General features: G+C 42.0%; 1 protein-coding gene across 6 annotated transcripts; it reads left to right on the forward strand.

Annotated features, from left to right (window-relative positions):
* The first annotated feature begins 50,958 nt into the window (after positions 1-50,958).
* Positions 50,959-213,914, forward strand: MCTP2 (multiple C2 and transmembrane domain containing 2). 6 transcript variants are annotated; one of them, XM_048867608.2, is made up of 23 exons: positions 50,959-51,103; positions 81,211-81,753; positions 91,870-91,932; positions 93,747-93,855; positions 108,979-109,121; positions 109,913-109,989; positions 110,770-110,881; positions 113,220-113,255; positions 119,928-120,092; positions 121,825-121,955; positions 130,689-130,875; positions 132,095-132,188; positions 138,713-138,815; positions 141,557-141,659; positions 154,847-154,948; positions 156,488-156,562; positions 157,398-157,517; positions 184,374-184,496; positions 187,353-187,394; positions 202,429-202,538; positions 204,624-204,733; positions 209,009-209,106; positions 211,384-213,914. In XM_048867608.2, exons 2-23 carry the CDS (start codon positions 81,283-81,285, stop codon positions 211,450-211,452), a joined length of 2,643 nt encoding a protein of 880 aa, XP_048723565.1. In that variant the 5' UTR covers positions 50,959-51,103; positions 81,211-81,282; the 3' UTR covers positions 211,453-213,914. The 6 variants fall into 6 exon arrangements, 5 of the variants coding, with proteins under 5 accessions (XP_048723565.1, XP_074989296.1, XP_074989295.1 ...); XM_075133193.1 differs by lacking the exon at positions 50,959-51,103 and adding an exon at positions 76,193-76,381; XM_075133195.1 differs by lacking the exon at positions 209,009-209,106.
* Positions 213,915-284,911: the final 70,997 nt, after the last annotated feature.

Here is a 284,911-nt window from a genome sequence, read left to right on the forward strand (position 1 = left end):
CAAAACATGTCTGCTTTCCATGCAAAAGTTTGAGATTTCATTTAAAACCAGAACTCATTAAAAAAAAAAAAAGCCCAAACCCCAAAAGCTGTTGGCCAAAATATTTTTATTTTTGATATTTTGCTGAAAAGTCAACATTTTCCACAGGAAATTTTGATAAAAATGAAGAAAAAAAAAGTCAATTGATCATGGAATAAAATCCTATTTTCTATCCAGTTCTGTTATTTACTCTTCGGGAGGTGTTCAGGTACTACACTGATGGGTGGCACTTTCAGAGCTCTGATGAATGGCTGAACACATGATGCACTCTATGATAGTTAAGGGCTAACTATAGCAAGGACCGTTGCTCTGTTCCCTCCCCCAGCATATGTACACAGATTGCATTTGTGCAGTGGGTGACTGTTGATTCGATGTATGCAGTGTTGTAGCCATGTCAGTCCCAGGATATTAGAGACAAGGTGGGTGAGGTAATATCAGATCAAGTTGGTCCAATGAAATATGTTACCTCACCCACCTTGTCTCTGTATATTGGATGGTATTTTTCAGTAGCCATTTGGCCAGACTTTTCTGCATGTTGCTGTCATCAGTGCAGGAGCTATGTAATGGAGTCCTTTAAGCAAAATTACATTTCTAGAGATAAAATGCCAGATATTGGAAAATATTTTTTCAATACTAAACGTGAGATCAAAAGTTGCGGCCAATAGAACTGGAAGGTTTTATCAAAAACCAAATCACCTGTTTGCAAGGGGAATCCTTTCCAGTGCCGCCCTCTTCATCTGTATACCTTAGGCCAGTGGTTCTCAAACTTTTTCCGTCACTTGTTCAGGGAAAGCCCCTGGCTTTGTTTACCTGCCGCGCCCGCAGGTTCAGCCTATCGCAGCTCCCACTGGCCACGGTTCGCTGCTCCAGGCCAATGGGAGCTGCTGGAAGCGGCGGCCAGTACGTCCCTCTGCCCACGCCACTTTCAGCAGCTCCCATTGGCCTGGAGCAGCGAACCGCGGCCAATGGGAGCAGCAAACCGAGGGTACTGGGAGCCGCGATCAGCCGAACCTGCAGACGCGGCAGGTAAACAAACCAGCCCAGCCCGCCAGGGGTTTTCCCTGCAAAGCAGCAGAACAAGTTTGGGAACCACTGCCGTAGGCAGTAGATGAATAATAGTGTCCAGGATTTGAGCATTAAAAGGAGAATAAAAAATAAATTGACCTATTTTTCTTTTTATATTTACAAACAAATGGAAGGTTTATGATGCTCAAGGGCTCCACTCTGTCTTCTTGTGCAGATCCCAGAGGGTAATTTCTGGTAATTATCCATCTGCTGCAAATGCTCCTTCATGTGAAGGTCATGTAGGTTTCTGTTCTGCCTGTTCACGATTCACAGGTGAGGCTGGTAGGGGTGATTGTGAGATGGTTTGCATTGTGATTCCATCAGCATGTGGCTCACACACATCTGTGTCACATTTTCATTGGGCCTGATCTAAACTTCCTTGAAGGTAGTGGAAAGACTCCTATTGACTTCAGTGGACTTTGGCTCAGAATGCTGCCTCAGTGTCTGGCCAAGACAGGGAACTGGATGAGAGCACGATGGCTGGGGTTCATACCAGACAAGAGAGACGTGGCATAGGTAGATTGAAGGAAGTGTCCTGATGGTATGTTGGGAATGATTTCTGTGCACACTATAGATTGGTGGGATTCGTCCACCATTTTCCAAACTAGTTTACAGCTCTAGGTCCTTTGGGACCTCTGAGTGTGTCTACACTGCAATGTAAGCACAGCGTTCAAACTCAGGCTCAAGCCTAACCCCTTCCATCTACACACAAATCGTGCTAACCCAGGGCTTAGACCAGAATCCAAGGCCTTATGGGGGGGTGGAGGGTCCGAGCCTAAGTCAAGCTGGCACCCAGGGTCCAAGCCCTTGTGCTCTGGGAGTCTGCTGAAAGCTTCCCACAGGCCAACTTTTTTCGTGCTCTGGATAGTCGAGTTTGGTGGACAGTCAAGTTTTCCCACACAGCACCATGAACAAAGGATTAGAGCAGCCACATTTTGGGAGGGCGCTAGGAAGCCTGGGATATGAGTGGTTGGACTTGAGCCTGCATAATGCAGTACAGATGCTGGAGCCCCAGGTTGGGATGCAGAGTTCACCACTTCCTAACGTGGTTAAAAATGAGTGTAGATGCTCAAGCCCTAGGTTAACAAGTCTGCTAATTTGAGTTCTACATACCCTGGGTTTACACTGCAGTGTAGACATACCTTTGACTGCGCCTGAATTTCCAGGTAGAGTTAATGACCAAAAGTACCTTTTGTAACATCTCTAGTAAGGTGACTACAGCTGTTTTTCTCAGATATGGGCCTTGTCACAGTCATGTGGGCCTTTGTTTCCTCCAGATTGGATGCTTGCTGCATGGAGCTACCTAAGCTTCAGCTGTTCCCAATGTATCTGCCCACTTCTTGGCAGTATTAGGGGCAGGCAGCCTATTACACCAGCTCTTTGACAAATGCGCTGGCTTCCTATTAGCAGACATTGAGCTGCTGGGATGGTCAAGATAACAGCCACTGAACGTGAATGTCTGGAGGATCTGGATGTGGAGTGTTCTCATTGGCAGGGCCTTTGGCTGTGGAATAAGTTTGCCTTGTTGATGCTCCCGCAGAGTTAGACAGAGGCAAAGTCTGTTGAAAGTCAGAGCATGGCCCATCTTTCCTCAAAGATTTGTTGCTGTGGCTTGGGGACACAGTTGCCCTTTGGGGGTTGGGGGATGGGGTGGAGGGTGTTGTTTTATTACTGGGAAAGTCTCTTTTTTCTTTTCAACTTCTAAGCACCCCATGCTCATGAGCAACCCTACAAAAACAGACCACATGCGGTCCACCACTCATGAGCAACCTACAGCAACAAACTGGCATGTAAAATATTCTGCAAACCAAAAGCCTGAGAATAACAAACAAGTATGCATTGTCTACTGTTCACGAGCAGCCCCACAATAACCTATCAGTGCATTTGTGCCATGGAGAAAGGAAAGTTTAGTGGGGAAACAATTTCAGTTTCAGGCTTCCTAAAGACTTTCTAACAGGCGAGGAAACTATTGTTATTAGTATTATTATTCAATTCTAAAAAAATACCCAGACAGGATTTCTTTAAGATGAAAACCCCCAAGAGCCTGCTGCAAATGTTGCTTTCTATTTGCCTTACAAAGCACAGTGAACCTTTAAACATCCATGGCTGAGGTAGATTTTTAAAAAAAAACAAACATGTCTAAATTGGATTTGCAAAGCACAATCCTATCCTAAACAAACAGGGCTGCCTGGAATCTTGCTTGCCCGAGAGTTGGCATATCTTGTAGATTAGTTAACATTAACAACAATGCATTTCACAAAGGGAGAATAGACCGAACTTGGCCTTCACCATAGCTCCTTAAACCTGGAATGTTATCCCAGGAACACACTCTGGTCTGTTTAAGCTTCACATGGACTGGCTATTGCTAACACTAATCAAAGTCAAGGCATTTGCAGATGGCAAATTGCTCGACTCCAGCACCACACCCTGCACTGAGGACTAGAGGCAGGCTGCAAACTAAACTCAGCTAATTATTCCACTACAAATTGCAGAAAGTGTTAAAGCTCCAGGGAATTGATTTAATAGCTCCCTTCCATTCCTCCGTTGGTTTCCCAGAGTTTGGCTTGCAGGCAGCTGAGGATGGGGAAGGCCTGGGCTATGCTTCACTTTAAAAATGTTTAATATTTAGTTTGCACTTGTTACTGGGAACATTTTTAATGATTCATACCTATAAACCCCTGTGCTGAGAGAGAGAGAAGCAGGCAATGAATGAATGGCTTTGATTTAGCCTGCCCGGGCTCAAGGAGACGGCAACCTGCATCAAACTGGCCAAGCATGCAGCCTGAACAATAAACAAAGTCTCAGCCATCCAGTGTGGCATTTGGGTGACCACATGCAAACAGCAGAGAGCTCAGCCTTCTGGGGAAAAACTAGGACTTCAAGTTTATATTAGCCTCAAATTTCAAATGGCTGAAAAAGTGAACTAAGTGCCATCTCAGCAAAAAAATACAGGTATTTTCCCCCCCGTCTGCAAACTGATGCAAGGAGTGAAATATGGCTCAGTATGAGACTCTTGTAAGTGCATGCATCTTCATCCCACCCTCCCCCCACCTCAATAAAAAATAAAATTGCTACTTGGTCCTGTGTTTAAAGATTGAAACACCAAAAGGAAATGAGCGGTATCTCTGTACAGAGAAATGTACATAATGAATGAAAGAGGTTGATGTCAGAGTTCCAAACATCACCTAAAGCAGCTTTCTGAAGGCAAGTCAAACACATGCTCAGTCAAGGCTGTGACTAGTAAACGGCAGAGTGTTAATAGCAGTAATAGGCCTGGTTCTCCTCTCACTGCAGGGTGAATCAGGAGTTACTCCAGGGCTGTCAGTGGAGTTATACCAACATAAAACTGGTGTGACATCAGAATTGGGCCTGTTTAAACTCATCTTGCCGAGACTCAGAACGGTGACTCTGGAAGACCCATGGTAGGACCTCACCAGTACAATTAATTCCATGTGGATGGAGCAGGGAAGGGAGAATCTCAAGATGTTCTGGGTTTGGTTTCAGTTTGGATGAGTGAGGATGCTTATCTGAACCTCCTGAGGCTGCCAAACCTGGAGTGGGAATCTCAAGAGGAGGCTTTCTCGTGACAGTATTTCTTGCCTCCTTTTGAAATGCCATGATTTCATATTCCCCACTTCATTCATCACTTAGCTTTGAAGCTAAGTTCTGTCCTTTGTTCTGGGGTGCTGTAGTGGGGCGAGAAGACATAGGGAGTTTCTCTCCTCACCCGCACCCTCTGCATGTCAGAATCCCTCCCTAGCACTCAAGAAAGAGCTAGGGAGAGGGATCGGATGCAATAGTTGGTGAACCGTGGCCCCAAAGGTCTGTGGTCTGCCAGCTACAGAACGCAGCCAGGGCCCCAGCCAGCTAGCTCGCATGCTGCCATCTGTAGCCCACACTAGCTGGGGGGTCATGCCTTGCTGCTCCATTCCAAAGGAAGGAGCAGGGTGTGCCCTACTGTGCTAGCCAGACGGTTCTTGTGATGCTAAAACAGGGTCTTCACTGCTCTCTGTCCCCTCTCCTGCCAAGTTCAGCTCCTAGCAGTGAGGGCAGAATCTCGTCCTTTGTTCTTTTAACCCATTCGTATGCCTACCTCGCCAACATTGGCATATTCAAGGGTGTTTGAATTAGGGGGCTAGTTCAGCCTGTTGTGAAGATAGGGGTACATGCAAATGCGGGGTCTTGAGCCAACAGCTTTCCAATCTGAGAAACTTGTTCAGGACTATCTCTACAACAGCTGATGACTGTGTCCCTTAGTGGGTTAGTACAGCATATGTTTAAGAAAGGGGATTGCTTCCGCATGCCTACTGGCTTTATCTTTATTGTCTGGTAAAAATCAATAAAGGTACCATGCTTTTGTCTTAGGAAGTGAAAAGTCCTTTAATCTGACACTTTAGCCAGTGTTGTAAGCCTGCACATATGGCAACCAAGCAAAATGTGCGTTTAAAGATTCTGATCAATCTTTTATGTGTTTCTTTCTCTTTTAATATTGGAGGGGGACTGCCAGAGAAAGAGCATGGTCTGTGTGAATGCCATCACATTGGACCAGGAAAAGAGAGATTGTCAGACCGCAAGAATACATTGCACTTATATAGTGCCCTCTCTAGGCCATTTCTGGGCAGACAGGGCAACAGTTTGAGCTCAGATTTTCGTTTTCCACTTACAAAAATGCCTGCACCCATGTTTTGTGCATGTAAACAACTGTGTTTGCATACCAATTAGACAGTACTGATTTGCCCACACAGGTTGTGCATGCATGATGCATGCAGGCCTGTTTGCGGGTACATTTAGTCATACATGCAAAAGTGACATGCAGCATCAGAGGCATTCAAAATTCAGTCTATAATGATTAATGGACAAGAGCACAACTAGTGTGTTATGCCTGTTGTAGTTCATGTGTTGTTTGAAAGGTCTGGTATACATTCCAACAGTATCTCTGTACTTTGCTGCAACACAGTCAGCCTAGTAAGTAGAATATTTCTAATGCTAGATTTGGTACCATGCAGAGAGGCGCTGTAGACCATATGGACTAAAGATTTGTTTCCATTTCAAGTGAATAGCAAACCTTGTTTGGCCTCAGCACACGTTCAGACCGCACCTTGCTACCTACGTGCATAAATCATGCAAGGTATAAAGTATTTTTAGTCTCTGTTGTACAGTATTGGTCAGGTATCTGATCCTAGGTGTCACAGTGCCCTCTAAAGGAGTTGCTTTGAATTGAACATAAGCTGAGAAGGGTCAACAGCCGAACTCTGCAAACAAAATTTGCCCTCTGTAGCTTATGTGGTTATTGGACGTAAATAACAGAAAGGTAATTCAGCCAAATGTGGGACACCCTTAAAAACCATTCTGTGCCTGAGATGCAAGCAAAATAAGCCTGACACGATTATACGGTTGCCAACATTGTATTTAAAAAATAAGGGACTCTTTTCTTAGCATCCCTGCCCACCTCTCCTTCCAATATTGTTGCTATCCTTATTATTAATAGTAATAATAATAATACACAGTATTCACCTACATTCACCAGGGGTATTTCTTGCTGCTTCTTGCAATGCTCAGCAGCTCCCGATCTTGTTGTACGGAGGTGAAAAAATAAGGGACGTCCCTTGTAATAAGGGACTGTTGACAACCCTAGATGAACATTCCTGCTAATAAAGTCATTTGCAAGAACATTTTAAGACAGCAAAAACAAAGTGCCCTGAGTCCCATCAAACAAATGGATTTCAAAATGGGAATGAGTTTTCTTGGGAATTTCTTTGCAATATGCTTTCAGCTCCAATTGTGGAGATGATTATTTCTTCTTAAACCAGAAAGCAGGTAAATGGCTGATAACTTCTGGACCCTAGAAACCACCGAAGCATGTAATTCTTTAGTTCCACTTATTAATGATGTAATTCCCAGAGTACTTTCATGAGAGGTGATGGGTAATTTAAAGTGACAGTGTAAATTTGATTTAGTACCAAATGCAAGTGATGTTCAAATAATAATAATAATAAAACAAGGTTTACAAAAATATCCTATGAAAAAAAATGTTCTCCTAAATTAAAAACATATACCCAATGATTTATTTTTTATGGTTTTTTTTTTGTTTTGAGGATCCAAACTCAGCAGCCTGTTATTATGAGTATCAGAAAGAAAAACTGACTATAAATCAGGGATCGGCAACCTTTGGCACGCAGCCCACCGGGGTAAGCCCCCGGTGGGCCGAGCTGGTTTGTTTACCTGCCGTGTCTGCAGGTTCGGCAGATCGCGGCTCCCACTGGCCGTGGTTTGCTGCTCCAGGCCAATAGGGGCAGCCAAAAGCGGTGTGGGCCAAGGGATATGCTGGCCACCGCTTCCCACAGCCCCCATTGACCTGGAGCGGCGAACCACGGGGAGCCAAGATCGGCCGAACCTGCGGATGCAGCAGGTAAACAAACCAGCTCGGCCCACCAGGGGGCTTACCCTGGCGGGCTGGGTGCCAAAGGTTGCCGATCCCTGCTATAAATATAAGACAGGTTTCAGAGTAACAGCCGTGTTAGTCTGTATTTGCAAAAGGAAAAGGAGTACTTGTGGCACCTTAGAGACTAACCAATTTATTTGAGCATAAGCTTTCGTGAGCTACAGCTTATGCTCAGATAAATTCGTTAGTCTCTAAGGTGCCATAAATAAAAGAGAAATTGACCAGTGTAGTTTCACTGTCCACTCTGGGTGAAGCACAAAAACAAACAAAAAAAAGTCCTAAAAATGCAACATAATTTAGATTCAGTCCACTTCTTTCAATTTTAATAATGTGAGGCCCACCTTGATTATCATACACATTGTAAGGAGAGTGATCACTTTAGATAAGCTATTACCAGCTGGAGAGTGGGGTGGGGGGAGAGAAAACCTTTTGAAGTGATAAACACCCATTTTTTCATGGTCTGTGTGTATAAAACATCCTCACTGCATTTTCCACTTTATGCATCCGACGAAGTGAGCTGTAGCTCATGAAAGCTTATGCTCAAATAAATTGATTAGTCTCTAAGGTGCCACAAGTCCTCCTTTTCTGTCAAGGAAAGAAGGTGAAACCTATGATTTTCATCTTCACATTATTCCTTTGAAGCACTGCCAGTTTCTGATGTTCCGGTAAACAAATCTGCAAACTAATGGTTCCTACCCTCCCTAACATGACAGGGTGAGTTTTATGACACTCTGCTAGCCGTAATCCTCACTTTAGTCTGCTATAATAGTGCTAATTATTTCTGTATGTAAATAAACTATTGTTGACAGAACTCTTTTGGCAATTCACATGTGACTCACAGAGAGAGAGGTTTTAAAAATGATTTAGCCATAACCAGAGATTCCATATGTCCTGTACTAGGAGGCACTTCTCTCTTTCTCTCTCTTTTTTTTTTCCTTGTTTTTTTTTTTTTTTTTTTGGAACAGGAAATTTGTTTATGCCTGTGTAGCAAGGCTATAATGTGACAATTTGCCTCAGAGTGAAATCAGGATTTATGGTACTTAGCAGAGACCACAGAGGTAAATTGAACTGCAGGCTGTATTTAGTCATTTGCATTTTCAAATGTCTCCCTTTCGATTGGGTGACTGTGCATTCATTGCTTTTTGGAGACAGACATGGCTGCAGAATCAGTCCCAATGAAGTTATGCGGGAGGATATGCAGACCCATTTAATTCAGTGACAGAACCACAACTTTTTGCCCAATTTGGCAGGAACAGGATGGGGCCCTAAACCTCTAGCCAACCAGCTTCAATGCAAAGCTACCACTATTCATCCATGTTTGAAGAAAAAGCGTTTTTATCAGCTGTTGATCTGTCCAGGGTGCATTTCTGGAAATCACAGCATTCCACATTAATTGCAAATGCATGCCACAAGAAATCCAGGCAGAGGAGGTACAATGATGATCTATTCCCATACTATTCATTCCTCTGTATGCCAGAAGCTGGGAATGGGTGACAGGAGATGGATCACTTGATGATTACCTGTTGTGTTCATTCCCTCTGGGGCAGCTGGCATTGGTTGCTGTGGGAGGAGAGCATACTGGGCCAGATGGACCTTCGGCCTGACCCGGTGTGACCATTCTTATGTCCTCTTTTGGGGGTCTTATTCTGCAACCTTTACTGACATGAGAGTACTCCTAACTTAACTAAGTAGGTTCATTAAAGTAAATGGGATCTCTGAAGTCAATAGGGCTACTCACATGAACAAAGATTACTCATGTAAGTAAGGGGTGTGGGATTTGACCCTTGTTTCAAATAACCTCATCTCTAGACACCTTTTCCTTGGGCAGTTGTTCTCTTGCATAACTGTGGAATCACAAATCAGACCCGCTCAGCCAATCAGACTGCATGGCATTGCATACATAAGAATTAAGGCCCACATCTTTAGGCTTCCATTCAATGGACGTTAGGAGCCTAAATGCCTTTGTGGATCTGAGCCTAACTGTCCTCATGGTATGGTGAGAAGAGGGTTAATGAGAGCCTGTGGATCCAGTTGACCACTGCAGCAGATGTCAAGCATGGAGAGGAGAGTTAAAAGGAGGAGACCTAGCCCAGTTCAGGGCTGACCAGGAAGGAGACCATCCAAGAGACTGAGCTAGCTAGCTGGTCAGGTTACCTTTCTGGTGGAAGGGCTGATTAGACCCTGGGACACCAATCAAAGTCCTGGTTATTTGAAAATAGGCCTTGAACATAAGGGGGGTCCTGCTGAAGCTTGCCAGATGATGCTGTTTTGAGTTGTGGTTTCGTTTGTCCTGTTTGTTGAGACTTTATTGCCACAGAAGGGGTGGGACTCAACTGTTCCTTGGCTGGAAGGCTAAAGCACTGCTATATTGGATCCTGGGAGAAAGAGCAGCCAATGCGTGGAGACTCCATGATTGAGTGAGCTGTTCCCTGGTGGGCCATGAAGGGGTGTTGCAGAAGCAAACCCAGTCACAGCCCTGATAAGTACAGGATCCCTTTGCTTTTAAAAATCCATTTCAGTGTAACAGGTGTCTAATTTCTGAAATACTTGAAAGTTTCTGGCATAAATGAACAAGCACAGTAACTTTCTGTGGTTAGATAGTATGATAAGTTACAGTTTAGAAGACAGAAATAACAAGGTCGTTTACTTTACTGTGGTCACCATAGGGTTATGTAGTGAAGATATAACAAATACATTACATAGCCAGGGCATGGTTATTGGGGTTCTGAGTTCAGGAAAAAAAATCCACCTCATTATTTTGTGGAGATTTCACTTAAATAATATTTTAAAAGTCAGCTAACATGAAGAAATATGGCTCATCTGGCAAGGTTCTGAGATACATCAACAGCTCTTGAATGAAAATATGCCCTGCGGAATCTATGGGGTACAATGTTGGCCTTTCTCCTCTCCTCCCCTTGAGTTAATATTCTCTCTCAAGTCATATACCATCTCATCCTGATCCCCAGGGGAAATATCTAACCCCACATTCCCTTTGTGGAACAAGCTACACCTGAGAGTGGAAGAAGAAGAGGTGTTAGCATCCTCGGGGAGTCACTGAACATGGGGCATACTTCAACCCTAACTTGAAAGGAGGATCCATCACTTCTGTTAAAATCACACATCCCTAAACCCTTTGCCTTTCCACTGCAGAAATATATCTCCAAAGCAAATGCCATGAGTGAGGGCGAGGATGAGTAAGTAGTAGGTAGCGTTTAGTCACTGATAATAAAGTGGAATGTAGAGCCTGGCATGTGCAAAGGGGAATTATTATTTGTATTACCGAGACCCAACTAAGTCATGGCCCCACTGTGCAAGGCACTGTATGTACACATAGCAATACAGTCCCTGCTTTGAAGAGCTTAGTCTAAATAGAAAGGACAGGCAAAGGGTGGAAGAAGCAAATATTATCTCCATTTTACGGATGGGTAGCTGAGGCCCAGAGAGGCTACATGACTTGCCCAAGGTCACACAGGAAGTCTGTGGCAGATTCAAGAGCTGAAACCAGATCTCTGACACCCCAGTCTAATGCCTTAAAGCATAAGACCATCTTTTCTTGGATAAACTGAAAAATTAATCTGGCACTAGGAAAATGCACTTCACATTCACCCAACCCAAAATAGAAAGCAGATGCTGCTGTTTGCCAATTGGATTGCAAGCTGGGAACTAGGGTGACCAGACATCCCGATTTTATAGGGACCGTCTTGATATTTGGGGCTTTGTCTTATATAGGCGCCTATTACCCTCCACTCCATCCTGATTTTTCACACTTGCTATCTGCTCACCCTACTGGCAACTTTCTACATTCTGCCATGTGCTGGAGATGTAGCCATTCAAACACCACAACTATCACGGATCCTTTGGTGTCCTGCCACATGAATGCCCTGCTCTGGACAATGTGTGCGCTCACATCTCAGAAGCCCTAAATTACCCCACTCCCCTGTCTGTTACACGCTGCCTCATTGGTCTTGGTACTGCTAGTTCGAAACCACCTTTCCTTTAAGAATACAGTCTCACCTCCTACCTTACACTACAAATTTGTATGTAGACATTGAGAAGATCCATATTTTCCCCTAGCTCAGATTGGAAATTGGATTTAGCATTTACCCTCATAACAGAAAGAAATTGCCCCCGTAGAAGAGATAGCTTGGACCTTTTCTCACAGGAGATGTTGCAAGATATTGCCACACTATAAAAGGCCCTTTGTTATCACACTTTATTGTAGATTCTCACATCACAAGCTAATAGGTATGTATGCTCTTGAGATACTCACTTTGTATCCCAGCCTGTCTCTCATCTCATTTGCTTCCTCTTCCATGTCTCCATTAACATCTTCCTTGTCCTTATTTCTTATTTTCCTCCCTTTTCAGTTTCTCTCCTACAATCAGACTCTTACTTTCTTTAGCTCCCTCACCCCAAGCAGTGACAAACACCTTTGATCAGACTGAAACTTAAAATATTTCCTGTTTGAAGTGTCCCATTTGTTGTTGTCTGGAGAATTGCCTGTATAGACTCCAGGATCACCAACCCAGATATTCAAATCATGAGTCGGACCCCCCAAAATCATGAGGTTTTTTTAAAATCATTATTTTAAGCAAAAAAAGATGTATTTTTGGGGGGGGGGGGAGGAATTTTTTGCCTTCTTGTGTTTTAAGCAGTTTGAAAGCTAACCTTTGTTTTGTAAATGAAAGCTGAGATTCTCCCATAATCACATGACTCCAGGAGATGGGGCTTTGAGGACAACATCAAATATCATGAGCCCGATGATAAAATAGCAACAACTGTCAGCAGTGACTGATGCTGTCCTATCTGCTCTTTCTCTGCCTTTGTAATTTGTTGTATCGTTATAGGGAAGAAACAAACAAGCAAATAACCTGAAACCACCAAGATTTAAAGAAGAGGAAAAAAAAGGACAGTCATGGCTATACCATTTGGAGCAACTCAATGTAACTGGTGTGTGAGAGGCACAAGATGTAGAAAAGGAGCTGGGGTAAAGTGAGGCCTGAGTTATGCTTTTGTATGTGGATTTAGGGCTGCTGAAAGGAGTTAGATTGATAGCGCAGGAGGGTGAAGTCTTCTGCTTATTCACAAAAAAGGCAAACCATGGGCAGTGGCCGTTCAGGGTTTTCTGCCAGTGGGATTGGAGCCCAACTTCTTCTCCCCTTATATGGAGAGACCATCTACCGGGGCGAGAGAGCAGTTTAGTCTGCATGGCTTGCTATCCCCCCTCCAGGCTGAGGGTGCCAAGAAGGCTGCCAGTTAAATGCCAGCAGTGGTGGTGATTTCTCTGTTATGGACACTTGTCTGCTGGGAATTGGACTGGGCTGAGGTATGTCGGCAGAGCTGTGTGTGGGAAAGAGAGCAATGTGCAGTGTCATATGCTACTGCTCTTCGCATACAGAAATGGTCACATTAATCTGCTACCATCGCTTCTCTCAGAAGACTTTCTATTTGCCTTTGTCCTTCACTTCGGTGGCTGTCCACTTCTGTTTTGCGCTGCATTCTCCAAAGGGTATGTAACAAGCCTATCATGGTTTCCTGAAAACTGAAATCCTGTGGTACTCTCCAAGTGCTCAATCCTAAGAATGAAGTGTTGCCAATCCTGAGATTTTTGGGCTGCACTAAAGCCAAGTTACATATGTTGCTATAGATAAGGGCCTTAAAAGTAGGACAGGGTGCTGGTTTGCAATGTATTTACTCTCATATTATAAGAGAGCACATTGTACACCAATACCTTCCTGACAATGTCCAAAATGTAGGACAAGGGACTAAATTAAGGACATTCAGGCAGAATATTGCAAATATCTTAAAAGGAAGTGGGATTCATTTTGTATTAATTGGAGTTGGGCTCAAACTGGACCCTAACATTAGCAAATGTAGAGGAAAATCTGAATTCAGATCCTGATATGCACTTCACCACTTAGGCCTGTATCTACATGGGCCTAGCTCAGAACCTGGAATTTAAAATCCACCACCTTTGGGTGAAGTTCAGAGTCTGTTTCGAGTCCAGTGCCGGTTTGTGGCCCATTCCCGTCTCCACTATAAATAACATTGCCTGCAGCCTCTGTTTCACATCCGGGCATTGCTGATGTAAACAATATGTGACAATAAAAGTGAAATAATAGCAGATTTGTGTGAAACGTGTGGGTGCAAAAGGAGTGTGTTCTTTATGATGAATAACTAATCTGACAAATTTCCCTTCCTTTCGTTCTCTGAGCACTGGGCAGTTTTCTCGTATTTGTACATGGAAATCACTGGATTGAATTTTTCATGAAGTTTGATGGCTCAGTGGGATGTTTCTCACAACTAGAAACCTGCCATTAAAGCTGGGTTGCTTAGTTGCCGTTGGTTACATAACCCATGTTACTCAGCATACCTCTCGTCTTCTAGTGTCTGTGCCACACCTGGAGATTTATGAGTCTGTTACTGGGTGAGAATGAGCACTCATACAGCAGAGCGAATGGTTGTAGAGTCCGAGGTTCTTGGCTCAACGCCTGCTGCCTCAAAACCGGGCCAGGTTATGATGTGAAAGCTAAGTCATATCGGAGTTTCTGTTCCTTGCCTGACTGGAGGAGTGCCATGGGATGGAAGAGGAACATCTCGCCACCAACTTTCATCCTGGGGGACAGTGATACCTTTAGCCCCCAACTTTAGGGTGGCTGTGAATGGGAGGGAGGGCACAGAGAGGAGTATCTGAGCCTGCTTTGTGCAGCAGCTCTTAATGGATTGCTCCCCAGCACCTTCCTGCTCCAACTGCTAAGTTAATAGGCTCAAGCCAGCCCACGACAGCTGTGATTGCGGCCTTTGGGCAGCCGGGACCACTATGCCCCCCTTGCCGGGCAGACAGGAGGCTGCAGATGTGGCTACCAGCAGCCTGCTCAGCTCTGGCTTGCCTGGTTCCCTCCTCTGCTCGCTTGGGGGGGGTCTTAGGCTGGGGGGGCCTGGCTGGGAGCGCAGCTTCTCCTCCCCTCCACCCCGCATCCCACCTTAGGGAATAGGCACAAGGGTGGGTGAGGATGTACCAATATGGAGGTGGATGGCACAAAGGAGCAGTAGGAATGGGGGTGAGATTGAAGGGCACAGTGTGAGGGGGATAAGCATAAAGAAGAAGCGTGGTGGGGGGCAGGCAGAAAGTGGGGGACATGGGAGCAAGGGAGCAGCTATGGGGGTACAGATGATGGGCATAGGGGGAAGCTATAAGGGGGATTTGGGGAGAGGAAAAAGAAGATGGCAGGAGTTTGGAGAGAGGAAAGAGACTGGGCAAGGGGCCGTTTGGGGAAGGGGTGAGGGGCTTGGGGTAAGCAGGAGAGAATGAGGCAAGTTTGGAAGAGGAGCGACGGAGGGGTTATAGAATCATAGAATCATAGAATATCAGGGTTGGAAGGGACCTCAGGAGGCCATCTAGTCCAACCCCCTGCTCAAAGCAGGACCAATCCCCAACTAAATCATCCCAGCCAGGGCTTTGTCAAGCCTGACCTTAAAAATATCTAAGGAAGGAGATTCCACCACCTCCCTAGGTAATGCATTACCTAACGGTTGGGGCTTAGAGACTGGGATTTGGGGTGACAGGAATCTGCGGTGAGGGAGGTGACCTTGGGGTCGGGGGCTTGGGGAGATGGGAGTATCTGGGAGGGTTTCACCCGGAAAGGAATGCAGAGGCTAGTGGGTTGGAAACGCTGCAGGCTTTGCAGGCTGCTGCAGTTCAGGGAGGAAGCCAGTCCCAAACCTGCGCTGCAGGAAGACCAGCAGCAGGAGGCCAAATTAAGTGTTGGGGTCTTGATTTTTATTTTTATCAGCCAGGAGGAAAGAATTCGTCTGTGGGGGCGTAAGGAAGTGCAATGGCATTGGGTGCTATAGGAGAATGTTTCTCTCCAATGTTTCCCAGCTTTTGGGGCAAAATGACTGCCCTGCACTGTTTATGAAGAGATTTCTTGGGAGCAAACTCATGAAAATCCCCTTCCGCAAAGGCCACTATGTGAGCTTACCATTTGCCTTCCGTGTGGGCAGCTCTACTGCACATGAGTTTGCAGGGCATGAACGAAAAAGGGGCCTGGGCATAACTAAGCCAATTCATTAAGCAAGTCTAATGAATGTTTTCAGAAAGGCTTTGGCGGTGTCTACCCAGCTCTTTGAGGGATGTCTCACAAAAAGTAGGTCATCTGGATAATTAAGTGCCTGATTTGCAGGTGCAACCAGGCACTTAGCTGTCTACATGACACGAATTTGTTTGCAAAAATAATTGTGGCCACTGTTTAATAATCTGACCCAATGGATGCTAAAATAAAGAATAATATTTGCAGTGGTTATGGAGTCCGCTGGCATAGACTAAGAAGTGTGTGCAGAATAAAATCAAATGATATGGTAATGTGAGAATGCACTGTCGATATGTGTAAGTTGCAGAGGGTCACTTATGAACAGTTTACTGAAAGAGGCACCATCTGGAGCCACTTCACTCACTTCCTGCTGTGGCTGCATGTTGCTATATCCAATATAAAGTCAGGAGAGAATATCTTCTCCATGACAACATCCTGCTTTAGGCTTTAAAACGAGAGAGCCCCCTGCTGGAGAAAGAACAGAAGTACTTGTGGCACCTTAGAGTCTAAAAAATGTATTAGAGCATAAGCTTTTGTGGGCTACAGCCCACTTCATCAGACGCATAGAATGGAACATATAGTAAGAAGATATATATATACATACAGAGAAGGTGGAAGTTGCCATACAAACTGTAAGAGGCTAATTAATTAAGAAGAGCTATTATCAGCAGGAGAAAAAAAAACTTTGGTAGTGATAATCAAGATGGCCCATTTAGACAGCTGACAAGAAGGTGTGAGGATACTTAACTTAGGGAAATAGATTCAATATGTGTAATGACCCACCTCTCCCAACATTCAAAGACCCAACACCTGTACTTAAACAACAAGTGCTTGACAACAAGGCTTGACAAAGCCCTGGCTGGGATGATTTAACTGGGAATTGGTCCTGCTTCGAGCAGGGGGTTGGACTAGATGACCTTCAGGGGTCCCTTCCAACCCTGATATTCTATGATTCTATGATTCTATGATTCTAAGGAGTTCGGTGGCACCTTAAAGACTGACAGATTTATTTGGGCATAAGCTTTCGTGGGTAAAAAACACTTCTTCAGATGCCCACGAAAGCTTATGCCCAAATAAATCTGTTAGTCTTTCAGGTGCCACCGGGCTCCTTGTTGTTTTTGTGGATACAGACTAACCCGGCAACCCCCTGATACTTGACGCCTCTAATTAATAATCTTTTAATTTGCATTGTGATAATAACTACAGACCCCAACCTTCTTGTGCTATGCCCTGTACGAACTAATAACAAAGAGATGGTCCCTGCTCCAATGAGCTTATGCTCTATAGACACTGGTGGATACAACAAAAAGGTGTGGGGAGCTTGGGCTAATGATGAGACTGTTCGAATAATGTGATAAACTCTTAGATACAGTGGTGGCAGCGGGGTTATAGAAATACCTAAGGTGACCAGACAGTGTTCGAATGAAGTAGCTGCATGTTGAGATTTCAGTAAGAGATGATCTCCCCACTGAAGAAAGTGGAACTGGGTAGCATGATCACCACTCCCTGGGGAGGGTACAGATTTCTCTAGGACCTGGGAAGAAGCTTTCTGAAATGTATGTGGCAGTTTATTAGTGGCAACAAGACCAGCTTCCTCTAACTATTTCCTTCTCACCCATGTGCAGCACTGAAGGAGGCAATTGCCCGCTCTCTGCTCACCAAGATTCACGACCTGATTCTCCTCCCACTGCAATCGGTGGAGTTACTCTTTATTTAAGAGGAGAATCAGGCCCAAGTCTCCACAAAGCAAAGGCAGGGAGAGAATGAATGGCACTGACAGGTCACGATGAACATTGGAACTCAATGGCAATAAAATATCAAGAAGTTAAGTGCTGATTTGCAGTCATTTTTCACCCTCGTCTGTGCTTTCGGAGTCTAAATAATCACCACTTTTGACAACAGCTACTGCACGTAGAGCTTAAGTGTTTATTAGATTGGGCTGCTGAATGTCCCTTGGGTCCAATAATACTTGAATATCAAAGACAAGATCTAGGATGCTCAGCACAGTCATCCAGCATTATTCCTAGAAGAGACCTTGTAACTAACTCAAGGACTCTTCTCTTTTCATTCTGTTCATCCTTACATGTGATTACTGTCCAGCAGCCAATGCCTTGGAGTCAGCGCATCTCTGACGGATGGGAGTTGGGGTGGGGGCAGAGTAGGGTGGAAAGTTTTCTTTTGTGTCTTGGATGAAACTGTGTGGATGAGGTATCTCTGGGTAGCAACAACAAATGGTATTGCCTTAATGAGAAGGACATCAAGGGAAGATATTGCATTGCTGCTATGAACAGCAATCACAGGCTCAAGGAGGATAAAAGGTAAATGAAGTTCACAGGGATTTACAGCACAGGATAGAATACGGAAACAAATGAACTTCTCATGCTCAGCACTGGAGTGAGTTCATTCAGGAAAATCTGCTGGGCCATCAAAGAACCACCAGGTTGGGGAATGAGCACCGCAGCCTCTGAAGGAAAAGGGAGTTTGGGAAGGAATAGATGCCAAAAAAATTATCTTCAGTTGATACAGGTGTGCACAATCAGGATGGAATGAGCCAGATATGTCCTCAGCAAATTTCTACTACCAGTTTTTTTTTTTTAGGACAGGCAAACCCATTCACATGAAATAGGAACCCTTTGCCCAAAATCTTCGCCCAAAACTGGATCAGAAGTTGAATTCCTTAAGATTTGAAAAAGTTGCCTAGTGGATAAAATACTGGATGGGGATTCCAGAGACCTGAGTTCTATTCCCAGCTCAGCTGTTGGCCTGTTGGGTGATCTTGGACAAGTCATTTTGCATTTCTATGACTTGGTTTCCCCATCTGTAAAATGGGGATAATGATACTAAGAACTCCTTCATAAACCACTTGGAGATCTACTGATGAAAAGTGTTATATAAGACTTAGATATTACTAAATCACTTTCAGAGTTGTCTATGCTTTCAGGTTCCAGACAGGACCAGAATCAGGAGTCTTTCCAATCTCCATTTGCAAATGTAACATACTGGCTAAGCTTGTCTTTGTTTCACTCTAGTGGCTGGATGACATAGGGGAGATATCAGCCTACTACTGCTTCTAGCTAACCGGTTTAGCCCTTTAGTTCAGGAGATAGAGACCACTGCTTTAGACATAGGGGCCTCAGATTAAGTTTCTGCTGACAGTCCAATCAGTGGGCCAATCCATAGGGTAGACAGAATCCAGTCTCAAAGGAGGGAATAATCATCAATTGGATAAATACCTGGCTTTTAATATGTTTATCCAAACCAAACCTCTGAACACTGTGAGATTTTCTTTTCATCCCTGCTACCAAAGTTTACATATTATGTATTCACATGTGAAAGATTATATTCACTATTCTAGCAAAACCTGTCCTGAGGACCACACCACCAACATCCAACCATCATCTTAAAGCAAACAGTTAAAGGAGACCAAAGGTTTTCATTGCAATTCAACTCAAGGCCAAACAAGAGCCCACCTCTTCTGGGGGCCAGATTTCTGCTGATGGTCATTTCGGACGGATTCCCCAGCATTCAAAAAATTTTGAGAATGTGAGGAAGGCTAAATATAGTCTTTTCCTCTAAACAATAAAACTAGTTTTAGAGTGTCATTGACAAAATTCAGCCTTTTCCCCTCCCTAGTATGAAAGATGAGAGAGTTTTGGGGTCAGTTTGCAATGATGCAAATTTTCCAGGGTTTCTTCTTAAACCATCACTGAGTGAGTGCCTGTTTCACTCTCCTTTATTCTACATACATCTGGGAGAAACACACAGCGGCAACAGTGGTAGCTAATATCAGAATGCAAATGAGCTGAGCATGAAGCAATGCACAGATCTCATTTCTTTTGCCACCATCTCAGAATGATCAACAGTGCATTTCACCCTCATTCCGTCCATCCAGTTGGGGGGAGGAGAGTCAAGCGACATGAACAACTGTCATTTCTGTAATGCTAGAGGGCTTTTTTTGTGAGGGATAAGATGAGAGCATGAGGAGAGAATCCCTGCTGACTCCTCTTAATGAAGCTTTTGTTTGTAAAATATCTTTCCAAAGCATCTGCACTGAATTCCCTTGAGAACCTGCCAAATACAGATATGAAGCCGCAGTAGTTACTGTGTGGCCATATTTTCATCCACCTGAATAGCATGCCGAGCTCTTGTGGCTGTGGTAACCCATAACCAATGTTCCTATGGGAGAGTGACCACATTCACTCCAGATGATGTTGTATAATGGCATTGCTATTGCTGGTAATTCAAAGACAATCAGCTTTAAGTGGACCCCGGAGCGATGTATGGGCCTGATCCAAAGTCCATTTGAAGTCAATGGAGAGCTGTGTTCACACCAGCAGTCTTAGCTCTCAGAAGAGCTTATAATAACATATCTCTGTGCAGCATGAGTTACTCCTCAATAACAGAGCTTGTATATGTGTTCATCAGGAAGTTAACTGAGTGTCTGATAAACCAAAGGGAAGTGATTTGAGTTTTAAACCTCCAAAGAGGCGTTAGAAATAAAATCATGTCACAATCTTACTTTTCAGATGGTACCAAATATCTCAACAGATTGTCAGATTTCAACCTATTTCTATCTTTTTTTTTTTTTTAATGCCTAGGGTATTTCTAAAACTAAACATATCCAGATTCAGGCAGGTCAGCTGAAACCATAACAGAACAAAACCATCTAAGTTCCTTCTGCATCTTTGAATTCCCCAAATGGATATTGGGTTGTTGTGTTCTGAACCCCATGATCTGGGTGTCCCTAAGCTTCTGCTGGACTGGATAACAGGGGTGGATCACTTGTCGATTGCCCTGTTCTGCTCATTCCCTTTGAAGCACCTGGCACTGGCCACTGTCTGAAGACAGGACACTGGGCTAGGAGGACCATTGGTCTGACCCAGTATGGCCATTCTTACGTTCTAATATGATCTGAAATTCGCCACCATCAGGCAACCATCAGAAGACCATATTGGATAAACACAGACTTCACTGGGGCCTGGATTTTACTTCTGAGTTCTAAATTCAGCTCTGGTACTGACTTGAGGACTTTGAGCAAATCGCTTACACGTTGTGCATCAGTTTTCCCCATCTGTTTTTAAAATCATGTGTCTAGTCATTTTTCCTTAATCTGCCATTCTGGATATGTGTGAGGCTTACTTAGTTAACATTTGTACAGTCCTTTGAAAAATGTCAAGCATTGTATTCGGTGTTAAAGATACTATACAAAGACTTTAACGTGATTTATAAATGGTAATAATTATTAGGTAGAGTTACCTACTGCCTTCAGAGAACGACGTTGGAAAATAGTGAAGGGTGAACATAAAATCTCAGCTTGGTTTAGATACTTCTCTGAATTTTTCTCCAACTTCTTGAACCCGACTGATTCCTGGGAGAACTCCTCTGAAGTTAATGGAGTTACACTGGAAATTATGACCCCTTAGGTCTATAAACTGAGCCTGAAACTTCAGAAGACTAGGGCTTACTGTGCAATTTCTAGTATGTCCTTCAAATTGGGATCAAAACACTTGGAAATCAGCCTTTCTGTATTTCATTTCTGAACTCAGTCCCAGCTTGAACTCAGAATTGAAGAGGCGGCATGAAAATGGGGAAGAAAAGAAAACCGAACTCTGATTAGCCCTCCAGAAAGGTTAAATGTGGCCTTGTGGATAGCACATGGGAATAGGAGAGCTGGTTTTTATTCCTGGCTCCGCGAATGGCCTGCTGGGTGACCTTGTGCAAGTCACGTTGCCTCTTTCTGGGATAATACTCCTTTGGAAAGCATTTTGAGCTCTACTGACGAATTAGGAATTCCTTGGGCTTAATTTTAGTTGTTGGTGGGGATTGTTCATATTTACTTTGACCCTGTTGTATTGGCACCTCCCATTCAGAAACCTGTGGATTCTGTAACTTTGTGACAACAATATTTGTTTGTCAAATGAAGAGCTGTGAAATCAGCGTGAAACCTGTCAGTCTGTGGAAATATTCAGGGTCACCTTCCCACACCCGATCTCCACAAAGTTGCACTACACCCTTCCCGACGCCCAGACTCTACATTTACACAAGCGACGAGGCTCGTTACCCAGGCAGCTCTGGCAGTTACAAAGGCTACCCTGGCAAATCTTGTCCCTAGGGGCCAAATCCATAAAGCCTGTCTCTATAAAGCTAGCACTCTGGCATGGCTGTTCCCAGTGCAGGATAACGTGGGAAGTCAGGAATGTAAGTGTCAGTGCTGGGTGTGGGTTCTTCCACTTTAGCTTCTCCTTGACAAAGTCATTCTCATTTGATTTCCAGGGGCAAACATTTCCAAAATTGTGAACACAAGAGCTTGCTAAATATTAGCTTTCAAGGCTTTAAGTCACACAGTGTTTACTCTAGTTACCTCTTCTTGAAGTCTATATAAAGGGTCATGTTTGTTCAGGCATACTCTTAAGAGCTCCAAGACGTGGCTCTGTAAAGAGGTATGCAGTAGAGAATGTAAATATTGCTGGCTCTGCTGTCCTTAAAACTGGAAACCTTCCAATGAACCTATAGAAAGAGCTGGTGGTGGAAGTGCAGGGAAAAGAGGTTATAATAAGACATTGAGATAAAACTAAGGAAACTGCCTGGAATGTATAATTTAGTGAAGGACCAAGGATTTTAAATATATTTATTTTCCTTATCCCATGGTTTTCACCAAAGCCCGGCAGGTTGCCACCCCACCCAATTTCCGTGTTCTGTTCCCAAGCATGTGCTATAAACCTCCCGGCTGCCTTTTCACTTGCTGGGTCTGAAGCAGTGGTTTCCGAGCTGTGGTGTTTGGAGCAATTGCTCGTGGTTTGTGGGGAGCTAGCTGGACAAATTGTACTGGCTTTTTTCTTCTTGTTTCCAGCTGTTACTGTGCAGCAAAAACTATACCATCCGCTTTCCTAATGTGACTAGTAAGTGAGTGCTGAAGTTGCCCCAGGAGTGTTATGTGATCGGGGATGTGAAGGGAGGTGGGCTGCAGAGTGGTGATTCAGACCAGAGGCGCTCCATGCAGTCAGGAATGGGAGAGATCTCAAGTAGAGCCGCTGTGCAAAAAAGCTTTAAGTTAGTTGCCAATTCTGGAAAATATTAAAAAAATGGTTTCAGGTCAACCCAAAAACAATTTTAAAAAATGTGGGGAATTAAAAAGTGTTTAAAATATAAAAAAAGTGAGGGTATCAAAGGCACTTCCTTTCGATGTTGAGCATTTTTTGTTTTTTTAATGGCTTTTAAACTCTTTAAAGGAAATGTCAAAATGAAACATCGTTTGAATGGAAAAATCAACATTTTTCATTTTGAAAATGGTGAAATGAAATGTTTTAATGTTTTTTTTTTAACTGGAAAAATTCGACAAAATTATCATGAATTCTTGAAACATTTTGATGTCGTTGAATCGGCATTGTTCACCAGAAAGCTTTGGTCGAGGATTTCACCCTGCTCTGCCCTCAAAATAATCTCTCCAAGTTGGAGCCCAGAATATGAAAAGGTTTGAGTTAAAATCAAAACAAATAACTGATCAATAAATTCTCAAATTTACCCCCCATTGGGATGAACATAGCTTGAGACTGAGGGCTCCTCTGTTGGCTTCCGTTTCCTTAGGATAGAGAAATAAGTATCAGGATTCCTGGTTTCTATTTTTTGTCCTGCACTCTCTCTCTATGTCCTTGGGTAAGTCACTCAGCTGCTTTGTGTCTCGGTTTCCCCATCTATGCAGTGGTTCTGTCAATATTTACCTAGCTCAAAGGGGTGAGTGAAGATGTAATTAACTGATATTATGAATCCTTTAAATCCTTGGATGAAAGGCATCAAGTGCATATTAATAAGCGTGTAATAACTAGGTACCTCGCTTGTGGAATCATCTTTATGATTGCTCTTGTTTCCTAAGCCTGTCTTGTGTGTTTTATGACACTAGATAAAAGAAGAGAGCTAAGGCTACAATTGCTGTTACAACTCCAGTGTTTTCAATTTAAGGAAACTAATGGGAATATCAAGCTTTATAATATGAATGGTGGCATTTGTTGAACCATGTTTAAGAATCAGTTCATGCTTCTGGGGCTTATATCTTAACCTTTGTTTGAAGACTATGCAGGCGTCACTGACGAGACTGGAAGCAAATCTGTCCTCTTCTGGATGTATCCATGACTGGTCTGAAGGATAAACATGTGGAGTAATCGTGCCATCTGCTGGACAGAGTACACAAAAGTTTTCAAATTAAATGAAAGTCATCTGTAATGTCCAGATCTCCCATGGCCCTATTTAGAGGGTTGTATAACTCAGGGGATTTGACCTAGGCTTTCTAACCTTTAACCACTTGGACACTGGTTTGAATGCAGCCCAAGTTGGCACTGATTGAAATCTCTTACCATCCGACTGCTGATCTATGGTCTCTGTAAAATAAGTTGGTGTCTCTGTCCTGTTCCTAACAGATAGATGTCCACAGCACAAAAACAATTGTCACAATTACTCCTCTTTTTGTTCTTCTGTACCTGGCTATATTTTATGTGCCTCTCATTACCATAGTATCTAAGCACCACTCATCCTGGAGGAAAACAAGTGCATGAGTCAAGGAAACATGCATGGGAGTCATGACTTCAGCCTTGTCCATCCTTACTAATTGCCTACTGGGTTTTGACACCTGAGCAGCTCAAGCATTTCAGTATCTACCCTTCTCCAGTCCCAGGATGATGCATACTTTGCTTTACTGTATGTAGTTCAAGACTTCTGAGGAGATAGGGCCCCAGTCAAAATACTGGATCTGAACACCCCTGAATCCAAACAGGTCCATGTCTGGTCTCTCTATAGCAGGCAGAACAGAAATCCCAGCTCCAACCATTCTTGAATTGTCTAAGTTCTTCACCTTCTAGACCTGGCTCTCACTTTTGCAGGCTTATCCATGGAGCTGTAATGGTTCCAAAAATAATGTATCAAGACTGTCGGGTCTGAAAGGATATTATTGCAAGTCCAGAGAGCAGAAGAATTTGATTTTCCTGTATGTAAGTAGATGAAATTACTCTAAACAATATGAAGATAAGGTCACATACACGAAAGGATGTGGAGAGTTTAGTCATAGACTAGGACCCTATTGTGCTACCCACATTGTGCAGTGGTACTGCAGTATAATTGCTGTATGAAATCACACATGAGACCCGGCAATAGGTGGAGATATTCCTTAGGTTTTTTGGGGTAAGCCTCTAGCCATACTGTTTCTGTATCCAACATTTATCTTCTCTCTCTTGTCTCCAACAGAGGTGTTAGCCAGCAGCTGAAGAACACTGTAGAAGAAATGATCTGCAAATATAAATGTTTTTCTGGTTAATTCCTATTAAGTAAGACTCCTTGTGTGCAAATTCTTCTTGTCTCCATGGAGCACAGAGCTGTGTGTGCCAATGTTTTCTGGATGGGTCCAGGGAGAGGAATTGTGTGAAAACAGCAGAAAACAACCAGCAACATAAGCCATATTTTTGCTCAGCGAACAAATTGTAAGAAGGGGATATTTCACCCTAGGGAAAAATTGCATCAAGAAGATGTATTTGTCAGAAGTTTCATTCTGAACCAAGCCTGAGAATTCTTGGGTTCCAACAGAGAATACTCATGATTGTTTCATGTAGCTCAATTAGAAATGAGGCACATTTTGTAACAAAAAGGGCAAAAATAAACAAAGACAATGATAGCTCATTTCCACCTTCTTAGTGTGCCTCAGCAGATGAAAATCAAGAGTGCACCTACAGTTCGGGGCCTCCTGTTCCAAAGATGTCCTCAGAGACCAGCTTTTGTAACATATTGTGATGCAGATTTGATGAACTCCATCTAGGATCTTTCATGGCTTAACCCCATTCCTGCTCCTGGCTCCTCTAGTTCCTGAAAACAAAGTGAGGGGGCTAATCGACTAAGGTCTAGTGTGACAAAGGGGGCTAGTACTGGTACCAAGCTGAATTCAAATGAGCACCTTTGCAGATATGGACCAGGGGCTTCCAACTGCAGGCATTATCAGAATGAGTAGAGACTGGAAATCACCATTCAGCAAACTGTCGGGAAGCACTGTTCACTAGAGTGTCTCTAAATAAGAATTTGGTTGAGGCAATGCAATGGAAAAATAGTCAACTTTCCTCCTAGTCTGTTTTCCATTTATAGTCAGATTCCAACCCTTTACTCTTAATTTGCCCTCATGGCAAATATTTCATATACATAGGTATGGGAAATGCACAGTCTTTGCAGTGTGCTGCATAGGGATGTTCACTCTTCCCTTGTTCCTCTGTAGTATCAGTAGGTAAGATACCATTACTGTAACATACCAGGATATACACTGCACACACACGTTGCCTGCTTTGAATTGTACTAATACAATTTATAGAAAAGGGGTCGTTCTTCACAGTTTGTTACCAGATTCCTTCTTGGTCTGCAACGTACACTATTTGACATTTGAGCTGATTTGAGTGGTTAGCTATGCCACATAGTATTGCTCATTGTTAGAGTCTGGCTGGCCCTTTAAATGGAGTCAGGCCTCCCCTGTGGTGGATGGGCTACTCTCCCAGCTGATCCTGATCAGCTTGATATCAAATGGCCCTGTTCAGTTACTAGACCCAGTTGGGAAGGGGTCATGGGATGCCTTAAAAGGGTGAGAGAGTTTGATTAGTGTTTTGGGGAGGGGGGTTGCAGAAGGGCAGTTGGCTCCTCTAGTAATCCTGGAGAAAGGTAACTCCCAAGCAGATGGCCTTGAGCAGAGTTTGAGGAAGGAGGCTGCCTCTTGTGATTGGCCCTGGATGAAAGGCAACTCCTGGGGGAAAAGCCCTGAAAGTTGGCGCTCTGCAGGAGAGCGGGAAAGAGCTGTGAGCTGAGTGCTGGAGGAGCAGAAGATCCTTTTGGTTTATTGCACTTGTTACTTGTGCCTTGCCAGGTGGTGCTGAGAGAAACTACTGCTGGGCAAGTTTTCCTCGGGGGACTGAGGCAGGCTGAATAGTGCCTAGGCAGGCCAGAAGGGGGCACTGTGGATGCCACCTTTCTTTTGCCTGGAAGGATGAACATGACCTCTTGGATCTGCCAGGTTGTCTTGGTACTCTTGCGGGAGAAATACTTTTGTGAGTTTTCCTGTTTCCTGCCATGGTGGAAATACCATCAAAACATCTTCCATACATCTTTTGTACAGATGATTCTGAAGCAGAAGCACAGCGAAAACTGTATGAGCTATGACTGATTATACCACCTGAGACTCTGCCCCCAAGAGTCTGCTTGACTTTAACCTCTTTGCTCCTGTTGTCCACAGAGGGTACGTCTACACTGAAATGTAAACAGGGGCTCAGACTCAAACTTGGGCCCAACCCCCTCCTCCATCTACACACAAATCTGTCAGATCCAGGACAGTAAGCCCTCAGGACCCAGGTCCTAAAACCAAACAACGTTTTGCGTCCCACTGGGATCGGGTCCAAATTCCATCATTTTGCAGTGTGTCTGTAGCTTGGGGCCAGGTCCCCAGACTCATGTCCTGAAATCTTCCAATGCTATCCCACAATCCTTTGTGTTTCTTGGCCTTTCTATCTCAAGACTAGCCAATCGACTCCTGGGAAATGGAAGTAATCATCCTGGTTCAAGTACAACTACTCGGTGTTTAACTCTTGCTTATTATTCTGGCAGCTAAACGGCAAACAGAGTGAAATGTCTCCTGTGCTAGCTATGGCCACTGTGTGGCAGCAAACAGCTTATGGTTTTTCCTGTTAGCACCTCAGCTGAGTGATAGGGATTAATACAGTCCTAGGTGCACAGAGTCCAAACTGTGGGCTGGCCTACTGATCAGCTGTTGAAATGTACACTTCAAAACCAAATCATGGTCACAGGAGAATAAAGAATCTTCCAGGCAAATATTAGTCTCCAGTGTCTATTTGACATGCCTGCTATAGTAGGGAAATGCTGATATGTCTGGAATAATTAGTTGTATTATTGTCCTTTGTTAAAACCTAAGCTCTAGTTGAGAACATCCGGATTAATTCTATGCACTCCTGTTGATGAGGTCACAAGATAACCAGAGGGACACAACAGGAACTGAAACCATCACCGTCTTGGAGTTTCTAGGTTTCACTATAATGTAGTGAGATCTTGTAATGGGGGGTTAGCTGGGGGAACTCCTGGAGGAGGAAGGAAATAGAATCCAAGGAAAGGCAGACACAACTGCTGAAGTAGAAAAGAGAGAAAATCAGAGGCATAGCAGGAATGCAGTAAAAATAGTCTTTTTAAATAAAGAGAAAGCACAAGCACCTCAAACCATGCAAAGTCCAGAGACTCACCCAGAGGTTTAGAAGCTTCTCAATACTTTTATGGATTTCAAATCAGGCTGGAAATGTTACCAGAATGTTTTTTTGGGTGTGTGTGTGGGGGGCAGGGAGGTGGTAGTATTTCCTGCCCCAATCAGGCATGCCAATATCCAAATGATCTTTTCCAAGTGCAAACCAATTTTATTTTTGAACCTCAAAACATTTTTGGTTTGAGTCTGAGTCCTGAGAGAGATTTAGATTGGTTCTTTTATTTATTTTATGACAACCTGATCATAAAAAGATGCTGGGACAAGTGTTTAAAGGAAATAAGAAATAAGAATTAAAGTTAAAAGCATGACCAAAAATCAAGCTGATCCGTAAAGCCTTTTACCCTCGTCTCCATCAAATCCCTCCTCAATTATTATTATACTTCATTATTTGTATTCCAATAGTGCTTAGAAGCCCAGAGACCAGGGTCCTATGTGCCAGGTACTATACAAACACATAGTAAGAGACAGTCCCTGCCCAGAAGAGCTTACGATTTAAATAGAGAAGATGGACACTGGGTGGGAGAAAGGAAACTTTTAGTCCTATTTCACAGCTGGGGAAATTGAGGCACAGAGAGATTAAGGGTGAAACTTGCAAGAGCACCAAAGTGGAGGAAACAAAAGAGCCTAAATCTGATTGACTTTCAATAGGTCTTTAGGCTCCTAAGTCACTTAGGGTAAAATTTCCAAAAACCTCTTTAGGGATTTTAGGGACCACACACGAAATCTACAGCAGAGTCAGAAACTGAACCCAGAACCTAAATCACAAGACTATCCTTCCTTTCTAAGACCCACTTGTTCCATGATGACTTCAAAGAACTAAAACTGAAGGGCAGCTGAGTAGAGATGATGACCCTGCACCTGAACTGTGCTTGACCCAGGTAATAGGGAAAGGTATTTTTGCCAGTGCCAGCCTATGTTCAACCACAGTGAACTTGGGTGAATGTATTTAGGGGAGGAGCTGTGCTTGTTAAATAATTGTCAAATATGGCGCACAGCCAAAGGGAGCAGCAAAGATAGAGGCTTAAACAAAAAAGCCAGACAGAGTCTAGGAAGGAATGTGGTCATGCAGGTAGGCAGGAGCAGAATTCAGTAGAGGCATGAAGGTTAAGTTGAAGCAGAAGCGTGACTTGTACATGGACTAAGGAGACACTGATAAAAACACAGGGGTATATTCAGATTGTGGCCATTTTCAATCAATGGCATAATTCAAGAATTTAGTCATAGGTTTGTTATTTTCTTACCTTAAATAGGAAATAGCACTTTTTGCTTGTTAAATATCTCAACAAATGAAAAATATCTGCAATTCAGCCCATTGTTTCACCTTAAAAGAGTGTTTATCTGAAACTAAGATAATAAACCCATAAAGTCATGTTATAGGTGTTTGACGAAGCCTGTAGTTTGGTGTTGGTTGGTGGCAGTTCCCCTTTACAGCTGCATGACTCTTTAGTACCTTTGTTCTCTTTGTCTTTTCAAGTTCTTCAGAAATGATGTATTATAGATCAGATTTATTTATCTTAGCGCTATCAAAAACTGGATAGAATAAAGCGGTTGACACCAATGTTAAGCTTTTTTCCCCCCTAATCATTTATTACAAAAAAAAAATAGTGCAAGCCAAAATGGATTTTTTTACCTCCTGCTCTATAAATCTTAGTTGTGTTTCTCTTATTCTCTAGAAGAATAGGCCCCATTTCAAGGAGTCTTCTATCAAGATTAATACTTCTCTCCTTCTGAGGATGAGCACAAGACCCAAATGCTGACAGAACTCTCTGCAAAGTCCCACAAATAACTTTCCTGTTCTGCCAATAGATGAATTTCCAGCCACACCTTGCAAATAACATGTTATAACGTGTTCACACAACTTTTTTAAAGGGTCAACGACTGGTCAATTGTCAGTAACATGAAGAGGATACCTAAGGTTTAGGTATTTTGACAAATCCTTCAGGAAGGCTTTAAAGATCAGATTTTCAAAGACTGGTAAGGATAGTTACACTCACCTGGTTTGTGTGTACACAGTTCTGTGTGAAAATTGGATATTTATAGGCATGTGTAGCCAGTTAGACACAACTACCTGAAGAATAATATGGCAGGCAAAATTTAGGGCATGTGTGCTCCTTATGAAATCTGTCTCTTTTGAAAGCCATCTGGTTGCATCAGAAGAATTTTCTCTCTCTTTCTGAGTTGTTTGGGAGAAACACCAGGATCAGAGCGCTGCCAACTCACTTACTCCTTTCCGGGTCCATGTTGTTGCCACTTCTCTCTTTCCTTTTGCTTGTGCTGTCGCTGTTTCTCTCTGCCTGGTCTTTCTTGCTTATAGTCTCCAAGTCAGTTGGCTTCCAAGTGCTGTTTTTCATTTTCCTCATTAATCTTCAGCTTCTTCAATACCACCTGCTACTGAAACAGTGAACTCTGTCTGGGTGGAGCATTGTAGCTGGTTCTGTCATTCTTTTCCCCGCTGTCCTCTAGTAGGTCATCCCTGAGATCTCACTCTTGCTGGTCCATTCTGGTCTCTGTGTTCCAGATCTGGTATCCCTAGTGTTGATCTAGGTGCTTCTCTTGAGCCCCATCCTGGTTCTGGAACACACTTCTTTTCTGATCCTCAGAGAATAGCAGTTCACCAGCTGGGCCGTTGTCAGCTCTTGAGAGTTTATTTGTCTATCTCCGCATAACCTCATGAGCTGACTTTTCTTGAGTTGCTCATAACTCACGTTACCTGTATATTTCCCCAAAAAGACTAGAGGGCACTTTTTTTTCTCTTTGCTTTTTCCTACTACCATGCTTGCTTTTAGCGCTGTTGGAACTTACTGGAAATTCCCCATTGTCACTACCCCATCATGCTTCCATCATATATGTCATAGTTACTGAGCTAACTACACCACAGATCCTGCCTTGTCTCTTTGAATGCACCCAGCTCGGGCCTCCAGGCCTGGTCTGAGAGTGGGAGAATCTTGTGATTGCACCTCAAGAGGGATGACTGTTTTAGGCCTGAGATATGAAAGGGGATGCACTCAAAGAGACCAGGAGGAGTCAGAGGTGCAGTTATCCTAGTAACTCTACCACATACGATATAATATAACTGTGGATGTTCTCAGTATCCATGTGAATTTCCAGCTGTTCTTGATGCAAAGTAATTTTCCCTGCGAGGTTTCCAGAAGAAACGGGCATGTTCTAGAGGCCACAGAAAAATATGGACAGTTTCTGAGTAGCTCTGCATTGTGTCACAAATATTTTGCATGCTTCTAATAAGGATATCAGTGTGTACTTCCTTATGCTGGTTCAAAGTCCAAGCCTTCAGCCAAACCCTGCACGCCTTACTCATGTTGCAGAAGTGAGTGGGACTGTTAATCTCTTAGTGAAATAATGAATACCACTCTTAATTAAATAAATCCTTGTACAGAGTTAACTAACGTGGTCTGACCAACCTCTTCACAATGATTATTCGGTGGGAGGGACAGATTCTGCTCACGTTCACAGGTGTAAAAACAGATCAATTCTAATCTAGTGTAACTGAGCTCACAACTTGCCCCCCAACCCATCTTGGTAGCCTCAAATGTTTCTATGCAGTGCTATATCCACATCAATCGAAAGCCACATTAGAAGCAATGAAATTACATGACACATCCATCTGCCATTTCTAGTGCATGCACTATAATCTATGGCGCTTCATAACCAGAAGGAATTAATATTCTTCATAACAAGAATATGATTTGGCACTTCTCTGGCAGTGAGAGATGGGGGGTTTAATGCTCATTTCAGATGGAGGTCTAGAGGGTTGAAGGTGAAAGGGGCCCTCCATCAAATCCTGCCATTCTTTGGAAGCTTTGGGGGCAATATTTCATACACTTTCCTCTTTATGTACTTTAATAAATCATATGGGAGCATCAACTCTGAGTAAAGAATAGCAGCAAAGGGGAAAAATTACCCAGATAGTGATCTGTCTTACTCCAAGCACGGAAGGTCCTTGTGTCTGTGAGGCCACAGTATTCTTCCTAAAGCTATTTTCCCTTCTCTTAAGGTTTACCCTTGATGACTCCCCTGAAAAAAACTTATGACTGTTGTTGTAGGAAACAAACATTATTGGAAGTCCAGGATGTTTATCGTACTCTCAATAGTTTAAAAATAACTTTCCCAGTCACAATTAAATTACAAGGGCTCTTCCTAACTGTGATAATTTTAGAGTCACAGAATAAAATTCTGGCACATTTGAAAGGACATTGTCCAACTTATGATGTCGTAAACAAAAAATTACCCCACCTACATCACTAATACCCTCGATTATTTAAAATTAAAGAAATTTGAAAATCCAGTTTACTTGATCCTCTGCATTCTTTATTTGCTCTCAGATTGGACAACAAAAATCAGTGAAGTCAGTTTCATTCTTGCTTGCTGTCAATATCTCATTCGGGTTCTTTTTGCTGGCTGTTTGGGTTTCAGACTTTGCGAGGGGATGGTTATTTGTTTGAAAACAGTTGTCTTTATTAGGATCTTTAAAAATGTGGAAACCTTCCTGTTGGTCTTAGGTCGTTTCCTTTTTAAAATATACATGTGCCAAATTTGTCAGAATCGATCTAAGCCAACTTTCCCAGGAAGACACTCTGCCACAAATCACACTTGCTGTTTATTTGCACAGGCTTCTCAATTCGATTCACAACCAACGTGTATTAGGAGAAGGACTATACTGCATCCAGCTTGTCACATCATTCCCCCCGCCCCAGGCATCTGTGCCGCTTTCAGTGTAGGGTTTAAAATAGAACAGTGTGAAATGTTCATAAACAGTGTGAAACAGGGGTAAAGGTTTCTGTTCTGTTTTCTCATTCACCTGAAATAAAACATATATTATCATCTCAGACTCCTTGCATTCCCAGACTGAGAAAAAACAACAAAGCAAGAACAGGACAAACAAAGAGACAGCCTCTGGAAAGGTAACTTGCCCTAGAATCATAGAATCATAGAATATAAGGGTTGGAAGGGACCCCAGAAGGTCATCTAGTCCAACCCCCTGCTCGAAGCAGGACCAAATCCCAGTTAAATCATCCCAGCCAGGGCTTTGTCAAGCCTGACCTTAAAAACCTCTAAGGAAGGAGATTCTACCACCTCCCTAGGTAACGCATTCCAGTGTTTCACCACCCTCTTAGTGAAAAAGTTTTTCCTAATATCCAATCTAAACCTCCCCCACTGCAACTTGAGACCATTACTCCTTGTTCTGTCATCTGCTACCATTGAGAACAGTCTAGAGCCATCCTCTTTGGAACCCCCTTTCAGGTAGTTGAAAGCAGCTATCAAATCCCCCCTCATTCTTCTCTTCTGCAGGCTAAACAATCCCAGCTCCCTCAGCCTCTCCTCATAACTCATGTGTTCCAGACCCCTAATCATTTTTGTTGCCCTTCGCTGGACTCTCTCCAATTTATCCACATCCTTCTTGAAGCGTGGGGCCCAAAACTGGACACAGTACTCCAGATGAGGCCTCACCAATGTCGAATAGAGGGGAACGGTCACGTCCCTCGATCTGCTCGCTATGCCCCTACTTATACATCCCAAAATGCCATTGGCCTTCTTGGCAACAAGGGCACACTGCTGACTCATATCCAGCTTCTCGTCCACTGTCACCCCTAGGTCCTTTTCCGCAGAACTGCTGCCTAGCCATTCGGCCCCTAGTCTGTAGCGGTGCATTGGGTGCTTCCGTCCTAAGTGCAGGACCCTGTAACATTGTACATCAGAACTGGAGTATGAAATGGAAGCTGTCCCTGAAGCAGGCACGGAGAGTCCTCCTCATCTGAAAGTGTCATACGTCAGTGAGAGAATGACAACATTTCCTCTTTTTCATAACAACATACAATACACATTCAGTTTCTTTGCAAGCCTGTTACCCAAACCCCAGGCCAGTTTGGCCAAAATATTCATTCGAGTTGATAAAACTGGTCCAGATTTCAAGGGATGCAAAATGGGACAGTTTGATTGGCTTCACTCTGAGTTTTGTGGGTTATTCAATGCTGGAAACTCCAAGAGCAACTCATTGGTTGCGAAAAGTGTTTTGGGCTTCGGGTGAAACATTCTGCATGATTTCCTGGGCAACCAAAGCACCAGATTTTACATAGTCCTAGTGAAATTCTGTGCGTTACACATGCAGGTACAGGGCGTTGTGGGGTCGGGGAAAGGTGGCTTTCATCCTTCTGCTTTCTGGGCTGAACAGAGGCCAAACAAGACCCCAAAGAGCTTGAAGTTAGAGACAGCTCCACAGGAGTTGCCCAGAGTGGCCACAGCAGTATGTGCTATGACCTCACCCTCTACTGCCTTACCCTGGAATGCCCCCAACACCAGGCCTTGTAAGGAGGCCAGCCCTGAGCTCCCTCTGGAGGGCCAGTGTGGTATCTGTGCTGGGAGACTTCTTCCCAGCCAGCTAAAAGGCTTTTACAGTCCCTGCACTATTATTTATTCTTATCCATTTGCATTACCCTAGCACCTAGGTGCCCCATCATGTACCAGACCCACATTGTGCTAGGCGCTGTACAAACACAAAACAAAAAGATAGTCCCTGCCCCCAAAAGCTTACAACTGACATATAAGACAAGAGACAACATCTGGATACAGATGCACAGATGGGGGAGTACAAGGAAACATTGAGACAGTGTTGGTCAGGATGATTGGCAGAGGTCTCAATATGCCGGCAGCCTAACTGTTGTCCCTTTTTTTTAAGGCCTCATGTCAAAGGAGGGTTTGAAGGAGGGTTTGGAAGGCGGATAAGGAGTTAGTTTTGCAGATGTTTTCAGGGAGCTTCTTCCCAGGCATGAGGGGCTTGTTTGAAAATTTAGCAAGTGGGTGATGGAGACTGGCATCCTGGTCTGATAGGCAGCAGGAGTTTTGATACCGAATGAGAGATAAGGTAAATGGGAGTCAGTTGTGGAGGGCAGTGACACAGATGGGAAAGACCCTCCCAGTATTCTCAGTACCTTTGCATTCACATCATCAGCTATCATGTTCTTTAGCCCCTGGTTGGCTAATAGGTAAGGGTGCACATGTTGGGAATCCTGGTGACAAACTGCTGACAAGGGTCCAGGAACTTATGCTTTACACTTGGTTTGCTAAGAAATACATCACCTTTCCTCAATTACTTCAAAAACCAAAAGTGCCCCCCAAAACCTGAAATTCCAACCCTCTATCCCCAGTCTACACCCATTTGTGCCCATTACCAAATTTTCACAAGCACATTTCCTGGTTAGCTTTCTTGAGATGAGGCTCAGACCTGGAAGGATTCCCAGAATGTCTCATTTAGACGCAACTGGAGTTATAATTTCACACTCTGCCTTCAGCTGAATTGGGTGCCACATCCCTTGGAAAACATTCCAGTGTGCATAGGAGAGTAAATAAAGCACCTAACAGTTGGTGTCCAATGGGTTATCAGCTGTTCGTTAAAGATCAGGGTGTTGTGACAGTACTGGATTGATAGGCAGTTAGAGACTCTCTGAAAGGCATTACTTAACCCTTCAGAGCACGATACTCAGACACAGATATTTATGCAAAGCAGTTGCACATTCATATGCTCAGCAATCATCTATCCATGGCAAAAGGTGTCTGACCTCCCACATCTCAGCTATTTGATCCAACCTCAATCCCCACAATACTCCTGACCCCTTTCCAGCTCCCCACCCAGAGGTGCCAATCTGGGTCACTCTATCTTCTTGATGGCTCTGTCCCTAAACCCTCCAGATGTGCCCTCTTGGCTGACCTATCCCTATTCTGATGTATTCAAGAGGCGGCTGGGTTAGGAAACCTGGAATGGGAAAGCAGGTCACAAAAGGGGAGCATAGGCCAAAGACTATGGTGTGTTTCCAGGACTTGCTCCAGATAAAACCTAACCTCTTTTGTCTCCCGCCTGCTAGAAACCCCTCTCATATCACTGACCCCTCCCCCACCACGGGGAATTAGTAGTCTAAGGGTTAAAAGGAAAGTACCGGTACGTGTTTTCTTAACTCTAAGCCTCCTTTCGCAATTTCCTTCTTGAGTTGCTTCATCAGATTAGGTGCTTTGCTACATATAAATGTTGGCTGCGCTGAGAACATGAACCTTTACACTCTGAAGTGAGGTAAGCGTATTTCAAAAACGTGCTAGGGAAAGGAAGTTGTGGCTTATCACCAGATATGACAAACCAGTGACACTCCCACTCTCTCCTTCCCTCATGCCTAGAGATTTAGGAGAATTAGTGCCTTCAGAAGCCATCTGCAGTGCTCAGGCTAGACGGGGCTAAACTGGACTATCCATGGGATCAGCAGAGAATTCTTGAGAGCAATAACTCCTGCTTTCCTTAGGGTCCAAAGAAGCTGGCAAGTAAGAGACTTCACTTTTAACCAGCTGGTCACATGTGCAGGAGTAAAATGATGCAATAACATGCCACAGAAACATATTCCAAGAGCATCAGAAGTAAATTTACATAAATACTGTGATTGTTTGCTAACCCATGAGAGAATATTGTCTATAAGGGTGGTGCAATGGCAGGGGGAGGCAGCAATGGAAGACAGGGTAGAAATGCTGACAGCCTGCACTTTAAATCATTTTCCAGGCAGAATAGTGTGTTTCTGGTGGTTGGGCTAAATAGTGCTCTGAGAATCCAGATGCTCAGGGGTCTAGATCCCTGCAGATGCTCAGGGGTCTAGATGGAATGATCATAGGATGGTATCAGTGATGACGTCTTAGAGAGGTTAGATGTGATTGCTGCAGGAATCTGACCAACTGCATCAGAGCTTTCCCCCTCTTTATGTCATCAAGGGAACGAACAAAAGATAGCAGACCCTACCCGACAGTGTACTGTAACTTCTTCTCTTCATGTCCTAAATGGCTGTACAGTGAGTTGGGAATCAATAGCTGCTGTGATCCACCCTGGAGGAGACTGAAGGAAAGAAAATATTCCTGCATATAAGTAGTTGGTAAAGCACTTTGGGCCAGATTTTAAAAGGTATTTGGGTACCTAAAGATTCATTGGGGAGTTAAGTGTCTTGGCACTTTTGAAAACACCACGATGCACCTATCTGCGTATTTAGGTGCCTATTTAAATCTAGCTCTTTGTTGCTCCATCTCAAAGGCACTAACTACATCAAGTACATGAATTAATTATTATTTAGGAATAAGAACAGCAAAAACACTTACATATTATGCTCTCTTGTACCTAATTCCATGGAGCATTTTGTTATACAGTTTATAGGGATGCTATTCATGAAATGGTAGAAAGCCTTTTAAAACACTCATGTTCAACCTTTTTCTTCTCCGCCCCCCAACTTTTTCTTCCCTTTTGTCTCTTTTAAAAATTCACTTCACCTATCCAATATAATATGTTCATGCTCATGAAAACTGTTTTTGTGGCCTCTTCATTACAGCCCTTTCACAGCCGCCCTTCTGCAAAGGAACACATCATTTCACTTCCAGGTTTCATACAGATCTTCTGGGATGACAACTGCATGCACATGGCTCTAATATCAGACAATTGCTGAGGCCAGATATGAAAAACCTCAGCCACCCCAGCCGGTTGTTACCTGGCAACATAATTCTCAACTTTATTGATGTTTATTTTTCTTGTCCTTGGGATAATCCATTTCGATCAAAGGCTTTAATGCCAATCTGTCTGGTTTATCAGAAGGAATGCAAAATATCTTTTATATAATTCTTAAGCCCTTGAGGCAAAGGCTAGGTATTTTTTAAGGTTGTGATTAAAGAAATCTGCAGTCTGGTGTTTTGGTGGCAGTGTAGCTGTGGGGATCCTAGACAGAGAATTTAGGCACCCACAGGATGTATTTTACATTATGTTTCATAAGGCTAAATGTTACCTCTCATCCTTGTATGTGAAACATTCAGCCAATGTTGTATCATTACAAGAAGGCAGGCCTGAGGAATGAAGTTTGGATCCAGAATCGGATCATATTTGAATATTCCCAAAGTTTAGGGAAAGTAGGGGTGGGCATGAATATGTTCAGATTTGATGTCCCCATTGGAACCAGTACAGAAACTTACGCCATCTGGATCGGATTGTCTGGTTCTGCCTCATCTCTCGTCTTTATTGTCTATGCAATAGCATCTAGAATGTTTCAGATGCAGTACTGGCAAAATACTGAACACAGAGGATGCCAAGCATTTCATTCAGCTAAGGTCTATAATGACTTTTTTTTTTAACAGAGCTTTAAGTACCTCCTTTGATTTTTCTTTTAAATGGAATGGGCTCCAACTCATTGCAGCTGAATAGGTAGGAGGGGTGGAGATGTAGATCTAAGCCACCTATCTCCATCTCCATTCTTGGGCTGGCCAGCCGCTGGCTGGCAAACAGCTTCCCAGGCAACTTAGAGCAGCCTCAGGGACTGCTGTAAATCACACTGCCTGCGGATCTGGCAGAGTGCTGCGTACTCCACCTCTTTCTTCTGAGGAGATGGAGAACAGAGAAGGGGTGTTGTAGAGCTGGGTGTGCCGGCATTGCACCATCTGAGGATTCCTATTTGCTGGGGGGATCCTCAGCTGTCCCACTAGGGCAGCCAGGAAAGGGGCTGAGGATGAAGCCCAGTGGTTTTATCAGGAAAACAGAGGCATAAACCAGTTAGGAAATAAATGTTATATGGAGTTACAGTTAAGGGCACAGAGAGCGGGGACGGGGAATGTTGCAAAACACAAGTTAAAATAATTGGCCCTAAATCTTAGGTTTTGAGACGTAAGCTGCAGGAGTAAGTAAGGAGTCATTTCCCTGAATGTACAACATTACACCATCAGCTAGGTATATTAGAATGGGGGTCCACTTTCCTCTGAAGCAGCAGGAATCGGTCACTGCTTGAGGCAGGACGTGAGCCATGATGGCTCAGTGGACTGATCTAGTATGGCAAATCTCTCTCTGTAAAAATAACTGGTTATTCTTACTATTTCCTTATATTGAAACAGAATTTCCTGCCCCCCCGTCTCCCCGCTCAGATTTTTCTGAGGCTTGTGTAGGGGACAGACCTGTTTTGAAGAGTGTTGAACTCTGGCATAAAGCACCCTGTGCGGTGAAATAATTGCATTAAAGAGCAATTAGTGGAGACTGAGTTGGAAGTCTGGGTCCAGCATTAAAAGCCTTTGATCACAGCCAAGGCAGATGTGTTTGACGTAAATTACCAAGTGATGCCTGTTTCTTATCTTGGTTTTTCTGCTTGTGTCACATAAACATTTAGCAAATGCACTGTGTTAATTAGCTTTATTTTATTTCTATGTCAAACAGTCAAAGGGTATCCATTTTATTGCTACTCCTATAGAATTAGATATACAGGGTCAGATTCCCTCCTTTGCCAACAGATACCCAGCTCAGTAGAGTGGGGGTGGGGGACTCATGGGGATGGTATGAGGGGACGACCTAGAATGGCATGTGGCCCATTGGCAACTGCCAGTAGCAAAAATCCCCAACTGCTGGAGACGGGACACTAGATGGGGAAGGCTCTGAGTTACTACAGAGAATTTTTTCCCAGGTATCTGCCTGGTGGGTCTTGCCCACATACTTAGGGTCTAACTGATTGCCATATTTGGGGTCAGGAAGGAATTTTCCCCTGGGTTAGACTGGCAGAGACCCTGGGGATTTTTCACCTTCCTCTGCAGCATGGGTCATGGGTCACTTCACGTTTAAACTAGTGTAAATGGAGGATTCTTTGTAACTTGAGGTCTTTAAACCATGATTTGAGGACTTCAGTACCGTAGCCAGAGGTTAGGGGCCTATTTCAGGAGTTGGTGGGTGAGGTTCTGTGGCCTGCAATGTGCAGGAGTTCAGCACTAGATAGGATGACCAGATGTCCCGATTTTATAGGGACTGTCCCAATATTCGTGTCTTTGTCTTATATAGGCACCTATTACCCCCCACCCTCTGTTCTGATTTTTCACACTTGCTATCTGTTTACTTAAAATCAGATGAGTTGATTATGGCTCCTTGAGTCCATGGACTAATCAGTGCTGACCCCATTAATGCCATGAGTTAGAGCAGCCTTGGGGGCTTCTGTACCACCTCTGCAGGAGCCATGGGGATAGGGGGCATTGGCAAGCTGGAGAATGGAGGAGCCAATGCAGATCTATATACTAGCTATTTAGTGACCTGCGAAGGCCTGTAGGCCATAAGAGTCCTGCACAGGAACTGGCCTGGCTCTGAACAGGGGAGGCATTTAGGTGCCTAGTTCTCTAGGAGTTAGGTGCCTAAGTACCTTGGAGTGTCTGGGCCAACCGCCTTCCCTCTGTCTCTGTTCCAGAGTAAGGCTGACACTCCTATGGAGGTGTACAAAGAATTATCAGTGCCTCGTTTTCTATTTGGCATTCTTCATTTTTATAATCCTTTTCTTCCTCACCTCTCAAACAACCCTTCTGTAGCAGGCCGGTCACAAGAACACTGCATGGAGGAAAGAGACCATATTACATAAATACTGCTGTACAAATAAGTCTCCTTTGAGAGTCCTTTTTAAAGGCGCGCTAACATTAGTTCATAATTTTCAGCTCTTCTTTAGTCATTTCCTAATGTCATATGTTTTTAAAAAAATCCATGAGATTAAAGAGGCAGCAGGGTCCTTGTAGTGCTCAGTGGAGTTTGTAGCCCACTAAGTATACAGAAACTTAGTGGGAACGTTGGTCTCGTATCTGTCATCTCAACCTGCTGAGCTCTGAATGTGCAACCCAGGCTTTTGAGTCATACAGTGAGGAGGCACACAACAAAACACAGATGAGGAGGAAGCTTGTGGATGTATAGCTTTCATTTCTTTGTGAGATCTAAACTCTGGGTTGAAGATGCAGCATTTCCAGAATTTAATTCATAGGAATGGACACAGAGAAGGGTGAAATCTGGATCTAAAACATGTAGGCTTCTTCTTAATCAGTAGGCAAACTTTCCAAATAATGCAGATATGTAGTGCGAAGAAATGCAAATTTTGTAGGGTAATTTGTATGCAGTCAGTGGTCACTCTGTGAACAGACAGATTATCATTACTAATGATCATTATTCCCGTAATAAACATAGATAGTTCTTGGTGACATTTTCTTGGGGTGGGAGGAGGGGCTACAATCATAGATGGGTTTCAGAGTAGCAGCCGTGTTAGTCTGTATTCGCAAAAAGAAAAGGAGTACTTGTGGCACCTTAGAGACTAACCAATTTATTTGAATATGAGCTGTAGCTCACGAAAGCTTATGCTCAAATAAATTGGTTAATCATAGATGATTTTTCCCATATATCTGCATGAAGTAACTTAGACCTAGTAGCTGTTTCTTATGGGACATTTTGCATCAAACAAAGAGAATTTGATATTGCATGTCTGGCAATCACTTAATGCATACGGATCTGCGTAGCTTAGACTGGGGGAGGGGAGAAATAGTGGTACTATTCCAAATTCTGTTTCTAAGCCAAGCTCTGCCCTAAATGAGATGTGTTGCTCAGAGGCCTGTCCTCTTAAATTGTCCAAGGTAACGAATGTCCAACACTGCCTGTTACATAAAATTGTTTATAAAAATCAGCATAAAATGGAGACAAACAGAGTGGTACAAACTGACTTGTGTAGGTTAAAAGAACTGGGTTCAGGGGTTTCAGGGCACCTGGTAGAGTCACAGGTTGGCATGACAATTAGGTGACAGGTTTCTAGAAATGGGAGGAAATGTTTATAGTTGAAATCACCAAAATGTGTTTGGATCAGTAAATGTTAATGGGATGAGGTTGCCACCCCTTATTGGACATTGTTTATTTGGGGGCCACTAAGTAAGAGGGAAGAGTGGACTGGAAAGACTGAGCTTCACCATTTTGACTCTCTCCTTCATCATCTCCTGGGACTCTGGTATCCACCATGACCCCAATAGGCCTCTGTCTTCCTGATCCTGAATGGCATCCTGTCCAGGCCAGGCCACAGAAAGAGGGGACAATTTGACATTGCCACTTCCACCAGCTTTGGCTAAATCCTGAACGGCAGCTGAGATGTGAGATTTGGGTTCCTATTGACACCCACCCTCATATGTCATTTTTCCTCCCTATCTTATTTTCCCTCTTTCCTATTGCTCTCCTTTGTCTTTCTGTCTAACCAGAGTCTGGTTTAGCCAGACAAGACAACTCATCTTTTTCAACACTGTGGTGACCCTGTGAGCAGAAAAGCTGCTAAAAGCAATGTCTTAAACTGCCTGACGTTGATAAAAGTTGCCAGATCTTGCGTGGCACCTGCCGTGCTCCTGTTTCTCCAGCAGCCAGGCTACAAGTGAAAGCCAGCGTCAGAGACAGAAGCTACATTTTTCTCTCTTTGCCATTCTCTCCTCTCCCTTTTGCATAAATTTTTCTTCGTTTGTCTTAAAGAAAACAGGATCTGACTTCATCAACAGCTCCTGACCATCTCAGCTAACTTTTTCTCTTTCCCCATGAAAAGGGCAGTTAATGCAATCTTTAATACCATCTAAAACACTGCCAAACACTAGGGGTTTCTGTCTGAGAGCTCTCTATAGGTAAAGCAAAAGGGAAGAAGGGCTATTGTTAAAATGGAAGCCCTCTTTAATACTTTACATTTTAAATGCTTTAATCATTTTTCCTTTTTCTGTATCTTAAATAAAAGTTTTAAAAGATCATTAATGGTGGCTGTTACAGTGGGAATTGCCACCAACGATTTGACATAAAACCCTGGACGACGCTTAACTGTTTAATGTTGTAACAGTGAACACGGGTTTCATTAACATCTTATCCCTTAAAAAGAAAAGGAGCACTTGTGGCACCTTAGAGACTAACAAATTTATTTGAGCATAAGCTTTCGTGAGCTACAGCTCACTTCATCAGATGCATTCAGTGGAAAATACAGTGGGGAGATTTCTATACATAGAGAACATGAAACAATGGGTGTTACCATACACACTGTAATGAGAGTGATCACTTAAGGTGAGCTTTTACCTTAAGTGATCACTGTCCTTACAGTGTGTATGGTAACACCCATTGTTTCATGTTCTCTATGTATAGAAATCTCCCCACTGTATTGTGATCACTCTCGTTACAGTGTGTATGATAACACCCATTGTTTCATGTTCTCTCTATATATAAATCTCCCCACTGTATTTTCCACTGAACACATCCGATGAAGTGAGCTGTAGCTTATGCTCAAATAAATTGGTTAGTCTCTAAGGTGCCACAAGTCCTCCTTTTCTTTTTGCGAATACAGACTAACACGGCTGCTACTCTGAAATCTTATTCCTTGTTCGGCCAGGACACCCCCTATTGAACACAACAGATGTCACTCAAAATGTGTAGTGTAGGTATTTATAATACATGCTCTTCTGGGCTCCGCTCCTCCTCACCAGGTTTGAATACACTCATGGGGTCTCCTGAGCTTCATGTTGGCAGTTTCCTCTCTGTTGGGCTTCAGATACCCCCCTGGGCTCTGATAGGTTCCTTGGTCTTGCTTTCTTGTTGATTTGGATGGAGGGGGAATGGTAGTATCTCACAAGGCCTGTAACTCACGTCACTGAAAGGTAATGTCACTCCAGCAGGCCAAGCAGACCTGCACAATAATGCCCTCCCTCTCCCTTCTCATATGTTTGATCAGTTATGAAACAGTTAAGAACCTTGACATTTCAACAGGTTTCAGAGTAGCAGCCGTGTTAGTCTGTATCCGCAAAAATGTATCCTTGACATTTAGAGTATCTTGCTTAAGCATCTGGGTTAACACCTTGCTGATATGAATCATAGAATATCAGGGTTGGAAGGGACCTCAGGAGGTCATCTAGTCCACCCCGCTGCTCAAAGCAGGACCAATCCCCAATTTTTACCCCACATCCCTAAATGGCCCCCCTCAAGGATTGAGCACACAACCCTGGGTTTAGCAGGCCAATGCTCAAACCACTGAGCTATCCCTCCCCCTGAAATGGACATGGACAAGGGGCAGTTCACACCTCCCACCATGGCTGTGTTCTCTCCAAACTCAGGCAGACATCTCCGCATCAGTTACACTTGGCTAACATTTTGAAGGTTTTCTTAGCCCCCATAAAAAGGTGAGACTTCACTGAGCCTTGAGGTCAATGGAGTTAAGCAAGTGTATAGCCACTGTAAGTAAGAGGAGATTCAGGCCCTTAGTTTTTCAAAATGAAAGCATAAATTTGGGAGCACAAGATGGCATCTTGGGAGAGATGTCGGCAGGTCAAATAAATACCCCTATAAAGCTCCCAAATCTGGGCATACTACAAACCTATCTTATGGATAGTATAGTTTATCTACCTTACATTTAGCTAACTATGCCCAGAAAGTGAGTTAAAATAGATGATAAATATTGTTTCCAGCAATTTACAATAAAAGCTTCAGTGACTGTAAAAAGAACATGGGTGATTCATTTGAATCTCAGTAAATATCTATTTTCATCACAGGATAAGATCAGGACAAGTTCTCAATATTTCCTGTTTCTTGCTTATTCTTATAAATAAGTGGCCTAGAAACTAGGGTTCAGAAAACCACAAATAGAGCAAATACAGGAAAGGTTCTTTGGAAACTAGATTCTGGTGATAGATGAGTCACTAGAGCCACAGAACTTGTCTGGAACTGAAGAGCAGACATCACTTTCCTCCCCAAATGCCTCTTTGTATTGGGAAAGCTTCAGCAAATGATGCAGGAGGGGACAAAGAACATTGCTGTGGAAGAGAGGCTTTCATTCCAGCTCCATGTCAGCTGGTGTGTGATAATCCTTTATTTGTCATCCAGGTATTCTGTTATCATTTTATCATATTTCCAATGAGGCACATAATGCACCTTCACTACTGTTCTTATAGCAAACATACACACTCCGCATTTGTAGAGGACAAGTAATTAATTATAAAATGGCACACACCTATGAACTGTGCTGACGGTATAATATACAATGGCTAGGGATAACTTTGAGAACTAGTCACACAGAAGCAGCTGCCGCCACTAAAACAAAATAATGCTGTGCAATCTCCAGTAATATTCACTGTCTTTAGAAATTCCACATGTCTTATTCTGGTCATTGTTTATCTCTATTGAAAATACACGACAATGAGTGTTTTAGCCTCAGTCTAGGTCTCCTTGTACATATAGCCCCTGGTTTACCTGCTTGCTCTACTTGTGTCTATAGTAATTTCCAATACCTGTTTCTTTTTGTTCCCATTTTTTACCACAAGGCAAAACCCTCTTTGCTTTAGTGGCCAGTTTGCACAACTGCTTTATTTCTTGTTTTATAACTTTCTCTTGTCACATCTCTGGAATCCTGTTGGGTCCTGTCATGGTAATTTGATAGGTTTCAGAGTAGCAGCCGTGTTAGTCTGTATTCGCAAAAAGAAAAGGAGGACTAGTGGCACCTTAGAGACTAACCAATTTATTTGAGCATAAGCTTTCGTGAGCTACAGCTCACTTCATCGGATGCATGATGATCCGATGAAGTGAGCTGTAGCTCACGAAAGCTTATGCTCAAATAAATTGGTTAGTCTCTACGGTGCCACTAGTCCTCCTTTTCTTTTTGGTAATTTGATAGTTCAACTAGTTTGCTGGTTAACAGAAAGATCACCTCTCCATACTACATTAGCGGCCTTGCAACACATTTTCAGTTTGGCTGTCTTGGCTGTAATGTAATACAATGCAAATGTATACAGAACAATTAGAATTAGACGCGGCAGAACTCAATTGTTTTTTTATAATTCAGATGGATAATGTCGATATTAATTCTTAAGCATTTTTTTATTATTTTTATCAATCTAATTTTTCACAGCTGTGGGAAATTATGGAGGGGTATCAGACAATTATTCAGTGACAGTAGATGTTGAGATTCAAAGTTAAAGCTTTATAAACTATTAAAAACTCAAATTGTTAACATCTTATGTTAAAATGTACAAAATAAATATAAAATCAACAAACCTTACCCATTTTTACTATTCCTTCACTAGTCCATTTGTAACAAGTCTAATCCAAAAGTCTAAAGTGCTGTGATTTTGATTGTAATAAGTTCTCAAACAGCATTTTTCTCACTTTGTCTATCTGTAAATTTTGATATTAATGAAAATACTTTTTCATCAGTTTTTGTGTGGGTACAGTGAAATTGATGTTTCCCACATTTACCAATAAAAATCTAACACTTTGAAGCCTAGATATAATATATTTGGGGCATATTCAGACTCAACAGAACAGGCTTTTCAAGGGCACATGGCTTTTGTTCTAGAAGCTATTTGGATACCTGAAACAAATATGGGGTTTTTGTTTTTGTTTTAATTTTGATAAGCTAGAAAGAGAATGATGAAAAATATCATGCCTATAGTGAAAATGGCAAAAAATTGTTTCTTCATTTTTGGCAGGGATATACAGTTAATTTTTGGTTCTCAGGTAACTTCCACTGGAGCCATTCCCTTCCGCTTGCACAAGCTAAGCAAGGTTGGCCTGGTTAGCATGTGATTGGCAGACTCCTGTGAAGCGGCATGAAACTCTGCCCTTTGAGCCAGTAATGACTTAAATTAATACCACAGCTCAGAGACACAGACCTTGAACTTGCATTCTTCTTAGCATATGTGCAATGCGCCTCATGTGGCATGTAATCAGGATTCACCACCGAATTTGGTCTGCTGGTTGGATCATTAACTTCCCTGGCCTAGGCTGGGTACTGACAGGGAGTGCATCATGAACACTGATCCATGCCTCCCAAACATGCACTGAGGCCCTGATACCTTAGTGGGGCTATGCCTGGTGGGTAGGTCTGCCTAAGCAACTGTACCTTGCACGATCAGGGCCCAAGTTAAGTTTGGCCTTGATCAAACATGCTTAGACATGTGATGAGTAACTGTACTCATGTGAGTAATCTCATTGCCCCTGATCCTGCAGTTGGATTCACATGGATTCACATGGATTCACCAAGGGTCTGCCTGTCCAGATCTGACTGTAAGCTGGGTCACAGAGTTCAGTGGCACGACTCCCATCTCTGTTTACAGGATTGGGGCCTGGGGCACTGTTTTTACAAGAGGGTTTTTTGCACTGATGTAGCTATCTAGCAAAACCACCACAGTAGATTCACTACACAAGCCCTGCTTGGCACTGGTGTAGTGCAGTGGTTCCCAAACTAGGGGCACCACTTGTTCAGGGAAGGCCCCTGGCAGGCCGGGCCGGTTTGTTTACCTGCCGCGTCCGCAGGTTCGGCCGATCGTGGCTCCCACTGGCCGCGGTTCGCCTCTCCAGGCCAATGGGGGCTGCTGGAAGGGCGGCCAGCACATCCCTCAGCCGGCACTGCTTCCCGCAGCCCCCATTGGTTGAGAACAGCGAACCGTGGCCAGTGGGAGCCACGATCGTCCGAACCTGCAGACGCGGCAGGTAAGCAAACCAGCCCAGACAGCCAGGGGCTTTCCCTAAACAAGCGGCGCTCCTAGTTTTGGAACCACTGGTGTAGTGTGTTTACATTAGTCACTTGCACCAAGTTACACCAGTGCAAATTTCCCTACTTTAGACAAGCCCTTAAGTAGCATCTGTATTTCCACTGAGGATACAGTGTCTGATTCCCCCTTGCCCTGCACCTTTCATAGTGACTTACACTAGAGCAAAGCATTTGTTAAATGTTTTCAGATTAGAATGATAGTACATTACACCCATTTTGCCGTGATGAAAATCTACCCAAGGGGTAGGGCAAGCGAGAAAGAGGCCTAGTTTACCTTTAAACATTAGATCGACCTAGCTATATTGCTCAGGAGGACTGTGAAAAATTTTGAAGTCGTAATGTTGACCTAACCCTTGTTGTAGGCATGGCTAGGTCTACTGAAGAATCCTTTAGTCCACCTAGCTCAGAGGTGGGCAAACTAGTGCCCGCGGGCCACATTCCCTCCAGACCCTGAGCTTCTCGCCCAGGAGGCTAGCCCCCAGCCCCTCCCCTGCCGTTCCTCCTCCCCTGCAGCCTCAGCTCACTGCGCTGGGCAGCGGGGCTGTGAGATCCTGGGGCAGCGCAGTTGCAGAGCCCAGCGTGACCCGGTGCTCTGTGCTGCGCGGTGTGTGGCTGGCTCCAGCCGGGTGGTGTGGCTGTAGAGCTGCCAGCCACTGGTGCTCCAGGCAGCGCAGGAAGGGAGCAGAGAGCAGTGGGGGTTGGAGAGAGGACGGGGAGTTCGGGATGGTGGTCAGGGGGTGAGGGTGTGGATACGGGGCGGGGCGGTCAGAGGACGGGGAACAGGGGGGTTGAATGGGGGCAAGGGTCCTGGGGGGCAGTCAGGAAGGAGGTGGGGATTGGATGGGGCAGCAGGGGGGCAGTCAGGGGCAGAGGTTCCGGGGACGGTCAGGGGACAGGGAGAAGGGGTGGTTGGATGGGGCAGGAGTCCTGAGGGGGCAGTCAGGAATGAGAGAGGGGGTTGGATGGGGTGGCGGGGAGCAGTCAGGGGCAGGGGTTCCAGGGATGGTCATGGGGACAGGGAACAGGGTGGTTGGATGGGGCAGGAGTCCCGGGAGGGCCCTCAGGGGGCAAAAAGCTGGGGGGGGAGGTCAGATGGGGGCAGGGGCTGGGCCACACCTGGCTGTTTGGGGAGGCACAGCCTCCCCTAACCGGCCCTGCATACAATTTTGGAAACTGATGTGGCCCTCGGGCCAAAAAGTTTGCCTGCCCCTGACCTAGCTACTGCCTCTCGGAGAAATGGGCTCATTACCTTGATGGAAAAACCCCTTCCATCGACTTAGGAAGTGTCTACACAATGGCACAACAGCAACAGCTATAGTTCTGTAGGGGCCATAGTGTAGATGCACCCTGAGGCCTGAAGAATAGGACAGAAATGCTATGCACGGTTGCACTTGTCTATTTTTACTACAACTATTAGAAACAAGGGTGGCTTTTTTAAAAACCAAAACTTACTAACTTTGATATGTGTTGAGGTCACATTAGTGTTTGTTAATGTTTTTCGTTAGTGATCTTTATGTAAGCAGTGTCAGGATGAGCTCCACCCTGACATCTGGTGGTGAGGTGTGGCAAGTTGTGGAAAAGAACTTCAGGGGCTGATCTCATTTGCATAGGCACACCCACCCCGCCTAGAATGAGGCCATAGCTGCCCAAATGGTCACTTTGGCTGCTGTGGGATCCCCAGTGTCTCTGTTATTGGGGCAGGAAGAATAAATTGTTATTACCCTGATTATGCAAACTGTGCTTAGAACTGTACGTGGCCTTTTGTTATGATGGAGGGATTCACCATCAACTAAGTAGCACTTGCTAGGCAAGGGTCATGGGTTCCAAAACTGTGTGAATGGAGAGAGGCTGGGGACAAGTATTAATAGTTGGTGGCATGGGCCCCTTGGTGAGGGTCTTACATGCTAATTGCACTTCCTCCTCTCTCCACTGTAGAATATCAGAGCTAATTTTGATTTCATTAGAAGTCTGGTTGTAGGCTGCTGAGCTCACTTTGGGCTGACAGTGCACCAGCACTGGGGCTCCCCTACTACAAGCTGAATTCACCTAAGAGCTGAAATCACTGAGTGTTGTGTTAAGTAGTGGGGGAGCCTGAAGATATATTGTGGAGCAGTTTGCAGGACGGCTGGAGTGCCTTGCGGACCGGCTGGTGAAGCAGTTTGACGCGGAGCAGTTTGTGGATGGCAGGAGCTGCTTGTGGGCCGTGGAGCTGAGCGAAGGAGTTCGTGGGGCGGCTGGCGGAGCGGAGCGCCGCTATGGGGCGGTCAGCTTCAGATCATGTAAGGTGCCTCTTACCCCCGTCCCATTTCCACCCAGGTTGGGAGGTAAAGCTCCGCAGATAAACTTTCGAACTCTGGGGCTGCCCTGACCAGGGACAGAGACTTTTGGGGCATTGGACTTTTGGGACTTTGGGTGATTTGGGGTTGCTGGACTCAAGAATCAAAGGGAAAAGGGTATGCCCCAATTTGCTTGGGGTGGGTTTTTTTTGCTCATGGGTTGTGTTATGAATCCTGTTGGTGGTGTTTCCCCAACATAATGCCACATTGTTTCTCTCTGTTATTAAAAGGCTTTTGCTACACTCAGACTATGTGCTTGCGAGAGGGGAAGTATTGCCTCTTGAAGGCGCCCAGCGGGGGTGGTATATATTTGTCCCAGGTCACTGGGTGGGGGCTCGAGCCGGTTTGCATTGTGTTATTGGAATGGATCCCCTAGATATTGAACCCGGCCCTTGTTGCTGCCAGCTCTGATGGGCAGAAGGGTTACATTTATAATGATATTCCTAAATTATTTTATTTTACCAGCATTAGTTGGAAGGAGATTTTTATCAGCAAATATCCATAAAAGTAGATCTCACCCTAGGCACGCAAACCAAAAAAAATAAAAAAGTTATTTCCATCGATGATAACAGAAATGTACAGATTGTCCGGCAAAGGAGGAAAAATGCGGCTTGAGAATTTCTAAGAATTTGATTTAAGGATCTTCACTGTATATTTTGGCACGTGGTGATGACAAGTTGTGCGTTAACAGTTATAAAGCGCCGTCTTCATGAATCGCAAAACCTGTCATTAACTAATTATTGTCTGACCGCCCCCACCCCGCCCCATTTCCTGCAACATTTTAAACGGAAAAAAAAAGGAAAAAAAAGCAGTAAACAATGCTTAAACACAAACATCGATGTGATCTTTTAGAAATGAGATAAAAATAAAGCTTGAATTCTGCCAAGCCGAATTATAACCCTCAGGGGCTGCTTGGCACCAACTCCCCCCCCCCCCCCCCGCGGTCACTGACTGTCCACCACTGGTGGCTTATCATAGAATCATAGAATATCAGGGTTGGAAGGGACCCCAGAAGGTCATCTAGTCCAACCCCCTGCTCGAAGCAGGACCAAATCCCAGTTAAATCATCCCAGCCAGGGCTTTGTCAAGCCTGACCTTAAAAACCTCTAAGGAAGGAGATTCTACCACCTCCCTAGGTAACGCATTCCAGTGTTTCACCACCCTCTTAGTGAAAAAGTTTTTCCTAATATCCAATCTAAACCTCCCCCATCGGGATCGGCTTGATCCCCTTTATTTGGATCACCCTTTCCCGACCCGCCAGACGCCCCCGCCCGCCCCAAAGGTAAACCGGGAAGCGTCGAGCCCGGAGTGGGATTTCCCGGCCGGTGCCTGCCGGCTGCAGTGGGATTTCCCTGCTCGGTGGGACGCTCCGGCGGCGGCGCTTCCCCCTAACTCAGGGCTGAGGCTCCTGGAAGCCGCGGCGCTGGCGGGGCTCCTCCCCTGCGAGTGGCGGCGGCGGGGGCGAGGAAGCTGCAGCCGGAGCCGCCGGGGGAGCGGAGCCCGGGACACCCCGGCAGGTGAGAGCCGCTGCCTCGGGCGCGGGCAGGGACACGCGAGGGGGCCCCTGCCCCTGCCCCGTGAAGTTGAAGGCCAGACCCGGGGGCGGGGAAGAGGGACTCTGGGGTGCACTGACCGACGGGGAAACGAGGCGAGTGGAGGGGGCGGAGGGCTGGGCACCTGGGTGCTGGGGTGGGGCGGACGGTGGGCTCTGGGTGCTGGGGGGGGGTGCTCTGGGTGCTGGGGGGGAGGGTGGGCGCCGGGGGGGCGGTGGGGGGAGGGTAGGCAACTGGGTGCTGGGGGAGGGTGGGCACTGGGCGCTGTGGGGGGCAATGGAGGGAGGGTGGGCGCTGGGTGCTGTGGGGGGCGGTGAGGCGGATGGTGAGCTCTGGGCGCTTTGAGTGAAGGTGGGGGGAGGGTGGGCACTGGGGGCTTTGAGGGGTGGTGGGGGAGGGTGGGCACTGGGTGCTTGGGGGAGGGTGGGGCGGACGGTGGGCACTGGGTTCTGTGGGCGGCGGTTGGGCGGACGGTGAGCTCTGGGCGCTTTGAGGGGGGGTGGGGGCTTTGAGTGAAGGTGGAGGGAGGGTGGGCACTGGGGGCTTTGAGGGAAGGTGGGCTCTGGGTGCTGTGGGGGGAGAGTGGGCACTGGGCGCTTTGAGGGGAGGTGGGGTCAGGGTGGGCTCTGGGTGCATTGGGCAAGGTGGGGGTGGGCACTGGGTTTACGTGGGAGGAAGGTGGGGGAGAGGGCATTGGGGGGGAGATGAGGGAGTGGGCACTGTGTGCATTGGGGAAGGTGGGGGAAGGGGCACTGGAGGAGATGAGGGAGTGAGGAGGAGTGGGCACTGGGTGTACTTGAGAGGAAGGTGGGGAGTAATGGCATGGGATGCACTGGAGGAAGGTGGAGGGATGTGTGTAGGGGTGGGTGTTGTGGGGCCAGGAGGTGGCAGAAGCAAGGTGCATAGTGCTGCTTCTAACTGTAAAGTTTGCCCCCTGCCCCCTTTAGTGACTGCTTCGAGTCTCGAGACAGACAGTGGGAGTTGTAGTGAAGGGGGGAGACCCCGGGTCCTCTTCTGTAAGGGATGGGATTTCCCTCTGCTTGATTTCCCTGGGACTCTCACACGTTCAGCGCACCAGCACAGCTATTCACTTGTACTTGGTTATTAAACCAGGACACTGGCTTCCTCTTGTCCCTCCACGTATCAAAAACCCCATCAGATCCTTTTCAAACAACAGGTTTGGTGATTGATTTGCTTAGGAACACGTAAGCGGAAAACCAATGACTATACTCGGATTACAGGCTTCACTGTGACTGTTGTGAAATCTATATGGCTGGAGCAACATTTGAAAGCCAAGTGATGATGACTGGGTTGAAGTGTAAATGTTAAAGTGACAAATGTAATAATCAGATTGTATTTGTTTAAGCAAACCATGCAGTTGTGGATATTGGACACACAGCTGGCAAACACGGCATCTCCCTTCCCACCCATGAACTAATTGGTAAACAGAACAGGAGTACTTGTGGTATCTTAGAGATTAACACATTTATTTGAGCATAAGCTTTCATGGGTTACAGCCCACTTCATTGGATGCACAGAATGGAACATATAATAAGAATCTATCTATAATCTGCAGGTTGGGGGGCTGTCTGTAAGCGAGGACTGGTCTGTTTCCCAAGATCTGTGAGAGTGAGGGTTCATTTTTCAGGACCGGTTGTAGATCTTTGATGATGTGCTGGAGAGGTTTTAGTTGGGGGCTGAAGGTGACAGCTAGTGGTGTTCTGTTGTTTTCTTTGTTCTGTCCTGTAGTAGGTGACTTCTGGGTACCCTTCTGGCTCTTTCAATCTGTTTCTTCACTTCAGCAGGTGGGTGTTGTAGTTGTAAGAATGCTTGATAGAGATCTGGTAGGTGTTTGTCTCTGTCTAAGGGATTGGAGCAAATGAAATTTCCCTTACTTGAATGCTGCCCAGATAATTACCCAGTCAACTTGCTCAGGCAAGTAATGCTCCTCATGAGAGGTTTCAGAGTAACAGCCGTGTTAGTCTGTATTTGTAAAAAGAAAAGGAGTACTTGTGGCACCTTAGAGACTAACCAATTTATTTGAGCATAAGCTTTCGTGAGCAACAGCTCACTGCATCCGATGAAGTGAGCTGTAGCTCACGAAAGCTTATGCTCAAATAAATTGGTTAGTCTCTAAGGTGCCACAAGTACTCCTTTTCTTTTTGCTCCTCATGAGATTACTGCTTTAGGGTTTGAACACTAAAGTCAATGGGAATGTGTCCTTGTCTTCAGTGTAAATAAGATCAGGCTTTTAATGTCTACTAGGCATAAAGGGTGGTTATGGAGGAAAGCTTGTTGCTACTAAGTATTACATTTTTCCAGCGTTTTTCCAACAGTGCTACTTGTGTATAATGCTGTAGTTTTAGTCTACTCCTAGCTGATTTATTTCCCTCTTCCCCTTAAAAGTAGCTTCTTAGAAGCATCTGAAGTTTTGCACCAGTGGCTATGCAGTAAGTGTTGGCAGGGTGGTACCATCCCTTCAGGCCTTCTGTATGTCATAACAACTTTAGTGCAATCTGTTGAATTATTGGTCTGTTACTAGGATGTCAGGCTTTATCAGTCTCAGCTTCTTATTCTTGTGTGGCAAGGTAAGTTTGGGAGCAGACTCCAGATTCTTGTTCTTCAGTACCATGTGCAGTCACACAGCCACTTTCTTGGCAGCAGCTTTGTCTAATCATCTGCTTTTGTGGATCAGAGGGAGGCATGGTTTACCAGAGGAGGATGAAACATTCTAAAATGCTCTTAATTTCCTCTGTTCCTTTTTTTTGCCTTTGAGTGGAAAATTGCTCCTGTTTTCCTCAGACCTACAGGAAGTATGCTGCCACCTCTCCATGCTCTCATTGTCTCCTATTCTTCACGGCTGCATAATAGTCACAGAGAAACTGTTTTTCTGGGAAATTAACATTTTCTGTGAAAAAAACATTCTGATTTCCTTCTTCAGGAGCTGGGGATTTAAATAACCCCCTGCAGTGTTGAGAACCCAGATCTGTAGAACTTCTCACCTGGGTGAAGCTAGGCATGTGCCTAAGGCCATGTCTATAGCTGTACTGGCAAATTATCCTAGTTAGATGCAGCTTCTACTATCAAAAGTTGCCAAAGCAAAATAAGCTTTTTTGCTGGTATGACTGCTAGGGCTTTTGCTGGTATAGCTGTGCTGGAAAATACTCACGCCTGCAACCGACATAGCTATGCCAGCAAAACTTAAAAGTACACACTAGGCATCAGTCTCTGCAGGATCGGGCCTTAGTACACGAACAGAAAGAGAAACTGATTTAAAATTGTCTATAAACAAAACAAAGACTAAAGAAGTGCTTTACATAAGAACGGCCATACTGGGTCAGACCAAAGGTCCATTTAGCCCAGTATCTTGTCTTCCGACAGTGGCTAATGCCACATGCCCCAGAGGGAATGAGCAGAACAGTTAATCAAATGATCCATCCCCTGTCACCCATTCACAGCTTCTGGCAAACAGAGGCTAGGGAAACCATCCCTGCCCATCCTGGCAAATAGGTCCATCAATGGCTATCTTCCTGAATTTATCTAGTTTTTTTTTTTTTTAACCCTGCCATAGTCTTGACCTTCACGACATCCTCTGGCAGAGAGTTTCACAGGTTGACACTGCATTGTGTAAAGAAATACTTCCTTTTGTTTGTTTTAAACCTGCTGCCTATTAATTTCATTTGGTGACCATAGTCTTTGTGTTATGACAAGGAGTAAATAACCCTTCCTCATTTACTTTCTCCACACCAGTCATGATTTTATAGACCTTTATCATATCTCCCCTTAGTTGTCTCTTTTCCGAACTGAAAAGTCCCAATCTTATTAATCTCTCCTCATATGGCAACCATTCCATATCCCTAATAATTTTTGTTGCCCTTTTCTGAACCTTTTCCAATTCCAAAATATCTTTTTTGAGGTGGGGCGACCACATCTACACACAGTATTCAAGATTTGGACGTACAATGGATTTATATAGAGGTGATATTATATTTTCTGTCTTATTATCTATCCCTTTCTTAATGATTCCCAACATTCTGTTAGCTTTTTTGACTGCTGCTGCACACTGAGTGGATGTTTTCAGAGAACTATCCACAGTGATTCCAAGTTCTCTTTCTTGAGTAGTAACAGCTAATTTAGACATTTTATATGTATAGTAGGGATTCTGTTTGCCAATATGCATTACTTTGCATTTATCAACATTGAATTTCATCTGCCATTTTGTTTTATTATCTAAATTGATGTAATTTAAAATAAAATAACAGAGGTAAAATAAGACATTTGATCCTGCATTCCCTGTACAAACTACATTTTCATTGCCTTCAACGTGGCAGCTGCCTTGCATGAGGACTGCGGCCATCATGCCAAAAGATATGAAAAGTACCTTGGACGTGTACGATACGCACGCATCAAAATTTATTAGGATGGTCACATTATTGTTTTCCTTTTAATGCTAACTACTGCATTTTTGCAGTTAACTAAATCTTAATGAGAAAAATCCTCATTTTAAAAAACAACAAAAACTGAGGCCTTGTCTACCATTGATATGGTGAACAGTGTTGAGCACAGGTGTTACTACGTAGATGGAGTTACACTGGGGCTAACCCTTCACGTATACACACTGCACTGATATAAAGCAAGTCTTTACTATTACTTTGATTATGTCCTGGAATTATTAGTCCTCTCTCAAAAAAGTTTTTATAACCATCGAACAAAGCTATCTTTAAAAAGTTACCAGTTTAAGTCAATTTTTAAAACCCATATATCAAATTCTGGGAATTTTTACTTTTTTTATTTTTAAACTGTGAAAGTGGCACAGCTGAGGAGTAACATATCATGTAAAATGGAAATGACAATGAAGATTTCTGAAACATTCCTGAAATGTTGGAGGAGATTTATGCCTATGTGCTGTGGTGTACCACTGAGATGTCTTAGAGAAGAATATTGCTTTGTATATCTGTCAATGCCAGCTACAGTGGACTGATCACATCAAGATACACAATTACCCTCAAGTGAAGTTTATAGGTTTTGATTTGTCCATAACAAATCTAGGAAGTTGAGGTTACAGTGTTAAATATCCACAGATTTAATTTTTTAAAGCTTATAAGGAATAGCGAAACTTAAAACAATTAAGTGTGTGTGTGTCCTTAAATTGTGAAATAATCCATTGTTTTGTCACTAGTTAAATAACAATTATTAAGTGATCAGGGTGCAAAAATACATAGTGTGATTTTACTTTTTATTTTAATTTTTAAAAAATATCTATAGATATTATAGGCGAGGAAGTATTGTTTTAGGGTCTCACTTGGAACTGGGGTACTACTGAGGTCACCTGACCCGCCAGCCTGGGTTATCTTTACACTGTGTTGCTGTGACAGGCTCTCAAGCCCCCTTCCAGCCCACACACAGGTAGGGACACACCCAGCTGCAAGAATTTTGTTGTTGCAGCCTTTGGAATTAGCTCTCCAGATCTAGATTTGCTAACATTCAGGGAATACTAGTTCCCTCAGCATTTTCTTGGGAGGTAAGGGTGTTGGTTGATAACTGTATTGATGTAGGAAGCACTAATTCTCTTGTATTAACTAACTAATGCACTGCATGTCATTTTTTTTTTAATCGTCCTCTAAGGCCCTGATTCAAAGACTCCCTGTGACTTTCTTGGACTTTGGAACAAGCCCTGTCCTTAGAAATTCAGAAACGGGCAGCCATTTTCTCATGTTTAAATGTCCTAGGGCCTGATATGATCCATGCAACCCTGCACATCTCACAATAACGTTATTTGAAAGTTAATCCATCCTGTGGCACTAATCAGTCCAAATTTGGGAAGGAATAAACGTTTTCTGCTTGGTACAGAGTCTACAGTGACAGACTACTTCCTAATCTGTTTATTAAAGTTATGCTATTCCTATTTCAAGACTGGTCACATTTGAATAAACACTAAGCAAGGAAAGTTGATCTGTATCCAAAATGCTTCAATAAATTAAGAAAAATACATATAAAAACTTGTTGGCTCTTGTCTGTATCTAGAAGTGTAGATATGGACAGCTGGAGTGGGGATAGAGCAAAACAGGAGAGGTTAGAAGATAATTAAATCCATTAAAGGTTTAGGTTTAAACTTCCAATACCCAAGCTTTGACATTGAGAAATAAATAAATATAAGTACAAGGAAGTAGTGCGATTGAATGGTAGATTAATAGACTTTTTCCCCCCCAGTTAAGCTCTGTTTTCACTTTGTAACTACAGGGAGAGGATAGTTTGTAAGACTTATTTGGCTTCTTGGATGCGCTTTGATCACCCTTGGTTATACCTCTGAATGAGGCTATGTCATTCTAACTAGGCAGTTTTGGAGCTCTCCATCTCCCATATTGCCCTGTCTCCATCCCTGCACTCTGCAACACATGCCGGCAGTAGAATATTTGCTCAATTTCTTCCATTTTCACCTTCATTTTTGCCTCTCTGCACCTCCCGTGTCAAGAGTTCTGACATGGCTCCAGGATCCCTCTTGAGTCATCAGGCCTGCCCCTCTTCCAAGCTCCTGTGGCCCTTCTTGCTACACCCTGGACATTTGGCCTGGCCTTCTCTGACTCTTGGAAAGACTCCCCTTTCTCATGTGGGATGTTAGTTATATACAGGGAGTCCTCTGACTTATGACGCCACTTACGATGCTTTTCAATTGACTGCCTGTTTCGCCCCTACGACGCTGGATCCCCTACGACGCTGGATTTGCATAAAGTTAGCTTGAAATCACTTCCTAGTTGCATTATACTGGTATGGAGCTGGAAGTGGTCGCTTCTGATTAGCTTTGAGACAGCAGGGTAGCTTGTTGCCGTGTAGGGTTGCTGCTTGTTTTTGATGGATATCACAGCTTTAAAGTTGGGCTACAAAGTTGAAGTGAGAATTGACTTAAGCATGGATTTATGTTCTGCATTTTGTCCCATAAGCCATGTCTACTGATTTCCAGTCCAGTGGCAAGACCATCCTTCCTGACAAATCACTAGTTAGAGCTGGCCTCCATAATTACTTGTTGTTTTTGGGGTGCTATTCTTATTGTCCAACAGTTGAAATCTAGAAGTAGACATTACTACAACAATGATTTATGATCTGAATAACATGCCTCACAAACAATTCCAAGCACATAATATGCATTTTAGTAAAGCAAAGAAAATGTATACTTTTATTATCAAAAAATGTAGGCTATATTTACAGGATGGAAAACTGTGACTCTCAAAAATATTTGGGGCGAGTGGTGGATGATTAGCTGAACATGAGCTCCCAGAGTGATGCTGTGGCCAAAAAGACTAATGTCATCCTTGGATGCATAAACATAGGAATCTTGAGTAGAAGTAGAGAGGTTTACTTGGTTCTGCCTCAGTGCAGAAGGCTGGACTAAATGACTTCTCAAGGTCCCTTTCAGCCCTACATTTCTATGATTCTGGGTTTTTCTTACCTCTGTATTTGACATAGGTGCGACCACTGCAGGAATACTGTGTTCAATTCTGGTGTCCAGAATTCAAGAAGGATGTTGATAGACTGAAGTGGGGTCAGAGAAGAGCCACAAGAATGATTACAAAGGATTAGAAAACATGCTTTTTAGTTATAGACTCAAAGAGCTCAATTTATTTATTTTAATAAAGAGAAGGTTAAGGGGTGACTTGATTACAGTCTATCAATGTCTACATGGAGAACAAATATTTTAAAATTGGCTCTTCAATCTAGTAGAAAAAGCTGAAGCTAAACAATTTCAGACTGGCAATGAGGTGTAAATTTCTAACAGTGGCAGTAATTAACCATTGGAACAATTTACCAAGGGTCATGGTAGATTCTCCATCACTGGCAATTTTTAATATCAAGATTGGATGTTTTTCTAAAAGAGATGCCCTAGGAATTTTGTTGGGAAAGTTCTATGGCAGGGATTGATAACCTTTGGCACGCAGCCCATCAGGGAAAGCCCCTGGCAGGCTGGGCCGGTTTGTTAACCTGCAGCATCTGCAGGTTTGGCTGAACGCAACTCCCACTGGCTGCAGTTTGCCGCTCCAGGCCAATGCGGGCTGCGAGAAGTGGCGTGGGCCAAGGGATGCGCTGGCCGCCCTTCCTGCAGCCCCCATTGGCCTGGCACGGTGAACCGCGGCCAGTGAGAGCTGTGATGGGCCAAACCTGCAGATGCGGCAGGTGAACAAACCGTCCTGACCCCACAGCAGATTTCCCTGGCAGGCCATGTGCCAAAGGTTGCTGATCCCTGTTCTACAGTATGTGTTATACAGGAGGTCAGACTAGACTACCCTTCTAGCCATGAAATCTCTGAATTTTACAGTGAGAGATTAAAGGAACTCATTTAAACTATTTAGTTTATTAAAAAGAAATTTGAGATGACTTAATTATGATCTACAAGTACCAGTTCAGGAAGAAGAGATCTGATATTAGCGGGCTCTTTAATCTAGTGTAAGGGGACTGTTGCCCCCTTACTAACATTCAGTGGGGGTGTTTTAGTTGCTAGCTCCCAGTACTAAAAAGGGGGAAGGGTCGATGGGAAACCAGGACCCGGGGACTGGCAGTCCCCAGGAACAATGGGAAGAGGCCAATGTTCTAGGTCAGCCTGAATGACAGGGTGGGCAGGCTAATCAGGGAGTCAGGAAACCAGGGAGGTCCCGTCCTCCCTGTGAGCTGGAATTGCCTGGGTCAGACAGAGTGGGGCCGAGCTAAGGAGAAAGCAGGGGCCTGAGCTAAGCTGGGGAGCAGAGCTGGGCCAGATCCAGAAGGACCAGAAAAGCAGCGCAGAGAGAGCAGACCCTGTCCTGGGAGCAGAGCTGCAGCCCCAAAGCCAGAGGCACAGCCCAGAGAGAGCAGACTTGCCCTGGGCGCAGAGCTGCAGCAACCAGAGCCAGAGGGGCCAGAGAAGCAGCCCAGGAAGCAGGTCAGTGCTGGGAGCAGAGTCACAGAAGCAGCCTGCAGAGCAGACCTGCCTGGGAGCAGAGCTGCAGCAACCAGAGCCAGAGGGGCCAGAGCAGCAGCCCAGGGAGCTGGAGGCAGAGCAGCAGCAGTGCAGAGACAGAGTGGTGCAGCTGGGGCTGGAGCAGTCCGGAGCTGGGTGCTGTGAGCAGCTCGGGAGAGCGAGGGGGACCCTGGGCAGCGGGCCCAGCACAGGGAGACGCCTCAGCCAAGGGGCTCTGCAGGCCAGGCTTGGATCATAACCCTGACAGGTCAGGGGCAACACTGGGAAGAAGGATCCTACCGCTTAGAGCCTGAGAGCGTGTGGCCACCACCAGAGCGAGTGTCCAACCCTCAGCAACCCTGCAGCACAGCCAGGGCCGGAGAAGAAGGCCTGGGACTTACAAGGAACAGACTGTGAACTGCCCTGACGTTCCAGAGACATTGTTTGTGATGCTCCCTGCCACAGAGCGGGGTGATGTGTTTCCTTTAACCTTTCCCATTATTCCTTATTCTTTTTAAAATTAATTGTTGATTAAATAACTTGCATTTGCTTTAACTTGTATGTAATGGTCAGTGGGGGTCAGAGAAGTGCCCAGTGCAGAGATAGTACCCCGGAGTGGGGACACCCTAGCCCCTGTCCTATGTGACCACAGCAGGGTTGGGGGTTGAGCCCCCCAGGAATCCTGGGCCCAGCCTTTTTGGGGTTACAAGGACTCTGCCAGACAGGAGAGTGGAAGGGGAGCCTTCAAGGGCAGGGAGGCCACTGGGTAAAGGAAGTGGGAGCGAGGACTCGGATCCTTTCGCTAGCCCACTTCACCAGGGTAGTGCAGAAGCCAGGAAAGTTCCCCACAATAGCGGGACTATTCCCCTGCTTACACTAGCATACAAAGACATAACAAGATCCAATGGATGGAAGTTGAAGCTAGCAAAGTTCAAACTGGAAATACGATACAAAATTTTAACAATGAGGGTAATGAAGCATGAATCACTGGGTAAAATTCTGTGTTTGTCTTATGTTTGGTAGGAGGTCAGACTAGATGATTGGAATGATCCTTTCTGACCTAAAAACCCATGAGTAAGTCCGCACAATAAGTACAGTTTCAGAGTAGCAGCCGTGTTAGTCTGTATTTGCAAAAAGAAAAGGAGGACTTGTGGCACCTTAGAGACTAACCAATTTATTTGAGCATAAGCTTTCGTGAGCTACAGCTCACTTCATCGGATGCAGTGAGTTGTAGCTCACGAAAGCTTATGCTCAAGTAAATTGGTTAGTCTCTAAGGTGTCACAAGTCCTCCTTTTCTTTTTACAATAAGTACAGTGTGGACAGAGGTAGTTCTGAGTTCACTACTCAGTGCTCTACAAATGTCCATCAGAACTTGTCTGGAGAGACCATCCTTAATGGGAGAGAAGATTGTTCAGTTTCCTTGGGATTTAGATGGAATAATGCTGTGTCTTACAATATCCTTCCTATATCCCCCACAAAAACTGTACACAAATTCCTGGTTAATACTCTTGTTAGTAAATTCTTGTTAGTAGGAAATACACTGTTTAGTTCTGAGACGGAAATGAGAACCAGATGCCTAAAAAGATCTGAAAGTGAAATTCAGACTCTGAATCATCAAGTACTGTATTCCAGACACTAATGGAAATAAAAGTGGCAGCAACCTAATTTAAAAAATCAAGTGTCCCTGCCTTTGGGAGTGGTGTGGCTAGATTATTAGTAGCTACAATGTCTTGAAGCTATGGTGAACATAGATCCGTACTGTTGAATTGGGCTTTCGGAGAAACTGCAGTGACAATGCTAAGCAGATAATGTAAAATTAATTTCAGATGTGGATAAGGTGAGCTCCAATATGCATTTTGACATATGTCCCTGGCCAGCACATCCCTCGGCCCCCGCCGCTTCCCGCAGCCCCCATTGGCCGGGGACAACAAACTGCTGCCAGTGGGAGCTGCGATCGGCTGAATCTGCAGACGCTGCCGGTAAACAAACCAGCCTAGCCTGCCAGTGGCTTTCCCTGGCAGGCCATGTGCCAAAGGTTGCCAATCCCTGACTTAGTTCCTTGCTCTTTATAACTCTGTTCCCTAGACCTTGCTGCCTGGATGCTGGGAAATGGAGCACTTTGGGATAAGGAAAACTGGGCTGCAGAACAGTTTGCTTAGTGGAGTTTTTGGACCTGTTCAAGGCAAGGTTAGATTGTAACTGGCAGTTGTATGATGCCATTCCTGCTGTATGATGCTGATCATAGAGGTCCTGTTAATATTTACTGTTGAGAATCTTGCTTAACAAAAACATATTACAGGGTCACACAGTTGACACCTTGGCCATTTTATGGCTAAAACATGTGATGCCTACGTAAGCCCTTTTGACTTTTTTCCTTTTTAGACTTATATTCCCCGTTTCATCTCCCTACCTTCTATTTTGAACATATTTCCATCTTTCTTGTACCATTTGTGCATCCTCTAATAATAATTTTAAGAGATGTTTTTATAGATTTCTCTTGCTAGAGTGCATAGCTGCCAAGTTTCAAGGAGTTCCATGTGACATCGTATGCAAGTTATTTAATGATTTAATTTGTATAGTACAAAACAGTTTGCACTTAGGCGCAAACTTCTTCTTTTTTAAGCTTTGCGCAGTGAGGGCTGATGAAAGGCAACAACTCATTTGACCTCCAGTGGAAACAAATCACTGATTTCCCTCACAGGGTTGGATCCCCTGGGCAGTTGTGAGAAGGCAGGTCCTTATTCCTGGCACTTCTCAGAATTAAAGGGAGGGGTTGGCATCATGGCAGGTAAATTAAGGTCTAAAGGAGGTGCAGTTGCCGTGCAGGAAGGAGCTGGAGGTAGTTATTGGTGTGAACCTGGAGGAGTTAGCCCTATTAGCCCCTTCCATGCATCAGTTCCAGTTCCCACCCTGTCTTTCTATTGGTTCCTAAGCCTCATTCAACCCATTCAAATCCCCCGTCATTCCCACTCACATTCTGTTTCCCTATTAACTCTTGACCTCTCCATAGCTCCCTCCAGTAGCTCCTGTCCTACTCACTCTTAGCTTGGCCAATAGCCCCTGAGTCCTCCGAGCAGCTCCTCCTTCCCCTTGGTAACTCGCATTAGTCTGTTCTCTCCCCTCTGTGGTGCAGCCTTACCAGACATGTCCTCTGCTGAGTTCCACGCAAATATGAACTGGGAGGCAAGAGCAGGCAAAGGAGGAGGCACCGAGGCTGCCTACTCTTTCTCGGCAGTGCCCCAGCGACCTTGGTGGCTCTCTCTGTGTGGTATTTGTGTAGTGAGGGTACTGTCTGAATGTGCAGTTTGCTGTGAGCCCTGATGTTAGAAAAACATCATGAAATAAATAAGACTTTCTGCCTCCCGCTGGTACAGCTATGAGGCATGCTGTCCTGGGTCTTGCTTTGTGTGGCAGAAAGGGTGGAAAGTATTGGTGAGAAATTTTGTATATAGCACTTCTTCTGTTTTAGAAGATAATGTAAGAAGTGAAAGTAATAGCTCCACAAGTTGGAGGCAGGTGCATATTTTTTTTTTCTCCACTAACTTTCACTACCAGGTACTATTTTAAGATGTCTGTAACATTTGATTCTTCAGTTACTGCCCAGAGTTAGTCTGCTTTTATGTGAAAAGAAAAACAAATTCTTCAGATTGTGTAGGGAGTCTCCAAGTAGCTAGGGCTGCTTCCTTCCTCTCCCCAATCAGGACTGCAGACAAATGAGTATGCAGATCATGTACTCATTATTGTAACTCATTGTATATGTGACCGGTTATTTAAAAAAAAAAAAAAAAAAGACAAGAGCCCAGGGCTTAAAATACCCAGGGATCTCTGTGTACAAGAAAAAATAAAATAAAAACAAATCTCACAACAAGCTTTGTAAAATAAATGTTGTTAAGTTCAGTGTTTGCCTCTAGAGTTTTTATATTATGACGTTCATCTGCAGAGACCTAGATTTCCTTCAGATAACATGAATAAAAGGAAGTCTGTTTCTGTTGATCTGTTTTTATTCAAGCATTGCAGCATGCAAGAGTTGTCTTTAGTGAAGCAGTTAGCATTTAACGTACTGCCTAATATAGTGTAAAGTGATGGTAAGAGAGGAATGGACCAAACCAAAAGACTATAATGTGCACGATTCCAGTATGTCACCGTTTCCCACCTTTTCTAGCTGAAGGATCCCAAAGTGCTTTTCAAAGAATTATGTAATAATAGAGAGAGATTACTTTCAATTGAAACTGCTGGAAAAATTTAGGAAGAAAAAAAAATGTAATTGCCAGAGTTGGAATTTGGCAAAAACACATAAACCCCTGCTGTTGCAAAAAGTCCTATGAAATCTTGAATGACCATATGTGATTAGGACTTTATCTACACATTTGCACCTGCAGTAGCCAGTAACACCAGCCTGGGACACTTGTTTGTATTGACACAGAGGGAAGAATAGTCTGCATCATATCCAGGACCAGCTCTAGGCACCAGCAAAGCAAGCACGTGTTTGGGGTGGCACATTTCTCAGGGCGGCATTCCGGCCATCCCATCCCCCCCCCACCAGCTGAGCCCACCGGCTGCTCCCTCCACCCCGCGCATGGGTGGAGCTGGGGGCGCTGCTCCCCACCCCGCGCCGGGGCAGGCTCCCACCTTGCAGGCGAGATTGTAGCCCTGCCTGAGCGGCGGGGACTGCTTGTGGACCTCTGCGGTGCCAGTCCAGCCAGAACAGAACCCGGTCCCCAGACCCAATTTATGAGAAACTGGGTGCATCGGAAGACACTAACGTTTTTCATTACAGTGTATAGTTGAACCCAAATTGTTTGTAATTGTGATTTTGTTAAAATTAAATGAGTACACTTGTAGGAAATTGTTTTATTTCACTAACTACAAATTCTCTATTTTCATTTTTTTAAAATTTGTAAACAGCCAAAAAACAAAACAAAAACATTGCAAACATGTGTAAACGCCAAAAAGAAGGAGGGGGCAATTTTTTTTTGCTTGGGGTGGCAAAAAACCTAGAGCTGGCCCTGATCATATCTGTATCATTGAGGTATTCCTTGTAGGTCTCCTATCCACATTTTGGCCCTGTTTAGCTTATGAGATAAGAAATCACAGCGCTGGGAGGTATGGCTGCAAGCCCATCCAAATCAATGCTTCATATTGGCATCACCTGTTCTACAAGAAAAGTTAAATGATTTAAGCAGCCAACATTGCAAGGATAAAATCGTGACCCTATTGAAGTGAATGGGGCTCAGATTTCCCTTGAAACGTTTAAAATAAAGTCATCACATGGGGAACTGAATTTGAAAGCTCAAGGATAAACTGATAAACTTGAATGCAAACAAAGGACTACCAGTACTTTGCAAAAGTATTTTCATAATCCTTTTGATTAGGATTGCTTATCCGAGGCAGGCTATGTTTCCAGATAAGTAACTAAAAGCAAGCCATTAAAATGTAAGTATGCAAAGCTTTCTGTCTCTCAAATTATTTGCTTATAATGGTAACGATTTATACTTGAGTGAGGTTCTGTAAGAAGTGATAGGAAAGGTCTGATATATCTAACGTGACCTGTTTCATATCTAACACACTTTAACATACCCTAAGTCAAGTCTGTCTATCAATTAGCTGCAAAAATTAAAGAGAATAACGGGTATGTCTACACTACGAAATTAGGTTAAATTTATAGAAGTCGTTTTTTTAGAAATCGTTTTTATATAGTCTATTGTGTGTGTCCCCACACAAAATGCTCTAAGTGCATTAAGTGCATTAACTTGGCGGAGTGCTTCCACAGTACCGAGGCTAGAGTCGACTGCCGGAGTGTTCCCGCAGTCTCCGCCGCCCATTGGAATACTGGGTTGAGATCCCAATGCCTAATGGGCAAAAACATTGTCGCAGGTGGTTCTGGGTACATGTCGTCAGGCCCTCCCTCCCTCCGTGAAAGCAAGGGCAGACAATCATTTTGTGCCTTTTTTCCTGAGTTACCTGTGCAGAAGCCATACCATGGCAAGCATGGAGCCCGCTCAGCTCACTATCACCCTAAGTCTCCTGGGTACTGGCAGACGCGACACTGCATTGCTACACAGCAGAACCCATTGCCTTGTGGCAGCAGATGGTGCAATAGGTCTGATAACCATCGTCGTCATGTCCAAGGTGCTCCTGGCTGCCTCGGTAAGGTTGGTCAGGAGCACCTGGGCAGACATGGGCGCAGGGACTAAATTAGGAGTGGCTCGACCAGGTCATTCTCTTTAGTCCTGCCGGCAGTTCTATTGTACCATCTTCTGCCGAGCAGGCAGGAGATGAGGATGGCTAGTAGTCCTACTGCACCATCTGCTGCCAGCCAAAGATGTAAAAGATGGATGGAGTGGATCAAAACAAGAAATACACCAGATTTGTTTTGTATTCATTTGCTCCCCCCTCCGTCCGTGAAATCAATGGCTGACAATCGTTTCGGTGAGGTCTGTCAGGGGCACCTTGAAAAGTTTAATGGAGATTCAGTCCTGCCTGAAATACCGGGGGGAGGGATAGCTCAGTAGGTTGAACATTGGCCTGCTAAACCCAGGGTTTTGAGTTCAATCCTTGAGGGGGCCATTCTGTGTGACAGTTGTTTTTGTTTCTCCTTGAAGTAAAGCCACCCCCTTTGTTTTTAATTCCCTGTAAGCCATGTCGTCAGTCACCCCTCCCTCCGTCAGAGCAACATCAGACAATCGTTCTGTGCCTTTTTTCTGTGCAGACGCCGTACCACGGCAAGCATGGAGCCCGCTCAGATCACTTTGGCAATTAGGAGCACATTAAACACCACACACATTATCCAGCAGTATATGCAGCACCAGAACCTGGCGAAGCGAAACTGGACGAGTAGGCGACGTCAGCGCGGTGACGTGAATGATGAGGACATGGACACAGACTTCTCTCAGAGCACGGGCACTGGCAATGTGGCATCATGGTGCTAATGGGGCAGGTTCACGCGGTGGAACGCTGATTCTGGGCCTGGGAAACAAGCACAGACTGGTGGGACCGCATAGTGTTGCCGGTCTGGGACGATTCCCAGTGGCTGCGAAACTTTCGCATGCGTAAGGGCACTTTCATGGAACTTTGTGACTTGTTTTCCCCTGCCCTGAAGCGCAAGAATACCAAGATGAGAGCAGCCCTCACAGTTGAGAAGCGAGTGGCAATAGCCCTGTAGAAGCTTGCAACGCCAGACAGCTACCAGTCAGTCGGGAATCAATTTGGAGTGGGCAAATCTACTGTGGGGGCTGCTGTGATGCAAGTAGCCAACACAATCAAAGATCTGCTGATATCAAGGGTAGTGACCCTGGGAAATGTGCAGGTCCTAGTGGATGGCTTTGCTGCAATGGGATTCCCTAACTGTGGTGAGGCCATAGACGGAACCCATTTCCCTATCTTGGCACCGGAGCACCAAGCCTGCGAGTACATAAACAGCAAGGGGTACTTTTCAATAGTGCTGCAAGCTCTGGTGGATCACAAGGGACGTTTCACCAACATCAACGTGGGATGGCCGGGAAAGGTATATGACACTTGCATCTTCAGGAACTCTGGTCTGTTTCAAAAGCTGCAGGAAGGGACTTTATTCCCAGACCAGAAAATAACTGTTTGGGATGTTGAAATGCCTATATGTATCCTTGGGGACCCAGCCTACCCCTTAATGCCATGGCTCATGAAGCCATACACAGGCAGCCTGGACAGTAGTCAGGAGCTGTTCAACTACAGGCTGAGAGAGTGCAGAATGGTGGTAGAATGTGCATTTGGACGTTTAAAAGCGTGCTGGCGCAGTTTACTGACTCGGTTAGACCTCAGCGAAACCAATATTTCCACTGTTATTACTGCTTGCTGTGTGTGCCACAATATCTGTGAGAGTAAGGGGGAGATGTTTATGGTGGGGTGGGAGGTTGAGGCAAATCGTCTGGCCACTGGTTACGCGCAGCCGGACACCAGGGCGGTTAGAAGTTGTCAGGAGGGCGCGGTGCACATCAGAGAAGCTTTGAAAACCAGTTTCATGATTGGCCAGGCTACGGTGTGAAAGTTCTGTTTGTTTCTCCTTGATGGAACCCCCCACCACCCTTGGTTCGCTCTACTTCCCTGTAAGCTAACCACCCTCCCCTCCTCCCTTCGATCACCGCTTGCAGAGGCAATAAAGTCATTGTTGCTTCACATTCATGTATTCTTTATTAATTCATCACACAAATAGGGGGATAACTGCCAAGGTAGCCCAAGAGGAGTGGTGGAGGTGGGTAGCACCAGGAGGGGTGGTGGAGGAGGGAAGGACAAGGCCACACAGTATTTTAAAATTATAAAACTTATTGAATGCCTTCTGTTGCTTGGGCAGTCCTCTGGGGTGGAGTGGCTGGAGGCCCCACCACTGCGTTCTTGGGCATTTGGGTGAGGAAGCTATGGAACTTGGGGAGGAGGGCGGTTGGTCACACAGGGGCTGTAGCGGTGGTCTGTGCTCCTGCTGCCTTTCCTGCAGCTCAGCCATATGCTGGAGCATATTAGTTTGATCCTCCAGGAGCCTTGGCATTGAATCCTGCCTCCTCTCATCACGCTGCCGCCACCTTTCAGCTTCAGCCCTCTTTTCAGCCCGCCACTTACTCTCTTCAGGCCACCACTTCTCCTCCTGGTCATTTTGAGCTTTCCTGAACTCTGACATTATCTGCCTCCACGCATTCGTTTGTGCTCTGTCAGTGTGGGAGGACAGCATGAGCTCAGAGAACATTTCATCACGAGTGCGTTTTTTCCACCTTCTAATCTTCGCTAGCCTCTGGGACGGAGAAGATCCTGTGATCCTTGAAACACATGCAGCTGGTGGAGGAAAAAAAAGGGACAGTGGTATTTAAAACACATTTTATAGAACAATGGGTACGCTCTTTCACGGTAAACCTTGCTATTAACATTACATACCTAGCACGTGGTTCCTAGCTGCTGTTTGTACAAGCGTAACTTACCTTTGCTTGGAACCAGTTTAGGTGAACTTAAAGCACTGTCCCCTCTGTCTCCTAGGGCTTTACACTGGTACAGCTATGCCAATGCCTGCCACCAATGGCAGAAATCGTGGGGAAATTCTTTATATAGACAGGGGCTAAACTATTTCAGCTTTCACGTTGAGGGAGCTGGAATGTGTAAAGTTGCACTAGGTTAGGCTTCAGTAGAGTTGCCTTTGAACTGAAACCAGTATTAAGACATGTGAATAAAGAACATCTTCCTAATAGCCTCTGTTTGTCACTTGTTGGTCTTTTCAGCTACTTATTATAAGAATTGTTCTAAATGTTGAGGAGTGGTTAGTCATAGCTGAAAGCATCCTAACTTAAGCATATGTTCACAAAGCTTGGTGGCAAGCAAACCGACCCTTTATTTTCACTTTCATTGTATAAGCAAATTGAATACAACAATTAGAATATTTATGAAAGGTATAACAGCAGCGTTCATGTGCTCAATTGCATATACTTGATTTTTACTGCTTTTGAGGGTACTTCTTAAAAAGTTTGCTGGGTAATGTTTCAGTGTAAGCCTACAGGTTCAGTTTATCGTGTTGTTCCATGGGGACTGGTGGCAGTAGTGGGGTGAGTAGTCAGAATGAATATGGCAACACATTCCACAATGATGGTGCATCATATTGTAATTTAGCATGACTCTCTGCACCTATTTACTAACAATTTGCACTTGTAGAAGGTCTTCCATCTGAAGGTCTCAAAGGACTATATGCTAGTGAATTTAGCTTCACGACACCCCAGCAAAATAGTGAATAAAGATGAATTAGTTTACATAATTTATCTAAACTCTCAAATGAGCCTTTTGACAAAACCCCTCACGAGCATTTTAAGGAAACTTAATAACCAAAGTAATGTTCAGTTCCAATAATCAGAAACAGGTAAAGAGAGAGAAAATAAAGTGGGAAAACGTGATCAATATTTGTCTTGGCCCAAGGTTAACTATGGAGTGCCCCACATTTTCCTACTAGGACCAGTGTTGTTCAATATAATTATTTATGGTGTGGGAATGGAAATAAACAGAAGTGGCAATATTTTTACATGACATAATTATTTAGGTCAGTGAACACTGTGAGGAAGCTCAGAGGGACCTAACCAAATGATCACATATGAAATGCAATGGTGACAAAATCAAAATAATGTAAAGTAGAGGGAATAATATCAACTACTTGTACATATTCTAAATATACTGTAACTATCCAGGAAAAAGTGGAGAGGTCAAAGAAAACTAATTAATGTGTTGAGATGGCCAAAAATCAAACATAGTGCTAGCATACCTAAAGAACAGGAGAGAAAACGCTAAAAATGTTTCGTTATATCAGTTAATGGCGTGCTCTGACCTTAAGTACTATGGTGAGTTCTGATCACATTGTCTCAAAACAAAACAGAAAAGCAGAAATAGAGAGGGTTCAAAGCTAGGTGACAGAAATGATTAGAGACATGGAAAGCCTTCTGTATGAGGGGAGAGAGAAAACGTTGGGACTATTCAGCGAGGCTCTGAGTGGGTATAAACATAAATAGTATAGAGATGGGAAATAGGACACTCCTATTTATTCTTTCTCCTAATACAGGAAAAAACCCAAGAGGACATTCAATGAAATTGAAAGGCAAAAAAATTAAAATTGATCACAAGAAATATTTTTTATGCATAATAAGCCTATGAAACTCCTTGCTACAATATATCATGAATGCCAGAGAAGAACGAAGGAGGAGGTATTGGGGCTGAGGCTCTGGCCCTGGACAGTTTTTTCTCTGCATATGTGTGATTGCTTGGACAAGATTTTGTGATGATGTTGGCACCAAGCATTTGAAATTTACAGCAGGAAAGAAAACTTCTGATCTACAATGGAAGTAGAATATATGGAGAATGCTGAAAGTATTGAAAATAAGACTAAACTTATTATGAGCAAGTGAGAACCTGCTGCTGTCTGTTAAATTATAGTTACTGTCCTGCTGCTAAAGATGGTGAGTAAAAGCAGGAAAAGAAAACACTGGAGAAAGTAAGAGCAGGCTGTTTTTTTGGCATTTGCTGTAGATCACGGTAATCAGTTAAGAGAAATGCACATATTTATAAAAAGACACTCCGATGAAGTGAGCTGTAGCTCCCAAAAGCTTATGCTCAAATTTGTTAGTCTCTAAGGTGCCACACAAGTACTCCTTTTCTTTTTGCGGATACAGAGTAACACGGCTGCTACTCTGAACCCTGGCACATATTTATGCAATTCCACTGCAGCGCATTGTCTCGCCCAATGTTGTCACTGGAAAGTTTGTCACTGCTTCATCAGAACACAGCATTGTGGTGAGATGTTATTGGGATAATCTTTCTTTACTTACTGTGATGCTCTCTCGGGGCATCTAGAATTGTAGTCATGCAATTACCTTTCTGCGTTATCAAGCGGGATTTTTTGGTGCTTTACTGGATGGTAGCTCCCCACCACCCCAGTTTGGGAGCCAGCCAAACAAACTCCTTAGGATTCTGCCAGTCCTAACTTTGCCTTGCAGGTTAACCCTTGGTGTACTTCAGTTCCCTGTCTCTCTAGAACAGTGTTTCTCAACCTTTCCAGACTACTGTACCCTTTTCAGGAGTCTTATTCATCTTGTGTACCTCAAGTTTCACCTCATTTAAAAATTACTAGCTTATAAAATCAGATATACAAAAGTGTCACACCTCACTATTACTGAAAAAAGTTGCTTACTTTCTCATTTTTACCATATAATTATAAAATAAATAGATTGGAATATAAATATTGTACTTACGTTTCAGTGTGATACTGGAGCCTGTTCTTCACTTGTGAGCTTTGTCTGAAGCCTAAGCGCTGACGCTCAGGGCTGAAGCCTGAGCCCCGGTGCTTGGAGCTGAAGCATGTAGCTTAGCTTCGCAGGGTCCCCTGTGGGGTGGGGCCCTGGGCAGTTGCCCTGCTTGCCAGCTCCTATGCCAGTCCTGCACTTGCGATCCCCCTAAAACTGTCCTGCGACCCCCATGGGAGTTACAACCACCAGATTGAGAAACACTAATTCTAGATGAGCAGAGTCCCCCCTGGAAGACCGCTGCGTACCCTGAGGGGTATGTGTACCCCTGGTTGAGAACCGTTGCTCTAGAACAGTGGTTTTCAAAGTGCGGGTTGCAACCCAGTACTGCGTCATGGAAGGTAAGGCACTGGGTCGGGGCAGCTCTGGTCAGCACTGCCGACTGGGCAGTTAAAAGTGCTGCCCAGCTAAGGCAGGCTAGTCCCCCCCTGTCTGGACACCGCGCTGCGCCCCGCAAGCGGCCAGCAGCAGTCGGAGTCCTGTAGCCCCCCCCCCCGCCTAGGAGCCAATGTGCTACTCCCGCCCTGAGCACTGGCTCCTGGCCAATGGGAGCTGGGGAGGCGGTGCCTGTGGGCAAGAGTCGCGCATAGCCACTTGTATGCTCCTCCGCCTAGGAGCTGGACCTGCTGCTGGCTGCTTCCAGGTTGCAGCGCGGTCCATGGTGCCAGGAAATGCAGGAAGCCTGCCTTAGCACCCCCGCTGTGCCACTGACCATAAGCTGCCTGAGGTAAGCACGTGCCCCACCCTTGTGCCCCAATCCCCTGCCCCAGCCCGGAGCCCCCTAAACCTGGAGCCCCTTTCTGCACACCAAACCCCTCATCCCCAGCCCCACCCCAGAGCCTGAACCCCCAGCCCAGTGCCCCCTCCCACACACTGAACCCATCATTCCCGGCCCCACCCCGCAGCCCTCATCCCTGCATCCCAACCTTCTGCCCCAGCCCTGAGCCATTCCCAAACCCCTCATCTCCAGCTCTGTTGGGTTGCGGGCATCAACAATTTTCTTCAACTGGGTAGCCAGAAAAAAAGTTTGAAAACCACTGTTCTAGAAGGTCTCCCTGCAGCATTCAGCCCCTGTCACTGGATGCCCACAGAAATACCAAATTTGCCATCTCCAAAGAGACAGACTATACCTGCCTACTGGCTCATTTGAGGATGCCTACCTCACCTTAATATAACAGCACTGATAGGAATTTATAATAAAACAGGAATAAGTTTATCACTTACGTCTGTTATTTATTAATACTTAGAGATAATAGAAACAGAAATGGTTACAAAACCACAAAAGTATAACGTGTGTGTAAGAGACTACATGTAACCTCAGTAGGCTCCAAGCTTTGTCTAAAGCAGTTTTCTCACCTATAGCTGATTCTCAGCATCACCAACCCCCATAGTTGGGGTTCCTCTGTTCATAGATGCAAAGAACTCTATGTCTCCTTAGTGATGAATACCCAGAATGTCTTTTTGCTTCTGCTTATGTTCTCCAAGATTTGTTGTCTTTGTCGCCGGGTTCAAGATGAACCCTTGGGGTTAAGACTCCCGTGTCTTCCTATGCTGATTTTACATCCTCATATTAATTTGCTCCTCCTGTTTGACCTCCGATGCAAATGAACTATTCCTTGTCTCTTGCATCATCAAGCTCAGTTTACATTATAGACGGGGAGAGAACTATCTTCCCTCTTGTCTGGAAAAAAACCTGTTTCTCCCTTTCATTGGTTACAGACTTTAGAGCATAAAATCAGTGTAATTCCTCATATAGTGGTAACACATTTCATAATGATATTAATGACCATCATGTTACTGGTTTTCATCTGGTATCTTACACAACATTCTTTCTAGATAAAAAACAACAAGGAATCTGGTGGCACTTTAAAGACTAACAGATTTATTTGGGCATAAGCTTTTGTGGGTAAAAAAACTGCTGCTTCAGATGCAGGTAAATATTATGACAGCGGTGTATGAGGTGTAGTGAGTTTGTCAGGCTTACTAAGAGTTGCTGACATGCAGCAGTGAAACACTAATGGGCCTCTGTGTCACTCACTTACTCACTCCCCACCTAACCTCTTCCTGCCCTGTCTTGTCATCTATCTTGACATTTGGTATTCTGTAAACAATTTTGTGCCTTGGGGAAGTAGGAAATTGTAAAACTATGGGGGTTTAATGCTATCAGTGGCTGATACTTTTTATGTCCAACATTGGGGTACTTGGGTCAGTCTGACCAGTGCTTGTAATGTCGGAGTACTGTATTGTGTTCCTTAATATGATGTGTGCTGTGCCAAGTTTTTTCAAACATTCCTTGGATTATATTGTCATTAGGGAAAAAAGTGATATTCCTTAGGTTGGTGGAACAGATTTTGAGACACACTGGTCCACTATTCTTGAAGTATTTTGTTTTTATGGTGGTGGTGATGATGATATGGTATAAATTATTGGGGAAACACTTTATTCATAGTGTTATTTGTAGAGTGCTATATACATTGATAAGGGACTGCCCCATAGCAGCTATCGTTCAGATGGCCCTGTTCTACAAATACTGTTTACCGAGTGAAGTGCTTACTATCATGAATCCTTTCATGGAGAACTATGCCTGGTAGCGTTTGCAGGAGTAGGTTGTATGTTCGATAACAAAACAAAAGCAAACAAAGACGACAAGCCGTGGTGAATAGTCAGGAAAGTGTGTGTGTGTGTATGTATGTGGTGGGGAATAATGGAAAGGGAATAGGAAACACAGCTCTTTGAAGAGCTTTGTTCATCTAGGGAAGCAGATGTTATGAACTGGTCCTGTCTTTATCAACAGCATTTTGAATGTGACAGGTTTGTGTGTGAGAGAGCAAGAGAGAGCCAGCAAAACAGAAGGTGCTGGATAAAGATGAATTTGAATTTCAAAAGTCTTATTTTATGGCATTTTCTACAAACATGTTTGGCCTGGTAATTCTAAAATGATGTAATATTGGAAGTGGAGGCCCTATGACTGTGAATGGCCCATCGTGTTTGAAGGTGGAAAGGTTTCTAAATGAGAATTGTCAACAAAAGCAAGCTCAGTACAGCCTCCTATAGTTAAAGCATTGCACTGGGATTTGAATCTGGTCTCATTTGCTGGCTCTGCATCGACTTCCCTGTGTCCTTTGGCAAGTAATTTAGGGCCAGATTTATTTATATTGTTCCTCCACACAAGTGCAGTGTACTTGCTTCTCCCCTTGATTTCAGTTGGAGCTGTGGGCACTTACCTCACTAAAAAACAGGCCCCCTGGCCTCTCTGTGCCTCAGTTCCCCACTGGTGAGATACGGAGAATTCTTCCTACCTGAAAGAGGTGCAGTGATAAATTCATTTAGGCTTGATTTAAACACTGTTTTTGTACCTGTATAGCAGGGACCAGCAACCTTTGGCACACGGCCCACCAGGGATAGCCGCTGGCAGGCCGGGACGGTTTGTTTACCTGCAGTGTCTGCGGGTTCGGCCGATCGCAGCTCCTATTGGCTGCGGTTCGCCGTGCCAGGCCAATGGGGGCTGCAGGAAGTGGCGCAGGCCGAGGGATGTGCTGGCCACCACTTCCCACAGCCCCCATTGGCCTGGAATGGTGAACCGCAGCCAGTGGGAGCTGCGATCAGCCGAACCTGAAGATGCTGCAGGTAAACAAACCGTCCCGGCCTGCCAGCGGCTTTCCCTGGAGGGCTGCGGGCCAAAGGTTGCCGATCCCTGCTGTATAGCTATGTGGGTTAAGGGTGTGACTTTTTTTGTACCAAAATAATGGCACAGCCACTAGTGGGCAGTTTTATACCAGTACAAAAGTGCCATGCACCAGTATAGTTTGTTCGCTTTCCTGTATGGGAATAGCTATACTGATATAGATACTTTTACACTGATTTAACACAAAAGCAGTATTGCTACCCCCCAAATGCTCACAAACCACGAATTAGGGTCCCCCCCCAAAATCAAAGGAGTAGGTTAAAAATCATGAGATTTTAAAAAACAGAACAAAACAGGATTGTTTTTATTTTCCTTCTGACTGATAACAGTTTGTTTTATTTTAGCTGGTTGTAGAGTTTTGAAAATGTACAGTAAAATTGTACAAATGTGTTTTCCTGTGTTCCAACCTGCTGTAATTGTTCTGCCTCACACTTTTACAAAAATCTAATCCTCCCTGTGCAATTTATTAAGCTTCTTTCACTTATAGGGGCCTTACAAATGTCCAGTATATTGGTTTGCTGTTTTCGCAGGATGTGGTCAACGCCTTTCTCCGCCTCCCCTCCCCGCCCCCAAACTCATGGAAAAACTGTGCTTGCACACACATAGGTTGTTTGTTTCCACAAAGACCTGCTCTGAAAGGAAACCACTTTCCTGCTTGATTGCTTGGAATATCACTTATATAGCGAAAGCAAATCCTCCCAAAGGAGTTGATTAATTTATGAAGCATTTGATACCAGTAAGTGTCTCAGCCATTAAGTGCCTAATCCAAAGCTCTTTGGAATCAGTGGAAATCTTCAACAGGCTACGGATGAGACCCTAAGAGAATTACATGTACCTGAAGGTAGGTTCTTTGTTCCCTTTGCGTGTAAATCAGCTTTGGAACTGATGGAGCATTCTGTGCAATTTTTAAAGTCTGCCCAGGAAAGTGTGTTTGGGGATTCTTTTTTCTTTTTGAGTCAGGTTGTTTTGATAATAGCCTGTTTCTGAGATTGCATGCTATTAATGCTGTAGTCAATAAGACTTGTATTGAGTTAGCTCATTATTATTAATTGTTTATATTACATTAATACCCAGAGGGCCAATTTGGGATTATGGTCCAGTTGTGCTAATCACTACAGCAAGGAAAACACAGTACCTGCCTGAAGAGTTTACAATCTGAAAAGTAGAGCAATGTGGAGGGAGAGTGACACCCTTAAAATCTATCGATGAGAAAGATTGTATAAGTATATTATGAGGTCAGCAGGGACCCATATGATCATGTAGTCTGACCACCTGCATAACACAGGCTAACGAACCCCACCCAATAATTTCAGCATAAAGCCCATAGCTTCTAATTGAGTGATAGATTCTAGAAAGACATCTAGCCTGGATTTTTATATAAATTTTCTAACTTTTTAAAGTTTTATTATTTCATCAAAAAGATCAGCATGTCTCGACTCTTCCTTGGCCTTACTGCATCGTCGTCTGTCTGGCTGCGTGTTGGCACCGCAGCAGAAATGGGTCTGGAGGGGAGAATAGTGGCGTTATGCCTCAGAGAGCATTGCATGCATGAGGGGTGTGATGAAAGGATGTTCAAAGGTGTTTGTGGGAGGAGTTTTACAAGTGAGCAATTGAGGCTGGCGTCATTGGCGGAGAAGAGGAAACAGGGTGAGGGGTAGGGTGATGCATTAAGGGCCGTATCCAAAGCCCATTGAAGTCCATAGAAAGAGTCCCACTAACTTCAGGCAACTTTGCATCAGCCTGTGGGAGACCAGGAGTGGATATGTAGAGAGGGGCAGAGTTTAAAATGTGGATTAGTGGTTTGTTAATCAGCAGCTGGCTGGTTAAATTAAGTATATTCATCTCATTTCTACAGCTGAAAGCCATAGCTTAGTTTGTAAAGTAGTGTATGCAGAGATGAGTTCCCTAAGTATGCTGGCCTCAGTTATTAAATGCTCCATGGCCAAACTAATTGTGTTCTACCTCACAACTGTGCTGAAGTCTATTAAAACGTCTTCCTCCCTTGGTCCTCTCAGAGGGTCTGGTTTTGGCCATTCTAAATGAAATTAAAAAGTATTTCTGATGTGACTAGTCTCTCTGATATCAATGGGGCTATTTCAGGGGCCTCCTGATTCAGCGGATGCATTATACTAGGAAGTGATGATGGAGAGCAAGCCTGCCTCACACTCACCGTGCAACAGCAGCTCCTGTCCTACAGGGCTAGGCCTGACTCCTCGCTCTGGGCCTCGTGATCTGGTGCACGGGGTCACAAGTGGCAATCACTCAGATTTGGCCCCACCACCTCTCCATCGTGATGGAGGAATATGTACTACATGCATGAAAAAGGGTCTGCAGGATCTATGGCTGCGGGATAAGTGTTCGAACAAGTTTTACTCTGTGTGTGTGTGTGTGTGTGTAGATTAAAGTATGTCTCTTTAATCTAATTCAGATGGTATTCTACAAATTCATGCTCTTCTTGCCTACAGGCACCTTGGATTTATAGCTCTTGCTGTGCCAAACTTTCAAAGTGGTCTCCTCCAAAGAATAATTCTGACATGTAGTGGTGTGTTTCTGTGGGGAGGGAGGGACTTCCAGGGACAATAATGAGTGCAGGGAATCTAGGGACAATAATCAGTGCAGAGAATGTTATTAGCTGTGCATCAATTGAAGCCTGGATTACTAGATTCTTGGGTGTTGCCTTGAGCCATCACTGTTCACTCCACCTTGACTGATGAGTGGCAGTCCTCAGTGTTCTGTTTATGAGTTGGTATACTGGGATGCCCAAGAATTTGCTGAAAGTTTTAGATACTCTCCACAGAGCTATCTCCTGCACATCCTATCCTTTTTGGCCAACATATGTAAAGTACTGTCCCATGCTGAAGTGTCAGTAGAAAAGGTTTTAGAACAAATTGATACATTAGACAGGAATAAGTCATCAGGACCAGATGGTATTCACTCACAAGTTCTGAAGGAACTCAAATATGAAATTGCAAAACTACTACCTGTAGTATGTATCCTATTGTACAAACAAACGTCTGTACCAGATGACTGGAAGCTAGCTAATGTAACACCAATTTTAAAAAGGGCTCCATGGGTGATCATGGCAATTACAGGCAGGTAAACTTAACTTCAGTACTGGGAAAATTGGTAGAAACAAATGTAAAGAACAGAATTACCAGACATAGATAAACATGATTTGTTGGGGAAGAGTCAACATGGCTTTTGTAAAGGAAAATCATGCTTTACCAATCTGTGAGAATTCTTTTAGGGTGTCAACAAGCATGTGGATAAGAGTGATCCAGTCAATATAGAGTACTTGGCTTTCCGGAAAGCCTTTGACAAGGTCCTTCACCAAAGGCTCTTAAGGAAACTAAGTAGCCATGGGATAAAAGGGAAGATCCTCTCATGGATCATTAACTGGTTAAAAGATAGGAAACAAATGTTGAAGCCTGGAGGAGAAGACAGGGATAGATCATTCCAACTACCCTGTTCTGTACACTACCCCTGAAGCTTTGGTACTGGCCACTGTCAGAGACAGGATACTGGGCTAGATAGACCATTGGTTTGACCCAGTATGGCATTGCTTATGTTCTTTCAGGCAGGAAAGTGTGCACAGAAGCATTGCATTGCAGTTTTTTTTTCTCATGAAAATGTTACCATGCGTCAAATCTTTGTTTACAATATTTACTAAGCCAATCACTCTTCCAGATTACAGTACCTCTGGTTTCAGAGTGGTCACCGTGTTAGTCTGTATCAGCAAAACAACTGAGGAAGCCTTGTGGCACCTCATAGACTAACAAATTTATTTGGGCATAAGCTTTTGTGGGCTAAAACCCACTTTATCAGATGCATGGAGTGAACAAAGCAGAAAGCAGTGTAAATATTACAGCACATGAAAAGATGGGAGTTGTCTTACCAAGTGAGGGGTCAGTGCTAACGAGGCAAATTCAATTAAGGTGGAAGTGGCCTATTCTCAACAGCTGACAAGAAGGGGTGAATATCAAAGGAGGAAAATTACTTTTGTGCTAACGAGGCCAATGCAATCAAGGTGGACATCACCCATTTCCAACAGTTGACAAGAAGATGTGAGTATCTGCAGAGGGGAAAATTACTTTTTGTAGTGACCCATCCACTCCCAGTCTTTATTCAGGCCTAATTTGATGGTGTCCCATTTGCAAATTAATTCCAGTTCTGCAGTTCTTGTTGGAGTCTGTTTTTGAAATTTTTTGTTGTTGAAGAATTTGCCACTTTTAAGTCAGTTATTCAGTGTCCAGGGAGATTGAAGTGTTCTCCTTCCGGTTTGGGATCATCCTTCAGGATAAGTTGTAGATCTCTGATGCGCTAGAGAGGTTTTAGTTGGGCCTGTAGGTGATGGCTAGTGGCATTCTGTTATTTTCTTTGTTGGGCCTGTCCTATAGTAGGTGACTTCTGGGTACTCTTCTGGCTCTTTCAGTCTGTTTCCTCACTTCAGCAGGTGGGTATTGCCTCAAACAACTTTGACATTATAATAAAGAAGGCTGACCAAGGAGGTGCTGTAGTCAGCATGAATAGGTCGGAATATGAACCAGAGAGAGTTGCCTAGCAGCCTGACACCACATTCTACAGCCTGATCCCACTGAGGGCTACCAAAAGAAACTACATCATCTACTCAAGAAACTCCCTGAAGAAGCATAGGAACAAATCTACACAGACACACCCCTAGAACCCCGACCAGGGGTATACTATCTGCTTTCCAGTGCATCAAGGATCTGCAACCTATCCTGAAGGATGACCATCAGGGGCTCGTTCACCTGCACATCTACCAATGTGATATATGCCATCATGTGCCAGGAATACCCCTCTGCCATGTATGTTGGCCAAACCGGACAGTCTCTATGCAAAAGAATAAATGGACACAAATCAGACATCAAGAATTGCAACATTTTAAAAAACCAGTAGGAGAACACTTCAATCTCTCTGGACACTCAATAACAGACTTAAAAGTGGCAAATTCTTCAACAAAAAAACCTTCAAAAACAGACTCCAGTGAGAAATTGCAGAACTGGAATTAATTTGCAAATGGGACACCATTAAATTAGGCCTGAATAAAGACTGGGAGTGGATGGGTCACTACAAAAAGTAATTTTCCCCTCTGCGGATACTCGCACCTTCTTGTCAACTGTTGAAAATGGGCAACGTCCACCTTGATTGCATTGGTCTTGTTAGCACTGACCCCCCCACTTGGTAGGCAACTCCCATCTTTTCATGTGCTGTAATATTTATACTGCTTTCTGTGTTGTTCACTCCATGCATCTGATGAAGTGGGTTTTAGCCCACAAAAGCTTATGCCCAAATAAATTTGTTAGTCTCTAAGGTGCCACAAGGACTCCTAGTAACTCTAGCAGTTGTCAAGTTGAATATTTTAATTCATAAAGTTTGATAACCCACAATATCAGGTTTCAGAAAGGGGAAAGAGTGGAAATGGCCCACTTCTGATGATCCTAAAGGAAATGGGCCTCACATAATCTTAACCATCATTCCTTAGCATAGGGCACACTTTCTACTGCTCATTCCCTTCTAATAACACAGTATGCTTTCCTCTTACTTGTTAGAAATGGACTGAAGGTCTGTGGGTGAGACATCATGAGCCATAATCCAGAACTGCTGTTCACTTTAACGATTTGGCTTTTATTCTTCTCACATTCTTTTTAGTGACCTTATGAATTACTGAAGTCCATTCAAAACCAACAATGCCAAGGAGCTGGTGACATCCCTGTTGCAGCTATGGATTTGGATAGATCCTCTGTCTGGGGATCCCTGAAACAGAAAACCAGGCCTTTGTTACAAAACTTCAACATAAAGATGATAAAGAAAAGCTCTAGAAAAATGGTGGCTAGAAGGCAAAGGCATTCCTTGGACCGACGCCTCAGCGTATCTGTGCCCGACATACTGGAGAGTGAGTCTTTCACAGGCGAAGAAACTACTTATTCAGGTTCCCAGGCCCTGTCCACCTTTATCCCCAGCACTCTTTCCAGCTCGGTCATGTCTCTCAAGAGCAGCAGCACTTCTTTGAAACGGGCAGGAGAGGACCTGCAATGGAGACAGCAGGAGGCTGTGCACACGGAGATCAACATAACTGAAACAGAAACGGAAGTCATGTGTGGATCAGAACCCAGGCGGAAATCCAGCATTGACCTCTTAGCATTGCTTCAGAGAGCTCGCCTGAGTGGTAATCTGACAGAAGAAATGACTGAGGTAAGGGGCTTTTGGATAAGCCAGGGTAAGTAACCATGTCAGAGTTTGCATTCTGTCCTTTATCTGGGTTGGTTATGAAGGGATGAAGAAAGGCTAAAAATAAATTTTTAGGTCAGTAAAAATTAACGTATATAACTTGAGAATAAATCCTATTCCAAATTTTCCCTTTCATATACTGGAAAGTTCTAAATGCCACATTGGAACATTGTTCTAGCATCTGGCTTTGGCAAGTGCAGGATACTTTTAAAGGCAAATTTTTGAAGGTTCTCAAAAGAATGATCCCTTGATTCAAAAGCGTTTGTAGGCTTCTGACCTTCAAAATATGTTGCTCTCTGAAACATTTGGTGTAATACTTTCTTTGTTATCATAATATACTGGTTTCATCAGATAGCAAAGACCCACCCAAACCAGATTGAATAGTAGAGTGGGAGGGAGAGCAAGGTAAACTCTGCCTGAAATATGAGCTAACTGAAATAACTCGATGGCGTACAGTGAACTTGTTGGATTCTGCTCAGGAATTTCATTCAGGTTTTCATTACAGGATGATCAATCTGGTTAAAAGCACAGACAAAAGGGTTTTCTAACACTCCCATTTAATACTCATGGAAATGAGAGACTACCACTGATTGCAGGAGGCATGTGAACTTTGTCAGTGTATCTCTGCCAGGGTTATTCAGTCCTGACTAGCATCACCACTTGCCTATGTGTGTGTGTCTTTACAATATGTGTCATTAATACTACTTACTGACCTGTTCCATTGCTGTCCTCCTGCACCATTTAAGCTCCATTTTCTTTTGAGTCAAAGTGGTATTTGCTGTCTACAGTGAGATTCAAATAGAGCGAAGAAACCTGGGCCATACCCGTATCTTGCTAAACAGATGTTTAGTGTAGTGGCTCATGTTTCAAAAGTGGGGGCCATATTCACACAAGCTGATGCAGAAAGTGTAAAACACACCTCAATGAACCCCTGCCCTCAAGTATCCTATATGCCAGGAGGGATTCATCTACAGAAAAAGCTGTTCCTCCTGCCATCCCACTTGCCCCTTTCTGGTGTTTCCTACTCTTGGGGCCTTGTACCCGGGAGTGAATCCCATTGTCCCCGGGAGTGAATCTGGTCTACTGCTCTAGCCTTGGTAGTGACCTCGTCTAGTTACTGGTTTAGTCTAGAATGTGGTTTAGCCCCCATCCAAATGGTTGCCAAGCTTGCAGTTAAAAATCATTGTAGCTGACATTGTGACAGTTCCTTAGGGCTGTTCCCTGTCCATTGCCAGGGCGCTAAATGTTCTGCAGCCACAGAATCCAACCCAGGCCACAGAAATGTTCTCCAGAACTTAAGCTTTCAATTTAAAACAAACAAACAAAAAAATCTGTCCCTTATGGTTGCAGAGATAAGTTTCCAAGTGTAAGACAAGTACTAAACCAATGCAGTGCTGTGTTCCTGAAATCTGTCCGTTAAACGATAACTTGGAGAGATGAGAACTACTCCATTTATTGTAAATAACTATATCGTTAGCTGTTTCACTGCTGTTCATTCTAGCCGAAACATCCAGTCCCACAATCCCAAACAGTGACAAAATCCCTGATTTTTCCCTGATGTAGATATCACAATTTAGGGGTGGTTTACATTAGAGAAGTTGGGGAAATGGTATAACCAAGACATTTTATAATTGCACTATAAAGTTGTAATGACTTCTGATATATATGAGGGATATATTTACTGTTATAACTGAATAGTGAGTTCTAAAATGCCTAACCTGTCCTGGCTGGAGTAATTATCATTATTAATTTTATTATCATATTGTACTTTGTACTACTTTAAATAATGACAATCAAATAATAATATTTTCCTACAATGTAACTTTATCTTGTACGAACTTTAGCAGTGCCAGTTTAAAAGTCCATTAGCTAACACATAACTTTAGACACTGGGCAGATGAAGGTCACTTATTTTCAAATGTATTTTTAGTTCTATCTGTAAAATAACTTAAAATTTGCATGAAAATAAATGTAGTTCCAACTATGATACCAATAGCAATTATGTGAGTCACATACATGATTGTGATCAGTAAACATAAATGCCAAAATAATTTAGAAAAATAAATTCCCTTTCTTCATAAACAAGAAAAAAACTTAATCACATATGTTAAAATTATGTTTTTAGTTTAAGACAATTGACTAAAATAGAGTAGATAATGGGAATAATACAGAGTGTGTCTGTTAGAGAAAGTAAGCAGATTTTATTAATGTTTGTTTATCTGTACTAAAGATAGTGTACAAAGTATCAAACTTGTGTTTCTGATATCTGTGTTAAAGCTCTAGAACTGATACCTCAAGGTTTGGGATTGGGAATAACTTGCTGTATTATCTCCTTTTTGTTCTAAATTTACATATAAACTTTAAACATGGCTTTAATTGGAGTTTGTATATATATATTTTTTTCTTTATATAACAATTAGATACAGTGCTCCTGTCAGCTAATTCCTAAATTATTATCGGCAAAAACCCTAGAGTTTTCAGGTGCCCAAGTAGTCCATGGAATCATGGCTAAAGTTTCCTCCGAGCCCCCCTGTCATAAATATAAAGGGAAGGGTAACCACCTTTCTGTATACAGAACTATAAAATCCCTCCTGGCCAGAGGCAAAACCCTTTCACCTGTAAAGGGTTAAGAAGCTAAGATAACCTTGCTGGCACCTGACCAAAATGACAATGAGGAGAGAAGATACTTTCAAAGCTGGGGGGCGGGGGGGAGGAAACAAAGGGTCGGTCTGTCTGTCTGTGTGATGCTTTTGCTGGGAACAGATCAGAAATGCAACTCAGAACTCCTGTAAAAAGTTAGTAAGTAATCTAGCTAGAAATGTGTTATATTTCTTTTGTTTAATGGCTGGTAAAATAGCTGTGCTGAATGGAATGTATATTCCTGTTTTTGTGTCTTTTTGTAACTTAAGGTTTTGCCTAGAGGGATTCTCTACGTTTTGAATCTGATTACCCTGTAAGGTATTTACCATCCTGATTTTACAGAGGTGATTCTTTTACCTTTTCTTTAAAGAAAAGTCTTCTTTTAAGAACCTGATTGCTTTTTCATTGTCTTAAGATCCAAGGGTTTGGGTCTGTGTTCACCTGTACAAATTGGTGAGGATTTTTATCAAGCCTTCCCCAGGAAAGGGGGTGTAGGGCTTGGGGGGATATTTTTGGGGGAAGACGTCTCCCAGTAGGCTCTTTTCTGTTCTTTGTTTAACACGCTTGGTGGTGGCAGCATAGGGTTCAAAGACAAGGCAAAGTCTGTACCTTGAGGAAGTTTTTAACCTAAGCTGGTAAGAATAAGCTTAGGGGGTCTTTCATGCAGGTCCCCACATCTGTACCCTAGAGTTCAGAGTGGGGAAGGAACCCCAAAATCCGAAATGGTGCTCCGGGTGAGCCAGGAGTGGCCAGAGGGCTGCAACAGGGCCATGGGCTCTGGTAAGATGCAACCCCAGTGTGATGGTGCAAAGCCCGCCTTGAGGCACATGCTGAGCATCAGGCACCACAAGTCACAGCAGTGGCGCAGAAGGGTGGCAATATACCATATACCACGCCACGCTTATTATATGCCGCCACTGCTGGCGGTGGTGTTGCCTTCAGAGCTGGGTGCCCGGCTAGTACCCGCCAATATCAGGCTGCCCTGCCAGTGATTAATTTGTGCCAGGGCTGAGCTCTGGCATCTCTTTTTCATTTCAAATTAAACACTGGGGGAGGCAGTGGGGCCCAGAGGCAATGGGGCGGGGGGGAATCCCAGGGAGACCAAGGAGCCAGGAGTGATGGGGGGGGCACCAAAATAAAAGCTTGCCCAGGGTGCCATTTTCCCTAAGGCCAGCCCTATTCTTATGCTCTAAAACAGGGGTGGGGAATCTTTTTTTCTATCGGGGGCCATTGACACCCAGAAAAAATCGGGCCTCACACAAACAGAAAGCGAGGGTCTGATCCAAAGCCAAAGTCTTTGACGACCCCAGTCTTTGGATCAGATGCTGTGATGCAGTTCTCACCATAAATCAGCCCTACCATCCCCTGGTGCTGTCGTGTGGTCTTCTCTGAATTTCCCCCGGTTTGTCAGTATATTTCTGTGGGGCCCAGTACCAAGTGCAGGATCCCTGGGAGCATGGGGGAGGGTTCCTCCCCAGAACTGGACTGAGGGGGCTGTCCTCTCCCTGTTTTGGGGTGGGTGGCCCAGTGGCATAGCCAGGACGGGACACTTGGGTGGGCCCTGACTTTTGGTGGGTGGGAAATGATGGGGGGGGGCAGGAGGAGGGTTTGGGGCTGCCTCCCACCCACCCCCTCCAGGCTTCCTTGCAAGGGGCGATGGACACTCTGGGCAGGGGCGCCCCAGGCGCTCACCCAGCTCTGAGAAGAGACACTGCTCTCCAGCAGCAACGGCTCCCTCCCACCACCCTGCACCGGGCCTGACTCCCCAAGGGCAGGTCTACCTTTTTTGAGCATTCCTCTGTTGCTGATGGGTCACCCACTTGCTCACCCACCTGCCACTGGGTCAAGGGAGCATGCTCAGGAGCCCCAGCCAGTTGGGGCCCCCAGAAAAATGGGTGCCCCCACCTGCTCTGACCCCCCTGCCCGGTGCTTCTGCCGGGGAATGGGGTCAGGGCGCACGGGATCTTGCCTCAACCCCACTCATTCAGGCATTTCAGAGTTGCTGCAAAAAAAAAAAAAAAAAGGCACCCAGTCTATAAAATTATGTATCTCTTACTATGATCAAAGAGAAAAGGAGCTGCTAGAAAAGCATTCTCTGAGTACCCCCCTGCTTTGGAATTTGCTGCCCTGTCTTGGTGACCTTCAGAAGACCTTGCAAGGCTCCTCTTTTCTCTAGGTCTTTTGAAAACTGAAGTGTTGCTAGAGAGATGATATTTGGGGGAGAATGGATGATTCTTCAGTGTGAATTTTCTTTTGCTTGGGGGCTAGCCATCTATTGTCACTATCTGGTGGTGGCTCTCTGTGTTATGTCTTACCCTTTTAAATAGATGTCAGTAGTGCCTACAGCCTGGCTAAAGTGCCTTTTTAAGTTTTCCATAATATATAATGAATATTTTTATCCTTGCATTTTGGGCACCCAATATTTACCAGTGAATGGATCACAGAAGTGTTTCCTCTGTGTGTCTTATTTTGTTAGCTTATTTAAAATGGTAAATGAAACAAAATACTGGGCTCCATCCTGCTGACATTCACTCCATTGTAGTAATTTCAGGGACTGCAGTGGAGTGACTCCGGATTTACACCAGTTTAAATGACAGCAGAATTTGGCCTAATGCAAGGAGGATAGGCTTTGATGAGTGATCACATTTATTAGGTGCCCGCTGAAATGTCGTTATACTCATTATACACTGGAGAAGGGTGGCAGTTTGACAACCCTAAAGATGGAAGGCCAGTTTATCCACGGAACAGGTATATCACAAGCAGCAGCAGCCGTGTAGCCTTCCTGCACACACCAGTGTCCCTCAACTCTGATTTGGAGGGATGACCTCTAAGGATGAAAGAGAAGCTTGAGTTTAATAACCCATTTAATCCCTGGCCTCTCTGCTGAGACACCCACAAGGGTGCCAATTAATGCAGTTGTTGGGGTTTCTTTTGAGACATGGATACTTTGGCATGGTAAATGGACTAAGACCACCAAGTCATAACTAGTAACAACTTTACAGTAGGTCACTAACGACCTGGGTCCTATCCCATTGCCTGCTTGTATCTCAACTGTCCCTCCAGATAAGGTCAGAGAAGATGGAGATTGTAAGGTCTTTGGGGATAGGGACTGTCTTGCTGTGTGTCTCTACAGCAACAAGCACAGTAGGACTTCAATCCTGATTAGGGCCTCTGGATACTACCAGAATACAAATAACAATGATAGAGGGAAAATCTCTTCCTACATTTGAGCAGGAATTGGACAGCGCTTTATATTCCGGTTTATAAGGTGAATGACTAAGAAACATTAGCTATGTGAATGATGCTGATTTTACAGTTCAAGTATAGGAGGTCACAGGCCCACCGACAGCAATTCTGGGCCCCAGGGTAATTGCCCCCTTTGCCACCCCCCCCACCCCCATCAGCAGGCCTGGGAGGTCAAATTCTGCAAACCTTATTTGGGCAAAATTCTCCTTGTGACCTTGAGCACCTGATTTAACAGAAGTTTTCTCTGATCCAGATTTGGCTCCCTATGTATCTCTTCTCATTTTGCACTTTCAGTCTAAATCCTTAAAAAAAAAAAAAAAAAAAAAAAAAGAATTCTCCAAGCTGTGAACCTGAGTCTCTCTTACCTCAGTGTAACTCCATTGACTTCAAAGAAGTTGCTCCTGGCTTCACTATTGATCAGATCAGAATCAGGGTTTGCATATCTCCTATTGTGGGACATTCTGACCAAATGAAATTTGGACCAAAAATGTAAATATGAAAATTTTCATGACTTTTCCCCATTTCTGTTAACCTCTTTATATATAATAAAAAAATTTCCATTTTGGAAAAAAAGACTAAATATTGATGTTGCTCAATTTTAATTGCAAAAACTAACTTAGCTGCATTGTTGTTGTATAACACCAAGGAGTCAATGCCATGTTTTTAGGCATGCATATTCAAGAGTCTCAGTGAAATTAGATTTACTAGAATAATAGGACTATATGGAAACCAAATTATAACTAGTTTCATTATCTGAAAACTATAACTTTGTTCCAAAGGTAGGATGCAAAATGTACGAGGAAAAAATAAAGGTTGACTTAATAATTTTGGGGTAAGTGGTTTATCATAAATGGTATGCAGGCAGCAAAGAGACAAATATTTTTCATTTCACTTTTCTGCAATGTTCTTTGCTCTTCCATTTATGCAGTTTATAGCAAAGATGTAGAGCCAGACTATTATCAGTACAGTTGATGGTACTTGACAGAAATTCCTTAAAAGCCTCAGACTGCTAGAAATACTCTGTTTAAGGCAACACAATTGAGATTTTACGCACGCTAGTCAGAAAATTCAAAATTAAAGGTCCCCAAGCAACTGTAACTCAGCCGTTTCATGTAGAGAGTCTCTTATGTTGCATTATCTGATGATAATTTTGCTGAGTTTAATATGTGTTTGCAATGTGGCCAAGTTATGGTTATAGTGGGAACCATAACTTTAAATTTCCTGCCTATCATGCAGATAAAATGTCAGTTGTAATGTGGCATTATGTAGTTTTTTAAATGCAATTTATTTTTTGAAAATTAAAAAAGAAAACTGGAGTGATTTAAGTTTTGAAGTATAACTACATTTGCATTTATTCAGTGTATCAGTATCTGTATGATTGAAAGGTGCCTGGGGCAGGAGCTAGTCTTTTTATTATGTTTGTACAGTGCTTAACACAACAGGGCCCTGATCGTGCCTCTATGCTCCATCAACATGCAAATAATAAATAATGATGACAGCACTTGAAAACTGATTTCTGGGCTGTGTGTGAGTGAGCGAGAGAGAGAGAGAATTCTGGGTCGTTTGTGTGTGTGTGGTGTGTTTAGGAGAGGGATATCATCCTTCTTAGCATTAATCTATGCTGAAATTCTGACCAATGTGATCATCCTGCATGAAACCAGTACAGCTGCCCTCTATGTTATGCCTCCTAAGAGCAGAAGAAATCTGAGCAGGGACCTGTACCAGTGGCCATAGTGTTATCTGGGGTATCCTGACCCAGATGTCCACTTTTACCCCTACAGATAGCCTATCCATGGCTCAATGCATGAAGTCAGAAGCAGCGGAAGCCTGCTAAAAGTGTGTGTGTGTGGGGGGGCCCACTGGTGCCTGAACTATGGCCCCTCCGCCACACTGCCCCTTCCCCTGAGGCCCTTCTCCCCAAGCCCTTGCCCCAGCACTGCCTTTTCCCCCAAGGCCCCGCTCTCCTCACCCCATCACTTGTCCTTATGGCTGGTAAAAAGTGATGGGGCCATGGACCCGTGCGCGCCCCCCCTCCCCGGGTTCCAGTGCCCCTGCATGGAGTGCTCCTAAGGTGTGTTTACACTGCACACCACTGGCGGCGGCATGTAAGGTACATGTCGCTACCTGCCTCAGTGAAAGCAGGCTGCATCCACATTGCAATGTGTAGCTACATGTGACGGCTGGGAAAGTCTCTGGCAGGGAGGAGGCAGCAGGGTAGAGGCACCATAAGCAGGGAGCTGCCAGCACCTCTTCCCACTACCTCCCCTCTGCTAGAGCCTTTCCCAGCTGTGGGAGTCTTTTCTTGCAGTGGAGAAAGGCTGAGCAGCTGCCCACCCATGGAGCCTTTCCCCTCTGCCTACCCCCTGCCAGGGGCTTTCCCTGCTGCCGGAGCCTGGAAAAGGTTCTGGTGGCAGACAGGCAGCGGGATGCTACACTGCTAAAAACAGCAGTGTAGACGGGGGATGCACTGCTTGGATGTGTGTAGAGCTGTATAAGGTACGTACTCTAAGGTGCTATTTATACACTGCACACCCCCAAGCACAGGTAAGCGCTCTACACGCGGTCGTAAGATTTGTGCAGTGTTGACTTACCCATTAAACACTTGCAGATGCAAACTCTAGGGTTTGGAGGAGTCAAGCTTTGGCTGCAGAGGTTGCACCCTGTCCTTCCCTCCATGCCACCTCTTTTCCCATCTGCGCAGAAGGACCAGACAGCATTTTATTCAATCATAAAAGAAAATGGCGCAGAACGTGTTTTCTTTCCCCCCCCCATCTCCTTGACCACCGTTGTCTCATTCATGAGGGAAACATGTTTTACCAAGTTAAAGATTGAAGAGTTATGTACATCACATGCCAAGTATGAAGTTTTAAAATTTAAATGGCGGTGTTATTTGAATTTCTAAGTTTTTAGTTTGATTTCTTCTTTCTCCCTCCCCAAGCTTAGAGATCTCCAAACTAAAATACACAGTGAGATATTACAAAGATTTCCCCATTAAAAAACTATGCCTTTGGATTGAGAAGGTGAGTTAGAAATTTCAACCTGAAGTGTCGTTTCCCTTCCCCTTATCTCTAGTATGATGTTGCTCCTGCTCTTTTTTTTTTTTAAGCACCTGGAATTGGGACAGTGACAAAAAATATCTTGTCATCCATAAGTATAGCATCGCTAGGACAGTGTTGGAATGCAGAGTGGGAATTCACTAAATTGGTGGAAGTGTAACAATTTCTCAGTCTCTACCCCTCGTCCCCACAGTCATCAGCAGGGTTTGAACCAGGAATCTTCATTACTGAAAGCATGGGCCTCTACCATTTGAGCAGAAGAGCTAATTCCAATAGCTGGAAGAACTAGAAGGCTCTTCTTTTCTGTATGGACCAGCCACTAGAGAGTGAAGATAGCAATATACCATGTGACGTGTTTGTGTTAGGCCTGATCCACACCCAACCAGTGCCAATGCAAGTCTGTCAATTATAGCTATTCTGATACAGCCGCTAGTGTGGATGCAGTTGTACCAGGGTAAAGGTATCTTGTATTAGCGTAGTTCATACTCCTTCTTACTTGTGAATAAGCTATGCTGGTATAAATACATTTATACCCGTATAACTGGGTTCATATTAGAAGGGTTGTACCACTTTAACTATACCAGTATAGCTAACTATACCAGTATCGCTAAAGTGGTACAACTTTTATGTGTAGATGAGGTCTTCTAAGCAGAGTTTGTGGTAAAATGGGAGAGCAGTACACAGTGAGTCTTTCAAGTGTCTGAGTGCCTTCATCTCCTACTGGCACCGATAGGAAGTTAGGAGTATTCAGCCCTTCCCATGTTCAGGGCCCAAATGAATGTTTTGTGGCAAAGGATATCTGTACTATGAGCCTCACACTTGAAACTGGCTCACCTTTCCAAACCCTGCCTCCATGCCAATGAAGATGTATTTTACAGTCACTTCCACAGAAGCACTAATTTATCAACTGTTTTTAATGCTACATTTAAGCATGCATAGTTGTTTAGTTTTTTGGTTTACTGCCTGCCCCCTCCCACATCTGAAAAGGCAGAGAGCTGTTTAGTTTTAAGGGCATCTATATGTTTGATTCATATTGCATGGAGTATTAAGACCTGAGAATATTTGTTGTGGTAGGTGAGGGGAATCCCAATATTTCTTTTGCTTATTTGATCATCTTTTAAATTTTTGTTTTTAACAGCATCCATGTGAAGGGATAGATCTAGAATCTTCAATGTCCTCTCAACTTTTTGATGAACAAATTGTAAGTTTATGGGTTTGAAATGTTTTGAATCCTGAGCAGACTATCTGGGAAAACGTGGGTTAAATTTAGATTTGGGTTCAGCTCCTTACAGATAAAGGGAATACTGTACATCTGAATCTTCAACTTCCTTAAAATATTTTGTTTTTGTTTTTTTTTGGTGTGTGGGAAGGGGAGGGTGAAGTGGTGTGAGACAATCACATGTCAAAAGAACTGAGGTACTCTAGAAAACAACATCATTTTCAAATGAGATTTCACATACAAGCTGCCACATTTTTCAAATACTTTTCAAAAGAAAGGGTTGGATACAAAAGAGCCTTCCAACTGTATTGCTTAGAGAAAAATCTGGTCCTAACAAATTGTTTGTTTTGGAGAAATGTGCTGCAAAAAGCACCAGGGTATGTATTCAACTACTTGGAAGATGTAGGAAAAACTTGGAGTGGATTTTGGGACTGAGGGATATTATTTGAATATGGGGGTAGAGCCATTGCAATGTTTATTTGGGCTCAAGCTTTTACTATTGAGTTCACCTTTCATCATCCTCCAGGCAGTCTAAAGCAAACCGGGTTATGACACATGCTGGCCATGTTAAAAAGGCATTGTTAACGTACACACACGCTCAGTGGGCGCAATGTGTATTTGCAAAATTTGGATTCAACTCTGGGACTTTTACCATTAACATCCTGAACTCCATTATCTTCCTCCATAATGGTGATCTAAATTAGATGTTTTATCTGAAGATACAGTCGGGATGATGATGATGGTTTATATTATGGCAACATCTAGAGTTCCCAACCAAGATCAGGGCCCCATTGTGATAAATGCTGCACAAATACATAGGGAAAGACTGTAAAATATTAGATACCTTAATCTAAATAACATGTCCAGAGAAATGTTATATATTGGCAATGAACATCTCTGAGTGGAGATGAATGTAAAAAGTACAAGAAAGTAGGAGGAAAAGAACATAATTTTATGTTACTCTGACTTGGAAATCTCAATATGGACATAACCAGCGTACAATGCATATCTACAGTATTATTTGTCATTCTCGCTTATGGCCCATCCTTTATATTACCCTTTTTCTATCTCTTGTGCATGTCTGTGATGTTGTTCTGGTTACCATTATTTGCATTATGTGTTTGTTATAATTACTACTAAAGCTGGCTGCAATTCGGGATTTCTAGTTCATAGGAATTTTCAGTATTTCGAAATTTCCTGCAGACCAGAAATTCCAAAAGGATTTGGCTTCGGAAGCTCAGAAACATGTTGTTTCAAAATGAATTATGCTTCCAGACCAAGGCAGCTGCTGTCTGAAATTGACAATAAATAATTGGTCTGCTGCTGAGGCAGCCTGCATGGCAGGGCTGCTTTGGAGCTGTGGACACTAGAAGCCCCAAAGTCCTAAGCAGGCTGCCGGGAAACCAGACAGGTTTCTTTTGGAACTCTGCCTGTGCTTTGATAAAAGTTCATCAAACTCAAGATGTTTCTGGAAAATAATTTTCGGGTTAGCCGAATCAGCTTTTTCCGACAAAGCTCTGTCTTGTTGGAAATTCCCGACCAGCAATATTTATGATTAAAATGAAGAAAATAGGTAATTCTGACACAGGCTTTAAAACAAAGCCTTTGAAAGTTGGCTTGTGTGTGAGTGTGTGCACATGCGCCAAGACATGCGTAACCAGGATTCCTCTTGCATAAGGAGAGGAAATGAGGCCTGTGAATTTCAAGTCACTCCAGAAATAGAAAGCATGTTTTTGTGTGTGAGCTGAGCTGTATAGATGGTGAAACTGATGACTGGCTTCTTTGCCTTGCCACAGCCTCTTGAGGAAGGAAATGACTGTTTGAGCAGCTTGTCAAGCTCCTTTGCTTACCTACTGACAATACACCTGAAAGAAGGCCGGAACCTGGTCATTAGGGATCGCTGCGGTGAGTCTGCCTTTTGATGTACAGCAGATAACTCTCTTTTGGGGGGGAAAAAAAACCCCAAGAACAAAGTACGGTCCTGATTCTCCCTTCACTTTCTTTCCAAACCAGTCTAACTCAATTGGCTTCTCACTTACTCTGGTGTCAATCGGGGAGAATCAGGCACTACTTCTGTCTGCCAGCCTCCAGTCTGCCAGTCAAAATGTTAAATTTCCTGTCATATAATCACCCTAGGTACACAAGGGAGGGGATGGGCAGATATATATTGCTGCTTTTCCCAGGTCTGAGAATTATACACGTTGCAACGTGACCTTGTAAAGCACATGCTTTCCTCCTACTGCTGGCAAAAGACCCAGTTCAATTCTAGTTTACTTAAAGGAAACCAAAGGATGTTTTGAAATCCAGTGGGTGGTAGTGAAGGGGAAGACCAACTGCTTTGTGATTTCAAGTATGGTGTCTAAAATGTGTGTTTTATAGGGAGGAAGTTAGTAAAGATCTTGAAACTTGAGGGCTGCAACGTAGGGAGCATTCACTTCTGAGGGTAGGGATTATGTAGTTTCACCTAATAAGGCCTGGGGTGTATGTTTTATGGCTTAGTGAAAGGAAGGTCAGAAAGACATTGAGGAAATGAGTTAGTCAGTGGGACATTATTCAAATATTATGGAAAATGTTTGAATTTGGGTCGCTGCTGGCTTGAGAGAGTAGCACGTAGTCCTTGACTGTATGCAGGAGCATTTCCTTTAAGAGCTTAGACCTGGGTCTCTTTGCCTCTCCAGAAATACAATTACTAGTGTTAATTATAACACTCTGTCCATGGAGAAACCTCTGAATACTCTTACATTGCAAACGTGCAAGCACTTTCTCTCTTGAAACTGAGCAATAGGGCAAAAGTACACGAGTAACAGGATAAGCATGGACCTGTTATAAAGATGTATTTGCTTTCTTATAATGGGCCCTGGCTTGTTGTTGGGCTCCTTTCTGATTACTAGATGCATTGTTTTTTCTACACTATATTTTACTGTCCTAGCCAGACGGTAAGCTCCTTGCCAGGGACTGTTATCTTTCTCTGGCCAGCTCCTAACATTCTGAAGATATTAATAAATAGATGTTATGTAGTCTAAATCCTTTACTTTTTAAACAGAACTGCTCTTTGTTGAAGTGTTTTCTGACAGGACAGCATGTCACCAGGTTCACTAGAAACCATATATGTCAGAACAAGTCTTGCTGTTGGATGGCTGTGTGGAAAGGACTCTCTACTTGCTACAAATGAGCAATTTGGGCAGAGGAATGTTTCCCTAGAAGAGAGAAGGCAGTCTTAATCTCACATTGTATTTGCTGTGTCTTAGGTGAGGCACTGCGCAATTCAGCTCAGTGTAATGTGACAACACAAAGACAATCCAGGGCAAGATGGATTATTGTTGGTTTAGCGAGGGCGTGCATGGGGAGATGTGCAATCCACTAAAATTCCTCCTGTATTTGCATACAGAGAAGTACAAAACGAGTGTCTGCCAATCTGGCCATCTATCTTCACATTGCTATAATATCTATATACAAACCCTCGACTTTGAAAGCACAGTTATGATCAGACTTTTGCCATTGTGGTGCTTTTGACTCTCAGGTTTTTCTTCTTGAGAAATTTAGCTGGGCTAATCTGCAGCCATCTGTGTTAGGGTAACAGATGGGTTTTGAAATGTATTCTTAAAGGTGGAAAGTCCTGGGTTCATCCTACCCTCCAGTAATGGGGGAATTTAATAGCTAAAGGCCTGATGCTAAGAGTGCCCTGCCACTGAGTCTGACTGTTGATCTGTCAGCCCATAAAGTCTTGGTAGGACACTGTGTCATCGGAGTTGCAAAGAGGCAATCCCTGAAATAGCTATGGCCCTACTCTAAGATGGAGCTCTAGTATTTGATAAGGAGCCAGTGTATGGCATGGTACATTTTATGATGTGCTCTCACTGGCCTTTTTTACCTAGAAAGTGGGTTGCTCTGCCCCATGCTGTAAGTATATGCTTCTGTCTAGGTAAAAGAATGCAACCTATTAAATTAGACAGAGTAAATATTCAGGGTCATTCCACTTTTATTGGCAAAGAATACAATGTAAGTTACTGGGCACCTGAAAATGTCCAGTTAGGAAATGGATCAGTCTGAATGTGAAATCCATTAAATGTCTTAAAAAACAATGTAATAAACTTCAGCCAGTTTGGTTATATTGGAATGGATGTGGGAAGCTTCAAAAAGATTTCAGTGCATTTATTACTCCTCAGGCTTTCCTGATTGCTCTGGCAAAGATTTCAAGTTACCTCTCTGTGCATGTGGAAAAGCTTATTTGCATGTGTGTAGATAGGTAGTTCTGAATATAGTTACCTGGTTCATATCTGCACATGGATCACTGGGGGGTTTTCCTTCTAAGAGACCTCCTGAAAATGTGAAGCTTTCAGATTTATTTATTATTTTTGCCCCCAGAGTGCCAGCTGATGCTCCTGAAAAGTTTGGGAACCAGAAACCTACCCAGCTAACTAAGCAGTGCAGTTAAACACGGCTATCAGACGGGTTTAAAACCCACAACCCTAGCTGCTTTACTCGTGTGGTGGCATATTGCTATAAGCAAATAAGTATTTTGGTTCTGTAGGTCTTCTGGGACTCTTGTAAGCAGGGTTGGTGCATTTCATTGGGATTTTACATTGTTGGCCTGGAAATGCTCTTAACTTACAAAAAAAGTGCAGATAAGCATCATCTGGCAAACTGCAGCAATGTTGTGCTGTATAGCAGTCACAGTGGAGAGTATGTCAGAGGCATTCGTATGTTAAGAATACCCAATATGACTGTACCACTCAGGGGTTTGCTCATATTTGAGATCCTATTGCAAATCTAGGGGTAAATTCCTTTCCAGTGACACAAGATGAGCTTCAGCCTAAGATTTCTTGTCTGTTACACAGGGATGGTCATATGAGAGAGAATAGTATGTCATACACAGAAAACCCAAGATATATAAAGCTGTTAATATTAAATCAATAAGGTTTGAAAGAGTTGGCATGGCCTAATTTCAACCAATTTTAGTTTAACATGTTTTATAGTATTCTTGTCCTAAATCCTGGGGAATATAATTTAAGAAGACCACAAACACTTATAAATTTTACATAAAAAGTTATTCGTCAACCTAGATCTATTTTGGTAACATTATTCTTTGATTGCTCACCACTTTAATTTGTTAATTTTTGTTCAAAGATTATGTGATCATATTGGGGAAACGTGATTCAAGATGCACAGTATAACAATGTACAAAAATTGCCACTTATTTGGGGGGAGGGGAAACGCTATGATCTTTATTTACAGACTGATCATCCACAAGCTCTTTAAATGGATAAATATGTCATGGACTGTGATAGAGTATATTATAGCTAGACATGAAAAACTGTGTTAATGGTGCCCTCTTGTGGCTATTTTAAATGCTGCAATACACTTCGGGAAGAATGAAATTATAGTACTGGGCACTTCCCTGGAACTCTTCCATGGTGGAACTCCAAAAGCTTTACAAATATTAACTAATTAACCTGCTCAGTCCCTCCAATTGCATTCCACTACTTAAACAGCATCTGCATTCCACTCCATTCCAGAAGTGGCGCAGTTAACAGCGTACACAAGTGCTACAGAAAAAGTTAGGGCAAGAAATGAAGAACATGTTAATTGGTCAATACTCCAGGGGACAGATGAAGTTAAGAACAGAAGAACGGCCATACTAGGTCAGACCAAAGGTCCATTGAGCCCAGTATCCTGTCTTCTGAAAGTGGCTAATGCCACATGACTCAGAGGGAATGAACAGAACAGGTAATCATCAAGTGATCCATTCCCTGTCCCGTATTCCCAGCTTCTGGCAAACAGAGGCTAGGGACACCATCCCTGACCATCCTGGCTAATAGCCATTGATGGACCTATCCTCCAGGAACTTATCTAGTTCTCTTTTGAACCCTGTTATAGTGTTGACTTTCACAACATCCTCCGGCAAGGAGTTCCACAGATTGACTGTGCGTTGTGTAGAAAAAAATACTTCTTTTTGTTTGTTTTAAACCTGCTGCCTATTATTTTCATATGGTGACCCCTAGTTCTTGTGTTATGAGAAGGAGTAAATAACACTTCCTTATTTACTTTCTCCACACCGTCATGATTTTATAGACCTCTATCATATCCCCCCTTAGTCGTCTCTTTTCCAAGCTGAAAAGTACCAGTCTTCTTAATCGCACCTCATACGGAAGCTGTTCCATACCCCTAATCATTTTTGTTGCACTTTTCTGAATTTTTTCCAATTCCAATATCTCTTTTTTGAGATGGGGTGACCACATCTGCACGCAATATTTAAGATTACTGGTGTTGGTGTGTAGCCAAGATACCAGAGTCAATAAATCTGCTGGTGTTTCTCTCCCCCCCCCGCCTCCAATCTCCTCAGAAGGACATCACCTCCAGCATCCTAGGCCTTCCTAACACTACGCTGTGGTTTTTGTCCAAAAGTAACAGAGGAAAGCATGCTGCCTATTCAGTTGCCAGCACTTCTGAACTAGCTGTTCTAATAGAGATTAAAATGAGAGTGCAAGTCTATCCTTGCCCCACCCACAATCACAGAATTGCCACTATTGCCTACCGAATATAGACATTTTTCTTCAGGTGGCTCTTCCCAGACTGGCTGATCATCTTCCCTCCTGCTGGGCTGATGCTGGGAGCTTCAGATGCATTTAATGGATTCACTGCTCCTCGCCAGCCATCACACTTCCTCAGAACTCACCAACTATATTCTTAACATCTATTAAGTACTAATTGATGAAACTTGGCTAAATTCATCTCAGGTGTAACTTCACTGCCATCCACAACCTGTGAAATCCACAGTTACATCAGGGGCAAATCTGATTTTCTTCATGATCTTTCACCTGTTTCCTTCATTTTCTCCTCTTCTTTCCTTCTACTGTATACTACTCCCCCAGTCTATTTTTAATTGTTCTCCATTTTCTTCTCGCCCTTCTCTTCATAGCCCTAATTCCAGGGTCTGTTCTCCTTTTTGCTCTGGTTTGTGTTTCTTCCTCATTCCCTCAGGTTCTCTTTCGCTCCCCCTCTTCATCCTTATTCCCCATCCCCTTAATCCTGTGCTCCTCCCCAGTTACTTTCTTTACTCCTTCATTCTCCCTTTTGCTTTCTCTCCCACCTATTCTCTCACTCTTCCATTCCTGACAATCTTGCCTTTTTTCCTTTCCTCCCCGCCCCCACCTTTATACTTGCTGTGTTTGGGTGCAGGGGGAACAGTTTCTCAAATCAGCTGGAATCTGACCCAGCTCTGTATGTACGCTACTGCTTTCTACAAAATGGTTAAGCAGTGGGGGAAAGAAAATAGAGATTAGGGTGTGTGTGTGTGCTTCCTCTCTTTGCTCAACTGCTGCAGGGAGGATGATTCCCTGGAGAAGGAGGGAAATTTCCATCCACCAGATACTCTGCCTGTGGAGTTCTGCTCAATGTCACTCCCTGCTAACAGTGAGGAGAGGAAGGGCCCAATCTGTTGTTTAGTTGATTAATACTCAACTGTCTCCTATGGTTTCCTGTTGGGGACAGGTGGTAGTTTAGTAGTAGCCAATTTAAGAGTGCAGCTGGATTCTGCATAAACCCCCTTGCTATTCACAGACACAAGGATGAAGGTTTTTGGAGTGCTTTTTGCCAGATCTGTAGCCTGGCCTGTGTTAAAGCCTAGAAGTCTATTGACCAAGTACTGACCTTATTTCACCTTATCTAGCCTATGGGACCTACATAGGCTCTCACCACAAGGCAGTTTAGCAGCAGGCCAAATCAGTTTATTTCACCTTACTATGACACGTGCAGGTTGAGTCTATCCTCCCTATAGTAGCTTTATATCCATAAGTTTGTAGTTCTCATAATGAAAGAACTGCATACTGGATTGTGTGCATCTGCACAAGTGTCTGTACTGGATTGAGCCAAACTGTACATTTTTACTGCTGAAAGCATTTGTTAAACATAGGTTTATTCTTTCACGCATTGATGGTTCCCTTTGACTTTCTGGGTATGTTTCAAGTCCTGTCTATTTAACCAGTAGAAGTGCTTTTGTGGCAAAGGGTTTGGTTAATTTTGTGTCTTGGGGAGTTTTTATTATCAGTAGTTGATGTGTTAAATTGTGAGGTGAATGGATGTTTGTGAATGTTTAACTTTGGTATGATAAATTGTAAGAAATCCTCATAAGTGCATTTTGTTAATGAAATATACAAACTTACAAGTAGTGTGGGTGCTGCTGAAAACTGTTCAGGATTCCAGGGTGTTAAGATCATTCCATTACAATTTCCTGGGTTTCAGAAAAGCTTAATGTCTCTTCTCTCTGACCTTCTACATGCTGCTGGACCCGCACATTTCTGTGGACTACTTTTTTTGGTGGTCTCTCTGATCCTTTCATGTCTGATCCCACAGACTTCCAGGTCTGATATTCTTGGAATTAGAAGTGAGTTAATCCCTTTTTGATTTGTTTTACTCTTACAGTCCTTTTTCCAAGTGCTGTGTTATTAAACTGAGCCGTTCTAATGAGACCTGAAATGCTCTGCTCCTTCACAGTGCTGATATGTTGTGACTGTGCATGCTACTGGCCTTCTGAATCATTTTGTGCAACGGTACAATTGTGTCACTTCGCAGTACTGTGATGTCACACGTGCCTTTTCTGTAATGAAGTGGTCTCTTTCTCTCCTGTTGTTTGAGGATTCAATTGACAATTGGTAAAGCGTTAAAACATTCAAATATGCTACTATAACAAGAAACAGAAACTCAGCTCTTCTTGGTGAGATTCAGTTTCTATATTGTGGTTAGGGTGAGGCCAGTAGCTGGCTTTGAGCCTTAAGGTATTTTTTGTCCTGAAACTCTGTGTGGTTATGCTGTGTATCATTGCAACTTTTTTCTGTGAAATGATGTACACTGAGTGGCTTAGTCTTTTTCTGGCCATATACTCTAACAAAATCCATCTTTCTCTCTCTCTCTCTTCCACACCAGTCTCCAATGAACATACTCTTGATTTTTTTTTACACTTCTGCGTCAGTTTTAACATTAACTTTGAGTCTCTTCCTTTCTCTCTGTGGGTTCCTAATAACTTCCTGTTGTTCCGTGGTTTGATCTGTCTTCTTTCATCTCTTTAGAGATAGTGTGTGTGCAGATCTGTTTGTTTGTTTTCCTCACATGCTTCCCCGCTTTTTCCCAAATCCAGGCAGAGCAGGAGAGTATTCACCCCTGCATGAGGTGCTTATTTCTATATTCTTACATGCCCATCTCATGACTTTGCGGATTGATTGGGATTCACTTGACTAGATCCTTTGAGGTTCACCATTTGGTACAAAGTAAATTTTAAAAAATGAATACCTAAAGCATTTCTTTTTAAACTGGGCCATAACTAAAAAATACCGTGATACTTTCACAATGCTCGGATATCCAGTGCCAGGCTATTAATGTGATTACAGATTACCAGACCACAGTGGAAGGGGCTGTTTTTTAATATGTCGTTGAGCACATTGTCAGCAAATAAGACTATTGTTTAGAATGCAAGTGTTCATAACAGCTAGACTGAATAGTTCACAGTAAATAAGTTATCTGTTAAATGTAGACTCTCTCTGCTTTCATGGTATCTGCAATCAGATCATTAGTTCCTCAGATCTATGATTCAGATTTACTAGGCAACTTTCTAGCCCAATGATTTTGCTTTAAGACTTAATTGTGAACAGTTTGCAAATATCTGGAATTTGAGCCATGTTGGATAGTTATAAGTTTCCAGGTAAATCACCTTGTGTTGTCTCTCTTCCTTGAGTGCTGGAACATGCAACAACTTCCACTATGAGTACTGGGATGTGCCAGCTGCAAATTCGGTTTCTGTAAGTGCTTGTGCATGTAACTCTGAAACTTTGCCTCCCACATACACTCATTCCAGTACACACAATCACTTGCATGATCGTGAGAAATGGACATGCAAGGGGAAAGAACATGACCAGAGTGGTTTCATCTAAAAACGAGAACTGTTAATAGAAAATGTTAAGCAGTGTCAATCAAGCTTTGGGAAGAAAAACATAAAATCTCAAACCTATGCTGAATCGCCTCCAACAATCCATCCTTTATCTTAGGCAACCACATGAAAGCATTCTTAGGTAATGCCTGCATTATGCAGGAGGTCAGACTTGATTGTCTTTTCTGGCCCTAAAGTCTGTGAATTTTTCAATACAATTTTTTTCTCCCTCTAATAAAAAAAACACCTGTGTTAAGTATTTCCTGGGCCTTGGGGTGGTTGCATAAAACAGGTTTCACTGTATTGTAGAAAATATAACTTCCTAATGGGAGTGCTAGGTACCCCAAATGATTAAGACTCTAAATGGAAGGTGCTGTCAAAAATGTATAAAATAACACCATCTGGATGTTATGGAATGATCTTATCATTAGAATCCATCCTCCCTTCCTCATGTGATATTGACATGGTTAGGGAGGCATTACACTAATGAAATCAGGTGACTGTGCTGCCCTATATGGATTGAGTTGGTGTCAGTCGAGTTCCACGTGGGCAGGAGTCCAAACCATACTAGACACCATCACAGTTGACACTAATTAGCTGGCTTTTTGGCAGTCCCTGCAGAGAGGCCAAGTGCTGAATGGACTTGGTGACTGAATTCCCCTCACATCTCTAGTGGTGGTCCCTTCAATGAAAGATGAGAGTCTCATTACCCAAGTGGGAGTGGGGAATCTTGTGCTTCCATTGTGCCTATTTTGTGTATAATTAGAGGACTTCAGTCTCTGGAGCCCTCAATCCATCATCTTTCGCCAGCTGAGATTTACTTCCACTTTTTAAAGGTTTTCATGACATCCTCCACATTTTTAATATATACTCCATGGAAAATTGGCATACACAAAACAAATGAAAAATACAGTTGTGGAATCCTCATGGGAAGGCCATTTAAAAGTTGTTATATGGTGTTTGCGTTAAAAAAAGAAAAAGCTTGTCACGTAAGGCCCTCACATTCCATAAACTTTCTCAGAGATCTGCTCAGTGCAATACATTTTATGCTGCAGTTACAGATGGTTCTAAAAAGAAACCAGCCTGCACAAGCATGTGTAGGTGTATGCGCCTTAGAAGCTGAGCGATTCCCTTTGGGAACATACATTTCTTCTCTCCCAGATGCCCTTTGCATTTATCAGAGCAGTCATTGTTTCAGAGAGGTGAGTTGCTATAACTTTCTTGTTGGTTGTTCTCAATGGACAGGTGTCCATATCACAAAATTTGCCACTATAAATAGCTCCGTCTGGGACCTTTGTTAACAATTTTTATAGTAATATCACAAGAGGACACAGCAGCAGCACCGCGAAGGTCCCAGAGTGCGGCTGCACATCCCAGCTTGCCGTGCAGTAACTTGCTATGTAGCCAAGCCTTTAACTGTGCTCACAGCAGCGCGTTGTGAGTTCAACGTAAGAATGATACTCTCACAACATTGACAACTGATTCTACCCAAAAAACTTTGAAACAAATCAACTTAAAAAACAAAAAGTACATTAATAAAGTTTAATTAACCAAAATTCCTACCCCACACAGAGCTTTTACCCCAAAAGAAGCACCAAAGACTCTATTAATTCTACAAGGAACTTAGTTACTCCTTTTTAGAAGGTGCTCAGAGATTGTGGTGATGGGCAGAGTGTGAAACCCTAAGATAGATTCTATTCCATATAGCTTCTTATACCAGCCTCATCACTAGTACTTGAGCAGCTTCCAGTAGCACATCAAGCAATGTGCGTAATTTGTCATATGTGGTTTGTTCTTTCTCTCATCTTTTCCCCCAGGGGAGAATTGTGTAGTGTTTTGGTTTGGTAAATTTGTGCAGTTTGTGTGCGCACAACGTCTGCGGGAGCGAGGGTGTGTGTGTGTGTGTGATGTACAGTCTGAATGCGTTACAAAAGGCAAGTTTAAAGAAATGTGCTTTGCACTTGATGCGGAAGGAAGGTTGTTAGGATTGTGATGGTCCTTAGTTCCTGTGAGTGTTCATTCCACAGCCTTGGATTGGCCCAACATAAAGCTCAGTTTCCTGCATACACAAGCTTTACCCTTATGGTAAATATTGCACCATGCTCTTCATCACTTCCTGGGTGCACTCCCACCATCTATTCTCTTGGTCCTCCTATGGTTTTCTCTACCCACGTCACTAACGAACATGGAAGCTAAGGCACATGTTCTTTTTAATGCCACTTAATGCTTTCTTGCTTCAGAAAAAGACCAGTATTAATTAATTATTGCATCATGGGTTGCTCTGACCTTCTGCAAGACATCTCGCGTGCTGCTTACAAGGTGCATTTTACAAAACATCTCTTGTCTGCCTCCTTGTTTTTTATCAGGTGTCAACTCACATTCTCCTTCTAAAAGCTTATTTCTAAGCTTATATATGTTCCACACACCTCTTCACTGGCAAAGTGTTCTGGTTTAATTTCCTTCATAGTTTACCGGAGGCATTTGCTTCTAAACCATTCTAAACACACACACAGCTTTTAAAGTACACAAGCTTTTTCATTTTTTTTCCTGCTTCCCCCAGTAGATATTTGATTCCATTTTTGTTATTTCTGTATTAGTGTTGGTTTTTTTTTTTCATTTGAAACAAAAATACCAGTGATCCATCTTATAATTTTTTTTGTCATTATTGTAAACAACTGTAGTAATATTATTTCTATGGGTTTGCTGAAAAATTACACTTGATTCTATATGGCTATAAAATAAGTCTGCAAAATATTTTTTAGAAATAAATTCATTTTCTTTTCCATATTAAAATTTGGAATTTAATATCCTAAAACAACAATTAAAATGATCTAGGATACATGCCGTATGGTTTTCTTTGTTTGAGTTCTTAGGATTGTGGCACCGATAGATCTTTGTATTTCTAAATACAGATATTTTTAATTCCTTGCATACCCAGCAAACTGATCTCTAGAAGATGAATATGTAGTTTGAAATAACACCAGGTCTGCTGTTACTTTTTCAAAGTGTGAAACAAGTGTGTAGGGTTAGTAAATAAAGTTGATGTGGCAAATCTCATAATAGCTGCTAGAGGGCAGCAGTAACCATTTAAAAACACTATGAACTCTTTCTGAGGAAACTAAACCCTATCTAGTTACTGTGTGCAGAATACTTTTGTTTGTTTAGGCAACTTCAAGTCCCAGTGAACTTAGTCCACCTATACTGAGTGAATGGCCTTCAGTGTTACGGGATAAGCCGCTTTTCTAGGAAAAAATACTACTCAAAAATAATCCACTAAAAGCATGGTAAAAAAGGTCTTTCATATAGCCCAAAACCTTACTCCTGTTGAAGTCAAAGGCAAAGCTCCTTTTTGACTTCAATAGTGCAGGTCCATAGTGCTTTTGTGCCTGAACTCTTATTGTCTGTTCAGTTTAGAAGATAAAATCCCCCTGCATTTGGAAGTAATCTTATATATATAATATATACACACACCCCCACATTCACATGCTCACTCACAACTGCAGAAGATAATGAATGACTCTTTAATATGAAAGTTAAGTATATTTAACAATCCATGGGGTTATAAACCCCAAGGAGAAGGAAGAAAGGGTTATATAGTGTGCTTTCATCCTGGCCAATGCTGACTAGCACGCACAGTCTGACTAATTACTTTAAATGCAAGCCAGCTGCTTAACGGGTTGTAAAATCCATGGAAGGATCACAGTTTGAAAAAGGAAAAAATGAGAAACTGATTTTAATTAAAAATAAAATGGGTATGGTGAAAATTATTTAAAATAACCAATGACATTAAAATAAGTACCCTTCCTTTAATTAAAAAAAAAAAGCGCCCCAAAATCTTAAAGTCACAACAGAATCATTTTTCAGAGGTCACATTTTTTTCCTCTATTTTTATTGGGCTTTTGCTTAAGACTCCAAGAAGCAAATCAGCACGTGTTCATGCTTGCTTTATTTCTAGGTCATTGAGCATTTTTCTGTCATTTTCCAACTTATTGAAAATAAATTTCAAAATCCTGAGCCATGCTCTTCCCCAGTTTGGAAGAGAATTAAGCTAAACTGAATTAAATCCACTTGAATTCTGAACGAGTGTGTCCACACAGGGATTTAATGTGGTTTAACTAATTTAATTTAAATGCACACCTTTAGTTCAGATTAATTCTCCTTTGTCCCCATGGAGACAAGTCCTAAGAAAAAAAGAACCGAGACACTGAAAAAAGGAGACCCCAAAGCTTCATTAGAGCTAAACAAATTAGTTGTGTATTCCTCCCCCACCCTTTCTGAAAAAGGGTTGTGGTTTAGTGTTTTGTTCTGCTCCATTTCTAATCTGATGCCATTGCCAGAAAAGATTTTATGTTCTTGCTATTTGGTTCCGTCAGAATAAGTACCATAGAGCTGCATTGTTTGTGAAGCTCCCGATGCAAAGGTTAAAGTCCATCTGTTGGCTGACAGTGAGACGTCATCTCGTCATTTGTCAATCTCAGAGTTGCATTCTTGAGCAGCCGACCCCTTTTTTTCCTGCTTACCTAGTTGAGATGTTACTTTCCTGACAGTAAGACAGTTGTGCTCAGCTAGCAAATCGCAGCATGTTTCTCTTGCGTGCTCTCCCTCAATTATTTTCCGTAACAATTAACACTCTACTAACTTGACACCCTTTTCTTGTTTGGCTTTGTAAATCATCATCCCTTTTTTTATTAATTCCAGACATTAATATTTTGTTTCACGCAAGTGCTGCCATTCACCCATGAAAGAGTTTGAACATTATGTTGCTGTCAAGATACCTAGGGATTACCCAGTATGCCTTGCCTTAGTAAGTGACACCACTGGGCCTGCTTTTGAGATGTTTATTTTGAGAGTAAGCTGACAAGCATGAAGGCTTGATCCCAGAGTGGCAATCTTATTTAATTAAAGGCCTCTTTTTATTATAGTTTTTTCCCACTGTGTTTTTATATATATATATATATATATATATATATATATATATATATATATATATATATATATATATATATATATATATATAAATGTGGTGTGTATGTATCAGAATGATTGTTAAAGCCCGATTCACTTGAACAGTGCTGTTATACAGTAAAGAGGGGTGTATGGGGAAGGACTGGTCATTCAAAGTAAGGTCATTCAGCAGTCTTGATACATTTCTGTGTAATAATGCAATCAGAACACTTGCTTAGCTATGGAGCTTGTGTTTCCTAGTGTAAGAGGCTGGTTATGTTTTGTTTTTTATTCCTGCAGAATCTAGATTTTTGGTTGTTTGCTTACTTAATTTTATTTTTTAAAGGTTCCCTTCACTCAAAGTTTCTTTTCTATTTAAGGAACAGATGAGTTATAGCTGTAGACCACCTGCTTCCATTGCTCTATTCATGTTTCCATTCCATCAGTTCCTTCCCTTGTCTAATCTTGATACTACCTCGTTGGTGTAGTGAATAGTTGGGGACTTTTGGTTTGGTTTGGTTTGGTTTGTTTATTTATAATGCAGGCTGCTTCTGCTTATCCAATACATGAAGGCAGTAACGCTCTTTTTTTTTTTTTTTCCCCCTTCCAGGAGAGGGGAATTGGAATATTCAAGATAGATAGGGGTATTTGGTGTAGCCTTTTGTTAATTTATCTAATTTCCTAACTAATGCATCCTCTGAAGGTTGTTGGACATATTTTATGTTGGGTATTATTATTTAGTGGATTATCTGTGTGGTCCTTTCTGTGCAAAGTGCATGCTTTTGTTCAATATTTCTTTTCTACCTGTGTACTTAGGAAGAGTGTGTGTGTGTGTGTGTGTATGTATGTATGTATATTTCTAATTATAGCTAAGGGCATGATCTAAACTCACCGAAGGCAATGGAAAAACTCCCATGGACTTCAGAGGGTTTTGAGGCTGACCCTAACTGTGGGTCTCTTGGAGGAGCAGGAAAACAAATTTCCTTTTAGCCCCTGTGCAACATTGTCTGTCCCTCCCTCTCCCTGCCAAAACTAATAATATATATATAATTCTGCTATCACTGTGTAAGAAAAGAGTTTTCTGCAGGTTGTATTTGAAAATAGATTAATTGGGGGATATTTTGTCTTTCATCAAAATGTTTTCATACTACTTATTAAGCCACCCCTTATGAAGAAGACCTACAGAACTGAATAGAAAAGGAGTACTTGTGGCACCTTAGAGACTAACCAATTTATTTGAGCATGAGCTTTCGTGAGCCACAGCTCACTTCATCAGATGTTTACCGTGGAAACTGCAGCAGACTTTATATACACACAGAAATCATGAAACAATACCTCCTCCCACCCCACTGTCCTGCTGGGAAATGGCCCACCTGTTGATCACTTTAGATAAGCTATTACCAGCAGGACAGTGGGGTGGGAGGAGGTATTGTTTCATGATTTCTGTGTGTATATAAAGTCTGCTGCAGTTTCCACGGTAAACATCTGATGAAGTGAGCTGTGGCTCACGAAAGCTCATGCTCAAATAAATTGGTTAGTCTCTAAGGTGCCACAAGTACTCCTTTTCTTTTTGCGAATACAGACTAACACGGCTGTTCCTCTGAGAACTGAATAGGGTTCTATAAAAATTATTCTAAAATCCTATAGAAATTAGTAATGAATAAGAGCCCTGCTATGTAGGTCTTCTGAATGAGTCTATATAGAATTTTTTAGCAGCTATACAATTCTCTATTACATTGTGTTGGTTAGTTTCAAAAACCTGCCAAACGTAGTTATATTCATATTGAATCCCGTAAGATTTTCTGTAAGTGATTTTGATAAAATCTGCAGGCCTTTTTGTGTATCCCATTTTATTTGTGATTCTGTGTTTTTGTTTGTCTGTATGTTATATAGATTCATCCTTGCTTTTGTTTGCTACTTCCTGCAAAAAAAAAAAAAAAAAAAAAAAGAGAAAAGAATAACCAAGGTTCTTCCAATATGACATGGCAGAGAACACAAGCACAACGTAGAATTCTTTTTTTCCCTTCTCCCCATCAAATAACTTTTTAGCCATGTTCAGCAGAATCCCTGAGCTTTTTCTCCTCCATTATTTGTTTGTTTTTTTGTGGTTGGTAGTGTTGGAAAGTTTTCCAGACTAATCCCATTTGTATTATTGTTTATAATAGGTACAAGTGATCCATATGTGAAATTTAAATTGAATGGAAAAACTCTATACAAAAGTAAGGTCATCTACAAAAACCTAAATCCAGTTTGGGATGAAACTGTTGTGTTGCCAATACGGACTCTTGATCAGAAGCTCCGGGTCAAGGTAAATTTTTGGTGTAGGGTACTGAAACATTGGTAAAAGCTCCTCTGAACCACTTGCGCGCCCTCGCTCTCACTCTGTATTTATTCAATTTGATGGTTTGACACAGAGAACGTGTATTCAAAACACAATTAGGATCCAATGTTTTCTAAGCTTTATATTCAAATGCACATGCATCTTTGCCACATTTTACTTGGATGTTGTGTTTTCAGTGTGTGAATGTCCCAAATCAAAATAATCTGTTTGGCTGGAGGCGTTTAAACCTACTGTGCCAAACTCTGCCCTCAATTGCATCTGTGCAACCTCAGTGAAATCAGTGGGGTTTACCTGAAATAATTTAAGAGTGGAATATGGTGAACTGAGTTGAGTAGAATTATTACCTGTGAGGTGGTGGTGACAAGCAGCAAAGCTCTTTCTCGTTATGAGGTAACTTTATAGTTAACAGAACTGCAAGCTACCAGTTGTAAGCACTAATTGCTAAAACATCTGTAGTTAAAAAACTGCCTGGTTGTGTACAGTATTCGATTGTACTATACTACCAGATATATAGGAATGGTCCAAATCCATTGTTGCACATATGACTCTGTTCACCATATATCAAGAAGGTATTTCAAAATGCTGTTAAAGTAGTCAATTAAAAATCTACATTAAAGAACGGAAATGGAGAATTTCCTAGAAACATCTAGGCTTTGATTCCCAAAATATGGGATGAAACTCAAAATGTCAGTTCTTTTTTCTGATGTGGCAAAACTGGCTTAGGATGTAAAAATAATATGCATTTATTTTGTTACCAGGTATATGATCGAGATTTAGCCTCCTCTGACTTCATGGGATCTGCATTTGTGGTGCTCAGCAACCTTGAGCTCAACAGGTACTATATGAATTTATTAAAATGTGTTACTGTGGTTTAGTTTGGAAATGATCTCAACACTTTTACAGCAGCTTAATCTTTTATCTGTGGGTTGTCAGTCTGACTGTAGAGCTGGGAGACAGGAATTCATGTTTTATTCCTGGCTCTTATACTGACTTACTGATATCTTGGACAAGTGCATTTTCTTGCATTATGGGCCCCATGGCTGTACTATCTGAGTGCCTCAAAAACATTAGTGAATTTATTTCCACAACACCTCTGTGAGGTAGGGAAATATTATCATCTCCATTTTCAGAAGGGGAACTAAGGCAGAGAGAGAGATGAAATGGTTTGTCCAAGGTGATGCAATAAGTCTGCATCAGGTCTAGGAACTGAACACAGATCTAAGAAGTCAAAGTCCAGTCTTTAACTGTCAGACAACTCAGCTGGACAAGTCATTGTCCATATCCTTTCCTATAAAATGGGGATAACATTGATCAGTTTTCTGCCTGTCTGAAGGTGGTGGGTTATCAGTATTAATTAATTGCTATGGAAATACAAGGTATTACTTAAAATCGCTGTGCTGAACTTTGTATGTTTTGTGGAAGCTGTGAGGGGGAATATATGCCACAAGGAAATACGCTAGATTGTACATTTTAACGTTTAGACTCAATTTTGAAAACTTTAAAATATGCTAAATATCAGCCATAAAAAACCGAATTTGCACAATTCAGTGTGACCTTTAATAATGAACCAGAAGGTAAAATGGAGCCTACAGATGCATTTCTTTTCTGCTTGCAGAACTACTGAACAGATTTTAAAATTGGAAGATACAAACAGTATAGAAGATGACATGGGAGAGATTGTGTTAAACTTGAATCTAACAGTCAAGCAAGGAGACTTCAAGAGAACTGTAAGTGGTTTAGGAAATCAAATTTATAGCTAGAATGCACAAAAAAAGAAAGCTTCCCTAATCTGATTTACTCTGTACTGGGAAATGCCACCTTTATTTTCATCCTGAGACTCAGCATAGAAAACTAGATAGTTCACGATTTAAAAATCAACCACATTGGACTGGATAAAAGTTGATTATGCTTCTGTAGCCAAGTGCTTCTGTTCTGTGGCTTTAAAGGGTGAGCCCACGGATAGCAAGTCTCCATATAGTTCAATGAGTGGTAGGTCTGTGCATGTGTGTGAGATCTCTAAAAGTGTATGCCCTACAGCTGCAGGACTGTTCTTTCAGGACATGCCATTTTCTCACTCTAAGCAAGAGGTTTAGATTTTATGAATTTTTAAAAAGGTGTTAAACCTCCAATTAGATGTGATCTTTTTTTTTCATACCAGTGAAATATATATATCAGTGTGAAATGTTAAAGCAAGGATTTACTATTAAGACTAGGTTGTGCCAGCCCTGCATTGGTGCACATTGCTGAGAGGAGGGAAATGGATACAAGGAGCTATGTTTCAGAGTGGTAGCCATGTTAATCTGTATCACCAAAAGCAACGAGGAGTCCTTGTGGCACCTTAGACTGCCAAATTTATTTTGGCATAAGCTTTCGTGAGAACAGGCCAGGCACAGCCTTAAACTTCACCAGATTCTTCAGTGAGCTTTGGATCAGGCTCCTATTGCAGAAGTGCCGTGGGACTCCAGTGTTGAAAGTGGTGATAGAAACCCAGAAGGAGCTGGGCGGAGGCTGCAGCATGTGATTAAAAGGAATAAGGGCTTTCAGGATCAGGGTTTGTGTGACTATTTTTTTTTCTTACATATCACCATTTGTGTTTCACACAAAACATGGACCATGCCTAAATCTGTAACTTCGTCTTGCAGTCATTTAGAGAACAGGTTGACAGTGAGAAAAGCCCCAAAGTATATAATTTGAATAGATCCAATTTTCAAGCAAGTCCAATTTTAAATATGTAACTAAGAAGTGTTGCAGGTTAAAAAAAAATGAGAAGGGTTTCTGTGAATATTAATTATAACAGTTTTAATTTTTCAGAATCCAATGTGAACGCTGCAGTCTACTGTAGACTGTTAAACTAGACACGTGGGAATTCATAGTAGGTATGGGATATTTATGAAAGTGAGAATGTTACCAAAAGACGGGTTGGGGCAGAGAATATAGGAAATAGACTTCACAAGAGAGGTGTGCCTTTCATTATTGTTTCTTCCTAGTAGCTGCCTGGTTTTTAAGAGTTGTTAGTTTATTAGGTAATTTAATAGTGTGTTGTTGGAAAGTTTTTGATATTTCTCCCTCTGCATATAATTATTTAAAAATGTCAACAACAACCAAATAATAAAAAAAAATTCCAGAACACTTATTTGTGTTGTGCTGATCTCACATAGCATATATATGCTGTAAGAAAGTAGCTTTTCATATACAAATAGGGAGGGAATGAATTGCCTGATCTTAAAAGTAAGAAAGCAAGAAATGTTGCGAGCATGACCGTTAATGTTCTGACCTTTCCTTAGTCATTAATGAGGCTCGCTCTCTCTATGTCAAAGTCCTCTAATAAACCCTGACCACTTCCCTTGAAATTTTGGCTGTTCTTACTAGTGTAAGCCCTTTTGGCTGGGATGTCAACTCCCCCAGTAATTTAGTGTGCAAGGCATGGGATGGCATTCAGGTCACTGTGTGCAGAAAGGGGCGAGACAGGTGCACTGTCCACGTGAGAGCTGCTGGAGGCATTTGTTCTTACTTGGGGAACAGTTCCTCTGGCAACATTAAGGGGATGTGGGTCAGAGTGGCCCTGGGGATTCTGGGATAAGAGAGGGTACAGCATTAGTTCTGGGCAGCAGCCTTGGGGATGCCTGGGTGTATGGTTAATATTCAGAGTCAGAGCAGATGCCTAAAGAGCAAAATGGTCTTGTCCATGTTATGCACTCAACAGCAAGCTGTTCCCCCCCCTCCATCCCCCGGGCCTTTAAATTAGCTTAGTAGGATCAAATGGCACCAAAAGTTTGAGCCATGCATCTTACTAATGGCTCAGGGTCTCTTCGACTTTTTATTCTTGATGCTTTATTTCCTTTTATTTCTGGTGCAATGCAGGTGTTCTGTTTTCTTCCTTGTTATGATCTGTGAGGGAGGTAGTTTAGTTGAATGCAGTAATAGAGCCAACTCTGTGCTAGTAATATGCCTTCCTTAACACAGTTTTATAAACCAGTGTTCAGATTATTTGACTGACCACTTTACCTGTTTTCCTCCCTTTGCTTTTGGATTCTCTCTGTTGCAATGGTGGGAACGCATGAATAGAGGTGGTCAAATCGGAAGAAACAAACTTCATCCAAGGTAACCTATATCCCTTTTCTCTTTAAATCTCTTGTTCCCTTTCTCCCACAAGAAATATCATCATCTTATGTAGCATCTCCATTACTGGAGGTTTGCAAACATGCTAGCGCCTTTCGTACGCTCCTCCGGTATTCTCTTTGTGGGTGAACAGTCCTTTTGAACAACCCAGGATTCCACACCATCCATCCAAGATGGTTTTCTGTAACTAGTTTGAAAACTCTTGGCACAGGTGCAGACTGTCAGGCCCTCTGGGCCGTGATTCTCATTCCTTTCTCAGTCTGACTGTTGAGTGGGAAATGTTGGACCTCTAGTTGTTTGTATTATAGTAGCAACTGGAGACTCCCAGTGTGCTTGGGTGCCCATTGTACAGACACATTGTAAGAGACCGTCCCTAACCGGAAGAGCTTACAGGGTAAATTGACAAGGAGGAGGAGACAGAGAGAGATGAAGGGACTTGCCCAAGGTCACACAGCAGAATGGTGGCATAGCTGGGAATATAATCCAGGTCTCCTGACTCTCAGCCCTGGTCTACACTTGGGGTGGGGGTCGACCTAAGATACGCAACTTCAGCTATGCATCTTAGGTTGACTTACCTGGCCGTGAGGACGGCGGCGAGTCGATGGCTGCCGCTCCCCCATCAATTCTGCTTCCACCTCTTGTGAACTGGAGTTCTGGAGTCTATGGGGAGTGTGTTCGGGGATCGATTTATCACGTCTAGATGAGACTCGATAAATAGATCTCCGATAGATCGATCACTACCCACCAATCCGGCGGGTAGTGAAGACCTGCTCTCAGTCCAGTGTCCTATACATTGTACCATGCTGTCTCTGTTCCTGAGCAGAGATTTCCTCAGATCCTTCTGTTGAGGGTTTCCCCTGATGGAATGAACAGGTCTTTTGGCTGCTAGAAATAGAATGGTGCCATCAAGATGTTCATGTACCATTACTGAGTATGCACATGAACGTCTTCCCTTTGGGCCATTTTTTTTTGCACCCACTTATTGCATCATGCTTATATTGGATTTTAAAGCTGTTCAAGAAAGGGACTGGCTTTATATCTGTTCTGTAAAGCACCCAAAATGCTTCTGGGTAGATGATGAAGATAGTAACTTGAGACATCAGCATCAGATCCTGTATTTTGGGAGATTACAATGTAACTTTAGAAAAATAATTTGGCTCTTCTAAGAACACCTAACATCTGGGGAGTTTCCTCATAAAGCTGTTTGTGCCTATATGAAATTAATAATTACTCTCCCTTTCAGCACATTGTAGATAGGGACCCCCACCCAGGTATAATGCCACCAAAAATACTTCTGTAAAGAGGACATGTAATGTACATTCCTGGGCACAGGTCTGCAGCTATTTTGGCTTAACCAAACAGTTCCAGGGATAATGCTGGCCCTCTACAGCTATATTCATACTGCAGAGATACAGCCAGAAATTGCTAAATGGAATATGACAAAGTGATGGAATAATTGAAGAGCTCAGCAGTTTAGTTTTTAACTAAAGCTCTTGAAATTACTAGTGCCCACACTTGATCAAATGTGGCTTGATCTCTCTTTCTGCCATGTGTGCGCGCACACAGCTGTCTCTCGAATCTCGCTGGCTTGGAGTCACAGGACAGGGAGCCAGATATTCCAACTCTAGTCCTTTCGGTCCAAAACAGCCAAAGTTCTGTCTTGCTTTTTTTTCTTTGTTGTACATTATCTCTCTGTATTTTAAACACTTGATTTGAAATAACGGAGATAAAGCTTTAATTCACGTTGGCAGGTCATTCAGTTCCCCGGGCTCCAGTTAACATCTTAACATCGTTTTAAATAAAATTAAGAGATGCCAAAGCATGATATTGGATTAGTGGATGCAAGATTATTGTTGAAAGAAAAAATAGCTGCAACCCTTTGCTCTATTCAGTTATAGCCACTAGAGGGTAAGAGAGCTTCAGTTCTTCAGAGAGAAGACATAGTTCATGCTCGAGTGTGATCTCGTAAGAAAAGCTTCTGTGGCCATCCAAGGCAGTAAAGAATTTCCCAGAATGTGCTGGAAAAAATCTGACAAAGCAGTATTTCCTAGTTTATTGATTCTGCTACTGCATTAAAACATTAGTACTGTCCATCAATAACCACCTTTAGTTAGGAAACTCTGGTCTGTGGAAACAGTACTGGCAGTTTGTGGCAGAACATAAAGGCTAGAAAGAAAAATTGTGAGCATGGGGAATATAGATGTCTAGGGAAGGCATGAGAGGTTATGGAACAATGGCCAGAGGAGTGTGATGGGGTAGAAGAAATGCAGACAGACTGGATAAAGATACCAGCAATATGGGGGGGAACATTATATAATAGATACACAAACTCAGCACTGTTGTTTTGGCTATTACCCTTTGGTTGTTGTTCAAGGAGGAAAAACTCCATATTCAATCCATTTGTGCAACTCGGTCCCCGATAAATCTGCATTGCACTGATTAAATTAAATGTGTCTCAGAAATCTACATCTCTAACGTGATCAGGAAAGCAAATGTTTTATATTAGGGGTAGCTTAACTTCTTCTCAAGCTGAGTGAAGGTGGGATTTTACTGAAATTTTCAGATCCTGTTATGTAGTGTTTTCATATGTGGGTAGAGAAAAAAACAAGTTGTGAGCTGTAGCTCACGAAAGCTCATGCTCAAATAAATTGGTTAGTCTCTAAGGTGCCACAAGTACTCCTTTTCTTTTTGCGAATACAGACTAACACGGCTGTTACTCTGAAACCTGAATTTTTTCAGTCTTTGATTTCTCAACTCTCTATCTCAGACAATTATAGCTTATAACTGGATCTGATCCCCTAAGTTTTATCTTAGACTGGATAGCAGATACCAGTGTCACAAATTAATCTTCTTATTATTTTAGTCACCAGTCCATCTTGCAGGGACTCAGTAATATCCCAAAAGGAGCAGTGACGCCACACTGGTACCAATAACTGTTGCAGTCCCATGTGCAAGAGGTATCGAACTGGGTGGCTTGTATATTTGTCAGCATATATTTATCACTGCTTTTAGAGGGGGGCGGTGTCATATAAAGTAAGTTATTTGGGCATGATTACATCCCCAAAGGGAGCAAGATATGTACATCAGAGCCCCTTGCTTAGGATGCGAGTGTGGGATAGCATTGTTTTTGATATAGCTAACTTCAGAGTGTAATTTGCTGCTTTGCTCATCAAATGTACATGGTGCTGCAGAAGGAAGCATGGTCCCTTTGGTTTTATTAAGTATTTGCCGTACTCTATCCATCTGTAAGAAAAACAAGATGAAGTGCTCCTTTCCCTTCCTCTTTTCCCAGGCTGCTTAGCCTATAGTGTTCCCCTATGCCCCAAAATATCTCTATGTCTGATGCTTAGTAGCCTTGTTTCTCCCAGGTGGCTAGACTCTTGCACCGAGGGCATCCTGCATGTTATTTCCATTCTTTGTACAGATGAATAACCTTTAAGTGTTGAACATCTAGGAAGCAAACAAATGGGTTTGCTTGGGGGGTGGAGGGGATTGACCTGCAGCAGTTTATTCCTAAAACAAGTGATTCAATTGCCACCTTGATATCTAAAGCTGATTGAATAAATTGGCTGAAAGGATGACTCTGGACTGAAGTACTCCCACTCCTCTTATCACAGGGGATAATCCTTCACCCTCCTTTTCATGTGTGTGTTTGCCTGCCTCATTGTATTTGGCTCTCTATAGCAATACCCTTTGGGCAGTGGTGCCTCTGTGATCCTTGAACGTTTCACAGAGCCATAGAACTCAGTTGCCAAAGGGTCATGTGCCATCACGGCAATCTCACGTCAGTTCAATTGCCTTTCTCGTCCTCCTCTCCTCTTTCCCAGAGGGAAACTGCCTCTGCATAACCGTTTCCCTGTCTAATGAGTAGAGGTCCAGAAACTTGTTTGTTTTTTTTTATTTTACAAATTACAGTGGTTCCAATTTCTACTTTGACCTATTCACAGGAATTTGAACACTTTCTGTTGTCCTGTCTCATCCTTTTAAGTACAGGAGGCGTAAGACGGGTTCATTTTACGCTTGTCCACCTCACTGTATAATTTAAATAAATGTATGATGGTTTCTTTTTTATTGCTCACCAGCATACAGAAAGGCTTTGACCTTTCCCCACAAGCACGGTGCCCTGTCTGGGGAGGCAGTGTAACCTAGTAGTGATTGGAGGAGCGTCTAGAAGTGAGGGCGCCTGAGTTGTGTTCCTTACCAGCTCTGCCACTGATTTGCTGTGAGTTTGGGAGCACGTCCCTTAGTTTCTCTCTACCCATCTATAAAGTGGAGATAATACTTTCCGACCCAATGGGGATGATGCAAGGTTTAATTAATTGACACTGTGTAAATCACTTAGAAATGCTTAGGCGACAAGCATAAGAAAAGAATTAGAATGAAATAATTTTGATTTAAAAATGAATAATAAAATATCTGCCCCTTCTTACCGTGGGTGACATTCGCCTCAGTGCAAACTGTCCTCTCCAACACTTTAAACCCATGGAAATGATCCACGGTCTGATCCAAACACTCCCACAGAGGAGTAGACCCCATGTGCCAGCCACCTGCATTGTGGTAGGTAGAGCAGCCTCCTGAGAGCTATTGTTCCCACCCCCGGAGATGCAGAACTGGAACAGGCCAAGAAGCAGATTTTGACTGTTCAAGCTTCCTACTCTTACTCAGGGCTGGTGGCAAAGCAAACATTTAGTCCTTATGAAGTCATGCAAGGGGTCTTATGTGGCCCTTTGCCCTCTATTGAATGTTGCCCTGAGGACTTACATACTGGTTAGGAGGACCATAGACCTGGATTGCTACCATAAAACACTGGACTGATCAAAACCAGAAGGATCCCTATGAGAGGACTCACCAAATTTGATTTTAAAATTTATGTGATGATAACTTTCTTTGTTGCTGAGCCTGGAGACTCTAGCTAAGTGGAGATTTCAGTTTAAAACAAAATGTACTGTGGATAATAAAGTTACTCTGTCTGTTTTTTGTGAACTAGCTTCAAAAACCTCTTCCTCCTCCAAGGAAGGGAGGGAAAATCCTTGGACCTAAAGCAGCAAGTACATCACATCAAACATGACTGTGTTAAATACTAAAATGTTCAAAGTACGACTGAGATAGATAAAGGCTTTGATGGGAAGTGGATATTTCCCAGGGACATTACAAGCAATAATCCAGATGTTATGGTGTAATGCAACGAGTGTCCATGGATAGATCGGGAGCTCAAGCCAAGCAGCGCCTGCTGTAGGCCTTAGCCCTCCACTCCCATGCTGTTCTGCCATATGGAAGCAATCTCTAGGCCCCTTTAATAGCCAGCTTTGGATTCCATTTTCACAGGGCTCGTAGAGCTAAGTGGAGCTGTTTTATGGACAAGTTAGATAGAAGCCTTTCCAAGATAAACATCCAATTCAAAATTAGGACATACCAAGCCACAAAATTATTTTAGGGCATATTTCATGGAAGCACTGCCATTTTTCTTAAGCAATTGCCAGACTGTAGGATGCCCTTTGATCCCTTGTGGACATTACTCCCTTTTTTATAAAAAGGATTTTGAAATAGTTGCAGTGTTTAGGGAGGAATATATCTGCCGGGACTTTGAAGTATGTCCATGGGAACAGTCATGCTTTAGCTTTTTGGCCTACAAGATGAACTTAAAAAAAAATTTGCACTGCAGCTGGATTTATGAATCAAAATCTCATTTTCTTTTTAAAGGTAGGAATTTGCATCCAGTGTGCCAGGAAAGCCAAACAGTGTGTTTTAAATAGAAGTATATTAATATGCATGTGGGATTCAAACATTTGGGTATTTTAACCAGTAAAAAGGAAGTTAAAACTTGTGTATGTGCCTCCCATGATTTAAGTATTTTGTTTCTGGGTAATTCTTCCTTAAAATGTTGTTCCCAGGCCTGAAGTGCTCTTGAAATCTTTTTATTTAGTAACACCATATCTTACTTGTTTTTAAAGCTAAAGTGTTCTGTTTTCATGTGACTAGTGAAATCTCCTCCTCCCTTTTGGACCCACCAGTCTGTCATGATTGAAGCACAGAAGCATGGCATGTTAAAAATTGTTGCATGGCAACCAAATATGGCATGACTTACAGTGAGAAGGGTATAGCCTTAAGTTTCCAGATCTCTCTGCTACTCCCGCCTGAAAAAGGTCCATTTACTCATTTCCACTTCCCATAAAATATTGCCAGTGCTATACTGTTATGTGCCATTACATGATGAAATCAGAAAGTTAATAAATATGTTGTAATTGCCATATAACCACCAGATAAAAGTCGTCATGTTTCAGCGGGCATCAGTATTTTTGATTCACAAGCTCAAATTCTGGTAACATAAACACTAAAGACTAGTAAACAAAGACCAAGAGGTGCAGAATGGGAAAGAAAGGTGGTCTGGTGGTTGGTTGGAGCACCAACTTGGGAATCAGGAAATTCATGGTCAATTCCCATCCCTGACACACTTCCTGTGTGACCTTGGGCAAATCACCTAGTGTGTCTGTGTCTCAGCTCTCCAGCTATAAAAAGGGGGGTAGCTGTACTTCTGCACTTCCACAGATGATGTGAAGATGCAGTAGAGATTGTTGCACTTGGAGTGAGGAAGGCCATATAAGTACCTAAGAGGTGTATCCAATAGCGTCTTCATGAAGTCAATTTGTTTTTCAGTCAAGTTTCATACGAAATATCCGACTGTCTGAATACATGCGAAAGAATGAAATATGGAATGGAATTGTAACGATCACTTTATTGGAAGGGAAGAATATCCCAGGAGGGGGCATGATACAGATTTTTGTCCTGTTAAAACTGGGAGATCAAAAATATAAAAGTAAGGTAAGTATTAACAACTTCTATAAGTGTGCAAGGTAGGGCAAATAAGGGGTCTGTTTTTTTCTTTACACCATTGGAACTCTTTCTTCAGTGGACTGGTTCCTGATTTATAGCAGTGTAAGCGAGACCAAAATGAGGTTCAAGGAGTTTAGATTTTTTTGTCCCTTTTCCTCATATGTGCATTTAATTGCAGAATAGGAAATAGAGACTATGGTGTGTGTGTGTGTGTGTGTTTATATATAAAATATACACTTCACAGTGATGGATTCGCAACACTAATATAAAATGAAACAGGATTCATGCATAACACATAGTTTTGTTCTCTGCCAATACAGAAGTCATTTTGTAATGTTAAGTGTGCTGTATAGGGAAGACCCTAAAAACTGTGCATTGACATTTTAAAAACATTCATTGACTTTTAAAGAATATACATATTTAATATTAAAAAAGAACCCTTGAAATTTCCAGTGTTGCTTCCCAGAGTTAGTTCTTCATTCTGTTCTTCATAGAGCTGGGCCAGAGTTCATGTTTACTTGTACCCCATGCAGCTTCCCTGGAGCCCACAGATTGAATGGAGTTCCAGTGGCTGGGCATTTCACCCTTTCATTCTAAAGATGGGGGAAATGCAATTAAAAACAAAACAACAAAACCCTCTTAATGCAAACAAATGAGCTAGATATTCTAGACTGGGTTATAGGACCTGATAATTCTAGAAACAAGCCCTGAACATCTGACTACAGAGGTTCCACAAAATGTGGTCATCCCGTGGTTGTTTTTCAAAAATATATAAATAATTCTAACCAAAGAGGAACAGAACATGATGCTATTTCATTAGAAAAGTAGGTTTTTTAAAAAAAAATGAACAGATTACTTAATCTTTATAGTTAAGATGCCTTATCTCCATCTAAGATGCACTTTTATGTTTACTTTTAATGCAATAATAAATATTAAAATTGAAAATGTTTCACATCCGTTTATGGGGATTACTTAATTTACCCTTGTTCAATCACACAACACACAAAAGCAGACAAGAGGAGGGAGACCATAGCAGTGGTACAGGTAATCCAATATCCTGTCTCTTGTAATGGTCAATGCACATATAGAAGAATCACTGGTGTACTTCCAATATAATCTAATGTACTGTGCATTGCAAGAGATATTAAGGTCCTCATCCTGCATACACTCATGTTCCTGAGTAAATTTATGGATATGAATGGTCTCACTGAACTCAATGGAACTATTTGCATGCATAAAGTTACTTGTGTGTATAAATATTTGCATGATGAGGTCCTAACTGCTCATTCCTGCCTCTGCTAAGGTCCCTCTCTTTTAACATAAAAGAATGAACACCTGGGACCTGATTCTGATCTCATTCAAAACTGTTCAACCTCACTAACTTCCAAGGGCTTGCCCCTGATTTATGCCAACGTAAGTGACATTGATCCAGGCCGGTGGTCTATTTAAACTGGAGATGGTGGTTCAACTTCCCTATATGTGCATTTCTCCCGCCACACATTCACATCATACTTTTCTATTTATCATTATGGGGAACAAAACACTTTTAAGAGAAATGCAGATCTGCATGATAGGCTGCAGAGCCTTGCTGGGGATGCTCCTCTTGGTACTTGATGCTCAAACATCTGGCCTTGCTCGTGTAGATGAAATTGATGTATACATAACTGTGGAAATAAGTGCCATTTAAGAAAAGTAAATATTATAACTGCATGTTTTCTAGACACTGTGTAAGAGTGCAAATCCTCAGTGGAGGGAACAGTTTGATTTTCACTACTTCTCTGACAGGAAGGATATGTTGGACATTGAGGTCTGGGGAGAGGATAACAAAAAGCGTGAGGAGCTTTTGGGAATGTAAGTTTTTAAAGTGTACATGATGATGTGATGGTACTTTTTAAATTCAATGTTAACAATGTAACCTGCACTGTACTGTCCAGAGTAGCATAATACTTTGTTTTACATTATTCTGACAGCACCCAGATGCTGCTTTGAGGGGAACAATATAAATACCTACATGTGTTGTGTTCTAACCTAACATGGTGGTTACTTGAGCAGAGGTTGTGACTCACATAAGTCTATAATTTCATTCTGTTTCACAAATTCATTGTAGTCTGACCTGTTGGGTAGTCAAGTCTGTCCTGTGGCCAACACAGGATTTTTTCCCTACTGAATAGACCCTAAGACTTCCCAATTCTGCTTTAAATTTCAGAAGTGATGGGGCTGGCATCACCTTTGCTGATGAGATTTTTTTTCTTTTAAGGATTAGTTTTTGAGTTTTTTATGTTTTCATAATAGGGAAGTGTGTGTCCTATCTCTTTGTCCTCTCCTTCCCCTCCCATCAAGTCACATTCTGTTTGTATTAGACTAGAGGTCTCATTATCTTTTGTAACCCTTGTCATACATTCCTTCTTATTGCCTTCTCCTTTGACCTTGCTATGTCACTACTCAGTCCCTCATCCTGAAATTGGATTGACACAGACAGACACTTGTAGCTGCATGGAGCCCCACATGGGCCTGCCTGTGCATATCCAATTCCAAGATCAGTGTCTTAGCGTATAAGTTCAGGTGAGCAGCAGACATTGCTGATTTGGCTGACTTAATGTACCCTCTCTAAACACACACACAAACACACACACACACACACACACCATATATCCTTTGAAAACTTACTATGTCTACTTTAAGATGAGGTATGATGTGAAGGTATCAAGTGATGCCATTACTGAAGAAACGGGGATAAACAATGACACCATCAACATGTTAAAATGACCATTTTGAAATATTTGTATTCGTTTGTTAGTTTAATGACCGCAAAGCATCGCAACAATAATCTTAAGGTTAAAATAAAATCTAATAATAAATGTGTACAGGTATCATTGAAATGTAATAGCGCTGGTGACGTGTCTAGTCTACATCATTATCCTCATATGCTTCATCACTATGATCTCTGTCAAGAGTATGTGGGTTACCACAATCTTCATTGCATTCTGTGGAGGGAAGATTGTTCTGAAAACAGACACAGTTCATTGTGCAGTGACTCCTTCTGGTATAGTCACAATAAGGTCTTGTAGAAGTTCGCATGCCACCGGACCCTTGAAGAATACAGAAAGTACTTCATCCACATTTTTCCATCCATGTTGCAATGGTGAACCAATCTCTGGTTTTCCCATGTGCAAAGACATCCAAATCTTTGTTTTTCAAGATGCTTTTTTGACATGCTCGTCAAAACTATCCTCACATGGTGAGAGTTTGGCCAGTGACTTGTCCTTTTTTTGATGGTTAGATTGAGGCGCAAGCAGCTTAGGTCTCTGTTTGTTTTCCTGCACTGGTCATTCAGTACTGCTACCAACTTAATTGCCGCAGAAATTGTAGCTTGTCTATCACTCTCTTCCATCTGGCAAGATCTCTGAAGCGATAAGCTCTATTTGTTGCGACAACATTTAACAGATTTTTTCCCAATACCAAATAGGAGTGATGTGGAGTCGCATCATTTTAATTTGTAACCAGCAGGAAATATGTTGCAGAGTCAGGAGTGAGTCTATCAAAAATTGTATGTACAGGTTTGAGGTGACACTTATCAATTGTGCTGATAACATCTGGATTGAAATAGACACACTTATCTATGTGTTCCATTTCTTGAAAGTAGTGAACAGCAAGGACCAAAACATCTATATCAGTTGACCTAATTACTAAGGTTCCTTTGACCCTCCCCAAGAACCCCAAAAGCCATATCGGTGCATACAGCATGCAGAAGCATCCTTGTGTCCGCTTCCTCTTGAGTACAAGTCTTGGGCTTCTATAACACCTCTGCTGGTGATGGACTTTGCTCCTTCATCTTTGGGAAAAGCCTCCAGCAAGAAGGACGTTTGTGTAGAGTGTGCCTCTACACTTTCAGGTGCATTTTGAACCATCTCCTCACAGTTAAATTTGACAAGTGGCTGCTTGCTGGATGCCATGTTCAGAAACTTTTTTCCATGGAGGCACAGAGCATCCACCAATCACCTGGTGTTTCTTGCATCCAACCTTAGATCCTGACTGGCCCTGTCTTTCTACAGTTTCACAGAGCTACTGTTGTCATATCTGGAAGATGTGACAAAGGCACAGGTCCTATTGGATGACTAAAACCAGTTGCCATTGAAATACCATCTCTGCATCTTGCTAAAGATAGGGCTCTGTGAGAAAACAATTTCTGGACTGATAGCTGCTGTGATTGTCCCTCCCTTGCCAGACTTAAATTTGGTGGTCTTGGGCATGTCAGCAAATATTTTTATATCAGATTTCTTGGCTCGGTTAAAGAAGCTACATATCCCATCAGAATCAAGTGCACCTCTCACAAGTCAATATGTTGCAAAATGTTGATATTTGCCATTTTTGCCACATGCTAATTTGCTTCATCATTGCTGGGGGAAAAAAAAACTTGCCCATGTAAAACCAATAAAAAATGTGTAATACATTGTCCTTTGGTAGCTTTGACCTATAAACACCATGTTAAGGCATTGAAATTACCTTAAATGGTAAAAATTGTAGTCACAGTCCTGTTGCAGTGTTTCTGGAACTGTGCAAAAGACTTTCTCATTTTGGGTACCATTGTGTCGCCTCACCTATGGGCTTGTGGCACTACCTGACAGCTCCACATTATACATACACTCACATCATATATCATTTAAAAGCTTATTTTATGTATGTTGGGCGGGTACATTAAACTCAAAAAATGTGGCCCTTTTTGGAGCGTTGCTGCATACTTCTTTCTTTGTGGCAGGGACCCTGGCTTTAATTGTGTTAAATTTAGCGTGCTTTGGGGGCATTCATTGGATAATAACTAGTAGGAATAGTCTACTGCTTCATGCATTCAAATAATTTGCAACTCTTCACCAAATGCAATGATGTCCTCTGGCCATACAAATATTTGTGGTTTCCCAGAACAGGAAATGCTTTCTGCTGAATACTTTTGCTTATCACATGGACAAATGTTTGCAGAAGAATCTGGTTCTCTCTTTCTTTAAAAGAATACATGCTCATTACTTTTGATATTTTCTATTCCTAGTTAGGCCCCAAATGCTAGTACATTTCCCATCTGGCCTCAGTTCCCTTAATGTTGAAAGGATTCCTTTTGGTTTTTCTTTTAGCATAGAGAGGAAAAAAGACTTAAGTAGTTTTTCAGCAGGTGGAGTTCACCATTTGTTGTGGCAAGAATTCATCAGTGAATTGGTTATTTTTGCAAAACAATAGCATTATAAAAATTTTTGGCATTTAAAAAAAAAGTGTCTGGTCGAAACCTTTTTTAAGTTGTTTTTTTTTTTTTTACTATTTACTGAAAAAAAAAATCTTGTGTCTTCCCAAGTTCAGGGAAATACTCTCCATAGCAACACAATGTACAGGAAATGTAGAGACAGCATTTACAATTGAGAGTCTAGAAAGGGTGTTCCAAATATAGGGGAGCACTGTTTTTGGATGTATAATACAAGCCTTGTTCTCTCAGTGTAGAAACACCTAACACTCAGTAAATAATTTTTTTTTTTGTGAACAGTTCATGTGTAGTTCTAATCTGAAAAGCAGTTCTGCAAAACATAGCATTGTTGTTTTGTCTCAATGATTCACATGCCATTCTGTGTTCTTCCTGGCACTTGTATCATCACCATAATAAAGAAAAGATTCTATGGATACAGTTGTACCCTGAGTTGTACCTGTGCAACCTCCCTTGTCTCCAAATTCTGTTCTCTCCACTGTGCAACCCAAATATTTTCAGCGAAACTGCACAGTTGTGAGCAAGGGCGGAATCTGGCTTTGCAACTGGAACTTAGTTAACAACCCTTAAGCAAGCTAGAATAGAATCCCCTTTGCTCTCCCAGAGCCCTGTTGGCTGTGCTGTGCTTGTAGGAGCTAAACAATTAAAGTAAAATGTGCTTTAACACGGAAGCCGCCTGATCTGACTAGACACGTGGTGAAATCCTGAACCCACTAAATTCAATACTAAAACTTCCATTGATTTCCACAGAGCCAGGATTTAACTCGGAGCGGTTCCCTTCATTAAGAAAGTGTCATTTTTACATGGCCCCTCTTCTAGACATAACTGGATTTTCAGGCAAACTGCTACTCTCGATTGTAGGTGCTGTGGCTCCAATTGAGTCAGTAAGATGGTAGTCTTATCATAACATAAAAGGGTAGGGCATAGCTGGGCTTCCAGTTTTCTTCTCCTGTCTTTCCTGCTGAGTTCTTATCTTCCTTTCATAAGATACAAACATTGAGCATGCAGCCAGTACAGAGCGGTTCTGTGTCCTGAACTGTAGATATTAGAATGTGTACGATAAGTAGTATACTATGCCTTCCATACAAAAGTCATGTTATTGCTAGGGCCTCAGACTTTTGTCCACTTCTGAGCTGGTCAGCGGGCTATCTCGTACCATCTCATACCAGTCATTCTGTCAAGAAAATGGCCCTTTGATAATTTTTTTTCTATATGTAGTAAGATAATCTCAGGGTCTTGGTCAAATTACATGTTGGGTTATTAGATTCTGCCTGCCTAATTCCCCTGGCATTTCCAATCAGTTTATAAAATGAGGAGGAAAACTGTGTCCGAAGTGTTGTGTAGTTCAGCTGCCACAACACAACACCGAGGTGGCTGATTTCAGTGCAGGTGAAATGATCCTTCTATTTAGTCTGCATAGAACCATTAGTACCATTTGTTCAGCGTTATTTATATCCATCAGGATAAAAGGCAAACTTTAAGCAGAAGACAATGTTGATGGGTTAATAAATGAAGATGTTAAAGTTTGCAGAATCTGTCTAGGCTGAATGAAATTGTTTATGCGAAATTCGAAGAGAATGTTTCCGCATTAAGGAATACACTTTGAGAGAGAGAGAGAGAGAGAGACACTGTAAAATGTTGATTTTACACAAATTTAGTTTTAGAAATAGGTTTTAGGAAAATTGCTAGACTTAAGGAAAGATCATTATAAGCCATTAAATAAGAGTGCGTGTGTGACATCTTTGAGGGATGCCTCTGGCAAGTACCAGTAGTATCTCTGCACCAAGAAACAATCCAATTATACAGCAGCGCAGTAGGTACTGAGTCGTAAGGCTGTGAGAGCTGGACCAAAACCCTGGATTTGAGCTCCACCAAGCTATAAGAAGAGTTTGGAGTCAAAATACCTATCTTTAGAGTGGGTGACACCAAAACCCTATATCCAAACACTCCTGGCCTTTGTGGAGTTTTGAAATCCCTATCCAAATATTAAGACTCATCTTTTTAATCCTGTTTTCTTTTATTGACTACAATCTAGTCAAGTGCTGAGTTGGCTCTAGTATAAAATATTAATATAAATTGTGGTGATGAGTAAGAGGTTAAGATCAATTGAAGTGAGTAAAAATCTAACGTGTCTGCTTGTTACAGTAAAAACAAACAAACAAACGACCCCTCTCCCCCAAATTAGCACTGAACTCAAATGATAAAACTGCAAAATTACTGGAAACAAAAAAGGGGCAAGGAACTGAATGATGCGTAAGTATGCAGACTACAAATGGGCTAACAGGGCAGTCTTTAATACAAGTTAAAATATATTACAACCAGAAAACCTTCATGAGTGACCTGGGGGTGTATATAATGTGCAGTGTTGGGTGTGTGTTTGTGTGGCCACCTTGGCCAACATACCAGGGATTGAATCAGTGACCTCCAGAACTAAACACTTGAATTTCTACAGCTGGAATTAAAGCTGGAGTCTGTAACGAACTCTGATTCTGTGTGGGTAGGGAACAGAGGGGGGATGCATAACACAATGTGACCAGTAGGTTACATCTGTATCGCTACCTAACATGTACAGGTGTACTAATATAGGGGGGAAAGGATTAGACAGTAGGTTTTAGAGAGGTGATTAGAGCCAAATACTGAACTAAGAACTGGGGAAATGTAAATTGGGGGAAGAAGGTGAGTAAAAAACGGAGATTGCCACTACACAGAAATGTTATATTAGGAATTTAGCTCAAGGGGGTATTTTGGTCTCCTAAAAGCATAAATAAATTTGTGGGTTTAGTCGTTTACTCTCATGTGGTGCTTCATACTAGGCTTGTATACTGCTGCCCATCATGGTGGTATCTGAACTCCTTCGACATAAAATCAATAGTAATAGCGAAGTTCCACTCACGTGTGTAACAGTAAGAGAGAAAAAAAATGGTTTCCAGAGTGCAAGGGAAGTGCTGTGAAAGTAAGTGAACCATAGTAGCAGTAGTCGAGAGCTGGTTGCTGGTGTAGAAATTACTACATTCATCTGTTAAACTCAATTCTTGATTAATTTTTCACGACAGTTTTTTGCAGTGTTATCAATTAAATTAAATGACTCAAATGAATCAGATTAAGTGCTCTAATTCTCTAAGAGTTTTGCCTTTTGCCAGTGCAGATGTGGAGCCTGTTTGCAATTTCCTAAGGAAAAACTGTACCACTTATAGACAAGGCATACTAGCAACTTGAGTGAACACAGATGTTTTGAGTCAGTTACTTTCCATGGAAATCAAAAACGAGTTGAGGACACAATGCTTACACTCCTTCTCCTGCTGGTTTCCCCTCCACATCTGCATCCCTCACCTCACCCTTACACTCAATCTTCTCTTTGACCTTTTGTTGATATTAATTTTTTTAATGGGTGAAAACAGTCAGTCTTACCCAAAACAAACTGGAGTTAAATATAAGTCTACTTTTAGGACACAGATTTTTGATGAAGTTATGTCTGTGTAGGAGGGACACTTTTCTCTCAAATAATTGCCTTCCTCCTCCCCCACCCACCTACTCTTATTATACATAACACCTAAAGTTATGATGACTAAAAGAGATTGGAGAAAAAGCTATTTTTTCTGAGTTTTTCTCAGTTTTGCTTTGTGTATTATGCAACATTCTGCACACAGTTACCAGTATTGAATGAAAGCTGAAGTTGAACTTATTTAGGAGAGGAGTTAGGCAAAGGTGATACTGATCTCCTGGATTAAAGTGATAAGAGTTTGAGGAAAATGTCTTTTTATTTCTCCTCCCCCACCTCCTCACCTTCCAGGACTGAAGGTGTAGCAAGGAACACTAAATGCAATCTCTTGCAGTGGGAACATGGGTTGAAATTGGCCTTTGTATAGTACGTGGAACTTTGGTGCTCTTTTCTTGGTTATCTTGTTTCCTCTTCCATAGCACTTGAGTGCAATCAATAAGAATAAACTTACAACTAGTTGTGTGTTTAACCTGTGCACTACATAGAGCTCACAGAGAGTGAGAGGCATGTCCATTGATTCCAATAGTTAGAATCTTACACAAATAAACACTTCCTAATGCAGAGCAAGTGAATGGCTTACACTCTCATCACACCAGTGACTTTTACTTCTTAGGTTAGATTTTGTGTGTGTGTTAATTTAAAGGTTTTTGGGAGGTTTTTCCAAACATTTACAGAAAATAGGCTGTTAAAAAGCAGAAAGCATGCAATTTATAGCAGAGGGGTACAAACCGCTCCAGCTCTACAGCTGGAATGGGATCAATCAGGAGCAGTGCATGCACCATTTACCCAGAAGAAACCCACCTAGGGGACCCCTGTGGAATTTTTGCCTATTAAGACAACACCTTAACAAGTTTTGTTTAAATAAAAACTTGTCGGCAGGCATTAAGTGGAGTGAGAACTCTCTCTATCATCCATCCCACATCCGCTGGAGAAATGTGACTCCCCGTATACCATGGAAATAAAGCTTCTCCTTCCTTGCTTTTTTTTTTTTTTTTAACCACAAACTTTTGTTCAGCTTATTTTTAAATGCCAAACCTAATAGAGCTTCCTGAAAGTTCCACTCCATTTACTGGACTTCCACATAGAAGGCAGTTAGCTGCACTAGGTGTATAGACTTTGTCACATTTGACCATTTGCTTTTAGGCTCTCCAGCAAACTCTCTCTTCTTACCCCTGGTCTCTTGCCTTGTTGTCTCTCATTAATGTGCGCTTTCTTTTTTCTTTTTTTTCCAAAAGTGTCAGAGACTATAACAATGTGCATTATGAGCTGGTAGCTTACCTGCAAGCCACACTGCCCCTCTGGGAAATATAACAATACAATGAAAGCCTAGATCTAGTTAGGTTTGTAAAGGAGATCAGGGCATACAGTACAATGTAGCATAAAATGAAGTCTGCCTTAAATGAAGCTGGTATTTTAGACACAACATTTTGACTTTGTATTTCCACTCAGATTATAATAATTTTACCTTTTTAGAAATCAGAAGACATTGGGGTTTTGTGGGAGAGGAGAGCAGAGTTGGATTTAAAACCTCACCACTACAGAGGCTGCAGTGCTAACTTTCAATCCCTATGCAAGTACAAGGAAACCAGAAATGAAACTGACAAGAAACAAAGTGAAACTAACTAGCTTTTCTCATTCCTCCCCCCTTCCCCATTTCCCCCACCTTGACCAAACAGCCCAAATGGTGAAAAGTAAATTAGATATCTAAACTTAGTTCATTTGTACCTTTTGATCCTTAATGATAGGTAAAAAAATTCTTATTTTTAAAAGTGTATGTGTTGGGGTTTATTTGTCCCATTAAAGTAATCCTCTTTATTATTAATCCATGACAATATTATTCTAGGTGTAAAGTGGATATTACTGCACTACCTAGCAAGCAGACCAATGTTCTAGAACTGCCAGTGGAGAAGCATCTGGGGTCTCTGCTTATGCTAATTGCTGTTACCCCCTGTTCAGGAGTGTCTATCTCTGATCTGTGTGTCTGCCCCTTGGGAGACCCCAGTGAAAGGAAACAGATTTCCCAGCGCTATGTGAGTTTTTGTTTTGTTTCTACTTTATTAAAAAAAATACTGAAAATTGTATCAAAAGAAGATCTGTCCCAGTCCTAATAACACCGCTTCTAATGGAAAAAGGTATCACACACCATAATTATGTTTAGTGTGACAAGTGAATAGACAGAGCAGTTAGCCTCTAGCAATTTGGCTGTTTGCATTTGGCAGTTTTTAAACTTAACAGTTCCCTTTTGAAAACTTGAATTACATTAAGATGTTATCTTAGGAAATGAGGAGACTATGAATGTTTAAAAAATCATAATGAGAGAGAGAAAATAGTATTTAGAATTCTTTTCTCATTGTGGCGATGTGCTCTGGTCTGTTCACTTTGGGAAGATAAAGCCTGATTCTAATATTTAGTACTTTCTGTACTAAACCATAGATCTTAAAGTGCTGCACAGGATAGATAAACATTATTACCCCCATTTTATAGACAGGGAAACTGAGGCACAAAGGGTTTAAGTGATTGAGTTAATGATAGAGCTGTGAATGGTGCCCAGATCCTTGACTCTGAATTCAGTACTCTAGCCGTGGGCTTATGGTGCCTCTCTAAATATATCTTATACTTAGTTTTGGAATAATGCTATTTTAATATTCAGGTATGTGCTTATTTCCTTTGAATCTCCTTGCCTAAATTAACCATTTAACTCCTGTAAACTGAAGATTACATATAAATTAAAAATAAATGATAAACAGACAGTTTACATGCTGGGATGAACAGTGTAAGTGTGTTGCAATGGGATGAGGATTGGTAGAGTTGTGTGAGTGAGTATCTGATAGTGAAACATTGAGCAGTGGGGATAGGGACCAAAATTAAGGGCTAGTCTACACTAAAGCTGTAAGTCTATCCAAATTACACTACTTCAGTTATGGAAATCATGTAATTGAAGTCGACGTAACTTGGATCGACTTACAGTGGTGTTCCCGCCTCTGTGTTGACAGGAGACACTCTCCCGTCTACTTACCTTATGCTTCTCGGGGAACTGGAGTACAGAGGTCGATAGGCTAGCACTCTGCCATTGACTGAGCAGGTCTTCACTAGACCCACTAAATCGACACTGCTACATTGATTGAAGCAGTGCTGATTTAGCCATGAGTGTAGACATGCCCTAAGACTTATGGTTTTCTAGTAGTCCGTCAAAATCTGTCTCACTAAATTATTATTTTTAAAAAAATCTATATTCACTATTTTTTCCAGTGTATAAAGAACTCCCTTCAGGACATGAAGGACATAGGCTTCTTACAGGTCAAAGTTTTAAAGGCAGTCAACCTGTTGGCAGCAGATTTTTCAGGTATTAATTGTCTTCCTTCTTTTTATTTTGGGTCTTTTCTGATGTGTTTTGATACCATGTTAATGTTTTTGAGGTGTAGTGCATGTTAGTGAATCCCTCACTTGTGCCATGAGTCTAGCAAGGCAAAGTAAAACTTGTGTATCACCCACTTGTTAAAGCGTTAAAGGTAAAATGCATGCCTGGGAACTGGGGTCCCACAAGCCCTATGCATCACTTAAGTCTCCAGTGTGGGGCTTATTTGGGACTTAAGTGGTGAACAGGTTTTATGGGCCCACTGCACTGGGGTCAGCTTTACCCTTCATATTTATGAGTGGCATGTCCAGTAACTTTTGCCTTTTTCTCAATAACTTAAATAAATTAGGGTTCTTGTGAGTTGAACTGTGGGATGTTTGTGTGCAGTACTGGCCCTGCTACCTGTTTCTAATGCTGGAACTGTAACTATTATCCTGCAAAACCTTACCCACAACAATAAGGGTTTGCTGGATCGAATCCCTAGCCCTGTGCTCAGGCCAGCAGAGAACACCATCTCATTAAGTACACTTTAGACTTGATGTCAACCATAGATGGAAAACTATCTGAGATTGCTGTCTGAAGTAGAGGCTCTCAAGTGGCCAAATTGTTGTGGCATCAAGGTCTTCCTAGGTCACATCTGAATATCTAGGAAAATTACTTTTCCATCATCACATGTTTCAGAGTGGCAGCTGTGTTAGTCTGTATTCGCAAAAAGAAAAGGAGTACTTGTGGCACCTTAGAGACTAACCAATTTATTTGAGCATGAGCTTTCGTGAGCTACAGCTCACTTCATCGGATGCATACCGTGGAAACTGCAGCAGACTTTATATATACACAGAGAATATGAAACAATACCTCCTCCCACCCCACTGTCCTGCTGGTAATAGCTTATCTAAAGTGATCATCAGGTGGGCCATTTCCAGCACAAATCCAGGTTTTCTCACCCTCCACCCCCCCACACAAATTCACTCTCCTGCTGGTGCTAGCCCATCCAAAGTGACAACTCTTTACATAATCAAGTCGGGCTATTTCCTGCACAAATCCAGGTTTTCTCACATCCCCCCACCCCCATACACACACAAACTCACTCTCCTGCTGGTAATAGCTCATCTAAACTGACCACTCTCCAAGTTTAAATCCAAGTTAAACCAGAACTTCTGGGGGAGGGGGGTAGGAAAAAACAAGAGGAAACAGGCTACCTTGCATAATGACTTAGCCACTCCCAGTCTCTATTTAAGCCTAAATTAATAGTATCCAATTTAGGCTTAAATAGAGACTGGGAGTGGCTAAGTCATTATGCAAGGTAGCCTGTTTCCTCTTGTTTTTTCCTACCCCCCCCCCAGAAGTTCTGGTTTAACTTGGATTTAAACTTGGAGAGTGGTCAGTTTAGATGAGCTATTACCAGCAGGAGAGTGAGTTTGTGTGTGTATGGGGGTGGGGGGATGTGAGAAAACCTGGATTTGTGCAGGAAATAGCCCGACTTGATTATGTAAAGAGTTGTCACTTTGGATGGGCTAGCACCAGCAGGAGAGTGAATTTGTGTGGGGGGGTGGAGGGTGAGAAAACCTGGATTTGTGCTGGAAATGGCCCACCTGATGATCACTTTAGATAAGCTATTACCAGCAGGACAGTGGGGTGGGAGGAGGTATTGTTTCATATTCTCTGTGTATATATAAAGTCTGCTGCAGTTTCCACGGTATGCATCCGATGAAGTGAGCTGTAGCTCATGAAAGCTCATGCTCAAATAAATTGGTTAGTCTCTAAGGTGCCACAAGTACTCCTTTTCTTTTTGCATCATCACATGGTATCTCTTTGTCGCCTATGAGCAGTTTACATCTAACCATTCCGCATCCCCAAGTTCTACAGAACATGATATGAAATGTCATTACTTTTCTCTTACAGTTCTCTGTCCCACCACTTCAAGCTCCAGCCCCTACGTTCATGGCTCTAATATAGACTAGTTTCAGCACAAGTGAAGTGATCCACTATTATTGCTGTAAATTGTGACTTGTGCCAGTGATCTTTAATTCAGAAGCACAGCCCCTTTAGGAGCTGTGTTAAATGCTCTGGGTTAAACACTGCACTCCATTTTCAGCCATGGCCCATCCTGGTTTGGTGGCTGATAGGCTTGGTATAACCGTGTTCCATACGTGGCACAAGAAGTGTGATCAGCCCCATTGGACAGAGGTCCAAGGTGTATTCAACCCCAGCTGGAGAGAGCCAGGCTTGACCCTGATGGCTGTAGAACAGACATAATCACAAACATTAACTCACTGGATATGTTCTTGGCTATTACAAGGTAGGAACTATATATTTTAGCACTACCTGACAAGTGTCATTCATATTGCAACTAACAGGCGATTATTTTCTGAGGGTGGAGCCCCATTCGCTTCCCTTTGCTGACTGACTAGTTGACTCCATGCTAGACGAGGATCACTGTAATCTAGGAATCACAAAAAACACCCAGAGACTTAAGTATCAGTATACTGTACTGGAGAAAGAGGCCTGTCAGCTGTTTAAGTATATGTTTTGGAGACCATGTTCTTTATTTTTAACATCAGATTTACTGCAGGCTGTACCCTTTGCTGAGATGCATGCTCATTTGTGAGTTGTGACATGCGTTATCAGGGGAACCCTTCTTCATCACTGTTGCAACAACATTTTGCTAACCAATGGAGGGCTAGATTGGGGCAAATGGAAAATAGCTCTGCTCTGGGGTGAAAATTTGGCCCCTCGTTACATGGATTTAATTGGGAGGATTTAGAATGCCGGGGCACTGTGTTGCTCTTGCTTCTTTCAATATGAATCATGGAAAATAAGTCTTGGAAAAGTATCTACAAAGTGACCTTGATTCAACTGCTGTTTGCTGGAGGTGACATGTCTCAGCAACTTCTTGTGAGCTCATGAACTAAATAATAGAATTATAGAAATCCTCAAATTCTTTAATGTTCCCCATTTACCTAGTACCCTGTTCAGCACTTGTCTAGGCTGCCTGAATGTATGGGTCAATGCTCCCTCTTAAGTGGAGATTTATCAGTGCTGGAAAACTGTAAACAGTAGTTCCTATTACAGCTAAATAGTGAATCTGATCCAAAATATACTTAATATATTAGTTTCTCTCTTAGTAGGAAAAATAACTTCTGGCCTCTTTTGAAGAGGTCAGATGTGTTGGGCATTATGTTATTTTTGCAGGGCACTTCTTGGAAGCTGATACCACTGCGTGGTGACTGATGAAATAATGGCAAATGATGAAATTAAAAAAAAATATTCATGTAGACATGAGATCTGCTACATCCAGTATCTTTAATGGTGCATACTTCAGATACAGGTCTGATTGTAATGAAAATGTATTTTACCTTCTGATTCTTTTTGACTCATCAGAAAGGCAGAGAGCTAAAGAGAAAGCATTGTCAACCCAACCTGGGGCCATTATTCAGGCCAATCTCTGATTGTAACATCAGCAGCATTTCTCCAAAGTAAGGACTATAAAAGATACTAGCCCACATTTTCAAAAGTTTAACCAATAAATAGTGTTATTTATAAGTGTAGCCACCCTGTTGTCCCCCCTCCCCACCCCAGGAACAGGTAATGGACTTTTTTATATACTAGCAATGCACTGAAGAACTGAAAGGATTAATGTGCAGATCTTCTTTAAAAAATAAAAAAAAGTCCATGTGCAATAATGACCAGGGTAGAACTATGTGGGTCACAAGCTTTGCCTTTGATCTTGAGTTTCCTCAGCTGGCCTTTCACCTGACTGATAAAGGGCTGCTACAGTATGTAAGCTTTTATTGGTTTATTAGTTACTTTAGCTGCTCTTCATCTGTAAACTTAATAAGGCTAAATGTACTGTAGTAAAAAAAAAAAAAGCCTTTATAAGCTATGGGACTAATTCTACCTACAAATGCACAGAATATTACAGGGAGTTTTGTCCAAGGACAGATTTGGATCTTGGCTGTGTTCATCCTTTGTGTAACTCCACTGAGGCCAATGGCGTTATAGAAGCAATGGATTGGGCCCCATTTTCCTAAATGCTTAAACAGGAGTGTGTGCATTTGTGTGTGGATAATGAACACTGAAAGAGATTCTGGGGAGCTTGATTTTGCAATTGAAAGACTTTTCATAAAGGGTCTGAAACACACATTCCTTGTGCACAGAATGAAATCCTGTTTAAGTGCAAGGTTACTTAGTCTGTCATTATGTTCAAAATAACTAAGGCTTTGAGCCTGAGCCTGATTCATGAGGCAAATGACAAATTGTTTTGCAATGGCAGTGCTGAAAATATCCTAGTATTATGCGGTAATAGACCCACCAAATTACAAAAGGATGCAGCCATTTTAGGTAAAAATAGCATAAATTTCTGATTGTGAAATGAGAGACATAAAGATTAATTATCTGTTCTGAGCCATTCATAAATGATTAGTGCAGCAATTATGTGCTTCCATAGTAGAAGCCTCCCAAAGCAGTGCTGTATTTCCTCCACTGCATGGGAGACTGTTGCAGGTTTTATTTTTGATAAAAAGTAACTTAAGGTCCAGCAAAAATCTGATAGAGACAATCAAGGAGACAATAAAAAATACAAAGATTTCCAAGGGTTAATAGAAGAGCAGTCTGAGCATGTATCATATTTTCTCAGTAGCGCAATGATGATTCAATGATGGGAATACTTCTGCAGACCAATTATCCAATTCTAAGTGTAAAGGCATTTTATACCTTGTTACTTACTACAGTAATGAAGATCAGATTTGAGTATGGTTGGTATTTCTGTTATAGGTTGCTGCATGTTGGTACTGTACAGTTTACCAAATTTGAGTTTTTAACCTACAGTAATAATGAGAATCAGAACCTTATGTTATTGGATGCAATTCTGGCTTTTAAAGAGCTTCCTGAAAACTCACAGGTACTATTTGACCCAAGTTTAGACCAGTTACTATGTCCCATATTAAAAATGTAAAGCTAAATATGTCTAAGGACAACAGCAGGAACTTCATCAACCCCAACTAGTTCAACTTGAACCTCCGCTAGATAATAGTTTTGTCATTGTGAAATGACTTTTTCTGCTTCATTGCATGTTTCTGTGTGCACATGAGCATTCTGCTCAAAGACGGCATTTGCTCACTGACCAAAAAATGGTATTCAGAACACAAAATTATAGAGTAGGATTGTCTTTTGGCACATACCATTTTGCGTTTCAAACAGTTTCTCTGTCGTTAAGTACATTTGCCACTTGTACCTGGTTCCAGTGTATAGGTGGGTAGGAGACTAATAGATTCCACTAAAATGTGAGATTATTAAAACTTTCCAAAAGTGACTGGTAAATATTCACTGTTTTAGATACTGGAAAACATTTCTACTTAGGCTGTAAATTCCTCAGGACGGAGACCTTGTCTCCTTATTTGTTTGTGAAGTGCCTAGCACAGTTTGGGTACTGTATTAATAACAGCAATTTAAAAAAAATTAACAGAAGTCTGCTTAAATGTCTGTTTTCGTTTATATAAATGTCTCTATGGCTGAGATACACAGTAACCTAAATAAGACTAGAATGCCTGTAGTTGAGCTAAATGTAAATATGAATACCTAAGATAATGAACTTAGATATACAGCTGAACAGGCTCATAGGCACTCTGTTTATAGTAAAGTTTGTCTGAAAGCTCTGGAGTGTTTTAAGGTGTCATGCTGTGCCAAATGCAGGTATTGCAATCCTCTGCTTATTGAGAAAAGTAACTAGGAAATATATCTTCCCCATATAACGCTTCCACTCTGATACCCTTTTTTGATAGGATGTTTCCTTTAATAAGTTTCTCACTCTGTCTTGATCCAGCAATTGGGTCCATTGGTCTGACCTGACTCTCACTGAAGTCGTCGGGTGTCTATATGGATTCAGAGATCTACTCGTGCAAATCTCATTGCAGGATTGGTGCTGAAGTGGGCACAATACTTTGCTTATTTTATGAGACTGCATGTACTTATATGGTTATATAATGAACTAATAAAGCAAAAGCTCTCGGCAGATTATAAAGCAAAATGAACTAACAGAAGCCCTGACATTTCTATAACCCAGACTAAAAGTCTGCATGGTTCATAACCCTTGATCGCCCGTGGAGGAGAATATAAAAACGGAAACTTGTTCAGAATGGGACTACCTCTCTTATTGCATGTCATTTTTCTTGGTAGTCAACATTGGCTGATCTTCCTAATCACCAAAGATTTAAAGATTATTCTTGATAAGATTTCAGTTCTCTGTTATGAAGACAAGTTGCCTACATGGATTAGAATGGAAAATGCTTCGATAAAGTTTCAAAGAGGAAAACAGTGAATACATATTGGTTGTGTTGTTAATTTAGTAATTCAGAGAAAGGAAGACATTTCCAGTCACCTTAGTGCAGTTTATTCTTTTTTGATCTTCTGATCTCCTTCTCCCAACCCTGCTGCAAAAAGAGTGAGCTAACTACCATCACATTATCTAACCCTTCTTTGTTTTATTTTATTTTTTTCACCTGTTCTTTCCACAGGTAAAAGTGACCCTTTCTGTGTGTTAGAGTTGGGCAACGTCAGACTTCAGACCCACACAGTTTACAAAAACCTCAACCCAGAGTGGAACAAAGTTTTCACCTTGTAAGTGAATTGCATTTGAAAACATGCCGTAAATGTGAAACGGTGAGCAGCCCCAATATAAAAGATATTTATTTTAGGAAACATGAGGTAAAGTTTGGGACATGTCACTTTCTCCATAGGAAGAAGAGGTTGACTGAGTTGTATTTGATATTTCTCCATTAAAGCATTTTCCTTTTTCAATTCTGGCATGGAGTTTATTAATAGAAGTCATAACAAGAAGAAACTGTGATATTTATAGGAAGAATCATGACTATATATAATAGACTCCAAGAAATTGTATAGCAGACCTGAAAATGGAAACCTAGATATAGTCGCTCTTAGGTTTTTCCATAATTTAAAATATAACTTGTGTTTTGTTTGGACATGATAAAACTGTAGTTCTGTACATAATTTAATTTGAAAATGATCAGGAAGTAGAGTTCTGATTGCCCATGATGAAACAGCTGAGTTTAAATCAGGCAATAAGAAGCCCTACCCAAACCAGAAATTTACACCTTAATCAAACCAAAAAAATGTGTGATTATTAAGTGAATTTGATGCCTGTGAAAAATGCCCTGGAGACTGAAGGCCTCAGTATTCGCAGAATAGATGCAACTTGCTGTTGCAAAGCAAGGTCATCACATGGGCTGCTACAGTGTAAATTTCTTCTATAGTGCCCCACCTATGTTTTTTTAGGGCTAAAGTGGAATAATAACCACCTTTTGGAGCTGAGAGAAGAGTCTGCTTTCCCTTAATGATTTGTTCCTTGTCCACTGCTCTTGAGGCTACTGATAAAGGGTGGCAGTTTTATCTTTATGATGCGGATGCTACTCCACTAGGAAATTAGTCTTAGTATTATTGATTCAAATCATACAAGCTAGCATGCAGAGAGACTGGGCTGGCTTTGAATAAGATGAAAAGTTTCATATCTTATTGCTCTGTGGTCGATGGAAAAAACTCTACCATGTATTTCCACTGAATTCACTGGTGCCAGAAATGAATCTGGAACATCTATACCTCTTTTGCCCTCTGGCCCCTACTGTGTGTCTCTTTTGTAACTCTCCTTCTTACCCTATTTGTTTATTCTGAAGGAGCTCCGCATGCATCACTATTTATCCTGAGCTTACAAAGTTGACCCTTGGTCCAGATTCAAATGTTTTAGTAAATCTGTTCATGTCATATACATTCTATGAGACTTTCTGTTCTATTTAGGTTCTTGGACTGTGCCCATCAGTGTAGTCTGAGTACTTTTGACATTTTATATCGCTAATAGCCTGTGTACAACTATTTTAATGGTGTTTTTGAGTTTACCTTTGAACAAAAGTGGAGGTGTAAAGCCTCACAAACTGGCAGGTTCTGGTAGCCATTTACTTTTTCTGGGCTCTCAAAACTTTATGGCTATATATTTAATTGCTGTTTATATAACTCACATTACGATAGTATAGGCATTTGTCTCCCTCTTCTGGCTGTCTCCCTCTACTCTCTCAACCTAAGAGATTAGTGAGTTGTCTACAGCTGTCTGCTAGGGGAATTAGTATTTTAGTTCATGCTTTTAGTGCAATAGGTTCCAAGCTTAGTCCTTGGTGGACATTCATCCTAAATTGTGGCTCTGTTGCTGGAATGTTCCTGGAATTAGTTGTCTTCTAGCTAGAGTAGCAGCTTGTGAGGCTTATCTTCTACAACAGTGGCTCTCAACCTTTCCAGACTACTGTACCTCTTTCAAGAGTCTGATTTGTCTTGTGTACCCCCAAATTTAACCTCACTGCTTGCTTACAAAATCAGACATAAAAATACAAGTGTGTCCCATCACACTATTACTGAAAAATTGCTGACTTTCTCATTTTTACCAAAAATTATAAAATAAATCAATTGGAATATAAATAGTGTTCTTATATTTCAGTGTATAGTATATAGAACAGTATAAACAAGTCATTGTCTGAATGAAATTTCAGTGTGTACTTACTTTGCTAGTATTTTTTATGTAGCCTGATGTAAAATTAAGCAAATATCTAGATGAGTTGATGTCCCCCCAGAAGACCTCTGCATACCCCAGGGGTACATGTGCCCCTGGTTGAGAACCACTGTTCTATGAGACCAAAGCCAGACAAAGCCTCAGTGGTTAGTTGTGTTAATTGCACTTGGATAAACAATAACTTCCTCCCTCCCTCCAGTCATCTACCCAGAGTTACCCAAGCTCTCACAGACACCAATACATTTCCCCGGATGAATCTCTTATTTTATTAATGATCCTGATGACCAGTTGAGATTAGCAGGCAGTTGTCATCCCCAGTAAAGCATATGGATTAGATGGAATTACTAATATTATCTATTTTATTTGAGGGTTTTTAGAAGTCTTTAAACTACTTGGCCAAATGGGGAAAATTGCTCAATTGCTCAGAAAAAATGAGAGAGGTTTTCCTCTTTACATACCTTTTTGGCACATGCACGCACCTTCCTAAACTCTGACTCAAACTTTTTCTCTTGCCCACCTTCCTCACCCTCATATGTTCCATCAATGTCAACATCCACACACCAGAAATCTCACTGTCTAGCAATAATTGTTGTCTTTCACGTGGATACGTGAATCTTGCATGAGGGAAAAGCTTGGGGAATAGCCTTGGTTTGATTTAATTTTTGGAATTTAATTAAATGCTAGTTTTATACTCCAAGGTAATGCAGACTTAATTAGCGAAACACTATTCTCTGATCTTCCTGGAGCAGACTGAATGTGTACAGACCATTTTTTGTGCTTCTCATTCCAGCCCTATTAAAGATATCCACGATGTTCTTGAAGTGACAGTGTTTGATGAAGATGGAGATAAACCCCCTGATTTTCTTGGAAAAGTTGCTATCCCATTGCTGTCTGTAAGTTATCTTTGCACGTGTATCATTCGAACATTGATGGTTTCATTGGGAGCAAGTTGCATTTCTTTCCCTTTCCTGTATGAAACAACTCAGATCTAGATATAAACAACCTCTTTTTTGCAGTGGGGGAGGAAGGGTTGTTTATGTGTATACATATATAAATACACATACGTACGTGCGCGTGCATGTCTTGATTGGTCAGTGTTTACAGTCCTCCTTACTGTCACAAAGGTTGCCAAATATGGTTGATTTGGAAAGAAAACTACGTAAAGTTCATCCGTGCAATATGCCAGTTTGGTCTGAAAACATAATTGAACTGTTTTTCTGTGTGTTTGTCACATCACCTTTCAGTAGTAACATTTCAGTTGTGTCTTTATTCATTGTTGCTTCTTGTTACTTCAAGAAAGTAATTGCACATCACAATAGGATTGACCAAATAGTTGTTGGCACAGCTGAGCAAAATTACATAGATTCATAGATACTAAGGTCAGAAGGGACCATTATGATCATCTAGTCCGACCTCCTGCACAGCGCAGGCCACGGAATCGCACCCACCCACTCCTGCGAAAAACCTCTCACCTATGTCCGAGGTATTGTAGTCCTCAAATCGTGGTTTAAAGACTTCAAGGAGCAGAGAATCCTCCAGCAAGTGACCTGTGCCCCATGCTGCAGAGGAAGGCGAAAAACCTCCAGGGCCTCTTCCAATCTGCCCTGGAGGAAAATTCCTTCCCGACCCGAAATATGGCGATCAGCTAAACCCTGAGTATATGGGCAAGATTCACCAGCCAGATACCCAGGAAAGAATTCTCTGTAGTAACTCAGATCCCACCCCATCTAACATCCCATCATAGGCCAATAGGCCTATTTACCATGAATATTTAAAGATCAATTAATTACCATAAAAGGGTGTGTTTTACTACATAGTACTGCAGTTATTGTTCTGTAAGCAAATGTGAAGAGAGGACGATCATGGGAGAATAGAAACAGAATTGCATTCTGGTATCTCCTCGGAACTCCAGTCCTGGACCAGGACCCCATAGCTCTAGGTGCTCTACAAACATAGAACAAAAAGATAGTCAGTCCCTGCCCCAAAGATTTTATTATATAAGTAAAAGACAGGAGACAACAGATGGATACAGACACAGATAAGGGGGAATACAAGGAAACAATGAGACAACATGACAGGCTGTGTGAACAGTATACAGTGAGTATTGATAACACCCCCGGTAGTAAAGTTGAAAAGTTAGCTTCCATGACAACTCCATTTTCATGTGCTAATGTTTTGTCTGAAATAGGTTCACATTTGGGGCTGAAACTTTCCATGTTGGTCTCTGCTATTTTATTTATTTAATTATTATTTATTTTTGCAAAGGGTGATGGTGTGGGGAGAAAGTAGATCAAAATCTTTTCAGCTATTTTTTGGACGTTTAGGAAAGCAAGAAGCAAACACCTTCTTCATTGTAAAATTGTACCCACTCATTTAAAAACAGAACTACAACAAAAAAGTGGCTGGAGTTTGAAAGCTGGATGGGACATAGTCCTCAGTGAGGACTAGTTGCCTTGGTTTGGTGGGTGTGGAGGGGGGGAAGGTGAGGTGAGGGAAATTACAATTAAAATAATTAAGCAACAGAAAAATAACTTTTGGCTGTGCTCAGTAGTACCAGAATCTTATCAGAACTCAATGAATTCCTGTCCCCTTTATGATGTCACTGCCCATTCTCTCTGCTTGAATTAATTAAGGGATGACAGGAGCCGGTGCTTTCAGGTTTTCGGTTGAGCAGTTTGCGTGAGGGAGGCTGTGGGGTGGTGAGCAACACCAGTGCTTGCCCCATCCTCAAAAACGAGTGCTTTAACATCCAAGATGGGGTGGAGGGGCGCTCTCAGAGTTAAGGAGACCTAACATTTTAGTGTGCCTGCAATTTTTACTGCAATCTGCAGTATTTTGTATATTCTACCTTTTTCATTTTGCATAAAGAATTATTTTTTCTGTCTGAAAATATCTGTTCCCCTATTACAGCAGTCTGGCTGAAAATTGTTGGCAGCCAAACCGTGCCAGGAAAGTCAGGAACCCAGGCCCCAATCCAGCAAAGCATAAAAGCACATGCTTAATTTTCGTCCTGGGAGGAATCTCATTGACTTCAGTGGGACAACCTATGTGCTTAAAGTTAAACATGTGCTTAAGCACTTTGCTAGATGATAACTTCAGAGCCCATTTGTGCAAATTTGAATGTTAACATTATGAAGCGCAGACAATTTAATTGTTTTCAGCTAGGAAGTTAAGTTTTAAAAAACTATATTAATTGAAGAACATTATTTCCAGCAGCAATGTTAACATAGCCACAGTACATTTATAGTGGATAGCATTTTCTATTCTCTGCGTGTGCGAGGGGGTGTCAGTTACGTGGCTTACTATGTCACTGTTTTATATTTTAAAATATTTATCATTCCAGCATATAGGATGTCAGGTGCAGCAGAGTGAATGCTGCTGTGAGAACCTTACCTTTTGCAATCTCTGCCTTGTATGCAATTTTAACTGCATTAATGTAGGTATTTGCTGTTCATACCTGCTTTATCAGAACCTGTACATATGAGGCATTGGAAAAGTACTAGGAAGCATTCATTAGTCAAGTGGCTACCAAACGAACATATCAACTTTGATTTCAGTGTAGATGCTTATGAAAAGGGTTGAATACAGAAGGTGGGCTCTATGGCTCTAAGTAATGATACTTGGCTACCTTTTGTATGAAATTATCTGCATAAAGCTAATATTGATAATCCTGTACCACAAAAAAAAGTGCAGTTATACTCTGAAAAGTGATTCTGTAAGAACAGTGCTCATGGGTTCTATGTGTGTTCTTCCTCTGTGATCTCCGTTCAGTCTCTTGCTTTACAGGTTAAAAGAGAGTTGTTTTTTGTAATTGCTGGCATAACTCAATCAGGAATCTGAAAGTCGCACTGAGTTCTTTCTTGCTGATCATCACCAGAAATAAAGTCTGAATAGTATCATTTTAGGCAGAGGAGGGATTCAACAGTTCTGGAAATCAGGTCCCCTTTATTTATGCACCTAAATATGAATTTTGGTGCATAATTTTAGTTTGAAAAATTTGGTTTAAGTAAATGAACTGGAAACAAAAATTGATGGACTAAAATGGGCCTTTTTTCCTCTTTAATTCCTTTCCCCCCACTTCTTTATTTTCTCTCTTTGTGGGAATGAAAGGTGGGGTGAATACAGAATGGTGTGGATGGAGTTTAAATGCATGACTTTTGTAAATGTTACTATTTTGAGGGCCTGATCCAAAGCCCACTGTTGTCCAAGGGAGCATATCCATAGATTTCAATGGGCTTTGGATCAGGTTTGATATGAACATAGTCTCATAATATGTAAAAGTGCTGCGAATGATACATGTACATTTCTTCTCAGATTAGAATTGCAGTGTTTTGCAGCCCTCTTTTACTCTGCTACTGTGACTCTGAGTTCCTTAAGACATTTATTTTCTGCTTGTCCATTTTAGTGGCCTGACTCATTGACATCTGTAATTTTAGAACAATGTTAAAGTCAGCTTCATGTGAAGAGCCATTTGATATTTACAGGGAAGAACAACTCTGAACATCTTTTATTCCATTTTTGATCGCTTGGTTAATTTTTCCCCAAGTCCTCATATCCCTGATGTTACTGGAAGAGAGTGGCTCGAGCAGCTGCTCTCCTGCAGAACCGGTGCTTGCCAAATGGTCTGCATGATCAGCAGCAGGCTGTGTGGGCTCACAGTGAGGAGATGTTAGATTTGGATCCTCTGTTGATTTTATAGGCATTTGTTAAGTATCCCTTAGGAAGCGTGTAACAAGGCAGAGGAGGGGATTGTGTATGTGTGTGGCAGAGTCCAAACTCCATTCAGTCTGGGTTCTTTGTCCAAGATTTGAGACAAAAAAATTGTTTATGCTTTCTCAAGCCAACTGATTTTCTTCCTTCCCTTCCAAACTTTGCTGCCTCCTATTTCATGCAAATCTAGTGTAAATATACTGTTCTCTGCCTATGATTAAAAACCATTTAGCACCTATTAAGTTAGTCTGTTCAGTCAGAGATTTGCAGTGTTCTGAAACTCTCTTCTTTGAAATCGGAGTCTTTTTTTTTTTTTTTTTTTTTTTACCCAATAGTGTTAGCACTTTGTCCATACATTTGAGTGTATCCTCTGAATTCTTTTGAGAAATATATTCCAAGAGAGCAGTAGTTGGAATCCCATGGAGTGGTGGCTGATAACCACACAAACAGTCTAATTCATAGGCGATTTGGCTTAACCTTTGCCTGGCATTAAATCCCTTGCCGAAAACCAAAAAGCATTTAACAATATTTTCTATCTCTTTGGTTAAAAATGCATGAGTTTTACTTGTGATCTGTTTGCAGATGAGATGCATTTACTTTTAGATTCACTTATGGGTGACAGAGATTCTCATCTTAATAAAAAAATGTACTTCAGTGTATGTACATATGGTGTGTGTGGGGGAGGGTTCCTCAAATATTAAAATTTGAGTTTATTTTGATTCCAATGTGGTCAGGATTTTCTTAGGTTGGTGCTTTGCACAAAATCAAGTGTTCAAGCTTAACTATTGTAAATGCTCATCACCAATTAATGTTAAGCTTAAAGGCACAAATATTAACAAACAAACAAAAACAGTTGGACTGCCACACTCCATTGTGATATTTGACATTTGCACTTCATCCTGAATAGCCTGTTCCATACATCATCCAATTAAGGAACAGAAACAATAATATATGGGGTGGGGAAGAGTTCAAAAAAGAATTTGCCAATAATTTCAAATAGTGAATGAATTTGAGAAATTCATATTCGGTTGGTGAACTGAATAAAGCAAAAATTGCTGACCAAATTATTTGTGAATTTTTATACAGCTCTAAAAATAATATTTAGTACTTAATTTTTCAAAGAACCATAGAAACATTAACTGATTTTTATAATGTCCCACTGAACTAGGTATCATCTCCATTTTACAGGTAGGGAAATGGAGGCAGGGAAGCTTTGACTCCCCAAAGGCCACACGTGTTAGTGTGAGTCTGAATCCGCACTTGAAAGGTTCTGGCATCAATCACTGAAATCAAGACCAGACTTCATCTTTGCTTAAATCATTTCTGAGGTTAAAAAATAGACTTGGTACTAATGAAAGATGAGGAATTTTTGTAACACCCAGCTTAGCAATATGAGGAATTGAAGCTTGGTATGTTCCAGCAAGCTGTGGACCAAATACAGTGCATGTACTTTATATATCCTAACCTCAGGAGAACTTGGCTAAGAGAATTTTTTTCCATGTTAATCAGCCCATGAATTTTTCTCCCATCTCTCTTGCCTTTTGCTCCCACTTCTTATTAAAACGACCTTATGGTCTTTTCAGTTTTTTGCTTCAAGGGACTCCCATATTATACAAAGATGCAAGTTATTTGGAAGATGGAAGTATGTAATGTGCTTCAATGAAGTTGAAAGCAAAGTAATGGTCTTGTATCAAATATCCCCCATGTTGGAGGGGCGGTCAGATGAAGTACTATGCCACAAGATGGAATGTTCTTATCTGTAGTATTATCAGCTCAATATTGACTCCAGCTGCACTCTTTTTTTTTTAATTAACAGGAAAAGGTCTGTAAAATATCCTCATCAAATAACCAAATGGTTTCAGTATCCCATAGTACAGTGATGATAACTAACATAAATGTCCCAGAGGTTTCATGTTCTAAGGGATATCTCAGATTGAGAACACAAGGACCCGAGCCAGCAGGATACTGAGCACCTCATCTTCCTTGAGAGTTGAGGGCACTTAGCATCTGACCAGTCGTGCTTGGTGCTGCAGGATCAGGCCCTATATGTGACAGTTGTGGTAACACTACAATTGTATGATCTGGCATTGAGTGGGTTGACTAGGTGGCTTGCTGTCTCCTTTTCCGAGAGAAAGTTGCCTTTGAATAATTCCATGTGTCTCTTCTATTAGGCACTCTTTATGCTACTCAGTGCAACTGTATGACACTGTGCATTAGTGATGAGACCCAGAAAGAACTCCGGAGTCCCAAATGCTTTAGACATGTTACCCAGGGGGAACAGCCATTGTCCATTGCATACATCAAGGGTGATGATGTACAAGGGTTTTACCCAGCTGCGTTGAGTCATATCATGAAGATATGACATCGGATTCACATCAAAGGTGGATACATGGTGAAGTTTTCCTATTTCAGTGCAAAAAACCTCACTAAACCATATTTCTTTGAGCTAAAAGCAAAGAAAAAACCTTTGCTGTGTAAGGTTCCTGTCTTTTCAAAGCCTTATGTTGTATTAATCTCAGGTTTTACTATTTCATTACAATTCACAAGCGGTCAGTAAGGTGGTTGCTTAATAGATTTAGCATTGGCTAGCTACATCAATACCATATTCAGTCACATTTGTTTTAAGGGGGCGTTTGTAAGAATAGTTCAGCAGATATATTCATGAATTTGAGAAAATGCAACACAATATTGGCCTGGAAGGATGATAACCTGGGGGAGGACTTTACAATGGATTTACGCCATAGTTCTCATTAAGATTGGATATTTCCCCCACACCAAGATACAGAACCAGGTTATTTGGAGGCACAGCACAGCATGGGGTGGGGCTGCAGAGGTGCACCTTTGCACTTCTGGAAATCTGGGTTGTTTCAGGCATGGTCCATAATGTAAGTTACAGAAACCCTAGAGGCTGCTTTAATTTGTATCCGCTTCCCCGCAACTATCAATGGGCTGCTGTGTAACCCAAAATATTTGGATTACAAAGCATGCCAGGCACCCCCTATACTGACATACTTCCTCCACATGCCCCTACATTGGTGGGTTGGGCCAGTGGGTGGAGGTAGCGGTGTAGGATTATCTATGGCAGCCTTTTGTGCTGGGGAAATTTCTCAGATGGCTATTCTGCCCTCTTTATATTGTTGGAGCAGCAAAGAAGGGGCCATAGCAGGTGCCAGAATCTGCCCAATAGTAATTACTCCGCTTAGAGCAGGGATGTCTTAAATTCAGCCCAAGGACTAAATTCATACCACAGCTGCCTTCTCTCCAAAAAATGAAGGTTGAAGACAAAGATGATCATGTTCTTTTTTGCCAGTGAACTCAACCAATAAGAAGTTTCTATTGGTATGACAGGGAAACAACCGGTATAGGCAAATATGGTTGTGCATTTTAATATTTTTATTGTGTTTTCTAAACCTATTAGCATACTTGATGTGATCATCCTTTTTTTTATGGAAAATGCTATGATGGGAAAGTCAGCATTTGCCCATGAAAAATTTCCTGATTTTCTATCAGGAAAACCTAAACAAATATTTAGTTTCTGGTCAGGTCGACCCAGACCAAACATTTGAGTTTGTAGAACCAACTTGAAATGTTCTGTCTGAGGACAGTTTGACATTAATCTGTGTCCTCCTGAGCTACTGCAATGCCTGAGGAGAGTTGCAGTTCAGGTGCCTTGCTCCTCGCGTGGACTACGTCTCCCATGGTGCACCATGGTGTCCTCTCTGGTTGAACGGTAGCAGTGCCTTATGGGAATCACATGGTGTAGGCTGGCTGGGGAGCCTGGCTGCCATGAAAATGGGGACTTGAGACACTCAAAATACAAGTCTCACGAAGTACTGAGGCAGCTCAAGGGGACACAGATGAATTCCAAACCAACTGGAAATGTAACATTTTCAATATTTCCAGCACAATTTTACAGACATTTCCATTCTATGAAAAACTTCAATATTTTGACTTTTTGTCCCAATTTAGAACACAAACATATTTTGAAATAATTGGAATTTTCCTACAAGATAGAAATTTTGATTTTCAATCAGCTCTAGTCACAGGCCTTGCCTTGGCTCTTGAAGTGACAATGGAAGGTCAGAGCTATCTTTTGTTTGAGTCTTGAAGGGGAATATGGAATTTTAGACGAATTATTAAGTTTAATAGTTATATGACTTCTTATAATTTATTATTGTGGTAGTGTTTAGCACAGGGATCGGCAACCTTTGGTACATGGCCCGCTAGGGAAAGCCCCTGGTGGGCCGGGCCGGTTTGTTTACCTGCCGCATCCGCAGATTTGGCCGATTGCAGTTTGTACTGGCCGTGATTTGCCATTCTGGTCCAATGGGGGCTGCGGGAAGTGGCGCGGAGCTGAGGGATCTGCTGGCCGCCCTTCCCGCAGCCCCCATTGTCCTGGGATGGCGAACCGCGGCCAGTGGGAGCTGCGATCGGCAGAACCTGAGGACGCAGCAGGGGCTTTCCCTGGCGGGCCACGTGCCAAAGGTTGCCAATCCCTGATCTAGCAGCATCGGTCATGTTAGGGCCCTGTATGCTAGGTGCTGTACAAATCTAGGGAAAGAGACAGTCTCTGCTTAAAGAGCTAACAAACTAAAAGGCAAAAGTTACCTGCAAGCGAAGAAACCAAGTGGTGTGGGCCGCGGGAGGAGGAAGACAGGACAATAATTGTAGAGTAGGAAATTCTAGCATCAGTATTGGTAACTGTAGTAATCACAGTAATCACAACTTGCCCCCTGCCTTACCGTTATCAGATGGCTCTTCTGTATGCATCATGACAAAGGTGAGTGTCAGAATGTCAGAAGCATTTGAATGAGGATATGGGGGAGGCTTTATGTATTTGAAGGATTTTTTTTGTGTGGGTTTTTTTGTGTGTGCATGGGTTGTTTTTTTTTTGATGGAATAGCTTACAATAAAACACACAGGAACTTTTGGGCAAAGCAAACAGCAGGTATTCTGAGCTGTAACATTGAATAAGTTTTGTAGAATAAAGGAAAAAAATTGTCTAATGAGGGATAAAAAACAGTAGGGTGAGGAGGTACGTCATATTGAAGAAATCTTTTGGTTCTGAGAATTCTTCAAATTTTCTGTTCATAGCTTTTCTTAGTCATTAGTTTGTGTCTTTACATCGAGCTCGCTGAGAAGATGTTGGATTCATTTTCTTATAGCACATCCATCTACCTGAAACCAAACAGTGCTAGGAAAAAACATCCTATCTGGCCTCAGACCTTACAAAAAGGAGCAAATCAATAAGTCGGACTTTCCTGCCCTTGGTGTTAAATCAACCTGTTAGAGGCAATCTTGCACATGATCAGCTCTCCCAAACAATGTAGGCATTCCATCGTGGGATCTGATCAAGGTGTAAAGCATAGTGTCACTAAGGAGTAACCTTAACTACCTCTCTTCAAAGGTCCTACTCTCAGCCCTGTTCAAATTTAGATCAGAAGTGTGTCTGTGTAAAAACTGTTCCTGTCCTTTTCACCTACCTGTAATATTCAGTATTCATTGATAGCCTTGCCAGAGACAAGTCATGTTACAGAGACCATTCGTTGAACTCATTATTGAATAAAATCCTTGGGATACCAGGCAAAAAGCAAAAGTTATTGTAGTTGGGGTGACACAACGGTAGGTCAGATTTAATCGGTCTTTCAGATACTTTCTGCCTGACTGGTGTAACATCCATTCACATTTCCTGTAACTAGTGGGAATGTTTGCCAATGGCCATGAACAGCAGTGGTATGAGGAAAAAGTGGACCCCAAATTAAATGGAAAAGAATTGGCCATCTTTAAATATTTGGCGGGAATGTGTTGTACTGAAAGAGAAACAAATGTAGGGAGAAAAAGTATGACTCAAGAAATTAATGCAATGGAAATGTACTGTAGCAAAAGCTAGCCTGGACATTTTTTCTGTGAACTTCTGAGGGATGCTACCTTTTTATTTCTATATGATCAAATGTACTGAACTTCCCCACTGCATTTGTTGAAGCAAACTGGGATAGCGTGCTAGTGGTGCATTAAACAGGGTTTTTTTTTTTACCCTGTATTCAATAAAAAATGTAAGGTGGAGAAATGCCACTTTATTTCCAATTTTTTCCCCTCTTTTTTTCTTAAGAAGGTCAGCGAACTAGGAAATCAATATGAATGTTTAGTGTTGGACTGAACTACAATTGCACGTAAACCAAATAGAATTAAGAACAAGAAATAAAACTGACTGTTAACACTTCCAACAGAACTGTTGTTTTTCCCAATACAATTTTAAGTAAAGTTTAATAGTAATGATATTCACCTTTTAAAAGCACATTTCTAGCTTTGAAAAAGGTCTTTCAAGCCAAAACAGTCTCTCAGATAGCATAATTCATTTCAATGGGCATGAATTCATTATTGGTTCTAAACTTGCGTACAGACACACATGGAGCCATACCCACTGCATTTGATTCTGCTCTCACTGTGCAAATCTGGAGTGAAATCAACGAAATTTGCTCTGGTGTAAAATGGTATGATGCCAGAATCAAACCAGTAAGTCTAGCTAAAGCTACTGTCATAGTACTGCATGTTTCTACTTAGCCACATGTGGTACTACTGTGGTTGATGCTTTCCTCATCTAGATTTTTGAAATGGATAATTAACTAATATATACCAAGGACAGATAAAGAGTACTCCTCATCAGGTTATTGTCAAGAATGTTTTCCCCACTAGGAACAGAGGAAGAGCTATGAGGAATGTGTATCTGAAAGATGCAGAAAATCACTAAACCATATATAATTTAATTATCCAATTTGTTTTAGCTCGATGTGAAATAAGCACAAAATTAACAGACATGTACATTAAAGTCTGAACTGTGCTTTGAGTTACCTGCTGTGAATGTGTGTGCACATGTGCATCTCTGAAAAGTTGTTTTCAGCAGCATTCCTTCTACCTGTTGCAGAAATGTTAACCAGAGTGTTCTCCAGGCTAACAGGCTGCAAAAGTGATTGGCCAGGAACCCAATCCATCTGGACTACTTTGTGGATTTTGATTGGTTTATGTTATTATCAAGGAAGAAAAATGTGAAGATGATCAATTCTCTGAGCCTTATGGAAGTTTTATTTTCCAGAATAGGAGATATAACACACTCCTTGGTTGGTGGACTAGAGTAGATAGGCTTCTTGGAAGACTGTATCTACAGGTTTGAGATTGCCATTGGTTGCCGGCCTTGTTCAAGCAGATTTGGAGTCTCTTGGGAAGCCATTTATTTGTGCTGTCTCCCTAGCTAGAATGCCTAAGATTCCATGTGTGATATCCTTCTGCTGCTCATCTGCCCCAGATTCTTGTATCAGCTGGGTATGAGGAGTGACTATAGAATTAGTATCATGTCCAGAATTGATGTGGGTCGGTTTATGGAGGGAATGATGGATGTAATACATGCAAGTTTCCTGTTAAACAACAGAGGTGAGTGAAAACTATGATACACATCATTGCGAACTGTGACAAAAGAGAAGATATCCTGACTTCCTGCAGTGCTTTAATTCTTATCATATGTCTGTTTTATAGGGCTGGTTGAAAATTTTTAAACAAGACATTTTCCTCCTTTTTTTTTTAAGAGGGATTTGGTTGCAATCAAAATTTTCTGAGGAAAAGAACTGAGTTTGGTGGAATTTCCAATTGGAAAAATTGAAACAAATTGTTTCATTTCTGATCTACACATCAAAGTGAAACATTTTAGTTTGGGAATGTTGAAATGTTTGGTTTGACATTTCCAAATAATTTTTTTTCAGAACTTTTCATTCGGCAAAAAAAGGTGATATTTTGACGTTGTCCTGAATTGGGACAAAACACCACACCTCAAAATATCCATATTTTTTCATAGATGAGAAATTCCACTTTTTGATCAGCTTTAGCTGTTAATCAGCACAAAGCAGCTTACATTCCAGCAATATATTCTTGGAATATGAGGAATAAATATCACCTTAGCACTAGTAGCCCTGCAGGTCCAGATTTGGCAGCACTGTCTAAAACCATTTGGGCTGTGAAGTGGCATCATATTTCTTGTCAACCTAAAAGGAGCTGCTTTCATGGAGGTACCCCTTTTGTGTTGTATCCCATATAGGTTCGACCTATATGTGGTTTGAAATACTCATGTAATGAAAGCAGAATCAATCTAAAATCAATTAGACACCATGCGTTTTTTTTTTTAAATAAACAAAACACAGACATACCAATCCCAAAACATCCTATCAGGTGAAGCTTTGGATGACAGCATTAGTGGAAGCTGGAATTCCTGTTTGGATCCCACTGAGGATGTAAACTGGTTCTTTCTGGGGGCCCTCTTTTCTTTAACCATTAGCCAGGAAAGGGATCAATCCGCTGAAAAACTATTCAGTACAAAGGAGGTGGAGCAGCATTGGGAAAGAAAGTGACCTTTCCCTTGTCATGTGAAAACACTCTATTCCCGTTTGTGCCTTTTATTCCTTACCCATTCTCACCATGGCTTGTATGAGCACTTGTACTAAACTAATGCCGTGACAGCAATAGCTATTTTAAATATGGTTGCAATTTCATTCCCCCAAATTTCCTCTGTTCTCTTTAATCTTTGATCATTACAGTCCCCAAATGGAGATTTTCGGTGAGCTGCAGTTTTTATGTTGCTGCTGTTTAGAATTAACTGGTCCGCTTCCTAAAAAGCCAAATGTTTAATCAATACATATCCTACTGTGTATAATAAATACATTTCTGCCATCACTTTTGAAGAGAGGATGCCATTTATTTGAGCCAAATAGTTTGCAAAATGGTAAAGGAGATGGTTTTTTTTCATAGATATTTAACATGACAGGGCCAACAGGCAGATTAGAGCATAGAAACAGCATCTGAAATTCTAAGGGGAAAGTCTTTTACAGGAATTTGTTTATTTTGAACATTTGTTACATTAACGTTCATTCCAATTGTAATGATTGATTGATTTTGGACTCTCTTTGTTCTGTGGCTAATAATTTGACAACCTTTCAATAAACTGAGAATTTGGAGATTTGTTATTTTGATTTTGTTGTTGTTGTGTTTCCTTTTCTGATCTTTGGAAGAAAACTTACATTTTAAATCTGTAATAACACAGGCTGATTACTTCCCATCAACTCACTGGCTTCCAGGACAGAATTTTCAGGCTGGTTATTGTTTGCACTGCTCTGCTATAAAAGTACAGGGTCTGTAAATTAAAGTTGGACGGTAATAGTTTTTAATCTGCAATTTTATAGTCCTCTAATCCAATGGTCATGTTACATTTTAGGCTTTTTCTATATTGTCATCTTTTCTGGGGAAGGACGGTGGTTGGAAAGCTATTCTAGACACAGCAGAGAGTTAATATTTATTGATACACTTTATTATTTATTTATTATAATTCTAGATTAGAAATGGACAGCAATGTTGTTATACATTGAAGAATAAAGACCTGGAACTTGCTTCAAAAGGAGTAGTTTGCTTGGAGTTGGATGTCGTATTTAATCCAGTAAGTTTAAATGTTTTCACTTAACTCATCCACTCTGTAAGAAACTGGAATGCCTAAATTTGCTAGTGCCAAGGGGCTTGGTCTTTTAAACACAGGAACTGAATGGAGAAGGTCCTGACCTGGTTGCATCTGGAGGGAAGGTTGGGCTTTATTCTTTTTATAAAGAAATACTGGCAGATCACTATGCTGCAACATTCCATCCAAGTTGATGTGACAATGAAATGGCAACTTTGGGCTGGGGATGACCACAGATGTTTTGGGAAGAGGTGTGGGTTATTGCACGCAAGGGCTTAATTTGCAGTAACAAAAAAGGGAGTTAATATTTACATTACTATGCAAGAATTTTAACGACTAATTGTTCCCAGAAAGTTGACCCACAATATTCTATTCAGAGAGTGTTGACAGGAACAAAAACTCAGACATGGGTGTGGTGGTCTCAGATTGCTTGTGTCCCGCCATCTCTTACTGAATTAAATTCCATTTTACATTTGCTGTTGCTGGATGGAATGTAACTCACTTCTTACTAGCCACTTATTACAGTGATATAGGAAGCAAAGTTTTATTTATTTAAATGGTTGGTAGGTACTGTTTTGCCTTGTATGGAGTTTAGGTTTGGGATGTTGCTACAGAGAACAATGATCAACCCTCTTTGTCAAAGAACAAGCTCAAATATATTATGGCTCCCCTTTTCCGGAGGCTTTCAAAGCTGTTCCCAGGCCATTCCTGTTTTTCAGATAGACTGGAATCGATCTATTTAAGTATCTGTTAGCCATCACTGTAGTGTCTGGGAACCTCTTCGTAATCTTTAATTTATTGTACCCGCACAACACCGCAGTAAGATAGGAAGGTACTGTTTCCAATGTACAGATGGGATATTAAGGCCAGAGTAGGCTAGACCAAGGTCACACAAAAAGTTTGTGGCAGACCGAGTGCCCTATCTACTTGACCATTCTCCTGCCTATGGCTAAGATACTACTTTTTGTGGGCTAAATTATAATACCATTACTCATATTTGAGTAGCACCTTACTCCATGAGTCATCCCATTGATTTCAGTGGACCTATTACTAGAGTAAGGTAGTATTCAGCATGAATAAGTATATCACAAGCTGGTTTAAGTGGCTAAGGGCGTTACAGGAGCGTAAAATACTTCCGTCTGTTCTCGGATGTCCCTTCTAATACCTTAGCATTAAATATGCAGTATGAACAGGACATTTGGGGAAGTGATCTTCAGTTCCTGTCTCTTTTTTTAGAACTTTTCTGTATGGGGTTGATCCAACAGAGGAACAGAAGGGAGTATGCTGAGCTGTGTGCTGAGCTTAACCATGGAGCAGCTCACACCCTGCAGTCTGCCTCTCTATTGGAGTAACCTAGATGAGCCCCAGGATTGTGCAGAATAACTGATATGTACACCTAACACCTTGTCATAAACCATTTAGGGACTGAAACAAATAAATAAGTAAAGGACACCAGAGCTCCAAATCAATATGATGATACCAAATTTGAATGGTAACATTCTAAATAAATTATTCTTTCCTTAGGTAAAAGCAAGTATCAGAACCTTCAAGCCACGAGAAAAGCGCTTCATTGGAGACAACCGCAAGTTTTCAAAGAAGGTAGGCTGACTCTGGGCCGAGCTATCACCTCTGTTTGGAATGGCTTTTCAGTAGCCTCACTAGTACACCCAGATGATAGAACCTGTGGTCAAACTCTATTTATGTATGGAAACATGGAACACAGATGTCAATTCTGTGTATGTTTTTTGCATGTGTATAAATGCTGATTTGCATTCACACACAGTTGCTTCCTGATCTAACTCGGTGGTGCTACATCTCCCCAATTTCTGGAGGGAAAAGAATGGCTTAATAAAGAACTTTTAACATATATGCATGTTGCACAGTTTATGGAATTTGAAACAAAAACCTATACTTTGGTTTCATCCCTGAAGAATAAAGAAAAACAATAAGATGATATAGAAATTTAATAAGGTTCTAAATCAATTACTATGAAAGTCTATAGTATTTAATTGAGACTAATATTCTTGCTATTTTTTAACCATCTGTAGCAAGAATATAATTTTTTATTCAATTCTATAGAGAGATAGCCCAAACCCCTAAGGGAAAGGGTTTCATTTTCTGTTAAATTCTGTAGGATTTTGCCATAAAGGTGTGTTTTTTGTTTTTTGGTGGTTTTTTTGGTGGAGGGGGGAAAAAAGCTTCCATTCTTTTTCCTTCAGACTTGCAGATTTTGGGGGTGGGGGGAAGTGCTGAAATATTTGGGTGTCATACGAAAACACATAGTAGCTGGAGCGTGTCTGAAATAGAAGCTGTAGCATATGTACAAGCACAAAGGCAATTGTAGCTTAAAATTGTCACTGTTCCTGAAGTGAAGTAGGAAATTGGAGCATTTAATTAAATTCCTTTCTCTCCCCTCCCGTCCGACGTTTACCAGATCTTATCGAGAAATGTTGATCGTGTGAAAAAAATCACCATGGCGATATGGAATACAATACAATTCCTAAGGAGCTGCTTTCTCTGGGAATCTACACTAAGGAGTGTGGTAGCATTTGTGGTAAGTGGATTTATTCATATTCCATCAGACTAACTGATATGAGGCATTGAGTCTTACAGCACCTTCTCTCCTCCCCCTCACCCCCCCAGCTTAAACTCTCTTGTTGTTGGTTGGTGTTACTATTATTGTCCTTCAGTTTTATTATTTAAAACACTGTTGTGCCCACAAGTCCCAAGCTTGATCAGGCTCTCCTTGTGCTGAATGCAAGATGAACACCACGGCAGTCCTTCTAGAACAATCTCTCCCATATTTTCACCTGTTGCAGAGGCCTTCTGCACAACAAAGCCCCTTCTGAGACCTTGTATGGAGGAGCTATGTGGGCCCAAAGGCAGCACTGGGGGCCTCCGAAGTCTGTGCACATAAGGATTGGATGGGCTGCACTGGCTCTCAATAGGTTTACACAGAGAAGAGTGTCACGACCAAGGACCTAGTGGTCTAGAATCCCCACAAAGGGCTTACAGAAGGTCATATTGGCTGGACTTGCGATAATGGAATGGCGGCAGCCCTGTGACTTACCTTTGGCTTGTTGTGCTGCTGATAAAGCACTGGAAGAACGAGTCTATAGGCAACAATCCTTTATTGATGGGACAGGATGAACTAATAGGTCTTTTCCGTTCCAATTTTAATTTCAATGAGATTGCATTTTTCTGTAGTTCAGCAATGCTTGCCACACCTGTTAGTTGAGGGCGTGCCACTTGTCCGACTGCATACAAGCAGCTCTATGCTGACATTAATTGTCTCTTGTAAATCTGCCCATTGACTGTAATAACTATATATATATAAAAAAATTATGGTCAGCAAGTCCTGGTGTGGTCTGAGAACTAACAGCCAAGTTCTCCACCTATCTGGCCCACTTTTCAGCTGCATTCTTTTTTTCCTCTTTGTAGTAAACACCCTTTTTTCAGCTTTCTCATCCACTCAAGCAGAAAGAGGTTTCTCCTCCTTTTTATTCAGCAGTGTGGCATTTTCTTCATGCTTGAAATGTCTGGCATGCCATTAAAGGTTGCAAAATTGTTTTGTGGTGGTCCAGAGGGAAAAAAAAGTTTTTGAGTTAAGTGTTTATTAAACCAAATAACAGCCACATCTCCAAGTGTTTGCCTCCCTTTTTGTCTTTGAATTATAAGTTGCTTTAGGGTTCTTTTGATGAAAACACTTCACAGTGTATTTGCACAGATGAGTAAAGTGAGCTGTCGCTGCTTGAAAGATTCACAGAGTAAAGACAGAGAAGCTGTCTTTCACCGTGCAGGTTGAGAGGGATCTGGCAGGCACAGTTGAGGAGGAAGAGAGGGTTTTTGTTTTTGTTTTTGTTTTTTACTTGCGTTGATAATATACACAGTTGACTCTAATGGATCAAGAGCTTGAAAGGGTGACGATTAGTGTTTTCCAGTCCATTCTCCAATTGAGATACTAATTGATATACCTTTCCCTGTGATGTACACAGATATACTGAACCCCAAGCGGAAGAAGGCTCAGTTAATTTTAGTTCTTTCCTCTAGAACATGAAATTCTGGGTTCCTTGGACGATCTGCCACTCTTATGCTTGAGTGTGCATGTGTAATCGCTGTGGTTCCCGAGACCCGTGTGTGTATATTCCGAATGTGAAGGGTAAAATGGGACTCTTAGTTGAAGCAGGTATGTGTGAGTGCACTGGTGGAACTGCATGTTTGTACGTACTGAAAATGGAAAGAAGGTGAACATACAGGGTGCCAAGTGCCCTGATTCAGCAAGTTACTTGAGCACATACTTAAAGTTAGGCATATGGTTAAGTAGCTCGCTGAATCTGGCCAAAAACAAACATGGAGATGTGTCTGTCTCTAGGCTGTGGAGAAATATAACAATGTTAGCAAGTGACGGAAACTGAAATATAAGGAAAAAATGGCAAGTGTAGGGAGACGGAAAGTGGGAAAGTGTGTCTAGGACCAAGGAGCTATAGGTGATGGTCCAAGATGCATCTAGAGAAGGAAAAATGGGATCAGAGGGTGAAAAGGACAATTTTCCAAATTTCTCTTTCTACTGCGTGTCGTAGATGCTTTCCCCATAGAACTAATGTTGTGTGATGATATGTCATTGTGGGGGTGGGTGGGAAATGACTGTACAATGTTAAGATAATAGAGAGTAACTTTCCTCTGGAAAAAATTTTTAAACCTAGCTGATTCAGCATTAGTGTTAATTATGCCCCCTTCACTATGAATATTTCCAGTGTCTCTGTTAATAGTTTTAAAAGTGCCTTTGCCGTAGTCTCGGTGCAAAATGAAAACTGTGCGTACAGTTCATACGCAGCAGGTCAAAAATGACTACAAACAACGCCTCTAACCTGCCTAGAAACTTTTGCTCTTCCTCCAACTTTTTCAACCACTCTTTTCCCGAGCCCTTGGAAAAGCAAGGGAAAACAGAGTTTTGGAGTACCCATTGGGTGTTCTTACCTACTCATTGACCAAATGAAAGGTGAACTAAAACCATAAAAAAAAACCCCAATCCTCCCAAAAGCAGCCCAGTTTCAGCTCAGCCTGTTCCACAGGTCTTTTATTATGTGGCCATTCTGACATTAACAGCAGGAGAGGAGTCTCAGATCCCCAAGACATCTCTTGAACCTTTCTTCTTGGTTCTATGCATAATTGGAAGTACAAGAGTTAATTTACTTCATTCAACCACAGTTGCTGAGGGATGGTACTGTGAATGGCATATATTTTTTTAAAACTGTTCGTGCATGATTGTCAGGGCTTAGAATATGGCCAGAAACACAGGAAAGCTCCACGCCTTCCTGCTCTGGGCTGTGTGCTGCTCTCACACCTCCATTACTGTGTACCGGGAATGTTTTCCCATCAATGTTGACAGGGTTGTGAGTTTGACAAGAGTATTTACTACTTCTGCTGGAGGCACATCAGAGAAAGAGAGATGGACAGAACCACAGAGAGAGAGAGAGAGGAGGTCACGTGGGACCATAGGAGAATCCGAAGAGTGCTATCTCCTTTTGCATCAATCTATAGGGTAAAATACTCCCAAGTTAAATCTCAGTGCTTGTTTCCTCTCCCCATGGTGGAATATAAATAACATGTGAGTAGATTTCACATGCATACACACACCAACTAAAAAGTGAAAGCAAATTCCTCATCAGCACTCAATCTGTTTAGAGTAATAGAATCATAGGGTTAGAAGGGACCACAACAGTCATCTAGTCTAACCCCCTGCCAAGAGGCAGGATTTATTGTGTCTAAACCATCCAAAATGGATGGCTCCAACCTCCTTTTGAAAACCTCCAGTGAAGAAGCTTCCACAACCTCCGGAGGCAGTCTGCTCCATTGTCCTACTGGTCTGACTGTTAGGAAGTTTTTCCTGAGATTTAACCTAAATCTGCTGTGCTGTAGTTTGAACCCATTGCCTCTTGTCCTGCGCGCTGTGGTGAGAAAACAACTTTTCTCTCTTTTTTATGGCAGCCTTTCAAGTATCTGAAGACCACGATCATGTCCCTCCTTAATCTCCTCTTTTCCAAACTAAACATACCCAGTTCCTTCAGCCTTTGCGTATGTGGCTTACATTCCATCCCTTTGATCATTTTTGTTACTCATCTCTGGATCCTTTCCAGTTTCTTTACATCCTTTCCATATGTTGGTGACCAAAACTGGACATAGTACTCCCGCTGAGGCCTAACCAGTGCCGAGTACGGTGGTACCGTCACCTCCCATGACTTACATGCTATGCCTCTGTTAATGAAACATAAAATTGCATTTGTGCTTTTTTTTTTTTTGCAACAGCATTGCATTGCTGAGTTATGTTGATATTCTCCCAGATCCTTCTCAGCAGTGCTTCTGCCAAGCCAGTTTTCCCCTAATCTGTATTTGTGCATTTGGTTTTCTTCCCTAAGTGTAGCACCTTACATTTCCCTTTGTTGAAATTCATTTTGTTGCGTATAGCCCAGTTCTCCAATTTATCAAGATCCCTCTGAATTTTAGCTCTATCCAAAGTATTGGCAGCCCCCTCTAGCTTTGTGTCATCTGCAAACTGGATTATTATGCTCTCTGTATGTACATCCAGATCATTAATAAGATGTTAAATAGCAGCAGACCCAGAACAGATTTCTGGGGAACCCCACTTGAGACTCCCTCCAATCCAACATAATTCCAATAATAGTTTAAACTGATGACTTGTGACTGTCTGTGACTGGGTTCCCTCACCGCTCGCGGCACCTACTCCTGGCCATCCTGTGGATCAGTTCTGCCAGGCGCTTCACCCTCCTCAGCAGTCTCTCTATCCATCATCTTCTCTGTCTATAGCCTCTCCCTCCCTCTTGGAGCGGCAGCCAGGTCACTAAGTTCCTCCCCTTCCAGGGAAATCACAGTCCTTCTGGACCAGCTGTTTGGCTGGCATCTCCAATACCCTGTGCAACTACCCAGTGGCTTGGAGGGGAACCCAGGCTTGCCCTCTACACTGGGTTCCAGCCCAGGGACCCTATAACATTCAGTCAACTGTCTTAGTCTTTGCTGCTGTTTCCCTGGGCTTCTTCCGACATCACTGTCTCCCCCCTCTCTGAGTACACCAGCTTCCCAACTCCCTCCTCTCAGGGAGTAACTGCAGCTTGCCTTTCCTGCAGTCCTCCTTGCTACATGCAGCTCCTGAGCTTTATACAGGCCCCTTCTCCTCCAGCCCAGCTGCGACTGCCTCCAATTAGTGGTCGTCTTCTCGCCTATCTCTCTCCCATACTGGCTGCTTATTTGGTCAATTAGGCTTGCCTGGCCTAATTTACCCTCTCAGTGGCCAGTGTGGGGAATATACCCCATCACACTATCTCTGCAGTCATTTGCACAGACACTAGGGTGAGTACTGTTTGGGATTACATAGGTGTTACGTGAAATCAGAATTTAGTCAGTTGACTTTTGGTGTGTGGAAGGTGAGGGGAAAGGTGAAGTTTCAATGACCAAATGAATTTAACTCGGTGGAATTCACCCTTGTGCATAGGGCCAGTACAAGGTCTGTGTACCACTTATGTGCTCAAAACAAGGTGTTAGTGGAACATAAGTAGTCTATAAACCTTTGGTTGTCTACATAGTGAATATCACAATCACTGCAGACTCAGAAAAGACACTAATATATTGGCACATAACTAGGAATATCCATATATTTGAACAGATTGCTCATAGTGAGTGTTAGACTTGTATATCTATGCAAAAATTCTGGACAGTTCCTACTGTGTCTTTCTCCCTACCAGAGCCAGCAATTCCCCAGATTTGAAATTTAGGGGGTTAAGTGCACTTGAGCCCAAACTTCCACCTGAGCCGGAATGTGCTGATGATGCTATATTTAGGGTGCTAGCTCAAACTTCACCAGTGCAAGTCTGTCTACTTGCACAGGGAGACTCGCTCCCAGCTGCAGTGTGAACATATCCGTAGAGTTTAAGGCCAGAAGGGACTATTAGATCATCTAGTCTGACCCACTATGCATCTCAGCCATTAAATTTCATTCAACTACCTCTGTATTGAGCCTATTAACTTGTATTTGGCTAAAGCCTGTCTCGCAGAAAGGCGTCCAGTCTTGATGTGAAAGACATCAAAACTTCCCTTGGTAATTAGTTCCAATGGTTGATCTCCCTCACTGTTAAAAATGTGTGCCTAATTTCTAATTTGAATGTGTCGATATTCAGCTTCTAGCAATTGGTTCGTGTTATGCCATCATCCATTTAAACGTTGTTTCCATAGTATGTTACTGTTTTTCAGAAATCATTTATTAATTTCTATATTCAGCCTGGAATTTTCCGTAGGTGTGTTCTGCTTATGAGCAAAATGATATACACACATGCTCCCAACTTGCTAGTTTTTCCAGCATTAGACCTATATATGGCTTAATTTTTTAGATGCCGTTTTTCATCTTGTTTAGTTCATATTAAAAAAACCTCACAAATATGGTTGTGGAAGTTAAGCCCATAAATTAATTGTGAAGTTAATTGCTATTGCTATATATTATACATTTTAAAAATCTTTTAAAAGTTAATTTTAATCACAGAATGATTTTTATAAATAAATGTGCATCATTGCACATTGTGCTTATGATTTTATACATAATTACACCTTCTATTGACAGTTTTCCGTGCATTAATAGTAATTATGTCATTTAATGAAATTACAGTAATTGTATTAAGAAAACTATACTCTGGTCAAATTAAAAGAACCTATTGCCTGCCTTTTACTATTGTATTCCTTTTAAAATTTTTCATGGAAGTCATAAAAGACATTTGACTAGAGCCAGGCGTAAGGTGCAAACCAAACTCCATAGTATCTTGCGTAACTTCTGACCTCATCACCGATCTCCTTCAGCTTGTCCCCTCTCTTCCCCCATCCCCCATACTGAGCTCTGCCAGTACACCTAAGACTTATTTTAAGCATACCCTACTATTTCAGTCTTCTGCCTCTACTAACCAGGGCTGCTATTAGGAATAGGGACAGGTAGAAGCTGTTTTCCAAGGCCATACATAGCTGGTGGTTTAGGCCGGTTGGCCAGTGAATGGTAGCAGGCATAGGCAGAGCTGTGCTGGTTGGTCATAAGTTTTGGCTGAAGTGCGGTATGGGAAGTGTGTGTGGTGGCGATACGTAGCTCCTAAATTTTACACAGCTCCATGTATGACATTTTATGCAGATTATTTAACAAATTATTTTACATATTCTCAACTCTTTTTTACATATTGTTGTAAACTGCAGCTTCAAAATAATTATGGATTTAGTGCTGATGCAGCCCTGATGAATTAACCTCTATCTACAGGGCAGCACAAGAACATATTTTCCACACACACTGTCCTGCCGGCATGCATCAATCCTAATCTGGAGGGATTTCCTCTAGAGTAATGGTAGTTCAGTTTGTATGGTCCATGAGGTTCTTGGCCTCTCTCCTGGGTCAGCCCCAGTTAGTGCAAAGCATGATGGTGAGTTTGTGAACTGGGAGCTAGATGAGAGTCCCACCAAACTCATTTCATAGAGTTTCCCCCAACATCCCATTAGATGTGAATAATTTTTAACTCTCTGATGAGTTGGGCTGGATTTGTACTGGTGACTTATAGGCAAAAGGCTCTGGTGTTCATTAGCAATATCCCCTAATTAGCACCAGCAGTACATCTTAGATGGAAGCTTGTTTTCTGGAAAGATACATTAATTAAACCAAGTCATCACTGATTGTCATTGCTGTGGGAATATTAACTGCCACAGCAGAACTCAGACAGGTATCTCAAGCTTTAACAGTAGCCCTGCATCTCACCCCAACTGTCCCCCCAAAAATTCATAGCTTGAAATCTCTTCAATAATTTGAGTTTCTTTTGTTGTCTATATGAGCTTCTTGCTCATCAGAACATTTGCCTGCATGTCTCCAGTCACATGCATGTAACAGAGCTGTATGCACAAATGTGGGATTTCATACGCAGCAGTGGGAGCATAGTGTAGGGAGCAGGATGAAAACCTACCTTTTATAATGTTGAGAACAGTCTCATGAGGGTATAATAGTTTTAAATAAAAAAAAGGCCTAAACAAGCCTCTCTGATCCAATCTCACCTCAGACTGCAGGAAAGTTTGGATCTGAACTTTGCAGCTCAAGCCAATCTTTTTGAGGATATAACTGTTGTTTCTCTATGACTGTATCAGGAACCCAAGCAGGACAGGGACTGAGGAGAGCCCTAGACAGAAACTCTGAAATGAAATGGAGGGGAAGGGGAAGACCGTCTCTTTGGTAGTAACACTGGTTTCCTTTTTCTAGTAAAGTTCCCTGTTCAGTGTTTGAAGAAAGCGAGCCTTATGGTGATTCTTTACTATTTCTATAGATCTATTTCTGATGTTTTAATTGGCCGAATTTCAATCCTCAGTGGCTTTTCAGCTATTCCTGCCACCACTACTACTTCAACTAACAATAAAGGAAACTTCAGATTTATGCAAACAAAGATTTAAGAAATCAGAATATCATTAAGAATCTGCCAGTCCTAAATTGATCCTGTTGTGGAGCCCTTTTTAAAGTACCTTGAAGAAGGACAGCACAAAGCAAAACACCCTTATGAAATAGATCTATCAAATATTGTTTGGGAGGACACTTAAGGGTTAATTCTCTACTCTTCTGTTTCTGCTTAACTGTATTGCACTGTGAATTGGACACTTCACCCTTAGCTGTGAATTTCCGTGCCTTTGGTGGCTCAAATCCTTAACATGATTCTAACCTATACTGATTTATGTGAATAATCGCAGCGCTTTCTGTGCAGTGCTTTCTAAACTTGCGTGCATCATGTAGAAATTAATCCCTCAGCCCTGGCGGCTTGGGAAATCCTCAGCCCTTGCCTCCCATTTTCCCTATACTTACATTAAACTGATTTTAAATTAAGCCCTAGGCTTTTTTTTTATGTGTTTGTAATCCAAAAGTTGCAGCCAGAGCCGGAAAGCCAAATTCTGCCACAGGATGAATGTGTGCACAACGCTCATTGACTGTGGGTCATTGGGAGCCATGCATGCAGGCTTTCAAAGACAGAGATGAATTCACTGTGGTGGTACAAGGATAGATAACCCCTTAAAACAGATTCTACCCCCCCCCCCCGCTTACTGAGTTGAATTAATAATGTGTATTTTTCATCTGTTTGGCTGTCTAATAACGACACATAAAGTCAGCCCCAAATGTACAAACATTTTGTCTATTGAAAAGGGTTCTTTAGAGCTTAAATTTGAACCAAACGTGTGTGACAACAGTTCTAACTGGCTTCCTGCTTGAGTTGTGACCTGTTGGAGCACTCTGCTCAGCGCTTGCATTTCCAACTAATTTGATATTGCCTTTTTTGTGGTTCAAGCTTTGTCATTTGTTTCTAAGCTGTCATTTTTATTAGTCTCTCTGGCTGATCTTTTTGGGCTCTCGTCAGGTGGTGTGTGTTCTCCATTGTCTGGCTGGTCTTGGCAAGCTGTAGGTCCTTTTATTGCCATATGACGTGGGCGTGCTTGTAGCAGTAGCCTGTAATTATACCCACCACAGGTGACAGTTACAAGAGAGCTTTGGTAATAATTTTAGCTGCCTGATCTGATGTTTATGAAGAGAGAACTCTCTTTGTGGTCTGGTTAGAGTTTGCTATAATGTATTGTACTTTAGCTGTTTGATTTATGAAGCCTTTTTTTTTAATCGTACGTGTTAGTCTTTTGAAGTTATGAATCTAATTTTACAGGAGATTATTGTTGGTCTTATACCATCCCACACAATTTCTATTTATTTAACATACACTGTGTTCAACGAGATAAAATTGTGATCCAGTCTATTGCTGGTTTTTACTTGTATATGCAACACCACTGGATTCCTAGTACTTCCTAGAGTTTTAGCAGATGCATTCTGTCCTTTTAGTTGTTCTAATCACAAATCAGCACAATCAAGCATCTTTCTTGGGATTCAACTAATTGTCAAGGACACGGGTCCGAATTCACTATCTGTGTATGCAAGATCAATTCCATTGCTGTCAGTGGAGATGCAGAATCTACTCATGCCAGAAATAGATTTAGCTCGTTGTTCTTACTGTCATTGTACAGGTCATCCTTGACTCAATGTACAGAATTCTCATTCTTTGTACAGAATTCCACTGATGTCACTCGGAATTTCCTACAAAAATATAGGGACAAACACAGTGTAATGTGCAGTTGTTTGTCATGAAAGTGCAGCTCTGGATTTGCTAGAGAGGGTTCAAACAAAGTGTTTTTAGAGTATATTTTGAATTTGAGACACCAATAATTGTAATCTTTGTCATCTGACTAATCTGCAGACAGATAACAAAAATGTACTTGTGACCAGTCAAATCAGCTCATCTGGTTCTACCGGAAAAGAACTCTCTCTTTTGCAATTTCAAGACTTATAACATTTACAGACTCTATTTATTTTTACTTGTGGACTGCATCACAGAAAGTTAACAGTATTGAATGAATAGAAGTTCATCTTTTAAGTTTCATGAAAATAAAACCTTTTTAGCACCCTCAGTAAGTTCATATACAGAATAAAATTGAACATTCAATTAAAAATGTGCCATGTTTTGCAAACCCCAGAGGTACTTTTCTTTTTCCTGGATCTGTTGGGATTTTTACTATGTTATTTTAACCCTGTCATCTATCAGAAAACTTCTCAGAGCACCAGTAGGCGTATTTGATGTACGTGAAAAGTATGGACTCTCACTGACCTTAATTGATTCTTCCATTAGCCTAGGCATCCTGTAACTGGTTTTTATTTTTGTGTCTTCATTTAAAAAACAAACATGTTCTTTAGTTTTCACGTAAGTATAATCTAAAAGAAAAAAAGTCTCTAAAAACCTGGGCTTTTCACTCTTTTGGACTGACAGGAAAAATAGGCTGATTTCCATCAGTCGAGGATCTGGCTCTAATTCCACTGTCTTCAGTGGACTTACGCTGCTTTACACCAACTGAGGATCCAGCCCTCTATTTTAGAGTAAACTCTTCACCTAGGCTTGTTAACTGGTTTTCAAAACTGGGGGAAAATCCTGTAGGTGGCGATAGACTCTCATGAATGATTAAACTCCCGTTTTAATGTTTTTTTTTCTCAGATTTTTCTGGCAGTTTCTTTTTTTTTCCTTACTTGAACTCTTTTATTTTTAATTTCATACACCCATTCAGTACTAATCTAACACTACTTGCAGAAATCTGGAAGAAATATTGTATTTTGAAGGCAATGCAACATTTTGGTTTTTGTGGTGATGGTGATCGCTATCATGATGCACCATGAGAGGGTGCGGGAAGGAAGGGGTCTGCAAGGGAAGACCACTTTATTTTATTTTTTTTCATTCTTTACAAGATCTGAAATGAAGGAGGCTTGGTGTAGAACTCCTATTGCATTTAAAAATCCTATCTTCTCCCTTTTTTAGTTTTGCTTTTCTTTACCTGCAGCTAAAATATGATGCACATGGCAGAGGTTAGATTCAGGTACCAGGAAGTCCAGAGTTGTTGGATACAAGATTGCTTAAGAAGGATGATGATGATAATAATAATAATTAATAAATACCCTAAAATCAAATCATAACATCAAGTCCAATTGGATGTTTAACCCATTCTCGTCCTTTTTAGGCCTTTGTGGGACAGGGAAAATGTATTTTTATCTGAGTGTATCCACAAAATCCTAGCAAACTATGAAAAAAATAAAATATTTGATTATGGTGAGATGCAGTATCTTGATAGCAAAGGTTGAAATTAGCTTCCCAGTATAACCCTGATTTTTGACACCTTCTCCACCACTTCACCACAAGCAAATGGATTAATCTGTATTTTTTCCTAGTGCTTTTTAGCCAAGGTTAGAATTGTTTAGGGTGCTCTTTATTTTAAACACAATGCAGCGACTTTATATATTTTATGTAAATATATAGATAATATGGTACTGTTGTTTTCCCCAGTCTGTCTTATTCTGATTTATTTCAGACACTCATATTAGGTTTTCTTAGAGGATTCTCTGAGAGGAACACAATATATTTACACGAACCTACACTTTAAAAAAACCCAAAACAACAAGCAAACTTAGTCTCCCCTACTAGTTTAGGTTCAGAACTCCCTAAATTGCTTTCCATTGTATGTTACTGCCTTTTTCCTCAGCTTTTATCTTTTAATGTCAAATAATAACTATACTGCTTTTTCTCAAAGCCAGTCACTAATTTTCAGTAGTCGTATTCTGTTGCCATTCAGTTTTAAAACCGCTGTATTATACTTTGATATGGAAGGAGTTCTTGTAAATATACACACACTAGTAGCTGCAACCTTTTTTATTGTTTTCCATGTTTTTAAAGTTGAGATGCACAGTTGAAAAATATTCTCTTGTATAAACTGAATGTGTTTGTAACATAAGTTCTTCACAAAAGCAGCTGCATGTAGATGTGTGGAAAAGCAAACAGAATCTTGCAAACTGTACCTAGGTATCTGACCCCTATTATCGGCTGGCAGTGTACATCAAATGGATTTAAGCGTAGAAAAAATACTTGTTTGCATGATTGCAGCTCCCATTATTCAAAGATGGGTGGGAATCTAGTTAGCTACTCTGTAAAAACTCATTTTGCAATGTCCATATAAAGAATGTTCAAAGCTGGCCTCTGTCAGAAGATGACAACTATGGAAGGTCTAACCCCATTTTAAAACTGTGCTAAGCAAATTTTCTAAAAATGTGTAGAATGTTAAATGGGGAAAGCATAACTTATATTGCAAGATCAGCATTTCAACAGCATGTGTCCATCAGGAATTAAATTATGCCTTGATCTGCCAGTTAGTACTTATGGAAGTTTTGCTTTCTTGTACAAATTTTGGAGGATTGTTTACAGCTAACCATTTTGCTTTTCTTGATCAACTAGATCGGTCCCTGTAATACCCTCTCCTCTAAATCTCTTCACAGGAGTTAAGCATTGCAGTCTTTTTAAATGATTATTTTTATGACTAAAATATTAAGTTATGCCTTTTAAAAATAGATGTATGTCCCCAAGCAGAGAAATAAGCAGTGAAATAACCTAAAATTGTTATTAGTGTTGATATTCTGTAGCACTGCTGCCTGATTGTTTTTGACAAGTAATAACTCTACAGTCCTATAGATTGCAATGGCTGCTCTCTGTTTTAAAAGGATACTAACAGAGATAGTGGACCTGTAATGCACAATGAATGATGTCTTATGCACTGATACCTATAGTAACACATACAGAGTGACTATGAGATCAAATGCTCTGGCTAAAAAGCCTTAGGGAAGCATTATGTGTCTGAGTTCTGATCTATTGTCTGGGAGGTCGGAGAGTGTTAATGCACTCTGCAAAGATTAGACTCCTTCTCTAATTGCTCCAACACTTCCTTAAAGGATTTAAGCAGTCAGGAAAGGTGACGCTCCTTGTCAATTTTTGTCTTCTGACAGCCTGTTGAAGTTTATCTGTCTTTCCACGGAGACCACTAGATCAAGTAAACCAGGCAGTGTCAAAAGCATAAACCCTGAATTAGTACTGAAAGCAAAGAGTGACATTATTTACAGCTCATTTATTTCACCTTTTAAATGCTCTAAAGAGGGGGAGGGGATCAGTTTTATATTCCATTTGTATTGTTTAAATTTTGAGTTGATTGCAGAACCATATGAACAGTTTAACTTCTTGACTTTCCTTAGAAGTCACTCTTTACTTCCAAAGCAGGTCAGATTTTTTTTTTTTTTTGTTCCTTGACATAAGGCTTTTGGGGTTGATAATTCTATACGCAGTGTAAATTTACAGTAACTAAGTTAATATATTTACAAAAGCTTAATTATTTTAACCTCTGTAGTTTTAGTAGTCACTGTAATACTGGTTATGTAGCTAACCTAGCTACATAGATCCAGATCCTGAACTTCTGCAATGGGCCCAGAGTATTAAGTGTTCACCCAAAAGTCTGATTATTTTGACAAAACCCTGATCATGAGCTGATCTTTCTTCATCCTCCTGGAGTCTTCTGGCAGGACCCAAATGTATATAAAGCTCAACTCAAAATCTGTGGCACTTCTCTTGCAGTAACTCTTTCATAATGGTTAACATGCATGTCTCTTAACTCTTGGATCTGAATGGGAAATCTTAAGAGTAGAATTCATCAAGTGTATTCTGATCATTCTCACATGGACAGTTGCCTTTCACGTCCGCACATCGCATGTTATCTCACACTGTTGCTATATTACATGAAATGTTTCATCTGTATATAAAAATTAAAAATTCAAACAAAAATCTGGCCCTCATGAAGAACAGGCCCTTTGGGCATATGGTTCATTATGCATATTCGTTTAATTACTAAAACACTTGGGATGTCTCTACTGCCCTTGCTTTCAACTTGCAAAGTTGGATCTGTTCTGCAGCACAGAATATGTCAAACAGGCGTGTGTCATAAAGGGCTTTGATTTTCTCCTATTTAAAATATATCTAGTTCTAGGATGTATTGTTAGAATTTATTGAACATTGGCCCAATCCACTTCATGAAAACAGCAGCTACAATGTGACTTTTTCCTTACTAGCTTCCCCCCTTCCCCCGCTCCCCCTCCCCCTCCCCGGCTGGTTTTGCAGTCTTTAGCTCATATCCATGTGAGTCTCAAAGTAATGCGAGACTCAGGCTTAGGTTTCAGGCACATTCCCAAAAAGCACCTAAAGTTGCACGTTAAAGCTGTATAACTTTTATTAGCTAAGAAAGGATCGCTGTGATGGTGTGACTTTAATTGGTTTTCAGGGCAAACAGGTGGTGGTGGTTTAGGCATCCCCATGTCTCCTGCCATTCCTAATTTGGAGCTGTGCATGTAATAGCTTTATTAAAATAAACAATCTTCTGGCTTTGGTTTTACCTGAACAGCTGCCTTAAATTGCAAAAGGATCTTGCAATTTTTTTTAAACCATTCTCTGCTTTGTAAAGCAAGATGCTATAGGCCTGTCACTGGAGAATCTTCATTGCTTAGTCCTGCTGTCAATATTGGGTTTTTGTTGCTGCTGCTATTGCTAGTCTAAAATATGCAAGACTGAGATGAAGAAAGTTATCATATTTAGGACTGTAATTACAATGACTGTTCCCGTCGTTTTTAGTGCATTCATTACGCACTGTAGCAATTTTGGAACTATGTAGTTTATGAACACGATAATTTTGTGTGTGTTTTAATCACTATAGATTTTTCTGGAACATACTTGTTGGGGATAAGGGGGGTAGTTACTATTTTTGCTCTCTTCCTGACTACAGAATCTTGTAGTCAGATTGACAAAGAGGACTTCTGGATTCCTGAGCAGTGCAGTAGCTATAATCTGGACTAGGAAACTATTCATGTACACACAGCTGGGAAGAGAATCATCTGAAATTCTTTGTCTGAGAGTATGAGTATTTTAAGTTGGTGTTTTATATTTACTATTTTTTCACAGGACAAGCTTGTATTGTGGTTGGTGCGTGCTTATTTGTTTTATTTCATTTTTGATCCCAGATTAAAAACAAAGAAGTCCATATACTAATTCTATCAAACTGATCATGGCTTCCATCCTTGGTCCCAAGTTCCAGAGAGTATTCAGCCTGGCAAACCATTTTCTAAAATGGGAGACTTCATAAAGAAGGATACCAGTTCAGTCCTAAGCACTAAAATGTACATGCAGCTATTTCACACTTATGTGGGTTTATTGCAACCCAAATTCTTTTCATGCCAGAGATGAAGGCTGCCAGTGAAGTAACCTTATGCACTGAACTGCGATACTCCTGCCACTGTACACTGAACTAATTCTAATTAAATATACTTGGTTTATTACAGAGAGCCCTTTTTATTTTATTCATTCAGATCTAATCTGCACTATGAACATGAGGCAGAAAGCCTTTTAAGTATATAGTTTAAGCCTCCTTTTTTAGTAACAGTTGTAATTTGATGTTGATTTTACCAAAGGCAAAGTACACTTGCACTGAATACTTTTCCCACTTACTGTACAATTAAAACACCATCTGACTCTTACCACTAATGTTTCCTATAATGTTAACCAATATGTCTCCAAAGTGAGTAGACATTTATCGGTGCAGTTAATGGTGATTTTTTTCTTGACCTTTTTAAGTTGCTCGGCTTTACCAGGAGCAAATAAAATGTTAAGTCTTTTTTTCTTTTGCTTTCTTTTAATTAGCACAGAGGTTTTGCTGATGCTTTTTGAAAGAAGTATTTACTGAAAAATCCGACTTTCAACTTGCACAATTACTGGCGTCTTCGAAAACCTATAATGAGAAACTTTGTCTGATCCTAGCCATGAAACTGTGACCCTACTGCTGCTGCAGAAAAGGAAACAGAGATCCAAAAATGTCATCTTTCATTAGGTTAGCCAAGATAAAGTAATGAAGCCTTTTTAAAAATCTGATTTAGGGTACCTTTTCCCCCTTCCTTTTCCTGGGACAGCTTGTTTTAACCCCATTGTAGGTAACCATTTGATTCTCCCTCCTTCCCCGCGCAAAAAATATCAAACTGTCTTAAATAATTCCCCCACCCCCTCACTTTATTAAGGTTTACTGCATGAGGATCTTAGCCGTATTTTACTTGGCTCAGGAAATGTAAAATATGGTAGATAAAAACACAGGGGAAAAATTAGAACAGTCAGCATTCTAACAAATGGCTGTTTCTACAGTGTTCGCTACAGAAAAAGATCTGAAGGCTTTTCACTCTAGAACTACTGTACATGCATAAAGATAGGCCCCAAGGATCCTTCTTACTTTACCCTTCCCTGGGGCCGGGGGAGGGAGGAAGTTGTAGCCACAAGAAAACTATATAAAAGCATCAAACCAGAGTTCTGGTAGGCTATTATGCTTTGGGGGTTAAATGTACATATGTTAAAATAAAACCTAGCTTGTTTTCCAGTTGAAATAACATCGGCACCAACACCCAACTGCATCATCCTCAGATGTCTGCAATGCAGTACAAAGCACTGGGCAAAAATCATTGTCAAGTGGGGGCTCTACTCTAAGCCCTAGTAGAATGGGAATGTTTAAGGGATCTTGTTTTCTCTCTACTGGGCTGCTGTCTCCGTAGTGTGACCTCTGATATGCCGCCTTGGGTATCTCAGCACTGGGTATACCTACACAGCGCAGAAAAACCCATGGTACCAAATCTCAGATCCTGGGTCAATTGAATTGTGCTGTGGGGCTAAAAACAGCAATGTTGACGTTCCACTTGGGACCCTCTGAGACCCTCCCAACTCACCAGGATTCAAAGGCCGGGCTCCTGCCTGAGCAGAAACGCCCATACTGTTTTTTTTAGCCGCACAGCCCAAGCACTGCGAGTCCAAGTCGATTGAGTATTTTGGAAACACCGAGCAACAAAATAAAACAGCAATTCATCGTGCAAATCATCATGATTCGTTAATGTCTAATTCTGAACTCACGCACTGATGTAAATCCGCTGAAGTCGATGCCAGTGCTCTGTAGCAGGACTGGGATCCCGCAGGAACCGCTGCCATAATATCCTGAGCAGGTAAAATGTACTGTGTTGCAGGCAGTATTGGGTGAGCAAATAAAAACAGACTGCGGTAATTTGCGGGGAAACACTCTAAAACTTTTAATACTTAGATTTAAGCGAGGGGTAGAAAGAGATTTGATGTTTATTATAAAAAGAGTTGAAGTATTTTTACATGGTTTAAGCAAGATTTGTTTTATTCTTTTAGTGGTAAAATTTGTGTCTGAATTCTGTTTTTAAATATAATATATTAACCAGCCTTTTTTGTTTTGGGGGCAGGGGTTAGTAGTTGCAAGATTTGTGGGATCAAAGCTTTTTGCGGGTGGGAGCAGGATCAAAATGCAAGAAACAATGCGGGAATGGGTGGGATAGGTATTTGCGGGGCAAAACATGAGCATGATTAAAAAAATAGCCCCATGCAGGGCTCTAGTTGATGGCAACACTGTACAAACAGTTTGATATCAGAATCTGGACATTCTGCAAGGGATCAGAAATCATTTTGAATTTACCTGTACCATCTGTCCAGAATACAGAGTGGTGAATAACTGTGGTATCCAATGAGAAAAACAAAGAAGAAACTGCAGCCTTGCCAACTCTTGTGATTGTATTGGGAGCCTCACAGTATGTTATTTTTCTTAAAGCCCCAGTTCTGGGAGGCCTGTGATTACATGAGAGCTGCAGCTTTCATTTAAGCTCCTCACAGCAGCAGAGAAAAGCTTGAAAATGTGTCCTCCCCCGCCAAAGGTTCAAAAACCATAAGGCATGTAAATAGGACCCAGAATTCATTGGCTTAAACAGCAGGAGAATTTTCAAATCTATGATTTTTGGGGGGAGCAGGAGAGAGAAGGGGCGTGGCTTATGTCTTTTAATGCTTGGGGTTGGCAACACTTAATTGTAATTCATAGAAGCCCAATTCGTCTCCTGCTCGTTTGGTGCTCTAGGGAGGAAGTAGGTTCCTTCATCTCTTTCACTGAGCAATCTGTTCCCCGTGCCGCAGTGCACGTGGCTAGCTACTCTGGTTGCTGAATAGAGTGGGTGAAGCCAGGGCTGCGCCTGTTCTTAATCTTCTTCTCTCCAACCTTTTTCTCTCAGCAGGGGAAGGGGTGGGGGTAGCCCCTCCTCACCCCACTGCAGCTGGAATGTGGGAAATGGGAGCTAGAGCACTGGAGCTGAGGTGGTGGTTTCCACCTCGAGGAGACATGCCTGTGCTCTCTATGATTGAGCTAGCACACTAAAAATAGAAGGGTCACTGTGGTGCCATGAACAGCTGCCTCTGTACCTGTCTGAGACAGTACGCATGTACCCGTTCAGCTAGCCCTTCTGCGGCTTCACTTCACTCATTTAGCTCAGTCAGCTGCCAGTGTGTCTCCTCAAGCTGAAAATTACACCTCCAGCTCGCAGTGTAGACATGCCCTACATAGGGCAAAGCATGAGAGGGAGGGGCAGGGCTTTAACCCTTTTACTCCATCACATGGCTGAGTAAGGGCTGCAACGATCTAATCCATTTGTAATGACTGTCCAGGCCTTTTCCTTTTTTGCTCCTCAGTCTTGTGTAACCAATATCTTTAGAGGTTGTTTTTTGTTGTTGTTGTTGTTAAGAGCCCTTTTTCTGAACATACGTTAGGTTCTAATCCCTAGTTCTGTGCAGTGACATGCATCTAATGCACAGAGACTGTATTCTTTCTGGGCATGATTTCTTTTGCTTAGAAGCTAGTCCTGTTTGTGATGGAGGGTTTGTAGAGGGCTGCTAACATTTCTTTGCCAGAGGTACACCCTTAAAATCAGGAACTTGTTACACTGATGAGATGCACAGAGCAATGTAGTGATAGCAGGTAACATGGTATAAATATTTAAAGATCTCCTTTCCTTCGGGTCATTTTTGATTTCAGTGATCCAAGCTCAGTAGAACATACACTTCATAAGACTATTGAGATTCCCCACATTCTTTTGCTGGGGAAAAGCAAATTAGATCTAAAGCAAATAGGTTTCTTCTGTCAGCAACTGTTTATTTAAACATTATTTCTCTTTCTGCCACATGTTTTATGTCTCATGTTATTGCATTACAAAGAAAGAGGAATTCTAATACAGTCTTGCTGATCAACTGTTTCTTGAATTAATTGCATTGCTGTTAGGCACTGTATTTGGTATACTGCCACTGAGTGTGTTGGGGTGGTGGGGGCAGGATTTGGAGAACCAGTGCAATAGGCACAGTAGGGATGGTGGAGACAATGCTATGTGGATGCATCAGCCTTTGCTTCCCATCCATAGGACAAAGAGGCTGCTCTAGCTCTGGAGGCATTTCCCAGTACACAGTCTGGTAGCTCAGACTTCATGTTGGGGGCCAGGATTTGGACTTGGTTCTTGTGATGGGTTGTATAAACCTCACATGAGTCAGGAAAGGGTCAGTGGGCCGTTGGGGGTGCAGTAACCCCCACCCTGTGATATCTGAAACAGGTGACAGTCTTTGAGGGAGGAGTGAAAAAGAGAGCCCACCTCAGCTGCTGGCTGACTGGGAGAAAGAGCAGACGGTGCGCTCTCTCACTGTGGGGGAGAAGGCTGGCTGGAGCCAGGAACTGGGGAAGACTGATGCCTCAGGGCCTCCCTGAGGGAAGGGAAGAGATCACATCTCTTTGTTTGTTTTGGACTTTGGGGGTACCCCAGAAAGGGTGGAACATTTAGGTGACCTAGCCAGAGAGCTAGCCAGGTGTTGGAGGCTGGGTGGAACAGCTGAAGGCCCCACAGGAAACAGACAATGCCACTGCTGCACCGTTCCACACGATAAGGGGGCGCACTGCGAGGGGGTGTGGCCACAATGATCAAGAGTCTGTGAGAGTCTGTCACGGTCAGATGTGTGTAGTAGCCAAGTATTTCTTGATAATGTGACATTTTCACATTTTGTAAGACCTTGCTGCTAAAGCTGCTTGCTCTTTGATGTTGCCACTTTGTGTGTTTTCTCTTTTAATCATAGGAATAAGTCTCTGCCAGAAATAGTTGTCAGTAGGCCTATTTTCTCCTAGAGATTCATCTGAACTTTTTTTTTAAGGTCAATACCATATTGTATAGGCTAAAATCCCTTAGTTTGTTTGGTACAGGGAGGGATTAAAAGTATTATCTGAAGAGAGATATCTTGTAATTTTGTCTATCATTGAGCATTCAGCTGTGACAGGTACTCCTATTTGATAGTCACTATTATGTATACAAGGACCTGAATACATTAGCTTAGCCTTTAGATAGATTAGAATTGTGGAGCTCTTCTTCCCTAGGACCATGCTCAATGCATTGGACCATATTTGTATCTCAGGTCAAAATCAGAGTTCTGGTTTGGGGCCAAAATGGATACCTTGGAGGCACAACTTCAGATTAGCTCATGTTTTCCCCCAACCAGGCCCAGGTTCATGAATCTAAGCAAACCTTTTGACAAAGCTGGTTTCAGATTTGAGATCAGTGAAATCTTGTGAGATGTGTTTTAAGGGCTTGGGGGTTTTAGTTTTGGTTTTTGGGGGGGTGTTTTGCAAACTTTTTTCACAGCTCCACTGATGAAGCATTTGCTTAGGACTGGGACTTAGAATGGTCAGCCTGACAAATTGCAGTTCCAGTAAAGGTTCTTTGCTCACGTTTCATGTCCTTTCCCTTTTTTATTTTTTTCCATCTGATGAAAATTATTTCTTTGTACTTTTCCCATCACTGTCATGTCCCAAGAATTACTCTGTCACACAACGCACGGGGCGGGGTGGTGGTGGTGTTAACCTTCACTTTGTCAAAAAGGTTTACTGGGCCAAAGGGAAGCTTTTGTTTATTAGAGATAAATATTCATAATTACCATACAGAGATACTACACTGACATTGCTAACACCTCACCCCGCCCCCCAAATTAGGATTCTAAATCTCCAAAAAATTATTCTACCCCATGATTGTGGGGTTGCTGGTGGTACACATTTTATGGGCATAGTTCAGGAGACACCCATCTAAAATCTGGTTTTAATAGTCAGATTCTAAATTGGAACCAGAAGGACAGAAAAGCCAGATTCAAAATGTGTTTCTAAGGGTTTCAGCTCAGATTGCCTTCTCTCATCTTTTACACTGCTGTCAAAATGGCCACTCTCATGGTTGTTCAAGCTCCATGCTTCTTGACAGGAACAGTTGGACTCCTCTTCTGTGATTTTTCAGATGAAATGGTTTCCAAACCTCCAGAGCTTTAACTTGTAGTTATTAGGCCCTTTGAAACAGCAACACATTAATCAGCTGAAATCAAGTGGACTGTCTCCAAAGCTATGATGCTAGTGTTCTGTTCTAGACAGGACTCCACTCTAAATCTTAACTCCAAGAGTTCTTCCTTCTCCAGAAAGGTCTCTCTCATTTGTATTTTTATTTTGAACTGTCGTTGTTATGTTTTATAATTCTTATAAGTCTATTCCTTATTGGTTCTTATACTGCCCAGTTCAGCCCTTTCACAAAAATTCTTTGCCTTTTTTTTTTTTTTTTACTTTTATTTCAGAAATTGGCTTCTACTTTTGCTTGCTAACTTTTCCCATCTGGAATATGCAGTTTACCAATGTAGGTGGTGATGGTGCTAATGGTTAATATTTAATGGAAGGAGTTCGGTCTACTGATAATATGAAGCACTATGAAAAAGTTAAGTTAGAGTAAAGTACTTTGGGCAAGGACTCCTGGGTTCTCTTTCCTGTTCTGCCATTGGCTCACTGTGATCCTGAATAAGTAATTTAACCTAGTTCTGCATCAGTTTCCATAAGTATAAAGTGAGAATGAGAATATCTAACTTCGTGTGTTTGTATGGAACTTCTTTTATGTCTTCGGCTGAATGATGCTATGGAACTATTTATAAGGCACATTTCAAATACACCGAACCCTCACTAGAACACGCCTCCATATAGCGCGAATTCGCATATAACGCGGTTGTGGCCATGGATCCCGAATTTAATTACTTTAATTACAGTTCATTTTAATGCGGTTGCCGCGTTAACGCGGTCCTGCGCTCGGATCCCAAATCCCGCGTTCTCGCGAGGGTCCGGTGTACCTTATAAACTGCTCTGTACTGTGTGTTCTAAGTAATCACCTCACATACCTCTGAAGCTGAATAATTTCTAATTTCTGAATATATAAATAAATTTGCCCTTGCCACCATACTGTGCAACAGAGCTTAAAGCGCTCTGTACTCTAGCTACAGAAGCAAATCAGCTCTTTCAAAGCAGGCTTAGTGAAGTGCAGCTACCTGTGGGTTGGAATTTGGCAGCTGACTATGGGTGCATCAGTAGCAATACAATGTAACTTTAGGAAAGGAATTGATCAACAACCTTGTCCGTTTGCAGCTATGAAACTATTTTGTAAATAAGCTTAATTTTACTACTCAAAATGTAATTTGGTCAGGAGACCTAACAACGTACTTGTACAAAAAGTGCTATGGGATTATTAATGATTGCAAATGAACAGGATCTTGATTTTATATGCTATCTAAAGGACAGAGGGTTTGAAAGTTCATATTAGAATTACAATTGGGGACTTCTGTTGGATTATCTAGTGTAGATATTATGGTGACCGCTGCACTAAAAATGTACACACAGGCTCTGATTCTGCAATTGGATCCATGCAGGCAGGTTCTTGCAGAGATTCTTTGACTTCAGTGGCACTCCAAAAGACGATTGCAGATTTGGGTCCTTAAATCCAGCCGTCCCTTTCTGTATCATCATGGGACTGAGTTCAGTACTATCCCAGATAGGTGTTATGTATACAACCTCCTTCAGTAGGTTACACTGACTTTTTAATTCATAACGATACATGCTGTCATTGAAGAGCTTCCACAAAAAGATCAAAACTTGGGTTTGATAAATATGTGGAGGTCATTCTTGTCCAGGGTGGTGTTTGGATTAGGGCCAGAACTGAAATCACCCTTACTGTATCTCAGAAACGTTAAATAAGCAGAGGTATGAGGGGGCAGTGGTTGAAACAGGTTCAGAGGAATCTCTTTTGTGAGAACTTTACCACCTTCTATAGCATCTTCTTTGTAGGATTTCAAAGCTCTTTGCAATGAATATTGACTAAAGCCTCACAGCATTCCTTCAAGGTAGCTAAGTATTATCCCAGTTTTGTCCAAATTCCTGTCCTGCTGTGGTCCATGCTTGCATACATTGGTGGAGTCGAATTATGTATAGTGTGGAAAAATGTGATCTACCTTGTCATGTTCTAACTTCAAGTGCTGTGAATCAATAGTATGGGACTGTGTTGTCTGGAATTGAATCCATTTTCTAAAAGCGTATATCTTAGGCTATTTTTTTATTACTGGCCATCAGAACCCAATAAAACAGCCTCTAATTCATTCCATAGCAACACAAAGTAGGGGTTATCGGTGAAAAATACCATTGTTGAGCGGTTGGCTGACTTAGAATGGGTGATAGCATGTGGAGTCTTTCCCCTCTTAGTAGCTGGGCTGAGTTGGGCCCCAAGTGGGTGACAACTGGGCAGTTTGTCTTACACAGAAAGAACTTTTTTCATTTACAGAGTGCATCTATCCCCATTCCCCAGGCATGAAATCCTGGCCCCACTGAAGTCAAAGGCAAAGCTCCCATTTATTTCAGTGGGGCTGGGATTTTGCCATAGGAGTTGGAGCTGTCAGTTTGTGTCCCTATCACAAAATCACTGCCACAAATGGCACTAATTGGCACTCTTGTGAGCAGTGTCAGAAAGGCTGAGGATTAATAGATGTGGAGACTCAGCCATCCTCTCATCCCAAAAGTTTCTCCTTCGCAGTATTTGGATGCATTGGCAGGAGGTGGTGGTGTTTTTATTGCTGTTGCTCATGCTGTACCTGCCTTGTAGAGTTTCAGTTTCAATGCTGTCAGTCCAGCACCTCTCACCAACCTAAAGCTGTAAAAGAAAAAGGGCATGGCAGGGGATTGTTAGCTGTGATGTCACAGCTCTTTCCCCCTTTAAATAAACAGATGAGTTAAGTAAATTCCACCTTGGCTGTGTTATTCTAATGATGGGATTTTAGATCTTGAGCATTCATTCTAGAACAGCATTTCTGGATTTAAAAATCGAAAAGCACTTGGGTATATGTGTCTTGTATTCCAGGACAGATGTTTATGGTTTAAAGCTACTTACAGCATTAGGCTGGCCTGGAAACACATTGTATGGCTGGAAAAAAGAATTTTGTGATCACAACATGCATCCTGTGGCAATTGTGGACCTAATTTATAACCTTATTCTGTGTTACCATCAACTCCAAGCTCAGACCCTGTTCAGATGATGTCATTACACAAAAATATTTACTGCTATCTGCATATAGGAAGGAGTTGATGATGATAAAACCTGATTTGCTTTGATTTCTTTGAAAAATCCAGCCATTTTTGTTCTAAATCTCTGTCAGGGAGGTCCCATCCCACTCTGAACCATTTTGCAGATCAATTTACTTTGAAATTTGGCTTCTGCTTTTAGTTTCTGGCATCACTAGTTCAGGTATCGCTCCCCATGAGCAAAATCATACTCCTACTGTGGGCCCAGAGGTCTCCAGACACAACTGAAATAATGTGGTTATCCAGTGTTGAGAGGTGGCTGGGAGACAGGATTTTCTGATCCCATTCAGGGAGGCCTTGCATCCTGCTCACCACAGAGCCCTGCCCTATAAAAATGGTCATAGTGGGCTAGTCCATCCAGCCCAATAGACTGCACTGACAATGGCCAATGCCAGATGCTTCAGAGGGAACAGGGCAATTATTGAGTGATCCATCCCCTGTCATCCAGTCCCAGCATCTGGCAGTCAGAGACTTAGGGACATCCAGAGTCTGGGGTTGCATCCCTGATGATCTTGGCTAATAGCCGTTGATGTGCCTATCCTCCATGAATCTATCTAGTTCTTTTTTGAACCCAGTTGTACTTTTGGCCTTCACAGCATGCCCTGGAAATGAGTACCGTAGGTTCATAGAATCATAGAATATCAGGGTTGGAAGGGACCTCAGGAGGTCATTTAGTCCAACCCCCTGCTCAAAGCAGGACCAATCCCCAACTAAATCATCCCAGCCAGGGCTTTGTCAAGGCTGACTTTAAAAACTTCAAAGGAAGGAGATTCCACCACTTCCCTAGGTAACGCATTCCAGTGCTTCACCACCCTCCTAGTGAAAAAGTTTTTCCTAATATTCAACCTAAGCCTCCCCCACTGCAACTTGAGACCATTACTCCTTGTTCTGTCATCTGCTACCACTGAGAGCAGTCTAGATCCATCCTCTTTGGAACCCCCTTTCAGGTAGTTGAAAGCAGCTATCAAATCCCCCCTCACTCTTCTCTTCCGCAGACTAAACAATCCCAGTTCCCTCAGCCTCTCCTCATAAGTCATGTGTTCCAGTCCCCTAATAATTTTTGTTGCCCTCCACTGGATGCTTTCCAATTTTTTCACATCCTTCTTGTAGTGTGGGGCCCAAAACTGGACACAGTACTCCAGATGAGGGCTCACCAATGTTGAATAGAGGGGAACGATCACGTCCCTCGATCTGCTGGCAGTGCCCCTACTTATACAGCCAAGAACGCCATTGGCCTTCTTGGCAACAAGGGCACACTGTTGACTCATATCCAGCTTCTCGTCCACTGTAACTCCTAGGTCCTTTTCTGCAGAACTGCTGCCTAGCCATTCGGTCCCTAGTCTGTAACGGTGCATGGGATTCTTCCGTCCTATGTGCAGGACTCTGCACTTGTCCTTGTTGAACCTCATCAGATTTCTTTTGGCCCAATCCTCTAATTTGTCTAGGTCCCTCTATATCCTATCCCTGCCCTCCAGTGTATCTACCACTCCTCCCAGTTTAGTGTCATCTGCAAACTTGCTGAGGGTGAAATCCACGCCATCCTCCAGATCATTAATGAAGATATTGAGCAAAACCGGCCCCAGGACCAACCCTTGGGGCACTCCGCTTGATACCAGCTGCCAACTAGACATGGAGCCATTGATCACTACCCGTTGAGCCTGACAATCTAGCCAGCTTTCTATCCACCTTATAGTCCATTCATCTAGCCCATACTTCTTTAACTTGCTGGCAAGAATACTGTGGGAGACCGTGTCAAAAGCTTTGCTAAAGTCAAGGAATAACATGTCCACTGCTTTCCCCTCATCCACAGAGCCAGTTATCTCTTCATAGACGGCAATTAGATTAGTCAGGCATGACTTGCCCTTGGTGAATCCATGTTGACTGTTCCTGATCACTTTCCTCTCCTTTAAGTGCTTCAAAATTGATTCGTTGACTGTGCATTGTGTGAAGAAATACTTCCTTTTGTTTGTTTTTAAACCTTCTGCCTATTAATTTCAGCATGTGACCCCTGCTTTTTGCATTTTGGGAAGGGGTAAATAACAGTTCTTTATTCTCTTTGTCCACACCATTCAACATGGGAGCTGCTTTGCCACCCCAGATGATGAGGAATCAGCTTGGGCACAGGGAAGAAGGAGCAGCAGATAATTAAAGCATTGTAAAAATCCACTGTCTAATCGTCCCATGGGAGTGGATGTACAGCAGCACTTGGGGCAGAAGGTTTCCATCTCACTCACATCGAACCTGCTGGCTATTAGTGCTTAATGAAACTGAGTTGATTTGCCTCCTAAAGAGTAGCCAAGTGCATTTGTTACGAGCTGGCATTGGGGACAATGGCTATCCAGACTTGGCAGGGTCCCAGTAAAGAGGGAATAATCCCCATACACTAGCATTATGTTGGTGGCCTTGTACTCTTCTGAGGAGATGGGGACAGAGAAGCTAACAAACGTCAGCCTAATGGATGAAACACAATGGAAAGAGAATAAGCTATCTGGGTAGATTTTCTTTATTGAAGGGGTGTGGGTGGGAATGAGGTTAACAGAGATACAAGGATGCATGTTAGTAGGGATAATATTGAAGGGGTTTATTATGTTTCTCTTTAAACACTTGTTTTAATCCCCTCTTATTGCTTTGTCTCTCTTAGGTATTTGTGGTCACTGTTTGGCACATAGAGCTTTACATGGTGCCTCTGGCTTTGTTGCTGCTCTTTGTTTACAACTTTTCTCTGATCACAACAGGGAAGGTCAGCAGTGCCCAGGACACCCAGGCAAGTAAAGTAAACTAATGTTTCAGGGCCAATTGTAATCTGCCTTTGAGCAAAAATGATCTTACAGTTTACGGGTTTTCAGCTAGTTCTATGTCCAAATGGTATTCTATTTCTAGGTTCCTGTTAAAAACAAAATAATAGTCTCTAGAGTTTTGTGGTTCATTTCATGTCATAAACCATTGTGGGACAAAACTTACTGCTGTTAAACAGCTGCAAAGTTTCAAATAGTTTTAATCAAAGAATGGGACAATACTTGGCCCTTGGATCTCTCAGATTGCAAGGAGGCATGATTTGAACCCCTGGGTCCATATCCAGCCCTGCAGTTTATTTTTCAGGAATGATTCAGGACTTCCTGGGGCTGAGGAAGGCCAACACAACCCCAAAAGAGAGGCCAGTTTTTAAAAGTCTATTCTGTGAGATCGATATCATCCTCGTCTTATTTTTACTGTGACTTTAAAAAGAAAAACAAAGCTGTTCAAATCCAGCTAGATTTCAGTTTTAGATCTGATTTTTGAATAAAAGTCTTTTCTGTGCAAAAGTAAATTTCAGCATGGAACTCTGTTATGATACAAAATGTCATTTCTGTGATGTTAATGTTAGCACTCTTCGAACATGTTATACATAGCACAGGTCATTGAAGTTAGAAAGAAATAGAGTAAATTAACACCTAGAAGATTCTGTTTCAAAGCTTTATGATAATTCTGATAATGACATCCAGGCAAATTCCCTTTTTGAAATGTTCATAGAAAAGCATTGTCATTTGTACACACAAAAAGCAACTTAACATAGTGCAACCACATGGAGATCTTAAATGAAGGAATAAATGGCATCCTAGGTCAAATATGTATTAAAAAAATAATTTTAGCTAGTCAAGTTGTTCCTAGTGAAGTTTTGAGTCATTCCAAGGTCAAAAGTAGTTACAAGATGATGAAAATCATATTTCAATAACAGGCGACTCTATGCAGATTTGACATGAGGATAAATGGTGAGAATCTGCTAATCTCCAATGTCGGGAAAGTCGGAAGTATTCATAAGTGTATTGTGTATGTTCCCTGAGTCCTTTATTCCATCACCAAAATAGGAATTTCCCACTGGGGAGAATCCAGGACAAATAGTTTATTAAATATAAAAGATAATCTATAAAATAATCTTGAGACTGACTAACCAGATAAAACCAGGAGAGTGCAGAGTTAATGGCTGCCACTGCCCATCGCTCATTCAGTGATGTGTTGTGTACCCTAGCAAACAGAATCTCACTGAAATCTTTATTGTGCTTGTGATGGATACCACAAAGTGCCATGCGTATACAGCTGAAAAGTACAGAACAGCTATTTTCAACAAGACTTTGGTTAATCAAAAGTTGGTCACTTCCCCTACATATGCAACCTGGGAGTAAGGCACACCATATGTGCATATAGTAATGCCACTGACCTCAACAGGATGCTCTCCGGTAAGCAAAGTTACACACGTGCACCCAAGTGCTTTGCTGGATTGGAGCCTTACTGAGCCTCTAGCAGGTCAAAGCATCTTTAATATCCCTTGGATTCTTTTTCTGGTACCCAGATTCTGAGCTTTCTGAATTCCAACTCTGTATATCTCCTGTAGCTCAAAATAGGTAGTGTTGCTCTGAGTTGCATATGCTCTGGGTGGGAGGAGTGGGTAGTATAACTGTCCCTTTTTCAAAATACCAGTGGTTTGAGTACAATCCTATTCTTTCTGCTCATCCAGACCTTGGCTGCACGTGGAGTAGCTTAGTTTTCTTCATGCCTACGTACCCATGTAAATTTTCAAAAACAAAATTCATTTTGTCCATTCTGAATGCACATCACGTTCTCTGGAAATGTGGAACCCGAATCATGTGCCTCAGTTTCCTGAGCTGTAAAATGGGGATAATATTAACCTAGTGTACATTACTAGGCTTCTGTGAGGCTATAATCATCAGGACTTGCAATATGTTTTAAGAATCTCAGGTGGGAGCTGCCATAGATATGGAAAATATTATTATTACTATTAACCTAGCTACGCAAGGCATTTCAGCAAAGACATTGGCAGATCTGGAGGTAGGACTCACATATCCTAGCTCTGAGGCCCTTGCTCTGATGAATAGATACCACTACCTCCCTAAATAAAGCAACCTTTAATTATGATCCTTCACATCCCAACATTTCAGTGATGTTTAAACATTTTAATATGGTAATTCAACTCTTCCTATTGAATAAGCAAGACCTAAATTAACTTGGAGGATCCTGTTAAAGGCTCAGCTAGAAAAACGCTTGAATTGAAAGCCAGGGGTCCCTAAGTTCACACCCTAGCCAAGTCTTTTGTTTTCTTCCCTACCTGTCAGAGTGGGAGTCAAACTGAAGGAATAATGCTGTATAGAAATCTGTATGTGATTCTTGAGATTGATTATGTTCATACTAATGTATTTTCTTCTGTCTAATGTTTCTGTAATGGCCCTAAAGGGAGAGAGCAGTCATTGTAGCAGTGAGGATAGAACAAACTGAGTATAGAATCTTCAGCCTTGACATACCAACTGGTTCATTTATCAGACTAAGAACAAAGCTGTTTACAGACAGTAGAACTTGGCAATGAATTTAAAAGCCTGTTGCCTTCAGACTGCTGGGCTCAGCCACAAATACCTCGATGTAGACTTAAAATTTGCATAGGTTATTGCGTGCTATTGTTCCTGATCTTGGGGGGGAAAAGACCTTGAACATAGAGTAATAAAATAAAAATGGTAGTTTAAAAAAATGGTTTAGAACTAAATGTACCAAATGAAATGTGATAAAAGTTATGTAAATGTTTTGAACCTCTGACTGTCAATGAGGAATTTTAATATGGACATATGTTTTTCAGGAGACCACATACCTGGATGAGGATGAAGATGAGGATGACAAGGTAAGTGTGTCACATGTAGGTACACCAGTTAGAATGAAATAATGCAAATGATGCAGTCTTACTCCAGGAGATTGTGGTTTATACTCTGCACAGGCTGCGGGGTGGGGGAAGAGGCGGTTTCTATTAATGATGGGCAAACCTGAGAATATCTGAGGTTTCATTTGGATAAGCATTCCAAAGTGTGGATGCCTATTTGAAGCTTATAAAAACTGATGTCCCTTTGGAGTCCCCAAAAGTGTGCTAGAAATCACGGGGAAAATTGTACTCTTTTGGGTACAATATTTCTTAACAATTCCAGTTCTGAATCTCAGATGGAAATTCTATCTGAATAACATTTCTTGTGGTATTGAGGCATTTCCAGTTTTTGTCCAAGTTGGAGACCAGAAATGCTGAGATTTGTGGAGGGCTGGGGAGAGTTATCTCAATATTTCAGACCCTCCAAAAATGTTGGTTTTAGTTTGGCTCCTGAAATGTACAAAGGATTGCGGTTGAAGAGAGGTGCCTCTTAGTTTATCTGAATATACTTGCTCATCCTCCCGCTTCATTCTGAAAAATACATCGGATTCTTTCCAGTTTATCAAACCAAGATGACAAATGATAAAAAGGATTAGAAGGCATGACATATGAAGAAAGATTACGAGAACTTAATATATACATCTTACAAAAAAAACATAACTAAGTGAAGGGGAATCTGATAGTCTATAAATTCTTTCAGAACTAAAAGGTAAGGAATTATTTAATGAATAACTGTTAGCAAAAGGAATTTAGATTTTAGGGCATAAATATTCACAAGGTTATGTGCAACTTGCAAAATTTCATAATAACTTGGCATGCCATTTCTTGAATATTCCATAGGTTAATAGAACGTTGAAATTAACTGTTCAGTAGTAAATCAAAGTCATAGTTAGTATACAAACCCTTAACATTACCCACTTGTGTACATTAGGGTTCGATCTAAACAAGCTATTTGCTGGGAACAACTTCTTTACATTTAGCTTACTGTTCTGTCAGAAATTTAAAAAAACTGAGCAGAAATCTGAGTTTCATACAGCTACCAGTTATTATTCAAAACTATGTAACAAATAATTTATTTCAGACTGTGGATTCCTCACAGTCTATGTACCACAACTATCAGTTCAAGTCTTCTCATTTATAATTCACTGTTTGCATTGTGTGATTGGTCAACTAACTCAAATGTTGTTGTTTCTGCTGAGTGAATGATCCTAAAGTCAACAAGAATCTTTCTTGATGGCCACTGAATGCTTCTGGTGCTAATATTTGTGCTCAGACATATTTGTGCTAGTGTTCCCAGGTGAATATTCTTCCAAACAAAAGTCACTGTGCACTGAAATTTGCAGAAAATTAATGAAAAGTAAATTGACTATTTTTATTTGAATAAATCTTTATCATTACATTTTTGGTAGTATTTGTCCAACTGTAATCATGATAGTCTGATTCACATATTAGCACATTATATCATTCCTCCCGCTTATTTTATGCTTACAATAAAGCATGGCTAACATGTTCAAACTAAGAGTTGCATGATTTTCCATGGAGTGGTAGATGTTCAGCATGTCTGAAAATCAGAGGAGTTTCCTAACTTTAGGCACCAGATTTGAAAATGCGAGCCTTCATCTTTATTGGTGTATGGCCTCATTCTTCAGTGTTTACTCACTTGGACAGGCGTATTCGCTTTCGTTTTACCACATTACTTTTCTTCATTTGTGCATGCTGCTTCAGAGAAAACTATCTACCTTGTCTTAAAGCTCTAGACAGTTAAACCATGAATTTGACTGTACTATGTGCCTGTGACCATGGTTTAGAACAATAAAACAAGTCTCACTGGTGTGTGGAGGGGGAGGGAGGGAGGTGGTTCTGTTTTGCTACGTAGAGGCACACAGTACATTTCACCTTATGTAAAAAAGGGGGGAAAGGACATTTGAAGATTTGTTAAATAAGCGTTTTGTCCAAAATTGGCAGAGGACTATGCAATAAATGAATATACTACAAAGCCAAAATATTTAGGTCCAGTTTTACACTGATGTAACTACACCAATTTCTATAGGGTTACTCTGTTTTTGCACATGGATAACTGAGATATGAGTCTAATTGCTCTGCATTTTGCACTTCTCCAAACTTGACCTTATTCTTCTTTTACCACTTTGGTTTTGGAATGCTCCTGAGAGACAATGTTCAAAATGCTGGTTATTTGGGAGGACCATGATGCTGTGGTCAGTGTTGCTTCTAGACCTCACTGCTATATGCATTAAGTATTCATGATACCTGGCAACTCATGAAACTGGGTGGAGCTATTCATAGCAGAGGCAGCTGCTGTGCCAACTCTGTTATTACATTATCAGGTGCCCATCACCATAATACTTCATAGCTAAATCTCACCATAACCATACCATGTAACCTGTAATAGAGTATTAACTTAGACCCTTGTATGACCATCCTGTCAAGTGTACTCCCTTTTTGGATAGTAAGCGAAATGGCATGTGTGCATTGAGGGGAGCCTAGATCCTTAAGTACATTTAGCTGTGCTCAGTATCTTCATAGTTTTTCAAGTGCGGTAGTGATAGGGGTGGTCGGAACACCCTTGCGAGTTAAAGAAAAATGAGTTTGATGACATTATCTCTATGCAATGTCTGCATTTAAAAGAAAAATATACATTTTTTTCCTATTACAGGAACTCCTAAAGTTGAAATCTGCTAGTAGGGTCATAGTATACAAGGTCACTGTTTCTGTTTCCTGTCATTAATGTGTTGTATCAAAATACTCGCACACATAGCTCTTCTGGATTCTGTTGCATGTTAGACATAACAGACCGTGCTTCTGGGAACTGTAACACGACCCCTGAGAGATGAACTGTTTACAAATTATAAACACACAGACGCTTAGTTCAAAAACAGAAGAGCAGATTAACTCCCTTCCACCTAAACGATCAGTCTTGAAAATGACAAGGCTTAATTGCTAGCTCCTCCTTTCCCCACAAATGCCGACACAGAAGACTGTGAAAGATAAGAATGCTTCGTCCCTTTGGCACAATCTGCTCAGTGGATGAATGCCTTCTCGGATTCTTGCCATCTTGGATGCAGATTTCAGACTCTGGGATCTGTCAGGCTATAGCTGTCTGGAGCGGGGATTGTTTTAAAATTACATCACTGTGGCATCTTTCACCCTCCAATACAAAGGTATAGAAAAGTTGCATACAACTCATAAGGATTTTGTAATACTCTTTTGGAAGTGGCATGGAATCTTTCATGACCTCAGGTTGTCGGGATCTTAGTTTTTCTTTTCCTACAAAAGAGACCAAACAAAGTTGCTGCCAATACCGGGTTTGGAAATTGGTTCAGCAGAAACTCGAAGGAAGGATGATCAAGTGATTAGGGCACTAACCTACGGTCGGTTCCTTGCTCTGCCACAGACTTCCTGCATGGCAAGTCATTTAGCTTCTGCGCCTCCATTCCTCATCTATAAAACGGGGATAATAGCACTGCCTCATCTTGCAGGTGTGTGGTGAGGTTAAATACATTAAAGATTGGCAGGTGCTGCAGGGGGCATATAAGTTACCATAGATAAATAAGGAAAACTGCTCACTACTGAATCGATTCCATTTTCTGCAGCATCACCTGTTACTTTGGGGGTCTCCCATCCAAATAGTGAGTAGCACAGCCCTGCTAAGCTACTGAGATGCAATGGGATCAAATCAAATAAGGCTATGGCTGCAAGCAGGGTTATTTACTAACTTCCAAGAAATATAAAGTGTCTTATGCTTGGAAAAGAAATCCCCAAAGGAAAAAAAAGGCATTTTTTCTGATATAAGAAAATTTCTGTTGTACTAGTTGGTACCAAAAATACACCAAGTTTTACAAGCACAGTTCAGAAAGGCTCCAGCCAAACAAATAAAAGTCAGATTCGTCCAGTAGCAAACAGCTGACATTTTCCATTTGTGTTAGATTTAGCATGTGGAAACCTTCCGTATGAATCTTATTTGTACGGGTGGTTTACAATGAAAATTGCATTAATTTTCTCCACAGTAAAGGTCAGTAATTGAAACATGAACCAAGAGTCTATTGTGTAAGACGATATATCCCTATACTTAGGAAAGGTCACTCAAGACAATATCATCTCATTGTTTTCATTCCTTAGGGTAAAAACAATTGCATTAGGGTTTTTTCACCCCTTCAATTTAACAATCATATATAATATTTCCACATCTCCCATTAATATCACTGAAGACTAAAGATGATAAAGGCTTGAAAGTACAATAAGCTACAAAGAGTGTTCTTGTGCTAACAATGCTGTTTTAATACTAGCTGTCTGATAGACAAGGATGTTTCACCAGATCATGTAATGAAAGAAAATTAAGAGCATTCTACAGCCATATAAATAAGAAGAAAACAAAGAAAGAAGAAGTGGGACCGCTAAACACTGAAGACGGAGTGGCGGTTAAGGATAATCTAGGCATGGCCCAATATCTAAAGAAATACTTTGCCTCAGTCTTTAATGAGGCTGATGAGGATCTTAGGGATAATGGTAGCATGACAAATGGGAATGAGGGTATGGAGGTAGATATTACCATATGTGAGGTAGACGCGAAACGCGAACAGCTTAATGGGACTAAATCGGGGGGCCCAGATAATCTTCATCCAAAAATATTAAAGGAATTGGCACATGAAATTGCAAGCCCATTAGCAAGAATTTTTAATGAATCTGTAAACTCAGGGGTTGTACCATATGACTGGAGAATTGCTAACATAGTTCCTATTTTTAAGAAAGGGAAAAAAAGTGATGCGGGTAACTACAGGCCTGTTAGTTTGACATCTGTAGTATGCAAGGTCTTGGAAAAAATTTTAAAGGAGAAAGTAGTTAAGGACATTGAGGTCAATGGTAAATGGGACAAAATACAACATGGTTTTACAAAAGGTAGATCATGCCAAACCAACCTGATCTCCTTCTTTGAGAAAGTAACAGTTTTTTTTTTAGACAAAGGAAACACAGTGGATTTAATTTACCTAGATTTCAGTAAGGCGTTGGATACTGTGCCACATAAGGAATTATTAGTTCAATTGGAAAAGATGGGAATCAATACGAAAATTGAAAGGTGAATAAGGAATTGGTTAAAGGGGAGACTACAGTGGGTCATACTGAAAGGTGAACTGTCAGGCTGGAGGGAGGTTACCAGTGGAGTTCCTCGGGGATCGGTTTCGGGACCAATCTTATTTAATCTTTTTATTACTGATCTTGGCACAAAAAGTGGGAGTGTGCCAATAAAGTTTGCGGATGATACAAAGCTGGGAGGTATTGCCAATTTAGAGAAAGACCGGGATATCATACAGGAGGATCCGGATATCCTTGTAAACTGGAGTAATAGTAATAGGATGAAATTTAATCATGAGAAGTGAAAGGTCATGCATTTAGGGATTAATAACAAGAATTTTAGTTATAAACTGGGGACGCATCAATTAGAAGTAACGGAGGAGGAGAAGGACCTTGGAGTATTGGTTGACCACCGGATGTCTATAAGCCGCCAATGTGATATGGCTATGCAAATAGCTAGTGCGGTCTTGGGATGCATCAGGCGAGCTATTTCCAGTAGAGATAAGGAGGTATTAGTACCGTTATACAAGGCACTGGTGAGACCTTACCTGGAATACTGTGTGCAGCTCTGGTCTCTCATGTTTAAGAAGGATGAATTCAAACTGGAACAGGTACAGAGAAGGGCTACTAGGATGATCCGAGGAATGGAAAACCTGTCTTATGAAAGGAGACTCAAGGAGCTTGGCTTGTTTAGCCCATCCAAAAGAAGGCTGAGGGGAGATATGATTGCTCTCTATAAATATATCAGAGGGATAAATACCAGAGAGGGAGAGGAATTTATTTAAGCTCAGTACCAATGTGGACACAAGAACAAATGGATATAAACTGACCATCAGGAAGTTTAGACTTGACATTAGATGAAGGTTTCTAACCATCAGAAGAGTGAAGTTCTGGAACAGCCTTCCAAGGGAAGCAGTGGGGGCAAAAGACCTATCTGGCTTCAAGATTAAACTCGATAAGTTTATGGAGGAGATGGTATGATGGGGTAACATGATTTTGGCAATTAATTGATCTTTAACTACTAAAGATAAATAGGACCAATGGCCTGTGATAGAGTGTTAGATGGGGTGGGATCTGAGTTATGACAGAGAATTCTTTCCTGGGTATCTGGCTGGTGAATCTTGCTCACGTGCTCAGGTTTCAGCTGATCACCATATTTGGGGTCTAGAAAGAATTTTCTTCCAGGGCAGATTGGAAGAGGCCCTAGGGGTTTTTTGCCTTCCTCTGCAGCTTGGGGCACGGGTCACTTGCTGGAGGTTTCTCTGCACCTTGAAGTCTTTAAACCATGATTTGAGGACTTCAATAGCTCAGACATAGGTGAGAGGTTTATTTCAGGAGTGGGTGGATGAGATTTGGTGGCCTGCATTGTGCAGGAGGTCAGACTAGGTGATCATAATGGTCCCTTCTGACCTCAATATCTATGAGTCTATGAGCATGAAAGCTTCTTTAGTAGCATGAATACTCCCTCCTAGATCATTGGTGTCTCTTGATTTCAGCCTGTCACTACTTCTCAGTGAAGTTATTTATAGGAACACTGGTACACCATGGATATAGACATAGCAGTAATATTTTCTAGGAACAAGATAGAAATGTAAGGGCTGGCTCCTCCAGTCTGGGTAAGCTGTGCTCGGGGCAGGACTTTAGAGGGGGAGTATAAAGGAGCTCTAAATAAACTCTGTCCCAATTTTGCAACCATATGGGGACTAATCTGGTTTCAGGTAATACTTAGGGCAGCCTTATAGCTACTGTAAGTTACACCTGGCTACCTATGGACCCAAATGGCCAGTTTGACAAAGGGGGAGTACAGGGATTGCTCTTGCTATGCCCCTTTCCTCCTGGAAACCTCTCTTACACCAGAAAGTGGAGAGGTGGTTCTTATCATTATTTATACTATTATTATTTATTATTTATATTGTGGTAACACCTAGAGGTCCCAGTCCCATTGTGCTAGGTACTGTACAAACACAAATCCAGGCCCCAAAGCGCTTATGGTCTCAGTGGAAAAAATAAGAGACAACAGGTGTATACAACAAACAGATGGGGAAGGGGGGAGGAACTGCAAGATCACAGCAAGACAATACTGATTAGCTTGATGAGCAGTGGTTACAGCACACCAGTTTTGAAAATATGCCCCTTTCAGGCCAATGGTGCTCTCATTTGTGTCACTCTGAAATAATGCCATTAACTTGAATGGAGTTGTCATGAATTTCACATCATTGTAACTAAGAGCATAATTTGGACCTTATATGTCACTCTAGAATGTATACTTTCCTCTATTGTTCATTGACTAGTTCAGATACATTCAGATTTCCATTGGCAGGCAGGCATATTTTCAGCATGGTGTTAAAAAATAGAAATCCTGAAATGTACAACTGCCTATCATCTTTGGATTGTATGAAGTAGGTGTACAAATCTAGGCATGCATTGTGTACATTTACCCCTCCTTCTGTTAAATAATGAGAATCCTCCAGCAGCAGACAATAGATGTAATAAAGGGCAAGAAAGTGTCTTTGCAACACAGGTTGTTGGGATCATTTCAGTCTATTCAAAGGCCATAATGGAGAAGCACAAATCAGAGTCCAGTTCAAGGTTGCTGTGCTCATTTTCAAAGCACTGCATGAAATTCATCCTAGCTACCAGAGAGACTCTCCCCCTCCATGACCACTACTGCCTACAACAGCCTTATTACACTGGAACAATGAAACTGTCAGCCACCAACAGGGAGAGACTTCTAAGCAGAGGAAACAAAACCTCCACAGGAACTGGTCCAAGACTATGGAACTTGCTGCTAGAATGACCAAGAACCTCATGTTCAGAGTAAAATACAAAACCTACCTCTTTGCCTAAGCATTCTTCTCATTAAATGACATGAACTTACTCTTGGGACATACTCATGTACTACACTGATTAGATTATGCCAATATATCAACCTACGTAGATTCACGATCAACCCATGTTGATACAAACAACTTCCTTAAATATTAGGGCAGCTGTTACAACTGAGAGTACCTTGACCTGGCAGAATATGGAGATTCATTCTCTCCCCTATACAGTCAAAAACAGTTGGGGACAATTCTCTGAGGTTTATAATCCATTAAATCCTTTTGATTTCAAAGGATACACATCTGTGAATATATTGGTCTTTGGGAATCTTTCTTTGGCAAAGATGGGTTTGAAACACCATACTATGGCATAGTGCATGACAGTTACAACGAAAATCAAGCATTGGTAAAGTCTGCATTTCTTTAAATGACCACAACATATTTTTTAAACCCAAAAGAACAACAGAGCAAGAAGCCATGCATGCCTGAGTGTTTTGGATTTTTTTTTTAAAGTCAATCCTGTTTGTTCTTAATACACTGGAGAAATCGTACCTAGTACATTGGACAAATCCCATTAAAGCATTACCCATGTTATGCTTTCAAGGACAATGTCAGTTTGGGTTATCTTCTGCATAAAAGCTGATCATGATAGTTAGACCTGCCCAAGAGCTAGTCAAACTTTCACAACAGATTTTTTTTCCTGAAAATTTCTAGGTTTTCATTCATGGATTTTTTTTATTTTTATTTTTTGGGGCCTGTCTCACCCCTTTATTACTCTTTTTGTGATTTGCCACTATTAATTTTTTTCCTTTATATCCTCTTCTCTCCCCCCAAATGTCCCTTGGGTTAATATGTGCGTTTCCTATGGCATGCCAAAAATCTGTTGATGAATACCAGTTGTATGAAAGTTACATGCAACATTTCTTTTTTGTGTGAGTGTTTTATGTAACTAAACTGAAATCCGAGTGGTATAAAGCCATTTAGGAATTGTTTGTGATTTCAAGCTTGAAGTCTCAGTTATACAATACATTACCATATGAGTCAGCAGTGCACTTAGAGAACAGCATTAGAAACTGTCCTTGAATTTGTAATGTAATAGATTAACAAACACATACTATATTGGATGTTTCCATAGGAAGAAATTTAAAGGACAGATAATAAGGTGCATGGTTTTAACCGTGAGGGTGATTAAACATTGGAGCAAACTTTCAAGGGAAGTGGTGCATTCTCCGTCTCTGGATGTCTTAAGTTAAGCCTGCATGCCTTTCTGGAAGACGTGCTTAGTCAAACACAAGCCATTGAACTCAATACAGGAATGTAGTGGGGCAGCTGCCCCACTCCAGGAGGACAGGGGTTAAAAGCAGCACTGGAGAGGGCTGTGGCTGGGATAAAAGGAGTGTGAGCAGCTGAGGGAGTAGCTGACCACAGGTGTGGCCAGCTCAATCAGGGCCCGGCTGGCCCTGATAAGGGGGCTGGGGGGCCAGGAGCTGAAAGAGTCTCTCTCTAGCTTTGGAGAGAGATGAACTTAGCTGCCCGAAGGAGCAAAGGTACCCGATGCAGAGCAGTGCTCGGGAAAGGCAAGAGGAGCTGGGGAGCTCGAGCCTGGCAACTCCCCAGGCTGAGGCCTTGTTTAAGGCCCAAGCAGGTCCTGGAGCCTGTAGAGGCGCTGCGTCGGTGAGCCTGCGATCCGCTACACAGAATAACTAGATGAAATTTTATGGCCTGTGTTGTACAGGAGGTCAGACTAGATGATCTAACAGTCTCTCTTCTGTACTTAAAATCTGTGCATCTATAGTTCCTAATGATTTCAACAGGGAAGTCTGGGTCTAGTAAACATATCTGACCAGTCATGGATTTCTGTTTATTGTAAGAGATTTTTCCCCCCTTCATATTTCACACAATTTCAAAATGAAGTCATTCTCATCAGTTTTAAAGCTGAAGTGAAATTTCTTTTGTTACTGTCCCTTACTTTCTGGGAAATTATTAAATTTCAGTGAGATGAAGTTGAGAGATTTGTACATAACTCTTAAAGTGAATTTATGTGGGCCAATTATTCGCTGCCATAACCAGTGATGAGCTGCCAAAATCTTAACAACCAGTTCCCTCCTCACCCCATGAGGGGTTGTGTCCCCCACGCCCCGGGGACTCCTTCCCCATCCAACCCCCCATGGTCCTTGATGCGCCGCCCCCCCCAGGACCGCTGCCCCATCCACCCCCCTCCCCTTTCCCCTGACTGCCCCCAGAACCGGGCAGGAGGGTCTTGTGGGCCACCGTAGTGGGTGCCCACGCCGCCCAGCCCCTAAGAACCAGAGGGACCTGTTGGGGGGCAAGGTGGGGAGTCCTGGCAATGCTTACCTGGGGCAGCTCCCAGGAAGCAGCCGGCAGGTCTCTCTGGCTCCTAGGGACGGGGTAGCATAGCTGGGGGGGGGAGCCACTGATCACATCAAAAGTGGTGCCTTAGGCATCAACTCCGTGGGTGCTCCGGGGCTGGAGCACCAACAGGGAAAATTTGGTGGGTGCACAGCACCCACCGGCAGCTCCCCGCCCTGCCCCACGTCTGGCCCCAGCTCACCTCACCTCTGCTCCGCCTCTGCCCCTGAATGCGCCGCCCCACTCTGCTTCTCTGCCCCGCTTCCTGCAAATCAGCTGTTCGGCGGGAAGCTGGGGAGGGCTGAGAAGCAGGCGGCGGCTTCACACTCAGGCCGAGGGTGGCGGAGGCGAGCTGGGGCGGGGAGCGGTTCCCCTGCGTACTCCCCCTCCTCCCCCGGGTTACCTGCTGCAGCGCAGGCGGCCCTCCTCGCGCTTCCCCCCCCCCGCCCCAGTTCCCCTCCTCTCCACCTCTGCCTCCCTGGGCCTGAGCGTGAAGCCGCCGCCTGCTTCTCAGCCCTCCCTGGCTTCCTGTGCGAACAGCTGATTCACGGGAAGCGGGGGTGGAGGGCGGAGAAGCAGAGCAGGGCGGCGCATTAAGGGGAGGAGGCGGAGTGGAGGTGAGCTGGGGTGAGGAGCTGCCGGCGGGTGCTCTTTACCTACCAAATTTTCCCTGTGGATGCTCCAGCCCCGGAGCACCCATGGAGTCGGTGCCTAAGGTGCCACTTTTGACCATTGTTAAATTTAGAAGCCCTTTTAGAACCGGTTGTCCCTCGCGGGACTATCGGTTCTAAAAGGGCTTCTAAATTTAACAACCGGTTCCAGCGAACCAGCTCCAGCTCACCACTGGTCATAACTCTAATAAAGAGTGAAAGGTGGAAACACCTTTCCTTACATAGGCAAAGGCTTTGTATCTTGCTTTTTAAGTTCAGGCTGATGTGTGTTAGTTGGACACAAAAGACTTAATTTCTGAATTCGCTGAACTTTTTTTTTTTTCCTGACATGGTTAATCTTTTGTAAGACCCCTTTGTGTTTTTGTTCATGCAATTAGTATAGAAATGAAGGTTTTCTTAAATCAGGATACGCATGGAAGATTTAAAGTAACATACTGATTATATAATTAATTCGCAGTTGTACATTTATTTTGATGGTGTTAATGCTTTCCCAGAGGCTGAAACTAGTTTGATTCTACCTACAGTGCTGTGATCAGCTGAGAAATAGGGAAGAAAAAGGCCTTGAAGAAATGGGGATTTCACTGTTCATTTGAAGAAAAAATGATTTGCTGGAAACAGGCAGGATCGTTTATTTTAAATTTAAACTTAAACAAAGACGTTATGAGCTAAGGTTTTAAACCGTGGGTGTCCAGACTTTTTTCTTTTTTACTGGGCCAATTACACATTGACTTGAGACACCTCCAGCCACAAAAAGTCATGGTACAATAATATCAAAAGGAGTGTAATGCTGTGGAATCTTCAGCCTTGTGTACTTTGGAAAGAGTACGGAAGTGAAATCCTCCTTTGAATTCATTCTACATCGGACTCAAATGTAGTACATTTATTGATGCTCAAACAAAGCTTTTTACATGATGATGATTGCCTGTATTTATTTCTATATAACAAAGAGCAGTGACTCTATCTTCATGACTTTAGAACGTTCGGTCTTGCATCATTTCTTGGGTCCAGTATACTGTGGGGTGCAAACTTCAATAGGAGCTGAGGCTGCTCAGAACCTCACAAGGGGTCAAAGAACGTTGGAAAATCAGGCCTTTATTGTGCATCGTTTATCTTCTTTTGTGTCACTTAATGAGTTATGCTTTGTGTGTCTGGAGTTAGGGTCCTGGTACTAATTGCCACTCCCCCCCTCGCTCCCCAAGTACGTAACACAGAATGAGGCATAGAAAAAAATCCTGGAATTTTCAAATGATTCTTGCAAAAAAACATTAGTGTGTAAGTACATCACAAGAGCAACCCAGATTACTCGCTAATCAGAATCTGATTTCAGTGACAGCACTTGTTAATTATTTCTGTAGACTACACACACACACACACGCACTTTTCTGTCCTGTATGTTTTATATTACAAATTGGAAATGCCACTATCTAGCAGTGACTTTGTGTGTGTGCATGTGTGTATGCTAGGTAAGGAAACGCATATGATTGCTATTATATCCTTCAGAATGAATCACTGTTTTGTTTTTCTGAGGCAGCTTGGTAGCTGCAGCAGAAGTAATGTTGCGTGTGTTAAACTGTGTTATCACCACATTTCGTAGCTCAATCGGAGATGTGTAAATAAAGTCAGCATGATGCAGATAGTGCTGCCAGATTATCTTCGTACAACTCTGGGCAGCAAGAGTAGGCTTGCCCTGGAAGATCACTTTTGGAAATTTCTTGCCTTCCCTCCAACTACAAGTTGGACAGAACTAGATAATTACTGGGTTGGCTCTCCAGTTTTTGCTCTGTGTTCCACTTGTATGTAAGGTGCATAACAGCAGCGTAGAAATAGTTTAAAATAACCATGACATCATTTAATTCTGACCCTAACAAGGTTATAACTGGACCTGTGTGAAAATGACTGGGTTTTTTTTTCTGTTTTGTCATTAAACGGTTATTTTGTTCTGGGTCATTTCACATTTAAAAAATTCTGTGAAAGTACTTTTTCATACTCAAATGTGATATTTAAAATTCCACTTCTTTTCATAGCACAGTGACGTATATGTAAAAGGAATATCCAAATATTTAAATTTGATCACATCATGAATTTTTTGTTTAAAATTTACTTTGAGAGAAAAAAAAGGACTATGTGTTATTTAAAAATATATTTTGGAGGAGACGGGGAGGAAGACATGTGGCTGTTGTCTCAGAGGTTGTTGATTGGCATCCCATCACTCTAGCAGGAGCTGAGGATAGGGAGTCTGTGTCAGGTACACACAAACTCCTCTCCAAGTGACCTAGTGCTGAAAGGGAAATAGTGATGAACCTTCTACCATTCCATCTGATGGCTGTAGACCCTATCAATCTGTTCTAAGCGGGGGCAAGGACATGGCAGAGGATGGTAGGGTGATGTGCAGAGGCAGAAATACAGGGATGTTCCAAGTGTGAGTATGTGTGGTGCCCTAGATTACCTTCATCTGGCCCTAGTAACTGGGGAAATAGGTGAGCATGCAAGGGGCTGGTAGCACCACTCCTACGGGCTCCTCCCAGTCTGGGCTTTAATTGGTTAAAACACATTTCCACCAGCCCCCTCAAATTCTATCGGACTATTCTTGGACAATCAAAATGCAATGTAAAAACCTCTATATCCAGGTGTTTGAATTTTGTACAGAATGAATGTTTTGCACACTTCTAGTTAGAATGTTTGTAGCCATACTAACTTGCGTGCAAAGAAATGTAATGTTAACACTGATAATTGTACCCTGATTTCCATGGCTGATTTAAACCATGCTGATTTTAATGCATTCTTTGCTTTCATTTTATTGCTGCACATTGGTTTCCTGTAATCCTGTGGCCTAAAATAAGCAGTAAGCTTATTTCGCCACCAGAAGCAAAAATCCAAACCCTGAAGAATTCTGAGTGAAAATGGCAAAGTTCATAGTTTTGGAGAGGGTTGGAATCTTTAGGGTTTATTGTGGAATTGTAATGTTTAGTGATTTGAGTCAGAGGAAATGCTCTATGCTTTTGGCTTTGCATGGAAATACTTGTGAAGCAAAGACAGTGGTTATATATGAGTCTGTACAGGGCACGTATAACAAGTGTTGCTGAAAACAGATTGGGCAAAAAGACTCAACTGTGTCTTGAACAGACAGGTGTATAGAAATGATATGGTGGGAAGTAGAGCATATTAGAGTGTTTGATTGGACTAGCAATACCATGATCACAAAGAAATTTGGACATTACATGATAAAAGGGGAAAGAATATCAGAGAGGAAAATCAGATCTCTAGGACAGCTCTCACCTGGTTCTAAAGTTCAGTAGAAATGATTAGGTTAACATATGACACACTCAAAGATTGACCTGTAAGTCTGATATTGTTTTGTAGCAAGACTGGGTTATTAACACTTACTGAGCGAGAATGGTGGAGGCATATTGGGTGCTGGGAGAGACCAACCCAAGAGATTGGAAATAATTTAATTTTACATTTGGTCACTTGACACATACTTGTGTATAGAGTAATGTAATGGCTGTCGATAAGGATAAGGCTATGAAGCTTGTGAATCCTGTCTTGAGCAGGGAATTAGATGAACAGTTTCATGCAAGGAATGTGGGAACTCATTTGTGTGGTATATTGTGTTTGCATCAGAAAACCATCGCCCAATTTAGCAGAATTTGTATATTTAGCAGTAATTGCTTCTGAGTGGGCTTGATCCTGCAAGATTCTGAGCACCTGCAGATCCTCAGCACGTCTCCTAATCAGGTTCTCAATGCAAAGTCTAGTGCAGGTCAACATCAAGCAAGAATTGCAGGTCTGGGATGAGATGCATTTACCTGTCAGGCCTCTGTGGGGTAGATGATCACTGTTGGAAAAGGACCTGTGCTCACCTGAAGGGGTAGGGTGGAGGGGGGAGATACACAAAGTAATGTAGTATATTATAAATGTATTGTATATACATTTAAACTACTGTGTGTATTCTCTCCTGCTCCCAGCTGAACATCCACATGTGTGGATATGAAAATCTATTATATACCTATTTTGTCTATGAACACATTAGGAAATGCAAAATAAATTAAAATTTGGTTTACTTTTCAGGAATCTGAGAAAAAGGGATTAATTGAAAGAATCCACATGGTGCAGGATATTGTTATAACTGTTCAAAACATCTTAGAAGAAATAGCCTCATTTGGAGAAAGAATTAAAAAGTAAGTGAATGTTTTGTTGCCAGGCCCTAAAATGTTTAGGACAGTGCAAAGGTGCATAGCTATAAGTAAGGAAATAAATTCCTCCCTCAGAGAGTGGCTGGGAGTTGTAGGGGAAGAGCCCGGCCAGGCCTGGCTCCATTTCTTCTCCCCAGCAGTGGTACCACAGAAGACAGCTCAAAGTAGAGAGGACAAAAGTTATCAGCAGCACTGCCTCTTCCCAGCTCTCCCTAGTGTGCTGCCCTCAGCCCCCTTTCTCATCTACCTCTATGGATGAGGGTAGGGAATGGGGGACTCTGACCTGTGGGTCCAGGGACTCTGCTGCTGGAGGGAGGTGATCACAGAGGTGCAGTTGAGGGTATTCCTCCGGCTCATCCTCTGTCTTTGAACTAGGTGGGGATTAATGCCTGAAGCTTTCTTCCCATCATTCCTCCCAAGGCCGGACATATGGGTTATCTGTTGCTTGTCACCCCATCCTGTGCCTTGAAGTGCTTGTCTATGTATCAGTTTAGGCTTCCTGCTGCCATGAGGAATCCTAAGGAGGTCCTTTATCATTTGTCACAACAGAAGGCCTATGACTTATGCCTCACACTAGGAAGCACGGAGGTGGGGGGTGTCTCTAAATAACCCCTTCCCCCCTCCACCACACACACACACACGTTTGTATTTTATAATTACACCCATAGTGGAGTGTAACTGACACTCACTTTTTTTCTCTTTAACACAAAGTAATTGTCGCAGAGCTAAACTTAAATGAGGAGCTGGGTCGGGGCTAAAAATATATCAAATCCATATGTTGTGGTTCTACTCCATCCATCCCAGCTGTGGTGGAAATGGCCAAGAGATGTATTCCACTCCATGAACAGAGTACTGTTCTGTCCAGCTGCATGGCAGGAAGGCTCAGAGTGCTTAAACACTGTTAATTCTGGTATTTATTTTGGTAACAATGATCTTAAAGAACCCATTGGTATTAATGTGGATGCCCTATGTAATTTCCAAGGAATTCCATTGTAATTCAAAAATGATGTACCATTAAAAAATTGCTACCAAAGTTATTTTTTTAGTTTTTTTTTTTTAAAGTGACAGTCTGGTTTGTGCCAGAGCTCTGTCACTCTGATTATGCAGTCCGAAGGATTTTTAAGAGCTTAACTGTATTGAGCTGTTTTGTGTTTTGTTTTTAAGTTAAGCTACACAGTTGTGTAATAATTGTGGTAGCCCTTTCACCCTATCTTTCCTTAATATTTTAATACCTCCCTGGAAGTTAAAAATATTTTCCCCCTCCTACAAATTTTGTATGTGAGATGAAGATCATCTTATTTTATAGCCTGATGTTGTTCTGAGTGGTCCACTTTTGACTCTCTTCACCCGCAGGTGATCCATGTAATGCAAGGACACCCTGATCTGTAAATCCACTCATGCTTTAACTAATGCCTTGTACTCCAGTTTGCCTAGTGTTTAGCTGCCGCTGCCAGGAAGTAGATGGAGATCAGAGAGGCATAGTGCAAGGGCAACAGGGTAACTGTGAAGAGGCAAGAAATTGCAACTTTCAGTTATTTCACCTCTAGCTCTGACATACAGGGCTAGGTCAGTAGTAACTGGGCTACATGGTGGCCTGAGTGAAATGAACTGAGCTTCTAAGACTTATTCCTAAGGGAGAGTATCGAGACTTGTTCCTCACCTGAGAGTATCATGCCTGAAAATGTTGTCATTCTCAGAAGATACCAAAGACTAAATAAGCATGGTGACTGAATCACTCATTTACCTTTGCTTGTGCTTCTCCAGAACAAGTCTGAGGCATGTTGGTGACATGAAAAGGCTTGGACTGCTGCTGTCTTGTGACAGTTCCCTAAATAAAAATAGTGATAGACCTGCAATGAGATATGTAGAATCCAGAGACTATTCCCTTTGTAGCACCCAGATGCAGAAATCTACGTATCTTGTCTTCCAAAGTCTCTGTGCTTTACTTTACAGTTTATTTATATGCATTGAATATTGCAGAAGGAGTCCCTGAGTTCTTAATGGGCTGTAAGTTATAGACAGCATTTAAGATCAGTAACACTGAAGAGGTTTTCTTATTATTATTTACAGCACATTCAACTGGACAGTGCCTTTCCTGTCGGTCCTGGCCTGCTTAGTTATGACAGCAGTGACAGTTATTTTGTATTTCATACCATTGAGGTACATTGTTTTAATCTGGGGTAAGTGCTTCATAATATTGCATTTGCATGGGAAGAATCCAATATTAATTTATAAGTGGGAATAATAAATCTTTAAACTTGCTGTTACGGGCATCAAATATTTGGGGTAAGCACTATGAGGATAATAAACACGCCCTAAGCCTTGGTGGAAGTGAACATTTGTACTGAAGATCAGACTTTCTGCTGGTAGACTAAGGATTTACCTATTCTGAGCTTTTTCTTGAAGTGTTCTCATGGTTTACCATAAAGGGAGCCTTAAGTGTAGACAAAATGCTGCCAGCATCTTTACTATTGGGTTGTCTAGACTCCAACTGAGCAGAATAAGATGACAGTGGTTGTTAAAAGCCTAATGCCCAAGCTCCCATTGGTGGATCGACACAGCTGGTTGGAAAATTAAGGGAAAGCGAGAGGCACATCCTGGAGGGATCACAAGAGTCCCCTCTGGCTTTGGAATCTATGAACTAACTAGACATGTCTGAAAGGTTTAAACACTAAGGGCCAATCCTGCAAGATGCTGAACTCTGTGGGGGTTGAGGGTGCTCAGCAAATAGCTAGAGGCATTTAACACCTTTCTGGAGTGGGAGATGGATGGGGAGGAATTGGTCAGGATCGTGTGAAGGTACATGGTTAAATTTTACTAGGTGAAAATAGGTTTCAAAATTGTCTGACAGTGCCAATTCTGTGGTATAGTCTCTCATGATAAGTGACAGAAGCCCTGTTGCTGGAGACATTTCAGTCTTGGCTGGACAAAGCACTAACATATGTATTGTACTGTAGACAGCAGCCCTGCAATAGCAGAGTTGAGAGGGTGGACTGTATAACCCAGGAGGTATTTTTCTGGATCTGGTTTCAAAAATGATTTGGGTGAAATACTGTTCATTTCTATTACTTGATTGACTTGGTTCTTTCTAGTCAATTAAAGTAACGAAACATGCCCCTGTAAGTTGCATTCCAAAGGAGGGTGAGAGATAAATATATGTCAAGGGGGGGGGGGCAAATGTACAGGCAAATGGTTGACATTCCTATGGACACAGAGTTGTTATCCAGTTGTATGAAAATAATTTTGGTAAGTGAACAGGTGGCTCAGTAGCTGGTTAGTCTGTAGGAGGTGATAATAAGAACGCATAACAGTAGATTCACAGTTAGGAATGGGTGACTGGATTGGAGGAAAATAGGAACCAGCCCACACTTCTGTACACATTTTGAACCACACCTGAAATTGTTGGTAGGCTCACAAAATTTGAGACCCAAAGTCAGCAAGTTGGGCAGTCTCTGCTTCCCTTCAGTTATTATGAGTTCCAAGGTCAGGGGAAAAGTTGTGTGTGTGTGTGTGTGAGAGAGAGAGAGAGATGTATTAGGGGCTGCTTCGAGTCTGGGGAATGGAGCACCCAGGCCAGTACCTCACAGTGTATGTGTAAGACCTAGGAAATCACTTGCCCTTGTGAAATCACCCAGGCCAGCATATCATCAGCTGTCGGGAGTGGGATGTGAGTTGGAAAGAGGGAGCTTAGTTTTGAGGGAGGAATGGGAAGGGGGGGGGGTCAATAAAGAGGTAAAGGAGAAGGATCTGACTAGGCTGGGAGAAAGAAGTATCTAAACCTTTCAAAGCCATTAAGTATCCAAATATCAGCTGGATCTTCTCAACAAATCTTGTAGCTCTTTGCGTCCTTTCAGAGAAGTTGGACGAAATCCAGTAAAGTCAGGGACATTTCTGAAGGTTTTTGTGTAATCACAATGCAGTGTTTAAAATAATAATAAATTGTGATCGTGTTTTGCTGCTCCCATGGAAGATGCCCACCTTTACTGGTATATTTGATCTGATGTTCAGGGTTTTGTGTAGTTTCCTGCTCTCACTGCCCATTATAGCAAATCCAGATGTACACGGTTTACAGACCTGATTTTCAGTGGGGCTGCGACTTCTGTGTGCATTTTGCAACCAGGGAATAGAATTTTTGTATGCAGATTTATGCCTGTACTAATAGAGCTCCTAATCTGAAAATCAGGCCCTTAATGTATGTCTGTAATAAGAGAAAGTTGGATTTTTTTTCTCAGAATGTTTTTTATCGCCCTTCGTCAATTTCCTTGGTTATTTACAATGCTAAATCTGGTTAGGGGTGAAAGAACAAAAACCAGAGGGCAGGGTAGCCTCATCAAACAGCTTTGCAATGTCACAACATCATGTAACTGTATGCTTCTGGACAGTGGTCAGCCCTGATTAGTTTTACAGTGATGAATCATCTGCTAATGTCAGTCTAACATTAGGGGCTGGATATGAGGAGGACGAGTGGATGATACTTTCAAAAGCTGGAGCTGGGAGAAAAACAGTAAAATAAATTATTGAACTCAACGAAAGAGCGAATGAAAAGAAAAGAGAGGAGATTCCTGTGAACTAAAAGTTCAGGAACAATATGTTTCTGCCTCAATGTGGAAGACATCCAGAGTACACCAAAGCTATACATCCAGTCAACATCATCTAGACTGACAGGGCCTTCAAATATGATACATGTTAACCAACTACCCTGTGGCAAGGCCTCAAAGGACCTTATGATATTTTCTGTTTTTAAAAATCAGGTACACAGAAAATTGTGTTGGCATTTTGCTACAAGAATATAGCTTAAAAGCTGCATTCATATGTGAAGCAGGTACATTTGAGAGAGAGAGCAGTGAGGGAGGGAGTGCAAGTCATTGCATTTGAAACACACGTGCATAGAAACTACTGTGAAATTTTAGCTTGGGTTGTGATTAGATTAGGTGCTTGTGACCTCTTTCTTTGCTTATAGGATACCAAAATCTTAATTTTCAAGATGCATTATTATTTGCTCTCCTTTTCCTAATAAGACTTAACTCTCCTACGGCACATTTCAGCCTTCCATCTAAAAAGCTTACTACACAGGAGGATAAGCCACATGACAAATTCTTGTTTCCAAATGGGGAAACTGAGTCAAAGAGAAGTTGAGTGGCTTGCCTAAATTGACACTGTCAGAGCTGGGAATAGAGCCCAGGTCTCCTGACTCCCAATGCTGGACCTTGTTCATGTCGTTGCTCAGAGAACAGGCTGGATCAAAGTTGTATGGTGCTCTCCCTCTGATTTAGGATTCACACCTTCCACTTCTACCCACATCAGTAGAGCTGGTCAGAAAATGCCATTTCTGCAAGACTTAAACTGTTCATGGAAAAGGATCTTTTTTGGTAATTTTTAAACTCAAAATTTTTATAATCGTTTTTTTAACGTTTTTTAAACAAAGTTCTGATTTTCTGATTAGAAACAACTTTTTGTTTTGAAATTTAAGGTAATTCAAGGAAAAATAAATATGTAATTAAAAATGGTCAAAATTGAAACAAAACATTTTGGAATTCTCAAAATGAAACTCTTTGATCCACCTAAATTAAACTTATTTTAAATATTTGGTTCACAGGCACTTTTGAGAGTTTTAACTTTTTGGCCTGATTCAGGCCAGGAAAATTTTTTGATATCTAAAATTTTTTATGGGATAAGAAAATTGTGATCTGCCCAGCACGCCTGGTGAGCCCTGATTCCACTGCTGGGACCGTCTCCAGCTAAGCACAGTTTGGCTATCTCTGCAGAGCAAACTAGGAATGACATTGCAATGCTTAGTAAATCAAGTTATCAACCTTAGTCAGATCAAAAAATAAAATCCTAATAAGTTTTCACAGTTTCCCACAGCATCAAAGTACAATCAATGTGTCAAATCTGGCTCTGCAGTGAAAGGATAAAAAGCTATGAAACATGCTGGGGGCGGGGTAGATATCCTCAGTCGCTTTCTTTTTCAAACGAAACAAGAAAAAAAAACCCTCCTCTGTCCCATTTCTCTCTTCACCCTCCAACCTCCTATATTTTCCCTCAAGCTTCAGGAGAGGACCACATTCGGTCTAATGATGCTATATTTCAAAGCAGAATGGGCTGTTAGTTCATGTATTCCCCACCACTACCACCTTCCCCCCCCCCCAAAAAAAGATGATGGGTTCCACAGTTTCTGCTTTTTCAGCCACTGCCTCTCTGCTGGTATGGTAATGGGATTTTCACCACCCAAATAAAGCAGAGTCTTTATATAATAATTCCCTTTCCTTCCTTCCTTCCAAGAGGCATTTGTGAATGATTCCACATGACAGCAACACGTGCATGACTTGAAGTCAAGTCATTGTTTTCACACTCATTTTTACTTGTGAATTTCTGTTTTTCCCCCCACTTGCCTGAGCAATTAAAAATAACTAAATAAATAAACTGGGTTTGTATTGTTTTGTTTTGTTTTTCAGGCATAAATAAATTTACTAAGAAGTTTAGAAATCCCTATGCCATCGACAATAATGAGTTACTAGATTTCCTCTCCAGGGTACCATCTGATGTTCAAAAGGTAATGAATGGCCACCACCAATGGGGGCATCAAGCAGGACTCAGAGTTCCCAGCACTATGCTTGGGGAATACAATGCCGAAGCATTTTGAATAACAGAGATAAGGTGTCAGGAAAATCCATAAAGGGGGCAAGGAAAGTGAGGGAGAGGGGAGCTGAAAACCTTTGTCGGACGCATAAGATGATTGAAGAAAAATTTATCCTGAAGAGAGCAACTTAAAAATGATCTTGAACTTGCACAGCATGGTGATGAACTATTGGTTTGTTCACCTTTTTGCTCTGATACTTGTATGGACGGCGGGGGAGGAGGGAGGATACAATCTCTCTGAGTGACAGAGATAACTATCCAAAGGGTTTTACTGCATTCCCCGTCCCCTCATACAGGAGTGGGGGGATTATTCCATGACTTTGTGCTTGCTGTGGTCTGCTTTGGGCCAGTTGCCATCCTAATTTCTTCTTCCCCCACCCACCTTGAATGCAGGGTTTCTTTGGACAATGCTATGCTCACCTTTTATGGCACAGAGACTTGAGATTTGTATAAAATAACCGTGATCAAGAAGATTGATCTTTTACCAGCATGGAATTATAACTTTCAGTCGAGCCAGGATCCCCCTTCCCCCACTTCAGTCATGTCTTTTTTTTTTTTTTTTAAAGCACTGTATTCAATAATCTTGTCCAGCTGGCTGCAAATTATCTGAACAGTGGGTCTTTTAGAATGTTGAGATCCATTTATTTCTCCCGGTGGAAGGAAAATAGTCTTACTGGGTGGCAAATCACACAAAATAAAACAAAAGAAACAATCCTTTATAATCAGCCAGAATCTTATAACCAAGGGCCCTGATTCTGCTCCCCCCCCACCCCCAATCACACCGAAATAACTTTTTACTCAAGCAGTAGTACTTGCAGAGTGCGGTGCTGCTCACTGCAAATAAGGGGATCACAATCTAGCCCATAGTGATTTTACTCTGTTGGAGATTGGAAAATGATTGTCTCCATGCGGTGTCAATGCAGCTGGTAGAAACACAGTTGGAAAAGGTTTCCCACAACATTTGTTTCAAGAGATCACCAGATTGGTTTATGGTAGTGCAATAGCTAGAGAAAAATATCTCTATAGATTGGGGCGGGAGGGGGGGAGCTAAACAGAAATAATCACAGAGACATTAAGCTTAAGTGTATTTGTATTTTTGTTGTTGCTGTTCCAGAGTGCACTGGATTTGCAGAGATGGTTTGCACTTGTCCTTTAATGTTTATATGTAAAGATAAGCTGCTTTTCTATTTGTGTTTTATTTAAGATTTACATTTATAACATTTTCCTGACTGGTTTCCGTCATCCTCGGGGAGCTTCACTGAGCTCTCTAAGGAAGGTGATGCTATTTTCTATGAGGAAGCATTGGTAAAACACATATGAAGGGATATACCATCCTAGGGGAGTTTTGCCATAAATGCTAAAAAAAAAAATAGTGAATACATTTGGCATCTGATACAAGAATCTAATTAAAACCATTCCCAGGCAATAGCAAAGCCATCTCTGCCTGTTCCACTTAAAATGTTGCTAAAGCACCTTTGTTTCATTTTGCTAGTACTATGAGTTAAAAAATACCCCCAGTATCGTAGCCTGTTACTGTATGCCAGCAGCACATGGCCTGGACAAAAGGCACAGAAGCATGGAAAAGTGGCGTACTCTTTGTAAGATTCTCATGATTTCAATGGGGCCGCTTTTCAGTTATGCAGCAGACAGTTTGCGATTGGGAATTACACCACATTTGGATTTATCACAGATGTTTTAACTGTTATATCGCAATTGAAATTGCTGTGGGGAAGTAGGGGAAAATCTTTGTTTCGTTTCTGTTCGGGAAAATATTTTTCCTCTTTAAAATGATAAAGCATGTCTCTGTACAGTTTTGAGACTACTCTGACCTTACTGAATATTGGGATCCACTTGCTTTATCATTCCCAAGAGAGTCTTATTAAACTTATAGGTTAATGCAAGCAAAAAAAAAAAAAAAAAAAAGCAGTCTGTCTGGCATTGCTGAGATCAGGTAGTGCCCCGTGCATCTCATTAGAAAAATCTGCTTTTAATATTTTGGTTTCAAGAAATGATGCATGACTTCTCAAATCCTTCCTGCAATTAATCCCCCATGTTCCTGTGTTTAGAAAATGATTCATTACTTTTGAACCTTCCTTAGTTTCCCTTGGTTTGTCCTTGGGGAGCCATTAACACACACTGTAGTGAGCTAGAGTTACCTAACTGCAAACGTCATGTCTATTTGTTTTTACAGGTGCAGCGTGCTGAATTGAAACCATACAGCAGCTCCAGTCCCCTCAGGAAGAAACGGAGTACTCTCTAGGATGCAGACAGATTTTGGAATGCAACATCCTCCTCCATATACACATACATACATACAGTTTTTTCTCCCCACACCCTTTTTTTGGTTCAGATCAACACTTTAATACCTGCCATGGGCCCAGGATGGTTCCATACATTTTCTGATGTGTACCTATCCTGGGCTGCCTTTCTTTTTGGCGTAGAGGCCTCATCCAACCAGAGCAGGGACGAATTAGTGGGTGGAGAAGAGCACAAGTGCGTGTTCCATTTTTTTACTTGGATTATTAGGGTAAGACCGAATGTTGCAGCTCTCCTTGTTTGTATGTAGCAAGATATAATTCTGCCTAGTGTAGTAGATCAGCTAAGCTGATGTGAGGAGATGCTCTGAACTAATTTTTAACATATCCAACAGATTTGCATTAAGATACGAGGCCTATTCTTTTCTCAGTTAAATCACAGTGCATAGAAGGGTTTAAACTCTGAATTAACAAGTCTTTGATACCCTGCTTCTGTTCAAGCAGTGTATATTTTGAAAAGTTGTTATCATAATTGCCAGAAACAGCTAGAAGCTCCCACAGTATCTCAATTTCATCCAGCACTTGTGTTTTTAAAAACTGCTGTTAACTCCTTGATGCCAGAATTGCCTGACATGAGGTCCATTGCTGGCAATGGACACACCAGGATCCGCCATTGTGAAAGGGTTAAGAGAATTTGCGAACCTGAAAAGACTGTATTTCTGACTTGCTATTTATAATTCCATCTCACCAGATTTTTCAGCATAACTGTTGCTTTTGTCTAAATCTGGAGATGTCAACACTACAACTCTCGAAGAAAAATACTTTGTAGCCTTAAAGATGCAACATCTTGGGCAAGAGGAGAGCACTACGCCCAAAGCGGTGTTGTAAATATGTTGCTTTGCTGTAATAGTTCTCAAACTTGGGTCCATTGACCACCAATGTTCTATGGAGTCTTTCCTGGTGCCTTTCAGAATGAAATGGTAAGAGGTCCAAGCAATGAAGAACTGGTGTTTTGATAGTAGAGGTGAGTCCATGAGAAAATTTTAATTCTCCCAATTATCTAAGTCCTTATATAACATTTCTTGTCCACAGAACTCAATGCATTACAAAGTTGGGTAACCATTGTTTCCCATTTCACAGATGGGGAAAACTGAGGCACAGGGAGGCAAAAGTTTATGCTGCTAAATCACTTGAGGCGATGTTGACTTGACTAGAACCTAAGTCTTGTGACACCCCTCAGCCCCCCATCCACTGACCTGCCCTGAAGTGGTTCACAGAATAAAGAAACCAGAGAACCACAGGATACAGATTACTTGAAAATGCATTATTTAGAAATAAATCTGATTAATCAATGGCTGTAAATATAGGCCTACCTTTATTGGCAGACCTGTCTTGAACAGAGTTATATCATGGTAGCCAGCACTGCCCCCTGCAAAAGAAATGGGATTGTGATAGTGAATGGATTATTACTCAGATTCAGTAATTTTCTAATAGTTTATTTTTCAAAGTTGTTTTAACAATGTTTACAATGCCTTCATTGAAGGAGAGGAAATTTTTTCATACAAGATTTAATTTTATAAACAAGGTATTTCACTGGGATCTCATGTTGTAGGTATATGTGAAAGACTAGAAAATAAATTAGCCCTCATTTAAAAAGGAAATGTGTGCTGTGTATAGTATACATACCTATGTATATGCATACATATATAATGTATGTATGTATATGCATATATATGTTTGTTATGTGTATCCTTATGTACATGTGCACACACATTTGGATTGCAGTTAAAAAATCTTCAAAGAAAATGTTTATGAAAACCGCCAAAGATTCTAAAGCTTATCTTGTGTCTGTTCTTTTTCATTTTGTATCTTTCCCGGTATGTCTTTCTGGCTGAGTCAGATCTCTGCATGATTTGATTTACTTCAAGTTAATGAAGCCGGTTGGAAAGAGCCTTGTAGAAATTATAAAAGCTCCAGTAAATCTCCTATTTGTACAAACAGTAGATATGCACCGACCCCTTTTGTTAAACCAGTTACTCAATCTTCTGTGTAAACAATGCCTCATTGTCTCACTCTAAACTATCATCTAGTTTATCATACTGTCGTCTGTAATTTTGTAAGGACCAAAGTCAGACATTTTTAAACACATGTGAGATCTGTTCATTTATTTGAATGAAAACATTCAAAAGGAGCAAAAATACCTTATTTGAATGGAAGGTGGGACCAATATTTTAATAGTATTTTTTTCTATAGAATTTTCCACATGAACTGATTGCTGTTCAGGAGACAGGGTAATGTCTATTTTTTTTAAATGTAGGTATGCTAAATTTCAGACTAGTTTGTATTAGATTATTATGCTGGAGACACACAAACATAAGAGTTTTGCTATGTTCCAGTACCTATATATGTTGCAAAGAGCTGTTTGTTATGATAAATATTTTGAAATACAATAAACATTTGATCTTAAGTTGTTTTGCTTTTAATTAATCTAATCAGAATATATATTTCCTATTCATTGTAGAACATTTACTGTGGTACAGTACTTAACATCTGACCATACAAAGTAAGCACATTATATTGAAAGTCCATGTCTTGACAGAAAGGAAGTGCAGTATAACAATAACAGCAGAGAATTGGGATTTGGAATGGAAGCCATGCTGCTATGGGGAACAAAGAGTGGTGTAGGGACTGGCGTGGAGGAAGTGGCCATCTGTACAAATCCAAACACAAGTATCCTGTTATCTACAGGATTTCTCTATGGATCTCAGCCCATCCACAGGTTTGGAGGGGTTCCCAACTCCCTCCTTGACTTAAGGAGTTCTCCAGTCCTCACATACAGGACCTGACCTTGGGTGATTGATTGCTCCACATTCAAATGACCAATCTCTGTCTTCACAGTACTCTTCACTTGGTCCAGAATGGTGGGGTGTGTTTTTGTTTTACAACCACACTCACGTCACAATTGGTGCAGGTGTTATTTTAAGTAAGGTATTTATATAATGGAAATGTCAATGCACATATAATAGCGTTTACATCCCAAACTCTCAAACTATCATAATGCATTCCGAAACACAAACCTGACCATGGGTCCCTGTACGGACTAGAGATAAGTTAGCTGTGCACGCATGTACATATACACTGCATGGACAGTTGTGCAAATATCGGATCTGAGATGTACCCACCAATCGAGTATTTCTCCATACATTTGGCCAAACAAGCTGCTTCTGAAAAGTTGTTTTTTGTGAATGCACATAACTAAAATTTTTTCCTTGAACAGTCATATCAGTTAAGTTCTGTCACTAAAATGCATATCCTGGAAAGCAGGCAACCAAAGGTTGTTAAGCCTGAATACAGCATATCCATTTAAAATGTCAAACAAATATTGACAGATTTCCTTTTTTTGGGGGGTGGCGGGGGTTGAGGGACAGGTATTTGCCATGCTTTTATTTTAACCTTAAGTGATGTCAGTTCCTACCACTATGCCACTACTTATTTATTTCAATAAAATGTGGGTACAGTGGAAGTAGAGGGAAATGTAAGGAGTGGCTGGGGTTTTGGTTTGCTTTTTGGGGGGAGGGTTTTTTCTGTTTTTTTTTTAAAACTCGGTACATACAAAGTTATCTGTTAGAAACTGTATTTTTTAATCCATCATATTTTGCATCTTTAAAGGGACACCATCCAATTCATTATTTTTTCAACTGATTGATTTAAAAATTGCATTTTTCGGATAGAAAATTCTTTAAATAGTATGTCCTGTTTTTTGCGGGGCGGGGAGTTCAGTCCTTTAAAAGAGGATGATGATGTTCATAAGAGTCTTTTTAGCCACAAAAGAGATGGCTCTGATCCTACAGCTGGATTCATGTTGATTGGTGTCTGGGGGATTGGTGCTCTCACAAACCAAAGAAATAGAAGGTAAAATTATGGGAACTTTTCAGTTTTATTAATCAATAGCAACGATAAGTTTAAATTTTATTGCTAATTTTAAGTTAATGGTGTCCCCTTAAATGGCGGCTGTTTTGTAATTCAGGTAATGCAGACTTTTAGTAACTTCCATTTTCTTGCTGCGTATGAAATATTTTATCTTTAGCCTTTGACACATTTTAAAAACACTTGTGCAGTGTGTATTCTACCTCCTGTTAAAATAGCTCAGAGAGCTCAAATGAATCTCTGAGGAAAAGTAACTAATTGTCTTAATTGTCCTGTGATTCTTCATGCCCTTCCCTTAATACCATTTTTTATTTTCTTTGAAAGAGTTTTTTATGCTTGCTTGATAGTGCTGGACTTGAATAGTACTTGACAAGACTGTTTTTAGGATATAGAACTTTAATAACATTGAAGTTTCCTACTCGCTTCTTCATCAATGTTCTTCAACTCTGACCACCCTTACAGAACAATTGGCAGTTCAGGTTCCTAGATCAGCAGTTCTCAAACTGTAGGTCAGGACCCCAAAGTGGGTCACAAGCCCATGTTAATAGGGTCACCAAGGCTGGCGTTAAACTTTCTGGGACCCGGGGCCAAAGCCCAAGCCCCATTGCCAATGGCCGAAGCCAAAGCCTGAGCCCCACTGACTGAGGCTGAAGCACTTTGGCTTTGGCCCCTCTTCCCAGGGTGGCAGGGCTGAGGCAGGCTCAGGCTTCAGCCCTCCCCGCCCCCCCCCCACCCTTCTGGGGTCATGAAGTAATATTGGTTATCAGAAGGGGGTTGCGGTGTAATGAAGTTTGAGAACCCCTGATCTAGATTATAATCGGTGACCTCTTCAACTGGGATTGAGGTGAGTAGCAATTGTGATGGCAGTTCATTCAATATAGGCACCTGTCCATTAGGAAATAGACTGAAATCCACTAACTCACTTTATATAGGCCACTAACCAACAGATGGTAACAGCCCACTACCAACCTGAGCCAATCTGTCGCTACCAGTCTGAACAGTCTGGAGGAGAAAGATTTACTATTGCCAGTGTTCTACGCCATTCACTTTTTTTTTTTTTTTTGAGAACCTGATCCTTCAAGCACCCCAACATGCAGAACTGACATTGACTTCCCCTAACATCAAGAGCATTGCACTAGAGATGAGTTTGGGGAGGAAGGGTTATTAAGTTCTTTTTCAAATAAGATTAATAAAATGCCTCTTAACCAAACTCCAATCTTTAGATTCTCAGCCCTTTAAACTAAGTTGATAGTCTGAGAAATGTTAGTTTTGGCTTTAGAGACTGTGGTGTGTGTTGGAAGTGAATCCTCTTCTGATTCAATATTGTACTTGCATTTTATCTGTAAAGCTGCATGCGTTAGTGCCCTGGTGCATCCACCTCTTCAAATCACACAGCGGCACGATAAGAATATCTGCTCTTTAGAATCCATAAAGTTAGCAACTCAGAGGGAGGCTGAGATACTACAAACGATTGTTAATCTGGCGTGTTGCAGATGGAGTGTTTTAATCGTTCTCAAATTCGGAAAAGTTGAGCCAGTTGAAACGCCATCATTTCTGGGTTGAGGTTCTATCAGGTGATTCATTGCGGGGAAGGGGACCCTGCAACAACCAAAATCTTATAGTACCAAGGGAATATAATGTGAGAAAAAGACCAGTTTTATTTAACATATACATAATCATTACTCATTTTGTTTGGGTCATTTCAGGTGCACCATTATGGGCTTACATCACTTTTTTATCGGCTATTTCTCCCCCGCCCCCCCATGTTTTGATTTTAAAAATGCCGTGTTTAAGGAGGATTTAGAAAGCTTTGAAAAATGGATTTGTGCTACTTTAATATATATAAGCCTGAAACGTCTATTCCAGGGCGACGAGGAACTGTGGTAGCTGGTCATGATGCTTAACGCAGCATAATTTATGTAGTAGAAACTAAAGTTGTGAGTTGAAATTCTGAGGGTGCATGTGACCAATGGGCTGGAGATCTCCCAACCCCCCAAGTGTGTTGGACTGAACTAGATGATACCTGCCTTTAATTGGAGGAGGCGAGGAGAGAGGTAGAACATATGCTGACTTAATTGGAACCAAGGTTCTGACCCTCAGCTTTCTTGGGCTAGTGCAAAGCAGCCCTCAAGCCACCTAACTAGACCCTAGCCTTGCATTGGGGAATCCAATGAGTGGGGAACAGGAGGCACGTACAGGTTATCCCTACCTCCTGCAATCACCATCTGCTCGAATGGAGCAGCCCCCAGTGTATAGAGGAGTGGGGGGAAAAGATAACGGATGAATATATTCAAATAATATGGAGTCTGATGGAAATAGAAAAGTGGCCCTGGGTGTGTTGGGGACCACTAATATAGAGATTCCTTTTCCTGTCCCAAATACTAGTGCTAGCTTTTCCAGTAGGTGAGAATGAATTTCCCAGTGTCAGCCTCCACACATTTGGGTGAGTGCCGGGGTAGAAGGAGAGACAAGCCTCTGGTAACATACTTGCTTGCACAGGTATCACCATGGCCTCCGACCGAATAGAATGTCAGACCTGTTCAGGTGTGGGTGACTCTTACCATCCAGGTGGTGGAGTCTCATAGAAGTGATACAAGTCATCAGACTTGGGATCCTCAGCTCCAAAATATGCAACCATCTAGATTCTCCTGCAGCTCAGAGTAAATGGCTTGGTATTTCATAGCAAAGGGTCCCAACTCCAAACCTCTTCTGACAATTGGGAAGTAGATGTTGTTACATTCAGGTCAAGGTAGCTCTTAAATCTTTTGGACCAGACCTTCTGCTGGTATAAATGGAAATGGGCTTTTCAGTTACAATGGCGTAGCCCATTTGCACCAGCTCAAGATCTGGCCCTTTGAATGGATTGCTTAAAAATACACTAAAGAGAACTCAACCCAGGCTTAAAAAAAAATCCCCATGAGCAATCTATTGTTGCTACTGTCAAGTCCACCTTCTGTATGGTGCAGGTGGGATTTGGCTGAACTTTCTTATCCCTGTGCCACGTAAGGAACCCTCTCCCAAAGTAGAGCAAATATTTCTCCTCTTCATTTCTTATTGGAGATGCACAGTGGAAATAGTGCATCTTCCCACATGCAAAACAACTGCATTGTAAGTTCCTCAGCTTTATGTGCTAAACGTTGCTTTGATCATGATCCATTATTTCTCCCCCATCTCCTGTGTGTCGTTAGACCCCTTGAGAGAGTCTTCCAAACTGCACAGCAAGTCACTGCCCTACAAGAAGGGAAAAAATATATGTGCCGTCTCCCGCCATCCCCGACAATAGACGACTTTACTGAAAGTCAATGCCATCCACTTGCATTTATCACTGCCACTCTTGCTCTGCATATTTTTGGTATTCGCCATGCATTGTTAACGGTGATTGTCATGTAATTAAATCACTGCTCATCACAAGAGCCTATTTTTATGCTGAGATAAGCATCAAAAGTCTGCCGCAGCATCCCCCAGATCAATAAAGATGTTCCCTGTAGGATTACAAATAGTCTGGGGTTGTGCAGGGCACCAGAATTAATTAGGAATGATTTCTCTTTTTCTTTCCACTTTCAATACATTTTTAATTGTTAATTCATTTTCGATGGGCTTGTTTTTAACTCTGCCTTGATGCCCAGATGCCTCTGTTCATGGATTTTGAGCATCGTGTCACTTGTGGCAACACCTCTTAGTCCTCACCACTCTTGCCATCCCTTCTATAGTCATAGAATCATAGAATATCAGGGTTGGAAGGGACCTCAGGAGGTCATCTAGTCCAACCCCCACTCAAAGCAGGACCAATCCCCAATTAAATCATCCCAGCCAGGGCTTTGTCAAGCCTGACCTTAAAAACTTCTAAGGAAGGAGATTCCACCACCTCCCTAGGTAACACATTCCAGTGTTTCACCATCCTCCTAGTGAAAAAGTTTTTCTTAATATCCAACCTAAACCTCCCCCACTGCAACTTGAGACCATTACTCCTTGTCCTGTCCTCTTCTACCACTGAGAATAGTCTAGAACCATCCTCTCTGGAACCACCTCTCAGGTAGTTGAAAGCAGCTATCAAATCCCCCCTCATTCTTCTCTTCTGCAGGCTAAACAATCCCAGTTCCCTCAGCCGCTCCTCATAAGCCATGTGTTCCAGACCCCTAATCATTTTTGTTGCCCTTCGCTGGACTCTCTCCAATTTCTCCACATCCTTCTTGTAGTGTGGGGCCCAAAACTGGACACAGTACTCCAGATGAGGCCTCACCAATGTCGAATAGAGGGGGAGGATCACGTCCCTCGATCTGCTCGCTATGCCTCTACTTATACATCCCAAAATGCCATTGGCCTTCTTGGCAACAAGGGCACATTGCTGACTCATATCCAGCTTCTCGTCCACTGTCACCCCTAGGTCCTTTTCCGCAGAACTGCTGCCTAGCCATTCGGTCCCTACTCTGTAGCTGTGCATTGGGTTCTTCCGTCCTAAGTGCAGGACCCTGCACTTATCCTTATTGAACCTCATCAGATTTCTTTTGGCCCAATCCTCCAATTTGTCTAGGTCCCTCTGTATCCTATCCCTACCCTCCAGCGTATCTACCACTCCTCCCAGTTTAGTATCATCCGCAAATTTGCTGAGTGCAATCCACACCATCCTCCAGATCATTTATGAAGCTATTGAACAAAACCGGCCCCAGGACCGACCCCTGGGGCACTCCACTTGACACCGGCTGCCAACTAGACATGGAGCCATTGATCACTACCCGTTGAGCCCGACAATCTAGCCAGCTTTCTACCCACCTTATAGTGCATTCATCCAGCCCATACTTCTTTAACTTGCTGACAAGAATACTGTGGGAGACAGTGTCAAAAGCTTTGCTAAAGTCAAGAAACAATACATCCACTGCTTTCCCTTCATCCACAGAACCAGTAATCTCATCATAGAAGGCGATTAGATTAGTCATGCCTAGCTATTGGTTCAAAAGCGCAGTAAATGTTCTTAAGACTGAAACACTTTACATTGTAGGCTGTGTGATGGACTTTAGATAGTGATGATGATGATGTATTGTTCCGGGCCCCATTGTGTACAAACACATAGGGTCTGTCTACACTTCCAGCTTTCCACATGTCGGACTGCAGGTTCTTGCCCCTACCCCTCTATCATTCATGCTCAAAGCCCTTAGATATATGTGCATGGGTGTGTAGACATACCACTAGGGGTGGGTGAGAGCATGCATTGACATGTGACCCATCTCTCTACCCTCCCACTTTGTGGTGTGAACATAGCAATGATGCGGTGAACTGCCCTCGAGTCTACCTAGTCCTTCTTCATCATTCCCACATTCCCTGTCCCGTATCTTCTAGTCTTTCGGCCTCCTCAGGTTCCTCCCACTTGGTCTCTATAGACCACAAGTTATCTGCTATTTTATATACCCTTGCTCAGCATTTATCTCTTCTCTTTCTATGTGGACTGCTCCACTTCCACAACTCGCTCCAGCTCAGTTTGCCCTGCCATTTGAAAATGTTCTCCCTCCAGTGTGCTGCAAGCTGGCCAGAGAGGCTCCCAGAACCATGACTGCAGCAGAATCTCACAGAATATTCACCTTTATGAGGTCCCCTGGAGGCTGGAGCAGCAGGACAGCCATCAGACAGTGGTGTAGTGCAGGGAGTGGATAAAACATCTGAAGTGCCTGTACCACAAGGCCAGCATCATGCACAGCAGGTGTGGCACATGCCCAGTACATGCCCCTGCTATAAAGAGTTTGATAGGGTTGTTGGCACCACTCCAGCATCGAGCCCACCATCTCCTATGATGTCCTCCTGACTCCAGTGGGTCTTATTGTGAGACTGGAAGAAGGGGAAGCAGGTGGCAAGATCAGCTGGGACCATGGAAGGCTTGCAATCCCAGGAGTAGAAAGTGAAGCTTGAAGCCTTGAATCAGCCCACTAAGCAAGGTGCGGGTAGCAGACATTCTGTGCTCCATTTTCCAAGGAGCTCTTCGGGGATGAACCTGGGAACCAGCCTGGAGAGAAACAGTCAGCAGCTGCCCTGAAGAACTTGCATTCTAAAACAGTAAAGATAAATGGTGATAAGGGAAACTGAGGCACTGAACAGTGATGTGACTTGCCCACAGTCACTCAGCAGGTCCGTGGCAGAGCAGGGAGTGGATCCCAGGTCTCCTGTCCCCCAGTGCAGAGCCTGTTCTACTAGAGCAGTCTACCTCCCACTGTATAGTTTTTCTAAATTATCCACTATTTTTCAATATATGTCAGATAAATGTAGACAATTAAGTACAGGCGAATGTGGAAACTTATTCTGTGGGAAAAATAGATTTAGGATTTTTTCTCCAACTGAGGGTTAATGCATCTCTTCTGAAGGTTCTAGTAAAGGAAAAATAAGGGACCAGTCATACAGTCTTCAGTGCATGTACAGAGCAATTAAAGGAGTCTGATGTGAGTTATAACAGTGCAAATCAGGAGCAGTCAATGGAATTGAAGTAGTGTAAAATTGGAGTGAGGTTGGAATCAGGCCTATTGACTTCAATGAGATGAATGCAATTTTCTAAAAGATTGGTTTAGAATCAGGAGGTTTTGTGAATTTGTATATTATTGTTTAATCCCTCTTCCTAATGGGGAAAAGCCTCCAAGTCTGAAATAAATTTTGCCTTTGAGAGAGTGTATACTCTATTTGTTTAACTACATTCTACATATCCTTTATGCATATCCTATAACTTATTACCTGTGCATGGTTTTTCAGTTAAAGGAATGTTTCAAAATCTAACTTACTTTTCACTATTGATACTTGATTAACTTTTTTTGCATTTCACGCAAGCCTAGACAATGATATAAAATGCCCAGCTTTACTTTTGTTTATAGTCCCTTTCACTTGTTTTCATATATCAGAATTGTCTCCAAATTTCCCATTCAGATCTCTTATCTGCCAAAACTGTTCTGTCAACATTGCTTGGACATCAGAACCAATTGGTGCTCACTCCATTTGCATGCAGAGTTGTTTCTACAGCCGCAAATCCAGGTCATCAATCAAGGCTCAGGGCCACATTGTGGTATGTGCTGTACGGACACCCACTGGGGTTCCACGGACATCTGTGGGAATAACTGTAAGTAAAGACTGCAGAATTGGAGTGTAATATGTAATTGCAAATTATGCACTGTGAGCCTGCTAGAATTATTTGAGAGAGGCGACCGAATCAGATAAGCAGTAGAGATTGAAACTACAGGGGTGGGTGTATATATGTGTGTGTGTGTGTGTGTGTGTATATATATATTCTATTGAAATAACCATACAATACTGATATTCACAACCAATATGAGCACAATGATCTCAGCCATGAACATTGCACCTCCATCAACAACAAATTGCAATGATAACAGAGGCAGCAGAAAGACATTGTCGTGAAGGTCTCAAAGAACGGGTATGCATAATATACAGTGGGGTTCAATGTGAAACAAGGGAGAGACCTTTGCCTTAGTTGCCCACTGATCTAAGGGCTGAGTGCTGTTTCCTTTGAACATCCAACAGCATGAAAAAAATACCTTTCCCGTCGATATTTTTTTGGGGGAGGAGAGGTCCTCACTCCCTTGGTAGCCACAGGGAAGAAGCATGGATTAGAACAGGTTAAGGGTTACAGTGGGGATAAACAGCCAGTTCTCAGCATGCAAAGGAAGTGAATAGTTGGGTGACAGGTTCTGTTCTTTATGGGCCTAATCTAAAGTCCATTGATGGTAGTGGAAAGATTCCATTGGAGCTGTGGACCATGCCTTATATTTGTTAACCCCCTACCGGGGGACAAATACTGGCCAAAGGTGTCACTGAGAAATAATTTAGATGAGTCTAAATTAAAGGATTGTGAGATTCTTCACAAAGGCAAGCATAACTGGGGTCCCCAGCAACTTAACAATGGAGGAAATGCATACTGGAGATGCTTTTAATCTGCTCTCACACACTGTTGCATGAGAAAGGGAGAGCTAGACACTGTTGTGGACAGCTGAGTGGGAGGTTTTCCCAGTGTGTGGAGGGCACTAAAGAGTGGAGTGAGGAATTAGATGCATTGAAGGAATAGCGCATAATACAGACACCCACATTCACTGTTGACTTACATGCCCATGCTATGGCATTGTATTACTCCTGAATGTAGTCAGTGAATGATGTAGAGAAGACCAGCTGTACGTTGTTTGCCTCCTTTGATAATACAAGGGTAGAAGGGCACTTGAAACTATGAGGCAATAAACTTAAAACGGATGAGAAATGCTTTCCCACAATATATAGCTAGCTGGTGGCATTCACTACCTCAGGTTAATACTGAGTGACTGCTCACACCTGGACTAAGCTGACCTGGGTGCTGATTGCCGGCGTTAACTCTGCGGCGAAGACATACCCATCCTGAAAGGGAGTCCCTGTCCGCCAGGGCTCACATCCTCAATAAACAAGTCAAACAAAGGGGTGGGAAGCAATATGTGCGCATCCTCTTGAATAAGCTCTGTAATGAAAATCTCAGTCAACCTCACAGGCTTCTAAAGACTGACTCTTGCTTTAATCGGAAGTGTGTAGAACTGAATTTGATTATAGATGATGGGTTTTGCACAGCAAGAAACCCGGCACATGCTCATCTCTGTGTTGGGGCAGAGGGGGTAGGTTTTTAGAGCTCAAAGTACTCCTAGATATATACTGAAGGCATTTGCTCTGCAGTTGCTGGCAAAAGGCAACTGTCCCCAGAGAATGATGGAATTCACACGCCTGTCAGCCAGCCAAAAAGCTACCTGTCCTATATTTACATGTAATGACACAATACCTGAGGACCTAAGGGAACTGGCAGCAGCCAAACATGCCACTTGTTCAATCGCTTGCTGTACTTTTCCCGTGAATGCACCAAATGGATCTGATTTTGGGAGTGAACCTCGGCACATATTAGGGTTCGTCTACCCTGCAAACAAAAGACCCGCAGCAGACCTCAGAGCCAGGGTCTAAGATGTGTTGCCACAGGTCTTGGGGTTTTTGTTTTTGTTTTTTTTGCTGTGTACATGTACCCTTAATCCCCCAAAGTGTGGCATCTTTCTCACTGCAGCGTTGCACGTTATTATTGGAAGCAAATGGTTCTCTCCTCCTACCATGCCAGCAGAACCCCACTGATTTCAGTGGAGTCACTGCTGACTTACCCCAGTGTAAATGAGAGAAAAATCAAGCTCATTTATCTCTGAATTTCACCTCCCTTCATCCTGAGAAAGACAGTTGGGGTTTCATCCCCTTATGCCCTCAAATCCCTAGTGATCCATAGTTTGCCATGGACCTCTGTCAGTGCTACTAAAGGGAGCACAGATGGCAGAGGTGTTCTGTCCCACTTGAAGAAGGCTTTAGTTGAAAGGAAATTGTTGATTAAATGCATCATGAATCAAAGAGCTACAGATAACTCACACAAGGGGCAGGATCTTCTGATGGGGGTGTGTGTGGAAAGGCTTTCCATCTCCTTCAGTCCTGGGGCTGGCTAGGGGCACAAATTGGAGCACCCACAAGGGTACAAGAAATGGGAATCAATGTTTAAAAACTCTCAAGTGCAATGTTCAAAGACTGTAAAATACTCCACAGTCGTTTTTCTGTAAGACATGGCATAATATAAAATGCACCAAAGGGGGTGTGCTATGAAGGCTTTCTTGGCATGGGTTTGAGGTTCTGCAATGCAGGAGTGGTGGGTAAAACCCTGCTAAAGCACCATGAATTCTACATATAAGTTATAGAAATATGATGTAAAGATTTTGTTTTAATTGGGCGGCTCTTTTTGTGTCCTGCCATCTCTAAGGCCAAGTGCCTGAAGTACAGCGGGTAAAATCCTGGCTCCGCTGAAGTTGATTGAAAATTCCCATTGACTTCAATGGGGTCAGGATATCACTGCATGATTCTGCTTGTTCACAGCTGAGTGGGAGCCATAAAAACCTCAAAAATAACTTGACTATCCCTAAATAGTCACCTTTTAAAAACCCTTTTCCCCGTTTTGAGCAATTGCTCTCCCTTGCCTGTCCTGGGTATTGGGTCAGGCTACTTTGGAAGGGATAGGAGGGGACATCCAAATGTGGGGGAAAGGAGGATACATTTTTGTGGCAGAGTGAACCAAAAAAGCCACCCCAACTTGGCTATTTGAAGGATTTTGGATTGTTAGAATAAGGCCTGAGGAGATAGATTAACAATCAGAGGGCAGGTGAGGGGATCCAAGGTCACGGTGCTTATTGCATCATTGAAAGGAGCTTAGCTCCCACAGTGAAGGCTCTAAGAACCTAAACAGAAAAGAAGAGAAAGCAGCATGATGAATTGCAGAGGCATGCAAGAAATTAATGTATTACGTGGATGTCACGTCTGAATGTGCAATTGCATGTGTGTGGCTGTGTATGTGTGCATTATTGTTATGTAATTATAAAAGCATATATATTTCTGTATGAGTGTAAGTAAATCTTGGCAGTGTCTGTTTCAAAGTCATTTCAGCTTGGTTTGCTTCCCTGTGTTCTGTTCAGCAGGGTCCTTGCAAAGAGTTCCTCTCCTTTCCCCTTTCCTCTTCCCCTTCCTCCTCCTCCCATCATCTCTGCTGCCCAAAGTCATCCTTCACTCTCCGAAAACTGACTTCTGTTTATGGAGCGGCTGGCAGCAACAGCATTCCGGAGCTGAGCCCTGGCTAAGAAACAAGCCTGCTTTTCCCTGAGCTGTCAGGAGCTTTTAGAAATAACACCCTCCTCTGAGGAAGTCAGAATAGCAACAGGAAAATAAGTAAAACCTATTATAAAACAGTTGTCCAAGAACTTAGGCACGGCGCGGGGTAGAGATCAATATGCTGTGAAGGTTAAATCTATTTTCACACTGTGTTCTATTTCACAGTTTAATGGTGTTTTAATGTGTCTGTCACTGAGCCCCCTTCATGTTTTGCAGGTAGAGCCTTTACAAAGGAGAAAGAACCTTGGCTTTACAAGCTTCCCAGTAACATCTTATTTACCAGCTGAGATCTGACACTTTCCCTTCCTCTCTGGAGAGACGCTGGCGTCCGACTATTATTTTTTAAAGACCTAATGCAGTGTTGCCTTTACAATAATTTCAAAGGATTTTTTTTTTCAAAATGGTTTTTGGGAAGCTGGGAGCAGTTGGGAATGACGGGCCTGCGTGAAGAGGGACGGAAATACCTAGGGAATGTTTGAACAAGGTGTATACACTAGGGATGTGCTAACTCCCTTTGCCTAATTTGGCACCCAATCCAAAATGGTGGCTTCCAAACTTTGGCTCAAATTCTAATGCTAATGAGGTTTGTCTCCCACTTTCGGAGAGCATGGAAAAAGAAGCAGACGAACGAAGGCGAGGAGACCGCAAATCCAAGGAAAAGATGGGATGCAAAATGGAATAGGGAGAAGGCAGAAGGAAACACAACTCAAGGGTGACACTAGGGGAAAAGAGAGCTGAGAAGTAGGGGAGGGAAATGATGCTAACATCCAGAAGTAGGTGGTTTCTATCCCTAATACTTAGCACCGGCTGCCTTCTGGCTTGACTAAAAACCCTGTTTGTTTGCTTTTAATTAAACCACTTGGGTTTCAATTACAGGGGGAAATAGCTCGCAAGCTCCAGCCACTGGTTACTGTTTGTTCGGCGCTTAAAAAAGGTAAAGTGCCGTGTAAATGCCAAGTGTTGTTGTTCATGTTCCAGCCTGCCTACTGCAGGAGCTTCAACACTCCTCATACTGCAAGACATTCAGCCATTCCCTGCCTCGTGGCACTTGCCTACTACGGTGATGAGAATGGGGCACAGAGGGGTCTGTTTTTTCACGGGGACCTCTAACTGTATCCGGCCTCTTCCACCAGGCAGGAGGCTTCCCCATATGTTTCATGGGACAGTTTAAAATTGCCTTCTTCAGGATGAATGTGCCCCACCCGTCTTTGGGTCAAATTCATCAGCACCATTATCAGGCCTAACCCTCACCAAAACCAGAGGAGTAATGCCTGCTGAAGCCAGCTGTTAATCTTGCCCCATCTCTCTATACTCAATTCCCTCTGTTTACCTAGAACCAGTCTCTTCTCTGTCCTTTCCCATAATGTTACCCCTGTTATTATGAGAGCCTTTTCCTCTGCATCGCCTGCTGTCTGGAACGCATTCTTACATCCCCCCCATATAATTTCAAATCTCATCTGCAAACACCTACTCCCCCTTTGTCCATATCTCTTCATTTTTTCCCCATCCTATTTAATGCTGTCGAACAAGCTGGGATGTACAATTCGTAGGAAAGGTGATATAGAATGAAGGTCTATATTGTATTATATCTTACTTGGAATCAGCTGTTAAAAAATCCAAAGCTTCCCCTTGTACTGGTTGCTTTGCTAGAGTAATAGACATTTGTTCTTTCAAGTCCATCGTAGGTTGGTGCTTTCCAGATTGAGTATTGACCTGCAGAGCAATGACTTGGCTTAAGCCATGTGTCCCACTGTACCAGACATGTCTGTAATGTGTTTTTTGGCTTTGCTGCCTTGCGTGTTCCGAGTTCCTCTCTTCTCCCCCTTTTCATTTTCCATTGTTTAAACAACAGTCTTCTGGTGAATGTGGAGCAGAACTGGCCCTGTATTGTGGGGCCAAAATAAACTCGGTGCTTACTGTGTTTTCCATCCCTCACAAGGTGAAATACCAACTCTATGAGCTATTGACCTCCTGATGGGAGCCTGTGGTCTGGAAATCCAGTGGCAGATTTCCCAGGACAGAACTCCTTCTTGACCGACGTTGCTGAAAGTTAATCTCCGGTCCTTGGGAGTTAGAGGAGCCAATGGGCTGATACAATAGCTTCAACAGCAATCTGATTTTTTTTTTTCAGCCTGGTTTTTCCAGCTTAACTTTGCAAATGCAAGATATTCAAACTTCAATGGGTCTAACCCAAAATGCCAGATCCAAAAACTCGATCCAGATCCAGATTTTCCTAAACATTCAGGGTCTTGGATCTGGCCCTTTATAAAGTGGAGACTTGGGTCTGGAATTTGGATCCTGCATTTTGGTTCTACTCTGTGCTTTTGGATGCTTATTCCAACTGAACTGGACCGGATCACTGAACCCTGTGAGGGTTTGCTGTTCACTATCTTTACCCTGCATGCTTAAAGGACTGTTTCTCTTAGTGCAACCGTTAGAGCAAATACATGAAAGCTTGCATTGCAGGCACAGAGATATGGTTAAACTCACGCTCTCAGAAGTGAGGCTGACAATACAACCATAAACGTTATATGACCCTGACTATGTGAGTACAGCTTCGTGTGACCTACGCCAAATTTGCATGCTAAACCCCAAACTCACAGATTAAAGTGAAAACTTAAATCTGCTGGGTAGTGTATATTAAAGTATTTCTTTCAGTCAACCTATACAGAAACAGAACTTGAATATCCTCTGGAATTCCATCATCAGTATATCTTGGGTTAGGAGGCCAGGAAAAGAGGTAGGAGTTGGCAAGAGAAAAGTATAAATAAAACAGAAGGCCCATTTTTTGCAGCCACAAAGTCTTGTCCGTTTCTCTGTTTTGCAGCTGATCCCTGTTTTTAATCTCACTTAAAAGTAACATTTCTTGAGGTGGTTAATGCAGTCATGTTGCTTAATAAAAACTCCTCTTTACTATAGTCTCCCTATAGAAATACTTAAGGATCCAACTAACAGACCAGAAGAAACTTAAATGTTAAGGAAGGAATAAGAGTAGAGTGGCCAAGATGTTGTGAAAACTAGTTAATCCCCAGAGGGATGGGACGTGAGGATTTATTAATTTTTAGAGAGTTAGAGGAGCCAATAGGTGCTCCTATGCAAGGGAATTAAGATAGTTTCTGGCACTTAGGTGGAGCCAGGTTGAACCGTCTGCCGAGATTGAAATCCAACATTGCCCTATGTTGAGAAGCTCTCTCTATGCACAGTGTGATCTTCTCTCAGCTGTGGGTTCCTGACTATTCACCCAGGCTGGGAATTCATGGAGAAGGGCTGGCATGTAAACCAGTAGTAGAGATGGACCTGAGAACCCTGAGCAGCTCCAGGCCAGGAAGGAGGACTGGCCATGCTGTGAGTAGGTGTGCATAGTGGAAGACCATGAGGCTTGTTGGGCACTGGGAGAGGTGAATGCTTTCGTGCTTGTCTAGGGCAAGCCTGGTTCTAGTGAGGTGACTTTGATAGTCTGTGGAGATAAGTCATTCATAGCAGGTGATTTATTTATTGAATGTTCCCTCATTTTCTGTTCACAAGTTTGGCAATAGCAGTTTGCAACTTTTTCAAATGTATTTTCTCCACCTTATGCACTGGATAACTTTTTTATATGAATAATTATGGATCTCTAGGTTGTTCCTAAGCAGTCAGTTGAGAGTTTGTGAGACCAGATTCTCAATGGGTATAGCTCCATTGAAGTAGATAGCCAATATCCAAGCTGTGTCTGTTCATTTCCATTCCACTATGACACATGGTACATTTCTGTTTCCTAAGTTGATGAGTACAACTTTGGAGTCAGGTTTCTGCTGCTGATAATCACCTTCCAGAGTTCAACATCTGCTGTCTCAACATATTCTCTAAAAGTCACTTACATTTGGTTCCCCCCAGAAAATTCTCTCCCTAAAATTCTCATACAAAACAAGAACCATAGCGGCGCCACCATTTGTTAGGCCATTCAGTTGTATTCAAATATTCACAAAATAGCAACCCAGCTGTAATAATCAGTGTTCTGTGAATTCTAATGCAGCATACACATGATCAAGAAAGCTGATACCCAACCATTGAGTCCCAGTGCTTTGATTTAAGGAGTTTCCAATCACCAGGGATATTACAGTGGTATACAGGTTTATGCCACAAGCAGTTATCAATGTAGGTTCCAACAGACAGCTGCTGTACGACTCACATTTGCATCAGACAAATAGCTTATTCCTTGTTCTATGAAGCCTCAGTTGCCTAAGATTTAGTTTTTTTTCAATTTCAAATGTTCAGATATGTCTATTAAGTTATTGAAGTGGAACAAATCAATGCATAACCCAGTATTAATTGTTTGTCTACAGTCAAAGAATGAGAACTTTCTTTTTGCAAAATTAAAATTGACAAGCCATTAGCGTAAGCTTTGTTCTAATCACATTCCATACATATTATTTAAATTTTCAACGATGGAATTGACATAATTTGAAAGCTATCTGCTGTTAATGTGCAGCTATGTTTTATTATCACTCCTTTAAAGCTGGTTGGTAACAATGGGATAGTTCACACTATTAATCAGCATTGTGCATTGCAGACTAGACCATTATGCCAATTGACCTTCTTACCCAAGAAACCTCCGATGAAGCACAAGATTCAGTTCAAAATATTTTGGTGAAATCCTGATCCCACTGAAAGCAAATGGACTTTTGCAATTGACCTCAATGGGGGCAGGATTTCATCCTTTGAGTTGCATCTGAGAGAGGAGTAGTCCTCAGCGGGTGTAAATCAAAGGAGCTGTCTTGATTTACACTAGCTGAAGTTCTGGTCCACTGTTTGAAACAGGATGAAAACCTCATGCCCAAGTAGAATTGGCACGGACTGTGATATTGCAGTGAAATTGTATGGAGAATACAGCCACAGACCAATATGTAACAGTCATGCCCTTTACACAACTCAAAGAACAAGTAAGGAGCTGTTTTGGTTGATGGTCAGAATTTCAGTAATGTCTCTCTAAACTTCAAGCACCCATTGCATTCCACTCCTGTAGTGTTTTGTTTTCTTTTCAGACCCCCTTGAAACCATATGTAACATCTCAAAGGTATTTCCTAGACAGGGAATGTAATAAGTAAATAAAGTCAGAAATCTCCTTTAAACACTTAAGAAAATATAAATTGTGGCACAGGGAATGTTTTGGCTCATTGAGCTTTCTCAAGTGGGTACTCTTGACTTGCTTTCTGGAACCACTGCAACAGCTAGTGAAGCTGCTTTGATTTCTAGCCTGAATAGATTCTTGCTTATTTTCCTTTTCCCAACTATTTGCTGAGATACTTCTCCGCCACCGCCTACCTGGCAGCTGCATCAGCAATTGCTGGTCCATGCTAGATGGTTAAAGGGAAGTTGTCAGCTAGGTTTTGGTCTAATACTTAGACTCGGTTAAAAGTTTAGATTATGATTTGAAGTTACCCCATATTAATACTGCTGAATTAGATCAGGATCTGGCCCATTATGTTTGTTGTTGTTTGAATTTCAGTATCACCTAGAAGGTCAAAATTACTATCTGGGCCTCTGTTGTACGGACGCGTAGCAAGAGATGGCCCCTGTAATGAAGAGCTTATGAACTACATCAGTGGTTCCCAAACGAGGGGCGCCACCTGTTCAGGGGAAGCCCCCTGGCAGGCCAGGCTGGTTTGGTTACCTGCCGCGTCCGCAGGTTCGGCCGATCGCAGCTTCCACTGGCTGCGGTTTGCCGCTCCAGGCCAGTGGGGGCTGAGGGAAGGGCGGCCAGCACGTCCCTCGGCCTGCGTCACTTCCCGCAGCCCCCATTGGCCGAGAACTATGGCCAGTGGGAGCCACGATCAGCCGAACCTGTGGAAGCGGCAGGTAAACAAACCAGCCCGGCCCACCAGGGGGCTTCCCCTGAACAGGTGGTGCCCCTCGTTTGGGAACCACTGACCTAAATAGACAAGCCAAACAAAGGAAGTGTGTGTTTTCATTTCCATATTATAGATGGGGACATAAAGCACAGATAGACTAAGTGAGTTGTCCAAAGTCCCACAGGAAGTCTGTGGCATAGCTAGGAATCTAATCCTTCTCCCCTTCAGATTAGCCCAGTGCCTTAACTGCAAGTCCATCCTTGAGACTTTTTAAAGTTTTGATTTTTTTCATTTAAAACTCTCATGCATTAATTACCTTTGCATTTAAACAAATGTGTACCATTAACAACATGAAGATCAAGAATTAACATGCTACCGCAAGTGGCAACTACAGCATAATGCCACTACAATATGCAGTTTGAAAAAAAGCACATTCTTTGCTTCCCAAAGATCTTTTATGCCTTATGCAGAGCTCCGGTTTAACCTCTTTGTGTTCAGGCTTTTGCCAAAATTGCCTGGGATCTAAATATTTCCCTGTTGTGTGGTGAACCCAAATTGCAACGATGCCATGGTAATGCATGAGAATGCAAAAGTGAAGCCAACTAGAATCAGTGGTGAAACTGACTAGTCTAGATCCATTTTATGAACTGAGTTGAAAGGCAGCTATGCAAACAAAAGCATAAATGGTGATACCGAAGTACGTTTTTAACCATCTTTAAATGTCAGAGTAACAAAGGTTAGAAAGCAAGCATCACTTTGTTTTTAAAATAGTGTAGTGTTACATTAGAAACACAGAATCATAGAATATCAGGGTTGGAAGGGACCTCAGGAGGTCATTTAGTCCAACCCCCTGCTCAAAGCAGGACCAATCCCCAACTAAATCATCCCAGCCAGGGCTTTGTCAAGCCTGACCTTAAAAATATCTAAGGAAGGAGATTCCACCATCTCCCTAGGTAACGCATTCCAGTGTTTCACCACCCTCCTAGTGAAAAAGTTTTTTCCTAATATCCAACCTAAACCTCCCCCACTGCAACTTGAGGCCATTACTCCTTGTTCTGTCATCTGCCACCACTGAGAACAGTCTAGATCCATCCTCTTTGGAACCCCCTTTCAGGTAGTTGAAGGCAGGTACCAAATCCCCCCTCACTCTTCTCTTCCGCAGACTAAACAATCCCAGTTCCCTCAGCCTCTCCTCATAAGTCATGTGTTCCAGTCCCCTAATCATTTTTGTTGCCCTCCGCTGGACTCTTTCCAATTTTTCCACATCCTTCTTGTAGTGTGGGGCCCAAAACATTGACACCATCCTTTTATAAAACGTGGCCAGTTAATACTGTTGAAATTGAGTGATGTAGGTATTCAGTTACAGTTTGGATGAGCCATGTTTACTTTTCAGCCAAGGGAGGATCCTATATTATTCAGGGGAGAATGAACATTTTACATTGTTTTGTTTAAGGAAAGGGAGTTATTTGACCTACAAAAGACTGCACCTTCTACCGGTGCACTGCAGTGTCCTCTTTTACCATGAGTTCCATACCAAACTCTGAGGTAAGAATGTCACCCATGAAATCATTGGCAACAACCTGGCTTTGTCTTGTAGGTATCCCGTCCAGCCCTGACCATGTCTGACCCTTCTTTATCTAGGGGGATCTAACAAGACCAAATTAAAAAGTGTGGTGTCCGTAATAGCTGGTCTTTTGGCTGGAAACACAATTTTTTCCTCCACTAAATTGATTAAGAATGAGGAATTACTTATAGACATGGGTTTTACAAACTGGGTATGACACATGGCCTGACTGAGAATTAAGCTAACCTGAAAGTCAGTCTGTTTCTTTGCAAGTTGGCCATGTGTGTTCCCAGCAGGATTGTTGGAGAGAAACTGTGTCCAGTGTATTCTGGACTAGTGTAATCCCCATTTCTCATTAAAGTTATTTGCAAGTCCATTTATCTGACATGTGCATACAGCACAAAATAAAGCAACGAGAAACCAGTAATCTACAATGAAACCTTTGTTTTAAAATCCCCTTTTTTCTCTCTCCTTCATTTAAACTCCAACTGCCTATAGCACAAAGGACTCCATGACAATGCTATCCTTTGCTGCAGAAGCTTGTGGCAGTTTCAGTTCACATTGCTTCTCATCTCCAGTCTATCCTGCCAGAGAAAGAGGAGAACCTTCTCTAAGGAATGACCCATTCAGTCACTGTGGGCTTGATCTGGATAGGCGCTGAATGTCGTCAAATCCCATTGACCTCAGTGGGATTTGAGAGCACTCCAGCACCCAGCAGGATCTGCTCAGCTCCTTACAGGACTGGGCCCTATGTTATCAACTCGACTTTCACTCAGATGAATGGTATTTTCATTCTGGAGTCATCCACAGTATACCTGGACTGGACTAACCTGCATGACATTGAATTGTGTTAAAAATATTCGGTATGTAGAGCAGAGATTTCCAAATTATTATTTTGTTTAAGTGAGTGGGATTGAAATTTTTTCTTACAGCTTTTAAGGTTCGCTCCATCCAAACATGTCTGATTGTGTAGGAACATTCTATAAATAGCCTCTGCTTTTTACCAAACCTGCTTTGCATGTAGATGTGAAGCCGCTTTCATCTCCATCTACTTCAGCTGGCGCCTTTTAAGTAACTTCCAGTTCAAGTGCTTGCTGATGTGATACAAGTTTCTGTCTCTTGGCAAATCCCCAGGCTGGAGAAGAAAATAACCCTGCCTGAGTAAGCTGAATCCCTTTGCTTTGTGAACTGGTCAGCGGTGGAGACAATGAACGGGAACCAGTATTGCCACAATTTCACTTGTCATAGACTCCAAAGCCATGAGGTATGGAGAATTTTTGAAGGGAAGTGGTGTCTGTTTGGCTTGCCTTCTGAGCGAAAAGAAGTTGTTCTTGCCGTTAATTTAAATTACATTGGAATTAGTCTCCAATTACAATTTTGGGGGTCTTTTTATTTTTAAGATGACAACAGTATAGGTATTTAAGTGCCATGGAGTCATCTCTGAGGACTGAGGGCCAGGTTTTGATCTCACACGAGTATAAATTCTGGAGTAAATGCTTTGACTTCATTGGACGTACATCAGCTTTACACTACTGGACCTGGATACGACTTACTCAGAGATCAAGTGAAGTAGCAGCATTGGTAGTGCAGGTTTCCAGCACACCACACTCTGCCAATGCAGACTTGGATTTGGTGACCAACCAGTTGGATTTATATGGGCGTTCCCTTTCCTATATTGAGTCAGATCTTGGACTAGTTGGGGACCAGCTCAGGAATGCTAGATCATGATCTCAGCCCACAGAGGACATGCCTCCTTTCTGCTAGAGATTCATAGAGATCCACAATTAACGAAATAGGTGACTTGTACATGCTGACGTCTCTCAGCAAAATGGAGGATCTTATTTCTATAGCAAGGGTTTATCTAAATGTGGACAGACTCAAACCGGAGAGACACGTGAGTCTCACCAGAGGCCCAAGGACCGTGTCCTGATTAGCCTGTTGTCCCATGTGTCCACGTCCCCTTGTTCTGTCCCTCTCTCCTCCCTGCTGGAAAGGGAACGAGGCAACTGGTAGGCTGCTTCTTCCTTTCCTCATGCCTCCCCTCCCAGGAGTTCCAGGCTGGCCCACTGGGCACCTTTGGGGAAAGGCGCACTAAGAGCAGAGGAAGAGGAAACAGTCTTTGTCTTTGTGGGCTTAAGCAGCCCTGGATAGCCAGGAGAGGTCACTTCAGGAGAAACCTTGCTCAGCTCTGCAAGGTGTGAGAGACTGGCTGCATTTGGGGCTGGAACAGGCACACAGGGGAATCTCAGAGTCAATCCCAGGCTGCCATTTCAGGTCCCTCCCAGATGCTGTCCAGGCCCCACCAGAGGAGCCAAGACACAGTCTGAGGGTACGTCTACATGTGAATGAAAGACCTGTGGCACGGTTGCAGCTGGCCTAGGTCAGCTGACTCAAGCTCATGGGACTCAGGCTGTGGGGCTAAAAATTGCTATGTCTACATTCAGGCTCAAGCAGGAGCCTGGATTCTGGGAGCCTCCCCGCTCAAGGGGTCCCAGAGCTCAGGGTCCAGCCCAAGACTGAATGTCTACACAGCAATTTTACAGCCCTGCAGCTGGACACCTGCCAGCCTGAGTTAGCTGACCCAGGCCAGCTGCAGGTGTTTAATTGCTGTGTAGACTTACCCTGAGAGCCCCTGGTCTAGGGTGCTCTCGAGACCACCAATCCAGGCTATCAAGATTTACCTGGATGTTGTTCTTCTTGGCTTCATTTGAGTTCTTGTGAGCCCTGTAGCCCTTCATGTCCGCTGTGGACAATATCATGTAACCTACCTCTGAGGGTGGTGAAAAACGAATGACAGTTGGTAAAGCCCTTTGAGATCCTCAGAGTGGGGAGAGTCAGTGCCATCTCTTGTCTGGACCTCCATCACTGAAGGAAAAAAATTAAACCACGCATGGCATGGGAGAACCATTGCTGCTGTCAGTTTAAATCTGTGAGACATGCAGGCCAGTGCCTCTAAATACTGCCTTATTTCACACCTCAAATTTAAGTCCCTGAACTGTTGCTTGTTTGCCGTCCCTTATTTCCCCTCTGATTTTTTAACAAGCTGGAAGTGCAGCTGGAAATTAATGCTTCCTGTCCTTTTAAATAATAGGACATTAAAAGGGGGGTGAGGGTGTTCAATGTGCTGGCATTTAACATGCCACAATATTTCAGTTATTTTTCACAGGTTCGGGTGCTGGTGTGTTATTACAGCTGTTCTGAAATTCTGACAAAGAGGTGCATGTCTTTTTTTTTTCCACTGTGTCCCACCATAATTGCTTTTTGCTGCATCTCTGAGCTGTAACCATGGCGATGCGCAACATTCATCAGAGGACCCTCTTGTTGTTTCCCTCGTGTGAATGAATGAAAAAAAAAGTAGCATAAAATATTCGGAGAAGTTTCCAAAAGACGGCTGGGTTTTAGTTACAAAAGGCAGAAGCTGCATTGGGGAGGGGAATGGATGGGAGCTCCAGAGCGCTGGGCTTGTTCCCATCTGAGAGAGAGAGAGAGAGTGTGTCAGAATCTAGGGGCCCCATTTTTGTGGAAAACATACTGCAACTCCAAAGCTGTTGCCTTTTGAAAGGCGGAATTGTGATTCGAAGGGGCAAATAGAAAAGCTTGAGTCTTTTCCGATTGTCCTTGGTGACAAACTGGGCCTTGTTTTGGGAACTAGCTCATGTGGTTTATTATCATACTAAAGTCCTGTCAGTTCTGACCGGGCCTGGTGAAACCTTCTCACTCTGAAAGTGATTTACAGCTGCTCTTTTCCAGGATATTTTTCCCAACAGTCCCCCCTTTGCTCAGTGTCCAGGGAGAGAGATTCAAACAATTGGATGTGGTGGGAGTAGGAAGAGATGAGGGAGAGTGGGACCTTCCCAGCTCCAGTATGCCTGTGGACATCTGGCACCACTCTGTCCTGCTCTCTCCCCAAACCAAGTTTTAGATTAGCTGAAGCCTGCCAGGTAAATAAGCGACTCGGGCAACGTACCCTTTGCTGGGAATATGTGCACGGCCTAGGATTTCTTCCAAGCTGGGATGATTAGGCTATCCAGTGTTTAGCCAAGTGTCTTAATCAGCTTTGCCTACCAACGCAGCCAACTTCAGTGTCTCAGGAACTTACAGCTGACTTGCCAAGGCAGAATCAAAGAAAACAATGCCATGGTTAAGATGAGCTCTGCATGCTTTTTGCACTGTGCAAGGTTTGCACGTCATGATGAGCATTTCCTGTCCTGTAAGGTGATGTGGATGGTCATTTAGTTTTCATACTGTAATGCCTCCTGACCCTTTCCAGAGGGATTCCAGTAGAACGCGACATTTAGTTGTGTAATTGTATTTGATTTTTAAGATGCTCTCCTCACCGGTAGAGCTACACAGCTTGCTCCCATGAGGGCGTAGGCAATTGCCCAGTGTCATTTCAACGAACGTGAAAATAACGCTCTCCATGAGTGGAAAAGAGGACTGTAAGGAGTGGCAAGTAAGATTATGGATTATGTAGTTCTGATCTTGCTGTAGGCTGGGAGTCAGGAGGTCTGTGTGACCTTGAGTCATTCACTCAACTTCTCTGTGCCTCAGTTTCCTTGCCAGTAAAATGAGGTTAATAATATTTAATTCTCTTTGTAAAGCATTGGCTTCTGGACCTAAAAAATGAGACAAATGATTAATTTTTTCCCCAAGATTGTAAGGTCTTTGGGGGCAGGGACTGTCTTTTTGTTGCATGTTTGTATATCACCTGGCATCATGGGATACTGGCCCATGACTGAGCTCCGAAGCACTACAATGAGAAAATAATAAATAAGAATAATTTAAGAATCCATAGTAAACAATAATCAAAGGTAATAACACTGATTAATAGCAGTTAGCCCTTAGGATATTTATCCTTTGTGAGATCCCTTTGTAACTCTTCGCACTCAGCTTTGGACTTAATTATCTTGAATAGTTTTGTGTCATCTGCAAACTTTGCCACCTCACTGTTTCCCCCTGTTTCCAGATCATTTATGAATCTGTTGAATAACACAGGTCACAGTACAGATCCTTGAGGGACCCTGCTATTTATCTCTCTCCACTGTGAAAACTGACTATTTATTCCTATCCTTTGTTTCCTGTCTTTTCACCAGTTACTGATCCAGGAGAGGACCTTCCCTCTTATACCATGACTACTTCAAAGAATTCTAAAAGATTGGTGAGGCATGATTTCCCTTTACAAAAGCCGTGTTGACTCTTCCCCAATGCATTGTGCTCATCTATGTGTCTGATTCTGTTTTTTACGATAGTTTCAGCCAATATGCCCGGTACTGAAGTTAGGTTTACCGGTCTGTAATTGTCATCATTGACTCTGGAGCCTTTTTAAAAAATGGGCGATACATTAGCTATTCTCCAGTTATATGGTACAGAGGCTGATTTAAGCAATAGATTACATACCACAGTTAATAGTTCTGCAGTTTCATATCTGAGTTCTCTCACTATGCTTGGGTGAATACCATCTGGTCCTGGTGATTAATTACTGTTTAATTTATCAATTTGTTCCAAAACCTCCTCTATTGTCACCTCAGTCTGGGACGGTTCCTCAGACACTGAAATGTGTTACCTAGGGAGGTGGTGGAATCTCCTTCCTTAGATATTTTTAAGGTTAGGCTTGACAAAGCCCTGGCTGGGATGATTTAGTTGGGGATTGGTCCTGCTTTGAGCAGGGGGTTGGACTAGATGACCTCCTGAGGTCCCTTCCAACCCTGATATTCTATGATTCGTCCTCTAAAAGGGATGGCTGAGGTGTGGGAATGTCCCTCGTATCCTCTGCAGTGAAGACTGATGCAAAAAATTCATTTAGCTTCTCATCAATGGCCTTGTCTTCCTTGAGTGCTCCTCTAGCTCCCCAATCGTCCAGGGCCCCCACTGATTGTTTGGCAGGCTTCCTGCTTCTTATGTACTTAACAAAAAATGCTGTTAATTTTTGTGTCTTTTGCTAGTTGCTCTTCAAATTCTTTTTTGGTCTTCCTAATTATATTTTTACACTCGACTTGCCTGCGTTTATGCTCCTTTCTATTTTCCTTAGTATGATTTAATTTCCAATTTTAAAAAGATGTCTTTTTTTTCTCTAACCACCTCTTTTACTTGGTGGCATAGTCATGGTGTCATTTTTTTTGGACCTTTTACCGTTTTTTGTTTATTTTGTTTGTTTTTAATTTGGGGTATACATTTAATTTGAGCCTCTATTATGGTGTTTTAAAATTGTTTCCATGCACCTTGTAGGCATGTCATTCTTGTGGCTGTTCCTCTTAATTTCTGTATAAGTAGTTTCCTCATTTTTCACATTTTGAAGTTATATGCTGTTGTTATGGGTTTCTTTAGTGTTTTCCTTCCTACAAAGATGTTAAATTTAATTACATTATAATTGCTATTACTGGGCTGTTCTTCTATATTCACCTCTTGGACCAGATCCTGTGCTACACCTAGGACTAAATCAAGAATTGCCTCTCTCTTTGTGGGTTCCAGGACTAGCTGCTCCAAGAAGCAGTTATCAGTGGAATCTAGAAATTTTATCTCTTCATCCCGTCCTGAGGGGACATGTACCCTGTGAATACAGGGATAGTTGAAATCCCCCTGTATTGTTGGGTTTTCTGTTTTTGTAGTCATTCTATTCTACCCAAGCATATCACAATCACAGTTGCCATCCTGGTCAGGTGGTTGGTAATATATTCCTATATGCTAGACTCTTATTATTCCAGAATAACATTTCTGTCCATAGAGATTCTATGGAGAAGTTTGAGTCATTTAAGACTTTTACTATATTTGCTTTCTTTCACATATATTGTCCCTTGCCCACCAGTACGACTTACTCTATCATTCCTACATATTTTGTATCCTGGTATTATTATGTCTCACTGATTATCATTATCCCACTAAGTTTCTGTGATGCCTATTATATCCATATTCTCATTAATACCAGGCACTCAGGTTCACCCATCTTCGTATTTAGACTTCTTGTATTTGTATACAAGGACTTATAAAATTTGTCAATATTTAGTTGTCTGTCTTCATGTGATGTAATTGAATGGGACTCGTTTTTCATTTGACGGTTTCTCTTCAGTTCCTATGTCTACTTATCAACTTCTATCCTCTCCTTTTTACTAGGCTATAGAATATTTCCTTTAATAAATCCACCCCTAAGGGATTTGTGTGTCCAAAAGGTGTACTCCTCCACACCTGTCAGCTTTCTCCCAGCCTTTAGTTTAAAAACTGCTCTATGACCTTTCAAATTGTACATGCCAGCAATCTGGTTCCATTTTGGTTTAGGTGGAGTTCATCCTTCCTGTATAGGGTCATCTTTCTCAAAGGGTTCCCCAGTTCCTAATAAACCTAAGTCCCTTCTCTGAACACTATTGTCTCATCCACACATTGAGACCCTGCAGTTCTGCCTGTGTAACTGGCCCTGGCTGTGGAACCAGAAGCATTTCAGAGAATGCTACCCTGGGGGTTCTGGATTTTCATCTTACGTAGCAGCCTAAATTTGATACTTAGAACTTTTAATAGTGATCCCCTAACGTGGGGGATCTCAACCCGAGGGTTGCAGTACCCAGGGGAGATTGCAAGCATGTGTTGGAGGACAGGGACAGCAATCACCCAGCCCTTCCCATATTGCCAAATGTTGGGGGTCCCCATACCACGGGAAGAGGGATCTTGGTATGGAAAATGTAATAAGGTCCCACTGTGGGAGTGGCTGGCCTAGATTCTTATTCGCAAGCCAAGTTTTTCTTCCTTTTGTTTTATGTTCAACAGCAACCGTTGAAAACTCTGCAGTGGCATTGAACAGAGCTGTTGTATTGAGAAGAAGCTGCTCCAGTTTTCCTCAGAGCACCATTGTGAAGGTTCCCGTTCTGGGCACCAGAAGCCATTATGATCAAGTACATAGAGTGGAGCGCGTAGCTGAAAATTAATTTTTTTTTTAATTAAAATCTACATCTGTGAGCCTCTCACTGGAAGCCACATTTCTGCTGAGAAATGGCACTGACGCTATGGGCCCAAATGGCAGAGACTGGAAAGCCACTGTCCCTCCCAGCTGTAATCCTGGTGCAGCAGCCAGCAGATTTTGTCCTTCAATATTTAAAGAGCTGCTGGGTGGTGCCTCATGAAAAAGGGTTTGAAAATATTCCAACTACAGTGAACCATTTTTGCTTGTGCACAATATTCTCTCTGTGTTTCTCGTCCTTCTTTACTTGTTATTAAATATCAGACAAGTTCCTTACATCTGGCCCCCTCTGTGCGTGAAGCTGCTCAGAAATTGGGTGCAAAGGTAGTTGTAAGCTGCCTTCATGTCCTCTTATTGTGGGACTGGCTAGATTCTGGTGTGATTCCCAAGGCTCAATTTAGAGCAGCCCCAGATTTCTGTTTTAATTGCCCTGACTACCATTCTGGTAGGTGAGGATTGCTCTCAGAAGGTCCTTGAATACATCCTCTTTTCTCCAGCCATTTCTCATATGCTGGGCCACGAAAGGGGTGGCATAAAAGCTGCTGTGCTGGCAGATTTCTCAGGTATCTGGTTAAGTCAGTTTTCTGGATGCCTTTTGCATCAATATAGGGTGTCAGTTTCTGCTTCCATCCACTTCCCCACCTGGTCTGTTTGCCCTTCCCAGTGATGATCAACCAGATGATGTCCCAATGAGCAGAATTTGCCTCTGAGTAGTCAAGGGCACTAGGATTAAATCAAAATGTTTGGGAAAGCAAACAGATACCAGGAGAGGTTTTAATTTCTCATCTTTTCTACCTTAATGGATTAAATATAAAATTCATTTCATGTGATCCTCAGTGCAGCTATACAAGCATCATCAGCGAACAGCTGAAGCAGAGTTAATTACATTCCACTGTACTGTTCTCTCTGTGTTAGGGATGGTGTGAGACAGTGTTTGAAATGTGTTACTAATTATTTGGATTCCAGAACTTTTCTACATGGTTAGCATGACTCACCCTCCCCTCCTTCCCTAATCCTTGCACTGCTGAGCTAGCTTAGGTATGTCTCTTGAGCTGGAAATTACACCTTCTGGCTCCAGTGTAGACAAAAATACACCAAGAGTCTTTACCCTCTGGATCTGGCATTGTGCCCCAGAGATGCCTGCAGCAGCGGCATGGAATCATAGAATTTCAGGGTTGGAATGGACCTCAGAAGGTCATCTAGTCCAACCCCCTGCTCAAAGAGGGACCACTCCCCAATTTTGGCCCCAGATCCCTAAATGGCCCCCTCAAGGATTGAACTCTCATCCCTGGGTATTGCAGGCCAATGCTCAAACCACTGAGCTATCCCTCCCCCAACCTATCATGCTAAAATGCAATTTAATTTGAATAGCTGTGGTATGTTAATGGAATGTTATGCTAAACTCCTACACTGATTCCTGCTCGCATGCACAGGGTGAACTGATTTCCAAGGACCAAGTTGTGCCAGCATGGCATAGGGTAAGTGTGCTGTCCCACGGGAACCTCCAGAATGCACGGTGCCTCCTGCAAAGCTGCCGAACCACCACGTTGGAGGATCCAGAGTGCACTCTCCTCTGCTATTTGGTGCAGGGTTATGACTTCACCTCTTCTTTGCATCTCCAGCCCTTTTGGAGTAGCCGCCAACATCCCTTGTGCTCAGGGCAGTGCAAGGGCTCTAACTGTAGCTTGCCCTGACTTAGGGCCATAATGTGGAGGAGGAGGAGAAGGGAAAGCATGCTTGTGCCTTATCCTCCCACTTGTGTATCCACATAGAGACTGGTTACAATCTGGCACCATATTTGGAGATGGGAAGGGACTTTCCACCATGGAGCATTGCTAGAGTCCTGGGAGTTTTCTACCATAGAACTGTGTGGCATTTTTGTGACATATCCATTGAGCCAGGTTTGCTGCAAAGGTCACTAGGATGCCCAAAACCATTTAAGCAAGACTGAACAAAGTTTCAGACAAAACTGTGGGTTGGGTGGAAACCACAGGTCAGATCCTCAGCAGCTGTAAATCAGCTTCACCAGCAGAGAGTTTGGTCCGAAGTTATCACCCACATTTGAATCACAGATCACAATTTTATAGAAAGGGTCCATTTATAAATAGTTTATAAAGGGTTAATACCTTATGAATAGATGTTACCAGCATGTTACAGACATGAAGAACATGGATTGTAGATGATTAGATGCACATTAGTAGATGGCTATAAGCCACCTGTGGGACTCTCTAACTGTCTATACCCTCTGTTTTGCCATTTATTAAAACCTTAATTAACTATTTATTAAATATTTATACACATATCCTTAATAGAAAGTATCTGGATTTACTTAACTTGAAACAATTATGTGACGAAGAGATTGTTCCAGATTCTGAATTTCCAGATCTATTTTAAAAAAAAAAGAAAAAAGAAAAAAAGCAAACCAAAATTCTCCCACTCTCTTGCCAAACTGAAAACTGGCCACTCATTTTTTTCACTAGGTCCTTCCAACATTTGATGTGCCTTTTCCTGCAGCTGTAAAATGCTTCTCAGTGAGCTGAGGAGTCTTGTGCATGGACAGGAAATAAGTGAAAATAACCGTTAACTTCAGGCTTCATGGGAAAAGGAAGCAAAAAAAGGTCACCACTTGCCAAATGGAAATGAGCAAAACCAGGAGAGGGCTGGCTTCTGTGCATGCAGTGTTTGCAAGAGGGGCTAGTTACACAGCTCTGCAAGCTCAAGTTGTCCGTCTGACCACAGTGAAACTGAGCAAGGATGATGTAGGGGGAATATCAGGAAACATTTCCTGATAGTGAAGCCTGTTAGACTGTGGAATGATCTTCCAAGAGAAATGGCGGAAGTCCTGTTGCTAGAGTCAATTATAGAGTAGTCTAGACAAAACCCAGGAGGGTATTCTCTTAAGGACCAACCCTGCGTTTGGAAACGGGGATGGGGTATGGAAAACATGACCTTTTCCACCTCTCTCTAACTATGTTGGAGGGGCCACCTATATGGCTCAGAGGGTAGGCCAATATCTGTGACCCCCTCTACAGTGAATGCCAGCAAAGATATTAACCATGATTATGGTTTTGTGATGTGGACTAGGAAGCAGACATCAATTTATTTCTGACAGGCCAGCTATCATGCAGGAGATGGCTCTGTCTTTTGGGCACTACTTTTGATTTGGGATGGATCTGAACCAGTTAATGCAAGGCAAAAAGCTCTATGCTCTCTTACTCCTGAGTCGATCAGCACTCCAATGATTTCTGTCTTCCAGCTTCTGAGGGTGCAATGAAAACAAATTAGGCCTGTAAAGCTATTTAAAACACTTGAGTGCCATGTTCAGCACACAGCTACGTTGGGCCGTCCCTTCATTAGGCCATGTGTGTTACTCAGCAACTAGACTAGCAGAGCCACCAGTAAAAGGAGCTTGTGTAGTAACATAAGGTTACATTGTTTTATTTTCCCTTTCATTACAGAGCACGGGCCTGATTCCCTGGTACATTTGGGCTGCTTTGCTATCTTCGCTGATGCCAAGCAGTGCTAACCCTTCAGCATCTAGACACCTCCTGATTCCCTGCAGTGAGAGAGAATCTCTGGGAAGTGCAGAGCTGCCACCTCTTGCTTGGCTGCTGGCACAGAGGGCATGGCCAGGGATCCCTTATGCCTGGCTGATTGCTAGCTCCTGGAACAGCTCCTTGGAATTTTTGGCAGCTGACATAAATTCAATTAGCCTTCAGGCTGCTCCAATATACGCTTGGGACTGAAGTGATCCCTAAATAGTCCCAAAACTGTGGGAGCACGAGCATGGTTACAGACCCTTGCCCCCTAACACCACCACCTTCTGAACTGCATCAAGCAATCCTGAAGCACCACCCAGGATCTGGACCCACACCTTACACTTATCATAATAACGTTTTGCCAGGCTCTGTGTGGGGGAGGTGGTGGGTGGTGGTGGTCTTGATAAAATAGGAATTATATTTTTGTCCTATCACGTAACTGTGCCTTAAAATATATTGCACAAAATTCTAGCCATCCATTTTGCAGTCAAGTTGTTCAATTGAAAATTTTATTTTAGAGAGACAAGGTGAGTGAGGTAATGTCTTTTATTGGACCAACTGCTGTTAATCAAAGAGACACACAGCTGTTCTTCAGGTCTGGGAAAGGTACTCCAAATGTTAAAGACAAGGTGAAATGGGCAGTTAACACCTCTACAGCCAGAGGACAAAGGAGGGTTCGTGGATTACAGATTGTAATAAGCCATACATCCAATGTCTTTAAGGAATCCGTAATTTTTAGTGTTGAGCAAAATTATGAATTTAAGCTCCTAGGCTTGTCTTTTGAAGGTGTTGTGCAGATTTCCTTCGAGAATGAGGATTAAGAGGTCAGATATGGAGTGATTGTTTTGTGAAAAGCGTTTGTGCCATGGGTGATATGGCATTTTTGTCCTTTTTTTCCCTGTGTGAGCTCATTTGAGAGCTTAGTTATTATTTTCTGATTGATAAAGTGCAAAATTATTTTCTCCTTTTGTCAATAGATGAGCAAGTCCCCAAAAATCAGATACTCTTCTTTAAAGTAATCTCTATCTATCTATCATGCTAATTTCATTCGAACTGTTTTGTTTTTTTTAAATGCATTTCATAAGCCATTAAAATGAATGTGGCCCTTTAAATTTCTAAATACCGGAGGAGATCCCATTAGGTCTTGTCCTCCTGTCAGTGTCTGAATGTGGATATTGAAGTCACAGATGCAGAGGAAATGTGCCCAGTTGGTAGATAACGCCTGACTGCCCTTTGACCCTCAGGTTAAACTGCTGTCTGGGCTCTGCAGTCCAGTAACCTAGTTCCAAGGAATGGAAAGCTGCCAGTTATCTGTCAGGATGCCAAGGCATTAAATCTATCAGAGGGAGACAAAGATATAATATGTTTTAATGTCCTTTCCTTTCATGCCCCTCTTTGTTAGAAGAGATGGGGGGAAATATATTTCATATACTACCCATTGTGAGTCCCTGATTGACTATATATTCATATGTACCAAAGCAATGAGATTAAGTCACCTACATTCTAGAGAAAGTAAATATGCTATTTATCTTTGGACCATCACACTCAGGGTTTTTCAACTGATGCATATTAAGGCACATCATTATTTATTTGTTCTTTATTATTCAGTAGCCCTAAGGATTTTTTCAGTCTGCTGTATTATAGGTAAACTGGTGGTTTATCAAGCTAATACAATGAGACTGATAAGCCAAAGCCTGACTCCTAGAGCCTCTGGTGTAATAAGGGAAAGGACAGGAAGAAACAGATGCATATAGTTTTGATTTGATCCTGATGGCACTAAATAGATGAGTGATTGATTGTTGTTGTTTTTGTTGTTTGTATCTGGGCAAGAGACCAAAGCCGTTTGTTTGCACATTGAATTTGTCACCGAAAATGCCCCCTCTGACCTCCCGGGCATTCCCAGCTAACATGGTGCAGAGAGGCATTTGGCTGTAGGGTTAAAAAGGAATGTCCCCCTTAAATATACTCAAATAAGTTATGGCTGCATTAGTGCCTCTGACTGACTTGTGATTGCGTAACTTTATTTCAGAACATAACCAACAATAAAAAAGTGCACCCCTCCAGTAATTCCATGGTCCATTTTAACCTTTTCAAGCTTTTAAAAAATGCCTTGACCCCGCTTCCCGCTGCCTTTAAAGGCTGACTGGTTAATATTAGTAAAACCCATCTTCATCATCTCCTTCATCTCCCCTATCTCAGTTTGGTGGCCATTAAAAAAATATTTCTGAATGCATGTTTGGGGTTTGACTTGAGCTCAATGGATGCCATAAACCACGACAACACAATAAGTTGACTCTTTCCTCTGAGTCCATATTAAACCGATACTGTTTAATCTCTTTTGCTGTTGGAGATGCCACTCTTTGATTTGATCTACATAAGGCCCATGTCTGAGCACCTTTAATATATCTTTAATATATTTATCCACACAACATGCCTGTGAGGTAGGGCAGTGCTATTATCCCTGTTTTACAGATGGGGAACTGAGACACAGAGAGACGAAGACTGAGATTTTTAAAGGTATTTAGGCATTTCTGTGCTCAGCGCTGCAATACTGAACTGATTTAGGAGCCTAAATCTGATTTTTCAGAAGAGATTTAGACACTTGAATCTAAATCCCACTGATTGTCAGTGGGAAATTGGCTCCTAAGTGTCTAAATCCCTTTTGGCAATGAGATTTATGGTCCTAAATCCATTAGGCATTGTAATGCTGAGTGCAGCAATGGCTAAATACCTTTAAAAATCTGGGCCTAAGTGACTTGCCCAAGGTTACATTGCAAGTCTGTGTCAGAGCAGGAAATGGAATCTGGGAGAAGGAGGGGTTTAAGGTCCTGAGCTAAAACCCTTCCACAGTTTAGGAGCAAGAATAAGGGGGTGACTGGACCTATTTCAAACTGGATACCTACATTCTTCCTACCTAAAATTCCTCCTGTAGTTTCAGCGGGAGAAATTATTCATTTCCTCCTGCTGTTACTACTGCGTACTGCTGCTGCTGCAAAATGCTGCCAGCTTCACTCCAGAGGTGCCTGCCTTCCGGGGTCAGGTGCAGTGTCCCAGGGAAAGATACTTATGGTATTTTTTATTAATTTTTTTTTCTGCTCATTGAACTTTTTGCTCCCAAACCTAGCCCGGCCACTGGATGTGAGTTTTATCTTGCTCGTCGGACGTTTGAAACCAGGACGCCACCTTAAAGAAATCAAGGCTATGTCTACCCTTGGAGCTTGGCATGTGATTCCCAGCTCAATTAGACATATTCACACTAGTTCTCAGTGAACTAGTGCACTAAAAATAGTAGTGTAGTCCCAGTGGCAGGGGCAATGCCGAGCAGTGGGAGAGGCTAGCTGAGTTCAAACCCGCCTGGACCCATGTACGCATACTGGATGGCTAGACCCTCTCGCTACTGAGCATGCTACTGCTGTTACATTACTATTTTCAACACGCTAGCTTGATGAGAGTTAGCACTAGTGTGTCTTCTCGAACTGGGAAGCACACCCCTAGCTCCAAGTGTAGAGAGACCCAAAAGTTAACAAACAAACCCTGATCACTTATTATTCACACCAGTGCATATGCAGGTGCTTCTTGCCCATGCTGAAATGTGCCCAGCACTTCTTCATGCTCACTATTTTTATGTGTTTATTTTTATTTTTTATTATTATTAATCATTTCTCATATAAGGTGTCCGTCACCCTGGAATCTTGGTGGTTTTCCATGGTGTAGATGAATGAGTTCTTGTCAGACGAAACAAGCCAAGACCAACTTCCAAGCTGAGCTAAAGGTGATAAGTACTCTTGTCATAATTGGACCGACAAATTTACTCTGGTTAGGAGCTCAGTTGTGAAAAGTATATACAATTTTATAAGAAAAAAATACAATGACCTATAACAACAAGTGCCGATGGAAAATAGGTCAAGTTACTTTCAATAATGAATGCTATAAGCAGTTGCAAGAGAACCAGACAGAGAGACTAAATTAGTCCAAACAGGCCTTGAAGTATATCAGTGTCGTCTTTTTCTATATTGAAATCATGCTTGCTGTTAAACAAGGGTTTGGTATACAGAGACTTTAGCCTGCTTAGTAGCATGGCACACACACATTGGTCCATATATTCCATCTAAAACCAGTACCACATAGAAGTTTAACAAGTTTACGGGGCTTCCTTTTGACTTAGTTAGTAGGGTGAATCTCAGTTTGAATCCTCTCTGCATTAGTATGTAAGATGCCCATATAACAAGTGGAAGATTCCGCAGATTGGGCACTGGTTGGCAGAATTAACTGACACACATCTGCAACAGGTTGGCGTACACTGCCCACATAAGCGCCAGGAGCTGGTGGACACTGCAAACACAAATTGCACTGGGTTGGTGGACCCGACGCCCACTGTTGTTCAATCTCCCTTTATTTTTGCATTAGTTCCATCTCCTTCCCCTCCTCACATCTTCAGTTCTGTGTTCTCTCTTTGGGGGTGGGGGTGGCAGCAGTGATTACATCTGCTGGCGAGGACAGCACCCATACGAACGCATCCATTGTTTTCTTTCATCTCCTTCCTAATGGAATGGAAAATGGAGCATAAAAATATCCCATGGAAGGTTAAGTGCTCTCTTCTAACTGCGGTGGCTTTGGAGGAGTCACTGAAGCAAGGTCTGTGCAGGGTAGAAATTGCGGGGGATGGGCTGTATCTTTTTCTGTTTGGATGAAGCCGTGTTATTACAATTAACATTAAAGCGGGAATGCACAGGGCGAAGGGGAGAGAAGGCGAGGAAGCACTTTTATGGCAGGAGATGAAGCCTGCCCCGTAGACTGTAATTGAGACAGTCCAGCCGGTCTCTCTAAGGTCATTTGTTTTTATGTAAGGCAAAAGGTGTAAAACTGGTATAAGAAATCCAAACAGGAAGGGCCTGAATGGCACATGTGGAAGAGCTTAACAAACACACACTCAGCCCAGGCTATGGGCTGCTGCTTGTCAGCTAGAGCCCGACTGAAATATACTGGATTCAACGACATGCCTTGGAGAAACCAGCAGAGGCGCTGATTTTGAAAGATGAATCTCTGAGGGGTTATGGACTGCACTGTAAAGATGTCACTGCACTGAGCTCTGAGGAATCCACTCTCGTTAGCTTTGAGATGACAGATGCAGTTGGTTGCCCTGTTAGGAAAATGCAGTTTGGGTGGCAATGGAGTGCAGAGAGAGCAGTGGCTCTTTATAAAGTCTCTGTTGGATGACAGTGCTAAGGCCACCTTCACTTGTGCAAGAGGAGAGGAGACAGCTGCACGTTGTTTTAAAAGTATTGGGGTGGAGGGGGTGGGTAGGGAGGAGGAAGAGGAATAAAAGGGGATGAAATACTGAGAATAAAAGTTAATTAAAAATAAAATCAAGAGGAATGTGTCTCCAAGGCCACTTCTTTCGCAGAGACCACCTGTCAAACATTTCCCTGTCTATAAACCCCAGTCTGGGAACCAATCTATGAGATAGTTCTTTAATTTTTAATGCCTCTCTCCTGGCCTCGGAGATGGCTCTTACAGACAGAGGCTGTCACCTGTAAAGATACAGATGTATATGATGCACGCACCAAAAGTGAGTGCTTGGAATTCAGGAATTGACACCATTTGGGAGAGGGAACTGCCAAAGGAGATTGTGAAACTGTGGAGAATAGAGTGTCTCAGCAGTGTTAGGGATTGTCAGCTCTTTATTTAAAAAAAAAAAAAATGGTTTCAGGGCAGTTGAATTGACAATAGAAGGGGATGTGGCCTGCAGCCAGATAATTAGAGGTGTCGCTCATGCATAAAAGTGGGAGTCAGGAGCTCCTGAGTTCTAATCCTCACCCCCTCTGTCAGGCAAGACCCTTAGCCTCTCTGCCTCAATTTCCTCATGTAAAAGTGGGGATCATAATTCGTTCTAACCTAACTCACAGGGATGTTACTTGAGAGGCTCAATTAGTTAATATTTGTAAAGCATTTTAAATAATACTAATTAATTAATGCTTAGCAGATGAAAAGCAAATATTGTTGTTGTTAAAGTAATAGCTAACCACCCTGCTGAAAGACACAAGCAGGGTACTGATTATTGAAATCATTTTTAGATAGTGCTACAAATGTCCATGGAGCTTTATAAACCTCAAGTTATGGTCCTGTCCCCAAAAGAGAGAACAATTAGTTGGCTCCATCTTTGTTGTTAGATATTGTTGTGTCGGATATTTTCAGAGACAAAGAGCAAACAGATACTTTCAGTCAGAATGGCCTTTATTTTAACCATGAAACCAGAAGGAAGAAAAGCAAAGTGTCTGTGAGAGATGGCAAGATGCATACATCTTACAGTTTGCACTCAATTCTGGGAACAAAATGGTTGCTCAACTGGGCAGCCAGGGAGAGTGCTTCGAAATGCCAATGTGTAGTACTCGGGACATAAAAGGTCCCCCAGTTTCATAGCTGTATGCAGCACAGGTCAACATCTGTGCACTTAAAGCACATGAATTACAAAGCATCTGGGGCAGGGGGTGGTGTGGGGGGTTTAAGTAGCTCAGGGGATGGATAATGGCTAGGCAGACTGGCTTTGCCTACAGCTTTTGGCTCCAGGCTTGGGCTTGCAGGCCCCAGCTCTGTCTTTCTCGCCTCCAGCTACATTTCTGGCACTTGGCTGGCTGCAGGGTGTATGGGGTTGATGGCTAAGGTTGTCTCCTGTGCCAGCCAACCAGATTGTCTCCTTTGCCCTAAGCTCCTCCTCCTTCCTTCAGAGAGAATCAAAAAGGAGAAAGAGAGAAGCTGAGCCCACTGATAGTTATGGCAGGTGCAATTTGCTGAGAAAAGGAGGTACTGGAGCCAGGTGGGGAGGGATTTGGGGGATGAGTGGGAAAGGGAGAAGCTGGGGGTGGACTGATGGGCTTGGAGCATTTGTGAAGTGGAGCGTCCACTTTTGGTGGTTCTGAAAATTATACAAATTTATTTCCTTAGCCTCTTCACCAAGCCCAAGCTGGGCTGTGGGTAAACACTCAGGCAGACACTCGGTCTGTCATGTCTGGATGGCACTCACAGATCATGCCTTATCTAATGATATTTCTATGACTTCTGTCCTATCCACAGTGCCCTGCTCCAGCTATATTCTCCTTCTGGCCACCATAGCTCCTCCCTTTCCTGGCATTTCTAGGTCTAGCTCTGTCCCAGAGTTCATTGCTGTCCTTGCAGTGAGGGACTGGTGCCTGCATAAATCCTGCTGGGTTCCAGGTGGAATGGAAGCTGGCTGCTATGAGGAAATGCAGGCACAGGTAAGACCTGGGATGAGGGAAAAGAGATTGGGTCGAACCTAGTGAAGGGAGAGGAATTTCCTGGAATTTAAAGATACATTTACCTGTGCTAAACTTTAACCCAAGGAAAGGGACAGGGAGACTTTCATCTCTTGGTTACCAGTGTATTATTTTTTTCTAATTGGAGCCCATTTTGTTCGTGACAAACAAGGGATACCAGGCAATAGCTATTTAGTCTGTGGTCTGTATGAAATGAATTGGTGGTCTCCATCTTCTTCCTAGTGAATATGTGTCCACATCAGAAATCCCCCCACCACAGATGGTTGGTCCCCAGACAATTGACGCCCAAGACATAGGCAGTCTCAGCAGAGGAGATCTCTCCAAGTTCCACCTTGCAGCATGATGATAGGAGAGTTGACGAGAAAGTGTGCACTGCTTCTGCTCATGCTGTACCTTTTGTGGAGAAAAATAGATGTCTTAAGTTTCCAGGGCTATTAATCTGGCACATTTTTAGGAACATTCAATTTGTTTGGAGGAGGGGGGTGGGAAATAAACTATAGAAATAAAATTACTATAATTGAATGTAGTTCCAGTTATAGTGATACGAGGGCTGTAAATTTGCACTTGACGTTTACAATGTCAGGTTTGTAGGTCTCTGATTTTGTTGCTTAGGGATGACTTGTGCTGTAGAGGAGAATCTGTTTGTATCAGCAACTTAGGATGTCTCCAGGGGATCCCCAAATTGTCATTTGTTTGGTAACAGTTGCCTTTTAGTGCAACACTTTTAACATTTTTGCTGTGGTTTCAGAGTTGTCTGCAAGCCCTGTTCAGCTGAGCCCAGGAGCAGTTGTCGGATATTCAGATACTATACAGATTCACAGGGCATAAATACCTAGGTTGATATGAAGGAGCCTCTCAAGACAGGGTGAAGCAGGCCAGACAGTTAGGTCACAGTCTACCATGCTGACCATTTTGTCTCATTTCATCTATCCTTATCCACCCGTTGTCTCTCGTCTTACACTGAGATTGTAAGCTGTTTAGAGCTGGGACAGTCTCTTTGTTCTGGGTTTGTACAGCACCTACCACAATTGGGTCCTGGTCTATGACTGAGGCTCTGAGGTGCGACACGAATACCTTTAATAATAGGTCAATGGCTCACTCTCCATCCTCCAGTAACTGCAACCACCTTTCTGTTTGCGAGGGCTTCCTGGAGAGTGAATAAGTGAATATTTGTTGCATTGGAGTGAGATTGTTTCTGGCTCCAGAGATGAAAGGTACAGCAGGCCGAAGGCCATGCAGGCATTGCCACACTGTCATTCTTCTACACATGCCAGCCAATGGGTCTCAGTCCATTTCTGGAGGGGCTGTGTCTGAACACGAAAAAGCAGTTGATCACCTTTGTCGATAAGGAGCAAATGAAGGTTGGCTTTGTGCTGCAGACTTCTGCTGTTGGGAACTGGGCTGAGACCCACCAACTCATTGCTCTAACTACAGCACCACATAAGAGTTTTGTGCTCTACAAAAATTAAAATCAATTGTTATGAGTGAAGAGGCCTATTTATAACTGAATTGTACATCTTCTAAGCCTTGTCTTGAAGCTGGGATCTTGCAGGAGGAGCAGAAAGATAAAAATAGAATTGGAATCCATTAACATGCTTATTCTGTGCCAGACCAGCTAAGTCACTTAGAAACTTTTCAGTCTTGGTATTTTTTTTCAGTGTCTTCGATCGTGTTTTCATGTACAAACATCTTCAGGAAAATATTGATTACTTAATGTATATTCCGTGACAACCCACTCCGAATGGATTAAGTATACTCTACTCAATGAAGCAAAGAGGTGTTGATGAAGAGAAATTGAACTGTATCCCTGAGATAATGTTCTCTCTCTTAAAATAGAGAGTATACAGAAACCAGCTCTGCACTACATTGTAATAAAAAAAAAGTGGCTACATTGTGAGTGTCATAAAACTAATATTCAGGACATAATTGTAAGTTGCTGTAATGTCAAATACTTGATATAAACTTCTGATGACTTTCAGTTGAGGTCTTGAGAGCTTTGTGGCCGCTGAAGATTAAGCAAAAATGGGATTTCCAATTTGGCAATTTCGAGTTTGGATAGTTACGTTCTGCTTCTCTAATATTCCCCTTGCAGTTTCAATTGGTATGATATTTATCTTCACTTCCTGTCCTCAACTGGTGTATAAGTGATTCTGCACACTGTTAAATAGCTGCTGAGCTCCACATCAGAGTTGGCTGTGTTTCAGTGCTGGAAGGTGTTTTCAGAGCCTTATCTTTCCCTCTTCTTGTATACAGAAGACAGATGGAATCCAAAGGGAGTTCTGGGTGTAGAAGGACAGTAGAGTGAGTGTTGCCTGTTATTTGTGAAGTGCTTTGGGATCCCGATGGATAAAAAGCCTTAAATAAATGTAAGAGATCATAGTAAATGGACAGAAAAATAAATAAGAAAGAGCCACATGAACAGAGGGCAAGCAGGTTAAATCAGGTAAAAGAACAGGCGAGGAGACTTCCACTCCAGCTCAAGAGTAAATTCTTAGTGTTGGTAGCGCAGTCCATGAATGGTTCATGGAAGGATGAAGGGGTGCTGCCATTCCCATCTTCCTGACAGCGTGATTTAAAGTAGTGTTGTTTTTTCTGTTTAGTTTCTGGCATGGCCTTGTGTCTCACTGTGCCCTTGAAAAGGAAAGAACCAAGTTTGTTTTGCTTGTTGACATTTGTCTTTAAAGGGTGAGTGGGCAGGTGTGCTTGCTGGGTACCTTTCAGAGCTGAAGCCCCTGAAGAGTAACAAAATGATAATATTGTGCGGACTTAACATGCCTGGTTTACTTTTGTCTTCATTGTGGTTTTTTATGCTACCATTATACTTTGTAATAGACATAGTCAGCATGTAGTCTGTAGCATGAGCCAGCCTTCAAATACAAGTGTTTCTTTGCAGGAGATTTTATGCTGTTGTTTTATATAATTTTTGATATTCAGTCAAAAAGAAGCCTCTGAAGAGGGATCTTTCTTTGCTAATAGCCATCATTTTTATATAAAATCGAAGGTATTCATATTAAGTCTTCATCTTCTATATCTCAACTAGTAACAATATCACAGCTACTCCCTCCTGACAACTATATTCATTTTTCATTAAAGATATTTCATGTTTTATTCAGGAATTTAAATGAAGCTATCAGAGCTGTAATAGCATCAGTTTGGGCTAACTATATCTCATTCATGCCAGCCTCAAGAGTTCTAATTAATATATTTTTAGCTCCCTGGCTGTCTTTAGACTGAACAGTTGAGTGCGAAAGACGGGGGAAGGGAAGGAAAAAAAAACAACCTTCACCCCCATATTCAGATTTGCAGGGGAAAATCTCTGAAAGAGGGAATGTGGGCAATTATGTATTTCCAGTCCTTGTTTTGCTCTTGACTATTTTCAGCTCAGAAATAACTTTCAAGAAGTAGAGACCTTTCTGAAAGAGGGTGGGGGGTGGGGGACAAACATTAGTAAGATTTATTCTTTACTGATCACTTGTGAATTATACAGTTGTGTAACTTTTGTTTTGTTCCTTTCTCCTCCACACGTACCGTGGGATTTGCATTCCATTTTTGGTGATCATTCCCCTTGACCCTTTTCCCCCCAACGTATTCCGAACACACAGCTTGTTAAAATAAAAATTGTTGAGTTTCGCAAATATGGTCAGGAATGCAAACAGGCTCCTATTAAAGTTCTTAATGTGAAAAAGAAGCTAATTTGGTGCCAGCATTATTATCGATAGGAGAATTGAATGGTGGATGGTAAGGTTCTATCTTCTCCTTCCCCTCTTTTCAGTGGTAGGAAATGAAGCTAGGATTTTCTTTTTTTATGTCATTCTGTCATTGGAATTCATAGCACTTGAATTCACTTAGAAGCCCGAACTATTTCCTCAAATCACTTCAGTCTCTGTGACTCTCTCGGGCTGTAGTTTATAAATCACTCTTGTGGTGGACTATCTAGAAGGGATCAAGACCCCTGGAAGCTTGAGTCATATTGAATTGCATTGTGTAGCGGAGTGTCATTAGGAGTTTACTGTAAGGGGGCAAAAAGAGGCCTTATAAATAGGCTAATTCAGCTGGCACTTATATGTTTTAAAGGTGTTATTGAAGATAGAGGACGGTAGCATTATTTGCTCCCAATTTTGCTCTCATCAGCTTCAGCTAAGGGGTGGCTTTGGAATAGCAGAGGAATAGAAGTTTTAGAGAGAACCTGTCTCAAAAACCTGGATTTTTTTTTTATTTAAGCAACTTCTAGGGATCATTTAGGGTTTATTTAACTTGCTTCAAAGCTTGCAGGTAATCTAGCCTATATTGTCTCAAATTGCTGCAGTCTCTCCACCTCCATGGCATTCCCCTTTATCTTATTTCCAATCACTTCGAAGATGTTCTCTTCGAAAGGTCTGCATAGTAACGTGTGTGCATTTGAACAAGGGTTTTCTGACAATGAAATTATTTTTGCTGGGAAGTTCACATAACAGCTGCATTTTTCTGTCTGATTAGACAGTAAGGCAATGCCAAGTAAAGCATCTGTCTCAACCGGGATGATGGTAACAACAATGATTTTATTTGTGTGTGTTTCATTTCCAGATTAGTTAGCACGAGGTGTCCATGCTTTGGGTGTGGCCTCGCTGATGATTGTCGCCATTTGGCTGGGTTTTGGGGGTATCAAATACCTGGATATCCTTAGTGTGATGACAGGAGTGTCATGGTGAGAACAATGACCAGAAACAGGTGTACTGCATTCTGGGAGAAATGTCAGGAACTCTGGCTCATTGCCACTGCAGTTCAGTCTCTTCAGAAAAAAAGAAAAGAAAAGAAAAGTGCAGACCTCATTCCATGAAACCAGCTTCCATGCCATCTGTAGGGTTTTTGTGTTTGGTGTAAACAGGACCTGTGCGTGAGCGTGCGCGCACACACATGCACACACACACAGAAGTACTGTCAGAAGTTTGAAGGGCGGGGAGTTGAGTACACTCAGATGGGCTTATAAATGAGGTCTGGTGATTGGCTGGCCTTCACCAAGGCTTTACAGAAAGTGTTTCCTTGGGATTCAGTTGATGGGTTGCTTTGATACTCTGTCCTTGCACTTGCATAACCTGGATTGGAGTCTAGCCCAGTCCTAAGAGATAGAGGGTCACTCCAGTTTGATAGTGTAAGGTCAAAAACAGAATGAAGCTGGGATATCTCAATTGAGCTTCAAGTGTATAAAAGTATAAATCAAAAAAGCAAAATCCTTGAAGGGACATCTTGCAGCTGCCAGAGCAATGAAAAGCTTTAAAATAGTAGATTCAAGAACAGAAGAATCCTGTGGCCAGTGCAACTAATAATACCATCCAGTATCCACTTGGAGAACATGAAAATACTATTCTCATATGGAAAAGTATAGAACAAATTGTTACAAACAAGTCTGGACACAGATACTTTGCTGTAATGTCAAGCCAGCAGCAATCCTAATATATTACACACACAAATGTAATGAATGTGTGTATATATACAAATATAATGCATGCTTCTATATAAATTCCAATTTTTTAATGATCTTTTTAGCAAAATGCAACCTGAAAATCCGACTTGATAGCTCCTATAGAGCTCTGGCAACTGTTGGATTCCCCTCTTCTGTGTCCTTGAAAATTATGGATAGGCCCAAAGTTCACCCGTTTAGTCACAAAAGGGGAAAGAACGAGCTTTTTCATCCACATTACTACTGAACTCCACTGTCTCATTTTGCTGCAGGATACTAATAATTTTATGCTTATTTAAACAGACACATTTCTAGTGTATGGGCATATTCCAGAAAAAAAACTACATATAGCTCAGAGAACAGTTCTGACGGGCAAACACCTGATCCCCTTTAAAAAGAGATAAAAGGGAAACTATTCCCTTGCCAGTTTGCTACACTACAGGGGCCTTGCTAGCAGTTACACACTGGTAGCTTGCACTTCTGACTAGTACTCAGCACCACACAGGCTAAACTTGCAGGTATGATGTTGATAAATGGTTTGTGAAGACACCTCTTAAACCTACTGTAGCAGAACTTGTATGTATCAGTGAGTGCCTCACAATGATGTTTAGAAGCCAAAGTTTAAGAGTTCAGGATGTGCACATCTGCCAGTCAAACCCAGGTTGGGGGTGGATCTAACTGAAGTCTCAAGCTGCATCGGACTTAATCCCCACTGTTTTAAAGATTCAAAGAGTGTTTTGTACTGTCGCTACTGGTTTGATATCTTTATTATTATGTTCTGTGTAGAAAGCAAATATGGTGTTCAGAAATCTTATACAGGAGTTCTGATTTTTGGTTTTTGCTGGTGATACTTATAGTCATGCATTTAAAAAAAATAAAAGGTTGTAAGCATACAACATACACTATGTCTTAACTGTTATCTAGCGACGAGTCTTGAGTTGCCTTACACTGCCCTTGGAGGTGTCAAAAGCAGCTTAAAATCTTGGGATCTGCAGCATAGCATGGTAAAAGATATATGGGATGAACTGCTGGCCTCACTGAAGTCAATGGCAGAACTCTCATAGATCGCATGATTACTGACACTAGAAACAGATTTGCATGTCTGTCTGTTACCTATACTAGCAATCTAGGTTCTTTGGTGTCTGAGTGTCTAGAGAAAGAGACTAGACAGCAGTGATGACCCCAATCAGAGGGACCCTTCCCCGATGGTGCTGGAGAAAACTGCCTTGGTGTCTCTATATAGAGGGATGCTAATGTGGGTGTTTGGGGGGCCGTGGACTGTCCCACAGAGTGGATCACCATGACCACAGACATTCTGGGAGGGAGATACATATATATAACTTCTCTTCTCTTCTCTTCTTCTCTTATGGGGTCTCCAGGCTCTATTTCCCAGTTTAGGGGTGAGGAATCTGGTCTCCCCTTTGATCTCCTCTATAGGACAATGCTCTTTTACTTGGACTTTATTTGCACGTTCCAAATTGGTCCCCAAGAAAACTGTCCCTCCACTCAGGCGCTGATATTGGAGTAAAGCAACCCCAGAATAGGTGGGGGTTCTGATGCACAAGATTTAGTGTGAACCTTTGCTCATTTTTAATACCAAAGTTGAACTAAGCCCTTTTCGGAGGTTCTAAGATCTTTAGATACTAAAGTTATTTTGCTTCTGGTTTCCCTCCAGAACTACAGGGCACTTTTACAGTGTCGCCGATGAGAAGGGGCAGGGCCAGGAATCTTGTGAGAAAGCCGATTAGCATAAGGGTTCTAGTCCAGTCTGGCAAACTCAAGAGGTTCACTTTGTTCAGATAAGCTCTGGAGAATCAGAGATTCCAAAACTATCAAGTCAAACCTAAATATCCAGACCTAATGGATATTCTGAATGGAGTTTGGAGTCCTGATCACACTTTGCTACACTCTTTATACAAATCAAATGCAAATATCCAAACAGGATTTCTCACAGTTAAAAAAATGTCCCCCACATAGTAGGTTTTGTAGAATCTTTCAGTAATGTCCCCCACTCATTCCCTTGTTGTCCATATTTGGCTCAATAAGTCATTGTACATTTTTTCCTTTGTAATTAGCATGCTGAGAGACATCTGTCTAAAATAAATTAGGTAAATATTCAGGTGTGTTTAATTGCTGCTGATGTAATAAATTAGTCATTTTCAAAATCTTCACATTTGCTATGATTTTTTTAAAAAAAATCTATTAAAATAATCATCATAGCTGCTTGTATAATGTTCTGTTTTAAGCAGCTAATCCTTTTCACACAAGCGGTTTTTGCGTGTCACTGATGGTCAAAGTATATAAGCCCATCTGCTGTCTTTTATGGGAATAATCTGTGTCAGGAAGTGAAAATGCTGTGACTGTCTGCTCATAAAATTTCCTTCCAATTCTTCCATTGGGGCAGTAAGTGGCAGGTTCCAACACTCAGGGATTTAACCATGGATGGATCCCTTGTCACCTTCCAGAGGCATATTCCCTTGCCTCTAACTCAGCTTGCCCCACCCCAGCTCCTTGCTTCCTGGAGAACTTGGCTTCTGCAAGGTATCACATTGTGGAGACTGAAGTCACTTGAACCGGCTGTGGTGGTTTGTTTCTGTTTTTGTGAGGATAGTCTGGTGGAGACCTGCCACCCTCAATTCTTCATACTCCATGTGCTTCCTGCTCCACGCCCATGCACCTGGAACCCATGGAGTTCTCCTGAGGAAGGTGAATGGGCATGTCACAGAATGGGCAATTCCATGCCTCCTTAGCTGGCCTCGGTAGGTATAGGCTTCTCTCTGTGTCCACATATGGAGGGGAACATGGGGGCCAGAGCTGGTACAGTCACTATAAAGCCTTTTGGACTGCCTTTAGATGAAGGGTGCTGTATAACTGAGAAACCATGCAGAAGGAAGAGCACTGAACGTGCTCAACTGTTTAGCTTTTCTGCTTTTTAGGAAGCTTGTGCCTCTCTTTTGCAATGCAATTGTTATGCCTTCAGTTCTCTCTTTGCTGGGTCTATACAGTGATCATGCCTAAAGTGCACTTTGCTGTCAACAGAGATAGGCTGCCATTTTGTGTTCAGGTCAATGCAGACCGTTTCTAGAAAAGAATTGAACATACTTTGCTCTCTCACAATTCATTTTCTCTTTTTTTTGTTTTATTATTACCTATTTCCAAAATAAAGGCTGATTCTGATTGAAAGTACAGTGCTCAATCTTGAAGCCAAATGGCAACTTTGTCTGAGTAAGGACTGAGTAAGCCAGTGCATTCTTGTTGCTGACTATTGGCTTGTCAATTCCTGCGCGCCTTATTATAACTTGATCTCTTCTGTTAAAATGTTTCAGAATTCTCTCTCCATTCTGAAACCCATTAAAGTTTTCACAGCATCAGCTGCTTGAACCTGACAGCTCTTCCCTTTCCAAACGAGAAAGAAACTGCACCTACTCAGGGAAACTAATGATATTGAAAATCTGTCGAAAGGGGGAGCAGAGGAGAGAGGATTAAGGGCAAATCCTGGTTTGAATCCATCCTTTTGTTTTATGATCAACGTAGCCTCTGTCTGATGTATCAACAAAAAACAAGGAATTGAAATCAAATGAGAAGGGCTGGCAATAATATCAGAATATTCTGTAATGTTTCAGCAAAGCCACCATTTGGCTTTTGCCAGCAGGAGACTATTATTCCACCCCCCCTCTCCTTGCCAGTTACACGATATACTTGGGAACATGTTATCAAAGACTAAGAATCAGGCCAATGGCTGCTGATGTTAAAAGGACATGACATATGCACAAGGCAGGGCATAGGGGCTGGCTGCACATATTAAAGTCAAACACATCACAATCCGATTAGCAGAAATGGAGTGTGTGTGCTCTCTCTGGGTCCCCCCCCCCACCGCCCAAGTTATACTTTGTGCTTTTTTTATTGATTGATTTATTTTTGAAGGAAGTAATTCCCTTCCCAGCTTCTTGTGCACCTCTATGCCTCCCCACCCCCTCCCCACTCAACCTTGCTTTCTCACTTCATAGAGCTGCCTGAGAACAGGAATTCAAAGGGAAACTGGAAGAAAAAAATTGGAAATATTGCAAATGCAAAGAGCTCTCTAATCTCTTTCTGACCTGTCCTGTACAACCAGAGATTTCTGCAGATCTAACACAAATGTATAAATCTTCAGAGCTGGGAGGGAAGTATAAAAGCAACACGTGTTGTTTCAGGAGAATTTAAGCTAAAGGAAAAAATCTAATATGTTTTATTTTTTTTATTTTTATTTTTTGCTAGCTTACTGTTTTGAAGGAGACTTTTTCTTTAAAGGATGCCTTTAATTTCTTACACTGTTACATCTCACTCAATATATTAGTTCACCATCAAGGATTTGATTTTATTATTAAGTTCTTTTATATCTTTCTTCTAGTATTTCAGTGGGTGCAAGTGCAAAGAAAGCATATAAATGCCTATAGGGAGGAGAGATTTTCAGTTGCTGTTTCTTTAATGAATAAAATTTTCATTAGAGCGTAAAGCAATTCATGGCTGCAGCATGTTCTGTGTCTGTCCCTCACAATGGAGAATAAAGAATAGATTTTCGGAGATGAGGCTATGTAATATTCTGTTGAGGTTCTTAGGCTGTGCCCATCACCCTGGTATCTGAAAGCCTTCCAGCTGTTTATTAGGGCCCCAATCCAGAAAAGGACTTAAGCATGTGCTTAGCTTTAAGCATGTGAGTAGTCCCGCTGATGCCAATATCTCATGGTTTCCAAGTCCCATTGAAATCAATGCTTTGCTGAATAGGGATGGATTTACTCATGTGCTTAAAGTTAAGCAGGTGCTTTGGTGAAAACAGTGTGGGCACAAAGTTAAGCAAAGCAAATGGTCAGATAGTATGGGACTTTAGAAGGCATTTCTTTATACACAGCGTGGTTAATATATAGCATTACCTAGAGGAAATCAGTGCTCTGTGAGGAAGAGAATCTCCGATGAGGCAGGCAGACCTACATGGGGATTTTAGCTTCCTCCCTTCCTAAAACTTCCTCTATTCCTATAATCTCAGCGCAGATGTTTCCTTTTTAATCCCTGGCCCCAGCTGGCAACGCATCTCTGCTCTACTGTACTTAGTTGCAATTACTGTAGACATTAACTCTGCACATGGTTAGGAAATAGACTTTATTTCTAGCTGTTAAAAAACCTGATGATGAGCAAGATTTCCAAGGAAGAAATAGAAGTCAATTTGTTTTCTGATGAATCCCATTCCCCTGAAGAAATGTAATAGAAAATAAAGAGTCAGGGAAGAGCCTTGGAGATGACTGAAATCCTAAAGGTTATGCTGTGCAGTTCAAAATGCCCTCTTATGTATGGAGATGATCTCAGTGTTATTCATTGGGAAGGCATGTGATACATTTGTCCCACACCTATGAGAAACACCTGCCTGCCTGATTGTGATTTATTCTAATTTTCCATGCCCTAGAACAGTTTCAAGTGACCGCTATCTTTTTTTAAGAACAGGAAAATAAAAAAAACAACCCCACCCCAAAAACCTTACCATGACAATATTTCCACTTTCTATCCCCAAAGGTAAGATCCCTCTCTGTTCGCATGCATGCGTGGAGACGTGTGCACACATACACATATTACCCTGATTTAAAGCGTAGGATAAGGACGATCCAGCCTTGGATCAGTAACTCATTTTCTAAATATAAAAATACTACAGTAATGCAGAAGATGGAACTTCTGTATCATGAAAGATTTTGATTTTGGCTTCATCCCAAGCAGAACTGAAGACCGAGAGTTTTTAAATTCTCTGCAAAGAAAGATTCTGGAAAAACAATTGTTTTGGGTCATTTGAAATGTTTCATTTTGACAAAATTGTTTCATTTAGACTTTTTGTCTTGTTATGTATATTATTTCAAAGTTAAAAATTGGAATGTTTCATTCAGAAAATGGCAATATGGGACCTCTTCTCTGATTTTCTTCCACAATGAAATTCTGACCCAATTGCACCCCCAGTTTACAGGTAGAGAAGTGAAGTGAGTAGCACAAGGCCACACGGTTAGCCAGTGACGCATCCCGGATTAGAACCTGGGACCCCCTGAATCCTTCTAACTCCATGCTCATCCCTCAACCTATGACATTCATATCCAAATCCTGCATTATCAGGCCCAATTTGCAAAAGCATCAATAGATTTTTCATCTGGGTCATTTAATGAACCTGTGCAAATAGGTGATTTGGGTATGCACACACCCATCTGCAGACGGGGAAAACCTGAAGTGCACACTCACATTGGGCATGTACACGCACAATGGCGTCTGTCCATGCTTCTAAAATAATAGACCCAAGTCTTTACTCCGCTCTCACTTGAGCAAACTCTCATTGAAGCCAATGAACTGCTGAGTAAGGACTTCAAGGTGTGACTCAGTTTGTTGGAGAGTGGTTTAGGGGCTAGAACATACAACTGCAAGTCAGAAACTCTGGGTGCTAGTTGTGCTCTGCTATGGATCTCCTGCATGATATTGATAAATTGCTTAATATATTTCTGCCTCACTTTCTCCGTCTGTGAAATGGGGATGATGATAAAACATACATACTTGCCTACCTCAGAGGGATGTTGCTTGTTTAATGTTTGTAAACTACTTTGAGATTCTCTGTGTTAATGAAAAGTAATATTGTCATTTATACTCTTTTTAGATAACGTTTAAGGATTAAAATTGGAAAATGTGGTGCAGGGCTTCTGATCTCACTTTGTAGGCTGAAGTATGACTGATGACTTCACTACTTAGGCACCACAGGGAAGGGCGCTATGGAACATCCAAACTGGGTAAATAATTTTGCCCTTTGTTGTCAACTGTAATGATAGGTAGAGATACTGATATTTTCATGTGTTACGTGGCTGAGCTGATTCCTGTATTAGCCTCTGATCCCCAGAGACTTAGGTTTAAATTAAATGGAAGATGTGATAGCGGGTTCGGGTACAATACAAAATTACCTGCACCAGCCCCAAAATGATTTTTGTAATTGAAAAAACCTAGTTAATTCTATATTAAACAGAAAATGGAAATGATGATTTCCATTTACCCTCAAACTTTCTTTATTTTTTGGCCAAAAGCAGAAATAAGTAAAATACAGAAAAGCTATTTTTATGGTTTGACCCAGAAAGTGCTAGCAAGTCCTGGGAACCATAGAATATCCGGGTTGGAAGGGACCTCAGGAGGTCATCTAGTCCAACCCCCTGCTCAAAGCAGGACCAATCCCCAACTAAATCATCCCAACCAGGGCTTTATCAAGCCTGACCTTAAAAACCTCAAGGGAAGAAGATTCCCCCACTTCCCTAGGTAACGCATTCCGGTGCTTCACCACCCTCCCAATAAAAACGTTTTTCCTAATATCCAACCTAAACCTCCCCCACTGCAACTTGAGACCATTACTCCTTTTTCTGCAACAGAACAGGTTCTCATAAGACAATCATGCCTATCCCTAGACAAAGCGTATGTCTATACGCCAATCCTGGGATCCATTTGCAACTACTGTAGATACACCCAACTAGCGTTAAGCTCGCTAGCTCAGGTATTGGAGCAGTGAAGGAACAGCACAATGGACTTCAGTGCAGGGCAGTCCTGTGAGTGATTACCTGGGTTCTGGGCTACTGAAGCTTGTGTTGCTACAGGTTTCAGAGGAACAGCCATGTTAGTCTGTATTCGCAAAAAGAAAAGGAGTACTTGTGGCACCTTAGAGACTAACCAATTTATTTGAGCATGAGCTTCATCACATCTGATGAAGTGAGCTGTAGCTCACGAAAGCTCATGCTCAAATAAATTGGTTAGTCTCTAAGGTGCCACAAGTCCTCCTTTTCTTTCTGTGTTGCTACAGCTTCACTGCTCCAGGACCTGAACTGGCTAGATTAACGCTAGCTCAGGTATATCAACATGAGCTGACACCATATCCCATGATTGCCATGCAGGTAAGACAACTCAGATAAGCTTTGCTGGAGCTTCCAAACATTTGGCTGCTTATTTGAATCGAACCTTGGATAGTCTGCGGTTTGCCCCTCACCAGCTCCACCTAGGAATAGGCCATTGGTGACACTTTTTTTAAAAAAAGTTCTGGTTCCAGATGGATCTTATCTTAAGACCATATCGAAGATCTGAACATCCCCAAGCATTGGAGAACTTCACATTTAAATCCCTGGCAGCAGATCAGCACAGTGTTGCAAATGAATTGGTTGTGCTGCAGTGGCAGGCATGGCCCTTTGTGTGCCCTCACAGATCTTTGCATGTCTGGGCGTTGGCTATCTGGATGCAGGCGAACTCTCAGCCATAAGCACATGTGTATAGACCTGGTGGGAAACAGCTTTCCCCTCCTGTGAAAATCTTAGATTTAAAAAAAAAAAAGTTCACATCCTAGTTTAGGATGAAAAATCAAAATCTCAAAAATTTTCATGAACCTACCCCTGCCCTTCCCCCCCCCCCCAAAAAGAAAAAAAAATCAGTTCAGGACAATCAAAATGTTTCCATTTCAGAATATTTCATTTTGAATTTGCCATTTTTTAAACCCCTCTAATTAGTTTAAGTTTCTAAATTAAATGTCCCTTTGAGCCAGAATTTTTTGTTTAGAAAATGTCAATGGAATATTTTGTTAACTTTTCTTGGAGTTGAAAAATTCATCAAAACCAACCCTTTCCCAGGAAAAGTTTTGGTTGCAACAGACGAGAAATATTTAATTGAAAAATTCCCAGCCCACTCTACTCATATAGATGACATTCAAAGTGTAAAAAAGAAAAAAAAAGTGGTTTGTTTCAGATGAGAGCTCTGAGGTTAATGGTGGTAAACTACTGATGGGTCTGAAATAAAATACTGTAATTTTGTATGAACTTATGAAAAATCCCAGGGACAGCCCACTAAACCTAACAGATTTTTGTTCAAGGAAGGGTTTATTTAGACTGCATTGCCTAATTCTGTAAATATCTTTAAAGGTAATTATTGCTTACTGCACAAATACAATGAGCCAGGCTTTTGGCTCTCATTCACTTACGGGGCATAGGGTGGGGTGCAAAACTGGGAAAAAAATCATAAAAGAAAACTTTGAAACCTGAAAAATTTCAAAGACATAAAAAGCTATTCCTTTTCAAAACCTATGCAATAAAAACAACTTTGAATTTTAAAAACTTTTCATAAATCCTCCCCCTTCCCCCCATTTTTGACCCAGCTTTGGTTATTTCTATAGATCTCTCCTTCAGTGTTCTAGGCTACAATGTGATGGATGGATGGGAATCCGTGATAGCTACTATGGCAATTTACGTAAAATAAAATTAAAATAACTGCAGCTGCGTTACTGCAGAGAAAACTAACCGTGCAAAATCTGCCATGTCAGTAAAAACAGGAAAAAAGAAAAGGGAAAGTTACTCAATTTATTAGCTTTGGGGCTTATTTTCCTTCACTCCCACTTCATGTAGCATGACTAAAAATGCCACAAATGGATTCATTTTTATGACAAATAATGACCTACAAAAAGTATTTGGTTGCTTTTCTATTTTTTTCCTTTGCAGTCACAAAACTCCTCAGCCTATTTAAAAGAAAGCCCCAGACAAATTTCCTGCAGATGCAGTTGTGAAAAAACCCACTAGGCACAACAAGATCATAGTCACAACATGGACAAGCAGAGACACAAGGCTTGTCCAGTACAGTGTTTAACATCTCAAACCAGTTCCTTCTGACTTATCACTTCCTTGGGCTAGTGAGAAGACTGCTGATGGTTTCTGGAGTAAGAAAATATAGCCCATCAATTCCAAATCTGAGTTGTATCCCTTTGGGGGATGAGACCACTTTGAAGTATGTCCCCTCTCCCCACCCCACATTTCTTCTTAAACTTCATAAAATCGTAACAGTTCTTCACTTTAAATTAATTTTCCCCAATAAAGCCATTTGTAGGGTTGTCATCTTTAGAATTCATCAGTTGACATGGTTTAGTTGGTAGCTGAAAAATGTTTAAAATGATCTAATCTGCATTTACATATAAATCCAATGTGTAAGCAGAAAAAAAGTGCTGATATCGTGTCAGTGAGTAAAATGGACTCTAGAACCTATACCTGAATGGGGAGCTGGATTCATAAGTGTGTGCTCCCATTTTTGAAGCAATTCCTGAATTTAACATGGGTGTTGACTCTGCTGCTGTCCAAATGCATTGGGTAGTGTCCTGTTAGATTTATAGTATGGATCAGTGTACATTCCACTGTCCCATTACCATAGGGCTTGACTGTGGTGGCAGAGAAGAGAAAGGGACTGTGTTATCATGGATATAAATATATTTTTAAAATTGAGTCTCAAAGGACATGGATGGTCCTTGTTCTCTCTGTCTCGCAGACTATCACAGCTTCTGTTGTCTAATGACATGAGATAGGGTCTTCCTCAACATGGGGCCCTGCTATCTACAATACACCTGCTAGTCCTTCTCTTTCTTCCTGACTGCCATCTAAGGGGTGTAAAGAGGTAAGAGGGAAGATCCTTTCCAGACCAGGAAGAATAATGGAAGCCAAAAATGACAAAAGGGCAAAGGAACAGATTGAGAGGACTGGATGGGCCCTCTTTTTCTGTTCATGCAGATTGTGACATATGGAAATTGATTCACTATTCTATTTTTGCAAATAGTTCTGGATATTCCAGAATGTGTCTGCTTTGACTGGACATGGAGGTCATGGTTTTGTTTCTGTTCCCTGACTGGATAAATATATTGCTTAGAATGATGTTTCTGGAATGAATATTCTTGATTATGAATTCAAACTTGGCTGTCCATGAATATTCTCCAGCAATCAATTAAGCTTAGCTATTTCCATGGGAAAACCCATTCCCTAAAATACTTACTGCACAAATATCCATCAACATTGTATTTTCCCATATCAATTTTGGTCAGCGAAGTTATGTTAATGGCCCTATAGTTTTACTTTTCAGTCACGTCTATAAGCAACAAAAATTGGCTCCATGAGATTTTTCTAACCACCGACATTTGCAAGCCTATCTATGTTCTTTTTGCTTCTTACACTATCACTAACGATCAGTGACAACAAAACTTACAAGCGCTCTGCATGGAGCTGTAGGTGTCTATGCAAGATTATTAAATCGAGTGCAGGAACAAGGAAAAGGAGAGCCAAGAAATACATTGAAAAACATTTGTCCCAAAGGAGTGGATGAAATATACCAAAGTCTCTTCCAGCTGTCTAAGAGAGCAGTATAAGCAATAGATTATTTAAAAAAAAAAACTATTAAAGAAAATGGTGACACTATTTTAAAGGGATATAGCAGCCAGCAAGCTAACTTCAGAACCATTTAAACTCAGACAGACAGAAAATAATTCTACGTCTGCTATTTAGAATCATGGAAAAAAGAAAAGGGAAAGGCCTTTTAGGTCAACCAGTCCATCCCTTGCCAATGCAGGCATGTTCCTTACAGCATCTTCACATCCATGAGTGCTTTGTCCAGTCTACTTTCGAATAGCTCTAGCAAGGGGGCTTCTATCTGCTCCCTGGAGAGATCATTCCATTTATTCACTATGAGCTCACGCTATGGATTTTTTTAAAGTATTTTTATTTTCATTGACAAACCAAGCAACAAAGATTGGTCTGCCAGGCCCAAACGTCTCCAAATTGCAGATTTTCCTGGACTGGGAAAAGCTTTCAAACAAGAAAGGGTCACCCTTCTCCCCCTTGCAATGAGCCATCATGAAGCCCTAACCAAAGAAGCATCTCATTCATTCCCTGAAGTGTAATCCCTTTAGATTTTAAAAAAACCTCTGAAAATACCCTTTGTTCCTAAGGACAAGAAATAATGGACTGTTTCCACTGTATAGGTAAGAAGCAGGTTTTGTCTTGTATTAATGTTAGCTTTTACTTGGAAATAGCTGTATATATGTACCTCTGAAATGGACATGTGTTACAATTCAACATGTATTGTGCCCCACATTGTTTCAGCTATCAAGGAATCACAGGTGTAGCTCCAGTCCTAGGTTTTGCTACTTGAACACTTTGGGTCAGGTTCGGATCCTGCTTGCAATGCTGATCAAAATCAGGAATAACTCCTGTGAGGTTATTGACATAAGATGGAACCATATAGATCATTGTTGCAACCAAAGTCCTGTAGTGGCACCAAATCTTGTATAAGGGGGTCAAATAAGGTGTCTAAGACGAGGTTATGGTTTGATGGTTATGATTATGCTGTCTATATGTGTGTATCATTTTTATAGTTAAAGTTATGAATATTGGCTCTATATTGTCTGTATTTCAAACTTGTGCTATGCTTCTGGGGAACACTCCAGAAATGTTGGTATCAGCTCTGCCTAGCCTGCTTGATGGCCCATTAAGGACCATCAGCTACACAACTGACCCACTGAGAGAAGGCAGACTCGCCTTATGACTCAGCAAGGTATGCAAGGACATGCCTATGGACAGAACTCTGAGGTTTTTCCAGGCCATGTGAGGGACAGCTTGTCTTTGGGACAAAGAAAGACAGACCACATGGCAAGAGAATATAAAAAGCTGCTGCAGCTCCTCCATCTTGTCTTCAATCCTGCTTCTTACCTCTGGAGGGACTTTGCTATACTGAAGCTTTGAACGAAGGACTGAAAGACCCATCCTAGCTGGGGATGTACTCCAGAGACTTGATTTGAACCTGCAGTTTATTCTATCTCTGCTGCAAGCCTGAACCAAGAACTTTGCCATTACTGTATGTAATTGATTCCATTTAACCAATCCTAGCTCTCATCTATATTTCTTTCCTTTTATGAATAAACCTTTAGATTTTAGATTCTAAAGGACTGGCAATAGCGTGATTTGTAGGTAAGATCTGATTTGTATATTGACCTGGGTCTGGGGCTTGATCCTTTGGAATCGAGAGAACCTTTTTTCTTTTACTGGGGTATTGATTTTCATAACCCTTTATCCCCAAAATGAGTGGCACTGGTGGAGATACTGGGAAACTGGAGCGTCTAAGGGAATTGCTTTGTGACTTGTGGTTAGCCAGTGGGGTGAGACCAAAGTCCTCTCTGTCTGGCTGGTTTGGTTTGCCTTAGAGGTGGAAAAACCCCAGCCTTGGGCTGTAACTGCCCTGCTTTAAGCAATTTGCCCTGAATTGGCACTCTCAGTTGGGTCCCGCCAGAACCAGCATCGTTACAACTCCACTGAAGTCAAAGGAGTGAGGCTGGTGCAAAACTAGCGGAGGTGAGATTGGAATCAGGCTCATTGTAGAACATAGCTTAGTGTCCCAACCTTCATCTTGAGCTTGCGCTTCCGTCACAAACAGACCAAGTCAGGCCTGACTCTTTCACAGGGAAATTGTTAACATGGAGCGGCAGTGGGAAATTGCCGCTTTATTGGCTTCTGTTTGTGTACACACAGGGTGCTGTGCTGAGCACCGGGCTCTTTGTACTAACTGGAGTGCTAATATGATGTATTAAATGTCATACTAACATCGCTCGGTATGCATATCTCTCCCATTGTACTGCCTGTTTATGCTTATTCAGCCCTTTGAATAATTTAACACATTTCAGATTCCAAATTACCCACAACAATTTGACGGGGCTGCTGGCAGTTTACTTGAAACACTCAGTGTTAGGTCAAAGTAGGGCCCAAACATCTGTGAAATAGAAGGACACTTCGTACTTAGCAAAGCATAATTAGACTTATTTTTGTACACCCTTAAAAAAAGGGTGAGTACGTCTAGACTAATACCAGTCATAGTAGATGGGATTAGGTACTATACGTACCACTTTCTGGAGGCACCCCTGAAGCCATGCATAATTCGGGCCAAAGAATCAGAGGCATTGATTATAAGGGGATAATCATTATGGATGGAAATGAGGCAGAAGGTCAAAAGTTTGTCAGACATCAGCATGTCAATACCGTAGGCCTGCAACTGTGAGGATATCTGCTCTGATCCTATTGTAGCTTCCGACCAAGGTATGTAATGAAAGGGGCTTCGCTGACAATAACATAACAGCAGGAGAGTAAGTTTGTGTGTGGGGGGGGCAGAGGGTGAGAAAACCTGGATTTGTGCTGGAAATGGCCCAACTTGATGATCACTTTAGATAAGCTATTACCAGCAGGAGAGTGGGGTGGGAGGAGGTATTGTTTCATGGTCTCTGTGTATATAATGTCTTCTGCAGTTTCCACAGTATGCATCCGATGAAGTGAGCTGTAGCTCACGAAAGCTCATGCTCAAATAAATTGGTTAGTCTCTAAGGTGCCACAAGTACTCCTTTTCTTATAACATTGTCACCAGTGAAGCCAGGTCGTTCCCTTTTGGATTCTGACCCAGTGTGGAAAATTTTACCCAAGAGGAGATTTTTCGAAAGTTATGAGCGTGTAAAATCTGATATTATAATGTAAATTGCAATCCAGGCCTTTCATTGCCATTATCTGTTAATCTCTGGCCACTGTGGTACATAAGCACCTGTATTGAGAGCACTTACCGTATAGGTGTGAAAGGGGGCTGGGAGTGTGGAGGCATGGCGTAAGTAGTAGCAAATGTAAGAGAGCTGCATCCCTCTTTCCTCCCAACCATTAATATGGTTGGCAGTCTGGAAAATGCTGCTGTTATAGGGTTAAATTAGCAATGCGGCATTGAGCTGGGAGGCAGAGAAGCAAGCTGTCTGGGGAGAGTCATGTGCCTGTGTAATATGTGACCCCTGTTTTGCAGCTAGGACTGTGTCATATCTGCTTTCATTGTACTCCACATGTAGAATGAAAATGCCTTTCATGACCATTAGAATCCTGTGAGAGAGGGAGTCTGGATCCTGGGCTGAGGTGGGTTACTGACCCCACAAAACAAGCAGGTAGCCCAACACAACAACAACACAACTAGTGTGGCATGGTGCCCTTTGAACAGATCCTGGCTTCAGCTGGCAGTAGATTAGAAATCCCATCCGATTATTTTCCTGCCCTCTGTTAACCTCCCTGCCAGCAACACAAACACTGGGGTTTCTCACTCGGGCTGCTGCTGCTGTTTGAAGCCCTGGGGGACAATGAACTCAGAAATACCCACAGGAGTGAGGGGAGAGGAGGTGCTCTTTCCAAAGGACTTCCAACTTGATTACTGAATCCCCCTGCCCTTTTCTGTCCCCACTCCTCCACCCTCATAGAAACCCCAGGAGGTGGAGGGCAGGGTGTTGAACAAGAAGTGAGCGTTTTCCATTAAGACTTAAAATCTCAGCGCTGATGAGGCATCACCTAGCGCAGAATTGCCCACTGTTCTGTAGACTCCAGCTCACCAAAGTCCGGCGAATCTGATGATGCAAGGTGCAGTCAGCGAAGATATTTGTTAAGTGACAGCTGGGCTCTGATTGAATGAACCCTCTCGGTCTGAAGCCCCACCCTGCTCTGGAGGATATGCTGAAAATCTTTCTTGGGGATTGGAACGGCCTTTCACCAAACCGAGATTCTTTAATGAAATGTTTGCTTATCATCCATTTAACCTGCTTTGAAACAGCCTGAGCCTGCATGGTAACCTTGGGTCAAAACTATTTTGGATAGCCGAAACTCTTGATAAACACATGCTTTGGAAGGTTAGAAAGCCATCGGCAGGAGACATCAGATTCACTTCTTTTATTATTAGAAGGGGGGGGGGGGGAGGATCCAGAAGTGTTAAGAGGAGCGAATTTTGTACAAAACATGAAAAGAGGAGGGGAGGGAGACCCCTTTCTGGTGCCAAACTACATTGCTTATGCAGCAAATCCTTTTTGTTGTAACTTAGCAATACTCTTGAAATAAGGAGCCCGTGGTACCCTGCAGTAGCAGCAGGCAAACCATCCTGCTGGCTGCTTGATATGCAATTTCAGCGTGTACATTCTCTCTCATAAGCTAGTCATTGAGTCCAGATGTGCCACCCTCACTCAGAGTGAGTGGTACCCTACTATTTGTGTGTGTGTGAGTGTGTGTGTGGGGGGAATTTGACCTAAGTAAGGGTGCGGGGGACTAGTGAGCCCGAAATGAAGAGGACAATATTAGCACAAGGTGCAAATCTTTACTGAGAGCAATCTGTGGCCTTGTCTAAACTGGGCTATAATTTGACTGGCTAAAATCAAGCTAAAAGTGTTAAACTATGCGTGTGGGGTTTTCAGTTGAATTATTAAACTAACTGAATTAGAAATAATGCCCCTTTTCTCCTAGTCTATACTAGGCCTAAAGTGAAAAAATGCCGCTCCCTCTATGGCCTGGGAGGCCCCCAGTCACAATGGAACTGGGGCAGTTCCAGTGAACTGGAGGGTGAAAGGCTTGGCAGTGCCCCATCCTAACTGAATGTCATGGAGATGAGCATTGTGGGGTTCCTTGTGTGTGTCCACAAAGCAAGGTTTTGGGGGTGGGACTGGCCAGGGGGAGCAGACACAGATAAGAGGATCTGCTGCTAGATGGAACCATCTGACTTGGCCCACTGAGGAATGGGGGAGCAGGAGCTGTCGGGGGCTGTGCAGCAGCATGGCTGTATGATCACAAAACAGCTCTATAGCCAGGGGAGAGAATTCCTTCCCCATTCACCAGCTCTGCAGAGCCTCTCTGTGCCTAACCTGACTTCTCAGGCATTGCATGGGGTACCCAATAAACCTTTACTTATTTATCTGCACAGCCCTCTTAAATCACCAGGCCGCAACACCTTTATTTTTGTAAAGCCACAAACATGTCCCTCCTCTCTCTGTTCAGACACATTTTTCTGAATAAAGGACATTCCTCTATTCTGTTGCTTTTCCTTTTGTTAGTAATACCAGCCATATTATCTTCAATACAACAAATATACTGTACCCACGTACAATTTCTGCCTCAATTATAATAATCCTATTATACAAGGTTTCCTACAAAAGTAGCCAGCAGCAGGTATAGTCAGAAAAGTGACTGCAAGAAATGATGGCCTGAGGTTCCCCACATGCTGTCTTCCAGCAGCTTCCACGGATAGCGGGCTCAGTTTCTAAGTCAAAAGATTATGATTTTTAACCCTAAGGATTGGGAATTTCAAACTCCCACTGGCAACTCTATACCTAGCTATGTTCTTTCTGACTCTTTACATTGTTGCCAATAATTAAAGCTGAACGAAAAACCAAAAAGTTGAATAGTTTATTCAACATGTAAAGGAAAAATATTTTTAAATTTGTCAGATCCATGCTTTGACTCATTTTATTTAACTGGCTCTAAAGATGCTGGCGTGAGAACTTAACTAACCACTTGTTAATGATGCATGATTCAGAAAACAGCCTAATTCTCCCTCCCCTACCTGTGTTTGCTCTGTAGGGTTGTGTGTGATAAACTCTCTTTCTTAGGGACTTCTTTGGCCCCCAGTACCACTGGGTGGCAAGTCATGTACGAATTAGGTGTTGCAACTCCTACAATCCCTTTGTAAATCTAACCCCAATACCAGCTCTTCAGTAGGAATTAGGCTGAGATCTTCAAATGTATCTAGACTTCTTAGTCACTATGGCCCAGATCCTCAAAGGTATTTATGCTTCCAACTTCTATTGAAATCTATGGGAGTTAAGTGCCTGAATACCTCTGCGGAGCTGTGGCTCAGTTCCCCAGTTGTAAATTGGGGGCAAATATTTCCCTACTGCGCAGAGTTGTAGGGAGGGCAAATATATTAAAATGCATGTGGTGCTCAGCTACTGTGGTAATAGGAGCCAGATAAGTACCTTTGAGGAGCTGGGCCTAAGTTACTTGTCCAATATCACACATGAAGTCTGGGGCAGAGCAGGAAATTGAACTCCAGAGCACCCCAACCAGTGGACCTTCCTTCTAACTAAGCATGCATGACTTGATGATACGCAGGCAGCAGTTCTTCAGAGAAAGAAGAGGCCATATTTTTCCTCTAATCATAACTGCACCTTAATACTCTGATATCTCTCTAGACAGATTAGTGTGAGTCTATCCTGATCTTTTTGACTTCTTCTAAAGACTACTTTTTTTTAATGAAAGATCAGAAGGCTTGTTCTCTCTGAAGTTCCTCAGTTCTACTCTATGTCTATAAACAATAGCTTTCCCACACAAAACAAAAGGGCAAACACATCTTGCCATCCATTTTGACTAGGTAGAGTCACGTAACATATAATCTCTATTATTTTTTCCTGCAATTTGTTAGTGACTGTTGCTAGGTAATGCCTTTTCCACTAAGCATCAGTGATCTAATGTGAGGGCTTTGAGGATGTTTCATTATATAATTAAGCCCTTGGTGGTGCTGACTTCTACATTATAAAAGTCTCAAATATCTGTTTCATGTTAGCAAAAAGTTATTACAGTATAATGCACGGGAACATAAAAAAGCACCATTGAGGGCTATGAAATATCTTTAGAGCTTCACTGGGCTGCTTCTCTTATTATTACTGCACATATTTATAAGGCTCCCATCACTGTGGTATCCAGCCACACTGTACGTAGTTTAGATCAGGAACACATGGTATCTTTTCCAAAAAACCGGCAACATAACTGCTTAGAACATGATCAGGCCACATCATTGCATCCAAATGTCTCTAATACTCCACTGAATCCATCATGCTCCACTGACTCAGGATGGCCCCTTTATTTTTACATCCTCTAGAACCTTAGCTGAATAGTGAATGGCAATAAATGCTGCTTGATAGGGACAATAGCAGGGGGAAAAAGCTGCTTAATTGGGATGCATTTGGGTAATCCCAAGGTGATAAATAGAGCTGGGCAAATAATCAATTATTCGGTTCAGTGGTCAAACTGAAAAAGCTGAAAAAAAAATGTTTGGGGTCAGTCTGAGATGAATTCTTTTCTGTTTTTTCCTGCAGAAACAATAAATAAATTTGGGTTGAACAAAGCCTTTAAAAAAAAAATCCAGTGTTTTAAAACTTTAAATCTACCTAGATTTTGAAATAAATGTTTCTCAATGAAAAGTTTAAATTTTTCATTTCAAAAATGTCAGAATGAAAGAGGTTTTTTTGGATTTTTTTCCCCCATTCTTTTTCCTGACCAATACGAGTCACTGAATATGACCCATGTTCACAAACTGTTCTGGTCCACCGGAAACTGAATTTTTCAGCGAACTCTTTGCCAAAACAAATTTTTCCAGCTCTAGTAACGTGTCATTCACCCAAGAGTTCCATGACTGCAAGATTCTAAGCTTTATATTTCTATAGGCCAGGTGTCTTCAGATTAAGATCAAGGGCTTGAATTTTTGAAGACTGCACCACTTATGTGCCTACCGTTGTGCCAAGCTTTGTCCGTCTGTAATTTCTTGTGGCTGGGAATGCTGGAGCGTAAATGTCTATTGGACTCTGCTCACAAATTAGGAAAGGAGCAAGCTGTGAATTTCACACACTTCACATCCTGGATGCCCAGTGAATAAGGTAGGGCGACCTGTTGCTCCGGAGCCGCATGCGGCTCTTCAGAAGTTAATATGCGGCTCCTTGTACAGGCACCGACTCCGGGACTGGAGCTACAGGCGCCAACTTTCCAATGTGCTGGGGGGGTGCTCACGACTCAACCCCTGGCTCTGCCACGAGCCCTGCCCCCACTCCACCCCTTCCCGCCCCCTCCCCTGAGCCTGCCGTACCCTCACTCCTCCCCCATCCCAAACCTCCTGAATGCCATGAAACAGCTGATCGGTGGGAGGGTAGGAGGCACTGGGAGTGGGGTGGGGGAGAGCTGATGGGGGGCTGCTGACTTATTACTGTGGCTCTTTGGCAATGTACATCAGTAAAGTCTGGCTCCTTCTCAGGCTCAGGTTGGCCACCCCTGAGGTAGGGGATCTTTCAAACACAGAAGCTTTCACAGGCCACAATACTCTATAACCATATGTTGGAAAACCTGGTGTAGTTTTAACTGAATGGGGTGAACAAAAGAAGTTTTCCATGTAACTACACCTCATGGTTACAACCACTCTGTCTTAGAGCCTTTATTTCCCCATGCAGTTTGTAAGAGATGACAAGTCAATCAAAGTGCTACTATTTACACAGACATTTAGTAATACAAAACCACAGCCAGACAATTTCCATGAACTGAAGGCCCCACATTGACTGATCGGTTTATTGACTGATTTGTTTAATGGGCTAAGGCTGGCGTGCTGGGTCTGTCTGTCGGGGGAGGGAGGGGGGTTGCAAGAGTGGAACGGGGTGCTGTGTTATTTTGAACTTGCCTGGTGCTCAGTTTATTACTCAACGCGATGTTCAATATTGTTTTTACTGCATTATTCAGCCAGCTCTAGGGAGGAACCACTGGCCCTGTTTGTGATCATGAAGGAGTGGAGGGGAAAGCAGGAAGCTCTCCATCTCTTGCATGGCTGCTCAGCTGCTGCTCACAACAGCCTTCCCCAAGCTCTGCGCGGTGCAGAGACTGCTTGTGTCTACTCCCTGTGAAAGAGGATGGGGGAGAGGTGGTGGGTCCTCGCATTCTCTCTCACTTTTTTCTCTTCTACAGTTAATTTAGCACTGGTGGAAGTTACCAGACTGACCGCTCTGGAGATGGAAGTTCCTCTGTAGACAGGTACATCACAGACGCTGACATTGCAAGCTCCTTCTACACCATAATAATGTACTTTAGCCCAGTTAGATCTATTTCCCTGGCCCATGACCCATTCAGTCTTTGGCCTCTCTGCTGATAATAGCCTTTGATGGGGCCAACTGGTACCAGTTGTGGTAGTGGCTTTGTAAGGCACCGAGCTTCCTATAGTAAAGGACTAGGAGTGCCCCCAGCTCATTTCAGATAAACCACTTAACCCCCGTTAGATGGTATCATTATCTCCCTGGGTCAGATTGGATCCAATTCCTTAGAAACTTCCATATCCCAGTGTCAGGATGTGGGGTTTTTTTGTTTGTTTTAAATGTTAAGAATAGTAATACATTAATGATTATTAATAACCTAGTTTCATCTCAAATAGTCCAAAGAGCTTTGTGTTTAACTAAACATTAATTAGCATTTTTGATACCCATTTAAAATAGGTAGGTATTGCCCCAATTTTACAGTTCCATAAGATGAGATCCAGACACTTTGGGACTTGCTTAAAATCACTCTGTGATTGAAGCAAAGAATAGAACCCAGGAATCTTGTCCCTGGGATCCCCAATTCTAAGTGCAAGACAACACTCTCTCAAACAAATCTGCATCACATTCCCATTCACAATTATTCCAATATTAATTACCAAGGGCAAAACTTTCATTCAGCTCAGTCATACAAATAAATGTAAAGAAACCCTGCACTTTATAATCATCACAGTTTCCTTTTATCTGCATACAGGACAGAGTTGTAGAAATTACATCTAATCACTAAAAACTAATGGTTACAATTCGTAAATTAGCCAATAAACTGGATTGTAATTTCTTTGTTAAAATTTAGAGAGATTAAAACTTTTTGTACTCATATCCCTCTTCGGATGTGTCCATGAACCCGTTACCCTAGCCGTACCAGGTGCAGTGTGCACAAAAATCTCAAGCAAATATTGATAAATACTTCCAGAAATGGCCATATAGAATCCTAGTCACATCATGCATGCTTCATTAATTTAAATCCAACCCATTAGCTCTATTAGATGCTTGCTTACTGTACTACAGGAATTATTACTAGATATAAAACATTTTTCAGAGCAAAAGTATGCGTATAATGGCTGTAATTTACTGCACAACATACCTACAAGCCGATACATTAACCCTAATCTTTGTCACACTTGAACCAGCATTCCAACAGTATGTGGCATTTCATGAATGCAGCATTTATCTCTGAAGTTCATACAAAGTTGCAAACCCTAGCAAGGCTTATCAGCCTTTACAAACCGTCTCTGTCCACTGAAGTGTGACATGCTGAATATAATTCCACTTACTGTGCAGTCATTGGATGCAAAGTGGGTGCATCGAAGCAACATTTTAGATCATTTTAAATGAATCATGAAATCAAATGTCCAAATAGCCTTTAAATTCCAGGTATAACCTGCTATCTGAGCACTTAGAGTGTTTTGTAAGTCAAATAAACTCCTCCAATAGTCTCTAATGAAGTAATTATGCCTTTACATATAAAGGACCAGGGGTTGTAGACTGGGAGTTAGGACTCCTGGGTTTTATTCTTTCCTCTTCTATGAGCAACTGTAAGCAAGTCACTTCACCTTTGTGCCTCAGTTTCAGAGGTGTGTAGTGAGGGTGAAATATGAAGGGTTTAAAGATCTTCGGCTCTAAAACACCACAGAAGTGCAAAGCATTGTTTATAATTACTCCAAGCTCACACAGAAAATTATTTTTGCATGCTGCTGGTAAGATGCATCAGGGCAGCGAAAGATGGCAAAAGTGGCTCTAAGCTGTCTTTTTATCCCCATACTCTTGTGCATATGCACTCTGCCTATGCACATCAGTCACAAGAGTGGCAAACTGATGTACGTGGAATACAACTGAGAAATGAGCTAATATCAATGTTGCCATCCCAAGCATTTAAGAAAACAAAACAATATAGAAGATTTTTTTAAAAAATGGGGTAATTGTTACTTCCCTCATCTCCTTTGGGCCTTTCGGCTACGTTCGGCCATGTTTTCAAGCTTTTCTCCTCAACCACAAGAGTTAGAAATGTACAATTTCAAACAAAACACATGCCAGCTGAAATGCTCTCATCATCTCATGAGTCCAGCAGTTGGGGCTTTAAATAAAACACTTCAAGGCAGATCCTCAGGTGATGTAAATTGGCATAGCTCCATTGACTTTAGTTGAGCTACGATGACTTACACCAGCTAAGAGGATCTACCCCTAACATTGCAAGAGTTGGCAATATTATAATATGTATCACTTCTGTGTATCCTCTGCAAGGAAGACATTTGTGAGTGCCAAAGAATTTCAATGTACTCTGTCTTAAAGTGATATGCAGAACATTTACATCGGCTAAGGCTACTACTTAGCTATACTTTGGCTTTTAAATGCTTTCTGACAATGCCACTGTCTATGTACAATGCATATCCTCTCTGGCAAACACTGCAGGGACATTGAAATGGTGTAGCAGCATGGCCCCTTTGTACCTCTTAAAATATCAGCCTTTGGGACCTTGCTGTATACTCTAGAATAATGTCTTTCTCAATAGTTTGGAGGAGTGTGTGCAGCTTCCTTAGATTTTATTTACTGAAAGGCAGTTTCACATTGGTCAAGATACCCTCTGCCAACAGTTGTTACAAATACTGAAACCCAAGATATCAGTATGGTCTGTTGGTTAGAGCAGAGGAACAAGGACAAACAGTCCATTAAGGTCTGTTACATGGAAAGCACACAATAAACTCTTGTTACACAACATATTAAAAGCTGGAGAGAAATTCTGGCCCATTGAAGCCTACAGCAAAATTTTTATAGACTTCAGTGAGGCCGGGATTTCAACTCAGTTTCTCAGCTGGTGTAAATAAGTGGATTTTCTTTTAATTCAGTGGAACTGTGTTGAGAATTTGGCCCTAAGATGAGCATCTGGCCAGCACACCTGAGGCCTGGTCTATACTACAAAGTTATGATGGCATATAGCTATGTCGGCAAGGCATAAAAATCACACCTCATAGATGACATAGCTCTGCCGGTAAAACCCACAGCTTAGATGCAACTATGGTGACAGAAGAGTGCTCCGGCCGGCTTAGTTAACGTTGTGTGGGGGAGATGGTATTACTGTGCTGGCAGAAGAACTCCTCCTGTTGGCTTGCACTGCATCTACACTAGGGGGCTATGCTGGCTCTGTAGTGTAGATATGGTGTGAGCCATCTGCAGTTAGCTCACAGCGAAATTATCTTTTTAGGTTACATTTACACTCCAAGTGCTACAATGGCAGGGCTGCAGCGTATATGCTTGCTACAGAGATGGAAGGGGTTTTCCACCCACTTGAGAGGCAGTAGTTAGGTCGACTCAAGAATTCTTCCGTCGACCAAGCAGTGTCTATGCAGGGCTTAGGTCAGCTTAACTACATCTCTCAGGAGTATGAATTTTTCACACCCCGGAGTGACGTAGCTAGGTCAACTGACGGCTTAGGTGTAAAATAGGCCGCAGTGAAGTGCCTCTTCCCTTCAACTGCATCTAAGGACAGTTGTGTTTGGGAGCTGAAATAAACCATATGGTATGGCGGCCGAGGCTTGGTCTACACTCTCAACTTATGTCTACACTACCAACTTGGTCTACTCTACCAACTATGTTGCTCAGGGGTGTGGAAAATCCGCACCCCTGAGTGACACACTTATACCGACCTAACTCCCGGTGTAGACAGGATGGAAGGGCTTTTTCTGTCATCATAGCTACCACCTCTCAGGGAGGTGGAATACCTATGCTGATGGAAGATGCTCTCCCATTGGCCTAGGTAGCATCTTCCATCAGTGGCGCAACCCTACCAGTGCAGATGCAGCGCTGCATGTGTGCACACGCCCCGAGCAAATTATTAAAATATCTTAAAGGGAATTTTACCTATAAAAAAATGTAAACCCACAAGTATATAGTGGACCTTTTTGGCAATGAAATTAGCGTATGTATGCATATTAATTAGAGCTGGCCAACATATCTCGTTTGAAACTCTTTTAGATGAAAAATGGCCTTTTAAAAAAACAAAAACAAAAAGGAAAAAACCCTTGAAACTTTTTTGCAGAAAGCTACCAGTTTTGAGATTTAAAAAAAATATATTTTTGTGGCATCTGATGACTCTTGGCACTTCAGCTCTATCAAATCAGGGTGAGGAGCAAATTCCAGAGTCAAAGTCTCACCACTGAGAATGTCCTGACCCCAGATAAACAAACTAAGACACTGTCTGTCTAGCTTGTCTATGTCTGTTATCTCTCATTTGGAGAAAGAGGGAGATTGTCACCTTGAGTTCCCCAGCTGATCTTAATTGTTAGAACAAAGCACAGAAAGAAAGGTAGTCTGTAAGATACCTAGGACCCATATCATGCCTCTACTTTATATAGCAATCTCTATATATTTATATGTACTTGTTGATTTGAGTCTGTATCCCTACCCTACCTGTACAAGACACTTTTTCTGTCCAGAGTTTTGTTGTTATTGGTATCAAGCAATCTTCAGATGAACTGCGAGATCTTGCAATGACTCGCTACCTTGAACATTATTTCCTAGTTCTGTACACAAGGCAGATTGAGCAGAATGAGATCTCTTGTTCTCAAGAGCATCACATTTATTTCACAAGGCATGATCCTCAAATGTCTCTCCATACTGAATTATGTCTCATATTTATTTTTTCCTCCACCATAGTATAACTCCCTGATTTCTCGTTTGTTTCGTAGACACGTCTACCTGTACTGTCCAGTTTCTTAAGACTGTCTTTTCACAGTGTCTTAGTTATAACTTTGGGACTTTATTCCTTGTGTGTTTCACTCGCATATATGTGTCTGATATAAAGAAGCATGATACAAACACTGCTGCAGTAATGAGTGAAAAATTGGGAGAAAATCAATAGATCTACAGCAGAAATATTTTAAATGAACTATTTCATTGTAAAGGAACTATTCATCTCTTTTACAAGCCTAACCCACACTTGTGTGTCTAGCCTCTGGAGTGTTAAACACTGTCCCTTGAAAGAATGTTGCTTGCTGGGATAGGGTCACATAGAATTTTGGTAGCTATCTTCAGAAACACCCAGAGACTGATTCCACAGAGCAACCATCAAACACATTCTTATAAATCAGGGGTGGATGATGATGAAATGGGACCTAGGTTAATCTACATGTCTGTCTGAGGTTTTTATACGTTGCCAGTCACAATGGTATCTCGGCTCCAGTGCATCCATCAAAAATCACCACCATCCCAGACCCTTTCCAACTCTCCTTCCCAATCCAGCATCCCAACCATGCCTCTGTTTCTCTCATTGCAACCTCCAACCACTCACTTAGTGTTGAACAGACTCTTCCTAACCCTGTACCTCAGTTTCTCCATTTCCAAACTTCCCTTATCTCTCCCCAGTTGCCCTCTCCTCTTGAACTCCCAACCCTCCTCCTGGGAGGGCCATGGAGGTAGCAGTTCCTTCCTGACATGAGTAGTCTCCCTAGAATCCCTGCTTTCTGTTGCCATTCAAGAAATCCAAACCCACCACACATAACCTTTGCATGGGGATGGGATTTTAGAAAGCTGGACTGGAACCTAGAGCCATATTTCACAGTTAGGGCCTCTCTCTTTGTTATGGATCAAACAGAACTCCAGATGCAAACTTTGGACAGTTTTGAAATCCAGGCTCAAACCTGATTTGGAATATTACAGGTTGGTCCCACTTCTATTTACGCAGGGACCAGAAACATTAAATAGAGGGGGCTCCAGCTTGTAGCAGCTGAAGATAGAAGGCCTGATTCACAGTTGCTTCAAGGTCCATTTATAGCAGCTGTATAAGTATAAAGGGGCCTTAAAACAGCTAGTTCCAGCCCCTGGGGAATTCCCATGGAGTAGGGAAAGTCCCTAGCTGATGCAGACCCAACTATGCTGAGGCTTGTATACATGTATGCAAGGGGTCTGATTTTAATTTGGCTGTGAATATGTTCAAATACAAGTTAGAATAGCAAGGAACAAGCTGCTCACTGGAGACCTGCTAGACAGAAACAAGGGGGCACAACAACATCAACAGACAGCATGTGTGCTAAGGGAGAAGAGCATAGCTTGATCTGTGACTGATTAGGCTTTTAAGACTTATTACTTAGAATATCTGAGATGGGTGCATTTTCCGACAGACACTAGTTAGATGGCTACAAGGGACGGACAGTCTCATTTTGCCTAATTTTGAAAGTAAGTCAATGTCTTAGGTTTGAAAATAGGACTCAAGTACTAAGAATAAATGGTAGGTGAATGTTAACTGGGAAGCTGGAGGTGATGGGCAAAGCAGACCTGGGGGAAGACAGTCAGCTCCTTCATGGATCATAGAAACAAGAAGCCTGATTTCCACTCTCGGAAGCTGAGATAGAGTCAAACTTCTCAGTGATTATCCAACCTGAATCAAACCTGGCCCCGAAGCCTTTCAAGAATTCTGTTTCCCATGGTGTCCCAGAGCTGTAAGGACATTTATTTATAGTTTCAGGGTGGGGACAGTTCTGAATCTATTCAAACCAGTGAGTCTATTATTTGTGTATGCTCAGTGTGTACCCACTAGGGATCAAACATGCTATCCTTTGCATGGCTGTGCTAAAGGGAGGAGAGCGTGCAGGGGGAGCTCCTACTTCTTGCATGATTTGGCTGGTTGCATGGGGTGTACAAGGGGATGGGGGCACAGGGGACCAGCTAGATCTGCCTGCAGCACTAGTGACCCCAGAGCGGGTATGTTGAGGTGGGTGAGATACGTGGCCACGGTTTCCTTCCTCTGTGGACTTGGCTGCATCAGTCAAAGAGGG

This window comes from Caretta caretta, chromosome 10 (genome assembly GCF_965140235.1).
Source record: "Caretta caretta isolate rCarCar2 chromosome 10, rCarCar1.hap1, whole genome shotgun sequence".
NCBI lineage: Eukaryota > Metazoa > Chordata > Testudines > Cheloniidae > Caretta > Caretta caretta.

What these genes read in the sequence shown, in the direction of transcription:
- MCTP2 (XM_048867608.2), top strand. Translation starts at nt 81,283, where the DNA reads ATGGATTTGGATAGATCCTCTGTCTGGGGATCCCTGAAACAGAAAACC. An exon ending in TGGATGTCGTATTTAATCCA is followed by an intron (nt 154,949 to 156,487) that starts GTAAGTTTAAAT and finishes TTCTTTCCTTAG; the next exon opens with GTAAAAGCAAGTATCAGAAC. An exon ending in TACCATCTGATGTTCAAAAG is followed by an intron (nt 209,107 to 211,383) that starts GTAATGAATGGC and finishes TTGTTTTTACAG; the next exon opens with GTGCAGCGTGCTGAATTGAA.